General features: G+C 42.0%; 13 protein-coding genes and 3 long non-coding RNA genes across 33 annotated transcripts; 6 read left to right on the forward strand and 10 right to left on the reverse strand.

The window, feature by feature from the left end:
- Positions 1 to 923: 923 nt before the first annotated feature.
- Positions 924 to 18765, forward strand: LOC106097643 (dynein heavy chain 5, axonemal). Its single transcript, XM_025910537.1, has 34 exons — positions 924 to 932; positions 1013 to 1219; positions 1412 to 1504; positions 1794 to 2030; positions 3527 to 3592; positions 3740 to 3880; positions 4562 to 4693; positions 4865 to 4975; positions 5068 to 5222; positions 6219 to 6340; positions 6611 to 6887; positions 6989 to 7127; positions 7208 to 7364; positions 7470 to 7615; positions 7973 to 8107; positions 8993 to 9094; positions 9169 to 9282; positions 9849 to 10016; positions 10110 to 10208; positions 11345 to 11539; positions 11615 to 11770; positions 11846 to 12028; positions 12328 to 12498; positions 13071 to 13171; positions 14407 to 14625; positions 14765 to 14820; positions 14910 to 15031; positions 15149 to 15299; positions 15429 to 15628; positions 15721 to 15909; positions 16515 to 16647; positions 16724 to 16932; positions 17008 to 17229; positions 17520 to 18765. The coding sequence occupies exons 1-34, from the start codon at positions 924 to 926 to the stop codon at positions 17664 to 17666; spliced, it is 5064 nt and encodes a 1687-aa protein (XP_025766322.1). The 3' UTR covers positions 17667 to 18765.
- A 1085-nt stretch (positions 18766 to 19850) lies between these two features.
- cavin4b (caveolae associated protein 4b) lies at positions 19851 to 25723 on the reverse strand. The gene is made up of 2 exons (XM_003457166.5): positions 25038 to 25723; positions 19851 to 21496 (listed from the first exon to the last, which is right to left on the reverse strand). Exons 1-2 carry the CDS (start codon positions 25398 to 25400, stop codon positions 20921 to 20923), a joined length of 939 nt encoding a protein of 312 aa, XP_003457214.1. The 5' UTR covers positions 25401 to 25723; the 3' UTR covers positions 19851 to 20920.
- A 3750-nt stretch (positions 25724 to 29473) lies between these two features.
- LOC100711883 (tomoregulin-1) lies at positions 29474 to 47307 on the reverse strand. The gene is made up of 10 exons (XM_005461859.4): positions 46645 to 47307; positions 41281 to 41390; positions 40488 to 40617; positions 37818 to 37844; positions 37641 to 37731; positions 37396 to 37544; positions 35125 to 35172; positions 34903 to 35023; positions 34280 to 34441; positions 29474 to 32117 (listed from the first exon to the last, which is right to left on the reverse strand). The coding sequence occupies exons 1-10, from the start codon at positions 46769 to 46771 to the stop codon at positions 32033 to 32035; spliced, it is 1050 nt and encodes a 349-aa protein (XP_005461916.1). The 5' UTR covers positions 46772 to 47307; the 3' UTR covers positions 29474 to 32032.
- Positions 47308 to 55766: 8459 nt separating this feature from the next.
- On the forward strand, positions 55767 to 57304 carry LOC109197567 (putative nuclease HARBI1). The gene is made up of 4 exons (XM_019352781.2): positions 55767 to 56425; positions 56502 to 56605; positions 56691 to 56802; positions 56883 to 57304. The coding sequence occupies exons 1-4, from the start codon at positions 55993 to 55995 to the stop codon at positions 57077 to 57079; spliced, it is 846 nt and encodes a 281-aa protein (XP_019208326.1). The 5' UTR covers positions 55767 to 55992; the 3' UTR covers positions 57080 to 57304.
- On the reverse strand, positions 57252 to 63825 carry LOC106097249 (uncharacterized). Of its 4 annotated transcripts, XM_019352788.2 has the most exons (7): positions 58581 to 61258; positions 58232 to 58408; positions 57905 to 57966; positions 57767 to 57829; positions 57623 to 57682; positions 57409 to 57540; positions 57252 to 57326 (listed from the first exon to the last, which is right to left on the reverse strand). In XM_019352788.2, the coding sequence occupies exons 1-7, from the start codon at positions 58606 to 58608 to the stop codon at positions 57297 to 57299; spliced, it is 552 nt and encodes a 183-aa protein (XP_019208333.1). In that variant the 5' UTR covers positions 58609 to 61258; the 3' UTR covers positions 57252 to 57296. The 4 variants fall into 4 exon arrangements, 2 of the variants coding, with proteins under 2 accessions (XP_019208333.1, XP_025766187.1); XM_025910402.1 differs by having other exon boundaries at positions 57289 to 57540; XR_003221682.1 differs by lacking the exon at positions 58581 to 61258 and adding an exon at positions 63573 to 63825 and having other exon boundaries at positions 57289 to 57540; positions 57767 to 57966.
- A 78-nt stretch (positions 63826 to 63903) lies between these two features.
- Positions 63904 to 103376, forward strand: LOC100711613 (melanoma receptor tyrosine-protein kinase). Its single transcript, XM_013265282.3, has 27 exons — positions 63904 to 64123; positions 85602 to 85753; positions 86512 to 86719; positions 88448 to 88582; positions 88686 to 88754; positions 88869 to 88987; positions 90248 to 90389; positions 90556 to 90669; positions 90741 to 90867; positions 91110 to 91183; positions 91314 to 91404; positions 91849 to 92048; positions 92134 to 92266; positions 93072 to 93162; positions 93623 to 93780; positions 93888 to 93920; positions 95069 to 95213; positions 95372 to 95494; positions 95671 to 95769; positions 96022 to 96207; positions 96905 to 97060; positions 97209 to 97284; positions 98238 to 98384; positions 98684 to 98781; positions 100147 to 100281; positions 100585 to 100675; positions 100814 to 103376. The coding sequence occupies exons 1-27, from the start codon at positions 64042 to 64044 to the stop codon at positions 101161 to 101163; spliced, it is 3534 nt and encodes a 1177-aa protein (XP_013120736.2). The 5' UTR covers positions 63904 to 64041; the 3' UTR covers positions 101164 to 103376.
- A 1249-nt stretch (positions 103377 to 104625) lies between these two features.
- On the reverse strand, positions 104626 to 128073 carry LOC100711341 (NACHT, LRR and PYD domains-containing protein 12). 2 transcript variants are annotated; one of them, XM_019352779.2, is made up of 10 exons: positions 127578 to 128051; positions 119852 to 120096; positions 114557 to 116539; positions 112282 to 112455; positions 111447 to 111623; positions 110110 to 110286; positions 108991 to 109164; positions 108733 to 108909; positions 108109 to 108276; positions 104626 to 105487 (listed from the first exon to the last, which is right to left on the reverse strand). In XM_019352779.2, the coding sequence occupies exons 2-10, from the start codon at positions 119965 to 119967 to the stop codon at positions 105478 to 105480; spliced, it is 3156 nt and encodes a 1051-aa protein (XP_019208324.1). In that variant the 5' UTR covers positions 119968 to 120096; positions 127578 to 128051; the 3' UTR covers positions 104626 to 105477. The 2 variants fall into 2 exon arrangements, with proteins under 2 accessions (XP_019208324.1, XP_019208325.1); XM_019352780.2 differs by lacking the exons at positions 108991 to 109164; positions 110110 to 110286; positions 111447 to 111623 and having other exon boundaries at positions 127578 to 128073.
- A 5635-nt stretch (positions 128074 to 133708) lies between these two features.
- On the reverse strand, positions 133709 to 186075 carry LOC102078419 (NACHT, LRR and PYD domains-containing protein 12). Of its 6 annotated transcripts, XM_025910398.1 has the most exons (23): positions 185619 to 186075; positions 184892 to 185024; positions 169629 to 169772; positions 168917 to 169024; positions 162411 to 162542; positions 160538 to 160773; positions 158642 to 160433; positions 156602 to 156775; positions 153685 to 153858; positions 151505 to 151681; positions 151135 to 151311; positions 150336 to 150515; positions 141057 to 141233; positions 140224 to 140400; positions 139559 to 139732; positions 139020 to 139057; positions 137463 to 137533; positions 137016 to 137098; positions 136014 to 136228; positions 135516 to 135775; positions 135015 to 135134; positions 134776 to 134905; positions 133709 to 134670 (listed from the first exon to the last, which is right to left on the reverse strand). In XM_025910398.1, the coding sequence occupies exons 3-23, from the start codon at positions 169751 to 169753 to the stop codon at positions 134321 to 134323; spliced, it is 5070 nt and encodes a 1689-aa protein (XP_025766183.1). In that variant the 5' UTR covers positions 169754 to 169772; positions 184892 to 185024; positions 185619 to 186075; the 3' UTR covers positions 133709 to 134320. The 6 variants fall into 6 exon arrangements, with proteins under 6 accessions (XP_025766183.1, XP_019208321.1, XP_019208322.1 ...); XM_019352776.2 differs by lacking the exons at positions 184892 to 185024; positions 185619 to 186075 and adding an exon at positions 184006 to 184860 and having other exon boundaries at positions 158642 to 160430; XM_019352777.2 differs by lacking the exons at positions 184892 to 185024; positions 185619 to 186075 and adding an exon at positions 184006 to 184854 and having other exon boundaries at positions 162441 to 162542.
- Positions 176762 to 179024, forward strand: LOC112847853 (uncharacterized). The gene is made up of 2 exons (XM_025910400.1): positions 176762 to 177592; positions 177845 to 179024. Exons 1-2 carry the CDS (start codon positions 176779 to 176781, stop codon positions 178435 to 178437), a joined length of 1407 nt encoding a protein of 468 aa, XP_025766185.1. The 5' UTR covers positions 176762 to 176778; the 3' UTR covers positions 178438 to 179024.
- Positions 186076 to 186212: 137 nt separating the features above from the next.
- On the reverse strand, positions 186213 to 197719 carry LOC106096736 (NACHT, LRR and PYD domains-containing protein 12). 7 transcript variants are annotated; one of them, XM_019352782.2, is made up of 7 exons: positions 197631 to 197719; positions 195146 to 195326; positions 193487 to 193660; positions 192631 to 192801; positions 191713 to 191880; positions 187635 to 187808; positions 186213 to 186897 (listed from the first exon to the last, which is right to left on the reverse strand). In XM_019352782.2, the coding sequence occupies exons 2-7, from the start codon at positions 195265 to 195267 to the stop codon at positions 186891 to 186893; spliced, it is 816 nt and encodes a 271-aa protein (XP_019208327.1). In that variant the 5' UTR covers positions 195268 to 195326; positions 197631 to 197719; the 3' UTR covers positions 186213 to 186890. The 7 variants fall into 7 exon arrangements, with proteins under 7 accessions (XP_019208327.1, XP_019208328.1, XP_019208331.1 ...); XM_019352783.2 differs by having other exon boundaries at positions 195146 to 195329; positions 197631 to 197688; XM_019352786.2 differs by lacking the exon at positions 197631 to 197719 and adding an exon at positions 197537 to 197560.
- LOC112847855 (zinc finger BED domain-containing protein 1-like) lies at positions 188018 to 191170 on the forward strand. Its single transcript, XM_025910403.1, has 2 exons — positions 188018 to 188950; positions 189413 to 191170. The coding sequence occupies exons 1-2, from the start codon at positions 188491 to 188493 to the stop codon at positions 189532 to 189534; spliced, it is 582 nt and encodes a 193-aa protein (XP_025766188.1). The 5' UTR covers positions 188018 to 188490; the 3' UTR covers positions 189535 to 191170.
- A 234-nt stretch (positions 197720 to 197953) lies between the features above and the next one.
- On the forward strand, positions 197954 to 225139 carry LOC102076715 (uncharacterized). 3 transcript variants are annotated; one of them, XR_003221684.1, is made up of 7 exons: positions 197954 to 198039; positions 202466 to 203390; positions 203889 to 204016; positions 204920 to 205027; positions 216284 to 216289; positions 220006 to 220008; positions 225129 to 225139. It is a non-coding gene; the product is annotated as an uncharacterized LOC102076715 (long non-coding RNA). The 3 variants fall into 3 exon arrangements; XR_003221683.1 differs by lacking the exon at positions 197954 to 198039 and adding an exon at positions 202357 to 202465 and having other exon boundaries at positions 203229 to 203390; XR_002058619.2 differs by lacking the exons at positions 197954 to 198039; positions 216284 to 216289; positions 220006 to 220008; positions 225129 to 225139 and adding an exon at positions 202357 to 202465 and having other exon boundaries at positions 203229 to 203390; positions 204920 to 205088.
- On the reverse strand, positions 204013 to 211236 carry LOC106096734 (ZP domain-containing protein). Its single transcript, XM_019352789.2, has 16 exons — positions 211065 to 211236; positions 210311 to 210516; positions 210009 to 210152; positions 209487 to 209625; positions 209210 to 209406; positions 208951 to 208993; positions 208525 to 208872; positions 207898 to 208039; positions 207630 to 207773; positions 207485 to 207547; positions 207186 to 207244; positions 206671 to 206861; positions 206184 to 206584; positions 205769 to 205868; positions 205080 to 205281; positions 204013 to 205002 (listed from the first exon to the last, which is right to left on the reverse strand). The coding sequence occupies exons 5-16, from the start codon at positions 209249 to 209251 to the stop codon at positions 204860 to 204862; spliced, it is 1878 nt and encodes a 625-aa protein (XP_019208334.1). The 5' UTR covers positions 209252 to 209406; positions 209487 to 209625; positions 210009 to 210152; positions 210311 to 210516; positions 211065 to 211236; the 3' UTR covers positions 204013 to 204859.
- Positions 225140 to 259753: 34614 nt separating the features above from the next.
- On the reverse strand, positions 259754 to 260501 carry LOC109197533 (uncharacterized). The gene is made up of 3 exons (XR_002058589.2): positions 260425 to 260501; positions 260120 to 260338; positions 259754 to 260001 (listed from the first exon to the last, which is right to left on the reverse strand). It is a non-coding gene; the product is annotated as an uncharacterized LOC109197533 (long non-coding RNA).
- Positions 260502 to 262842: 2341 nt separating this feature from the next.
- LOC109197389 (uncharacterized) lies at positions 262843 to 269820 on the reverse strand. The gene is made up of 2 exons (XM_019352375.1): positions 269073 to 269820; positions 262843 to 262864 (listed from the first exon to the last, which is right to left on the reverse strand). Exons 1-2 carry the CDS (start codon positions 269806 to 269808, stop codon positions 262854 to 262856), a joined length of 747 nt encoding a protein of 248 aa, XP_019207920.1. The 5' UTR covers positions 269809 to 269820; the 3' UTR covers positions 262843 to 262853.
- A 1243-nt stretch (positions 269821 to 271063) lies between these two features.
- LOC109197503 (uncharacterized) lies at positions 271064 to 273634 on the reverse strand. The gene is made up of 3 exons (XR_002058557.2): positions 273453 to 273634; positions 272797 to 272823; positions 271064 to 271248 (listed from the first exon to the last, which is right to left on the reverse strand). It is a non-coding gene; the product is annotated as an uncharacterized LOC109197503 (long non-coding RNA).
- Between the last annotated feature and the right edge of the window lie 14724 nt (positions 273635 to 288358).

Genomic DNA, 288358 nt, shown 5'->3' on the forward strand with positions numbered 1-288358 from the left:
AAACGGGACCTGTGTATCTGTTGCAATGGAGGAGGAGAAGAGAACGGCATGGAGAGATACAAGGGTTAGCTGAACCAAAGTGAGAGACTCGGCTAGTTTTACTGAGGTTAACTAGCACAAAAGAGTGTGTGACTAGAAAGCTAACCGTGTGGGAGCTTCGCAACAGAGTGTGGGTGAAGTGACTTTTTGTTTCAACGGTCGCACCACCGTGGAAAACTGTGTTTCCAGCTACGATCGCCGAGGCTAAAGGCTAGCCCGGACTGCTTGGCTGCACCACGGAGGCAGCCGTTATGGACTGTCGGAGAGCTGGACAGTGACTGGCTAACGCGCTGTAGCTGAGACAGCATCGGGTCCGCAGGGAGTGGATTTAGTGTGGGACTGGTACACGGCGACCTACCGAGCAACGGAACTGTAAGTCAGACTTTTGTGCTCTTACTGGGGAGAAGAGGATTTTTCTCCATCGTCCTGCGTGAGCAGCAAACAGGCCTGCAACAAGTGTGAATGTGAGTGTGTGTGGAGCCGATGTGTGAATATTGTATGTTTAGTGGAGTTATATAACGTGTTTTGGAGTGTATATTAGTGAGTCACTTACCAAAAGGTGATAACATAAGTTGGGTTGTTTAATATAATTTGAAAGGGAATTATTTCATTTATACAGTGTATTTCATTTGGTTAAGGAATTGGAATATCATTTGAGTTTAAAAAAGGGATGTGTTGTACAGTATTTGTCTCTGCCCTTACGTTCAGTAAACGTTTCGTTTGTGTTAAAGAGTTGTGTGGGGTCGTTTCTTTACTGCTGGTTAAGTTTAACTTGTGTGTGGTAGAAGTATCGGATTTTGTACTCGGTATCGGCAAGTACTCAGATCCAAGTATCGGTATCGGATCGGTTTGAAAAAATTGGTATCGTTGCATCCCTAACCGTCATGATTAAAGTAAGAGTGCGCTCAACCGTTCACCAGCACAGGCTAGCACAGCCTACAGCATGCAGCTTGCTCTCTGGCTCCCCCTGTAGGGCTACACTGGAAAGCTCGACCCAGAGCTCCACCTCAGTAAGACGGTGAACTTCTCTTCGGCCACGCTGCCCGGCATGTTCCAGAGGACGCTCGAGAGCTACATCGACAAACGCATGGGCACCACCTACGGGCCGCCGGCCGGACGCAGGATGACCGTCTTCATAGATGACATCAACATGCCCGTAATCAACGAATGGGGCGACCAGGTGGGCTTCAGGCTCTCTGTGATTGGTCAAACTTTTGCTAGCTTACCTCTTTGTTTCTCACAGAATAACCTCCACCTCACATCACAAACAACCAATCAGCTCAGTTTTCCCCCACCGTGCTCTCTTTAATATGCATGTAACCAATCAGATTATTATATCTCTGACACGCCCCCACCCCCACATCTCACTCAGATAACCAATGAGATTGTGCGTCAGCTGATGGAGCAGGGAGGTTTCTACAGCCTGGATCGTCCAGGAGAGTTCATCACTGTGGTGGATGTTCAGGTGAAGTTTGGCTGTGGTTGGAGCGCTGTGGCACATTCTGGATGTTTCCATGATGACAGACTGATGAAGATTACTGTGAGCAAAGGCAGGAGGAGCTACAGATATACTGGAGTATCACAGGTGTACCTAATAAAGTGGAGGGAAATATATGAAGTGAACACAAACCTGTTGGTTTGAGGGATTCCTTGAAAAGTTTTAAATCATAAACCATCAGAGAGATGATGATGATGATGATGATGTTAGATCACCTGCTCTGTGACTGACTGATGTGTGTAATGATCTTTACCAGCTGGTGGCAGCCATGATTCACCCCGGCGGCGGTCGGAACGACATCCCTCAGCGTCTGAAGCGTCAGTTCTCCATCTTTAACTGCACGCTGCCCTCCAACTCCTCCATCGATAAGATCTTTGGCACTGTGGCTCAGGGCTACTTCTGCCCAGACAGAGGCTTCCCCGGCCCGGTGTGCCAGCTCGCCGCCGCCCTCGTCCCCTCCACCAGGCGGGTGTGGCAGGCCGTGAAGGCGAAGGTTTGTTTTTTTTTAAATAAGATCAAATCGGACCTTCAGAATAAAAGAAGGCTAAAATGTATTTAATTCTTTATAAACAGTCATTAAAAAATAATATTTAAAGCAGCTGATAATCACTAAAAGATCCCCTCTGAGCTTTTTTCAGGTTAATTCTCATATATTTATGTGAGGATGGAGGACATGAGGAGGCACTTTGTTCTAATCAGGATAATCAATACTTGATAATCAAAGTATTATCATCAAACTTCATTCCATCCTGTGTCAGATCTATGCTCGTGATTGGTTCACCCCTTCATTTAATGATTATGGAGATTAAATGTCTCTTTTCATTTGAAGGTCACATTTACTGCACAGATTCAGATTTTCAAACACCTGATCCCAAGATAGGACCCAAACTGCAGACTCAGAGGTGAAATAGTGCAGTGAAACAGCTTTATTGCTCATACATAAAATAAACTGAAAATAAACTAAACAGGCAGGCTGGCAAACAGAACACAGTGTGAGATGAGGGAGATCACGACACAGAGCCAAGAAAACACAGGACTTAAATACACAGAGCGAGCAATCAGGGAGACAGGAGGGAAACACAGCTGGGACAAATCAGGGCTGACGACACAAGGAAGCAAAAGCAGACATATTGAAAGTCCGAGTCTCATGTTAAAGTAAAAGAGGAAATGTTCCGGTCACTGGGGTGGGGGGACTCAAACGCAGGACTCCTTGCTCAAAGGAAGAACAGAAGGTTTTTCTTCACAAACACCAGGTGAAATGTGTGACAGTGACTCAGTGCTATACACAAGCGTGCGGGGATCAGGGCTCCAGGGAATCCACGGGGAAAAGCAGGGGAACACTCTCACTCCTCTTCAGCCTCTCTTGGCGTCATTCACTCCTCTCTCGCACCAGAAACTCCGTAGGGAACCAGGGCAGGTCCAGGGGGTCTGTACACAGGAAACAAAAGCGTTAACACAAGAAGCTGAAACGCAGGAACTAGACTGTAGCGTCCAAGCCGGGATTTCACTGACACAGGTCAAGCAACGATCCAGCGAAGAGCAGTCTGGCTTCTTCCCTTCAGTAGAGGCCAGTTAATGAGGCGCAGGTGTTGATCATCTCCCAGGTATGTAGGCCAAAGGCGGAGCCCACAATGAACTCCGCCCAGGCGACAGAGAGAGAGAAAAAGAAGACAAAGCAGAACTTCTCAGGCAGATCTGCCGTGACAGGAAACAACACAGACGCAGCCGTGACGAGGCGAGACAGAGCAGCTATGGACACAGAAACCACAGACAGAGAACTCGAACAAAGAAACCAAAAGACCAGAAATGATAAATATTATCAAAGTTCAATAATAATGTCAAACTGAAAACTCTGGCTCGACGACCCAGGCACCCCAACAAATTTGACATGTTGATGAGTTTTGCTGTAATTGTAACTTTATTTTGCTTGACTTGATTTTGTTTGCATTCAGTCTGTGGATGTTTCTCAGATCTTCTCTCTCTCCTCAGATGTTACCGTCTCCTGCAAAGTTTCACTACATCTTCAACCTGCGTGACCTCAGCAGAATCTGGCAGGTAGAAAAAATCACACGTAGTTTGATTTCTTCTTCTTTTAATCCTGAATAAACGTTTTGTTCTTTTTTTCTGAGATTTTTCTTATTGACACATTTATACTGAAGCAACTCTGACCCGGCGATGTGAACGAGTCCCTGTGTGTTTCAGGGGATCCTCACGGTGAAGTCAGAGGTGTGTCAGAGCTCTGAGCTCCTCTCGGCTCTCTTCCATCACGAGTGCTGCAGAGCGATCGCCGATCGATTCGTCGACGGCGGCGACAGACGAGCGTTCGGCAGCATCGTGGAGGCGGTGTGTGCGCTCTGACATCATCACTGTGACCCTCAGTCACAGCTTACAGAACATAAAGAACATCATCTGCTGCTTGTTTTGGCAAAGACTGAGTTTCATTTTTACAGTAAAATAAATGATCAAAATGTCAAATATTTCGTTCTTTTACAGATGATTTGCTACCAGAGGAGCTTTGCATGAGTCACAGTTCAGAATAATCTTTATTTATCTGATATCAGACTTTTGTTGAGGAATAAAATCAGCAGCTGTATGAACGTCATCGTTACATCTTTGGTCCGCTTCTGTCGGCTCTCGTGTTGCGTCTGTGTTTCCTGTCTGTGCGTCTTTGTCACTCTTTGTGTTTTGTTTTTGTCGTCTTTTTGTGTGTCTGCTTTTACTTCCTGTCATTGTGTTTTTCCCGCCCTGATTGTTTCCACCTGACTCTGTGTTCAGTTATGTGTTTTACTTCCTGCTTCTGTTTCTTGGTTTGATTCACGTCTAAAAGTCTTTCTGTGTAAAACTGAATTTTCAGTGCAAAATAAAAACCTTGTTGTCCAATAAACGTCTCTGGAATCAGAGCCGACAGATTAAAGATGATACAGGAACTTATCTCATGACACAACAACAACTGTTTATTTAAAGTGCGGCGTAAACAGCAGTGAGTAAATCTTCTTTACTGTATCTAACGCTCCTCTCCCTCAGGTCACAGTGGAGGATCATGGGAGAGCTCTGACTGAGCATGCTCAGTGGAACAGCTGCTTTGTGGACTTCCTGCGTGAAGCCCCGGAGGCGACGGGAGATGAACCTGAAGACGCTGAGCTGGAGGCTCCGAAGGTCTCAGAATCTGATTTATTTTAATATTTTTATTAAAGTGAATTTTTTATTTAGTCTGTTTTTAAGTGAAATAAAGTCCAGCAAAGATGAGAAGAGCCAAAGTCTTCAGGTTCCTCAGTGTTGGATCGTTTTCTGATGGTTTCTAAGTGTGGACACCGATATGATTGACAGGTGTACGAGCCAATCCCATCGCTGGACCTTCTGGCAGAGCGGCTGTCGGTTTTTCAGCAGCAGTACAACGAGGCGGTGAGAGGCGGAGCCATGGACCTGGTCTTCTTCAAGGTGATGATGACTCCTGTCACACTCTTCACCTTCACACATGATCTTTGTTCATATCAGCTGATGGTGACCCTCTGTGTGTGGTCCAACGACAGGACGCGATGATCCACCCTATGAGGATCTCACGCATCCTGAGGACGCCACAAGGAAACGCCCTGCTGGTCGGGGTGGGAGGGTCGGGGAAGCAGAGCCTGGCGAGGCTCGCGTCGTTCATCGCAGGATACCAAACCTTCCAGATCACACTGAGCAGGTGTGTGCTTCCTGCGATTCATCGTGACCAACGGAAAATAAACACAAATAAGTCAGGTGTGAAAAACAAACTCCGCCTACTGTTTATGCGGGTCATTGGGCAGAAGTCTAAACAAGCGGTGGGACACAGTCTCAGTGTCCACTCATCCAGTCATCATCCAGTGTCCCTCATCCAATCATCATCCAGTGTCCACTCATCCAATCATCATCCAGTGTCCCTCATCAAGTCATCATCCAGTGTCCCTCATCCAATCATCATCCAGTGTCCCTCATCCAGTCATCATCCAGTGTCCACTCATCCAATCATCATCCAGTGTCCACTCATCCAATCATCATCCAGTGTCCCTCATCCAGTCATCATCCAGTGTCCCTCATCCAGTGTCCCCTCATCCAGTCATCATCCAGTGTCCCCTCATCCAGTCATCATCCAGTGTCCCCTCATCCAGTCATCATCCAGTGTCCCCTCATCCAATCATCATCCAGTGTCCCCTCATCCAATCATCATCCAGTGTCCACTCATCCACAATATATTCACACTCCTCCCTTTCAGGTAGAACTCCTCACAAACCCGCAGAAGAAAGTCTGTAAATGAAATTCTGTGATAAACTATTTTATTTATATAGCAGCAAATTAAACAACAGCCGCCTCACTGTGTTTATACTGTAAGATAAAGACCCTACAATAACACCACCAATCAGACGACCCCCTGTGAACAAGCACTTGGTGACAGTGGGAAGGAAAAACTCCCTTTGAACAGGAAGAAAAGAAGCAGAACCAGGCTCAGGGAGGGGCGGGGCCATCTGCCACCACCTGTTGGGGGTGACGGAGGAAGACATTCATTTACTTTTCAAACATTTGGCCCCCAACAAATATTTAACACAATAAAAATGAATTTTCTTCCTGCTGAAAGGGAGTTTTTCCTTCATAGGGGATCGTCTGATTGTTGGGGTTTCTCTGTATTACTTACAGTATAAGTGTGTGTGTGTGTGTGCCGCAGGTCGTACAGCAGCAGTAACCTGCTGGAGGATCTGAAGTCTCTGTATCGGATCGCCGGTCAGCGCGGGAAAGGCGTCACCTTCCTGTTCAGCGACAGTGACATCAAAGAAGAAGCCTTCCTGGGTGCCAACGATCAGCTGACAGCTTTGATGAGTCACAGCAGAAACTCGCTCACGTCTTTAATTTGCACCACAGCAGAACAAACATCAGCTGAAACTTTATCTGTTCATGTGAATCATCATGTGAAATATCAGGAAGTCTGAATGTAAAAGGAGGAAAACAGATTTTTTTACACTGTTTGTTTGTCCTGCTGATGGAAGCAAAGGTCAGAGGTCAGGAGGTCATGGGGTCAGGGCCCGTCTTGTTTTCTGACTCCTGTCTCCTCTCCTGCAGAATACATGAACAACGTCCTGGCGAGCGCTGAAGTTTCCAACCTGTTTGCTCGAGACGAGCTGGATGACATCACTCAGGACCTGATTCCCGTGATGAAGCGCCAGCATCCTCGCCGCCCGCCGACACCCGAGAACCTCTACGACTTTTTCCTGTCCCGCGTGCGGAGCAACCTCCACGTGGTCCTCTGTTTCTCGCCTGTCGGGGAGAAGTTTCGCTCTCGTGCCTTAAAGGTGCGGCGAGGACTCAGGTTCTCAGGTCACATGACCCTGATGATGATGTAAGCTGGTGGAGCCAAAGGCTCTGTCCTCCTAAGAATTACTGTTTCTCATCAGTGACCTTTGACCTCTGCCCTGAACAGTTCCCGGGTCTGATTTCCAGCTGCACAGTGGACTGGTTCCAGCGTTGGCCTCAGGACGCCCTCATCGCTGTATCGCATCACTTCCTGTCTCAGTACCAGGACCTCCGCTGCTCAGAGGACGTCAAGCAAAGCGTTGTGGTTACCATGGGAACCTTCCAGGTAGCGCTCCCACAGTGATCAGGTACCTTATTATTGCCAGCGTGTTGAGCGGACTGATCACATGACCGAGGTGTTCACAGGACCTGGTGGCAGAGAAGTGTGGCGAGTACTTTGAGCGTTTCCGCCGCCAGACGTTTGTGACGCCAAAGTCCTACCTGTCCTTCATCGACAGCTACAAGCTGGTCTACACGGAGAAGATCGCTCACGTCGGCACGCTGGCCGAGCGCATGCAGACAGGTGAGGATGGTTTGATGGGAGGGGCTAAACCGTCCTGTACTTCCTGTCTCAGGTGGAGGTGGAGAGGCGAGCTGATGCTGCGCGTGCTTGTGATGCTTCCTGCAGGGCTGTGTAAACTGATGGAGGCGGAGCAGTCGGTGTCTCAGCTCTCTGAGGAGCTGCTGGTGAAGGAGAAGGAGCTCGCCGTCGCCTCCCAGAGGGCAGACCAGGTCCTGCAGGAGGTCACGGCCAAAGCTCAGGCTGCCGAAAAGGTGAAAAAACATGTTTCCTGTTAGCGAGCGAGACCGCAGGTCAACAGCGACGTGTCTGAAATCTTTATTAGTCTGTTATGAAACATAAAGCTAACGTGAAGGAGCCTCAGACGCTGTTTGTCATCATGTAACTGAACAGAACTGCAGAGGAAACAACATGAAACACTGAAACGTTGAGTGATGTCACAGATGTGTCTGACTCTGGGCTAAACCTCTGACATCCTCCGTTTGTGCTACACAGTCTTTATTGGGATTTTTCTTTTAACTAAATGTAAACCGGGAGCTTTACAAGTGGGCGGAGTCAGCCAGCTGTGGATCACACAAACGCACGCTTAATGCCCCGCTCTGTGGTTACAGGTGAAGCAGCAGGTGCAGAAGGTGAAGGATAAAGCTCAGCTCATCGTGGACGAGATCGAAGCCGATAAAATGGCAGCAGAGTCCAAACTGGAGGCTGCGAAACCGGCTCTGCAGGCTGCTGAGGCTGCGCTACAGGTTACACTCAGTCCTCCATTGTATTTACATGTCCTCCACAGACCGCTCAGGTCAGAGCGGCGTAAGCTTCATCATCAGATGGTGAGCGGCCGTGTGTCCGTCTGTTTGTTGTGACCACGTGGACTCGTCCACTGAGTCTTTACATGACTTTACAGGTGCTTCAGGTGGGGGACAACAGAAGAGTCAAAGCTTCACTGGCTTCAATTTGACTCAAACTGAACTAAAAACTGAAATAAAATAAGATCACAGAGAAACAATCTTAGCTGAAACGTCCGTGTGTGCTCACAGGTTTGAGGCCGTGTTCACTCACGTACACACTCAGTGTCTGCATGACAGTAAATAGAGCTGGTCCTGTCACACCTGCTCACAGTTACATCTGTGTTACAATAATAATACAAACTGAAACTGTCCATGTTCTGCTGCTTCTCAGCAGCCACCTCCAAACCAGAGCAGCACCTGCATCCCTCAGGTGATGGAGCAGGCCGCCTCCGCTCCACATGTTGAACGATGCTTAATGATAGAAAATGAGTGATTGTGTCAGTGAGACTGGTCACCAGTGTCAGCTTCAATGGTGCAGTGTGTACTGGGTGGTAGTCCCATGGTGGAGGGCCCAGTGGACCGATCTGAAACTAAGCTGATAAAATCTGAACTGTAAGTAAAACCATATGAACCTCGGCTCTGAGCAGCGTTCATGAGAGAACCTCAGAGATCATCAAAGCTTCTGCAGACAAACAACAAGCGTTAAACGACCTGCCTGCATGTTTCCACGACACGCTGTCCTCCTGTGATCTGACTCAGACTCACATGTTGTCACCGTGTGCTGTTTGCTCGTCATCTACGTTGATGTGTCACATGTTCAGCCTCAGAGTTTGTCTCTGTGTGCAGACCATCAAACCAGCAGACATCTCCACGGTGAGGAAGCTGCAGAAGCCTCCTCATCTCATCATGAGGATCATGGACGCCGTGCTGCTGCTGTTCCAGAGAAAGGTCACGGTCGGAGCCTGAAACGTTCCCTCTGAGTGTTCACGACATGCTTTCTAAATCTCTGTCCTCTTTCTCAGGTCGACGCCGTGACCTCTGACCCCGAACGACCTTGTCCCAGACCGTCGTGGGCCGAGGCGATGAAGCTGATGCAGAACTCGGCCTTCCTCAGCAGCCTGCTCAACTTCAGCAAGGTCACACACACACACACACACGCTGGTATTATTATACTTGTTCCAGCTGCAGCATAAACCTGAGTTTGAGTCCTCATGTTCATGAAGCTTCACACACTCTATTGAAGAAGTGACAGATGGACACACGCTGACCTCACACACACACACACACACCTGAGTGTGTGTGTGTGTGTGTGTGTGTGTGTGTGTGTGTGTGTGTGTGTTAGGGGGAAACTCCCCTCTCATGGTCTCATCACCTGCTGTCTCTCCGTGTGTCACATACCTGCTAAGCTGTGGATCTCTGAGGCCGGCGCTCCGCCTGGAGAACCTCGGAGCGTCAGCTGATCCATCCGTCTGCTCTCTGTCATCATAAAGTCCAGCTTTATGTTTATGTTTATATTATTATATTGTCATAAGATTCTGTTTACTTTGACATGATCATGATAAAAAATAAAGACAGGAAATGCAGCAATAAGCCAAACAGACATCACGTTGCAGTAAAATGATTCTAAGTTCGTGGATCTGCACTGAGAGCAGATTTCATGAATGCATGAACTGAGGTGATGTTTGACGTCTCGGTGCTGCAGGACTCCATCACAGAGGAGGTGGTGGAGCTGCTCGCTCCTTACCTCCACATGGACGACTACAACATGGAGACGGCCAAGAGGATCTGTGGGAACGTGGCGGGGCTCTGCTCCTGGACTCAGGCCATGGTCGACTTCTTCAGCATCAACAAGGAGGTTCTTCCTCTGAAGGTGAACGCAGAGCTGTCAGTATCCATGAGACCAGGAGCCAGCCTGACACAGGCGCTCATTATAGTGTGTGTGTGTGTGTGTGTGTGTGTGCAGGCTAACCTGGCCATGCAGGAGGCCCGTCTGCTGGTGGCTCAGGCTGAACTCACTAAGGCTCAGGAACAGCTGGATGCTAAACAGCTGGACGCGGTGCAGGTAAAGTGTGTTTGTGTTCCCGCTCTCAGACTGTCGTCTTTAATAAAGACTGAACTGAAATCAGTCAAATCTCTAATCATGAGGCAGTTTCCTGTTTCACTGTCACTGCAGGTTTTCTCTTCAGTTTTATTTGGGTTCTTGTAGAGTTTTTGTGCACAGCAGCATTGCAGCCTTCCTCTGTTTTGGTGCTTAAACAGCAGCCGTAACAAGAAATGAGGGAAAATACAAACTTCATGGTCACTGGTTTGTTGTTTTTATGGTTTATTGAGTATTGAACCTTCTGAGAATCGTGACCATCTGTAGTTCAGCAGTTTGCTATCAGTTAAATCTGTCTTTGTGAAACTCACTCAGTCGTTTGGACACTTTAGTTTTTCGTCTCCACTCATTTGGTACGCTCTCTTCTTTTTGCACTGATAACATTTTAATCGATTATTATGTTTGAACTTAAAGTTTGGTAAATGTGTCTGATCTGGACCTTCGGGCGCTTTACGACGCTGCCATGAAGGAGAAGCAGGACCTGGAGGATGACGCCCAGGCCTGCCGCCGGAAGATGGCCAACGCTCGCGCTCTGATCGACGGCCTGGGAGGAGAAAAGGTCAGCTTCTACCTTCCATCCATCTAACGGTTCATTGGTCCATCGTTCCTTCATCTCACACCTCGTCTTCAGGAGGCAGATACCTGCACGGTGGTGTGGAGGAAGGCCACACCTGCCTCAGGTCCGTTGGACCGACAGCAGCGCGGGGTTTCAGACTCAGATCAAACACCTGGTGGGGGACGTCCTTCTGGCCACAGGCTTCCTGTCCTACGCTGGCCCCTTTAACCAGGAGTACCGCAGCCTGCTGCTGACGCTGTGGAGGAAAGAGATGGAGGAGAAGCTCCTCCCCTTCAGTCCCGTAAGATGTCACGGCTGAATGTTTATACAGAGAATCCACAGACAGTAGGGGTGTGTCCCAGAGACACAGATACCTGCAGCTCAGACGTCTTGGACAGTGAAGTCAAAGCAGCCATGTTATTGGTCAGATGATGAAACACATCACAGCCGCCTTGTTTCTGTTGGTTCTTAAACACGAGGAACCAAACCCTGCTGAACGAGCTCGTTCTGACCTGCTGATGATGTAACTCCATTTCTCCTGCAGGAGCTGAACGTGATTGGTCTGCTGGTGGACAACACCACAGTGAGCGAGTGGAACCTGCAGGGTTTACCCAGCGACGACCTGTCCATCCAGAACGGCATCGTGGTGACGAAGGCGTCCCGCTACCCACTGCTGATAGACCCCCAGGGCCAGGGCAAGACCTGGATCCAGAACAGAGAGCGAGACCAGCAGCTGCAGGTGAGAGCGTCAGCACGTGACTCAAAGTTCGAGCGCTTCGCTGACTGTTCGTGATTTTCTTCTTCTGTGGCTCAGGTGACGTCTTTGAACCACAAATACTTCCGTTCCCACCTGGAGGACAGCCTGTCTCTTGGGCGCCCCCTGCTGCTGGAGGACGTTGGTGAGGAACTGGACCCCGTCCTGGACAACATACTGGACAAAAACTACATCAAGTCTGGCTCCACTTACAAGGTAAAACAGCTGATCTGGACCGGAGGCTAAACGAGGAAGAAGACACAGTAACGGATGTTTCTCCTCCTCCTGCAGGTGAAGGTTGGAGACAAGGAGGTGGATGTAATGAAGGGCTTCAGGCTCTACATCACCACCAAGATGGCCAACCCAGCATACAGCCCTGAGGTCAGCGCCAGGACGGCCGTGGTGGACTTCGCCGTCACTCAGAGAGGCCTGGAGGACCAGCTGCTGGGACGGGTCATCCTGCTGGAGAAGCAGGTCACTCCACCCGCCAGTTATCCAATCAGTGACGTAGTTAATGAGTTAGCTAGTTACATTTCCTACGGTATGTTTGAAGGCCATTGTAGCGCTCGGCACGTCCACATTAAGATGTTTTACACCACACACTCATGCTGTCTGCTTTATGTTGGTGGGAACGTCTGAACCCACGTGTCCGCCCAACATCTCAGCGGAGGCCAAACAGGCCACGAACAAAGATAAAGTTTCTGTGCACTGAACTGAAGGAGGATTAAATATGTCTGCCCTCATTTTGAAATGATTCCCGTGTTCTGATGAAGGAGATGGAGGCAGAGCGAGTGAAGCTCCTGGAGGAGGTGACGTCCAACAAGAGGAAGATGCAGGAGCTGGAGGACAGCCTGCTGTTCAGGCTCACCAGCACACAGGGCTCGCTGGTGGAGGACCAGTCTCTGATCGAGGTGCTGAGCGTCACCAAGATCACCGCTCAGGAGGTACCACCTGCTCCTTCACCGCGTCTCCTTATTCTGTGATACATGTTTGTAATGTTCATCGAGGAAAACATTTAAAAATCATCAGCTGCACTCTATTAACGTCCAAGAATAAAAGTCTGCAGCTGGAAATGTGAAGAATAAATCCGCTGTAAGAGTTTCTCCAGTTAAAATAAAAAATAAAATAATAATAAAATTTAAATACAATAATAAAATAATTATAATAAATGATAATAAATGATGAAATAAAAATAATAAAAATAAAAATTCTCCGTTTTCGGTGATTTGAAACGTCGTTTACGTGCAGACGAAAGCCCCAAACGCATAGAAACAGCTGCGTTTTCAAAATTACCCGTGTAAGTGTGGCGTAAAAGAGTTAGTACTTTATATTATTGTTACCTGTAATTTATTGCAGTTTACTTTTATTTGTTTAATTATTTAGTAAATGTTTGTGGTGAGAAATAAACTGCATGGAGTTTGAAAACCAAATATGTGTGTGTGGTTGGAGGATGTGTTTGGGGTCCGCTGAGCTAAAGGAACCTGTATGAAAGTCAGCGAGTCCTTTTATCTTCCAGGTAAGTGAGAAGCTGACGGTTGCCGCGGAGACAGAGGTGAAGATTAACCAGGCCAGGGAGGAGTACCGACCAGTGGCCACCAGGGGGAGCATCCTCTACTTCCTGATTGTGGAGATGTCGCTGGTGAACGTCATGTACCAGACGTCGCTGCGGCAGTTCCTCGGGCTTTTTGATTCGTCCATGCAGAACTCGGCCAGGTCGCAGGTCACCTCCAAACGCATCAGCAACATCATCAGCTTCCTCACCTACCAGGTGCTCCTCATCAGCGCACACCTCAGGGCTGTCCTTTCTTTCCTGTAACGTGCTCTCGAGTGGAGGTTCAGGATGTTTGTCTGTCCCTCAGGTGTACCGTTACACAGCCAGAGGTCTGTACGAGGAACACAAGCTGCTCTTCACTCTGCTGTTGGCTCTAAAGATCGACCTGCAGGCCCGAATCATCTCGCACGTGGAGGTGCTCACCTTCATCAAAGGTTACCTCCTCCTCCTCCTTTCTTCTCCTGCATCCTGCAGAGTCCTTTGAGAGTGAAAGTTGTTTCTCTCTCGGTGTAGGCGGAGCCTCTCTGGACCTGAACTCTGTAGAATCAAAACCACGGCGCTGGATCCTGGACCAGACCTGGCTGAACCTGGTGCAGCTGTCCAGCCTGCCTGCGTTCTTCCAGATTGTGAACCAGGTGAACCAGAACGAGCGCGCCTGGAAAGTGTGGTTCGACCATCCAGCGCCAGAAGACGCCCCGCTGCCCGATGGCTACGAGGAGAAGCTCGACACCTTCCGGAAGCTTCTGCTCATCCGGAGCTGGTGCCCCGACCGGACCATCGCTCAGGTCTGACTGCTGATTTGATCTGACAGAGCAGACTGTGGTTAATGTGGAGGCTAACAGCTGACGGTTGCAGGCGCCAACAGTACGCCGAAGGCTCGGTCCTGGACTTGGACGCCATGTTGGCAGAGAGCAACAACCGAACACCAATGGTGTGTCTGCTGTCGATGGGCTCCGACCCGCCTGAGAACATCGAGAGATTAGCCAAGAATAAGGTGAGGGCGAGTAGTGAAAGGGCGGAGGTGAACGATGATGTAATAAAAAGGAAAAACATCAGAAACTACCTAAATAATTAATACATAAGTACGAATAAAATAGTCATAAATCCTATTTAAGCAAATGATGGGATATTTAATTTCAATCTAAAGAGTGCAGATGACCGGGGTACACAAGGAAATACAGAAATCATTTTTGTGTATTTATAGAAAAATAACTGAAAGTACAGGAGCAAAAGCAAATTAAGGAAAAATACTGATTTATTTTGTTAAAGCCCAGATTTGGTTTTTTTTTTTTTTGCTGCAGGGGGCGCCGTGCCGTCCCATCTCCATGGGTCAGGGCCAAGAGGTTCACGCTCGCAGGCTATTGGCCAACAGCATGTTGGATGGCGGCTGGCTCCTCCTCCAGAACTGCCACCTGGGACTGGACTTCCTGGATGAGCTGCTGGAGACGGTCTCAACAGCGGTGCCGGAGAGCGTACACAAAGATTTCCGAGTGTGGCTGACGACCGACGTGCACCCCAGGTAACAATGACGAGGTCTGACGTCCTGCTGTAAGTCCTGGCGGCCCCTCTGCAGGTTTACTTTACGGCACATTTAGTCTCAGCTTAAACCAGCAGCTGTGTCTGCAGAGCTGCTTGACTGTGTTTGTGTTTGTGAGCAGGTTCCCCATCACCTTCCTTCAGTCCTCCATCAAGTTCACCAATGAACCTCCTCTCGGTAGGAGACATGATCCTGATGAACTCGTGAATTTTTATTGATCCTTCGCTGTCTTTCACTTTCCCACTTATTTTATCTGTCGGCATCAGGCATGAAAGCCAGTCTGAAGAGGACTTTTAATGGTGTCACTCAGGACCAGCTGGAGATCAGCAACCTGCCTCAGTGGAAGCCTCTGCTGTACGCTGTGGCCTTCCTCCACACCACCGTGCAGGTATCTGCCAACAGCCACACGATCAGATTCATAAATCCACCGTTTCTTTGTGGAAAACAGCTCCTGTAAGATCATTCTGATGTTATCATTTCTCCTTCTTCTTCTTTATCCCATCAGGAGCGTCGTAAGTTCGGTCCGCTCGGCTGGAACATCCCCTACGAGTTCAACCAGGCAGATTTTACCTCCAGCATCCAGTTTGTGCAGAACCACCTGGACAACCTGGACGTGAAGCGAGGCGTGAACTGGAGCTGTCTGCGCTACATGCTCGGTCAGCCCTCTTTAAACCTGCTCTGTTCTTTCTACCGCTAACGTTTCATCCATCAGATTATGAGAGAAACCTCAAACCCTCCAGTTCTCCAGAAATCTTCCTGACTCTCTCTTCACGTCTGCTCTCCAGGTGAAGTCCAGTATGGCGGTCGGGTGACGGATGACTTGGACAAACGGCTCCTCAACACGTTCACGAGTGTCTGGTTCAGTGAGAGCACCTTCAGTGAAGCATTCTGCTTCTTTAAGGGCTACAGCATCCCTGCCAAGGCCAAGAGCATCCAGGAGGTCCTGCAGCACATCGAGGGGCTGCCGCTGGTCGACTCACCGGAGGTCTGAGCACGCTCAGAGACGGGACGCGTCCACACTGAGGCAGTACTAGCCCAGTCACATGTCACAAAAAGCCTCTGTCCTCCTGTTTACAGGTGTTTGGACTCCACCCCAACGCTGACATCACCTACCAGACCAACCTGGCGAATGACACGCTCAGCACCATAATCAACATCCAACCGAAGGACACCGGAGGCGGGGCCGGGGAGACCAGGGAGGACACTGTGCAGAGACTAGCCAATGAGATGCTGGAGAAGCTGCCACCTGACTACATCCCACATGAGGTGTTTGTTTAGCACCGAACGGCCGACCCAAAACTCGAGGAAGAACACAATCCCACCAATCAGCCGCCAGCTAGCTCAGCTTCGCTTAGCATGAATACTGGAAACAGCTGATCTGCTGTGTAAGCAACAAGCTGCAAAGTCAAAAACAAAAATGTGCTCATGTTCAAAGCAGCTTTGTTGGGCTCAAGAAACACATGCAGCTCTGTGCAGCTCAAACAAACAGTGTGCTAATACACGAGTGTCAGAGATGCAGGTGAGCAGATTTGGGTACGTTTGGACCGAGCCAGGGTAACTGTTTCCTGTTTCTAATGTTTATGCTAAGCTAATGTTATTGAACTTTGACAGGAAGTGATAAAGAATGCAGAGATCAAAATATGACAATAAAGCACAGTGTGGTTGTACTCTAGAGCCCGGCTGCTGACCCCGACCGTCGCCCAGTGAATGATGGAAACGAGTGAACAGATTTCAGACAGCAGATTTGTCAGCGTCTGATTCTTTTAGATGAATTCAGACTTTAAATCATCAGCAGAATCTGAGCATCTCTGAACCATCAAACACGTTCATGAGTCCTCTGGAGAAACATGACGTCTCTGTGTGTTTTATAGGTCAAAGGTCAACTCCAGAAGATGGGTCCTCTTCAGCCAATGAACATCTTCCTCCGACAGGAGTTGGACCGAATGCAGCGTGTCATCAGCAGCGTACGGAGCATGCTCACTGACCTCAGACTGGCCATCGATGGTCAGTGTCACACACACACACACACACACACACACACGTTCACTGACGCTCGATCTGACTCGTGTTTCCGTTGCAGGGACCATCATCATGTCTGAAGACCTGCGCGACGCCCTCGACAGCATGTTCGATGCTCGGATCCCGCGCCTGTGGCTGAGGCTCAGCTGGCCGTCGGCCACGCTCGGCTTCTGGTTCAGCGAGCTGCTGGAGAGGAACCAGCAGCTCAGCGCGTGGATCAGCGCCGGCCGGCCCAACCAGTTCTGGCTCACCAGCTTCTTCAACCCGCAGGTTGGTTCATTGTTCCGGAAATCTGGAGTTTTGGAATTCTTCAGTTTTCTTTCCGAATGTTTTTTGTTTCTTCAGGGTTTCCTGACCGCCATGCGCCAGGAGACGACACGCTCCAACCTGTCCAGGGGCTGGGCCTTGGACACGGTCACCCTTAGCAACGATGTCACCAAGATGATGAGGGAGGATGTCTCAGCTCCGCCCCCTGAAGATGTGGGTGGAGTCTATATCTATGGCCTCTTTCTGGGTGGAGCGGGATGGGACAGACGTGGCGCCAAACTCGCTGAGGCTCCGCCCAAAGTTAGTCTTTTTAAAATCAGTGGGTTTTTTTTTACTTAGATTAAAATAATAAACTGAAGCTTTAAAAAAAACTTCAATGTTCAAACAAAAGTCCAACGTTTTACTGTTTCTGTATTTTTTTGTAAATTAACATAAAAACATTTTAAGATTTTTTAAAAGATTAATCTAATGAAAAATTATGAATTAATAATTGATTTACAAACTAAATCTAAACTAAAATTTAGGAACTAAATGAAATCAAAGTATTTTTGTTTTTGCTCAGTAATAATAAGTTTGTCTCCGCCCCTCAGGTCCTCTTCACCCCCCTCCCTGTGGTCCACGTCTTCGCCGTCAGCTCAGCCAACATGGCCGACAGTAAGCGTCCCCCTGGCGGCGGGGGGGGGCGGTCAGCCTGTACTCATGTCCCGTCTACAAGAAGCCTCGACGCACCGACCTGAACTTCATCTTCTCCCTGCAGCTGAGGAGCGTGCAGCCGCCCGAGCGCTGGACGCTGCGAGGCGCCGCGCTGCGAGGCGCCGCGCTGCTCTGCGACTGCAAGTGATCCAAACGCTGTTGTTCCACAGACACGGACAGACACTCACCGTGGGGCTCTGCTGTGTCTCACTCAGACCTCCCCACAGGTTTCAGTTTGAGCTTTTTTATTCTGATTTTCTGATAGTTTCCATTTTTCTTCAGCACCAAACATGTTTGTAGGTTTTTAGTCTGTTAAATTTATGAAAATCAAAATGTTTCCACATCTCTGCAAGTCTCTAATAATAATAATCATAATAATAATCATTATTATTCAGTAATAATAGTAACATTAATGATTTTGTATGTGACCTCACACAGTAAAGCTGATGTGAGGATCATCACAGTTTCGGTGCTTGTATGAACTTAGAATGCATAAAATAATTTGTTTTAATTAAAAAACTTTCCCTCTGTCATTTCCTGAGTGTTTCAAAATAAAAGTCCCCTGATTCATGTTTTGAATGTGAGGCTGTTCCTGTGATGCCTTCAAATCTGTTTCACTCTGCAGTTTTTTACAGTTCAGACCCAAAGTGACTCAAACATTTACTTAAAAGAGGTTTTTGTTCGTCTGGGTTTTCCTGCTCAGCAGCGCTAAACAGGCAAAACACACAAACAGAAAGAAACAGGAAAATATGTGTTTCTGTGAACAATGCAGCACCAAAATGAAAGACCAGGATTTATTTTTTAATGATTGACAAAAACATTAAATGATCATGTTTATTTGCACATAAATGTTCCATCGTCCTTCTTTTAGAAGAAGTTTAGAAATTAAAAATACTAATAACACAGCAGGAAAAAGCCGACAGCACGAGTCCTGAAAGGCTTAAAGAGACAATAAACACACAAAGAATGAAACAAAAAGGCACAAAACCTCAAAACAAGAGAGAATTAAATCTGACCGACACACAAAGATGCTAAAAACCCCAAACATGAACCTGTCAGGTCATTAATACCTGTGTGTGTGTGTGTGTGTGGTGGGAGGGGGCAAAGTGTTTCTGCGCAGTGTACCAGGGGCATGTGGAAACGTTGTCGTACCATATGCACGAGGAGTGTGTGTGTTTGTGTGTGTGTGTTTGTGTGTGTGTGTGTGTGTGTGTGTGTGTGTGTACATGTTTACATGTCTTTGTGGGGACCAAAATGCCCGTCCCCACAAGTTTGAAGACATTTTTGAGACTCAGGATGTGGTTTTAGTGTCGGGGACTGTCAGGTCAGGGTTAGGCATTCAGTCTTAATGGTTAGAGTGAAAGGCTGATGTCAAATAGATGTCCCCACAAGGATATGAAAACACAACCATGTGTGTGTTACTGTGAATTTGTGAGACAAGTGAAGATTTCAGAATTAGTGAGAAATGTTTCACTTCCTGTTGGTGAAGAAGAGCAGACTCCTCTTCAGCCACAGAAATGAAGAAGCTTTTATTTTGACGAGCTCAGCCACGAGCAGAGGCGACCCCGCAGAGGTGAAGGTCACAGTCAGAATCAGTGCTGGTGTCAGAGAACCGCACAAGGACGGCCTCATTGGTCACGGCTGAGTTCATTATGTGATGGTAACAAGCTGATTATTACAGGACAGGAAACACACGTCTGCCTCATCAAACACCAGCTGCTGCTGCTTTTATCAGTCTGCCAACAAAACCTCACAAGAAAGAAGTTTTTGTTTGCAGCGTTCCTCTAAACTGAAAACTAAAACAGACTGAAAATGGGAGCATGCAGCCACACTCGAGAGTCAGGCAGTTTAAATGTGTTTGTCTTCATCTGTAGTTACATTTCATTGGCTGGAAATGTGCTAACTGGAATCATTCATGAGTCCAGATGAACAAAAACAAGTGTTTACTGCTCCACGCTGCACGAATCTGAATCAAAATCACTCAGACGAGCCCACGTAGGCATTCCACTAAAACCATGTGACCACCTTCACCTTTAAACCTGTCGTGAATATAATTTTAGACTCTTCACTTTATTTTGAAAGAACAGATTTGCAGGAAGTGCGGCTGCTGCAGAAACTCTTCACCTTTCACTGGCTTTAATCTTGGAGGTTTCTCCAGATGTGGAACATTCACGCTAAACATTCAACATCTGACGAGCGTCTGCGTGTAAAACACTGACAAACTCAAACTTTATACGTAACTGACAGATTTATTCCTCCATTTTCAGACATTTCATAATGAACTTGGATTAGTTTGATGATTTTATTCACGTTGGTGAATAAAACCAGCCAAGAGGCTGATTCCTGCAGAGGAGGAGGCAGAGCGGAGGAATCTGCAGGTTCTGTCTCTAACACACAACCAGAGCTTCAATCATAACGAGTACATAATAAAACCATGATCCCCCCGATCGACTCTTTCAGCCTGTTTCCTCTGGATCGAACAGGATCTAACAAACCCCAGCTGCTGCTGGGACACTGGTCATCATGGGAGGAAAAAGATGGCTGCCGTGTTGCTGTTTCCTGTCTTACACCAGCGTGTAAGTATCTGTGGGTCTGAGTTTTTAATCAGAGGATGAACTTAAAGCTTTCAGTCTGCTCTACAACCCACCACCTATCCACACGTCTGCTAAGTGACTGGAAATCAGTAAAACTTCTACCAGACTTTAGTAAATGTTGCATTAAGATGAGCAGACAGATTTTAATCTCAGCATCGCAGAGTTTTCAGGACACTGGAAGAGTTCCTGCCGTGGATTTAGATGTTAGTGTTGTGTGGATGATCCCATTCTGTGATCTTTGTGTTACTAACACTGATGCTGCTCAGCCGTCCTGATCTCTGCCTCCACTTTAACCAGAGGCTGTAACCTCTGATCATTTCACCTGCACCGACAGTAAAACTCTTCTCCAGAACCAAACGTGCCATAAACCCATCACAGCTTCATCATCAGCTCAGTCTCAGCAACATGCAGCAGAAACTCTGCAGGGAACGTCTGAAGTCTGTTCTTCGGTTTTCCAGCTCACTGTTTATTGAACATGAGACAGAAAAATAACTTCACTCAGGATTTGATGGTAAATGTCCGAAAGAACACTTGGGTTTGATGTTCAGTCTGACTGGATCTGTTCTCTGCTCGCTTCCTTCAAGTGTTCAACACAAAATAATCTTTATTTTATTTTTTAATGAATCATTTATTCTTGTACAGCTACCCAAAAACCTTCCTCTCAGTGTGTCTCAGAAGTCCAAAGAAAGGGCCCAGATCTGGTTTTAGGATAGCTGCTTCATGTCGTACATCGGCACCTCAGATCCCTCCGCTCTGCCCTCGTCTTCGGCCGGCCTGGCGGCGTGAGGGCTGGTCTTGCGGCCCTTGGGAGGAGGGACGGGCAGAGCTCCTTCCGTGACGCCCTCGGCTCCCTCCTGGCCCTCTGCCACAGTCCTCTCCTTCTTCAGGTTGAGCTTGGCTGGGACACTCTTGGTGATGGTGTCCTTCAGCTTCTCTCCCGACTGCTTCAGCCTTTCGCCGGACTGGCGGATCTTCTCGCGCCTCTCGGCCGTCACGATGCGCTCGCCGAGTTTGTTCACCTTGGTGCCCAGGTTCTCGCGGGTCTTGCTCATGTTCTCCTTGGAGAAGGTGGCTTTGAAGCTCTCGATGCGCGTCAGCCCCGTCTTCTTTATGCGGCTGGCTGCCGAGGAGTCAGCCTCCTCCACCACCATGTACTCCTCGTCCGACTCTGGAGGGAGCTCGAACTTGTCGGGCTCCACCTCGGCTCTGGCCCGGGCCCCGCTGCTGCTGGGCTCCTCTGGCTCGTTTCCCGGGGCGACGGATTTCACCTCCTGGTCACCCTGAGAAACAGAGAGAGAGAGTGAGGGAGAGAGCAAAGAACAAGCTTGAAAACAAACCGATTCAATGGTCCATGTTTTTTGGTGGACAAAGTTTAGCAGTGATGTCAGATGTAATTGTGTCTTTGTCTGAAGTGTGTCATGCAGACTTGTGCTGGGCCGTGATCCTGCATCCAGAAATAACCTGCAGCACCTGTTTCTGCAGCTCAGCGCGCGCCTGCAGGAAGCTAAACATATCAGCAACACGGGATCGCTTTCAGCTCCAGGCTGCGTCACGCCGTGCATCTGTCTGTAACTCTGAGATCAGATTACGCAGAAAAGCAGAGAGTGAAGCTACAGCTCCACAGTCCCACTCATTCATACTGGGAGCTGCCCAGTAAACCTGCAGTCTGACCCCACAGGCTAGTAGCAGGTGTGCTGCTTAAACCAGCCTCCAGTTCAATCAACTCAATGAAAACAGTCCAGATGAGACTGTTTATAATGTTGATCTGCCGTGAATTAGATGTAGATGTGCTGTGAGCATCACGTGCAGCAGTTTGGACACCAGAGCGGAAAAGAGCCGATCAGGAAATCCGAGTCGCCATCCTGTCGTCTCAGGAAGCTGAAGTTCATACTTTGACGATGGGATCCATAAACGCTGGGCTCAAGTTACTTTGAAATGTCGGCGTTTACTGAATGCAGATCACATGGAAATGAATCTAATCAGCAACATGATCCATGAAACATGGAATCCAATCTGATTACTTATGGATGGTTTGAAAACAAACATCAAAGCTGAACTGATTCTGAAAACTATTTTCATATTCAGCTTTTACATTTGGTCGACTTTAATCAGCTACATGAACACTGTTATTGCCGTCACACTGTTCATTCCTCATCAGTCTGTTTGATGTTGTAAAAAATGTTTTTCACGTCATTTTTTAAAGTTTCAGGTGAATTCTGTTCCCAATCTGCTCATCTTTGACTTATTTGTCTGAATAATCCTGCAGTTAAACCCAAATGAACCTGTTCCTTAACTTGTAGTTAGCATGCTAACAGAAGCATCACAGGTATGATGTGACACCTGATATGTTTGAGCTGATATTTCCACAGCTCTGATGAACACAGCACACTCAGCAGGAAGCAGCTAACGAGCTAAAAGAAAGCAACGGTAAAAAATCAGCCTCTAAATCGCTCTGATCATCCTGCTGTCATCAGGTTCATCTGTGCACAAACCGACTGTGAGGCTGTTTGATGCTGAACACACAGCAGTGACTGTGTGCAGCTTTCTGAGGTCATCTTTCCTGAACCGAGACCAGGACTGAAACCTGAGCTGGATGGACTCGTCCAACAGCAAACAGTTTAACCATTTGACTCATTCTTTATGGTTAAAAAAGGAAACTCGGGGACCTCTCTGCTCTGCCAGACTGCAGGAGGCCAAGTATGGAGGGTCGAAGGCTATGAGCCCATCTGACCTCCTGACATGGGTTGTGTGCTGACCCCCCACAGCTTTTGCTTCCACTGGGAGGATTTCCTCCATCAGTCTAACTGGGAGCAGGCAGCAGCTAATGAAATGATTCACTGCCAGAGAGAGAGTGAGGGAGGGCAGACAACTATATTAGGAGATGGAGGAGCTGCAGACTCAGAATAACCTGGTTTGTCAGCAGTCAGCTGGCTCAGTCACTTACAGTACAGCAGCTCTGTGAGCTCAACACGCTTTCATTTTGGAAAAGAAGAGCTGGGAGGTGTTTCCTAAAGAGGCCTTGGTGGATGTGACTGCCTGCTGTGTAAAAGTCACAGCTCTACATGAGAGGAAACTCCACAGTCACAGTGTCGTTTATTTAGTCAGAGTGTGATCGTCACTCATGAAGTCTCTGAGAGCTTCGGGATGAGCACACGTACCAAACATCAGCGTTCGTCTAAGAATCGAGAACGTAGCGTCACAGGATCTAAAAACATCTTGAGTTGATGTGAACATTCACAAAACGTAAACATGGAGGTCTTTCCTATTTCTGCTTCCATCCCACACGGCGTGATGTTTGCATTTCTGTGTGACCTCACTGACGGGACTGCAACCTGACGCAGTAACAGAACCACGCCCTGCAGTCCCCGCACTAGCTTACATGCTAACTTGAATGCTAAATTCACTGCGTCACTTAAAGTGAACGTTTTAATGTTTAACAAGTGCTTAAATCAGCTGATTCTTCACACAGTGAACTAAAAGCAGCGCTCTTTGATGAAATTAGGTTTCATTGTGTTACGAAGCATCAGTGTCTCTTTATTGCATAAAATTTACAGATGTGTGTTTGCATCTTTGAGCGTTGCTGGTTTAACAGCTCGTCTTTGTGTAAAATTTTTGCCCAACTCAGTTATAAAAACATAAATAATAATCTTTTTATAACTGTTAATAATAATAATGATAATCTGAAATCAATAATACGTGAGCTGCACACAAGTCTGAAATCAGTCCTCTTCTACTTTAGTTTTCTACAGTACATGACTCGCTGTGAGCTTCAGGTCTGTGCGTAACCTTTCAGCACACTGAAAGCTTATCCAGGGCTAAAATAACCGCGTCACTGTCATGCTGGCAGCTGCTAACTGTGAAGGCCAAAGAAGTAAAATGAATCCCGGTGTGCTTGTTGCTATTTCAAACCTCAGAGGTTGAGACTGAGACTTTCATCGGCTGGTGCGAATCTTAAAAGAACTCAGATGTGAATCAACAGTGACATAAAAATAAAACGAGATGGTCACAAACATGTTCTCAAAGAACACAACAGTCATGTTAAACTCCAGTAAAGATCACAACTACACTGCAGCTCACTTTGAGTTTAACATCAGTGACCACCGCCCATCAACAGTTGGTGTATTTCATAAAAACATCCTCTGACTTTTCTTGGAATTAAAGTTCGCCTTCCAGACCTGCAGGTGAGCGAATGCCTATTTTAGACATAAACCAGCTGGATCCACCTTTACAGTCATCATTCGTCAAACACCAGCTGGCCTTTTTAACTTCTACAGTCCAAAAGTTCAGTTTGTGGCCTGATGAAACCGGCTGCCAGGATTACTGTGGACTAAATAAATAATGATGCAGAGGTTCAAACCCCAAAGTGAGCCAATCCATTACTCTGGCTGCTTAATACAGAAATAAAAGAAAGTCCTCTTTCTAAGATTTAGGATTTTTTGTGGTGATAAAACAATGCTAACTGCACTGGTGCTGTATGGTAGGAGCATTTCACCAGGCCACCTTTAGACACAGACCAGTAACAGAGGCTAAACCAGTTCCCCGGGCTGGTAGCTCCAAATGATATCTTTATTATTGGAACTGGTTTTGCTGGTGTTGACTGTTGACAACTGCTGATATGCCCGCTTGGATCCAGTTTAGTTTTCAGGGTTCATTTGTTTAGTTTGCGTTTGTCATTTCAGATCTACTGAATCAACCATCCACTGATCTTCAAACAAGAAGAACTACGTCAGTAATCCTTTGGTTGGATGTCCAGAAGTTTCCAACATTCCTTGATCCATGAAGCATCACATATTAAGAACACAGAACGCATGAGAGTCTTACCTGATAAATGACCACCCTGAACTTGTTCTTGGCGAGGAGGTCACCCTGAGTGGCCTCCACCTTCTTGACCCTGATGTTCTGGTTCTCCACACGCACCCTGACGTCCTTGATGTGCCGGCTGACCTTCCGTGTTTTCTCCAGCAGCCGGTCGACGGTAGAGCTGGTGTTGGCGTGCTCATTGGTCAGTTTGACAACATCGGCCTGGATGGTTTTGACCGTGCTCTCCAGCTCAAGCTGACGCTCCTCCATGCGCTGCTGTGTGACCTGGACGCTGTCCATGAGGCCCGCCACGCGTTCCAGCAACGCCATGATGCTACCCGCATCATCTCCGCCACCAGTCGTCATCCCCGGTTTATCGGTCATTCTTGCTGCTTGGTTTGCTGGTAATATTCTCGTTGCTTGGTCGATCAGCTGTTTGTGTCCAGTGATCCAGAGAAGGAACAAAGTAATGAGGAAGAGGAGGATGAATTGGACGGGCAAACTCCAGTAAAATGTACTCCAGTTAAGAGTGAAATTTGAAAGAAGATGTGAAGAACAAAGATATGAATTCGAGGATGACTGTCGAAACACGGAATATCCAAAGGAAGACCTCAGAAAGGAAAATTAAAGAAAGCAGGAGGACCAGATCACCCCTCTACGACTGGAGGTTGACCCTGAAACTGTTCAGATCAACTCATAGACTCCACCCTACTGGGAGAGAAAGGGAGGGGGGTGGGGGTGATCGGAGTCAAGAGGAGGGACGGAGGGAGGCTAAAAAGAGATGAGCCAAAATGCAGTGGGAGCGTTAAGGGGAAGGTGGATCGAAGCTAAAATCATCTTTAATCAGTATCATAGCTGCTGTTTAAATACACCCAGACTGTGAGGAGTTACAGAGCACTGAGGATCACGTCGATCTGACTTGGTAAGTCATGTTGAGGCCCTGAGGAACACCGAACTAGCCAAAACGTTCCATCAATCAGAGGATTTTTAGGTGGATATTACGGGAATGCATGTGTTAATGAGCGAGAGAGATAAAGAGTGACATGGATCCCAGCTTCTCTCTGTGTTCTTGGCTGCTAAAAATACAGCGAGGGTAAAGTGACTCCCTGTGCTTCTTTGGGACATGAGCATATTAAAAGGAATGGAAACCCCCCTCCCATCTATTTCTCCACATCCATCTATCCCCCATCACCTTTTCACTTGTTCTGTCTTAATCCCTCCCTCCAGGTTTAGACGTTTTTGGCACCCCAGGCCTCCAAATGAGCATTCATGATGCTAACACTCGCCCTCACTGCCATCTTTGTTCTTGACTTGAGCCGGGGAGTCCAAGTTTGGATAAGGAAGTGGAGCAAGAGATGGGAGGAGCAACAGTCAACATCATGTTGTGATAGGCTGAGTTAACTTTCAGTCAAAGTGAACACATTTTAAAATCATGTCAAGCTCTGCTATCTCACATGCTAATTTTCCAAACAGCAGATTTTAGTAGGAGCATAAAGAAGTGTTCAGTGGGAACGCAGAGGCACAATCGAGCTGTGACAGGAGGCAGAAACACTTAGTATTGTTGTTTTATAACACTTAATGCTTCTTGATAGGTTCAGTTATACTCGTCTGGGTGCCGGAGTTTCTGCTTTTACTGTATTAAACTCTTACAAAGCTAAAGTTTGAACCGGCCCAACAGAACCACAGATATATTCTTTTTTATTCATATTATAAACTGATGTCACCCACTGAGTTGTAGCTGGCACCTACAGTTAGCGCATAGCATGTAGCCTTTGCCAGTTAGCTAATTTATCACAATGTTTGCAAAACCACCACCTGTGGTTAATGGTCCAGCTTGCCCATTAAACCCATAAGTTAGCAGTAACATACTGGTCTTCCTAGAAGTTCAGCTTGAGTCTTCCAGGTACAGACATATAGTTGGTTGACAGTCTGACAACTGCAGCTAATTACTGCAATGATAGTGAATAAAAACAGGATCCTAGAGAGGTCGAGCGGGGAATTCTTTATAAAACGACAAAGGGAAGAAGGAAGAGGAAACACTTATGGAAATGTTTGGACATTTACTTTAGGAAAAATGGGAAATAAATGCAGGGATTTATTGCAAACATGCAAACATACATGGAAAAATAGTATCTAAGGCAAAAACAGAGTTTGTAGTAATTCTACCTTCATACTTAAAAGTCAGTATTCTTTATGAACACCTTTATTCTTCAGCTCAGTCTGAACTCATCTCTGTAAGTTACCACTTCAGTCATGCTGGCGTCCGGCTCTGGGGAGGCCGATCCATGACTGACAGAGTTCCTGTTTCTATCCAGATGTGCTTTCACTGCACTGGCAGTGTGTTTGGATCATTATCATGCTGAAACATGAAGCTGCTGATAACCAGATGTCTCCAGATGTTCCTGAATGGTGGCTCAGATTCTGATGTAACTTTTCTGAGTTCATAATTCATCAGTTTATCAAAGATCTCCAACACCACTGACTGACCTGCAGCTGAAGGCCTCACACTTCGTCTTCTGTTTTTTAAGGATACACTGCACGCCATATGCCAAGTTTCCAGCCAACAGCTCTTTGGGAGTCACCTTGTTGGTGCAAAAATACAATTTTATGTCCATTTGAAAATGAAAAACTAAACAAATGTTTGGTTTGTGACCTGCTTTTGAGCTTAAAGATACAAAACTCGGCTCTTTGCTTAGTCATCTGTTATGTTTGGACACAACTGGACACACTGGTTCATTTCTTGAATTAGGAGTCTTCTTCTGCCTGAAAGATTCATAGGTCAGATGTAGTGGTTCAACAAACCCAAAAGCCCTTCCTCTGAAAATGGTGAACTGAAAATTCATGAAAAACCAGCCAATGTCCTTCAGAAAGCTGAAGATCAGTTTAAAGAAATTAGGCGTGGTTCACGACTTCTGCACAGAAGCACACATGGTGGTAGTAACTTGTAAAGCTGTAAAGGCTAATGCAGGTTTAACAGAAACATGCTGCCATCAAGACGACGTCTGTTTCATGGCATTTTGTTCTGTAAGGTTCAGCAGGATAAAACCACTCACAGTCATTGGTGGTCTGAGCTTTCTGATTTTCTGTTAACATCTGTGAACATACAAAGATCAGAAACATAATCCAGCTCCTGCTTTTGAACCCTTTTCAATCGTAGCCCGACCTCACCAAGAAAGAAAGAAGAGCGTTCAAAGCTCTGACATGCTACCCATCATTACTCTAACCTTCCAGAAGAAAACAGAGAATGAGGGGAGGTGGGCCAGAATCAGGTGAAGACAGAAGGGGACTCCCCGCTGTCTGAAAGCCCTCCACCAGCTGCTGCCTATAATTATCCTGCCATCACTGCTATATTTAACCCCACCTCCCTGCAGAAGACACGAAGGCTTCATCAGCCACCGGGCGCGCTTGGTTTTCACCTCTCAAAGGTGTCAAAATTTAATGTGAAGTAAAAACACTTGAAATGAGATAGGAAGGAGTTTGAAACCTGCCACCGGCCCAGCTCGAGGTTCAGGCTGGAGCACATGTGCAGCTTGGAACCTCTGAAATGGTCAGGTACAAGGACCGGAAAAATTGTGAAAAACTGGCCAATGGACCCTGGAAGGCCTTCGGAAACCTGAGGAACTGTTGTTCTGTCCGGCTCCTTCTTAGCACGGGTCATAAATAAGCTGAAGCCCTGACGAGAGGCTGGGAAACTGTTTATACAGCAGGAAGCGCTGTGTTCTGGAGCCTCGCTGGTCAGGCTACACAATAATCACCCGACAGGTCCAACATGGCGGACGGTCAGCTCACTGAGGTGCTCCACCTGAAGCGTCACTGACTGTTACAGCTGAGGATGAAGCGGACTCATCGGGGTCTCTGCTGCATTCATGCGGCCGGGCTGAGATCCAGGATGTGGAATCACCCGAGAGCCCACTTCAGTTTTATATTCCAGATTCAGAGCATCCTCCCTGTGCTGTCCACGTGTTCGGCTTCTTCACTCCGCAGCACGTCTTCAGACGCTCATTTACACTTTATTCATGCTCACGCGCTGTCATACCCATATTTATATGTAATCTTTAAATAGTTCAAAGCGGCCTTGTCACGGACTGGAATCTGCTGAAGCACAGTTTGAATGCACTTTTACTTAATACTGTTATAATCAAATAATAACATCATGCATATGATTGTGTTTAATGAGCACTGTGTTTGAGGCCTTTGACCATCAGAAACTATTTTCAGGATTTATTTCCATCAAATATTCAGATTCTTGTGATGATGAGCGAGTGAGAAACTGAGGGACAGATTATTGACCCGTCACCACTGCCCCCTGCTGGACATTATGAAAGAATGCAGGCTCTACATTCATACCTCCAGGTGTTTATACATGGATCAGTAACAGCTTTAAAACAGGTCCAGATGTTTGTGTGAAGCTTTATTAAGAGGCCGGCTCAGAAAACAGACACATGAAGACGCAGAGGTTCAAACATCATAATTTAATGCTAATTCAGCTACAGCACAGTCTAAACAACAACTTCACGGTTCATGCAGGATCAACATCTACAGCAACATCTGGCCTGTTCCCTGCGACAAGCGCCACCAAGACCGTGGCGGTTCACCTCAGGGCAGCGGCGTGTGAGGCGAACCCGAGCCCAGCTTATCGGCCTACTCCTTCTAATACAACAAAACAACCAACACGGACACGTGGTACCATCGTTACGAATCAGAATGAAGATAAAAAGCTTGACGAGGTCCTTTAAATTATCGCCAGCTTGTCCAAACACACAAACATTGGAATCCATTTCCGGAATGGCGTCATCTGAAAATTAGGCAATAAAATAATTAGCATAGCAACCTGTACATGTCGGCTCGTACCTCATTATTATTTTTAAGCAGTAGAAAAAACAGCATTTTGGTTTTCAGGTGGATCTCATTGTAACAAATACAAAAAGTGTTTAAAGAAAGTTTCTTTAGGGAGACGTGACGTTTGACCCTGTGAGACACTGCACAAAGTTAAAAACAAAAAACACGCCTGAGATACGAGTCGGCTCATATCTGAGGGGCACGGGGCTCCGGTGGTCCCTGATAATCCTGTAGTCCCGCTGCACAGCGCCCCCTGGACAGTTAAGGCGGTACAACACATGCGTGACAAAGTAAACAAAGAAAAACAAGAGAAGTTGGCCAAACGTGAGCAGCAATGCATCGTGGGAATTCTCAACATGGCAACGCCCACAACACGTGTTTGGTGCTCATTAAACCTTCAAAGTGGGTTTCTTCTGCTCATTTCCAGCTCCACCTGTTTGTCATTACACCGCCAGCGTAGCTTTGCATGATTCACAGTTCAAAATCATCCTCATTTATCTGATTCTGCCCTTCATGCAGAGCCTTGCTGCCTCCAGCTGAAATCAGCTGCCTTTTGTTTCTTTTTCCAATTGGCCAAAGTCAGGAAGCCTGCTGAGGGGCAGTATGCACTGATAAGTAAAAAAGGAACCCTGGCTAATGTGAGCAGAACAGCTCTTCTTCATCACATCTGTCGCTTTCACAGAGAAGATTTAAAAGGATAGAAATGTGGCGCACACAGAATCTGACTGAGAACCATATTTCCAGATAAACGCTGATATGAAGCTGATAAGAAAATAACATTTTTAGGGAAGATTCACAGTTTTGACTGAATTTTAAAAGCTGCTTTGGTCTAACTAACCGAGCAGTCTGAGTGAAAACCTCCACACCCGAGTCCTGTTAGTTAGCATGTTAGCTCTGTCTCCCAGTTTTCCCCATTTCAGTCCAACATGTTGTCATGACGATATGATGCCAAATGTCTTCACAGACAGCAGAAGACATGGACGCAGCTTCCTGCTCAGAAAAATGAATAAACCTGGATTCTATCTAAAGGCCACCAGATGGCGACAGCTGCTGCTGCAAAGGCCTTGTCTGACCTTTGACCTCTGTAAGCACTCTCCTGCTCGGTCACTGATTTCGGCCACACTGAATAAAAATGAACTGACTGTTTTGTAAATCTTATTTACGCCACATTTCTAAAAGGAGGATTATATGTGGAAGGAAACTGCATGCTCATTGGCTGGCATCAATCACAAGTCGTTAGCCAATGAGCATGCAGTTCATAGTAGCTACGTCCATTTTTTACAGCTTTGATGAACAAATTCAGCCAATCACAGAACAAAGATTTAACAAAAACTTAATTCGCAGTGAAGTGGTCATGTGACAGCTTCAGTCACATGACCACTTCACTTCAGAACAGTTCTTCCAGCCATGGCTTTAGCTGCTCCAGGCCACACCTCATTACTTCAGGACATTTCGAGTGTGTAGTTTCAGTCCGAGTGTTCACAGCAGCTGAAAATCACGTGACCAGAAGCTCTTCTTCCATTGGTACCGACTTCCATCGGCTCGCCTCGTTTTCTGGGTTCCACCTAATGTGCGTTGGGTTGCATCTCCCGTTACGTCATTAATATGCGGCACGAACGCCACAAAGGTGGACATGTTTCAGCAGAGATGAATCCACAGATCAGCACGTGCGTGTACACCAGAGCCAATCAGGATGAGGGTCGCTGCCCTTGTGTGGGCGGGGGGAAGACGGATGAGAACTGCAGCTGTAGCAGGAATGAGCTCTAACGTGGCCGAAAAACTAAAAAGGAGGCGCTCCTGCTGTGCGTCTCACCGGGCGAAAACTGAGACAATCGTCACTGTTTGCGGTGTGGACGTCCGGAGCGACGATACAATCAGAGAAATAAAGTTTGCACAGTGTTTCAGAGTCTGAGAGGGCGGCAGCAGCACGACCGTGTCTCCGCTCCGGAAACTGAAAATCACCAGCAGACGGGAAGCCAAAGGAATGAAAGGTGGAAAATAAGGCCCCTCAGTAACGTCGGGTTGTTCCAAAAAACGAGGGAAAATAAGAAGAGGCACCAAAAAGTCGAGATATCAAAAATGCAGTCTGTGGTACGAAAGGTCGGACTTCTCGAATTTTATAAAAAACAAGATGGAAAATTAAAAAAATCATTAAAAAAAGAAAAAAGAAAGAGCAGCTACATCATCCGGGACGACGTTCCTGACGGGAAGTGACCGAGATGCTGCTTCTGCCTCCGACCACGCTTCGTCTTGTTGCACCTCCTGTAGGACACAACAGGAAGTGCACGTCAACAACAACATCAACATTAAACGAGGCGCAGCGCTCGACAAGAACTCAGCTTTTATCAGTAGATGTAACAATGATCTGCTTCACGTCCTCTCTGTAACTCTGAGGGGTCGGACGGTGACGTGGAGAAGAAAAAACTAATCAAGCTGATCGGGAATATTTTCATTTTCCAGCTTCCCGGCAAAATGTAAAGTTAGATCATGTGATCATCTTTAACAGCCAATAGGAGTGTTTCTCTTACAGCAGTGACCCTGCAGATTCCTGGTGTGTGCAAAACTACAAAAACTTCTGTCACCTTTTCTCTGTTTGTGTACAATGACAATAAAGCGCTGTTCTATTCTATTCTATTCTATTCTACTCTACTCTATTCTATTCTACTCTATTCTGTTCTACTCTATTCTACTCTATTCGATTCTGTTCTATTCTACTCTATTCTATTCTGTTCTATTCTATTCTACTCTATTCTATTCTGTTCTATTCTATTCTATTCTACTCTACTCTACTCTATTCTATTCTACTCTATTCTGTTCTATTCTACTCTACTCTATTCTATTCTGTTCTATTCTACTCTGTTCTATTCTATTCTACTCTACTCTATTCTATTCTACTCTACTCTATTCTACTCTATTCTATTCTGTTCTATTCTACTCTATTCTATTCTGTTCTATTCTACTCTATTCTACTCTATTCTATTCTGTTCTATTCTACTCTGTTCTATTCTATTCTATTCTACTCTACTCTACTCTATTCTATTCTACTCTACTCTATTCTACTCTATTCTATTCTGTTCTATTCTACTCTATTCTATTCTGTTCTATTCTACTCTACTCTATTCTACTCTATTCTATTCTGTTCTATTCTATTCTACTCTATTCTATTCTACTCTATTCTATTCTGTTCTGTTCTATTCTACTCTATTCTATTCTATTCTATTCTATTCTACTCTACTCTACTCTACTCTGTTCTATTCGATGTGGGATGGGGATAAACTCCAGGCTTTCAGAGGTCCAGTTATTGAATGTTAGAAGTTTTTTATTGGCAGTCTGACTCACTTTAAGTGAAATCACGTCAGCACTGGTGTTCTGTGTTGATAAAGTTTTTTACAGCGTGAGATAAAGCGATGAAGCGGCTGAGGACGTGGAGGCATCCATTGTCACAGGCAGCCTGCCGATGCTCCGCCATCACTCACCACCAAAGGTTTACAGAGAAAAAGCAGGGCCTGGTGTTGGTTTCAGCATGAGCGTATCAGGACTGCATGTGGAGACGTGGTCTGCACGTCTGTGCTGCACTTGTAACCTGACAGACTTGAACCACGTCTGCTGGAGGAGCCAATTTTTATAAAATAATACCGCTTCTGTTTCTCAGACGTGCCAGTTTGTTTTTTCTTCACAGCTCTGGACGGCTGGTGCTGAAACTCTGCTCATTAATGGTTTTATGGTGCTTTGCTTCATGACTGAGTGCTGCTGGGGTCTGAGCGCCCCCTGCTGGAGGCTGGAGGGCTGAAAGCCACGATTCACAGCCTGACACACACACACACACCTCCAAACTTTCCTCTGCGGTGAAAGGATTTCACACATTCAGGAAGCATTCGTGTTTCATAAACCACAAAAATCATGGTTTACTGATTTAAGATAAGAGATAGATAAGATAACCTTTATTAGTCCCACACGTGGGAAATTTGTTTTGTCACAGCAGGAAGTGGACAGTGCAAAAGTTAATAATAAAATAAGAATAAATACAGTACACAACTGTACAGAATAGAATAAAATAAAATACTATATACAGTAGAATAAAATAGAATAAAATATACAATAAGATAAAAATAGAATACAACTGAGTAAAAATACAACGATGCCAGAAAAGATTATTGCACATGTGTGGGTCTGTGTGTTTGATCAGTTGAAGTCTTTGTTGTGGAGTCTGACAGCAGTGGGGAGGAACGACCTGCGAAATCTCTCCGTCCCACACCGTGGGTGCCGCAGCCTGAAGGAGCTGCTCAGTGCTGTCACAGTCTCATTACTCACTCAGTGTGCAGCGAGGACCCTGATGTGATCCGTTCTTTAGGACTGTTACTGAGCCTGAAAAGGGTGTGTGTGTGTGTGTGTGTGTGTGTGTGTGTGTGTGTGTGTGTGTGTACCTGGTGAAACACATGACCACGGCCACGATGACGGCGATCTGAACAGCTCCGATGATTGCAGCGATGAGGACGTAGTGCAGCTTCTGCCCGCTGGGCACCACGTACAGGATGTTAAAGTCCAGCAGCTGCTCACACTGCTGCCCCCCGTACGCATCCTCACACCTGACACACACACACACACACACACACACACACACACACACATGAAGTTGTCTTTGTTCTGACAGCAAACACAGATCACTGCGTTTAGTTGGTGAATCTTTTCGTGTTGACAGAAAAACTTTAAATCTTTAAAAACACAAAAATCAGCCAGTCTGAGTTTCAGCTGTCAGACTTTTATTTTTGAAAGCTGTTGAAGCTCGACGATCTCAGATCAGCTCTGAGGATCAATCCAACATTTAAACCTTGAGCTCACTTTCTTGTTCCTCAAACTTTATGAGAGAATTTTTTGTTTCTTTTTTCAGAGAACTGAAGATTTTTGTTAGTTGTTCATTTGTCCACTTTTAACATCGCAGGTCTTCTTTCAGCTGCTGAGTCAAAGTTTAAACATGAATGAATGCGCTCGGTGTGAATAACACACGCACACACCTGGGCAGGTGCACGAGGACAGAGGCGGGGCTTACCTGCAGGTGGGCAAGTTCTGTCTCATCTCACAGATACCGTGTTCGCAGAACTGGGAGTAGTCCTCGGGACAGGGGGCGGGGCTGTCCTCGAACCCCTCCCCCTCACCAGGCTTGGGGACAGCTGGAAGGAGAGAAGAAGAAATCTGTGCTTTAATATTGGTGTTGCTGTGAGACAGGAGCGGGCACAGTTGGGGGTGGGGCTTGGCTGGGGGTGGGGCTTACCGTAGATTTCTGGCTTGGTTTTGATGCCGTCGTCTTTCCTGTTTTTATCTGAAACCACAGAAGAAGAAAAAGATGATGAGACCAGAGAAAGCATCTAAAGCACCATCATCAGGACCACAGGACAGGAGGTCAAATGAAGTGAGGCCTAGCACGAGATAAAGAAGGATTATTTTAAGCTATGAATCATGCAAAGCTGCCCTAGCAGAGCCGCAGCTCTCCATCTATAACATCACATATGTGAGGAGAGATCTGCTCGTCTCCGTGACTTTGAGCCTCAGACAGTAAAATGTTTTTCATTCAGCTATAATTTGATCATCTGTGCAGGCTGCCAGGGTGTGTGTTCATGCTCATGTGCTGATTTTATGGGATTAGAATCAGATTACAGCTCGTTTCTGTTCAGACGGTCCATTCCTGTCTGAACGATGGTGAAATATTTATAAAAAGTGAGTTTCAGCACACGAATGAGATGAAGAGTTAACGTCCTCGATCACATTTAGTCCCCGAGTGAAACCCGACAGCGTCAGATTACAGAGAGCATCACTGATCTCAGACCAGTTTCAGCGTCCAATCAATCAGGCGTCACAGCGAGTGTGCGCACGCGTCCGACTCACAGTGGCTGATGAGAGCGAGCAGCGAGAAGAGAGGCTTAAACACAGGTCAGTGACTCACACACACACACACACACACACTGGTTTCCATATCTTAGTGAGGGGCTCTTATTAACATAATGCTTACCCTCAGCCTGACCCTAACCCATCTGTAACCCTGACACTAAAACCACATTATGAGTCTCAAAAACAAACTCATCGGGCATTTTGTCCCCATAAGGACTGTTGGTCCCCACAGGCATAGTAGCATTCTAATTTCTGGTCCCCACAAAGATATATAAACGTGTACACATTCACTCACACACTTTCCTGGCCTCAGGGTGAAGCTCCGTCAGCGCTGCAGAGACGCTGGCTCGTCTCATTTGTTCTGAACCGTTCACAGCTTTAATGTTCCGGTAAAAATGCGTTCATATTTAAAAAGCTTTAAAAAGCTAAACAAAGATGACGCTCATGGTTAAATGTGTATCGGATGTGTTTTTAAGCTGCGCCATGCAGTTTCTTTACTGAACAGCATCGATGACACGGGAGCTTTTATTCTTCAGCACTCGTGTTTCAGTTTTAATCAAACACGTTTTTTTCCGATCGTAACATCTGAAACTGTGACGCTGGGTTTTTGGATGATTCTGAGATGTGCTGGTGAAACTCATAAAACCACACCTGTTAATCACTACGCTTTTATTAAAATGAACATCTGAATTATTGACTTAAAATCCAAAAATTCATTAAGAGTCATAATAACTGGAACGCAGGCTTCTAGAGTCGGCGTGTCAGATGTTTTTAACCTGGAACAACTCAGCTTATTTCAAACTCGAGCCGAGAAAACAGAAGGAAGACCAAGCCAAAGAAGGAGAAGAAGAAGAATCAGTGAAGAAAGAAGAAGACAAAGAAAACAAGGAAGATGAAGCAAGTGAACGTTTAACAGGAGGGAAAGAAGAGAAACAAGGAAAAAAAACAAGGAAGACAACAACAAACACAAGGAAGATGAAAAAAAATAATAAGAAAAAATAGAAAAGAGGAGGAAGAAAATTAGAAGTAAAGAAGAAATAATCTGTAAAGGAGAAGAAGAAAGTAAAAAAACAGAAGAAAGAAGGGGAGGAAAGGAGGAGAGAGAATAAAAGGCAAAAGGGAAGAAAATGAAGAAGATGATAAAGGATGAAGAAGAAACAAAGTTAAAATAACAAATAAAGATGTACATGAATAGAATAGAACTGTACATATACAAAGAAAAAGAAGGACAGATGGAAATGAGAGAAGAGGAGAAGAAGAAGAGGAGAAGGAGGAGCAGGAGGAGGAGGAGCAGGAGGAGGAGGACAGAACAACGAAGAGAAAATGTGGAGCAGGAGGTCGTGGCGTTAAAATGAGACCAGCTGTTTGTTCAGCCAGCCGCGATAATCAGTGTGTGTGTGTGTGTGTGTGTGTGTGTGTGTGTGTGTGTGTGTGTGTGTGTGTGTTGAGATCATCATTCAAAATAAATGAACTGAGACGTTTTCCCTCCTGACTCTCATCTTCCTCCTCCTCTTCCTCCCTTAGCTCCACCCCCCTCCTCCATATTTCCTTTTCCCATTTTCCTCCTCTCTCTCCCTCTCCTGCTGTGAGTAGATGATGATGATGATGATGATGATGAAGGTGATGGATGAAGGAGTGTTTGCTGTGTTGCTGTTACCATGGCAGCGTCCGACGTGCTTGATGTCGATCTTGAGTTGTTTGAGGCAGGACGCCTCCCGGACGTGGCAGGGCGTGTCGTAGGTGACGCCGTCGCTGCCGCACACCGGGTTGTCGTTGTGGCCGTTGCACACGATGTTACACATGCAGCTGGATACACACACACACACACACATGCTCGTTCAGGCTCACGGTTAGACTCCTAACACTGAGTGTGTGTGTGTGTTTGTGTGTGTGCGTGCTCACATCATATCCTCAGAGTCTTCATCACACTCGGCTCCAAACTTGCAGTTCCCACATTTGGAGGTCTTTTTCCCGCGGCCGGAGCCTTCGTCATCTGCAGACACACAAACGCCGCTCAGCTCGTCTGCTTCAACTCAAAAGTACTCAGAAACAAACCAGAGCAAACATGAAGCTGTTTACCTCCATCTCCAGATCCTGATCCAGCATCTGAGACACACACACACACACACACACACACGTTCTGACGTTAGTGTCACTGGCTGCAGGAAGTTAACTTTAACCTCCTGCTGCAGAGGTGGATGTTCATGTAAACGTGTCATAACAGGCTCTGTGTGTGTGAGGAGCACGCCCGTACTTCTGGACTCATTGAGTAGCTCTGCATGATTAACAGTTCAAAATAATCCTTCTTTATGAAGACGAGCATCACACAGTTAGCTGCTAATCAGTGCTCAGTAACATCCAATTAAAATTCTTGAATTTCACCAAACCTGGAGCTCCGCCTTCCTGGATGCTCTGTTACTACGGTAACTTCACAGCAGCCATATTATTGGTCACATGATGTTATTAAAAGTGCTCTAAAGGGCTCCAACAGCACAAACACGGTCAAGGTGTGTCACCATGCATCTGTCAGTCAAAGAGGCCACGCCCCTAAGAAAGCTAACATTAAGCCTTTAAACATTTTAACATGGAAGTCTATGGGGGCTGACTCACTGCTGCCTCTGCTGGACGTTAGAGGAACTGCAGCTTTTGCTCGTGGCTGTTTTCATTCTCTAGCTGTGTCCCAGTTCAGCAACCGCACACTTCGCATTTGTAGACCGATTACATCATAGCGACGCGACAAAGGGTGTCCCAATTCGAAGTGTACTCCAAATGCGGTCGACAAATGCGCAGTTCATTTCCCCAAATTTTAAGTCTGGATCCGGTGTAGACTTCATGGCCCCACATATCCCACAATTTATAGCGCGAATATTCAGTACTTACTTTTCAGTAAACTCTCAAAAGTAAGTACTGAATATTATGTCACTTATTTATGTGCGAATGTTTAAGAACATTAAAACATGACTGTTGGCCACATGTCGGCAAAGTTATGCGACATTAGTGATGTTTGTACTTTCAGCGGTAACTTGGTTTTAAAGCCTCTACTTCTAAATATATATATAGTCGACCTTAATCTTACAGAGAATGTGATGATTTTATGGATAACTAAAGTCAGTCATATATCCACAAACACAACAAGCTGAAAGTCAGTGATGCTGCTCGGTTTGCAGTCCTGAATATGACGGCACAAGCAGGATTCACTGCACTGTTAATGTTAGCTATGTTATATTGCTGCCTCTGTTCGGTGGTGTCGAGCCAAACGGACTTTAACGTGTGTTTGAACGAGCTGACGGTTCACTCGTTAAGCTGAAAGAAAGATGCTTTAATCACAGGAGTCACACATGTGTCCACTGGACCATCTGGGAACTCTTCTTGTTTAGCACTCGTAATAACACAAACACTAAATCCTCCTTCTCTTGTGCTGTTTTGTAGCAGTGTGTACACCTGAGACTGTCACCTGTCTGCCTGTCCTGCACTCTCTCTCTGTTTCTTTCTCTCTGATTGTGGAATAAAAGGATGAACATGTATTTATAAGTTACACTTGTGTTTGAATCCTGCAGCTTATCACACATTTGATTTCCATGTGTGACGACTGCAAGTGTCCAGAGTGAGGACAGACTGAGGGACCCACTGCTGCACATCATCTGTGAGGCTTTGCACCCCTGATGATCCACCAGGACAAACTCAGCAGTGTGTGAGGAAGAGGAGGAGGAAGAGCCAGCAGCAGCTGACAGATGGAGAGAATAGACAGACTGTTCCCTGTTTGTGAAGGACTGCTAGGAAAGTTTAACATAACTAATTGTCTGTCCTGAATCAGTCTTATTAGGTAATGTTCAAATAATGTTATCATCCCAGTGTTTTCAGTGTGGGAGAAAGTACTCAGGGCCTTCAAGTTACACACTATGAAAGGCAGCAACAAGTTTAATATTCAGAAACCTAAAGTATGTATCAGCAGCAGAATGGAGCTAAAAATAAATGTTTGTTTCAGTTCTATGAAGCTTTGAGTATTTTGGATTAGTAGCACTGCTGTGAGCCCTGTGACAGACTGGCGACCTGTCCAGGGTGTACCTTGCCTCTCGCCCTATGACAGCTGGGACAGGCTCCAGCGCCCCCCACGACCCTGAAAAGGATAAGCGGAAGCGAATGGATGGATGGATAGCACTGCTGTGTTTGTTGCATCATATTGCTGTAATTGTTTATGTGTTTTATCTCATAACAAAAATGAACAAATAAAAAAAAAAATTTTCTCCTTCGTGTCTGTCAAACAATGCTGTATAAAACATTTCTCGCGGTTAGTATCATGGTTGCTAGGCAACCTGAGCAGTGCGACGGAAGCCTAGACCGTCCCATTTTACAACTCACTTCTGCCCTTCTCGCACAACGTAGTACGTGCACTTCACGGAGGTGTGCGGTCGCTGGGTTGGGACACAGCTTTTGCTTGTTTGAAACAAGCTGATGTAGCTCCTCCCCCTTTCAGTCCAACTTTGACTGGCTGCCCTCAAAACAGCAGGTGGGTGGAGCTTCCATATTTAGCACAGGTACTACTGTGATTACCTCTTCATACTGCTGTTATGGACACACCCACACCTGTTTTGACCCCTTATCAGATTACAGAATTTTGATTTAGACTCTGGGGTTACCTGTGACTGTGTCATCTGTCCACCTGTTCACACATTAATCACAGCGAGCGTCTGAAACCTGAAGTGTGCTTATTATAAGAAGCAGTGAAAGGTAAAGACGAGGGTGAGTTACCATGGTAACAGGGTCCCTCTGACACGATGTTGATGGCTCTTTGTTTTTTGCACGCCGCTCTCCTCAGGAAACACTCGTTCTGGTACGTGTCTCCGTTGGAGCCGCACACGGGTACGTACTTCTTATTGCACTGAAACACAAAGTAACTTTATTTAAATGCAGCCGATCACAGCACGCAGACACACACAGGACTCTGAGGGAACCTGAAGGTAACACCTCATTCATGATGCAGGCAGGCTCGCTGCTGATTGGTCAGTGCGCTCCGGTCTAACCAAATTCAAAAATCTGTGCACAATGCCAAAGATAGCACAGTTAGCATTTTAAAGAGCTGTCAGCTGAAATGTGTCTGAGGACGGTGTGCAGCGTGTGCTGATAAAAGAAGAAGTGTGAGGTACAGAAACTACAGCAGATGAGCATGACATGCTTTTAAGAAAGAGGGGACGCCGACACAGGACCAGCAGCGGCCATGTTGGCTCCATTTTCAGCCCAACTTATTCACGTTTACTCAGAATCTCCTCCAGGCCAGCTGAGACCATCTCACTGAGCTCATTCTGTAAAACAATGTGTAGACTCTGCTGTGTGACCAGCTCACAATGATCACGTTTCAGAAGCTTTAATAACATCTGTCACAGCAGCTGTAACACACACACACATAAAAAAAGCTGTGATTGGTTTCATTCAGCAAACATTTAATAACACTGCAGTGAGCACTGTGGAGACTACACCTGAGCACTGCAGCCTGTAGGGGGCGCCAAGGTGTAGAAGTGTTTGTGTGTGTGTGTGTGTAACTCACGTGGAACTGACAGACACACTTGATGTCGGCGCCGTTCTCACGGCAGGTTCCTCCAAAGCGACATGTCCCGGTGTCACACACGCGCAGGTCGCTTTTCTTCTCTGACAAATCTGGAAAAAAACAAACCGGATCATTCTTACATCACAGTTATCGTCCTGAGAGCAGCGATTTCAACTACAAAAAACTTTGCATGAAATAAAAGTGGTCAGTCTGTGGGGATAAACTGAGTCCTGATTCAGCAGCATTCGTTCATGCACAGCTCTCTGAGCTCTGCAGCAGCTGCCGATCTCTGACCTGCTGACCGGTCTGAGCTTCAGCTGTGAGATGCATGGCTGGTACAGAGGAGCTCATGGTCCACTCAGATCATCAATGATGATGATCACTTAATCAATACATCTGATTAGCAGCTCCTTGCTGGTACCGACCCTCTGATTTCCTGTGGATGCAGTGAGGATGAACTAAACTGTGGAGTCACCACGTCAAAGTTTCCTCCTCAGAGTGAAACATAACGTCCCAGTGCAGCAGCTTTCACATCCATCATCCACCACAGAAGCTGCACAGATGCCTCACAGTGATCCTGCTTTTAATGCATGTGAAACCGCACGCACGCACACACACACACACACACACAGCATCACTGAACAGCTGAAAACCACAGGAACATCACACACTTCTCTGAGAATCACCAGCGTTCAAAGTTTAATTATGAAAGTAATCCAGTGATAATCTTCTGTTTCCATGGTGACAGGACTAACAGCGACTGCTTATACTTAATGAGTTACTGTTCATGACCTATAGTGAACAGGTGCTGCTATAGCTGATTGAACAGGTGAGTCCACTCCCTCACTCTGTGTGTCTCTCCTGTACTCACATGAAGGCTGACGATGCCAAAAATAAAAGGACGAGTGAGTCTGTCTGTGATGGGGGCGTGTTTGTGAGCGCACACTTTAAACTCCGCCCACAGCTGGATGTAAAGTTTTAAACATGTTAGATTAAAGGTATCAGACTGAGCAACACAGAAAAACACAAAGTCAGCAGGATTCCTCCTCTGAGGAGCACCACCCCCCGCCCCCAACCACCACCAGCTGTGGAGATATTTCAGTTTGTGGCTAAAACACACACACACACACACAACAAAGTGGGAAACTCTGACAAAACAATACAGCTCCACTGACTAACACACACACACTATTATCCAGGGTAGTAATTTCCTGATGGCAGCTGATTGGTCGGCAGCCCGCAGGCTGGCCAATTAGAGCTTGTAATTACAGAGGCCGTGACCTCAGCTCCCCTGTAATTAGTAAATACCACAGTGTGCTGAGCCAGCCACATCAACCTGCTGACACACACACACAATAACAGAAACAGTGTGTTCTCCTAGGATGCGCTGTGTGTGTGTGTGTGTGTGTGTGTATGTGTGTGTGTGTGTGTGTGTGTGTTGTTAAAATGACTGTCTGAGAGCCAGAGTTACGTTGTAGTAAACTCTGCAGTCTCTCTGAGTTCAGCAGCAGCTCCATCATAGTTTACTGGTTTTTCTTCCTTTACTGGTCTCACGCTGAGTGGAGCCACACCATTGGTCCACTCTTTAAGACGTGAACTCAGAACGAGTGTGCGCTAACAGGAACGAGCAGTCAGATCTGGGTCCTGCCCCGAAGCCTCGGTCTCAGCATCTTCAGCGCCGCCATCTTGGTGATTTTCAAACTGGACTTGAAGAGCGTGGGGCGGAGCTGACCGTGGAAACAACGATCTCATTGGCTAACAACATGCCAATGAGTGCAGCATCTATAATCTGTCGTTCTAACACTAAGAAGGACCAAACGGCCATCCATGGAGCTGCCACACAGGCACAGACGGGTACACGGGGCCTGTGTTAATGAACGGGCGTGACATCATTTTATCTTCTGGCAGCAGATTGGTCCCTCAGACTGAAGCCAGGGTCCTTCATCAGGTGATCAAACAGTCAAACACACACGCACACATACACGTGCATCAGTTGCATCATCAAGTGTCTGCAGCTTGTTTACAGAGTCGGTGTCTGCAGGGACCAGTCGGGAGGCTCTGTGGGAGTCACAGCGGGTAACCCCGCCCCCACGGACGACACCTGCACACAGGTGTTAGTGGAAGGAGAGTGTGAGGAGAAGGACAGCAGCAGGAGCAGAGAGGGCCGTCTGCAAGTTTCTGCTGGTCCTCAGCAGATCTGGAACCAAAGCTCTCTCAGTCTGCAGACGCCTGCAGACAGCAAACATCTGCTCAATGCAATTTTGCCTCTTTCTTGTCAGATTCTATAATAGAACGAAACAATAATGCCAGTTATAAATAAAGACAATAAATTGAATGAATTACGAAACACTTGGATGTGAAAATGTTGTGTAACACTACAACCTGAAACGACAAATAGACGCGTTGTCCTGTACAGGAGAGAAAGACAGAAATGTAAGAACAGCTGTGAAATGGAATAGTCCGAATCACCACAGTAAACTGGACCTGGGCTTGTAGCAGGGGTGCAAGCAGGGATTCAAACCGCAGAATGAATGGTTACCGGTGCTGGAAATGCAAGCGCTTGATGCGGTGTTTTGATTTTGCTGCCACTCGTACCCACAATGCAATGCGCGTAAGTCACGTGGTCTGTCGATCTCTATTAACACTAACTTCAATCAAAATCGGCTGTTAGTTTAAAGTCACCACATGCAGCTGCGGGCATGATGGTGTTTGGTTGTGTGTGTTTGTATGCTGTGTTGTGTTTGCTGCATTTTAACGTGCTGTTGTGCAGCTGCTAACTCGGTCAGGTCCCTGTTGTACAAGCTTTGATCTCAGTGGGACTAAAATGAGCATCAATCATTCATAAAGTCACATGTTTGTAAGGAAAGACCTCTGTGAGGAACAGCTGAGGGCGGCAGGTGGGGGGAAGGACTCGAGCCTCCAGGTGAGCTTCAGTTTGTGCTTCAGCTCGTAAACAGGAACCATGAAAGAGTCGTGCTGACTTCCACAGAGGTGCAGGTTGGTTTGAGGAACGCGTCCAGCAGTCAGTTTGATGTTCCTCATCACAGAGTTTGTCCTGACGGAGAGAGACGCAGCGCTGCGGGAGCTGAAGACAGACTAACCGTCAGCCTGTCGCTGGCGTCATCGTCTCCACACCAACAGCAGTAAAACACACCTCACTTACTTCAAAGGAAACACTCTTCTTTAACTCTGAGGTGCAGCCGGCGTCTTCGGGTCAGCTCTGTGTTACGTCTCCAGGACAACCGCTAAAGGTCGACCTGTGGCCTGATCACGGGTTAAACCGCCCTCCACCCTCCGTCCCCACCTCACTGCTCTCATTAACTTCCTGCTGTCGGAGCGAGTCAGGAGCTCATAAAAGACGAGCTGAGGCGGGGTGGTGCGACGTCCCGGGAGAGCATCAGTGACGGAGCTCAGGTTTAAAAAAACCTTCAGAGCTTCTAAAAGTAGAACTCAAAGATTTTTGATTCTTTAGATCCTAAAAAAGTTCAAAGACTTATTTCAGCTCCAGGTTTCTACTTTTAGAGGAGAAAAGTTCAAAATGAGTTCATGTCTGCACACAAACACCAGCTCACTGATTTGATCAAACATGTTTTAGATGGGAGGAACACATAGGGACTATTTTCAGTGGCGGATTAATCCACTATATGTGCTCTAACGAGTATTTGGAGCAGCAGGAGTGGAAGAGACGGAGAATGAAGTCTACTCATGTCTGAGATGCACACTCATCACACACCACCCATCCATCATCATCCACCCTCTGCTTATCTGAAGTCACGGTGGCACAGCGGGAGAGCAGAGCCTCAAAGTCTCAGCAGGTTCTGGATCAATCCCGGGGTCTCCTCCTAGTTTGGGGTGCCCAGAACACCTCCAAAAGGAGGCACTCAGGAGGCGTCGTATTTAGATCAACATAAACTAGAAGTTCCCTCCACATGTGCGAGCTCCTCCTCCTCCAGGTGAGGGCTGGGATGAAGATTGACTGGGAAATCAAAAGTCTGGCCTTCTTGCTCAGCTCGCTCGTCTCAGTATATCACCTGCTGCCGCTGCACCAAACCACCGCTCCACCTGCTGCTGCACCATTTTCCAGCTGTTACATTGCTGCTGTAGCCAGGTGTTACAGCAACACTTCCTCTGTCCTCTGCATCTCGTGAGTGAACTGATGAATCGTTTACTCTGTGATGATCTTTCAAAACTGCTGCTGATGCCCTCAAATGTAGGGCATATAAAACCAGCGATGTTTTCCCACTGAGTGAAAGATCTGCACTGTAACACACACAGAACTGAAATGTGTGTGAAACTTCCACAGCACTCCACTCCATCCTCACTTCTTCTGAAGCGTTTTACGAGCCACAGCTCGTTATCGTTCATCAGGAGATGAATCAGCTGCTCGTTTCTCCAGGCTGTTCTTACACAGCCCCTCACTTTAGTTTTATTTGAGCCAGAAAAAAAACAGCCAATCCCAAACTGACTTACTGTTACGGCCAATCAACACGCCCAATAAAGATTTCAGCTCTGATTTTTCAGCACTGTGAGGAGGCGGCAGCAGGACGGGCTGTGTGAGGCTGGGAATCTCTGGCTCCTCATCACGTTGACATGAACCTCCTACACCTCCTGACAGCACCAGCCTCTATCAGCACAGCAAACAACAAGGAGGTCAAGGTGTTCAGCAGGTCTGACCGCGGTCCATCCACCTCACGACTCCAGGACTGGACCTGCCTCAGTCTCGCCTTCACTGAGCTGTGGAGTCCACCACAGGAAAGGTGTTGGTCTCTTCAGCTAAATTATCCAATCATAACACCTATGGGAGGGGTTAATGTTTACATTTGTATTATTAGGGGCGTGGCCACACTGACAGGTGTGAGCACAACACCCTCTGTCAGCATCAGCTGCTGATGGCTGATAAGTTACACCAGAGTTCACAAACCAACCACGGTGGCTCTGTCCATCTTCTATTTACAGTCTGTGGCCTACCCGGTGTCTGGAGGCCAGATTTGACGATCTGCTGAGAAACGCAGCGCAGCCGCAGTTTGATGCTCGCACAGTAAAGACGGAGCAGCTACACAACGCAGCTCCATCACTGAGCCTCGCCCTGCTCCACCCTGTAATTAACCCTGAAATAGAACCTGGTTAAAGTGAGGAGTGGTCACACACACACACACACACACACACACAGGAGAGCAGCATGGCTGCAGCTTCAGCAGGTGAAACATCTGTTCAGCATCCTCCGGCCCATTACATCACAGCTCAGGTGTACTACAGGTACTGACACACCGACGGAAACACAATTATGACAAAGGCTGGGTCACACTGCTCCCTCTGACCTCTGACCCTCCACAGAGCCCCTCAAGTGTAAGCAGGCGTGCTCACCTGGGCAGTCTTCGGCCCTCCCGGGTCCGCAGTCCACACCGCTGCGGTGGAACGAGCTCCGGACGGCGGGGAGAACCAGCAGCACCAGCAGGCAGCAGAAGCAGGAGACCCGGAGCTCTGGAGCCATGATGGAGGACGGAGGGGGGATAAAGGGGGAGGTGGAGGCTGGTGTGCGCGCAGGGAGGTGGATGAACACAAAGAGAGACAAACTGGAGTAAAAGAATCTGTCGTGTTTTTCTGGGTCCTCCTTCACTAAGTCCTCACATCACAAATCCACGCAGCGGGTTCTGATCCACGCACAGCTCACAGATTCCGTCCATGTGCTTCTCACCTCGGCTCTCAGAAACACGGAGCAGGGCTGCAGCTCGATCCCGGGGTAACAAAGCCGAGCAGGGCCTGGGGCTTCACAGCCGACCCCCACACCTCCTCCACCCCTACAGATCGGACTCTGCCTCCATCCCCCAGCCCGCTGCCTCGCACTCAAACCGGCGGGGAGAGCCGCGGACCGCCGCGGACACGAATCCAGGTAGAGGTGCCAGCGGCCTCTGAGCAGCATCCAGGCCGGGGCGCAGTGAGGGTGAAGCGTGGACGGATGAGGGTGGTTCGGCGGCTCGATCGGTCGCGACTTTTTTTGTCCTCCTGGTCTTTCTCCACGGAATCACACATTAACAAAGGCCTGCGTCACGTGACCTGCAGGAGACCACTCCCACTCACTCCCTCACACACACACACACACACACACACACACACACAGAAACACATTGAGGTATCCCTGCATGCTTTGCAGTTGACCTAATCTCACCGATAATAATAATAATAATAATAATAATAATAATAATAATAACTGCGTCACAGCCGCTTTATGACTTAGTGGAAGTGTCTTCATGTCCGCAGATACCCCCCTCCCCCTCCCACCCCCACCATAAACCACAGCATTGAGCGCGTTTACATGCTGACCTGATGGTGGCGCTGCACATTATAGGGGAGATCACGCCACAGCAGCAGCTTCCTCGGGTGTGTGAGGGCAGAGATTGCTCGGTAGGTGGAGTATTTTCCCCATGATCGGAAGGTCGGGGGTTCAGATCCACCGAACGGCTCCTCTGAGGTACCCTTGAGCAAGGTACTGTCTGTATACACTGTTCCCCGGGCCCTGGATTGGTGGCCGCCCACTGCTTCACTGAGCTAAGGACTAAGAACTTTCCCACTGGATTAATAAAATCTGCATTATTATTATTAACCTGCGGACAGTTAGAAGTGATAAAGGCGGGGCCACAAATAACCTGCCGGGAGGGCTAACGTCACTCAGAGCACTGCCAGCAGGTCCTCGGTTTAAAACCCTGGTGACCCCTCAGAATCAGGTGAGCACAGGGGTGTCCAACATATGGCCCAGGGGCCAGAATCGGCCCAGCAGACGCACTTTTACCTGTATTTTTATCAACGTTACAGCTCGTCCTACTGATGAAGACCCCCACAGGCTTTCATGCTAAAAGTAACAGAACTTTCTTCTTTTTAACGTGTCCACAGTGAAATAAATAAATAAATAAACAAATGTTTTTTTGTGATTTACCAAAACATTCTCTTTAAAGTGACAACAAAGTGTTTCTGTAATTTTATTTATTTATTTATTTTTTAGAGCAGTGCTGACGCAGTAACTCTGACACATACAGCTGAGCTGCCCTCCTTTGTCTTCCACTGGGATATCGCAGGGACTGAACCAAAGTTCAGGGTCCAGATGAAAGTTACAGGGCTAAAAAACACATTTAAGCTTTGATCACAACTACAAAAATATCTGTTTTACGCCTCGTCTAAGAGTCCCAGCCTAAGGACCGAGTCTCTGCCCGAGCAGCAGGTTCGTGAGGCAGAGGAGCAGAAACAGCATCAGCACTCTGCATGTTTGATCTGTTTCTGATAAATCACTGCAGGAAACTCCAAAAAGTGCATTCTGGGTAAACATTCAAGGCTCATGCCAGCAGGTGGGATACATGATGACCACCTTTGACTCACCTTCCAGCTGAGTGTCCTTCTTCCAAAATCATTTTGTGGCTGTTAGCTTTGAAATGTGGAAGAACAGTGTGTGTTCTTTGCTACAGACTGGGAGCTTTGATGAAAAACTTCTGGTTCTGAAGGAGTTCATGTAAATGTTTGAAGGATCAGAGGGTCTGAGGATCAGAGCTTCAGCCTGTGGCTGAAGTTTAGAGAGAAACTTCCAGCAGCCGGATGATTCACACGGATCTTCTTCAGAGATTACGATGCTGGATAAATGAATGAAGAGAACCACCTCTGTGTCCTCTCAGGTTCCCTAACTCTGAATATCAGCAGAGTTTGCGTGCAGGGCTCATGATCATGGTGTAACCTTCACAACAGCAGGGGGCGCTGCCGCCTGCAGGAACGAGACAGACCTGCTCCTGCAGACAGAAATAATGATCCTGTTTAAAACTACAGAGGGTCAAACTGAAGGCTTTACTTTGACTGAAGGAGGCTGTAAGTAGCACATTTAAGAGACTAGTGTAGATCAAAGTGCTTCACAATAAAACCGCAGTGCAGGCAGAACAAAGAACAAATAGTATAATTATACTTAGAATTGTATTTACATGGTGCAGTGCAGGCTGAATGAAAGTGCAGTGAGCATCGTTTTAAAGAGGAAACAACGTCTGCGAGAACAAAGTCGGATTTTCACTCTTTTGTTTATTTAACATGTGACTTAAAATCTTATTATTATTTATTATGAACATTTTTGGCTAAGACTGCTGTAAAAACTCTAAAAATAGTAATAGGTAAGTAATAATAACTCCTATTATTATTATCAGCAGTAGTAGGGTGACAGATCCACTGGTGTACACGGCTTCAGTGTGTCATTGTGGATGGTTTCAGCCTTGGTGAAGGACTGTGGGCTCAGCCTGCTCCTGTTAGACTGAATGAAGTGTTTCTACTGTTTCTATAATCTGGCTCCTCCTCTCACAGCTCGGTGGCTGCACATCTGCAGATGTTCTGCTGTCGTCGGGCTCTTGGGCAGAGCGCGTGCCAGCAGCCCTGCACGGCCTCGCTTTGTGGGCAGTTTGTCTTATTGTGCGTGATGAGGAACACGCAGGTCTTTAGAAATGATTCGTGCAGCACCACAAATCTTCTTCTGAGCTGTGAAAGTTGTGATCAGTGCAGCTTCACAGCAGCCGAACCTTCCTGACTAGAGCAGGCTGGAGCCAACCCACGGGCCCCTCCTCACACGGGACTCTGCTGGGCTCTAAAACGGGACGTCATCTCCAGAGGCACCTTGTGTTCAGTGGTGAGATGATGTGAGGCCCTGTGCTGAGAACACGCTGGAACATGCAGCACTGACCTGAGATGCTCCTCAGTCAGCAGGCTGGGAGTGTGAATGTTAGACGGAGGCTCACAGACACACACGGACTGATCTTCAGCTCATTAACATGACAAAGTGCAGCTTTTCTCTGAGTGTGAGCTCGATGTTTAGCCCGAGGACACATGCTTTCACACGCTGTACAGAGTACATTTAATCCTCCTCCTCAGGTCGGCGTGTTTTCTCTAAGCCATCTGGGCTCATTAGTTTACCCTCCTCCTCCATTCCCAGCCTCCTCTCCGCTTCCTGTGTTTCCCTCCCTCCTCCTGTTCCTCCTTCCCTTCCTCCCTCAGTGATTTGAAGTTAAACTCTCTTTGAAGAGAAACTAACAGAGTGATGCTGTGCCCTTTGACCCTGCGTAAACATTCATTCATCATATAATTATTTCATCCTTCATACATGAACATGTACCGAAACAAGCAAAGGTAAAGCTGGGGTGAGGAGAACGATCCAAAAAGACCACAGAGTGCCACCCCTGAAACTGAGGCTACACAGACTCACAAAACTGGACAAGAGAAGATGGAAAAAGCTCTCAGTTTAGTGTGGATCCATCCTGCCAGTATCAGTGTCCACGCTGCTGCTGCTGGTGTGATGCTGTGGGGAGATTTTCTCAGCACACTTTGGGCTTCATCATCATTGAACTCCACAGCTTACCTCAGTGTTACTGCTGCAGGATAACACTGAGGGAGTTCACTCCACAGTCACAGGTCTCAGTCCAACAGCAGCTTTGGGACTGAACGGGAGATTCTCATCATGGATGCTGAGTGATGATGTCATCCTGTCAACATGGAGCAAAAGCGCTGAGAAATGTTTCCAGCACCAGTACCAGCAAAGTGTACCTAATAAAGTGGCTGTGAGTGTATACAGATATTCATCTGGTGGCCAGAAGTGAAAACACAAACCCTGAATGACTGAAGGAGTCACGGGAGGCGCACTTTGATTACATCACTGATGTTGACGGGTCACACCTGTAGATAAAAGATGGAGTCTGCATTTTACAGCCGCCACACAGATACACAGAATATAATCAGTGCTCAGGAACGTCCAATCAGAATCCTCAGATGTACTCTAGGATTTTCTGTTATTAACCACTGACAAGGACATTGGACACGCCCCTAATCATGAATTGAAACAGGTGAGCTCCTGTACAGTTTATGGATCAGGCTGTGAGCATCTGTGAGAGCTGACTGACCTCACAGCCTGTGATTCTGTGTTATTCTGATACTCAGTTACAGATGTGCAGCAGGACGGTTCAGTTGGCTGCAGATGTTTTAATTATGTGATCAAACTGGGTTTAACTTTGGTTCCCAGTAACCTGCTGATGGTTCAGCTGCAGTCAGATCAGTCAAAGCTTGTCTGGTAAACAGTTCTTATAAAATGAATGCTTGAATGCTTAATGTGACAGCCCCGTGCTTTTACCTCGCCCCCCTCCCTCATCCATTATTTTCCGCTGAAAGCTCTCAGTCGATTAACCTGATTGCACCTGCAAACAGAGGCCACGGCAAAAAGGAAAAAACTCGTCATCTTTAATCATGTTTGAACCGCCCGAGAGCAGCGAGCAGCAAAACAAGCGAGACAGCCAGGATTCAAGGAAAAAGGGGGAGGAGCCTTCGTTACAGCACATATGTGTATATATACAATCAGCTGTGAGGGGACCAGGACACACCTGTGCAGGTGGTGTATATACATGTATGTATAAATTTCATAGCTGTGGAGGCGTCTGCAGTCAGTGAGGGCGTAGATGGATGTTCCAGGAGTTCTGGTGTAGCAGTAACATGTTTAGTAGTTTCCCTGCAGATCCACACACCCTAGTGTTGTTTTTGTGTTTTGTGTGATTTCTTTTGTGAGTTTATTCCTCACCCTCTATTTAATCCACCCTGAGAGTGAGCCAGTACAGGCCCATGGGTGGGTGTTGCCCCGGGCTGGACTCTGTTGTTGTTTGGGTCCCTGGGCCTGTGCATGGACCTGTTGCTGTGACCCGATGTTGTATTGCCCATCAATACCTGATGAATCCATATGAAATAAAGATCTGTTTCTTCACCTTCACTGAACATGGACTCTGTTATTTCCAAGCACCCCGTCGTGGGTCTTATTATGTCCACATACAGACTCAGTTTCTTTACAGCGGGAAGCTGTCGAACTCATATTTGAGAAACTTTCCTCCACAATGTTTTCTTACAGGCTAACATATCACAGATTTCACCAACAGGTCAAATATTATTGGAAGAAGCTCTTTAGTTACATACCATCATATGCATCATAAAAGGTTATCGTGGCAGCTCCAATCCTCTCTCTGCTGTTTGCAGGATGTGTTAGTGTCACTGTCTTTGAATGATGAACTGAGCACCGCTGTAAGCTAATGTAATAGCTTACAATAGAAGGCTGCACACAATCAGAAACCCCACCAAAAGAAATTATCACAATACTTGACTCACTACAGGATATTACTGTGTTTTGCCAGTGCAGAAGTATTGCATGTGTTGCAGTTTATTACATTTTGTCAGCATGTCCAGCGCTGGGCTTGGCTAACGCCGTCTCAGGATGGCGCTGTATGAGATGAGCCTTCTTGCTTTTTATTTGTTTAAAAATAAAATATGGATATTTGGTATCACCGTGTCAGTGTCTCCATCCCAACACAAATAGAGCTGGTTCAGTAAAGGACTAGATGTTACAGTCCCTGATAATGCATTGCTTTAAATGTGGAGACTCTTGAGGGATGGCTGTTATGAGGAAAGGCAGCCCAGAAACTTTGCCAGCAGCTCAGGTCCTCTCAGCAGTGTTAGCTAATTCTCTTGTAGCCTGCCGTTGTGCCTGTGCTCTGATCCCGATCTCTCTGAGCAGTTTTGCTGTTGTACTGGCAACAAAGCCCCTGCACCCCACTTCCACCACCTTGATCTTCCAGCCTCTGTCCTCTGCCTCAGCTGCCAAGTTGGCGTACTGCAGTTTCTTACGCTCAAATGCTTCCTCAATGGCTTCCTCCCATTTTTCGGGAGTTAGACCAGAGGACGAGGTCTGGTCGCAGAGTTGTTGTTACGATCTCTGTGGGAAAAATTAGCCTCTGATCCAAGTTCGCTTGCACCTTTGTTTTGCACTCAACTTTCTCAGCTAGACACCTGAGGACCTGGTTGTGTCTCCATGTGTATCTGCCCTGAGTAAGGCTAGTCCTACAACCAACCAAGATGTGCTTGAGTGTTGCTGGGACTGTACACAGGGGGCAGGCTGGGTCCTTTCCAAACCACAGCTGCAGATTTATTGGGGAAGGTAGCACATCGTATGTCACTCGGATGATGAAACTTAGTCTATTAGACTCCATGCCCCAGATTTCACTCCATGAGAGTTTCCTTTTTTCAGCACTCTCCCAATTCACCCAGCGATCCTGCTTGGCCAGCGCCACGGCTCTGGCATGTCTGTCTGTTTCCTCCTGTCATCACACCTCCTCCACCACCATTTTTCAACATTTGGTTACAGATGCCTGTTGCCACTGAGGTGTTACTGCGCCAAGACCAAATCCTCCTCTGCCCTGTTGGACGTGACCACGTCACGATGCTGAAGAGCAGATTTGGCCTGTGTCACAGATGTGGCCGGGGTCCACTTCCTCCCCGTTGCTAGGGTGGGAGCAGTGCCTCTCACTATGGGGTCCTGGGAGTCCATGAGTGACATCTCAAAACTCACTTTTGCACATTTAAACTCCTCAACCAGGCTAGGGATAGGCAATGACAGTATCCCGTCGCTATAGAGGCAGCAGAACAAAGGCTGGAAGTCCACCCACTAACTCATCCTTCATCTGCAGCTCTGTCAGTCCTGCAGGTTTATCTCATCTGAATCCTGACTGCTCGTAGCAGCCGAGGATGAGCTCAGTGCTGACAGAGCGTGGCAGAGCCGACAGCCGTTTGGACAAAGCACCCAGGTTTCATGTGTCTGTGTGTAAGTGTTGTGACCTGTTTGAGAAGGCATGTTGAGACGCTAACGGTCACCCCAACAGATAAGGACGAGATCTGGAAATACAAGCTGCCTCTTTGTGTGTATAGCTGTTGAGTGTGTGTCTGTCTTTGTGTCCTTATATGGACTTTAACTGCTTTAAATGCCAGTGTCGTCCGGACCGTCAGACCTTGTGAGGACTCAGCTCGATCTTAATGAGCAACAGTGTTGTTTTTGGTCGGATTATTAGGGCTGGCTTGTGTGTGTGTGTGTGTGTGTGTGTGTGTGTGTGTGTGTATGTATGAGCTAACAGCTATTCTGAAGATTTTTATGCTGTGTGTTTGAATTTAAAGATATTTGCTTTCAAACTAAGACTTCATTCTTTTGACTGCTGCTCATGTGTGTCTGCAAAGAGAGCCAGAGATAACTCTTTATTGTCATTGCACAGTCATACATAGCACAATAGTAAATTGGAAAACTGTCCTACGTCGGCACTACATGTAACACAACACGACACGATACGACACATTACAACGCAACACAAACAACACAGTATATTAACTTAGTAATAAAAAAGAAGAATAAGTGTATGTGTATTGCTCACTGTTATTATTGCACATTAATTGTTATTGCACCTTGTTATAAATATAAATATTATTATTGTTACTGTTTTTACCGTTGTTACCTCCCCCCCAAAAAAGTCCAGGTAGGTAGCCAGTCAGGTCAGCTGTTTGCAGTGATCAGGGCTGTTGCCCTGTTGTAAAAGCTGTCCTTGAGTCTATTTGTTCGGGACATCAGCAGCCTGAACCTCCTGCCAGACGGCAGCAGCTTAAACACCCGGTGTCCTGGGTGTGTGCAGTCCCGTAGGATGCTGCGTGCCCTCAGGAGACAGCGAGTGCTGTACAGGTCCTTCAGGGAGGGAAGAGGATGTCCAGTGATTTTTTGGGCCATATTGATGACCCTCTGGAGTGCTTTTCTGTGTGCTGTGGTGCAGCTGGAGAACCACACACTGATGCAATATGTCAGCACACTTTCAATGGAGCAGCGGTAGAAGACGGTCAGCAGCTCCTTCTTCAGGTCCATTTTTCTGAGGATTCTCAGAAAGTGGAGACGCTGTTGGGTTTCTTTAAAACCGCAGAGGTGTTAGAGCTCCATTGGAGGTCTGTGTCTATGTGCACACCCAGAAACCTGAAACTGGAGACCCTTTCCACACACTCCCCGTTGATGCTGACAGGCTGCAGCTCAGACTTCCTCCTTCTGAAATCAACTACCAGTTCTTTTGTCTTGGTGGTATTGAGGTGCAGGTTGTTATCTACACACCAATCTGACAGCCTCTGAACTTCAGCTCTGTACGCCCTCTCATCTCCCCCAGAGATGAGCCCCAAAACTGAACACACAAGTAATAATGAGATTTAACATCTATTTACCGTTTCACAGAGGTACAGAGGTTAAAAATACCACCAAATTTATTTACATTTTTTTTAAGATTTTGAAGTAGTTAGATTGATTTTTTTAATTTGTCCGCAGATGAAAACACCTCGCAGGAGAAGGAAACCTGCCACTAGTGAAACCCCAGCAAATTCCAGCTGTGACCCACATGTCATGATCCTGGGTCTCTGTTTAGTCTAGTTATGTTTCTTTTCTTCTTTTTCATGTTGTCAAGTTTGTGTTATCATGTCTACATCATTCCATGCTGTTTCCTGTTTTATTTTGAAACTCTCTGTCCTATTTCAGTGTACTTCCTTTGTCTCATTATGTCAGATTAGCCTCAGCTGTTTCCCCATGTGTTTCTACTTCCCAGATCAGCTCCCGTGTGTATTTAGTCTGTGTGTTTTCTTTCATTTGTCATCAGGGCCCTGTTTCAGAAAGCCGGTTTAGTGCAAACTCTGAGTAAGTATACCCTGAGTTAACGAAAACTCTGGGTTTTCGGTTTCACAAAGCGAGTTTAGATTAATTCTGAGTGAGTTACTATGACGACACACTCCGTGAAGCTAACCTGCCCCCTAGCAGGTTTACTTCAACTAACCCTGACTTTCTCCGCCTCTTTGTCGGAAACCTGACTGTAGGAAGTGTCAGACATGGCATGCCCCTTCCTTGAAGAGCCAGTAGATGTTGAAGGCCAAATTCTCCGCAGAGCTCTCCGCCGGGAGAGAGTGATTAGAGCGCGTTTGGACATTTTATCATTTCCTGATGATTTTCTGTGTGAACGTTACCGTTTTTCAGCACAATCTATAATTTATTTGAATAACATCCTCGGGCCTTATATTGCTCATGTGACACATCGCGGACATTCTCTCCGTTCTGTACATATTATTTGTATTGCACTTCGTTTTTTTGCAAACAGGAGCTTTCTGTATAATATTGGTGACGCTGAGCACGTTTCCAAGGCTACCGTCTGTCGGGCAGTCAGGAATGTTACAGTTGCACTGAAACGTCTCCTGTACTCGTTTGTGGTGTTCCCCGGTCATAGACCCACAAGATTTATCAAAGAGGGATTCCACAAAATTGCAGGTATCAGGATGAACAAAACCTAATTCATGATGTGGTGATACTTGAACTACTACTTAGATTCTACATTTATTTTCAGGGTTCCCAGGCGTGATTGATGGCACTCACATTCCAATCATTGCCCCTTCAGTAAATGAAGGAGACTATGTGAACAGGAAGTCTTTCCACAGCATTAATGTACAGGTACATAGTTCCCTGTAGTATTTCAAACTAACACATTATTTCATTATAGTAATGGATGCTAATTTGTGTTCTCTGCACTGTGAAGATCATATGTGATGCTGCCAACATTATCACAAATGTGGAAGCCAAGTGGCCAGGCTCTGTTCATGACTCACAAATTTTTCGTGAATGTACACTGAGCACAAAATTTGGACATGGTGAGTTGAAAATACTTTAAAATATATAAAGACCAATTGCTACAGGGACATTTGAACTGATGTGTATCCTTCTGTCTTAGGAGAGTTCACTGGCTACTTGCTTGGTGATAGGGGGTATCCATGTTTACCCTATTTGCTTACCCCTTACCCTGACCCTGACCCGGGCCCACAGCAGCGATATAATCTGGCTCATTGCAGGACAAGAGCCAGAGTTGAAATGACTATCGGAATGCTTAAGGCCCGGTTCCAGTGCCTTCACCCCAGAAAGGGCATGTGACATTATTGTGGCATGTGTGATTCTTCACAACATTGCCACAATTAGAGGAGAACACTGTCCTTCTGAACCAAACATCAGCAGTGATCCAAACCATGAACATCCTGACCCTCCCACGGACAGACAAGATGGAAGAGCAGTCAGAGACACCATATGTCACAATCATTTCCTTTGACCCATCACCTCAACATGTTGAAAGAAGAATAAACAGATTTTTTGTTCAACTGGCTTTATTGGTCGCCTGTATTTCCTGTACACAAAGTATTAATAAGTATATTATTATGTTGTTCAAACACTGAAATAATTCGTCCATCTCTGACCACTTCACCCACCCTTAACTGATGTTCCAGCAGTAAAATCTCAATCTTGGTCTTTTGGATCTGCTGCTTGAAGTGTTCCATTTCCAAGTCGCATTTTTCTATTTTCTTGATCAAATATTTCTTATACAGCTGCTTTACAGGGAGCTATGGAAACACAGGAAATAGCATTGACATGCATAGTACATGCCTACTTAGGTTGGTTGTAAATCAGTGCTGAACATCTTACTGAGGAAAGGTTTGTTGGAGAAGTGGCTGGACCCTCTTCCTCTGCATTTCCATCATCACTCTGTTAGAGACATAGAAAGTCCATGGTTTTATTATAGTACCACATTTTATTCAGTTGTTATATTTTCCATTGTAAGATGTAAACCTCATGAAGTGTCTCTGTTGCTTCCTCCTCTGTAACAGCTGTCAATGTTTCTTCATTATTTTCCTGTAGTAAAGAAATTAACAACATTGCTGTTCTACTGTAAACTCATATGATCTGTGGAGTATTAAGAGTACTCACAACTGCATGTTGGTCTGGCTCAACAGGAGGCTGCACCAGATGCAGTACACCATCACCATCAACTGATAGAATATGAGGTTTATACAGGTCACTTATAACTTACAAGGGACCAAATGGCAATTAACAAACATATACCAATCACCTTACACTTCATTGTCATTATGCTCTCAAAGACAACCAAGACTGAGGGAAGGCAAAATCAGTAGGAAAATAACTTCACTACAAAATAATTCATTATGGTAAAGAGTTTATCAAATGAATGAGTAGCACTGCAAAGGTGACTGTGAAGAAAGGATGTATGCACATCATGTATTATTTTGAACTTACCTCTTATGTAGGCACTTGTGTCTTGCGGGGTTATTGACTCAGAGGATGTCCCCGCAGAGATGCCTTCAGCCACAGGGCGCCCACTGTTTTGGCTGAGGGCCAACTGCTCAGCCTCTGTGAGTGGTGGTGGTGGAGGACCCCCACCTGTTTTTCGGGCCTCCGCTTTTTTTCTGTTGGCTATAACGGGTCACATTTGAGCATACAGAGTAAGCAAATATGTACTTGTAATGTGCTCAGATAATTTCAATAAGTGCTTACAGAAAGAAAATTAATGTAGCCTCTAACTGCAATTGATTTACACAGGACAAACAGACCAAGCACTATGGCTCATAATACAATTACACCTTACCTGTTTGGACTATATTTTTATATTTCATTTTTACTTGCTGCTAGGAACGTTTGGGGCCTGTTGGGTTGCACCTGCGCTCACATCACATCACAAAATAAAATGTATAAAATAAACACTAAAATTAAATATAATATAATAACGTGTTAAATGGGTGGAAATCCCTAGATCAATGTTTAAATTAACACTCACGCATTGACTCTGTCGGCTATGTTTTGCCATGCATGCTCGCTTTCTTTTGCAGCTGAGGCTGTGTTACTTTTTTCCGCAAAATTTGCATGTTATCGGCATATGCTGCCATCAGAATTTCGGCCTCAAGCGCTGTAAAATACATTGACCGCGCCTTCTTTCCCTCCGTCTCCATGGTGACTCGCTTAATCTGTGCTCCACTAATCAGGGCTTTATGTATCCTCGTGCACGCGCTTAACTTGGGGTTAAAGCAACTCCGCGTTGATTGAACTAATTGTTATCAGCCTTTCTGAAACCGAATATTCCGAGTTGGACAGTTCGGGGTTACTCAACCCTGAGTATCATTTTTAACTCTGAGTTTTCTAAACTGGCTTTCTGAAACAGGGCCCTGGTTGTCTGTTGTTTCTTGCCATGTCTGCATGTCCAGGTTTGTTCAGGTTCATGTCTGGGTTCTTCATCTTGGTTTTAGTTCTCCCAGTTTGGGTTAATGTTTTGTTTTGCATCAGTTGTCTTGCCTTTTGTTTGCACCTTGTTTATCATCCTTATCAAATGGATCACTTTTTGTTATCTCAAGTTACGTTCCATGTTCCATTTTGTCTGCACTTGGGTCTACTGTTCATACGTCACACAGTCGGCTACTCAGCCACACTGTGACACCACATCTGGGTAGTTTCTGCCTGGCAGCTTGCCGTCAGCTTTTATTAGACGCAAAAGAGCATGAAAATCCATTAAAGTGTTGATTTTTCTGCAGATGCTTTGTTGGCAAAAAGTGAGTGACCGAACACGTTTTAGGCAAACAGAAAAATCCACACGAAGCAGAGACGAGTTATTAATTATGAATCCAGCAAATGTTGCACTGTGAGCGAAGTCACTGACCCCGTTAGCATGAACGCACATGTTAAACAGCACTGGTCTTAAATCAGGTCACAGAGTGACACGACTTCACAGCCTGCTTTCATTTCATGAAGTGATTAAAAAGAAAAACAACTGTGCAGAAAATATGACAAAGTTTTTAATGTAGAAATCTGTCATGTCAGTAATCCTCCAGAGGAGACAGTCTACAGAAATGACTTTTCATGTCTCAGTAGGTGAATCTGGCACATGTCTGAAAATGAACTTACAATCACTTGTGCTAGTTTCAGGTGATCTGTGTTATGAAAAGCACTCTAGCTATCAAACTGTCCTACTAGTTGTTACTGCACATGCAAAACGCCCATGTTTTCAGTGTTAATAGTATACGTCTATTATTGGATCCTACCTTGATCTCGTGCGTGCGAAAAAGGGTTAGTATTACATGTTTTACTTCTTATTACAGTTGATACTTGTTTTAAGCTGTTGTCAATTTGTTAACTTTTCAAGCTAACATGCGTTTATTTTTTTGTGCAAAAATACTCCAATTTGGAGTCTCAATTGAAGTCGTATTTCAAGTCTCGATTTAGTACTTCTAAACTTCTGTAAACTGGCATACAGCGTAAACCTTGTCCTACCTAAATAAATACAAGCAGGGAGCATGTTTTGATAGGTGATTTGGCCATCAGAACGTCCTACCGTCCTGTGTACGATGGAGGCATAAACCATGTAAGGCAGTATATTCTGATAAGGTAGCACGGATTGATAGACATGACTATAAATTTACGCTACAGTAGGATGTTTTGACAAAGTAGGACGTTTTGTCAGAACACCGGCCCGATGACTAAATATGGTGCCACCATCTTTACACCACAAAGCCCAATAATTTCTAGAAATCCAACTCAAACGACACCGAGCTCAACATTTAGAACAACTTATGAACTATGTAATGAACGGGTTTCATCAACCTCGACAAACTTAACTTCCCAACTTCTACAAGAAGAAGGCCGAAGTTTGAAGTGCCTCTACAGTGTTTAACTCCTTCATCTATCAGTAAACAGCATTTTCATAAAACTGCAGAGTCCAGAATTTTGTTGTTCAGGTCTAAAAGTGTGAAAAGCAGCAGTAAAATAATGTAAATGCACATGAGTGTTGTAAAGTGTGAGTCCACAGAGCTGCTCACTGTAAGGACAAGTTGTGTTTGCTGACCAAACCCAACAATACATTTCTCATTATTAAACTTAACTTAAGATGAAAACACTCAGAATCTCCTCTGTGTCACATGTTTATCCTTTAAGCCTCTAGGATGGAAACAGTGGAGACAAGCAGAGAATGGAGAGAACAGGAGAAACATGCAGTGAAATATCCGTCTATGAACCCAAATGGGAACTGCTGCTCAGAGCACGTATACCTGTGTGATTCAGCTATTGGCTTTGTTTAAGTTTTTCTCGTGTATTTCAGCTCTGATGATGGGTTGGTGACAGTTACACCCCAAAATTTTGTAGAAGTTCTTTGTGCTGAATAGGAATCATATTTCATGTGACTGTGAATTAGTGAAGAGGAAGTGAATGGATGGATGGATGGATGGATGGATGGATGATGGATGGATGGATGGATGGATGGATGGATGGATGGATGGATGATGGTTGATGGATGGATGATGGATGGATGGATGGATGACGGATGGATGGATGGATGGATGGATGGATGGATGATGGATGGATGGATGGTTGATGGATGGATGATGGATGGATGGATGGATGGATGACGGATGGATGGATGGATGGATGGATGGATGGATGGATGGATGGATGGATGATGGATGGATGGATGGTTGATGGATGGATGATGGATGGATGGATGGATGGATGACGGATGGATGGATGGATGGATGGATGGATGGATGGATGGATGGATGGATGGAGGGATGATGGTTGATGGATGGATGATGGATGGATGGATGGATGACGGATGGATGGATGGATGGATGGATGGATGGATGGATGGATGGATGATGGATGGATGGATGGTTGATGGATGGATGATGGATGGATGGATGGATGGATGGATGACGGATGGATGGATGGATGGATGGATGGATGGATGGTTGATGGATGGATGATGGATGGATGGATGGATGGATGACGGATGGATGGATGGATGGATGGATGGATGGATGGATGGATGGATGGATGGATGGTTGATGGATGGATGGATGGATGGATGGATGGATGGAGGGATGATGGATGATGGATGGATGGATGATGGATGGATGGATGGATGGATGGATGACGGATGGATGGATGGATGGATGGATGGATGGATGGATGGTTGATGGATGGATGGATGGATGGATGATGGATGGATGGATGGATGGATGATGGATGGATGGATGGGAGTGCTAGTTAATAAGCACTTAAATGCATAGAAGACAGTGAATGAGGCGTGTTGTATGGAGCGCTTTGAGTACTCCCGGAGTAGAAAAGCACTATATAAGAATCAGTCCATTTGCAATGGATGGATGGTACTCTGTGCTTTTTTCTTAGTGTCTGATTAAAAACTGTGTGTGCTGCGCACTCGGTGCAGGTGTTTGTTGTTTCTTCATCATTTCAGGCTGATCATGTGATGTTATCTGAATCTGTTTCATCGCTGTTGTTTCTGTGGTTGTGTAAGACATCAGCTGTATTAATCCAGCAGCACGCATGAGCGCTCTTTTGTTTTCACTTTGTTTGTGTCTACATGTCATGTTTTTTTCCTCTGCAAAGGGAGCAGCAGGTCTGACGGGTCTGATTTCAACAATCATTGTGTTTAAATCCCTGCGCTGGAATCAATGGAAAATTCAATGTAAAGGTTAAAAAAACATCACGTGTTGATGGACCACATCCCTGGTGGTGCAAACCCCACAAAAACAATTAAAGAAGTCAGAAATAATTATCAATGCATCCATTTTTCCTGTTTATCCAGTTCATGGTCACAGGAACTGGAGCCTGTCCCAGCTGGGTAAGGGCCCACTGTGAGCAGGTCAGCAGTCAATCGCAGTGTTAACCAGTGAGAGTGACAGACATTTGCACTCAAGTCCACACCGACAGCCAGCTGAGAAGGCTGGAGAGAGCCACATGGGCACAGGACAACACGGAAATTCAGCCAGGGTTCGAACCACGAACCTGCAGCCTGTGAGGCCACAGTGCTGAGCGACCCACCTGACTCAAACTGCATTTATTCCATGTTCTCTAAAGAAAACAAAGAAACGCTACATAATTCAACATGAGTCTAAAGTTACCAGATTTTAGTTTTACCTAAACTGTCAGAGATGACAGGGAGGATCATGAAACCAGCTCAGCTCATCTGTGGCTCACTTTCATTCACCTGCTCGTCTCAAACATCCACACGCCACGCTGCTCGTGGCCACCAGGGGGACCCAAAGAGGGAAAAAAATACACTTTCTTTATTGTGAGTCTAAATCAGACTCTCCCATAATGAGAACTGTTTGAGTTTCAGGTCCCTCCTGTTTGTGTGTTTGCAAAGTAAAGATGCAAAATACTGTGAAGATGTTTGGAGTGATGTTCGTACACCTGCGGGATAAAACAGGCAAAACACAGAAGCAGAAAAACTAAAGGAGCGTTTGCTGTCACGTTTTCCATTCAGTACGGTTAGAAATAAGAAGTCAGAGCTCAGCAGATTTACCGGAGCACCTGCCACAAAACAAGGAAACACGAGTATTTTAGACATTTAGAAAGAGAATTCATTACAGCTAAAAGTTGTATTTTTGTGTAAGACACAAATAACAAACTGAAAAGATGTTTTTACTAATCTGAGAAACAAGAAATGAACCAGGAACAAAATTCAACAGTAAAACTGATTTTCTGTTCAGGATTAAAGTAAATCAGTGAGATTCGGAGTCTTAATAAACAAGAATAATGAAATGTTTGAATAAAGAACACGATGTGAGTCACGGACCTGCTGGATTGTTTCAGTGTCAGAGTCACGGACGACACCCTCTGTCACCCTTTTTTTCTTCACCGTGTTCAGTCGTTAGTGGATAAAGCCCACAGTGCGTGTTGTTCCACATTTCCACAGTTTCCCGTTCATAAAGTGAGAAGTTGGTGTCTTATTATCTTCGCATTTCCGCTGATCTTACTTCAATTTTACAGCTTAATGAAAGTCGATCCTTTGTGTTCCTGTGCGCACGGACACGCGGGTTTGGGTGTCATGTCAATAAAGCTAAATGGATTTGAAGTACAGAGGAGGTGTGGGAGGTGTGGGGGAGGTGGAGGAGGTGTGGACTTCCCCGCTCGGAGCTCGGAGCCGTCATTCAGCTGCAGGACGCTCTGGAGATCAGTCTCTGCTGTACCTGCTGCTCATGGAGGAGCCCGTCCACGCACTTCACGCACACTCCGAGTACCCGAGTTAGGATCGAATCGCGGACATGAAGCTTCTCTGCGGAGGAGGAGCGGCGCTGCTGCTGCTGCTGCTCGGCCGCTGCTGCTGCACCACTCCCGACAGGAGAGGTAGGAACCGGGGACGGAGCTCCGGGGGAGGGTTAGAAAGTTGGTGTGTCCCCGCTGAGGGCACCCGCTGCGGCTCAGCTGCTCCTCTGGCGTCGGGATCACACATGTGATCTGGGGTCTCAGAGCTCGTGTAAAAGTACAGAAACTGGAGCAAAGTGGTTTCAGAGTCAAACAGCCTGCAGAAACGATCATTACAGCAGATTCAGGATCAGAAAGTCAGGGGCAGTATTCCACAGAGGAAAACACGCGTGTCCGAACATCAGAGTCACGACACAGATCTATACACGGTCTTAAAGGTTAAACCTTTAAAGTTACTGTACATGCTGAGGAAGTGACTTTTTCCTTCGTGATATCAATTGAATGTAACATCAGAGTGATTCCGCCGATCGGATCACTCACAGGAGGAAGTACGAGTCTCTAAATTGGAGTTAACTGGAATTAACAGGTCAGACTGCTCTGCGGGTTCAGACACAGCCGAGGAGGCTCAGCTTCTCCCCAGGAGGTGCTTCAGCCACTCACAGGAGGCCCGCGGGCAGATTACATCTCACAGAGGGGTCGGGTGGATGTGACCGGGGAGAGGGAGAGGATGGATACAGAAATGAAAGAAGTGTGAGAGGAATGTTTGGACCGAAACCGGAATCAATAAAGGAGAAATTCAAAATAAAACGCAAAGCGAATAAACACAGTTAAAAACAGATGAATAAAGACGCGTGAACAGACACAAATCATGTGTGCCTTTAAAGGTGACTGTGCGGGCAGCAGGTCAGTCTGCTGTCTGCTGCAGCTCCTCAGGTGAGCGTCGGGACTGATCGCAGGTTTAACACACCTGTAATAAACAGTAAAAAGTCAATGTCGGAGGCGGTGTGTCTGAGCCAGAGATGGAGCCATGTGTGGAGAAAGTTTGTGGAAGCTCGCGGTTCCGTTTGAAGACAAGAAGGTTTAAACTCACAGACACTGACGCTTATCGCCAATTAAACCTTCATTTCCGCTCGTGTTTGCTTTGCATCTGAGCCAAAGCTCGCGTCTCCCCCACAGAGAACATGTGTCTCCCAAACATCACAGGAACATCAGAGTTAGTTCATCTGTAATACTTCTAATAATGATGAGACACGTGACATGTGAGAGGCTGACGTGTTTTAAATAGTCTGATAATCAGGCTTTAAGTGAAAGGTGGAAAATGTTGCAGCTACAGCTGGAGCCGTGAAAGCTGCATTTATGTAATACCTGCGTTTATGTTTGGATTTGGAGCTGTGATCAGTGCGATTAGTCTGTCTGCATGACTCACAATGCATACAAGCATCAGGCTGAATGAAAGTTTGCAGAAAGGTGGAGCAAAGAAGAAGCCCATGTGAGTTTCATTAAAACTGTCAGACAAAGCATTGACTCTGGTGGAGGCGCCCACTCTGCTCTCTGCTGTGGGTCTAACAGGCTCCTCTGGTCATATTTGGGACTTTGTTATTCACTTATAGCTAATGTTTACTGCTCATCTGCAAGCTGCTTTGCAGCCCACCTCCAGCCCAGCTCCTCCTTTTGTTACTGACACTGATGCTGCTTTGCTCTGTGATGGTGTTCTCCTCGCCTCCACCTTTCCATAAAAAGAGCCGCAACTGTCGGTGGTCTTTACTGAAATCCGTGATTGTGTCACACGCTCGGCCACAACAATAGGGGCGGAGCTTTAATCAAACATTGTGTGATTATTGTTATTGTAATTTGAGTGAAACACCCGAGGTTTACAGCATGGTAAATGGTAAATGGCCTGCATTTATATAGCGCTTTCTAGTCCCTAAGGGCCCCAAAGCGCTTTACACAACCAGTCATTCACCCATTCACACACACATTCACACACTGGTGATGGCAGCTACATTGTAGCCGCAGCCACCCTGGGGCGCACTGACAGAGGCGATGATGCCGGACACTGGCGCCACCGGGCCCTCTGACCACCACCAGTAGGGAACGGGTGAAGTGTCTTGCCCAAGGACACAACGACCAAGACTGTCCGAGCCAGGGCTCGAACCGGCAACCTTCCGATTACAAGGCGAACTCCCAACTCTTGAGCCACGATCGCCCACACATTATTCTGCACAGACACAAACGTACACAACAGCAGATCATAAAGACAACATTACAGTCCAAAATCAGAGAGGAGGTGGAGAATGAGTTCACACCCTGGGTGGAGTGGGTCAGTGTGGGGTCTGATTAGATGAGTGTGGATGCTCAGAGCAGAGAGCTCCAGGCTCATGGTGTTTTAGTTCTTATTACTGACCCATAAACACACAAGTCTGTATATCTTGGTTGTGAGAAGTTGTGACGTGACATGTGCAGGACGAGTCCACAGTGTCTCAGTGAGCAGACAAGCTGCTGTGAGGTGGGACGTACGGCAGCAGGTAGTTAGAGAACAGGTGAACAGGATGTGACTGAGGTCCTTCAGCATCCTTTGGGCTCTGTGCAGACCTCACATGTAGCACTGAGTGTGTGAAATAGTGAATGCAGGTTGTACAGCCTGGAAAAGCACTGTGGGTTTACCACATCCCACACCACATCTGCTGTGGGAACTACCGAGGCGATAATGTAACTTAATCGAAGCGAAGAACTCCCCACTCACAGCTCAGAGTGGAAAGAGCACACGAGGCTCAGCATCATAAATAACATGCAAGTTAGATTTTAGAGAAGACACAGCAGATCTTCTTCCTCTTCTTTCTGCTCCTTTCAGAAGTCATCCGCCTCCATCTCCTCCTGTCCCAGCCCTGCTCTGCCACACCAGCCTCTGCATGTCCTCCTGCACTGCATCCATGAACGTGCTGGAAAAACATGTCGAGAGGTCTTGGGTACAGATCCCAGAGATAAGGCAGGATGTGATGTCAGTTATTAGTTTATTAACAAGAGGAGGAAACCCTGAGCAGGAAGGGGAGGGGCTTCACATTAGAAGTAAATAAATTTTAAAAATATGACATTTCTTTGAACGCATCATAAACTACAGCAGCAGGCAGGATGTAAACAGGAAGGGACGTTAGCAAAAACTTTATCCAGGATTAAATCCAGCCTGTCAAACCTATCGATCATTGTCATTGATCTCATGTTTGTCAGAAGGTGAGTCCTTCTTACCTGTGTGCCACAGTTCCCATCAGCCCCGGTGTTTCCTCAGGAAGTTTAACCTGCTCCTCAGAAAGAACAGGAAATGACACAGCTGATAAATGAATGTTGTATTTTTGAGAATTTCTCAGGTTAACCTTTTATTTTGACAGTTTCTGGTTGGATTGCAGGGCATTATGGGAGATTTCTGTGTATGTCAGACCAATCAGGCTGCTCTGCTGAGATTAGAGTTTTATCTGTGTTATCTGTGATTGTGTGTGTGTGTGTGTGTGTGTGTGTGTGTGTGTGTGTGTGTGTGTGTAATAACTGAAAACAGCTGACTGTGTTCCATCTTTGTTTCAACCACAATTTGATTAGCAGGAGGATTTGAGTGAGTCTGAGTGTATTTGTGTGACTGTCATTGTTGAGAATGGGCTGTTGTTTCACTGCTCAGGCAGACAGAGTGCCTGCAGGCCAAGACTGAGGGTTAAATTCCCTCTCATGTCATTAAACCAAAGATGGCGACCAAACAAGTCAACCCAGTCTCATGGCAGTTGGTGAGATAATCACAACCTTGTCTTGCTTTGCCAGACAACAATTTGTATTTTGATTCACGTTCCGCAACATTATTTGGTGTCTCTGAACACAACAGTTCATCAGTCCGGCCTCACATGTGCTCGTTAAACAGCAAGAAGCTGTGTGTGTGTTTCAGACACACACAGTGTGTTTCAGAGTTGGTATTCACTTTAAGCAGGTACAAATGTGTCGCTTTGTCATGACGATGTGCTGGTTGGGTTGAGAAAAATGGCTGCCATGTTTTTTTTCCTGGTTGCCATGGTGACACTCTCTTTACCAGAAACACACCTCAGGAAATATGTCCTGTGAAATGCAGCGCTTACATATTCATGACCTCAAGCACGAAAAGAAAAGAAAGATTGTATGTGATTATTTCATGGACTGTATCGGCACGAACCAGCAAAGAAGTAATGTGTTACATATTACAAGTTACTTTCCTTAAAAGTAATGGAGTAGATGACTTAATTACTTGCCAGAGAAAGTAACTTTCATGTTACTGTGTAAATGAGCTGATTGCACTGTCACATAATTACCAGTTAGCAAACTAAAGTCTCACACTGACCCAGTCTCTGTCACACACACACACACACACACACACACCAACGTGCTCTCAGGCTACGTCCACACGTACACGGGTATTTTTGAAAACGCAGATTTTTCTGTGCGTTTGCACCTTTCGTCCACACGTAAACGGCGTTTTCAGTCACTGAAAACGGAGATTTCTAAAAACGCCTGCCAGGGTGGATATTTTCGAAAACTCCGTTTTTGCATTTACGTGTGGACGAGAAAAACGGAGAAAACGCAGCGTCAAAGGTGTGCGCCTTTTTTGACGTCACACTGTGCGCCACGTTATTGTTTCGGTGAAATGAATTTCTACAATACTGTTACTGTTAATTGTCCTCTCTGCAGTGTTTAAATGCTTACATATACACACACAGTTACTGTCCCTCCACACATACGACTCGGTTCTCCTTCTATGCCCCAGCTTTGTTTACTATTTCCCACCGAGGCTTCTAGACTTCTGATTGGCCAACATTTCTACACGGTTAGGAATATAGCGCCACCTGCTGCTTTGGCATGTTCCTAGCAGCGTTTTCCTTCATGTCTGCGTTTACGTGTGGACGGGATTATTTTTTAAAACGAAAACGGAAAAATCTCCGTTTTCAAAAGTACCCGTGTGCGTGTGGACATAGCCTCAGTTTTTACGTTTGAACACACAAACGATCAGATTTTTTAGACTGAGCTGTTCGGAGACTTTAAGTGTGTCTCTCTGATGACACCAGCTCCTCCTCTGATTGGCTGCACTCTCTGCTGATTGTGTGTGCTGGGAGAGAGCAGCTGCTCGCTCTCTGTGTTTCTGATCCAGCTTCAGCTGCAGTAAATCATCAAACACTGATTGTTGTGGCTGCACAGAGCATCTGTGTGTGTGTGTGTGTGTGTGTGTGAGAGAGAGAGAGAGTTCCCATTGAGTTTGACTTTTTGGAAAGACCTTGGCTGTGTGTGTGTATGTGTGTGTATCTGCCTTTGTGTGTGTATGTAAGTGAAACTCGACTCCAATAATAAAGAAGACGTTGGAGCCTGGCGGTAACCATGGTAATGCTGTTAACATACCCAGCCGAGCTGCACTGACTAAAAAAAATACGACAACAATCGGCCCGACTGAAAAACACCCCAAAAACTGAGCCGAGGTCAGCGGTGTAACTCTCAAAGCTCTCCGAGTCCGGCCTCGATTCAAGAGTTTTGATTGGCTGCTGGTTTAGGAGGGGCCGGACACGCTGAGCTTTTCCTCATGAATCAAAGCGAACCACACACTCGTGTTCAAGGTTTTGTGTGTGTGTGTGAGGACGTCTGATGTGATGGTACCTGAACGTGTCAGCATCGTGTCAGAGCGGCGGTGCTCTCCACCTGCACATCCTTCTTCTTCTCCTCCAGTTCATGGTCACTGGTGTCTATCCCAGCTGGCGTAGGGTAAGAGGCGGGGTACACGTTGGACAGGCTTCCAGCCTATCACAGGGCCACACACACAGACACACAACCGTCCACACTCACATCACGTGTTTGGACTGTATAGAGAGGCCAGATGGTGGATTCAAACCTGCGTACTGTGAGGCGATGGTGCTAACCACCACACCACCACCCTAATGCTATGTAGTCAGTTAAATTATTTGAAGTTACTGTAACGACTCCACACTGTCATCACTGAACCCCAACAGTCACTGACTCCCTGTGAGCAGCGCCTGGCGACAGCAGGAAGAAGCCAGCAGAACGAGGTGAAGGTGAACATATGTCACACTGATGCAGGTGTGTGTGTGTGTTTGTGTGTGTAGATGAACGTGATGATACTTTGTTTTGGGTTTGTGCGTCTTTGTGGTCGTTTTCACCACATGTAAACACTCAGGTGTTTCCACAGGTGTGTAAACCTGTGTTTAGGTGGTTGAGTGAGTCGCAGCTATTTTTGGCTTCTGTCAGTTTCACTGAGGTATTCACACAGATATCAGCTGTCACGCTGAAATGTCATTTCCACCAGCGCTGAGTCGCTGACGGGACTCGCTCCAGACTGCTGGGAGCTGCAGGTGGGAACGAGAACTTGAATCTAACCGCGTTGGCGAGTTAAGTCCTTGTTGTTGTTGTAATGAATGAGAGACGCTGTGTGTGGTAGGTTTCCCAGCGGCGGCGGCTAACGCTCAAGAGCAGCCTGTGGGATTTTCAGAGCAGGAATGTGAAAAATGTCAATAATGGAGCTGAGAAAGTGCTCGCCGGATTATACAGGCCGCTCGTGTACCTGCGTGCCCGCACGCCTTCACACGAACCCCACTCGGTGCTTTAGGCTACGTTCACACTGCAGGCGAAAGCGCATCAAATCCGATTTTTTCGCCCCTATGCGACCCGTATCCGATCATGGTATGACAGTGTGAACGGCACAAATCCGATATTTTCAAATCCGATCTGGGTCACTTTCGTATGTGGTACTGAATCCGATACATATCTGATGTTTTAGAAAGCGACTGCTGTTTGAACGGTCATGTCGCATTAAATCCGTCTTTTACGTCACTGACACAAGACAGACGCCAATTATCAGCGCCGGAGAAGACATCGCGAACGCTTCCTGGCCATCCCGTGTAGATGTCAGTGAAACTGTTGGGAAGACAACGTGAACATTTTATTTGTACTGTATAATCTGCAGATTATCCTTTGAAGCACCGCTCCTCTAAAACAGCAATAAGGATCATTATTAGGTTATTTACATTATTATGTAAATAACAAAATAACTTAAAGCAAAAATTGGGAAACGTAAAGTCCGAAGTCTTTATATTAAGGGCCATCAGTCAAACAATACTGTTTGCTCTGGGTCTAAACAGAGCGAGTTGTGTGTGACGTCTTCTTCTGCGCATGCGGGCCGCTTTGAGCGTTCACACTAGAGCGCGTTTGCTGTCGCATTTTATTTGTAGTGTGAACAAGCAGACAAAAAAATCGGATTTGATCAAAAAATCGGAATTGAGCATTAAGACCTGCAGTGTGAACGTAGCCTTAGAGGCTTTTCTTATGACCTGCTGTCTCTGTTGGTCGGGCTCTGAAGGTTGGAGGTTGGAGCTCACATGCAGCCCTCATCAGGTTTCACACCTGCAGCCTGCAGGTATCTGCATGGAAGACAAACAGTTGATGGTTGTCACAAACTGCATGTAAGACACGGCAGCAGGAACGAGCCTCCCCTCAAAGGTCTCTGGACTCCACCTTAGAGAAGAGCCGCTGCTCTTCTGCACTGAGACAGGTACCTGACTCACCTGGAGGCTCATAGTTGAGATGTATGTCCTCCTGGAAGGAGCTGCAGGGCAGACTCAGGATATCGGGAGAGTTTCAGTGTCTCAGCTGGCTTAGAAATGCGTCTTTGTCCCCGTGGCTGGAGGAGGACTGAGACTTTGCTTACACTGCTGTCTGATTTTGTGGTTGAGGGTGAGGTGAGCACATGGATGCTCACTGGTCTGAAGCATCACTCAGTGAAATCATTTAGAACGGTTTCCTGACATACAGTCAGGTCCATGAGGCTTTGTACAGTGACACAGTTTAGGACGTCCTTCAGCATCCGAGTCTGTTTGGAGCCTGTATTGACACTTTTAGGAAAGTTGGATGGGATCAAAACCAGATCCTTCATGTGGCTCAGGGAACAACGAGGGAACAGGCCTCACCTGTCCAGCTGACTCTGAGCCTGTGAAAGTGTGAGACTGTGAGACTGTGCACGGCTGTGATTTCTAAGCAGCTAATGCAGTGTTTTTATTAAACCCCTTGAATTAAAGCTGACACTCAGCACTTCGGTCACATTCTGATTGACTGATTTAAAATCCACTGTGGTGCATGCACTCAAAAACTCTGTTGTTGGATGAACACAGTTTAATCATGGCACCTTTTTCCACAAGATTTAACCAAGTACAATGACCCATTTTTGACCACGTCAAACCAACACATTTGGCATTTAGTGGTTAAATGTAATCAGATTACGTTGGATCAACGTAGTATACTGGCATTGACTTGAAGTGATTTATTAAAGTATGTAGAGTGAAATTTGTTTCAATTCATTCTACACAAGTTAAAAACTTTAGGAAAACACAATAAAATCTTGTTGTTTGGACAACTTTGTTAATTAAGGCAATTACTGCTCGTCCTGCTTAATGAACCGATACGGGGGGCTGATGATTTCATAGAGACAAACAACCATTTGCACTTACATTCATGGGTAATTTAGAATCACCAACTAACCTAACTCTAATTACACACTGCAAACTGGCCAGATTGTGGATTTGAACATGGGCCCTTCTTACTGTGAGGCAACAGCACTAACCATCACGCCACCAAGCTGTCAATCCAAGTTTATAGGAAAGCTATGATTACAAGGCTTGATGCAGACTTCTCTGTACGTTTTTGTCCTTGACAGGTTAAACCACAATAAATAGCAATAGCATACACGTGGTGTGGGTGTAGTTGTCTGCCTCTTAAAACTCCAGTGATTTTCCTGCAGTTTGACATCTAATGTGATCTTGTGAATTCCGTGAGTCCAGCAAATAACCACTCTTACTAGACTGTATCAGGTCATCTCAACAAGAACAACTTAAGTTGCTGAATTTCATGCAGATGCTACATGATTCAATTACGTTCACCATAGAAATTATTTAGTTCAAATTACAAGTTTGAATCTTGTACATGTCACAACCACCCAATTCACCTTTATTTATACAGCATAACAACAACAGTCGCCTCAAGGTGCTTTATGTTGTAAGGTGGACCCTACAATAATACAACAGAGGAAACCCCAGCACTCTGTATGAGCAAGCACTTTGGCGACAGTGGGAAGGAAAAACTCCCTTTTAACAGGAAGAAACCTCCAGCAGAACCAGGCTCAGGGAGGGGCGGGGCCATCTGCTGTGACCGGGAAGGAAGACAGGACAAAGACATGGAGCTGATGATTGTTGATGGAGCTGACTGAAAGTAAATGTTTTTCATTTACTTTCAGTCAAATATCGTCAGATGTAACTGATTAATTCTTTGAAACAACTGATGGTCTTTGCAGAGTTCGCTCGCTCAGAGCTTCCTGTCAGGCTGCAGGGCCGCACAGCCTGGGCCTATCAGATGCTTTTTAGGTGAAACTCTCAGGTTACTCTGTGCCAACCCAAAAGAGAGGTTATCTGTGTGGTTGGGAGCAGCGTACCAAAGGTCGGAGCACATGCTGGCTGTCAGAGAGGGAAAACTCGTTGGGCCCTTCTGGAATTTTCCTGAAACAGTGACAGAGTCAGAGTGAAGCAGCTTCCATCTCACAGACAAGCACAGTCTCGCTCTGACCTGCGAACACTGCTGCAGGCAGGACACACACCCTCACAGACACACACATCCTCACACACACACACACACACACACACACACACCCTGCAGATCTAACGATTAGTTTCTGATGTTGGTGTGCTCACGAGGTTCCACTGGCGGACAGGATTGTGTGTCTGTGCATGCAGTTGGTGCGCACACACACGTGAACAGAGGAAGAAAAGATTTGGGGGCAGCAAATGAAGCAAGTTGTGCAGAAAGCCCTGCAGCCCCGCGGTTCCCCGGTCTGCCCTCAAAGCTGCACGCAACAGAATTGCAACACTTACTTAATCCAGTTTGCACAAACTGCAGTTACACACATTCTATATGTGCTTTTGTCATGACATCATGCGCACTGAGAGAGCGATGAACCGGTTTGACGGATCACACTTAATGTTTCTGAAGTCACAAGTTCAGAGCCTGGAAATTATTTTATGAGGAAACAGAAAGATGATTTTCTCAGCTGAGCTCAGACCTGCTGAGGCTGCGTTTAGCAGGACGGCCCCTCTCAGCTGGCTGAGACATTCCTGAAGACAGTGTGTGTGTGTGTGTGTGTGTGTGTGTGTGTGTGTGTGTGTGTGTGTGTGTTCCTGTTGTGGCATTTTGCAGGACAACATTGTGTTTGTCTCTCTTCTCTGAGTTTCAGTCTTGTTTCCCGTAAACATGACAGGATGAAGTCTGATATGAACTAACATCTGTACCACACACACACACACACACACACACACACACACACACTGATTGCAGGTGGTGATTGGGTAAATCGGGCGTCTCCACCCTGCAGTTGAGGTGTGAAGTTTGGATCTCGGTGCTGATATGAACACTTTTGCACCCTCCAGCAGACAGACTGGTAACGCCTCACCGCGCAGCTTTAAACATCACGCCGTCTTTACTTCCACTTCGACCGTTTTAAAAGGACGAGGCCAGGTCACAGTTTGGATGCAAACATAAGAGTCATAAAAACAAGCGAAGGCATCACAGTGACGGCCCTCGGTGCTCGGCGGGCTGGACCCGTGCAGCTCTCGATCGGTGCTCATGTGTTTCTGTGTTGGGTTTTTAAAAAGATCGATGAAAGCACTTAACAGCAGTTTAAGCTCAGACGAGGCCCGGCAGAGCGATGGGAAGCTGCCATTGATCGAGTTTCTGCTGCAGGGAAGGTGACCATTGATTTCCATCTCATTCTCTTTGTTTCACTGTGAGCTTTTATTGGTTTGAGCTCTTTATTGTTGGGAGTGAATAACGATTTCCATCCTGGCAGCACAGCCTGCTTCTGCTTAAATAAACTGTCAGATAAAGACAGAAACGTCTGTGTCAATCCAAAACAATCAGAACTGATGAAACAGGACGGCCTCGGATGTCATCGTTCACTCTGAGCTTTAGGAACAGACGCTGCTGTTCAGATATCCACGTGGAGCCCGTGCGCTCGTCGCTGGCTGAGGCTGGATCACTGTGAGGTGGATGATTGGTGTTAACCAGAGATGGGCAGTAACGCGTTACTGTAATCTGATTACTTTTTTCAAGTAACGAGCAATGTAAGGGATTACTGTTGCAAAAACGGTAATTAGATTACCGTTACTTTCCCGTAGGAACGCTGCGTTACTGCGTTACTAAAACCGTGATTTTTTGCGAGAATGTCTCATGACAGTGACGTAAGCGAGTGCGACATTCGTGACAACAGCTGTGTGCAGATCAACAATGGATAATATATCGAGTGCGGGAGAGAGTATGAGCGTGCAGCGTTTAAAGCGTGGAAGTACTGACCTTACTTTGAGTTTGATTCCATAAAAAGTGACAAAATCATTAGCGTCCACTGTTCACTGCGTGGGAAGAAAACTTCTTTTTAAACCCCTAAACTTCCAGGCAAGCAGCGAGTGCGCTATGACTGTAATGTGAAATTCACAGAGAAACTCGCGGATTCTTCCACTGACCGCTGCAGCACACCTGCACCAGGGTAAACCTCCGCCTACCCCAGTCCTGCTTTACAGGTGAAAATAGAGCAACAGGACCGCTAGTCTTTGATTTTATTTATTTTCTGCTGTGTTTTACTTTCATCTATTTGAAAGACTGAGTGTAAACACAAAAACATATTTTATTTTATGTGCTGGAATGTGCAGAAAATAGGTTTAAATGTTAAACAAATTTCTTCCAGTCAGAGAATGTTGCATATAATTTAATTTTTGCTTGATGCATAAAGTTAAAAGATTAAAACTAATAAAACAAGTTTTAAAAAGAGACGTTTCCATTTGATTACATTTTGTATGATGGATTATGCAGAAAAAGTAGAATTGGACTGAAAGATCTATCGCTTTATCACCTATTCAGGTTGTAAATCGTGTTTTTAAAAAGTAACTAAGTAACTAAGTAACTAATTACTTTTGAAAATAAGTAATTAGTAAAGTAACGGGATTACTTTTGAGGGGAAGTAATCAGTAATTAGTAACTGATTACTTTTTTCAAGTAACTTGACCAACACTGGTGTTAACTGCATGTGAAACGGCTGTTTGTGTGCTGCAGGCTGCTTTCTGTGCTCAGCTTTACTGCAGAGGCTCCACTCTGTAGCATCACTGAAGCAGGTCAGTGTGATCAGGAGAGCGACAGTCAAACGACTTATTGTAACCAAATATGAAAAAACAGTGATGTGAAGCAGCTGTGACGCATGTTTCTAATATTTCTCCATCACAGAAACATGAACATGCTTCAAACCAGTGACACCACTGTGAGTAACACAGCAAAGACTTTTAAAAACATGCGACGAGTTTGTGAGTTTGAAGACATGAAGGAACAATTTAATAAAAACAACAATGGCAGGATCGCATCCACAAACATCTATCTGACATATTTGTAGAATTCTACATCTGTTTATTTATCTGTGTGTGTGTGTGTGTGTGTGTGTGTGTTCATCCTGATCCCAAACCCAGCTCGTCTCTCGGGTGTTTTGTGAATTCGGCTGAACTCTGTTTTCGTCTCTTTGTCTGTGTTTGTGTCTGAGAGGGAAACTGAAGGTCACAGCGAGGATGGCGCTCCATCTTCGGCTCCTCTCTTTTCCTCTCTGCTCGTCTTTGATCTTTTATGAAGATAGATTTCTGTCCTCAGTGAAGAAGCTGCCGCCTCACAGCGAGGAGCGTTGTCTTTCCTGCCGGAGGGCTCAGCTGCTTCAATGAGCTGCATAAATAAAGATGACAAGAAAAGAAAGCAGGAGAAGAGAATGGCGGGGTTCCTAAAATCAGCAGAAAACACTCACAGTTCATTAGAGGAGCGATGGACGTGAGAACAACATGAGACACAGCGCTGATCCTCCCGCTGAAGCTCCACATTAACTTCATCACCGTGTTTGGATTCATTTCACCTGAAACACGGTGGAGGAGCTCGGCTGAACAAAGCTCTGGCACCGAGCTCCGTGAACGGGATCGCCTTCAACGGTTCAGCTTTGTCAGATTTATAGCAACGGCTGTGCCACCGTGTTTGTGTAGCTGAAAGTACGACACACAGCTTTGCGTCAGGCTGTGAGCAGCTCTGCAGGCCGATGCTGCTCAGACTGCAGGAGAACGCTGGCAGGCGGAGGTGGACCGACAGGTCTTTTCACTCTTCATTGTCTGCTGTTAATTATGACCGCTGATAACCTTCAGCAGGAAGCTTCTTATTCAGTTTAAGCCAAACCCTCAGTTGTTTGTGTTCCTTAAACCATAAGCTATCAGATTATCAGATTATGTGTATGCTCCTCGCAGACTTGTTGACTTAGTTTGGGTTCAGATTTGTAACGAGTGTTCTGGCAGCTGATTGGTCGATTCAGAGCATCAACAAGAGGACAAACGGTCTCAGTGCTGAGTGACTGACCCTGATTGTGCTGAATGCTGAAGGTGGTTAGAGACGAGTCAGCAGCACTTCACTCATTACAGCTAATTCAATACTGACACACACACAGGCGCTCGTTTTTATATCTTAATGAGGACATCTCATTGACATAATGCTTTCCCTAACCTCCTACACTAACCCTGAGCCCTAACCTAACCCAGCGGTGACCCTGACACTAAAACCACATCATGAGCCTCAAACATGCTTCAAACTCGTGTGGACGACATTTTGTCCCCATAAGTATAGTAACATTGCACTCTTCTGTCCTCACAAAGGTGTCTAAACATGTACACACACACACACACACACACACACACTGATACGTCTCAGTGACCTCATTTCATTCCTCTGACAGAAAGTCCTGAAAAACCTTGAATGTTGCAATGAGACAGGAAAAAGCACTGCTGTGTGTGTGTGTGTGTGTGTGTGTGTGTGTGTGTGTGTGTGCGTTATCTGACTCTCCATCTCTTGTGAAACAGATAAATTCTTTGCTCGTCTCTGAGCTGTGATTGGCTGCTGCTGTGATTGTGATCTGAATGCACAGTGGCGGCTGACGGGCAGGTAACCCACCTGTGTGCAGGTACACGGTGCTGATGAGGGCTGTGCAGATTCTCGCTGCGCAGTTATTGTCAGCAAATTCTTCCAATTTCTATAGAAATATGAATAAAACAATAATATCAGTGAAATTCATCTGTAATCCGGTTTGTTGTCTGGTGTCTCAGAGTACGGAGTAAACAGTCACGACTGGTTAAACAACACGAACCTGCCCGAGGTCTGAACTACGAAGCCTGATTTTATCCGGCTAACTTCAGGCTTAATCCTGAGTTTTCCGTTTTGTAAAGGTTGTAACTTCTGACTGGGATAAATCACCATGGTAACCTGTTCCAGGTTAGAGATCAGCAGCTATGACATCTCGCCTACATACCAATCAATTCTTCAGCAATAGCGTCACCATTCCTGGAACCTCAGAGCTCAGTGACAGACGGCAGTAAGAAATGCAGCAATTCTCTGACGGACTTTATTCCTGTTTGTGTTTTTCCTGCTGGCTGACAGCAGTTTTACAACAATCCTGTTGTTCTACAAGCACAAGTATCTTAAACCACAGCAGCTAATTTATTCCAACCTGCTGAACTCGTGTTAAATTTGAATGTGGCCTAAACCTGTGTTTGGATTCAGCTTTCATTCTTTCTGTCTTACACATATTTAAACATTCATCTAATAAAATGCTCCATCAGAGTCTGTCCTGTTGTAATGACAGAGCTGTGATATGAGACTCACACGGTCACAGCTTCAAATACGATCAGTTTATTAAAGCGTCAACTTTTTTCCAGTTTTATTGACCTCGTCACTTAAAACATTACCGTCTTCATATTTCTGTAATATTATGGTTTAATCTTGCTTTGTAACATCAGTCGCGCCGCTGAGTGTTCAGATGCCGTGAGCGTGAAGATTAAAGCCTGGATGGACGTCATGTGATCGCCTATCCTGCTCACGTGTGTGAATCCAGATCACGGCGAGCTGGGTTTGTAGTAAAGACACGGACATCTGGCTGCAGATGCGTGTAGGAAAACTGAGTAACAATGTCAGTAACTGCCCACCGAGCAGTTACTGACACTGCCCCCTGGTGACCATAAACAGCTACAGCGCACAGACAAAGCAGCCAGCTGTAATCTGATAGGACGCCCTGAGACATGTGACCTGCCCGACAGAACCTAAAATCTCAGCTGAAAGTGGTCGGTGTCACGACGGTGGTTATTAACTTCCTCGTTAACCTGGGCTCTCTGCTTCTGGCTCTGAGCGTGCTCACATAAGAGGGTATTTCCAGTGTTGGCTGACTCTTCTGCACAAAATGAGTCAGAGATGTTATCAGGTGAAGATGATAAAATGGTGATTCAAATCTATAAAGAGCTTAAAAAGCAGTAACATTTAGAAAAGAAGCAGTAACGCTGCTGCACAGTCTTTAATCTGGTGACCAATCACAGAGCGGAGGAAACGTTTTTATTGTGCTCTGTGTTTCCAGCAGCAGATCACAGTCGACTATCAAATCGTTTTGTGTTTCAAATCATCAAATGAACGTTCAGGCAGCTTCAGTAAAGCGGCAGTCATAACATCATCACTACTCCGAACACGTGCTGAAGTAAAACATGACCTGCTCCGGACCAGGTGAGGTGTTCAGCATCTGTTACCATGGTGATTTAGCAGGTAAAGGGAGAAAACTGGCTTGTAGCTCGACACGGCTCGTGGAGACATTCACGTCGCCGCTGACTCTGATGATGAGAGCAGGCTGATAAACTCGCCTTATCTAAAGTGACTCGCTCTAGCAAACCCAACCTTTACGAACACAACCAGGTTTTTAACCACTTCCTGTCCGCTCAAACACTCTGGGAACGTCTGACAGCGGGCGGCACTGAGCAGGCCTCGCTGCCTTTCTTTATGTCCGCCTGTTGGAATCGATCAGTGTTTGTTTCTGTTCGATGAAGAAAAGGAAAACGTGAAAGCAGGATTCTGCGATTTGCTGGCTGACGTGCGACTGAGCGTACGTCCTGTCCCTGCACACATCTGTGTTTGCCAACCTTGAAGTAAAGGTCAAACTCCCACTGATCACAAACCTGCAGCAGAAAAGCAACAACATATTTTTTTCTGCGGTGTTTTCATCTGACTGTCAAAACACTTGTGCACTATTATATTCCCCACATGCTTCAGTGAGATGAAATCGGTCGTTTAACCGACTACACAATCATTTTTAATACGTTTCCTTTAACAGACGAGAAACTTCTGCTCAGCTTTATTGATGAGAATCACAGGTATGCAGTATGTGTGCAGGAATGTAGAAATAGAGCTCCACTGAAAATGTCTCCTTTCATTATCTTCCTCATTTCATATTATAATCATTAGCCTTGTAAACCGTTAGCCTGCCACATATTGTGCTGTATTGTACATTTATTTGTAAAGATTTTTTTCAGTATATTTAATAGTACAGGTAAGCCTGCTGTACCTGAAAAATCTGCATATTGTTCGTATCACATCAGTGGATTACTGATGATGAAGCTGAGTTATTGTGTTTTTAAAAAAAGGCTTCATATTTAAGTCAACACCTTTGTTTCTATTGTGCAGCTATTTAAAAGCTTCAGTTTTTGGAAAAAACTATAAAAATGTTTCATAAAATAATGTCTGAATTACTTAAAATCCCCAAAATATGATATATAAATCATGTTTTAAGGCTTTTTATCTCTAAAGCATCTGTGAGGCAGTCACAGTACGAGCTGTTACACCGTGAATCAAATAAAAATGGAACCGTTGTGATTTTCTGGTCACATAGAAGTTTCATATCTGTGGTGCTAGGCTAACAGTTCCCTGCTATTCCCAGTCTTTGCGCTAAGCTAGCATGAAGCCGAGACAGAAGAAGACAGGCTGAACCTTTAAACATGAAGCCAGCAGGCAGGCAGAGGTAGACGACCTGCTGACAGAGATAAATGTGGCGCCCTGACCCTGACAGTTAGAACAGTTTGTCTAATCACAGCACACACACACACACACACACACACAGAGCTGCTGCTTTACAGGATCAGGGGATTTAGAAACTTTCCCTTTCAGAGTAACGCTCCGTCTTTCCTTCTGTCGGCGCTGTGCTGAGTCAGCACGGAGGCAGAGGAGGAAGACGAGAGGATAAAGAGGATTTAACTGATCCAGTTTCTTCATGTCTGACTCTGATTCACGTGTGATTTATCTGAGTTGCGAGAAGGCGGCGGGACGATCGCTGACGTGCACGAACCACGGGGCGATGTGCAGGTCTGCTTCAGCACGCACACATCGATCAATCCGCCGCTGAAAATAACGCACTATTTGCTCCTGTGTGTCATGGCCGCAGAGATTTACCTCCTCACCTCAACGGGAAAACGCTCAAGCTCAGCTAGCGAGATTTTTGACGTTTTCACTTCCTGTGTGAAAAAAATTGAGGAAAAATATGATCTGGAAAAATCTGCTTAACCGACACAGTTGGCTCCACACATTCAGTTCAATATTATTTACCATTTATTTATTGTGAGCTAAGGACCCAACATCAGCCTGCTGCAGGCTGTGGAGCCTCCGGCCTGCAGCCTGAGGCAGGAGCATCCCCCTCCACAGCTCCGGTCCACCTCTCTGACTCATGGGCTGCTGCCTGGGAAAGATGTGGGCTGGAAAAAAACAAGTTCCCGCCAAACTTAGGCAGCTGTTAGCTCACCTGAGCAGCCTGCCCAGGTAACATGTGTGAGTGGGAGCCGTGTACAGTCGGACAGTTTAATCCACCTAAATCTAAATCTTCATATTTGAGCTCTGACCTGTGATGAACTGTGGATGTCCCCATAGTGGACTCTGAGGGTCCTGAGGCCTGTGGGCGGAGCTTTAGAGGACCAGGCGTGTTTCAGCGTGTCCAGCTCATTATTCAGGAATCTGTGGAGTTTGGAGGCTGGGCAAACGCTTTGGGCTCGTGGCTGAGTTTGTTCACAGGAACTAACTCCTGAGTGGAGAACCCGGAGCGACTGAGACTTAGATTAGCTGTTGAGGTGGATTCAATTCAATTTCCATCCATCATGAAGTCAGCTGATCTTCAGAAACATGAAGATGCCTGCAGAGTTTTGGTGTTAAACACACTGACAGGAGCTGAGTGCACAGCTGCTGCTGGGAAACTGTGTGTGTCATGAAACACTGCTAAGGCAGTTTGTTCTGAGTGCTCTGTGGCCTTCCAAGAAAAATGCACACACACACACACACACACACACACAGACACACACACACACACACACACACACACACACAGACACACACACACATACAGACACACACACACACACACATACAGACACACACAGACACACACAGACACACACAGACACACACACACATACACACACACACACAGACACACACACACAGACACAGACACACACAGACACACACACACACACACACACACACACATACACACACACACACAGACACACACACACACACACAGACACACACATACACACACACAGACACAGACACACACACACACAGACACAGACACACACAGACACACACACACACACATACACACACACACAGACACACACACACAGACACACACACACACATATGTATACAAAGGAGGGACTCTAACATGCAGCGTACCGTGCAGCAGTCGAGGATGACGTCCAAAAATCTGACAGATCAGACCAGTTTCTGTACAAACAGTTCTGTGGGTGTGTGTGTGTAAGTGTGTGTGTGTGTACAGATGCATGTCATCACTATGAGCTGTCATATTTTAATACCTTAACGTTCTTTATTACTTATCACGAGCTCCATAACCTGGGCGCTGCAGCAGCGACCGCGACACGCCGCTCTCCTGGATGTTACGTTTTCCCACACATTCACTTTATTTACACTTTTAGAAGAAATCTTTGGCTTTTGCTTCTGACAGCTGTCCTTAAACCTGCGTGCACGTCAAAGACTTCATGCTCCATACGTCAGCGCTCCGGTGACAGCTGCATGTCTGCACATGCATGGGAGCCCTGCAAACAGTCAGTTTGGCTGCGTTTGTCATTTTGCCAAAATATGAGCAGTTAAATTTCCAACAAATACGCCTGCAGCTCAGATAACTTCCCAACTCTATGACTGTATTACACTTCCTGTTTACATCCTCTAAAGGTGCCAAATTATCAGAAGGTTTGTTTGAAGATGGACTCACAGAGACACAGGAGATGACGTCAGTGTCGGTTTCCTCCATCATGATGAGACTCGTGCTTCCTCTAAAGTTAACAAAAATGTGTTTGAATCCAAAGAAATCCAAACGTTCATGTTGTCTCGTTGTCGTGAATGTCATCGCGCTTTAACTGGAATGAAAACATGAAAGGAAGGAAGGGAGGAGCGAGAAAGGATGAGTTTAGTGATAAAACTGTGAAAACAGAAAAGAAATTGAGGAAAGGAGGGAAAAAAGGGAATGTTGGGAACATAGAAAAGGATGGAGTGCTGGAGGAGAGATGGGGATTAATGAGTGGGAGAGGACAGATGAGGATGAGGACCTTGGGGGAGTGAGTGGGAGGAGACAACACAAGGAAAGATAGGAAGAAAGAAAAGTGGGAAAAATTAAAATAAAAAAGGAAGAATAACTCACATAGCAGACAGGTCTGGGCCGGGTCTGGTGTCAAGCTGGCACTGCTGGCTGACCGGTGTCATGGCAGAGTGTATGTCAACCAGATGTGGGCCAGGTCTGGCAATGAGGCACTATTTATGTTCCTATTTTCCTATCTTAGTTAGAAGAGCCAAATGCCATGTTGCAATACTATACTGCTATGGTAGCCAACGTTTCAAATGCAGGTTTGACAGGTTTGTGAGTGTACACTTTATCCAAAAACTAGTGAGGGTTTACTCATGTTTACCACTCAGTGGCTGTAGCTCAGGAGGTAGAGCAGGTCACCTACTGAGTGGTTTGTGGTTTGATCCCTGGCTCCTCCAGTCTGCATGTCAGGAATATGAATGCAGTTAGGAAACACTCAGTTTAGAGAAAGTGTGTGATTGGATGAATGTGGCATGTTGTATAGAGCACTTTGAGTAATCTGGGAGAGTAGAGAAGCGCTATATGAGAATCAGTCCATTCACTGTCTGAACAGAGTTTTATCATGTTACTTTTGCACTATTATGTTCAACACATGTTGTTATTACATGGCTTGATTAAGGTACACATTAGGCTGACATCTGGGCCAGCACAGGACCACCAGTGTGTCTGCAGCTGGCCTTGTGCTGACCCATGTGTGGGCCACCTCTGGCAAACCAGATCTGGGCCACCAAAGGGCCGTCATTTTTGGCGGTATGTGGGCCATGTGTTAGCACATACCAATTTTGCTATGTAGGGAAGAGCATAAATAGAAATAGAAGGAAAGGACTGAGGAAATGGTTGAGGAAGGAAGGAAGGATGAAAGAAAAAGTGGAAAAGAAGGATACAAAGAAAGAAAGAAGGATGGAAGAAAGGAAGGAGAGATGGGTAAATTGATAAATGAAGGAAAGAAGAGAGGATAGAAGGAAACAGGCGTTAGCTGACTTTATGGCATCACATGTACAGTAACAGCACATGTCTGAACTTTTCTGCGTGGCCCTGACCAATGGGTCGCTTCCCTTCAGATGAAGAGCAGCTGTGTTATCTTTGTGATGTCACAGTGGGCGAACAGCCAATCGGTGTGCAGCCAGACACGTTCAGAGGTCCTCAGTTCGCTGTTTGCTTAAAGTCTGAGGAGAGTGGAGGCAACAGGTGGAGGTGAGATAGGTGACAGCTGCTCTGCACGGTGTTCCTGTACCTGTTACTGGAGTGAAAGACCATCAGGAGCTTAGTGCTCTGAACTGCAGTGTTTAGATCAGGTGTGAGGAAAACCTGCAGGACAGGTGAGAAAGGCCCGAGGCCGTCACCATACTAGATGTTTGAACTCACTCTGTGATGTGAAGTTCAAAATCTGTCGGTACAGTCTGAGCCTCTCGTGTGATCGGGTTGCTTTTGCACTCAGATCTCCTCCACTGACTTTCAGGTGAAGTTGTGAGTGCAACCTGAGCTCTGATGTGTTCGTTTCAGCAGGAAGTGGCTGATCTTTAACCTGCTGGGCTTCATTCCTCACACCGTCACAGGCTCCACAGCTGCCGCCCAACTCGTCCGATTCTTGTTTTTACAGTTTAAAGCTGCGTTACACCTTCCTGCTCTGGCCCGGGGCTTTCCTGAACACATCACACAATGACCTGATGACTGGGTTTCATTACCTGTGAACTCTGAAACATCCCCTCCTGTTTGAGACACCAAAGGAGTGTCTGTGGTGAAGAAACTCTAAATTTGGGCGTCTAAAATAATATTTAGGACTTTTGGTTAAATATTTAACCCCCAAAAAATCTAAATGACAGATTATTTTAGAAATTTTTTATTAGAAATCTCTAATGAGCTGATGAGCAGGTGGGTGGGGCTTCTGCACATGAGGCATCCATGAGATCCAAGAGTCAAAAAACAGAAAAAGCCAAAACAGGTGCACTTCAGAGTGATGACTGTTCCCTTCAGGGCACAAGATCAGGAAACTGCATCATCCAGTGGCCTTTAGAGGAACTGCAGCTGATGTTGTGCACTCTCTTTCTCTCTCAGTGTGTCAGGGAATGAGCAACCACCTGTCGCTGTTGGGGACGTACGAGCAGCACTACGACAGCATGGTGAGGATGTACTCCAACTGCTCCGTGGTGCTGGAGAACCTGGAGATCACCTACACGCAGGAGCACCACGACCTGTCCTTCCTGCAGGTGAGCCACCGTCCCTCAGCCTCAACAAATCAGTGTACAAATAAAATGAATGATTATAAATCAGTAATTAGAGGTTAGGGTTATAAATGAACCAAAGCAAATAATAAAGTGAAAGAAAAGTCCAAGAAATAAAATCAATAAAACCAGCAACAGACAAACTAACAGAGAAACTACAGAAAACCTAAAATACGATGTTAAAATCACTCATTTTTGCGAAGGTTTCTCAGAACGTTTATCAGGTGAACGTCTTTACACTGAAGAGACTTCCTGTTGCTCTGGTTGGGCCCACCTGAGGTTATACTGGTCCGTGAACGCCTCGCTGCCTGAGGAAATGTTTGGTGGCTGCCGAGCACCTCGGTGGACTCATCTGTGTTTTTAGTGTTTTTTCTTCCCTCACACAAACACAACTGTGTCTGTGCTGCATTCAAGGAGCCTCTGTTATCAGGTTGCCTTGAGGAGCTCTGCTTTTGGGAAATCAAACCCAGATGTTAGAAAATAAGAGAAGGGGAACACCGTGTGGGAGTCATGTGACCGTGCCTGCACATAAAAGTGACTGAACACTGAAAGAAAGCCTCAGATGAAGGGCAGGTTTCAGCAACACATTCATACATAAACACAGAAACAGGGCAGCGAGCAAAGCGTTTCAAAATGATGTTAATCAAACCAATCAATAAGCGATTATCAGAGTGTTGTTAAAGGCTACTTTGACAATAATGACTGACTTTATTTGGACTCATTTATCCTCCTCTTTGCTTTAGTCCATCCAGGAAGTAAGCGGTTATGTTCTGATCGCTATGAACGACGTGGCGACCATCCCATTGGTCAACCTGAGACTGATCCGGGGACAGAACCTGTACGAAGGCCGGTTCGCTTTGCTGGTGATGTCCAACTATCACAAGAACGCCTCATCTGCAACGCTCAACTACACCAGCGGCCTGAAACAGCTGCAGCTCAGCAGCCTGACCGGTACACACACACACACACACACACACACACACACACACACACACACACAGACGAGATGAGAGAGTGCAAAGTTTCCCAGATGATTCAGAGCTGGTGAGTAGTTCAAGGACACTCAGATTTTGGAACAGCCAACAAAATGCAGAGAACATTAGCATTGTGTACTTCAGGAAGCCTGGGAAAGGAGAGATTTCCAGATGGATCCACACATTTAGTTCGCGCTTCTGGGAACCTTGAAGTATTTCTGTAACAGCTTCAAAGACGGACGACTTCATGCCCACGGTCCAGAGTCCAGCTTGAGGTCATACAGAGGTGCTCAGAGGTGTAAGCAGAGATGGTCAGACCTCGCTCTCCTGAAACACAGAGGCATTCCCTGCTCGTTTCCACTGCTTCTGTCCGTAAGCTTACCTTGAATTCCTCCCTGAGGACAGAGTGGCCAGTCCACTTCACTCCACAGCCTCTGGTTTGAAGGAGCTGAGTTGAATGTCTGTTACAAAACACCGCAGTGCAAGCCAGAGGTCATCGCTCCAAGAAGCCAACAAAATCACAAGATCTGCAGAAAGCGAGGGTGTGACAGCCTCCACCCTTGGCTGCGCCTACAGATGGAGTGTGTTAAAGTTATGAACACTGTGTTTTTACACTTCAACAACAAAAACTGTGCGTTATGAAACGCTAATAGTGTGATTTGAGTGGAGGAACGTTGCAGCCGGCGGCTGCAGGACCCTGAGACACTGCTACACCCAGAGTGGGCGCTCCACCCTGTTCTTGCTGAGAACAACAGCTCCTGACTTGGAGATCCTGATTCTCAACAAGAACTGCAGCTAAAAGTATTCAGACACGAGCTAAAAGAAGAAGACTTGACACTGTTTTCAAACTGAGCCTGAGTGTAACCCACACTTTACATGCTGATGTCCTGCCTGTCACAAGTGCAGCTGTGTGCCAGCAGGAGGAGTTCCTGTGCACCTTCACTTTTTATTTTTGGTCAGCTCTTTGTTTTCTGCTTCATTCTGCTGAGAAGAGGTGATGACACCCACGCTGAGCTGGGTGCCCGGGTGGACACACCATTTAAAACTCTTCCGTCAACGCCTGATTGTGCTCCAGCAGCAGGAAATAGACCACACCCAGGCCGTCACTCGCTGCTTCGGCTGAACTGTGGACTCAGCATGAAGCGAAATTTAAAGTCTGTGCTGTGGAGAGAGCTCTCACAGAGATGCTTCGTTGGATTTCGGTGGACTATATTAAAAAAAATAAATCTCTTTAATGGTTTCAATACTTTGCGTCTTCCTGCAAAAATTCCTCAAATCAAAAACTATGTTGAAGATTTTAGTGCTGCAACATCACAATTTCAGATGTTAGATAATCAAGATGAAGATGTCCCTTAAACCTCTAGAGCTGGCATGTCAAACATAAGGCCCAGGGACCAGAATCGGTCCAATAAAGATTTCAGTTTGGGTCACAGGATGGAAAGTGTGAAGAAGGGCATCAATTTCCTGCTGACAAAGACCTTCATATCTGTTCATACAACATAAGTCGTATGAATGTTATTATCGCTGTCAGTGTGTGTCCCACGATGTAAAACGACGTCCGTGCTGTAGAGTTTGATCCTTTCTGTTTATAAAAACAGAATAAAAGTTTCTGTGGTCACAGATAGTTGTTAGAGACGACCTGTCGGAGGATGTTGGAAAACGTGTTGACGTGCTGGCTTATGTCTGCTTCATTATCTCCTCACAGAGATCCTGAAAGGAGGTGTAAAGGTGACCCACAATCCTTTGCTGTGCAACATAGAGACCATCGACTGGTGGGACATCGTGGACAAGGCCGGCAATTACAGCGTGGTGTTCACGAAGGACGACTTTCCAAAGAAATGTGCGCAGAGCAGAGATTCAGATTTTCAGCCTTTGCTCGCTGAGCTGTGATCTGCAGGGTCTCATGATTCTGTGTGTGTGTGTGTGTGTGTGTGTGTGTCCAGGTCAGACGTGTGACCCCAGCTGTCGTAACAGCTCGTGCTGGGCAGCAGGACAGGATCACTGTCAGAGATGTAAGCACACACTCCTTCCTGCTCTCACACAGTCGTTCTCTGTACGTTCAAAGTCATGATGATGGTACGTGTCGATTGTCTCTCTCTCTCTCTCTCTCTGTCTGTTTCTGTTAGTCACCAAGCTGCTGTGTGCAGAGCAGTGCAGCTGGAGGTGTCGGGGGCCCAAACCCGTCGACTGCTGTAACGAGCACTGTGCTGCGGGCTGCACTGGACCTCGGGCCACCGACTGCCTGGTCAGTGTTAATCCTCACACAGCACTGCTGCAGTTACAGTTTGCATGTCTGGGACAAAGATTTTTACAGGACAAGACGGTGGCACACACACACACACACACACACACACACACGCACACACACTAACCTGACTGTACAACCCTTGTCTGGTGAGCACAGCTGTGCTCTGTGATTTCAGGTTCACAGAACATGGATTGAAATGAAGTGTTCAGTTTAAAGTCAACAGAAAAAACAAAACTTTTATTTATTTTTAATAAACTACACGGGGTCATTTTAAATTTGATGGCAGCAACACGTCTCTTTGTGTGATGGGGCAGCAAAAGTGATACTACAAAGAAACAGCTGTGGGAGCAAAGATGGGCAGGTGTTCACCAATCAGCAAAGACACATTTACAAGCCTCTGAATATTTCATTATCTACAGTACATAATATCATTAAAAGATTCAGAGAATCTGGAGCAATCAGTAAAAATCAGTACTGCATAGACGTGAACTTCGGGGACTCAGACAGCACTGCATTAATACCAGGTGTGATTGTGTGATGGAGATCAGTGCACAGGTTTCACAGCTCAGCTCCACACCTGCAGGTCAGAGCGCCATCATGTAGAGAAGAAGCTCCAGATGTGAACATGACATAAAACAGCTGATTTTTTAATTCTGCATATTTTTCACACTTTCATGTTTCAGATCATCACACAGACTTTAATGTTAAAAGAAAAAAAGGTATCCAAACCTACCTGGGACTTTGTGAAAAAAGTAGTTTCTTCCGCCTCGTTAATTCATAAACTGTAATTAACCACATTTTTAGAAAGCTGAGTTCAGCTGGACTAGCTGCACCTGGGCCCAGCCCGCTGTGTGGCTGCTGAACCGGCCTGCCTGCAGTCTAGACCTTTGGCCAGCTGAGAACATCTGGAACATCACAGAACCAGAAACAGGATGAACAAAGCCAGGACTGCTGAGCAGCTGGAATCCTCCATCAGAGCAGGACAGCTGCTGGCCTCAGCTCACAGACCATCACACACCTTTACATAGACCTGTTCTACTTTACAGATGTGTTCCTGCCATCAAATTTAAAATGAGCTCATATTTTTCTTGTTTTCTCAGTTTAAAGATTTGATATGCCTTCTATGTTACAACATGGAACATCTGTGTCACAACTTTTTCAGAATTGATGTTTTAAAAAACTCGGGCTAAAAAACATCTTATTAAAAGATCAGACTAAATACGGGCTGTTTTCTCTGTCTGTCCTCGTGCTCTCCAGGCCTGCAGGGCTTTCAATGATGATGGAATCTGTAAGGACGCGTGTCCACCTTTGAAACGCTATGACTCCAAACTTCATCAGGTGGTCGAAAACCCCAACGCCAAATTCACTTTCGGAGCGACCTGCGTCAAGGCCTGCCCACGTACGGACTTACACATACATCACATCGTTCACCTGTGGTGGTGTCCCTGGAAGTTTTATCACAGCCTCAGGGTGACAGGGATGAAAACAATGTAGCTTCCAGCTAGAGACCTAAACATGGTCTTTGTCCTTAATGACGCGCTCTGTTTGCTTCTGTTTGTGCGTAGATAACTACGTGGTGACTGAAGGCTCGTGTGTTCGTTCCTGTAGCAACAGGATGTACGAGGTGAAGGAGAATGGAATCCAACGCTGCAAAGACTGTGACGGACCCTGTCCTAAAGGTAGAGAGCGAGCGAGTGAGAGACACCTGAGAATCAATCAAATCACCTGACCAGCTCTTTCTCTCCTCCAGCCTGTGACGGGGTCGGGGTTGGCGCTCTGATCAACACCATCGCTATCAACGCCACCAACATTGACTTGTTTAAGGACTGCACCAAAATCAACGGCGACGTCGTCATTGTTGAATCCTCCTTCACTGGGTGAGGAGCTCCTCCCACTAAACATTACAGTGTTACACTGCGACTTCACGGTAGCTGGATGCTAACAGCATCATACCCACAGCCACACCTCAGCACATCGCCAAGTCCTAAAGCTCACCTGTCATGAAACACAGGTTTCATTAAGTTAGCCTGACACAAATAAATGACTTATTCATGTTCGGTGCAGTCAGCTGAGTAGGCCGTCCTCTGTGTCAATGACTTGTGCTGATTTGCCATTCCAGGGATCCGCATTACAACATCCCACCCATGGAGCCCGAGAAGCTGGAGAACTTCAAGACAGTGAAGGAAATCACTGGTAGGTCTACAGCCTGAGAGCAACGGGAGTCACACTAACTGAATCTGCAGTTTGTTGCCTTCTGATTCATGGAGTTGTTAAAATTTTGAAGATTTGAAGTGCAGCAACAGTCAGTGTTTGTGTCGTCCAGGTTACCTGATGATCCAGTTCTGGCCCAAGAATCTGACATCTCTGTCTGTGTTTGAGAACCTGGAGATCATCAGAGGAAGAACGACATTCTCGTGAGTCTCACTGTCCAGAAATACCAGAAATATGTGAAATATGTGGGTTTTCTTTCCAAACTGATAACAGTTTACACCGAGGTTATAAAGGAACTAAACCTCTGAGCTATTCTGGGCCCATAAATCTGCTTCCATATTGGGTGGTTTCTTTTACACTCTGATAAATGGAAGTGTAGCTCAACACTGGTTTTATATGTAGATATTTGGTCTGTGTTTTGGTTCATGAATCCCGTCCTGTGGGTGCTCTCATTTCGTTTGGCTTCAGACTTTACTGAGTATCAGTGTCAGCATGACATGATTTGGTAAGCGGAAGAAGATGGATGGTTGGTTGGATGGATGGATGGTTGTTGAATGGACCAGCAAGAGTGCTGATGGTGGCACTGATGGTGGCTCTGTATTGTTTCTGTACCTGTTTCCCCCCTCTTATGGACTCTTGCTCTTCAGTAAACACAGTTTGGCCGTGGTGAAGTTGAAGCACCTGCGCTGGCTGGGTTTGCGCTCTCTGAAGGAGGTCAGTGCCGGCGTAGTGGCAGTGAGGAATAACCCCGAGTTATGTTATGTTTGGAAAGACCAGTGGTCCCACCTATTCAGATCAACCGACCAGACCATTAACTTGTTGGACAACAGTCCCCCTGATGTGTGTGGTGAGTCAAGAGTTCACGTTCAGCACAGCTTTTGAATGAACGAATGTCTGAGAAGTAAGACAATATTCTTGTCTCTGCGACACAGAGAGGAACAATCAAACCTGTGACACGGAGTGTACAGATTTGGGCTGCTGGGGCCCAGGGCCCACCATGTGTTTGTCCTGCCGGCAATTCAACCGCAAGGGCTGCTGTGTGGTGTCGTGCAACCTGCTGCAAGGGTGAGTTATAGACTTTAAAACATTAGTGAAGCAGTTGCTGTGTCTCTGTGAAGCCTTTTGTCAGGCTTCAAAACAGGCTTTCTGCTGTCTGTTTATATTCAGCCAGAAGCTGAATAAAGTAATCAGCTAAGATTAGCTAGCTTGATTAGCTAGCTCAACCATAAACTTTGTAGATACACAGACATGAATACGTGCTAAAAATATTTTAGGTTCTACATATATTTTTATTTAATACTAAATTTACAGAATCACTACACCCAACACTCAGAGAACGGAGGTTACAGGCATAACCTCAAGCTAACCTGGTGCTGCTGCTACCTTAGCTGCTACCTAGTCTCTCAATATTCACACTCTACACAATTAATGTCACAAACACAGATGATACACAAACATCTAAAATCAAATAAACTTGTTCTACAGCACACACACATCCAGGTAAAGGTTGTCATTGTCCGTGCAGTCACTGCACTCCCCAACATAAATACCAGTAATTCAGATGAATGCAGGTTTCTCAGTAACAAATAAAAAAAGTAGAATTTCACTCATCAAAACTGGAGGAAATACTTCTTCTAATGAAAATAGCTGCACAACAAGTCACCCCTGAACAGTTGTTTAGAAGGTTAGTTAATTATGAATTAATTCATTGTAACATGTGAGTTTGTGGGGCTGGACGCCCTGCTGGATACAGCCTTAAGTGGCTATTGGAGGAAATCCATCATTTCCATCAGTGCAGAAAACCGAGCTCTTGTTCCTCCGGTGAGCTTCTGCGAGCTGACTCTGGATGTTTCTCTGTGTCCTCCTGCAGTGAACCCAGAGAGGTGGAGGTAAATGGCAGCTGTATCCAGTGTCACCCAGAGTGTCTGCTGCAAACCGGGTCGCTGACCTGCTCCGGACCGGTCAGTGCAGCTTTGTTGCCATTGTTGCTAGGAGGAGTGTACAGTATGAAATAGCATCGGACAGTCAAAGCATACAAGCAACTGTAACAGCTGCTGATTTTTTTAATTAATACTCCGTGCTCTTCTTCAAGTCATGTCTGAAACTGAAAGTTCAAACTTTTTAAGGTTTTTCAAAGCAGATCTTTAAGATTTTGTGTATTAAAGACATATTTTTAGTTCTTTTTTAGATTTATATCAAAAATTAAGGTAAAAAGGGCACGATCAGTAGATGTTAAATTAATCCTGCAGAGAAATACACAAGCAAGGGTGTTAACAACGGGACAGGAAACATGAGGAATCTGTAGATTTTGCTTTGAGAATGAACATTTTGTTTTTCTGTAAATATTTTGGTCCTTGTACAAAGACAAAAATCATAAATCGTGGTTTAGAAAATGAACATCCCCATCATCCCCACCTGCAGGGCCCTGACAAGTGTTCCCAGTGTGCCCATGTTAAAGATGGCCCCCACTGCGTGCCACACTGCCCTCATGGTGTGCAGGGAGAGGGAGGCAAGCTGGTCTGGAAATATGCCGACAGAATGGGCCAGTGCCAGTCCTGCCACCAGAACTGCACCGAGGGGTGAGCGCATGCTGCTGAATCCCCGCTGAGGGTGTCGGCAGAGCAGGTGATATTAAACAGAGCGTCTAACACTGGATTTAAGATGTTTTGTGTCTGTGTGTCTGCAGGTGTTCTGGTCCTGGATGGTCTGGATGCAATGGGTAAAAATATATCTTTGGTTGTATCTTAACTGAAATCAACACAGGAAAGATGATGCCAAATAAACTTTTGCATTTCAACAATATATATATGGAGTGACTGCCTCTCTCTCTCTCCCTCCCTCACCTGCTGCTACTTCAATCATGAAACTGATCAATGATCAGCTGATCGGCTTTTCTGTCGCGAGTCCGTCTCTCTTCTTTGTTTTTGGCCCACTTTGCACCAGAAAGAGGAAACCAGCGGCTGAACAACAGCAGCACGTTTAAGCTTGATAAGCTGTTGTTAGAATGTATTTAATATTACTTTCTACACCAGGATCCTTTTCTACGTAGCTGACGGCTGGTAACTGTGCAGGGGCGGATCTAGCAAAGTGTAGCCAGGGGGGCCGATAGGGCATGAACAGGGAAAAGGGGGCACAAAGACATACTTTTCTTTCTTATTCTCATTTAAAATGTCGAGCTTTTAATAAATAATTATCTGAATCTTACACCCAAAGTTTTAATCTGATGTAAAATGTATAGAAGTCCATTACTGTATATAGTAACTGTTAAGTCTAATATACCCTAGTAAGCTATAGTACTTTTTCCTTTGGGAAGGTACCATCTGTGCAGTCTGCAATTCTGTAGAAGAAAGATGTTGAATCTATTTAATTATTCTTGAAAAATAATTTATTTCTGTGCATTTTTTTTTTTTTACACGTGCATTAAATTAAAGTTGATTACATCGATTAATTATGATGAGGAGTTTGCAACGCTGTTAGTTAGGTTATTTAATATTTCTGCTAAGTACTCTTTAAAATACCAGAATAGGGAGGATGGAGCAGGTTTAAGTTTATTAGATTGATCAGTGTTGCTGAACTATGAAATATTTTGGCTGTAGTGTATTTTTTACATACAGGTATAACAGAATAGCTTTAGTGTTGTTGTTTATTTAAACTTGAGTATGAACTTATACAAAATGCAGCAAGATATTAAAAAAACAGTTTTATTGATTAAAAAATGCACTATATCGGATTCATATCGGTATCGGCAGATATCCAAATTTATGATATCGGTATCGGGAATAAAAAAGTGGTATCGTGCCATCTCCAGTTTAAACAGGACTCTATGACTCTGCATGCTGTCAGCATCATTTAACACTCTCTTCACAGCTCTGTTGCACACTCTACACTGGCAGCCAGCGTGATTGGAGGGCTCCTGCTTCTCGTCATTGTGTCACTGATCATCTTTGTGTTGCTACGACGAATGCAAATTAAGAGGAAGCGAACTGTACGCCGCCTGCTGCAGGAGAGAGAGGTGAAGACTCTGCTTTTCATTCTGCATTTAAAACGTGATGGATAATAAAATGAATACATTAATGATGAAACTGGGTTTTATTTAGTTGGTAGCTCTAAAATATGAACTGAAGTCTCTCTACATGCTATTGGATGACTTTTATCATTTAAATGTTGTAGCTGGTGGAGCCGCTGACCCCCAGTGGTCAGGCACCTAACCAGGCACTGCTGAGGATCCTGAAGGAGACCGAGTTTAAGAAGGTCAGGGTGCTCGGCTCCGGCGCCTTTGGGACGGTGTACAAGGTAAATACGTTTGATACAAGAGAATGAGCCCCTCATGGTGGTACTTTAAACGTTTAGTCATGTGAGTGCAGCAGAGGAAACGCTGCTGTCATCCAACACTTTAGTCCAGACTTGAACGCACCACAGCCCAGTAGCACTCCTGCTGGTTGGACAGAATAAAGTGTTTGTTTGTTTAGGGTTTGTGGATCCCTGAAGGCGAGAACGTGAAGATCCCAGTAGCCATCAAAGTTCTCAGAGAGGCCACGTCACCGAAAGCCAACCAAGAAGTCCTGGATGTAAGACTCCTCTGTGTGTTTCTTCTTTTTCCTGCTCCACAAACACGTTGTTACTGACTGTTAAGTATTTTGTGTCTTGAATTTTAAGTCGCTCCACCAAAATCTTCTTACATTTAAGTGGTTTAAAAAAGTTGGCTCTTGACTAAAGGGCGCACTGAAGTTAAAAATGCTCCACAGCTGCATCTGTAGCTCATATTTTCCCGTGGAGGCAGCGACTGTGGATGTTTCTCAGTAACCCTGCTGTCTGTGTAGGAAGCGTATGTGATGGCGAGTGTGGATCACCCTCATGTGTGCCGCCTGCTGGGAATCTGCCTGACATCATCGGTCCAGCTGGTTACTCAGCTGATGCCGTACGGCTGCTTGCTGGACTATGTCCGGCACCACAGGGATAGCATTGGGGCGCAGTGGCTGCTCAACTGGTGTGTCCAGATCGCTAAGGTGAGTAAATGAGGTCAGCAAGACCTCCTCTAAGGAGAAACCCTCCTGCCTGAGGCACCAGCTCAGTGTGCAGCTCTCTTTAAGCCTGCTGTAATCTGCTTAGTCTGTTTTAAGTCTGATTTGGATTTTTAAGTGCTGGGAAAATCACAAGGTACAAGGTCAGAGGCTCGCAGTAAAACCTGATATCCCAAAGTTCAGGCTTCAAGCTTGGAGAGCAGTCTCCATTCATAAAGTGTACTGATGTGATCGTGGGTGCTGAATATGGAGCTGATGGCAGGAGAAAAATGGGAAAACCTCAGAGATAGTTCATGGATGCAGTGAAGGAGGACGTGCAGAAAGCTGGTGTGACAGATGAGGATGCTGGGAGATGGGGGCAGATGAGCTGCTCTGGCGCCCCCTAAAGGCAGCAGCCTAAAGAAGTTAAACAAAAACAAACAATTTACGCAGTTGAGTTACAGTCATTTACACATTTTTGTATGAGGCTGTAAACACGTTTATTTCTGCTGTAACTTTTGACATTTTTACACGTGGGTCTGTGGAGACGGAACGATTGTTGGAGCCAGCATCACCTGCAGTTTCTGGACTTCATTTCTTTCGCAGAGATACTGGTGCTGCAGCCCAGCCAGTTATCACACAGCTGGTTTTACTCATACTGAAAGCTTTAATGAGTGTGTGCGTGCATGATGTTTGTGTGCAGGGGATGAACTACCTGGAGGAGCGTCACCTGGTGCATCGTGACCTGGCTGCAAGGAACGTCCTTTTGAAGAGTCCTAACCACGTCAAGATCACCGACTTCGGCCTCGCCAAGCTTCTGACGGCAGATGAGAAGGAATATCACGCTGATGGAGGAAAGGTGTGTTTTCATGTGACTGGCACTCAGAGACGAGCTGATTTCTATCAGGACAAAACCACAAAAGACTAAATCAGACAGGATGGTGGGCTACTCTGTTAAAATGTTCCTCACCTGTCTGTGTGTGGTTGTCTTCCTCTGTTGAACGCAGGTTCCCATTAAGTGGATGGCATTAGAGTCGATCCTCCAGTGGACTTACACCCATCAGAGTGATGTCTGGAGTTACGGTAAGTCAATCTGTGGCTCTCTCGCCTGCACAAGGCCCGCTGGTTACTTGTTTCACTACACCTGAAAAAGTTATTTTCTTACTGTGACATGAAAAGACAGCTGTTCTATCACAGCTGGGATAGGCTCCACCCACGACACTGAATTTGATAAGTTGGATGGCTGCATGTGTGGATGGACATTAATAATTGCATGTACAGATTTCATTTTGAATTGGGTCTCAGCCAAAGCTCATGTGTCCCATCACAAGCCACTTCCTCCATCTCAGAAGACACAGTTATGAACTTGGGTTTTGTGTTTATTTTATTATGTTAGATATTAACCGTGACATGCCTCCACAGACCAGTACGAGCACTGATGGTGGCTCTGTATTGTTTCTTTATCCCCCCTTTATGGACTCTTGCTCTTTACTAAAAATGATGGATTAATGGATGTTTGTTGAATGGATGGATGGTTGGATATAAAAAAGGTTTTTGATTGTGATGATTAACAGCTGCTAGTTAATCATGAGGTAGCCCTCCATAAAGAATCATCTGCTTTATTCTCTATTTTACTTCAAATGGAAATATTAAAATTGAAACAATTAACATGCTGTTGTCTTGTGTATGACCTGACACGAGAGGTCGACTACAAACTCCTAAAATGCTCTCTGATGTCATAGATCCGGTGAGCATTAGCGTGATCTTCTCATAGGTTCAGTCCCACAGGACTGCCCCCTCCTGGGCATTTGAAAGAAAAACGGTTCAGGTTCAAGATGCTTACTGAGTTCACCGTTCGGGACCCAGAAGAGATTTCTGTCTTTTCTATACATGCAAATAAAAATGATCATTATCATTAAAATTCTCATCAGGAACAAACCTCCTTGAACTCATGTTGTTTAATTGATCGTGTCTGTTGTTGTGTGACGGAGGTTTTACCGAGCGCTGAGTCTGCTCTAACAGTCGGTGGTCTGCAGGTGTGACGGTGTGGGAGATCATGACGTTCGGCTCCAAGCCATACGACGGCATCCCGGCCAGCGAGATCGCCACGGTGCTGGGGAGAGGCGAGCGGCTGCCTCAGCCCCCCATCTGCACCATCGATGTCTACATGATCATGGTGAAATGTAAGACGAGACGCAGGTGGTGCTGGTAGAAAAATTGTGCCTTGATGGAAACATGAAGGTGTCAAACTTTTAAATAGTTATGGAACTATTTCACAAAAAACTCATCATGTCTCCAAATCTGACGTCTGTTTGTCTTACAATGGCTCCAGGCTATGGTCTAAATTTCATGAAGTCAGACAAAAACAATTCTACATGAAGTACTAAAAGTTCTTTGGTATGACGAACACGAATATCTGAGATAAAGTCTGGAGCCGCTCTGCTGTACAGAAGACTGAAAATCCTCCACTTTGCTTCTGCAGGCTGGATGATCGACCCGTCGAGTCGGCCCAGGTTCAAAGAGCTGATGGTGGAGTTCTCCAAGATGGCCAGCGACCCGTCCAGATACCTGGTCATACAGGTAAACCACTGATTTCACATAAGTTATTTGTATAATAACACTTACAACACTTATAAAAAGATTTTCTTTACTGAATGGTAAAATGGTGAATGGCCTGCATTTGTATAGCACTTTACTCTGATCACCACCAGTGGTCAGAGGGCCCGGTGGCGAAGGTTGGTAATATGGAGACCCTTTACCGTCTGACTGTCCAGATATTTTCTACATGTAATAATATTAATATTATATTATTATATTATATTAATATTGTCTTATTTCTCAGACATTTGTTCATTCAAAAGCTGTGCTGAACGTGAACTCTTGACTCACCACACACATCAGGGGGACTGTTGTTAAACAAGCTAATGGTCTGGTTGGTCGAATATTTGTGACGTTTGTGAGAAATCATTTACACTCATAGGACTCAGTGTTTCTGTGTGAAGGTAAATCACTTGGTCAGCAATCAATTCTATTATTAACAACCCATAAATATTTACATTTTAACCTTTAATTTTTATATTGTATTAGAGACAATAATCTACTTTTATAGTAATTAAAAAACTACAGGAATAAACCAAAACCTCACTGAAAAGGAAAGAAGGAAGCTGAACCTAATTAACCTAATTAATAAGTTAAGTGATTAGAAAAAAGATAAAGCATTTCTACTTCTAATGATCACATTTAACTCAGTTTTCCTGTTTTGAAAATGAAGATGTTAGAAAAATAAAACGAAACCGTCCGTCGTCTTTTCTTTTTGTTTCCTCTTGATTGCGCTGGCCTATGATTAATTAAAGTATGATACAATTAATTTTTTAAATGTAAAGAACCAAACTAGTATTGTGATCACAGTCCAGTACGGGGTGCACGTGGAGAATATGTCACCATCTGGATCATTCAGACACAAAACAGGAATACATTTAATCCAGGAGAAAAAGTATTTTAGAAATATCTACAGCTGAGATTTTGTTTTATTAAACCACATGAACATAGTTGAATTATTAGACCCGACAAACATCATATCATCAGTTCATCTCTTTACTTCCTGTTTGTTAGAGAATTAAGCAGTTTGGGATCAACGTGTGTTCTAACTCATACTCACAGGGTGAATATAGATGAGTGCACTGTTATAATGAAATAATATTAGTATTTGTTAACTGCACAGAACTAACAGGGAATGTAAAGTTTCAGTGTGCATTAAGAAGCGGTTCCAAACAAACATGACAAAATGATTTCAAACAAAATTCCAATAAATGCAAAGCTGTTTCTCTTTGGTTTCAATCCAGAAGATGATAATTATAATAAAAATGAACAAGCAATAACGATCGTCTTTAAAGAAAAAAAACAGTTACATAGCATAAACTCGACTACATTAATTATTTTTGTTAGGGGGACCTGCCGAGTCCGTCAGACAGCAGGTTTTACTCTCGTCTGCTGAGCACCGACGACACCGAGGACGTCATTGACCCGGACGAATACCTGCTGCCCTACAGAGGCATGGGCAACCATAAGGACCGGCCCATGGTATGAACACACACACACACACACACACACACACACACCTATTGTAGTCTAATCTAGTCTAAAGACACATTGTTACATGTCTATATGTTTTATCAAACATTTTAGTAAATGTTACATGAAAAAACGTCGAAAGTGTTCGGCGCCCCCTGGTGACCCAAGTAAATGTAAACAGTCTACTTCCACTCGCCACAAGTGGCCAGAAGTACAGCTATTTATATACTTTAAATATTTCCTCTGTGTTTTATTCTAATGAATGTGCTTTGATGAAAGACGTGTTTTATTGATTCTCTTCGTTCGTGTCAGAATGGTCATCCAGCCGGAGAGAACAGCCTCGCCCTGCGGTACATCACCGATCCCACTGACAGCGCGCTGGAAAAGGACTTCATCGACCACGGTACTCATCATCAAACATAACTCAGACCAGTGACAAATAATTAGGAGATATAAATCAATTAATCGTCAGACAGCACACTGTCTTCATGACAGAAAATTAATTAATACCTAAACAGCATTTTCCTGCTCTGTCTTCCAGAGTACATGAACCAGAGTGTGAGTGAAACCAGCCAGAGCAGCCGGCTCTCCAAGGTTTTAAACCCTAATTATGAGGACCTGAGCCTGGGCTGGGGTGCTGCCCCACTTCCCCACCCGCTGGAGGATCTGAACACCTCCCAAGTACCCTATGGACCCGAATACCTGAACGCCTCCTGCAAACTGCGCCCTCTGGTGACCAGTCACAGCCTTGATAATCCAGACTACCAGGCTGACTTCCTGCCTCAGACCATTACAGATGCAACTTTAGCCGAGAACCATCTGTTCCTCCCAGCAGCGGAGAACCTCGAGTATCTGGGTGTGGGCGGCGCTCTACATGCTCCTGTCCGCTAGGGGGCAGCAGCACTTGGGCTGTCAGGCTGAAGCTGTGCTCTACTTTCATTCAAGCTGCCCACAGGATTTAATTGTTTTACAGTCAGTTCTTCAGGAAACACTGACTCACATTCACTCCCAGAGCTCGGAGGCTTCATCCAGACTGACAGCCTCAGACTCACAATTGATCTTTGCAAGTTTGTTTGACTGGTAGGACCAAAAGACTTGGTGTAAGCTCTGCAGCTCCTGAACGAGTTTCTTTAACAGGCTCAGTCTGACTAAACCTTCTGTTTGACTTGAAATACTCTGAATGAACTTTTATTGTATAAAGTGTATAAAGTTATGAATCCTTTGCTTTACTTGCCAAGAATAAGCCAAATCATGATTTCCTGTTAACCACTACTGCTTGTGTCTGTTTATCACTGTTGATAGTGTAAATTTATGGAAGTTGAGAGGCTGTCTGCAGGTACTGAACCTTTGTCAGCTTCTCCTTTTCAAGAGAATAAATAGTTTTCATATTTATGGAAACGATGATGATCAGGACTTTAATGTGTTAGAGGAAGATGGATGATGAAGATGTGCCCAACAAAGAACAATAAAGAGCATCTGATCAGAGTGGGAGCAGTTTGGAGTGAGTCTCGAGAGTCCAGACAGAAACTTTACAATCTATCAAATTTAGATCCAACTTTTGCAGCTCACAGTGCTGAACTGCTTTTGTTTAGTTTGAATATTCCAAAAAATCAACCCAAGTTTTATCGACAATGCTGAGTTATTGTCATTGTTGTGGTGCATCGGTTACTGAGCGCCCCTCATAGAAGATGGCTTGACGTTCAATTCCCTGTTTGGCTGGAGCCTCTCTGTGACATAGATGTAAACTGGCTGTAGTGGTGGAAAGCATAAAGTACTACATGAATGTGGCTTGTAGCGTAGAAGGCTTCGAGTTAAAAAACAACAACTGTTTTTTAAGGCGGTAGTGTTAAGAATCAATCAGCTAATTTCTCTGTGCTTCAACTCATTTGGAGACAAATCATGTAAATTATGACCTTTGACAGCCTTCAGCTTCCATAGAGAATCCACTGAATGTCTGTATATGTGATGTGACTGTGGTCAGATGTGAACTCAGGTGTGAATCCAGTTTTCTTTAGCTGACCTGCTAACAGGTTACATTCGCTGTTTTCTTGTTTGACACTGAATGAAGTTAAATATCTGCAGGATGTTTATCTGTTTATAAAATTCCACGAATGTCGGCACCAATCTTTTAGAGTTCGTAGGTGGAAAATGTGGGAATGCTCAGTGTGGTCTCAGAATAAGGTGTTGCCTCAGGTGGAAGGTGTTTTATAGTGTAAGGTTAAGACCCTAATACAAAGAGATGATATAAATATATTCCTGCCCTCACCTATGGCCACAAACTTTGGGTACCACAGTAATAAGGGAGTCGAGGCTCAGCCTAATGTGGGTGTTAGTTTCCCCAACATCTGCCAGAGTCTCCTGAAGTCCAAGTGACTTATGGATCCGAGCGGATATCCTCATGCCTGCCAGCTCTGTGACTGTGTGACCGTGCACACACGTTGTGTTGTCTCCGTCTGTAAGTGTCAGAGTATGTTCACCACTTAAGAGATAAAATAACAACCTGAGCAGCTACTACTCCACATTAGAAGGATCCAGACGTGCTTGTGTCATCTGACTGTTTCTACCCAGGATGCAGTGGGAGTCTCTTGTCTGGATTAGGAATACATCATTATTCCTGTGGAAGAGCTGGCAGTGGTGGAAATGGAGAGGGAGGTCTGGGCACGCCTGCTGAGACTGCTGCCCCAACATCTGGATGCTGACGAGCAGTGGAAAGTGGATGGATGGAGGAATGTAAGCACGATGAATATGATGGATGGACAGGAAAGACTCGGAGAAAACTTCAAACTAAAAGATTCATAAGAAGAAAACAGAAACCAAAACATTCCAGTACATGTTGCTTCTATGTCATTATTAACCTCACTGCTATTTCAGCCAATATTTAGTGAATGGTGTTCTTTGCCTCTTGCAGATCAGGTTAAATGAGTAAACATTGCTGGGTTTTCATAAAAAATGTATAATAAAACTTTATTTAATACATCAGAAAGACCTACATGTAAAATATGAGCTTTTCATGACATTGATTTTTCAAAGTTTAATTTCAGTTTTTGATCATTTCTGCAGTGTGATGACAGCTGCCATGTTGTGTCTCTCCACTCTAACAGTCACTCGATGATCAGTTAAATTATTTTCACTTCAGAGACACTGGCACAGCATGTGTCCCTGCATGAACATCCATGTAAATGATCCGGCTGATGAATGGGGACGTTGTCTCTGTCGTGTTCTGTGCTGGTTTGTTGTGGATTCTGTGACCCCCTCTGAGTCCAGAGCAGGCTTTTCCTCCTCCATCCAGGGGTGGAGTCATGATTCCCGCCCTTCATCATCCTCATTAAACACAGGTAGTTAAGGACCAGCTCGAGCATCCAGTCTAAACCTGATAGTCTGCTCCTGCTAATGCTTTTGTCTCCCTGTTCCCAGCATCACCTCCCCTACCTGAGGTGGGAGTTACTCACCTTTGCAGCTTACCTGCTTCCTCAGAGCTGGTCCTCTTCCTTCTGGAACACACACTTCCTTTGCATCCTGGTCTTCAGGGAACCTCTGCCTGCGAGTAAAAAAACCAGTGGCAGAAGGATTCTCTCCTGCAATGATCAAACCTTATTTGAGTAGCTTTGTTGTGAGAAATAAAAGCCTTGTGACTGTGAACGCTGTGTCCTTTGAGTCTGTCATTTTGCCTTGTCCTGAGTGGCCCGCACCACTTCAATGGCTTCCTGAGTGAAGACATCCCAGCTTCCACAGGGTGAGAGGCGGGTACGTCCTGGACAGGTCGTCACTCTGATGCAGGGCTAACCATTCACAGCTATGGGCAAGATCCACCAGTTAACCTAACCCCAGTAACTGCATGTGTTTGGAAAATAATTATTTTTTGTTATCACTCATCCTGAAAGAAAGTTTAAAGTCAAATCAATAACCATCCCCTGAATCCATCCTGGCAGCTCGTTCCACATGAGCGGCGTCTGAAAGCTCTAAAACATCTAATAACTACAAGTAAGTTGGCAGTGTGAGAAAGAAGAGCTCTAATGGGTGATATGGTACTATAATGAGACACTGAAGTAGGCCCATGATAATGATCAGCATAATTAAATTAGCTAATACTAAAATATTACCATTCAACACTGCTACAATCTAACTGTAAAAACAATGGATATTTACAATAAAAGATGTTTGAGCAAAAAAAAACTTGAGTGAAACTGGATCTGTGCGGTCATACGTATTCATCAAAGAATCTGAAGTGCCGTTATTAGTGTGTGGGGTCACTGTTCTCTCTGAAGTCGTTCCATCTCGCATTAAACTTCACTGAAGTCCAGCTTTAATATCCTCCGAGGAACTTTTGATGGGAGTCAAAGAAAGAGACTGTAACCTGCTCAAAGTTCAGTCTTTTTTCTTTAAAGAGCAAAACTCAAGTAAAAAGAACATAAAGTGTTAGACTTTGTTCAGTGCTCACACACATATACACACATATACACACATATACACACACACGTTTGTATAAAATGTTTGTATACTAAATATAGATGTTTGCAGGCACGGAGCCCTAGGCAAAGTTTGATCCACTCGTCTGTGGAAGAGAGGGAACATACAAACTATGATCATTACAGTGTGATGATGATGACTGATGAAATATTCTGTTCAAAGTCACATTTGTTTCATAGGGATTAAAAAGCACAGCAAAAAACCTGCTAAATGGAGATCCAACCTAACAGCTTGGACACTACACAGAATACAAGCAGCAACATCAGAGAGGGAGTAATAATAAAACACAACACATGAATCAAAACACTAGATTACAGAACTGGACAATCATTAGAATACCCATAAAATAAAATTATCACATTATCATTATTATAGACCCCAAATCACATTAACTACTTCTCACAATATATGAAAATAATACAAGAAATAATAACAGGAAACCAAAGGTTCACAAACAAAACCTGAAAAACTCTAGAACAGTAAGACAGAAATGAACCAAGACCTCAGTGAGACCACGAAAGTGCAGCAATAATAGTCACCTCCCCCCAACAGTACAGTGAGATTGGAGGGTTTGTGAATTTAACAGCTGACTCTTTATCTCTGTTAGCGTCATTAAATACAGACTTAGACACCTGGCCCAGTCCAGAGTGTTTCTACACACATGCTGCAGCTGATTCAGCCTCTCTGCACCATCAGGACACTGCCCATCCTCACTCTGCACATGCACCACCTTATTTATCATTTCCACCTGCAGAGCGTAGAGAAAGAGCAGAGGAGATAACAAGTGGCAGTTATGCAGTTTAAATTAATTTCATTGTCAAATGAAATGATTGTGAATGTTTTGTGCTGGTGAATAATATGCTTTACAGGGAGTGCAGAATTATTAGGCAAGTTGTATTTCTGAGGAATAATTTCATTATTGAACAACAACCATGTTCTCAATGAACCCAAAAAACTCATTAATATCAAAGCTGAATGTTTTTGGAAGTAGTTTTTAGTTTGTTTTTAGTTTTAGCTATTTTAGGGGGATATCTGTGTGTGCAGGTGACTATTACTGTGCATAATTATTAGGCAACTTAACAAAAAACAAATATATAACAATAATAATAATAATAATAATAATAATAATAATGGATTGGATTTATATAGCGCTTTTCAAGGCACTTCTGTCAGTGTTTTGATCTGTTCACCATCAACATTGCGTGCAGCAGCAACCACAGCCTCCCAGACACTGTTCAGAGAGGTGTACTGTTTTCCCTCCTTGTAAATCTCACATTTGATGATGGACCACAGGTTCTCAATGGGGTTCAGATCAGGTGAACAAGGAGGCCATGTCATTAGTTTTTCTTCTTTTATACCCTTTCTTGCCAGCCACGCTGTGGAGTACTTGGACGCGTGTGATGGAGCATTGTCCTGCATGAAAATCATGTTTTTCTTGAAGGATGCAGACTTCTTCCTGTACCACTGCTTGAAGAAGGTGTCTTCCAGAAACTGGCAGTAGGACTGGGAGTTGAGCTTGACTCCATCCTCAACCCGAAAAGGCCCCACAAGCTCATCTTTGATGATACCAGCCCAAACCAGTACTCCACCTCCACCTTGCTGGCGTCTGAGTGGGACTGGAGCTCTCTGCCCTTTACCAATCCAGCCACGGGCCCATCCATCTGGCCCATCAAGACTCACTCTCATTTCATCAGTCCATAAAACCTTAGAAAAATCAGTCTTGAGATATTTCTTGGCCCAGTCTTGACGTTTCAGCTTGTGTGTCTTGTTCAGTGGTGGTCGTCTTTCAGCCTTTCTTACCTTGGCCATGTCTCTGAGTATTGCACACCTTGTGCTTTTGGGCACTCCAGTGATGTTGCAGCTCTGAAATATGGCCAAACTGGTGGCAAGTGGCATCTTGGCAGCTGCACGCTTGACTTTTCTCAGTTCATGGGCAGTTATTTTGCGCCTTGGTTTTTCCACACGCTTCTTGCGACCCTGTTGACTATTTTGAATGAAACGCTTGATTGTTCGATGATCACGCTTCAGAAGCTTTGCAATTTTAAGACTGCTGCATCCCTCTGCAAGATATCTCACTATTTTTGACTTTTCTGAGCCTGTCAAGTCCTTCTTTTGACCCATTTTGCCAAAGGAAAGGAAGTTGCCTAATAATTATGCACACCTGATATAGGGTGTTGATGTCATTAGACCACACCCCTTCTCATTACAGAGATGCACATCACCCAATATGCTTAATTGGTAGTGGGCTTTCGAGCCTATACAGCTTGGAGTAAGACAACATGCATGAAGAGGATGATGTGGACAAAATACTCATTTGCCTAATAATTCTGCACTCCCTGTAATGTTTACTCGCTATGACAACGCCTTAATATGAAAATTGATTATTTTATGTTGTTTTGTACAGTTCTCATGGCATCTAATAAATGTCAGTATGAATCAAGAACACCTTGTGTCTGTTATTCTACTTGGAGGGAGTTACATCCAGTACAAAGAGCAGCAGGGACTTTAGTCCCATTCAGGTCAACAAGGTGGCTCAGCTTTGCACTATGAATTAAGTTCAACATACCCAGGATATTTTTCCATTATCTGTCTTTACTTAACCTGACTTCTTTTGGAGTATTAGCTTAAAAATCTACCCAGATTCCAGCCTTCATCATTCAAGTCCAGCCTATTTGAAGCTGGAAAAATTGTGGCTGAAATGTTAACTATGTAAATAAACATTTAACTCAGTATCATGTCTTCATCATTAAGTCATGGCAGTGTAATTGTTATTCTATTAGATTAATACCACAGTTTTCAGTCGCAGCCTCTGTGATACGTAATAGGACATAAGACTATGATTTTTACTAATGCTCATCAGATAAAGACAAAGACTTAAGATGGTCATCTGTTTCTGAAATATCATTGGACTACTAAACATGACTGAATGTACTAAAAGAAAGACACATGTACAACTGTGATTCGTGGATGTCGGCGCTTCTGGTCTGTAAATATCACATGGATAATAAATTTAATGACAGTTCTCTGATTTTAGGGCTGTGACAAAAATGAAACTGACCAGGTGTTTAGTTTTGAAATGAGAAAACAAAGTGTGAGATCAGATTTAATGCTCCCACGGTTTGATGAGTGAGGGCCAACGTCTCTATAAATCTGTAATGTAAGTTGGATTTCAAATGTATTTCGTGTAGACATGAACACAATAACAGTCATTGTTCTCTTTGTGTTCCTGTCTCATAGGCTTCACTGAGAAAAGAGGTACTGAGAAAGCTGTAAATTTACAGGAAACACTGGAGTTTTGCTTTAATTCTTCACTGTGTTAATTATAGTACTGCTGAAAGTACCATGGACTCACTCCAGCAATTTATTTACCTCAGAGTCTCCAGTCTACAGTGTGGACTCTCCACCAGATCAGACAGCTGCTTCACATCTGAATCCTGCAGGTTGTTTCTTCTCATGTCCAGCTGTCTCAGATAGGAGGACTTCAAAGCTGATACCAGATAATCACAGGCAATCTTTGACAAACCACAGTTTTCCAATCTGAAGAAGAAAAAAAAAAAAGTTCATTAGTAAGTTTCAGCTTGAAGTCATTCAGTGTTTCATCATCTGTTGAAAGCTGAAGAAGGTTAAAAATCTAGAACTATATAATCTTCACATGATGCCAAACTACTGAACTTTTATTTGTTTCAGTCAGATTTTGTACAAAAGATTTAGCTTTTTATTTAAATGTCAGCTAGATTTTAAGGTAGAATGGAGTATTTTAGCGTTTCAGAGTGAATTGTGCAGTGGATGATTTTTCTTCTTCTTCTTTGAAGGTTTGAAATGTGAACATTGTTCTGCTGCAGTCAATGGACTAAACCAGAGAAGAAGAAAACAGACTTTACCATGAAGATCCTCAGTGTGGATCAGTATAATATCAGCCTGATGTCTGCAGTTTAGTGTCAGCACAACTTTTACATCATATTCATCTCAGCACAACTAAAACATGTGACTGACCTCAGAGTTTCAAGTTTACATCCTGGACTCTCCAGGAAACCACACAGATGCTTCACTCCTGGATCCTGCACATCAGTGTTGTTACTCAGCTCCAGATGTTTCAGATGGGATAGGCTGGACTTTAAGGCTGAGACTAGAGAAGCACAGCTGACCTCTGACAACCAGCAGTACTCCAATCTAATTTAAGAATAAAACATGTAAAAAAAAGTTTAAAACATAAAGATTTGAAAGATAGTGAAAACCAGTCAGTGAACTGACCTCAGAGTCTCCAGTCGACAGTTTGGACTCTCTAGTCCAGCAGACAAACACTTTACTCCTGAATCCTGCAGCTTATTGTAGCTCATGTCCAGCTCTGTTAGATGGGAGGATTTGGACTTCAGAGCTGAGGCCACATTGTCACAGTGAGCTTCTGAGAGTCCACAACCAGCCAGTCTGTGGTTAGAGAAAATATAAAATGTGTTTTTATAACAGCAGAAAATCTGCATTATAAAGACAGACTGAATGTATATGAAGATAAAACAGAGTGACATCATAATCTGATGAACATCTGCTCTTCACATCTGTGTTTCAGCTCCTCTTACTGTGTTTGACATGTGAAGCTTTAGGGGCAAAGGTGAGCTTAACGTCAGGTTTGCATCCTGGTAAATAAATTGTTGGAGTGAGTCCTGGCCAAACCAGTAGGTAGAAACAGTCTTACGATGTGAAGTATCTTCAAACTCAGTCCCATCTAACTTGGATTGAGTATGCACACAACACCCTCAGCTCTCCTGCTAACAGTTTCTTTACATTTGAAGTTTCTTTAAATTACCATCTTGACTGTAATTTTCAATCAAGATGGTGAAGTGGTCCCATCTGCTGCAACACCATCTGCGACACTGGCATTGCGCCTGGAAATCGATAAAGGCTGTGTTTCTCAGATTGGTAGATAAGAATTGGCGCATGGAGAACAAGCAGAGGACTGTCTACCTGTTCAAGAAACCTGTTAAACCTGTCAACGGCTGTCAGTGTCTGATCCTTGGCTCTGATTGGCGGTCAAACATGACACAGTACCACTGTATTAAACTAAATGACGCACAACTGTACTGTGTATAGTGTCAGGTGAAAGTGAGATAATGAAGATTTGAATTAATGCTAGAAATAAGATGCAGAAAGAAACCTGCAGTTTCTGGCCATTCTTAGATTGCTGTAATTCTTTGCAAGAATTATCTGAATTACAAATACTAAATTTATGAGAATCCATTAAATTATTTTGAAGACCCATAAACACACACTGAAATTCAAACCCCATTGAAGCTCAGATATTCAGCTTTGAAACAAACTTAATTTGGACTTCTTCTTCTCATGTTTATCTCAGCACAACTAAAACATGGTGCTGACCTTAAAGTCTCCAGTATACAGTGTGGACTCTCCAAAAACACACACAACTGCTTCAGTCCTGAATCCTGCAGGTCGTAGTTGCTGCTCAGGTCCAGTTCTCTCAGATGGGAGGGGTTGGACTTCAGAGCTGAGTTCAGGTAATCACAGCTGACCTCTGACAATCTGCAATTTGTCATTCTGAATAAAGAAAAAAAGATGTAGATATTTAAGTTTCACTTTTTGATGTCCTCATCAGTGAGGTTATTTTTTTAAATCAACAGACTTATTATCATGAATCATCATCATGCCTTCTGTTAACATTAAGATTGAATCAAACTTTAGACACAAACAGGAAGAAGGTCAGACTCCAAACAAACCTGACCACATGACCTCATCTCTCTGAGGTGACCAATAATTGGAGTATAAACTTTACAGAGGTATTCGAATGAGTTCGTTTTTATCTTAAATTTAAGGAACACAGGATTTTTGACAGTTTGGGATTAATAAATTAATAAAGTTTAACCTGAATCAGTATTAATGAAAGGTTAAACAGATAGAGGTTCAACCAGTAATCAAAACAGTACAGAGTTTTTGGAAGTTTTTGGAAGCCATCACTTGTACCAGGTACTGTACATAGCATAAATTTTCACTGCTATGCAGATGACACGCAGCTCTATCTATCCATGAAGCCAGGTAACACACACCAATTAGTTAAACTGCAAGAATGTCTTAAAGACATAAAGACCTGGATGGCCGCTAACTTTCTGCTTCTTAATTCAGATCAAACTGAGGTTATTGTACTCGGCCCTGAAAATCTTAGAAATATGGTATCTAAGCAGATTCTTACTCTGGATGGCATTACCTTGGCCTCCAGTAACACTGTGAGGAACCTTGGAGTCATTTTGACCAGGACATGTCCTTCAACGCACATATTAAACAAATATGTAAGACTGCTTTCTTCCATTTGCGCAACATCTCTAAAATTAGAAATATCCTGTCTCAGAGTGACGCTGAAAAACTAGTTCATGCATTTATTACTTCCAGGCTGGACTACTGTAATTCTTTATTATCAGGATGTCCTAAAAACTCCCTGAAAAGCCTTCAGCTGATCCAAAATGCTGCAGCAAGAGTCCTGACAGGGACTAGAAAGAGAGAGCAGATTTCTCCTGTTTTGGCTTCCCTTCATTGGCTCTCTGTTAAATCCAGAACTGAATTGACAATGATGCTTGTCTTTTTGAAAACACGCATGAGACATACTTTCATTGTATACCGATCATTGTTTTATACCTGCAGTTTAGTGTCACTACAACTTCCAAATCATATGCCTCTTAGCACCCAACTAAAATTTGGTGTCTGACCTCAGAGTTTCCAGTCGACAGTGTGGACTCTCCAGAAAACCACAAAGCAGCTTCACTCCTGAATCCTGCAGGCTGATATTGTCACTCAGGTCCAGATGCTTCAGATGGGAGGGGTTGGACATCAGAGCTGACAGCAGAGAAGCACAGCTGATCTCTGACAACCAGCAGTCCTTCAGTCTGAGTGAAGAGAAAACACACACACACACACACACACACACTAGTAAATCATTGATTAGCTATTAACATATGTTCTCATCAATGTGATTTTCTCAAACACCATGCAGGTCAGACACTAACCACACCTCAAGCAACTGCAATATATGACTTCATCTTTGTCAGTGCAGAGCACTAAAATCATAAATATTACAGTTATCTGCATGTGTTTCACTTTGTCTCAAATGTAACAACCAAAGCAGTTTGAGTAAATTTGAAAGAATAAATCATGTAAATTAAAATCGATGCTATTCTTTCAAGTATCTGTAACATTATCATCACATATTTTTCCACACAATAGCATTTACTAAAGCTATCTATACTACAGGCTTAATCCTAATCCGTACCTTAGTCTGAGGTTCAAACTGTGTGTGAGGATGATTTAGAAACCTGATTTTAAAGACTCTCAGTAATTAAATGAATCCTGCTACAGTCTGACAATGAGCCAAAAGAAAAAAACAGTTGTTTGGTCTTTTGGATTCTTCAGGTCATAGTTACTTTTGGTAAGGAAAAATTTCCAAAGCAGACACATCCTGAACATATGAACAGAAATAAGTTTCAAACTTTCCACCAAATATCTGAACTATAGAAAAATAACAACAGCTGCAGTCAGTGAACTCACCTCAGAGTCTCCAGTCGACAGTTTGGACTCTCCAGACCAGCACACAGAAGCTTCACTCCTGGACACGGCAGGTCATTGTAACTCATGTCAAGCTCTATCAGATGGAAGGGGTTTGACTTGAGAGCTGAGGCCACAACTTCACAGTGAGTCTCTGAGAGACCACAAGAATTCAGTCTCAATTAGAGAAAATATAAAATGTGTTAGTATAAAAGCAGAAACTCTCCATTATAAACACAGACTGAATGTATATGAAGGTAAAAATTTGATTTGATATACCTTTATTAGTCCCACAAGGGGAAATTTCATAAGGCCGCCGACCTATTGCACGCAATGGCGGCGCCATCTTAACATCATAATATGCAAACATCTCACCTGTGATTGTGTGTGAACAGTTTGACAACTGAGCTCTAAAATTCTGATAAAATACAAAATAGCACTTTATTACAAACGTCGGACTAAAGAAAAAGTAACATATTGGATATAAACTTAGCACAAAAGTAAGAAAATTTGGGTTGGTAGAATATTCCATTGCTATAACAATGCTTCTTGGCAATAGATCTTATACCATGAAAATCCTGATTATCTTCCCCTAAATGTGGCCCATTTCTAAGGAAATGAAGGAAAATCCATTTGTGGGTTGAGCAGCAGATTTGAGTATGTCAGTTGCAACCATGAAAAAATCTTGCCAAATCTTCTATGCCAGTGCCAAACAGCTTATTCTGTTATTGACTCTTCTTTTGAGCTTCTACTACCCCAGATGCTGCTAATCAGGTGCTTGATTGGTGCCTGTGAGCATGAACCCTGCTACGGTGGTCAGTTGATGTCTGCTCCAAGTATACCATATTTAAATGATTTGGTTAAGGAGAAACTATGCTGCCTGCTGCACCAATCGGGTAACAGCTTTCGGTGGAAGCAGTGTGATGGTGTGGGGCAGAATCTTACTCACTGGAAAAATAAGGCTTTGCATTATTGGAGGAAATCTCAATGCAGAGAGATACTGAGATACTGTAACCAGTGGCAATCCCATATCTCCACAGTCTGGGCTGGACTCTATCCTCCAGATGACAACACTTGCACGCACAGAGTGGGGTTTATCAGCGACTACGTTTGGGAGTGGAGAGGAAGACCTGTCCACAGTCCTAACCTTAACCTCACTGAACACATGGCTGACTTGTAACAAATGCTATACCACAGTAGTGTGTGACCAAGTTGGTGACCAGGATAAAGTGGTGCCAGGCTGTTGTGGCTGTGTTTGGTTCTTCTGCATGCTAATGAGCTTTAAATTTCCCAGAAATGGGCCATTTGTTTCTTCAATCATTCAATCCAGGAAATGACAGTGGAAAAAGTAAATACCACAGTAAGCTGTTTGGCATTGGCAGAGAAAATCTAACAAGTGTTTCATGGATGCAAACCACATAGTCAGCTGTGCTGCTGCGACACCAAAAGTGTTCATTTAATGGAAACGAGTAGTGAGTGCATAATTGGAACAGGTGGATGGATCAGGAGATTTATACCTTTTAAATTTAGCTTTATCATCTATGCCTCAAAAATGAGCCACCTGGAAACAATGGGTTATAGCTGATTTACTATTTCAAATGATTGGCCTGCCAATGATAACAGTCATAACCTGGCACTGGTGAAATTTTGTGGACTTGGAGCTGATCAGCCTACAAATAGAGTACTGAGGGAATTTACTGGGACCTGTAGCTGCTGGAAGATCAAGACTGAATCCAGTCAGACCTGGCCATGGGCTACAGGCCAACAATGGACAGGTGTTATTGTTCTAACTTTTTTTAAATCAACTTTTAGCCTATGGATCATTATGGCCCTCAATTGTTCTCTTTGTGGATGATGATCAAAGATTCTAAAGGAGAGGGCGTGTAAAAGATCCACATCTCGGGCTTGGAATATGTTTGTTTTCAGCACTGCAACTCTAGCAGCAATTATTATTATAATTTTTTTGGTTTGGTAGAGGCTGGAGATGCAAACTTCTAATTATTTTTCTGAGTAGAATTGAGTACTAAAACCTGGTACTAAAGAGGCCCTGAAATTAAATTATTAAAGACTAAAGTATCAATAAGTTTTGACTTTGCAGAAAATTAATGGAGAAATGCAGTTTTCAATGCTCACTTCATAGTTCATCTGTAGTTGTCTAAGGAGCTTGGATAGAAAAGCATCTGGACTTCCCCTCTGAGAGGTGAAACATGAAACCTGAGACTAACTAAACTACTAATTAGCACTGATCAATAATGCTAATGATCAGATCTGGACTCACCGAGCTTTTCTGCAGTTCCTCACAACTGGAATAAGTCTGCATCGTCCCTCCAATGATGTGTTGTATTTCTTTAGGTCCAACTCATCCAGAACCTCCTCTGACATCTGCAATATGTGGGCCAGAGCTGAGCAGTGGATCTCAGAGAGTCTCTCTGATCTGTTCTCTGACTTTAGGAACTTTTGGATCTCCTGATGTACTGAGAGGTCGTTCATCTCCATCAGACAGTGGAAGATGTTGATGCTTCTGTCAGGAGAGATTTTATCACTGTTTATCTTCTTCAGGTTGTTGATGACTCTCTGGATGGTTCCTGGACTGTTCTCTGTCTGACCCAGCAGACCTCCTAAGAGTCTCTGGTTGGACTCCAGACAGAGGCCATGAAGGAAGCGGACAAACAGGTCCAGGTGGCCATTTTTACTCTGGAGGGACTTTTCCATGGCTTGTTTAAGGAAATCATACAGAGATGACCCACTGTACTTTTGTCCAAGGAAGTCCTCCAACACCTCTGTCTTCCTGTTGGTGAAACAGTGGAACATGTAGACTGCAGCCAGAAACTCCTGAATGCTCAGATGAACAAAGCAGTAGACTGGTTTCTGGAAGATCACAAACTCTCTTTTGAAGATCTCTGTACAAACTCCTGAGTACACCAAGGCCTCTGTGATATCCAGACCACACTGCTCCAGGTCTTCTTGGTAGAACATGATGTTTCCTTTCTCCAGATGTTCAAACGCCAGCCTCCCCAGCTTCAGAAGAACTTCCCTGTCAGCCTCCGTCAGCTCCTGTGGACTCGTCTCATGTCCCTCGTGGTACTTGTTCTTCTTCCTCTTTGTCTGAACCAGCAGGAAGTGTGAGTACATGTCAGTCAGGGTCTTGGGCAGCTCTCCTCTCTGCTCTGCAGTCAACATGTGCTCCAGAACTGTAGCAGTGATCCAGCAGAAGACTGGGATTCTACACATGATGTGGAGGCTCCTGGATGTCTTCATGTGGGAGATGATTCTGCTGGACAGCTCTTCATCACTGAATCTCCTCCTGAAGTACTCCTCCTTCTGGGCGTCAGTGAAGCCTCGTACTTCTGTTAGCCTGTCGACACATGTAGGAGGGATCTGATTGGCTGCTGCAGGTCGGGAAGTTATCCAGACGAGAGCCGAGGGAAGCAGATTCCCCTGGATGAGGTTTGTCAGCAGCTGGCTGACTGATGACTTCTGTGTGACATCAGACAGCAGCTTCCTGTTGGTGAAATCCAATGAAAGTCTGCTTTCATCCAGGCCGTCAAAGATGAACAAAAGCTGAGAGACAGCCAGCTTCTCTGCTGTGACCTTCTGTAATGTTGGATGGAAAACATGGAGCAGCTCCAGAAGACTGTACTGCTCATCTCTGATCAGGTTCAGCTCCCTGAATGAAAGCAGAACCACCACACTGACATGTTGGTTCTCCAAGCCCTCTGCCCAGTCCAGAGTGAACTTCTGCACTGAGAAGGTTTTTCCAACACCAGCCACGCCGTTGGTCAGAACCACTCTGATGGGTCTCTGTTGGTCAGGTAAGGCTTTAAAGATGTCCTGGCACCTGATTGGAGCGTCATGGAGGGCGTCCATCTTGGAAGCTGTCTCCAGCTGCCTCACCTCATGTTGGGTATGAACCTCTTCACTCTGTCCCTCTGTGATGTAGAGCTCAGTGTAGATCCTGTTGAGGAGGGTTCTACTTCCTGTTTCATCACTTCCTTCAGTCACACGTTCACATCTCCTCCTCAGACTGATCTTATGTTCATCTAAAACCTCCTGCAGTCCAAGTTTGGTTCTGGATCTTTTACCACACTGGGGACAGGACGAGTCTCCTGATGAAGCAGACTGGTCCCAGTATGAGGAGATGCACTGTCTGCAGAACCAGTGTCCACAGCTGGTAGAGACTGGATCCTTCAGGATGTCCTGACACAAAGCACAGCAGGACAGCTGCTCCTCCTCACAAACACCACTCCTATTACTTCTCTCTCTGTGAACAAATGTTTTCATCATTTGGTGTAAGTGAAAAAGATCTAGATCTGACAAAACATGTAAAATCCTGGATAGTCACTGTGAAGGGTTAGTGTGCAGCTACTTTCCTGTTTTAACTCAAGACTTGAATTAAATTTATGCTTCCTTTAGACCTTTTAAAGACATGCTCTACTTTCAGCTACTGGCACCCAAAAGTATCAAATTCATATTTTAATGATCCCCCTTGTCTCTTTTTTTAACATGAAGGATTAAAACAACAGATTTAGTTCAGAATTCATAACATTTCGATATGACTCGAAACACATCTCTCCCTCACAAACTAAATCACCTTGAAACCCATCCATCCATCCATCCATCCATCCATCCATCCATCCATCCATCCATCCAGTTTCTTCTTCTTCCACTTACCTTGGGCTGGGTTGCAGGGGCAGCAGCCTAAGCCGAGAAGCCTCTCATCCCCTTCCCACATAGCAAAATTGATATGGCCCAGATCTGGCTCACACAATGTGCTTACATATGGCCCACATATGTAAGAATGACGGCCCTTTGGTGGCCCTGATCTGGGCCACCAAAGGGCCGTCATTCTTTGCAGTATGTGGGCCATGTCTAAGTTGTGTGCAGCCACAGGCCAGTTGCAGACACACTGCTGGCCCTGTGCTGGCCCAGAACAGTTTCAGCTCTGGCCCCAGATGTCAGCCTAATGTGTACCTTAATCAAGCCATGTAATAACAACATGTGCCGGAACATAATAGTGCAAAAGTAACATGATGAAACACTGTTCAGACAGTGAATGGACTGATTCTTATATAGCGCTTCTGTACTCTCCTGGATTACTCAAAGTGCTCTATACAACACGCCCCAATCAGACACTTTTTCTAAATTGAGTGCTTTCTAACTACATTCATACACATTCACACTCTTGACATGCAGACTGGAGGAGCCAGGGATGGAAACGCTAACCTTCCGATCAGTAGGTGACCTGCTCTACCTCCTGAGCTACAGCCACTGAGTGGTAAACATGAGTAAACCCTCACTAGGTTTAGGATAAAGTGTACACTCACAAACCTGTCAAAGCTGCATTTGAAACGTTGGCTACCATAGCAGTATAGTATTGCAACATGGCATTTGGGTCTTCTAGCTAAAAGAGGAGAATAGGAACATAAATAGTGCCATCATTGTCAGACCTGGCCCACATCTGGTAGACATACACCCTACCATGATATCAGTCAGTCAGAAGTGCCAGCTTGATGACGAATCGGGGCCAGACCTGTTTTCTATGAGCCTGGGCCACATAACCCAAACCGCAATCGGGCCAGATGTGGAATGCCATCACATAAACAGTGCCATCTTGCCAGGCCTGGCCCATATCTGGATGACATACCACTTATCATGCCAGAAGTCAGCCAGCAGTGCCGGCTTGACACCAGATCCGGGCCAGACCTGTCTGCTATGTGGGTTTGATAGATGAGTCTATCAAATCTGATCCATAATCCTCTTTTCCCCAGACCCTGCTTCCTCCACTGAAATATTCCTTCTACTGCCCGACAATTTTCTCAGTCGAAACTAGCAGTTCTCCACCCGCACTATACACAGTGCGAGTAGAGCACTGCTTTTCCCTCCTGAGTCACCCTAGAGTTTGTCAGAATCTCTTCGAGACAGTCCAAAGGTTATTTCCATGACCTCTTCAAACTTCTCCTACACCCAACTTTTTGCTTCAGCCACTGCCCGAGCTGCATTCTGCTTGGCCTGTCAGTACCTTTCAGCTGCTTCTGATATCCCATAGGCTAACCAAGCCCGATAGGACTCCTTCTGGTGGCTCTCTTCACCTCTGGTGTCCACCATTTGGTTCGGGGGTTTCTACCATGACAGGTACCAACCACCCTGGTGCCATGTGCACTTATGGACATCCTTATGTTCGAACATGGTGTCTATTATGGACAAACTGTGGTTTGCACCGAAGTCCAATAACAAAACTCTGCTCAGGTTCAGATCTGGCAGGCCATTCCTCCTAATCACGCCCCTCCAGGCCTCACTATCATTGCCCAGATGAGCGTTGAAGTCTCCCCGTATGAGTCCCCAGATTGAGCACCCTCAAGCACCCTGCCTAGGTACTCCAAGAAGGCTGGGTACTCTGAACTGTCATTTAGCGCATAAGCACAGGTAACAGTCAGCACCCATTCCCTAACCCAAAGTTGCAGAGAACAAACCCTCTCGTCCACCGGGAGAAACCGCAACATGCAGGCAGCAAGCCAAGGGGATACTAGGACACGCATCCCAGCCCGCTGCCTCTCACCAAGGGCACAACTTCAGACTGAGACAGACTCCAGCCCCTCACCAGGAGTTTGGCTCCAGAGCCCAAGCCATGCATTGAGGTGAGCCCCACTATATCTAGCCAATATATCTCAACCTCATGCACTAACTCATGCTCCTTCCCCATCAGAGAGGTGACATTCCATGACCCAAGTCACTAGTTTTGGTAGCCAGGGATTGACACATTGCACTAGATCCCAGTGTACTTCCGACCCAGCCATTCCCTCAGAGAAAACCTGGTTCATCCCAAAGGCAAAACTCCCAAACACAAACTTAAGGATGTAGTATATGCTGTCCAGTGCAGCGAGGAATGCTTAGATCTTTATAAATGCATGGCACAATGCAGAAGAGCAGGACAGGACAAGACTCAGCTGTACATCTGCACCTAAAGGTCAAAGGTCACTCTTTTAAGGGACACCATTGTTCACATTTTCGACAGCGGAGAAAGATGGTTTGAAAGAAAGGTGAAAGAAGCCATCTATGTTCACTTTGAACGACCATCTTTGAACAGGGGGCGGGGTTATGACACCAACTGCCTGCCACCAAAAACACAGTCTGAGATCCTTCCCAGGCGCCTCGAGTCGCTCTAACATCTTTCATCAGGTGACCTAAGTAAGTAACATGATAGGGTGAGGCACAGTCTCACAGTGAGACACACTATTGATCATGTGGGTCTTTAATATGATGTTCATGATAATAACATTAATTTTCTTCTTTTCTTTTTTTTTTTCAAAAACAACCACAAATTAAGAATCAGGCAGGATAATCTCCCATGTTAATTCTTCTCTCTCTCAACTAGAAATCATTTGCAGCAAATATCTGAAACACAGAAATACACTCAATATTTCCAGCTTATCATACTCTCTCCAGAATCCACCTTAAGAAAGTTACACTACAGTTTAAAGCAGAAATAGGATCTACTTAATTTACACTGTCGCATATATAATATGGCATCTCTGGGATAAAGAGATTAAAAATAAGTCAGTGGCAGTTCTCTTACTTTGTGTCCAAGGCTCTGGGTTCATTACTGAAGGCCAGTGGATCTGCTTTGGACTGGTTACAGTTACATTGTGAAGAGTCGGCGCCGTCCTTCTCGTTTTCCACACAATTATTCATCTTCTACACTTTAGTATGAGAGGTAAACAACAAACAGTGACTGTGAGCCCAGGGCCTTTGTTTGACCCCAAACACTGAGCTAAGGGGAAACATCGAGTTGATCAGAGGTAGTTCAGTCCAGTGGTCACCCTGAAATAATGAAAAAAGCAGTGATCAATGGGGCTACAATACCATGAAAAAAAGCATCTGTCACTTTAACTTTTGTGTGTGTGACCACTACATAAATGAAACAAATGAATGGGCGGGGTCTCAGGAGGAATGCCGAGTTGAGCCATGTTGTTTTTCTTAAATCACAGGAAGAGAGAAAAGAACCATTTAGATGTTACAGAGACAGATTTTTTTTTAACACGAGACACATTCAAACACTAAATTCTGAGACATTTGTCCTACATTTCAAAATGTTGCTCCAAATAATTGAATGACTATATTTCAATATGTGAACATATTTCATTAAAAATAATGACAGAACACAGTGTCATTATTTACAGTGTCATTAAAAAAACTCTACATTCAAAGCTATTGCACTCATCTTCATTCAAATATTCACGACATCTCCAGCGTAAGAACACCTATGGTCAATGGTAACTTTATTGTCCCCAGTGGGAAATTGATTTGCAGTCGTGTAATGCTCAGAGGACAGTCTGAACATAATACAACAGAGGTTGTCTTCCACAGCACGTGCCTGTTATAAAAGTCCACAAGCTGGACCTTAGACCTCCCTGAAATCTGAACAGCCACTTTACCCAGGTTACTAAGTCTAGTCTTATTGGTCAAAGACAAATTACCATACCAGTAGTAGAGGGAGACAACAACCCTGTGGTGAACCAGTAGAGAAATTTAAAGATCTGAGATCTGTCAGTTAAAAAGTCTAAAATCAAACTAACACGATTAAAATCAAGTTTAAATTGATTAAGAAGTTTATCAGCTAAGAGATGTGGCTGGATAGTATTAAAGGCTGAAGAACAATCAATAAATAAGAGCCGAGCATGAGCTTTGGCCCCATCCAGATGGTGATATAAGAAATTTAATAAAGTAGTCACTGCATCACCAACACCTCTACGAGGCCTGTGTGCAAATTGTAGTTGATTGATAAGCTTTTCTACCTGCTGCAGAATCTTCTTCCTGATAAGTCTTTCAAAGGACTTCATCACTAAAGATGTTGAAGCGACAGGCCTAAAATAATTTAATGATGTAGGTTTTGTGTTTTTGCAGCTGGAGAAATAATTGAGTTTTCCCATACCTCTGCACCCTCCTGTTGCTGAAGTGATAAAAGAAAGATGTAAGAAAAGATGCCGCATAATTGCTCAGCACACATTTTGTAGCACCTGGCTACATATTATCAGGTGCTGGACTTTTATTAGTCATAGTTGTTTCAAAAAGATTTTCCACCCTTCTTTCATCAAAGGACAAAGCTTTACTAAAAGCTTGTTTTCTTTCATGAATCAGCCTTATAAGAGCTCTCGAAGACCATGGTTTGTTATTAGGGTTAGATCTCTTTTCACACCATTTCTGATTAATATATAAACACACTCCTCCATGAGATTTCTGGGTAACTCTGGGATCCCGATCCAAACGTATGGGAAACCCGAATCCATTTAATTCCAGAGAATTAGGGTCAGAATCCCTGAGCCAAGTCTCTGTGAATACCATTAGATATGTATCCCTGTGGACACGTAAATGCATGACATTCAAATGCAGTTCATCCAGTTTACTCCTCAGAGACTGCACATTAGCCGGGATTAGTGACGGCAAAAGGAAAACGATTGTATTGTATTTGGTTTCTCAGTTGCTGTGTAGACCTCCCTTCTTACACCACTTCCTTATTTTGACTTTATTAAAATCTAAAGTGCTCCTGTGATTACTGGATAATCCAGGGCTGGAAAACACTGAAGGGTGAAAAGAATCCAGAGACGGGCAATTCCACTGAAGATCCAGAAGAAACTTCAGTCAGTATGTAATTGTTTGTGAGTGACAAAGACTTGAAACAACTGTCAGGATTGCCAATAAAACCATGTGAAATAAAAACCCCATCCTCGGTAAAAAAAAAAAATTCCACAGAACACAAGCCGATGCTTAAGGATTTCCTCAGGCTCAAAATAAGATAACAATGCAACTAAAAAAAAAACAATAAAGTTAAAAACCTGAAAACTGACAGACACAGACAACCTGCTGGAGCAGCGCCCCCTTTCAATCTATGACCAATCATAAAATGACAAATAATTCAAAGCTTCATAAAGATTAGTTTGATTATTTTTTATTTATCAAATAACAGTGATTTCTATAATAACGTATGGCAAACTCCATCCATCCATCCATCCATTCACTTCCGCTTATCCTTTTCAGGGTCGCGGGGGGCGCTGGAGCCTATCCCCAGCTGTCATAGGGCGAGAGGCGGGGTACACCCTGGACAGGTCGCCAGTCTGTCGCAGGGCTAACACACAGGGACAGACAACCATTCACACTCAGATTCACTCGCACATTTACACCTAGTGGTAATTTGGATTATCCAATTAATCTATCCCCACATGCTGCATGTCTTTGGACGGTGGGAGGAAGCCGGAGTACCCGGAGGGAACCCACGCAAACACGGGGAGAACATGCAAACTCCACACAGAAAGACCCCGGCCTGATGGTGGAATTGAACTCAGGACCTTCTTGCTGTGCGGCAACAGTGCTAACCACCGTGCTGCCCATGGCAAACTCTTCTAAACAAAATGGATCAACTGAGCTCCGACTACTCCACAGACATTGTCTGAGGAACAGGTCATGAAGAGCATTTACAATATAAAACTATAACACCGGTGCTGCAAATAAGCTGAGAGCAACGAGACAGGAAGTAAAAGTAATGCTGTCAAAGATCATTAATCTTGTGAATTCACGATCATCACAGCAGTAAAACAAACACTTTGCACAGTGGGGGAAAAATGATTTGATGCTCTGCTGAATTTGTACGTTTGCTCACTAAGAAACGAACAGGTCAGACGTTTTATGGAAGTTTTATTTTAATGGGCGAGAGACAAAAATACACAAAAGATATAAACTGATTTGCATTTCTCTGATTGAAATAAATATTTGGTCCACCAACAAAACATGACCTACTACTTCCCAGAATTCTGGCTTCTGCAGATTGACAGATTACAATTGGCCAATCAATCAATTACAGATACTCCTGACCTCCACTCTCACTGTACATAAAGCACACCTGTCCACAGATTCAGTTTCTTCCATTCCACCCTCTCCACCACCAAGGACACGACCAAAGAGCCATCAAAGGAGGTCAGGGACAAGACTGTAGACCTGCACGAGGCTGGGCTACAAAACCATCAGTAAGACACTCAGTGAGAAGGTGACAACTGTTGGTGCCATTATTCTGAAATGGAAAAAATATAGTGACCATCAATGGACCTCGATCTGGAGCTCCATGCAAGTCATTGTGTCGTGGAGGAACCACACTACGTTGGAACAGATGGGAGGGAGTTTTTCTGGATTTTGGTCCATTTCCTGTCTCTCTCCATTGAAATGAAACTTCCACACAAATTAGAAACTGTTCATTTCTTTGTAAGTACAAAATCAGCTGGAGCTCTAATAATTATTTCTCCCACTATACTGTACTGCTTGTGCTGCTGTTAAACTAACAGCTGAACATTACAAATAAGTGAAACTTGAAACACATGTTGGTGTGTAACATCCAGCACGTCAGTGGCAGAAAAAGGTAACAGACAACAACAAAGAAAAACAGATCAACCAAATATAAATTTCCTTACTTTTCTGTGCCAAGTTTAGATACCTGGAGCTGTCACCATGCCACGTTCATGCAGGGTGACTTCTACTCAGGGGCAGATCTAGAGAAATTTTCTTAGGGTAGCATGAGGGTGGCAAAGAAATCAAATGGGGTGGCAAAATCAAAGCCTTTTTTTTTTCAAACACATATGCAGGTGGTTACATATGGTTAAAATAATTCAAATGCAGTAAGTATACGCGTTATAGTCTATAACTTAATTATTGTCTGTAGCCCACATAATTACACACTTTAGTTACATAAAACATGTGAGTTTTGATGTTATGTACTGTATAGCCTGTATGATAAATAAATATGTAGCCAAATAAATATAAAATCCAGAAAGCTACACAACATGGAGCAGTTCATTTATAAACACAAGTCTAACTTAAGTTTCACTGTTTTTTCTTAGAAAGCAATCACATAGTTACAGCTTAAATTACAGAAAACGTCAGAAACCTGCGCTGTCATGAACAAAAATTTAAACCTAATATTTTATGATTTGTTGAATTAACCCACTGAGGTCTGAAATACAACCAGCCATTTTTGACTCCTTTTGAGTTTATGTTTGTATTTCACCCTCAAATTGTTTCATTTTATTTTTTCCTCCTTGCCTTGTTTGGTTTCATTCTTTTCAGCTCAACTGAATGTAGTTGTTTTTTACTGACATACAGCATTAGTATTACTGATCTGAAATCACACAAAGAACTTAAAATCCTAGTAGTTTTTTTTTTTTACTGTAAAAAAAATTAGGTGTGCCAGTAAAAACATTGTTGGTCCACCAAAACACAGAGGAGAACAGCACAGGGACAAACCTGCAGGCCTGACAACAGCAGGTGTATCACTCCGCTGGTTTTCTACTTCGTGACAGTGTTTACAAATGTGCCTTAGTGACATTCATTAGTGCCCTCACTGACACACAAAACAAAACGACTACACAACAGAACAACTACACAAGACAACACAACACACTAAGTATAAACTCCACACTAAACGTCACAAATCTCCCACATCTAAAAACTCGTGCTCTCTCTCTCTCTCTCTCACTCGCTCTGTCTCGCTGCCGTCACTCCCAAAACTTTTCCTAAACAACCAAATCCCACGTGTCAACTTTTTTTTTTAAGTGGTCGACATGCTACATTTTTTCACCAATAGGAAAGAGGTGGCTTTTTCTTTCTTTACTGTTTTCACGCTGTCCTTAGAAAACGCTTAAAACACACACACAAAACAAAAAACAAAAACGTGACGACAGTATTTAGAAAAAAGCGTGGCTTATATATATTATCATAACTCTGGATTTACTGGCCTGTAATTAAAATTTAAAAACTTTGAAGTCCGAACTTTCAATAATGGCTGAAATAGAGACTCAGCGTGGCTGCAGCTTGTTGCTATGTCAGCTTAAACCAGTCATGTGATTTGGAGGTGCAGCGTGTCTGTGGACCACAGAGGGTTAATAACACTCACCTTCCTTCCATTTCCAGAGTGTAACATCCACCCACCTGTGTAAAATCCGAAATTCCCATGGCGTTGTTCAAAATGTGCTCTGGCACAATCATAAGCATCGCTTGCTACTGAAAACAAGAAAAAAGCCGGTCCTGCTATGGGCTGAACCATTTGTTAATGGTGGAGGGGGGGACACTATGCAATATATTCAGTTTGAGCATTTATATTCACTGTTGACTGTAACTACGCTCAAACTGTTAATGCTATCTTATTTTAATAAACAACACTGTCATATGCAAAACTGGGGTGGCACTTGGGGTGGCAAGGGATCATTTTAGGGTGGCAGTTGCCACCCCATGCCACCCTTCTAGATCCGCCCCTGCTTCTACTTTGCTTCAGGTGCCGTACTGTCCCGAGCATTATTCAGATCTTTTTAGCTGCATTCACTTACATCTTTCACTCACTAAATCATCTTCTAATGCATGACATCAGAATCAGAATACCTTATTAATCCCTGAATTCATGTGTCAGTCATCCATAATAAACACACTGCATGTCTGTGCACGTTTCTCTATTTAAAGTCGGGTTTGACCGGTTTGCTCGGACACATATTAGCTGCCTCACACAGACATGTAGAGAATCACCTTATTCCTGTCATGCTTCACTAACAGGTGAATGTCTGTTTATTTTCAGAGTTAATAAAGAAATGTGCGTCTTGTTCCTCTCTGTCGGGATTATGGAAAGGCTTTAAGACTAATTTGAATAGTTTACATGTCTGTAAAATGCAGTTATTGGTCTTGACTGCAGTGTGGGTGAGGATCACTTTAGCTGTTTGAAATCACAGTCTTTGGTTTCTTTCTGTATGATGATGATGTGGCAAATGTATTTATTTTTTCTTCCCCTTATCATGTGGATTAAAATAGATAAAAAAAATACACAACAGTTTTCCTAAAATGATATAAAGTATATGCAAAATTCTTTTTATGGCAAATGTTTTTCAATGTTTCGAACAGATCGAGACACACGCTGATGTCTGCAGACTGATCCTGGAGGACATCCGTCAAAGACACAGACTTCTGGATACTCCCCTGGGCTGAAGGGTGCTTTGAGGGACTGTAGCTGGTGATGGAGCTGGTGATGGAGGTGGTGATGGAGCCAGAAGGCAGATTTTTCCTCGGCCGAGTCCCATTTTAATACTTTGCTATGGAGCATTTTAGTAATTTGCACCTCATCTTGTTGTAGTGTTGCATTAGAGATCCAGTAACATAGTTTTTATCGCTGTGTTATATTAAAGTTCAAAGAAGTGTGCGTCACATGCTTTCTGTGTTGAGTCCAAATTCATGTTTGTAACTGTCCAACAATAAGAAAATGACTTGGTTAGAGATGTCAAAAGTGCCTCGAACCAAAGACCTCTTTTCCTTCCATCTCCAGCTACAGTCGAAAGTAATTTGTGCGCCTGTGTGGCTGTTAAAAAGGCTTGTTTTCTACAAGCACCGCCACACTCTTATTAAATGACCTCAACTACATCTGTGATCGTTTTCACGTGATGTGGAGCGCTCACAGAGAATGGAACAAAAGGCACCAACATCCAAAGAGGAGCAGAAGCAATGACAGGATCTGCTGTTTGTGAAGCCTGTTTAAACCTACATCAGTTTATCCCACCATGGAAAATGACCCCTAAAGGCCTTTTAAACAACCCTGTGTTTTTGGAGTTTGCTGAAATCACGAGGTGCACCTAAAAGCACCGTGAATCGCGACACACCTTGAACCGTAAATAACCATATAGGTGCGCAAAAATATTTCCAGGGTAACCGGCGTGACCTTGGTGATTCGAAAGCGGTAACTGGGGCTAACCGGAGGCGCTTTCACCATGCCACAAACGAAACAGGTCAGATTATCAAACCGGAAATAGCTGGCGTGTTTATGGTTTATGCTTTTAATAAGAGTCCGTGTACGTGGAGAAGACACGGCCGCGGGCTAAGCGGTCCTTACGTGGAAATAAGGTGAACATCCTTCTGTCTGCGTGTAGCGCGACCAGTTTACACCTGAGAGGCGAGCCTGCTGGGTGGTTGCTATGGTGATGGAGTCAGATAAACAGACTCCAGCTGTAAACCAGTGTCACCGACCAGTTTATATATCGATACTGGAGCTCGTCATACAGGAGCTGTCTGTCCCACAAATCCCGCTCATAACCCCCTCCCCCCCTCCCCCCCAGGAAGTGATTAAAACACGCAGTGTTTAAAAAACAGAAACTTTTCAACAAGTCAAACACAGTTTCAGGCTCACTCTGATCTGTTTCACCCACCCTTCACTGAGTCACGCAGGTTATTACAGACGGAATAAAACAACACTGATAAGAAGCGCAGGAGAAAGCTGAAGTAACACTCACCCTGCTCCAGGCTCGACGTTTCTGCGCTGCTTCCTGCACCCTCACACCGCCCCATCAGCTGCTGCTTTCTCCTCCCCCCTCCCTTTACAGGAAATCAGCTGAATTTCGGCAGGCGTGTGAGAGACAGAGAGATACGGGACTAGGTGGAGAAAAGTGGCTTTAACTTTGAATACTTGTGCACAAGAAACCTTTCCCTCCCAAGACTGAAGATATTTTTTAAAGAAATTTAAATCCTGCAAACAAACTTCAACACGGGATTCAAAGCTCCTGTCACGCAGGTTTTTCCTGGTTTTACTTCAACCTAAAGCATCAGTGGTTAACCAGCATCACAAACACAGTCATGATGATAATGATAGTACAGACGAACTTCAGCAGGCTGTATGTTTAAAGAGTTACTTTAAAGGTGTGTATTATTATTAAATGCGTGGAAAGGATCCACACAGTGTTTTATCTCACCCATCCTTTGTGTCCAAACCTGACAGGTACATTTCCCCATCTTTACTTTAAGTTTCTATTTCAAGTCATGTCCTGTCTTATTTTGTAATCCTCTGTACTTTCCACATTTTCACTTCCTCTTACTATTGGTTTCCCTCATCTGTAACTTTGTCGCATTTTCATCACCGTCATGTCGTTCTCGCGTGTCGTGTCTCGCTTTTAATCTCTTGGCAGTGGTCAGATCATCTGTGAAGGTAAATATGTTTAAAATGTGAGAGAGCTTTTATTACAGTCGAACCTTTCTTAGTATATAGTCCTCTTCACTTCCTGAGTGACCTGACCCACAGAAACAGGTCAGCTTCATACTCTGTCACTTCACCCACAGCACACACAGCATGAGCTGTAGTGTGCGCCAGGGGCGATTTTAGCCCATTTTAAGCACACCCAAAGATTTCTTACACAGGGAACAGTGACAGGCACAACAGAAACTGTTAAACTGAGAGACTTGACCACCAAATGTGATAGACAGATTTGCCAACCTCAAGGTGAGGCCACATAGGTTAAAGTAAAATAAAAAATCTGCAGAGCCGTAGTATCTGCAGTAAAGATCTTTTCATACATTGTATACATTGTACCACAGGCCAAGTTGCCTCCATTTTTATTATTTTTTTTATTAATATCTTGAACATTTGTACATTTTAAGGATTCTTGTTTTTGGGAGTATTTTTATGTATCTGTATTATATTATACACACACATTAAAAGTGAATCTCTGTCCAAATAATGCTCTCAGTTTACTTCTTACTCACTATGAGCATCATTCATTATTCTCCCCCAGTAATTAAGGTTAGGATATGTATTTTTTTAATTCCAATCCATTCTTCTTTGGCAGCTTTTAAATAAACTTTATCAGATTTGATGGTTTTGTTACAAACTTTTCAAAAAAGTGTTTTGCTTTTCTTTCACAAATGTGGGGATTAAATTGTGTTAAAATGTACAAAACGGTGATGTCATGTTTTGTGACGAGGACCCAGGCACAGAGAGACTTGATGAATTTAAGAATCTTATGATTTAATAAAGAAATTTGCAGATTTGCACAGAGATGGTAAAATTATGATGACTGATAGCGGAGATGAAGACAACAGAGGATGAGGACAGGGAGGAACAGGGGTTTAAATGCACCAAGGAGACAGTCAGAGGGAACTCGGGACAACTGGAGACATTTAAGGATGCAGGGACCGACAGAGACGGGGAAGAAGTCTCATCGTGATGAGTAAAGTTTATCTGGCCTGGCTGGGCAGCTCTCTGGGTGCTCAGCACCCCCAAAGCTCTGATCCTAGAAGCGCCCCTGGTGTGCACCTGGATAGATGTTTAGGCTGATTTCTGGGGCTTTTCCTCACCAGGGTTGTTTGCCACACAGACGGTCTGTCAAAGTCTGCACTGGCAGCCTTACATAAACCCTCTGAATGTTATCCTGGTCTCTTGTGTCCGGCATTTATTCCTGTTTCCTGTAATTTGCATTGCCACAGTTGGGTGGCAGGCCGAGGTATGTTGTGTTAGCAGAGGCTAATGAAGCTGCAGCAGTACTCTGGATATTGAAAGCTGACAATCAGCACCTTCAGTGCCCCCCTCCCACATTTACATTGCTATACATAGTTTATTGTTCTAAATGTCTCACATGTTCTGTCATATTTCCAACTCTTCTCTTTGTATTTAACAACTTCTGTCTGAAATCCTCACACAGCCTGACTCCTGGTTTGTTTTCACACCTCCTAACTTCACCTTTATTAGCTTTTACATCATGTCTTTCTTTTCTTTACATGACACAGAGAGATGAAAGAGTCGTCTCTCACTGCAGCTTATTTTTATCTGCCATCATCAACCTCATTCACATCTCTCACACACTCAACAACAATTATTTACAATATTAGCAGATATTAACAGAAATGCCACCCACCCATCTGCCCTGAAGCTACTGGGATAAAACAAAAGCCATCTTCATGCTACAGACCTCTGGTCTTTGGTGTCACACATGCTGTCCTCTTCCCTGTCAACTTTTGTATGTGTGACATAGGAAGTCAGAGGAAACTGACTGAAGACTTTTAGAGGAAATTTAATGGCTTAATTTAAAAGCAGAGAGGAAGGAAACAGGAATCTTTGTGATTACCAAACTGTGGTGATTTTAATCACATAAGGAACAGTTAAGACAGATGACTGTATGAATATTAATGCAATGTAAACACATAAAAAACAAACTTCATACAAAATAATTAGAATAATTTCAGTTCAGTTCAGTTCAGTTCAGTTCATTTTTATTTCAAACATATACATTCACCAACATTTCATAAAATCATTCCATACAGTTGTTTGAAAAGGAGTAGGCTGAAGTATATACTTATTTAGCCCTACCCCTTAGGTTTACATCCTCATCATCTAAATTTGAACAACAAAACGTTTACAATGCCTTCAACTTAGAACATAATAATCATCACAAAAAAATAAAAAAAATTGTCATGTTCAACAAGAAAATCAAGAAAATAAACATCAGTTTGACTGCTGTCTTGGGTTAATTGCATTTTCTTCATTCTTATACTTATTTAAAATTTCTTTTTTGAGTTTTATTTTAAACTGGTTTATATCACTACTGACCTTTATTTCTTCTTTTAACTCATTCCAAAATTTAACTCCCGCTATTGAAATAGACATCCTTTTCAATGTTGTTCTTACTTTTTGTAATTTTAAATTCCACTTCCCTCTAAAATTATACCTCCCTTCTCTTTCTAAGAACCATTTACTTATTTCGATTGGGAGCATCCCTTTCCTTGCCTTATATATTATTTGCACTGTTTTAAACTTCACCAGATCCTGGAATTTTATAGCTTGCGTCTTAATAAAGAGCGGGTTTGTGTGAGCCCTATACCCCTCCTGATTTATTAGTCTAATAGCCCTTTTCTGCATTATAATTATAGTCTGAATATTACTTTTATATGTATTTCCCCAAACCTCTACACAATAACTCATGTATGGTAATAGTAAAGCACAATATAACATATACAATGTTTTCCTATCCAAAAATTGTTTTACTTTCCCCAAGACAGCAATGCCCCGTGCTAACTTTCCCCTCACATAAGTGATGTGTGATTTCCAACAGGCCTTATGATCAATGATCACACCAAGAAATTTTATGGTATTAACCCTTTCTAGATATACATTATCAACACAAATTTCAATGTTAATGTTTTTCTTATAGTTTCCGAATAACATAAATTTTGTTTTATTTAAATTTAAGGACAATTTGTTTCTATCAAACCACTTCTTTAATATCTAACTCCTGTGTGATCACCTCCAAAACCTGTTGAAATTCCACACCTGAACAAAGTATATTGGTATCATCTGCAAAAATTACAAACTTTAGTATCTTCGATACTTTACAAATATCATTTATATACATAATAAACATTTTTGGTCCCAATACTGATCCTTGAGGTACTCCACATTCAATATCCATCAGTTTAGATTTAAAGTCATTTATTTGTACATATTGCTGTCGATTCATCACATAGCTTTTTATCCAATCTAATACCACACCCCTAAACCCATATTTTTCCAGTTTGATTATTAGAATTTTGTGGTCAACAGTATCAAATGCTTTTTTTAGATCTAGAAAGACTCCAAGTGCATACTTCTTCTTATCCATACATTCAGTTATTTCTTCCATTAAATCCATCAATGCCAAAACTGTTGATCTGTTATTTCTAAACCCATACTGGCAATTTGCCAACAATTCATGTTTATCCACAAAGTTATCAAATCTCTTTAGAAATAGTTTTTCCAGTATCTTAGAAAACTGAGAGAGTACCGACACTGGTCTATAATTTGTAAAACAATGCTTTTCACCTGATTTATAAATGGGAATAATTTTTGCAACTTTCATTTTTTGTGGAAAAACCCCTTCCTGGAAAGACAAATTAAAAATATATTGTAGCGGTTTTACAATACCATCAATTACTCTCTTTACTGTTACCATATCAATATCATGACAGTCAGTACTTGTTTTGTTCTTAAGTCCACTGACAATATCATATATCTCCTTCTCTTCCACTGCTCTTAAAAACATTGAACTTGCATTCCTTTCAATGTTTCCTCCAGTGTCCCTTTCTATCATATCAACCTTTATTTCCGCAGCCAATTTTGGCCCTATATTTACAAAAAAATCATTGAATCCATCTACTACTTCGTTCATTTTAGTAATAGTATTTGTCCCTTCCATAAAATACCCAGGGTAGTCATTAGTCCTTGGTCCATTTTTTATTATACTATTTAATACCTTCCATATCCCTTTCATGCTATCTTTATTATCTTCTAACTTTTTGATGAAGTATTCTTTTTTACAAGTTCTCATTATGTTAGTTAATTTATTTTTATACTTTTTATATTTCTTTTCAGATTCTGTAGTTCTCTTTTTAATGAAATCTCTATATAAGGTGTTCTTTTTTTTACAGGCATTTTGCAGTCCCTTCGTCATCCATGGTCTTCCTGTATACTTATCTTTCCTGTTGACTTCAATGAGTAGGCTGTTTTTCTCTAATAAGGCCATGAATATGCTTAAGAATGCCTCATAGGCTTTATTGACATCCTTGTGTTTATATACAATAGTCCAATCTTGTTTTATTAACTCATTTTTAAGACACTGCATTGTCTTTTCTGTTCTAATTGTTTTATATATCGTCTTACATTCATTTCTGTGAACTTTATAGCAACAGTCATAAGTTACAAAAACTGGTAAGTGGTCACTTATATCATTTATCAATATCCCGCCTTTTATATTTTCTTCCATTACATTTGTAAAAATATTATCTAATAGAGTTGCACCATGAGTGGTTATTCTCGTCGGTCTTGTTATCAGGGGAAATAATCCCATACAATACATTGAATCAATAAATTCTTCAATACTCTTGTTATGATTTGGGTTCAATAAATCAATATTAAAGTCTCCACAAATAAACATTCTTTTCTGATTCAGATTTGTATACAAGTCCTCCATAATGTCCTTAAAAGTCTCAATCTTTGACCCTGGTGTTCTATATATGCAACTGACAATTATATTTTTCTGTTTTTTCATATTTATTTCCACTGTTATACATTCCATCACTCCATCTACCACCCTCGTCATTCTACTCATTTTTTCAAACCTTAAATTTTTATCAACATAAAGTGCCACCCCACCTCCTTTTTTATTAGTCCTATCTAAATGGAGGAATTCATATCCCTCTATCTCAAAATCCTCTTCTTTTCCAGTGTTTATCCAAGTCTCTGATATTGCTATCACATCAAATGGTTGATTAAACTGTGCTATATATTCTTTAATAAATTGAAAGTTTGCATATAGACTTCTACTATTGAAATGAACCATGGCTATATTCTTACCCCGCTCTATGTTCCTATTAAATTGTTCCATTGTATAATAGTTACAGTCCTTTAACATTTTGGTAAAAAAATTACAGTCAGGATCTATATTGCTATCATACCCCAGTGTCCCAGTTTCAACATCCATTTGATTTGTTACTTGAAATCTGTCAGACATCTGACTTTATTATATATCTTATCCACACACCATCACCTTTAACAATACTTTGCCTAAGCAAGTACCAACCAATTTGACAATTCATTGAAAGTACCCTCGACCATCCCAATTTCACAGTAACATTAATTTGATTGATTCAGATGATCAAGACTGAAAAAAATAAACTTGCAGAGTTGATCCAGAATCCTTCAAACCACGAAAGTTTGAAGACCACAAGCCTTTCCCTTCCAAAATAAAGCACCTTCAAATTGTTATTGTTAATCTGAGTACTTGACTATATAAGAATCAGTCCATTTACCATTTAATCTGGGATTATTTAAAATAGTTTGAGTAAAAATGAAAACTTAATAATAGCATTTCTATCAGTTTAAAACTGATCAACATGTAAACGTGCACATTTCCTGTCTATATGTGTGAGGTATTTTTTTAATCTTTCATGTGACTTTCAGTTCTGCCTCCATCACTGATCTTCTATCGCCATCTAGTGAGAGAAAACTAGAATGACTAAACTTTACAGAAACACCTTTAACATTATGAAGCAGTGAGTTTCATCCGAGACTGAAACTGTTAACAACTCCATCTGATTTTCTGCTCAGCATCCATTCAAACAAGTCCAAGTTTGTTCAAGAGAATCACTTTCAGAGTGATTACAAAAACTCGTCATTTCAAGATTTCACTAAGTAACGTGAGACTTTAGCATCAGAGCCCACAGCTCATGAGCTTCTTTAGAGGTTGTTTTGGCTTCGCTTTGGCACGAGCACTCTGAAAAGGCTTGGGTCCACCTCTTTGAGAACATCGAGCAGATGTCTGCAGGCGTCATTTCCTTTTCGTCGCACGGTGTCGATTATGCATCGCACTTTATTTGCTCTGCTTTTTGTCTCAGATGTCCCAGACTCCATCTCTGCATCAATAATAACTTGACGCTCGAGGAGTTTATCTACAATTTTGTTTAAACCCTCTGCAGACACTCTTTCAATAAACTCTGAGCGGATTGGCAGCAGCTTATCCTCCTCTTTTTTTGTTTTTTGGTGTGCGCCGTCCTCTGGTGAGACTTGGTCCTCTTCTGGGACAAACACTAAAAAGAGACTTAAATATGATTTCAGTTGAACTTTTATAAAATGTCCTTGTAGCAGAAATTTATACAGTCATTTCTGCTGCTGCAGACGAGTGGAACTTTTACCATCACGACGCCAGACTTCATTTCCATCTTGGTCTTTGACTATCAGAGTCACAACTTCCAGCTTTGCAGTCAGGAAAACCTCAAATGTTGGATAGTAATTCGGTCCAAGCTTGTTCCAAAACTCTGCGTGCTGAAAACCAACAAGAATATGTGTTTTTAATAGGGACTAACTGAAAAGTGTGCTTATTTTAGATTTGACTTTATTTTCAGGGGCATTTTATTCACAACTGTTGGCTCACGTTCGGCTGTATCTTCAGGCCCTCGGGTTCACAGTGGACACTGTAACGCTGACCGATGTGAAGCACGCAGTCTGAAGACGTCTCAATGTATTTAGCATCACTGCCTTGTTGCTTTTTAACCTCAGTGGTAGGACATAAAATTATGTTAATGTTCATATGTTGATCTGTTTATCTATAGAAATCACTTATAATTATCAAGTGTTGACTAAAGTGTGGAACAAACGATCCAGTGCAGTCAGTAAACCCAGGTTTACTTTGTCAGTAGGGGGGAGAGAGAACTAATCAACTCTGGATCTTTACTGAAGTCAAGAATAAAGCGCTGTGATTGGTCAGTGAGAGGGAGGTTCTGCAGTCTGAGAAGCTTGACTCTGTGCTTCTACTAACCAATGAATAAAGCCCAGGGTGTCTGCCCCCTACTGGAAGCATCAGAAATCTGCAGGTAAACCATTTGGTTTCTGATGGTGACTACAGAGCGAGACCGCCTGAGTGCTCTATGCTTACCTCTGACAGATGGATTCTTTCATGCAGGAGAAACACGTTGATTTTTGGAGGCACTGTGTCTTTAAATCGGAGGAACAGCAGAACCTGGCCTGGTTCTGGGATTTTAAAGGACTTTTTAACAAAATTCCAGATAAGGCCAAAGGCAGAGAGGTGGGAGACGTTCACAATCACATGCGTGTCGTTGATCCTCATCGGTTTCAAGATGCTCATCCCATCATCAAAGATGTGGGCGACAGACAGCAGGCCATCAACACACAACGCTGTGAAAGCAAAGAGCTGCTGCACTATTTCCTGCTCAGGGATTCATCCTGCACCATTTACTTCTCAACACTTCAGGTAGTTCAAACTAATCACTGTTATCTACAAGTTAGATGCTACCCTTTATTAATGTGTGCAACAAAAATCATAATAAAGTGTTTGTTTTGATACTGAAAACAATTCATCTCAACTGAGCACCACACAGATGTTTTCAGAGCATCATCACAGCACGGTGCTCACCCTCCTTTGTTTCACAGTGTGGCAGGTGGAGCTGACGGACTGCATCCTCAGAGCATGTGATGTTGAACAGCGGCCCTGCAGCTGTTTTTCCAGCTTGTTGAAGGAGGCTCTCATCCCATTGGACATTCCGGTACAGCAGCTCCGCCTCCTGAGCCATGACAAACACCAGTCTGGTCAGAGTACACTGGAACACACCTGGACCAGGACACCTGAACCTGTAGAAGAGGAAAAGATTAAACTAGAATCTAAAAGAAAGAAACCAACGAGAACATCTGAAGCTTCTGTTTGAGTCCAAACTGTCACATCCACCAAAGTGAAGAGATGCTACATCTGTAACTCTGCTGTTATTAATTCTACTCGTGGTTTGGGACGTCTCAGGGTTTGACTCACATGTCATATCATTAGAATACGGTCATGGTTAGTCACTCCGGAGGCTTCGGCCTCTTTGGGGGCTCATAGTAACTTGCCATCGCTGTATTTGAGTTTTATATTATCAGAACACCTCAAATCACACAGAACCCAGATGAACCCCGTCATCTCTAACAGAGCCAGGCATTTATGGAGGATAGGCAGCTGTTACTGGACCTGCACAGCCAAGTGAAGGTCTTGCCTGAAGTCTGACATTATCTCTGTCTGTCACTGAGACGAGGGACGTCAACTGTCTGATCAGTTCCTTCATCACTGATAGTGCAAACTAAAGCTGAATAACTGAGATCTAACTGTGCTGCTGCATCAGAAACTGAAGCTCCAGATGATGTTTCAGTGGAAATGATGTCTGAGTGAGATGGACAAAGGAAAACACAGAGGGAGATGGCTTTGAAAAGCCAAGTACACAAATACACACAACGTCTCATATATTAGACATCGATGGAGAGGAGGAGGTAATTTACTATGTCACACCTCCAGGTGTGCAATACAAATCAGGTCACATCAGAGCATGTGTGACATCATTCTAATGTGGAAGAAGAAGAGAAAGCAGTGACAGCTGTGGTTTATTATCACCTGTAGGACATTTGGGTGGATTCAGTTTGCTCTTCAGGTGTGAAGCTTGATGGTGGCTGGGATTCAGACAGGAACAACATCAGCTGTTTAAAGCACCAACAAACAAGTAAGCAGTGAAGAAACTACAAACCACACAGCGTACACATCAGCAGTTATATGTACATACTTTCAAAACTGGCAGTAAAAGATTGTGATTAATAATACTGAAAAAATGGAGCCATGCAGGATGAAGCTTAAAGCATCCTGATAACGTACATTTAATCAGTGTTGCAGTGCAAGTAAATTCAACACGTGGAGTTAGTTTTGAACTGAAGCCTCCTTTGTTCCATCAGACAAAGTTTAGACTACTACTATGAAAAAGTCTACTGAAGAAAGTCTTTAGTGACCTGCTGAGATTAACAGTCATTACATGTGTAAATGATAAGGATCCGCCTGCTTTTGTCTCACCTTAACTGGCTCTATGTCATCCTCAGATAAATCAGCTAAAGGGTTCATATCCAATGTTTCCTCAGAGTCACCTGATGAGAGACAAACAGCAGAATAATTCAGGATTCCCTGGAACACTTTTCATCAGAGCCGACTGCAGAAGCCCAAAGTGTACTCAGAAATATTTTGCTAGAAGTCCAAACTGATTTTTGTCTGAATAATTAAACAAGATCTGAAAACATGCCATCGTTTTCAGCTGCACCAAAAATAAACTTTTATAGAGCAATGTTTCCCAACCTTTTGGAGCCACGGCACATATTTCAGATTCGAAAACAAACAGATAAAAATGTCACAAAAAGCATATTGATAGTTTTCCCCCACGCACCAGGTACAGTGGAATCCGCTTGGTTTGTCCAGTACACCTTTTTTTTTTTCCTTCTGACCACTACTCATGCAAGGGCCTTCATGTGGTCAGACTGCCTACTTTTTCTTTTAAAATACTTATCTATTGCTATTACACGCTGCATCGTCTCACGGCACTGATTATTATGTAATTTCTTCTTCATCTTCTTTTGTTTTACTGGGAGTTGGCAACCCATTTAATTAGAGCAGGTAGTTGTACTGCCCTCTAGTGGAAGAGAATGTAATTATTCTGCCCGTTACTCACACCAGTTGCTTAGAGTACCCATCAGGTGGAACCAGATAATCTTCCACGGCACACCTGATCATTTGGGAAACACTTTTATAGAGTATATGAATATGTTGACCAAAACTTCAAGCTTTGTTGACAAACAGTTCTTACATCTGTAGGTGAACGTTCATATCACTCATCCATTTTAAAAAGATAACTGTATAAGGAGAGCACTCTTCGAAGCGCACAGTCACAAAGGGGCTTCACAGGTTGGTTGAAAACACATTAAAGAGGTGTGCATATCCCAACATGCAAAGATGCAAGCGTGCATTCTCAATAAATATTTGCATGGAAACATTTGACGTGATCCAATGATGGGGTGTGCAAAATGAAGGAGAAGCTCATCTATGAAACTAACATTTCAACATTCATTTAAAACAACCTGCACACTCAGCCGACCTAACGGGATGATGAAGGAAGGCTGTTTCAAAGTTTAGGCGCTGAACTCCCAATATGAGTGTGGAAGTGTCAAAAGCTTCTGATGCAGTGAAGCTGCTGGGTTAGCGTCTCACATCAGCTATAAGCTTCTCCACGTCCAGGGTTTGAGTGCAGCGGGCTAAGAAAAGATATCTACGAGGAGTTCTGGAGTCCCACATAGTAACCTTCTAATTGTTATGATTTCTGAAACGTGAAATAAACCTGTTCATCATCAAATTACAATTTTGAGCTCCAAACAAGACATTTTAAGGTGTTTAAGGTGTTTTATGGCCTTACAGACCTTGTAGCATTTTAGCACCTATAAAATACTGACATTTTTCAAATATTTCCCACACATCCATAAAACATAATTTATGCAATTTCTATGTTAAAATAAGCACACAGTCATTTACATATTTGATGCTGTTGATTAAATATTGGTGAATATGAGACATCATCTCAGTACTCACAGGCTTTTTCATTGGAAGGTTCAATCGTCCTGTCAACCCTGTAGATACAGACAGAAGAGTTTGAGTACAGAATAATCCATGTTTGCTTGAAGCTTCAGCTTAACTTTATTAATTAAAAAAAAAAGATTTAAAAATGTATTTTTTTTTCTCTCCAGTCAGAAAGTTCTGCACAAAGGTGATGTTTGGTTTGTTGGGTTGCTCTACAATTTTATAGTATCTTTATCTAAAAACAACAACAACAACAAAAATACAGAATATTTATTAAATCACATTTTTTAAAATTTGGTTCAGCTGCACTTAAAAATATGGACTTGAAGCTTGATTTGCCAGATCTGACCAAACTGATAAAAGACTAAAACTAAAGACATTTTCTGTGCTTGTTTTTCATAATTTCAAGTAATGTATTAAACAATATCATTTCAATTAATTTTTTCTGAAGTCAACTTTTTATTTTTATTTTAGTCAAATATTTTTCACATCTACTTTCAGCTTTTAGCTTAGTGTTATTTAACTATAAATAACTGCGACCCTCTACTGACCCCAGAGTCTCCAGTCTCCACTGTGGATTCTCCACAAGCTCAGACAGCTGCCTCAGATCTGATTCCTGCAGGTTGTTTCCTCTCAGGCGCAGCTCGCTCAGATAGGAGGGGCTGGACTTTAGAGCTGAAGCCAGATGCTCACAGCTGATCTCTGACAGATCACAGTACTCCAGTCTGAGTAAAAGTAAAAGATTTAAGATTATTGTACAAACTTTATGCTTGAAATCATATAGTTATCGTTTATGTTATTGTGTACTTTTATTAAACATGCCCGTGACCACAGTTTGACATATTTTTATCCTTTTAGAGCCAACCTTTTTATCTCTAACTTTAACAATTAAGACTCCATTATGAAGAACCACAGTGTGGGTCAGTATATATATTATGTCTGCAGGTCAGTGGAAAAACAACTTGAAAACATGGTGCCTGACCTCAGGAAGAAACCTGCAGTTTCTGGCCATTCTTAGATTGCAGTCATTCTTTGCAAGAATTATCTGAATTACAAATACTAAATTTATGAGAATCCATTAAATTATGTTGAAGACCCATAAACACACACTGAAATTCAAACCCCCTTGAAGCTCTCATGTTCAGCTTTGAAACAAACTTAATTTGGACTTTTTCTTCTCATGTTTATCTCAGCACAACTAAAACATGGTGCTGACCTCAAAGTCTCCAGTCTGCAGTGTGGATTCTCCAGAAAACCACACAGATGCTCCACTCCTGAATCCTGCAGTTTGTAGTTGGAGCTCAGGTCCATCTCTCTAAGAAAGGATGGGTTGGACTTCAGAGCTGACACCAGAAATCTGCAGCTGTGTTCTGACAAGCTGCAGTCCTCCAGTCTGAATAAAACAAAAGACATTTGTAAGCTCAAAAGTTTCTGCTTAAAATTGTTCCGTTTTTCATTGTTCAGAGCCGAAGGGAGAACAGAAAAATGGTTATTAAATGAAAACAATTGCAAATGAAGATTTGTCAGATAAAACTAATAAGTCATTCATTTCAAATCCTTAACCATTGTTTTTTGATTTACTTTAGATGAAGTCAGTGTTTTTTCCATTGATATTTCCTTTTTATAAATTGTATTAACTTGATGTTATTACTATTGTTGTTGTTGTTTTTATTGTGGCTGTTGCACAAATGTGCCATTTCATAGCTTTATTGTAGCTTATACACATTTCAGGAGTCTAGAAACAATAGCCATCTCTTGAACAAAAACCTTTTTTTGGTTCACTTCTGGTATCTTTTGTTCATCCCACATCTCAGTTTATTGTTCTTTATTGTTTGCATTAATAGACCACTGTAGACCATTATTCTGGCCTAGAGTAACTAAACAACAGCTGTTGTATAAAACTGTAGTTAGAAAAGTACCGAAAGTACATAAATGTCAACAGCATCGTCTGAATCTGATTTAAAGCATCAACATGCTACAATGACTGAAATTCCTCGGTTTTAACCGTTATATGATTGGATATTATGTTTCATCACAACTGTGTCTGACCTCAAAGTCTCCAGTCGACAGTGTGGACTCTCCAGAAAACCACACAGCTGCTGCATTCCAGAATCCTGCAGCTTCTTATTGCCACTTAGGTCAAGTTCTCTTAGATGAGAGGGTCTGGACTTTAGAGTTGAGGCCAGATAATCACAGCTAATTTCTGACAAACTGCAGTTCCCCAGTCTGGATAAAGAATAAAATAGGTAAGTTTATCAGACAAAGTTCTGGGATCCGTTCAGGGCTGAAGACGATACAAATTGTAAAAATTTAGGAAACAGAAACTCCAAACAATTAAAACCAAAAGGATGCAGGTTGAAACAGTCAAACCAAAAAAGTCTGCAGCTCCACCACTGGTTACATCTTTAGAAACTGGTTGTTTATAAATCTCCAGGTTTCCAACCTAAAGGTTGAATTTAGCAACTGTTACATAGTGTTAGCCGCTGTTAGCTTGTGTTAGCCACTGTTAGCTTGTGTTACTGAAGCTTGCTTTGAAGTGGAACTAACATTTTGGACTAGGGAATTAGCAAATAGACTCTCATATGATGTGAGAATGCAATCAAACTGTTTATTGGTGGGAAAGTGTGGTTTTTTTAGAACACTGAGGTCAAACATTGTCTGGCACAACAAGTGATGGGAATAACGGCGTTACTTTTTTCAGTAACGGGTAATCTAACTAATTACTATTCCTATCGTTACAATGCCGTTACCGTTACTAACAAGAAAATGCAGCGCGGTCGCGTTACTATTTTTCAACAAACAGACGGTTGAAGCTGTGTTCAGCTCACAGCATCTTATATCAGTTGCACGGAAGTAGCTGTAAGTAATCTGGACGCTACAGCTTTAAGCAGCTGCGCGCGCTCCTGCTGACGGCAATCACTTTCTGGCATACGATCACTTTTTGGCACAACACCTGGAGCTCAGGGGGCAAAACAATCGCATGAGTGCTGCTGTTTGACTGAGGAAGAATAAAGTAGTCGTGGTAAGCTAATCACATGACCACTTCAAGACTACAAAGCAACAAGGTGATATATACCAGTTTTTAGATTGTGCTGATGGGCCACGCAAAACCAGAGTCATGATAAACAATATATACACGTGTTTTTTCCTCAATAGTTTCGTCACATTTACTGTCTAAGGACAGCGCTAGCAAGCACTCTCTGCTTATGAGCAACCCCCCCCCCCAAAAACAGCTCTTTCCTGTTGGTGGAAAAATGCACCATGTCAACCAATCAAAAAATATGGCAAAATATGGCAACATGACATTTGGATGTTTAGGAAGAGGGGGAAGTTTTAGGAGTGACGGCGAGAGAGAAAGAAAGAAAGACAGCAGAAAAAGAGAGAGACCGAGTTTTGAGATGTGAGACATTTGTGACGTTTAGCGTGTTTGGAGTGTGTAGTTAATGTGTTGTCTTGTGTAGTTAGTGTGTAGTGTCGTGCATAGTTTTGTGTTGTGTGTCAGAACAATGAGGCGACTGCTGAATGAAAACAGGAGTGATACACCTGCTGCTGTCAGACCTGCAGGTATCAGGCTGTGCTGTTCTCCTTTATAGTGGACAGAAATGATTTTTTTGGAGTGGCACAAATAATTTGTGGCATCTTATTGAAGAACAGCTGATTGTTCTGTAAATAGTTTGAAATGGTTATAAAAAGGGGGTAAAAGGTAAATGGCTGCAAATAACATTGTTGTTTGTAAAACTTGTGCATATGATTTTAAAATTGACAATTAATATTTGCATTTAAAGTTATGAAATATGATTCAATAAACATGTTTGTGGTTGTTACAGTAAAAAATATAACTTTTTCTACTCGGATTTTTTTTTAAAAATTTTAGATCAATTGTGTTAATACAGTATGTCAAAATGAAAACATAACTGTAAATTCAGACACGCGAGGTTGTGCTGAAAAGGATGATACCAAACAAGGCAAAGTAAATAATTTTTCAAGCTGAAATGTAGAGGTCAAATCAAAAGTAGTTAAAAATGGCCAATTATAACCTGGACCCTGTAACATGTTGACCTATGTTTGCATCAGCCACTAGATGGCACTGTGTTGCTGCAATGTGTGTAATTTACTGGCGAGTAAGAAGCTCAAAAAAAATGGAAAAAGAAAATAAAGTGGAATCGGAGCAGAGATCGGTGTGTGTGTGCGTTTAATAAGAAGCTCGGTATACAGACAAAGATAATACATGGTGTCAGAGTAGCGGTTTTCTACGCAATCCCTCGCCGTCGGACAGCGCAGACATGGAGGCTTACGGCGTTCCCACACCGCACATGGATTGGGACTCTAGCAACCTGCCCAAGGCATGGCGGCGTTTCAAGCAGCACGCCGAGCTAATGTTCGCTGGTCCTCTTCGGGGGAAGGAGGAGGCAGACAAATGCAGCTACCTTCTTCTATGGGTCGGTGAGAAAGGACGGGACGTCTACAACACGTGGACGCTCACCGCAGACAACTCCCGAAAGCTTCAGACGTACTACGATAAGTACACTGATTACATCACACCGAAAGCTAACCCAATCTACGCCAGATATAAGTTCCAAAAGATGCAAGGTGAAAATGAGGCGTTTGAACAGTTTATTACAGAACTGAAACTGCTTGCTAAAGACTGTGGGTATCCAAATACAGATGAAATGGTCAGGGATCGCATCGTATTTGCCACTAACTCGCCACACGTCTGAGAAAAGCTACTCAGCCAAGGCGCAGAGCTCACGCTAGAGAAAGCTATAGATATAGCACGATCACACGAGCTAGCAAAGCAACAGCTAAAATCTATGGGCCACTCCAGGGGCCAAGAAACTGTGCACGCCATCGGCAGGAAACCGCACAGACAAGAAAATCAAACAAGAAGCGTGAAACCAAAAGAACACGCTAATGTAACACTAAAAACATGCAGCTATTGTGCCGGACAACACAGTAATAAAGACACCTGCCCAGCAAAAGGGAAGCAATGTGCAAAATGCAAGAAAATGAACCATTTTGCAAGAGCATGCAGGTCAAAACTCCCTTCGCAGACAAAAGCCCACCTCAAATCAGTACACACTGTGAGAGAGAACATAGAAATGACAACCAAGGACACAGATGAGGAGCAAGACTGTTTCTACATTGATAGCATCACCATAGAAAATGAAGGAAGAAATGATGAGCAAGCATATGCAGACATGCAACTTGGTTTCCCCCCACAGGCAGTGAAAAGTTGACACTGGGGGACAAGCGAACACAATTCCAGCCAACATGTTCCAGACACTCTTCCCACATGTGACACTGAAGCCTGTCACACACAAGCTCACGGATTACGGGGGACACTCACTCAGCGTGGAAGGGAAATGCCAGCTAAAATGCAAACACAAAGACAAAACCCGCACGTTGGAATTCCACGTTGTTAACACAAGCGCCCCACCTGTATTAGCAATGAAAGCTTGCCGTGACCTTAACCTGGTCAGGATCGTGATGGCAGTGATGGAGGAAAGAGACAAGACAACCAACAGTTTGCAGGCAATACTAAACGAGTATGCTGATGTATTTAAAGGGATAGGAGAATTTCCTGGTGAATGCAGTTTCCATGTAAACCCCGCCGTCACACCCACAGTCAGCCCACCTCGTCGGATTCCCATCGCTCTGCGAGCCCGACTCAAAGACGAGCTCGACAACATGGAAAGGAACCAAATCATATGCAAAGTCACAGATCCTACGGATTGGGTGAATGCACTTGTTGTCATGGAAAAACCCAAGACAGGCAGACTCAGAGTATGTCTGGACCCCAGACCCCTCAACAAGGCTATACAAAGACCCCATTACCCTCTACCCACCTTGGAGGATGTCACCACAAAACTTGCTGGGGCCAAGTATTTCAGTGTTTTGGACGCCAGATCAGGCTACTGGGCCATTAAGCTAAGCCACGAATCATCTCTGTTAACCACATTTAATACGGTGTTTGGCAGGTACTGCTTCCTCAGGCTGCCATTCGGCATAATCTCAGCCCAGGATGAGTTCCAGCGACGCATGGATGAGACCTACGAGGGCTTGAGGGGCGTGGCAGCCATTGTGGACGACGTGTTGGTCTTCGGAGGAACCAAACAGGAGCATGACGACAACCTGAGGGCCATGCTGCAGCGCAGCAGGGAGAGAGGTGTAAAACTGAACCCTGACAAGTGCACCATCTGCGTCAAAGAGGTCAGTTACTTCGGTCACACATTGTCACATGAAGGACTAAAACCAGATCCACAAAAAGTAAAAGCAGTCCAAGACATGGCGCCCCCACAGAACAGGGCAGAACTGGAAACAGTGCTGGGGATGGTTAATTATTTAGCAAGATTTGCCCCACACCTGTCAGAGATAAACGCACCGCTCCGCCAGCTGTTGAAGCAGGACAGTGAGTTTGTATGGGACAAGAACCATGACAGTTCCTTTCAACAAATGAAGGAGCTGATCACTAGAGAACCAGGCCCAGTTCTCTCCTTCTTCAACCCCAAGAAAGCGCTACGACTCCAGGTCAATGCATCCAAAAGTGGCCTCGGTGCTGTGATGCTGCAGGACGGCAGGCCAGTTGCCTACGCATCCAAGTCACTTAACAGCACCGAGCAGAACTATGCCCAAATAGAAAAGGAGCTGTATGCTGTTCTCTTTGGCTGCAAGTGGTTCCACGAGTACATGTACGGTCGACATGTGACCATTGAATCGGACCACAAGCCACTAGAGTCCATACTCAAAAAACCACTAGCATCAGCGCCACCACGGCTACAGAGGATGATACTACAGCTGCAAAAGTACAACATCAGCATCATCCACAAGCCAGGGAAAGACATCCCAGTAGCCGACACGCTCTCCCGGAAATCCATAGAGTTCCACGATAAATCACTATGTGATGGGATGGATGCACAGATCCACTCAGTCCTCAGCAACATGCCTGTCAGTGATCAGAGACTCTCAGAGATAAGAAACGAAACAGCCCAGGATCCTCAGCTCAACACTCTGAGAAGGACCACATTGAGTGGATGGCCGGATAAAAGGTCTCAATGTCCGCCTGACATCCAGGAGTTTTGAGTCCGCCTGCACAACTACTCATGAGCCGGAGACTCCGCTCCATCCTCCCTGCAATCAGGGGCGGATCTAGAAGGGTGGCATGGGGTGGCAACTGCCACCCTAAAATGATCCCTTGCCACCCCAAGTGCCACCCCAGTTTTGCATATGATAGCGTTGTTTATTAAAATAAGATAGCATTAACAGTGTGAGCGTAGTTACAGTCAACAGTGAATATAAATGCTAAAACTGAATATATTGCATAGTGTCCCCCCCCCTCCACCGTTAACAAATGGTTCAGCCCATAGCAGGACCGGCTTTTTTCTTGTTTTCAGTAGCAAGCGATGCTTATGATTGTGCCAGAGCACATTTTGAACAACACCATGGGAATTTCGGATTTTACACATTTGGTTGGATGTTACACTCTGGAAATGGAAGGAAGGTGAGTGTTATTAACCCTCTGTGGTCCACGGACACGCTGCACCTCCAAATCACATGACTGATTTAAGCTGACGCAGCAACAAGCTGCAGCCACGCTGAGTCTCTATTTGAGCCCATATTGAAAGTTCGGACTTCAAAGTTTTTAAATTTTAATTACAGGCCAGTAAATCCAGAGTTATGATAATATTTATAAGCCACGCTTTTTTCTAAATACTGTCGTCACGTTTTTGTGTGTGTGTTTTAAGCGTTTTCTAAGGTCAGCGCGAAAACAGTAAAGAAAGAAAAAGAAGCCACCTCTTTCCTATCGGTGGAAAAATGCACCATGTCGACCAATTAAAAAAAAAAGTCAACACGTGAGATTTGGTTGTTTAGGAAGAGGGGAGAGTTTTGGGAGTGACGGTAACGGCAGCGAGACAGAGCGAGCGAGTGAGAGAGAGAGGGAGAGAGAGAGAGAGTTTTTAGATGTGGGAGATTTGTGACGTTTAGTGTGGAGTGTATAGTTAGTGTGTTGTGTTGTCTTGTGTAGCTGTTCTGTTGTGTAGTCGTTTTGTGTGTCAGGGCACTAATGAATGTCACTGAGGCACATTTGTAATGTAAACACTGTCACTAAGTAGAAAACCAGCGGAGTGATACACCTGCTGTTGTCAGGCCTGCAGGTTTATCCCTGTGCTGTTCTGTCTTTTGGTGGACAAACTTTTTTTTACTGGCACACATCATTTGTGGGGCATCTTATTGCAACACCTGATTGTTCTCTCATTTTAGTTTTAGTTATATTTTTAAATGGTTGTACAAAATGAAAAAAACGGCATTTTTAGATAAATAGTTGTATATGTTTACAAAATGTACAATTTATATTTGCATTTCAAGTTATAAACATTTACTCAACATGTCTGTGGGTTTTTTTTACAGTAAAAAATACTACTAGGATTTTAAGTTCTTTGTGTGATTTCAGATCAGTAATACTAATGCAGTATGTCAGTGAAAAAACAACTAAATTCAGTTGAGCTGAAAAGAATGATACCAAACAAGGCAAGGTGAAAAAAAATAAAATGAAACAATCTGAGGGTGAAATACAAACGTAAACTCAAAAGGAGTCAAAAATGTCCGGTTGTATTTCAGACCTCAGTGGGTTAATCCAGTGGTTCCCAAACTTTTTTTGCCAGGCCCCCCTTTTTTACAAGAAAAATGTTCGCCCCCCCCCCCAAACACATCCTCCAAACACACACACCCATATTTTGCTCCATTGCGGTTTATTTCACACCTCAAACATTTAGTAAACAATTAAGCAAATACAAGTGAACGGCAACAAATTACAGGCAGTAATAAAATATACTACTAACTCTTTTACGCTGCGTCCACACCTACACGGGTATTTTTGAAAACTCAGCTGTTTCTATGCGTTTGGGCCTTTCGTCAACACGTAAACGGCGTTGCGATTCCCCGAAAACGGAGATTATTTAAAACTCCTTTTTTAAGTTTATGTGTGGACGAGGATTACAGAGTTCGTCACGCAACGACAAAGGTATGTGCCTCTTTTCACGTCACGCTGTGCGCCACATTATTGTTTACATGAGATGAATTGCAGAATGGCAGATTAACAGTAACAGTATTTTGTCTCTATCTTCAGGTTTTACACGCTTACATATACACATGCAGTTACTGTCCCTCCATTTAGAAAGGCAGAGGCGTCACGGTGTGATTATTTTACCTGTAGTTGTTTTTTTCCCTGTGTGATAATATTCAACATTGCTATCAATACATTTTTCAAAAAATGTCTCTCTGTGCAAAATGGGTTCAAAAACAAAAACATGAACAGGGGGAACAAATTACGGCAGGATCAGCCTGATATTATTTGTATCCCACTGTAACTTTACTGCATAAAGAGCTAACATGTCCAAAATGTCAGGAGTAGTTAGTTATTACAAGAAGTGTTTGTGAACTAAAAATCAAGAATGTGGGATCCTGTTTGTCCGTGATTTGGAGAGCCCAGCGCTGCTCCCGACGCAGGGAAACTAATTTTGCAGGGGAGACCTACCTTGGCACTTGTGCAGGTGAAGCCAAAGGGAAGATATGCTTCACCATATTTTCCTGTCTTTGGCTTGGAAGGAAGTTGGTTTGGAAACATATTTGGCGATGCTTCATCTCCTGCTTTGCGTTTGTGTGGGAGCCCCGTCAAAAACCTGTCCACAGTGTCCAAGCGCTCTTTTTTTTTTTTCTTTTCATACCGCGCCCCCCCTGCAATGGCTCTGCGCCCCCCCTAGGGGGCAGGCCCCACACTTTGGGAACCTCTGGGTTAATCCAACAAATCATGAAAAATTAGGTTTAAATTTTTGTTCATGACAGTGCAGATTTCTGACATTTTGTGTAATTTAAGCTGTAACAATGTGACTGTTTTCTAACAAAAAACAGTGAAACTTAAGTTAGACTTGTGTTTGTAAATGAACCGCCCCATGTTGGGTAGCTTTCTGGATTTTATACTTATTGGGCTACATATTTATTTATTATACAGGCTATACAGTACATAACATCAAAACTCACATGTTTTATGTAACTAAAGTGTTTAATTATGTGGGCTACAGACAATAATTAAGTTATAGACTATATTTATATGAAAAACGTGTATACTTACTGCATTTGAATTATTTTAACCATATGTAACCACCTGCATATGTGTTTGGGGAAAAAAAAAGGCTTTGATTTTGCCACCCCATTTGATTTCTTTGCCACCCTCATGCCACCCTAAGAAAATTTCTCTAGATCCGCCCCTGCCTGCAACACCAAAACAGCTGGAACCACAAGTAGTTTGCCAGCAAACAGTGCGTGAGAGGAGAGAAGTCTGCCAGTAGCGCCAGCAGACTTATTTCAACAGAGCAGCCTGACCTCTGCCTCAACTATATCCTGGCGCACTGGTCCGGTTCCGGCAACAAGATGTAACATGTTGACCTATGTTTGCATCAGCCACTAGATGGCACTGTGTTGCTGCAATGTGTGTAATTTACTGGCGAGCAAGAAGCTCAAAAAAAAATGGAAAAAGGAAATAAAGTGGAATCGGAGCAGAGATCGGTGTGTGCGTGCGTTTAATAAGAAGCTCGGTATACAGACAAAGATAATACAGACCCCAGAAGGTTAAACATTTTTTTTTAGTAACGCAATAGTTACTTTTCAAGTAATTAATTACTTTTAGAATCTTGTAACTCAGTTACTAACTCAGTTAGTTTTTTGAAGAAGTAACTAGTAACTATAATTAATTACTTTTTCAAAGTAACTTGCCCAACACTGGGCACAACATTAGCTTATAGCCAGCTGTTGTTATAGCTGGCTCGTTGTCAGATAGGAGGGTATGGGAGCGTTGCATTTATTATCTAGTAAAATAAATAACTATCAGTAATAAATAAGTAAATCTTTTGTTAGAGCCCTGACGTCAGTTCAGGAACTTTTAGAAGTTTAGAATTTTGTACCAGACTTTCAGTTTCTTTTGTAATTCTCAAGAATATTCCAGTATAATCCTATCTGGGAATATGAGGTTTAAGAACAAAAAGTGTTCAGAGGACAGTTCCTCTGTTGCAGTTGAGCTTAGCTCTGGCTTCTTTTCTTGACCTCCTTTCCACTTTTCCTTTTCTTGAGAGTTCTGTGGCAATTGAGCCTCTCACAGCTGTAGCTATTATTACCCAGCATGCCTTTTAGAAGTGTAATGGTAATGAAAATGTGCAATTATTACACATGCTGTGATTCTTACTGCGATTCAGTATAATGTCAGTCACATGTCTGCAGTTTAGTGTCAGCATGGCTTTCACATATTTGTCTCAGCACAGCTAAAACATGGTGACTGACCTCAGAGTTTCAAGTCTACAGTGTGGAGTCCCTAGAAGACCACACAGCTGCTTCACTCCTGAATCTAATAGTGTGTTGTTGTGGCTCACATCAAGCTCTCTCAGATGGGAGGAGTTGGACTTAGCAAGAGCTGAGACCAGATGAGAACAGCTGATCTCTGACAACCTGCAGTACTTTAATCTGAAAAAAGAATAAAATATATATTATTAGTTAAAGTTCTTCTTGAAATCATTCAGTCTTTGATAACCTTGATAATGCAGAAGATTAGAGAGCAGAAACCCCAAACAGCTGTTTTAATACAGAATGTTTACCTGTTAAAGATGATTTTTGGTTTTATTTAAATGTCAGATAGATTTAAATGTTAAGTGAAGTTTTCTTGATTTTTACCAAGTATTATACATGGAAGATAGAAGACTTTTATGGAAGGTTACCATACTACTTCCTGAAGTTTGGCTTTGTCATAAAGTACATTTTATGAAGAGTTATGCTGTAATGTCTTATGTTACTGTGAGTAAAAACAATGCACACCAATCAATGTCAACTCTCTCTGAGATGTCAAAGGTCAGCAGGTAAGTTAGAACCCTTTGGCAGGTTGGATACACGCTATGAGCTATAAGTTATCAAGAGTATCATTGTTTTAAGTTCTCAAATCTCAACATTGTTCTGCTACAATAGACTATACACCATATAGATCCTCAGTATGGATCAGTATAATATCAGCCCTATGTTTTTAGTTTAGTATTAGCACAATTTTCACATCATATTCATCTTGGCGCAAAACTTAAATACGGTGTCTGACCTCAGAGTCTCCAGTCTACAGTGTGGACTCTCCAAAAAACCACACAGCTGCTCCACACCCGAATCCTGCAGGTTCCTGTTATCACTCAGGTCCAGAAGTTTCAGGTGGGAGGGTCTGGATTTAAGAGTTGAGACGAGAGCAGCACAGCTGATCTCTGACAAACTGCAGCGTTCCAATCTGAATACAATTGGAAACAAAAAACAATGTAACCAAAACTGTTGTTTGAACTTGTTTAGTGTTTCGTAATATGTTCAGAGATAATGATTGAATCATTCTCCTTCATGAATTGATCATTCTAAATTGCATCTCCAATTTAGTGCCAATTTTCACATCATATTCATCTCAGCACAACTAAAACATGATGTCCGACCTCAGAGTCTCCAGTCGACAGTGTGGATTCTCCAGAAAACCACACAGCTGCTTCACTCCTGAATCCTGCATGTTGTCATTAGAGCTCAGGTCTAGTTCTATTAGATGGGAGGGGTTGGATTTCAGCGCTGACACTAGAGAAGTACAGTTGCTCTCTGACAAACAGCAGCCTTCCAGTCTGAATAAAAACAAACAATTTATTATGCAAAATTTTTTTCTGTGTAAGAAGAGGTTTAGTAAAATAAATAAATAAATAAATAAATGAAGCCAAGAAGATTCTGTCTGAAGCACTCAAACTCTCAGACAACGTTTTTAATTTTAGTAACATTATACAGAAACCCCCCCCCCAGATTTTTCTGCATTTCTGCCTTTACTGATAGGGAGGTGTGAAAAGCAGACAGGAAAGTGGGAGGAGCATGAATAAATAAATAAAATTTTATTTATATACCACCTTTCTGGCAGAGTCACAAAGTGCTGCACATAAGATAACAAATAATAAAAAGGTAAAGAGCATGGGGGAATGACACTTAGTGCTGCATAGTCCAGCTGTTATACATTTAACAGTTATTAAGAAATGGGCAGACAGAGGAGGGTTTTTTAAATGAAATAATGTTAATTCTTCAGTTTCTGTTATATGTTACATCTTGAGAGAAGACAACTGGGTCTAATAATAAATTAAAAGTTCGTTAGCTTTCATCATCTGTAGGAATAGACAAAAAGGCCCGTATAATAACATTTACTATTAATATGTATTCAGTATTATAATTCCAGCTACTTGATTCTATCTTTATTAATATTTGATTCCATGTTTGCCTTGCTCCTGCTAAACTGCTGTAATCAAATATCCTGAAATTAAAGTCTAAATTGTGGACATTCCCTTTTTAACCCTTTGTGAAACAGTCAACGTAAAAATCTCAGTATGAATTCAGACTCCTGGGGCATCATTTTTTAAGCCACTAAACTTAATTCAGTTACCAAGTGCACCGATCTTAGAGGGGAACCGCTCTTAACACATGGCCCTTGCCAGGCCTGCAAGGTTACTCAGGGCCCTGGCTTTTATCAGACGAGGCAGGGGAAACATTTGAAGGGTTTTTGTGGGAGTTAGGATTGGACTAATCCCCTCAGCCATCAGCTCCATCTAAGCTCTGCATTGCCTACTAGGTAAGTCTCAGAGATTAGGGTTAGGTAGAGAGAAAGCAGATCCAGACTTCCTGTATTGGGATGCTAGTTCTGCAGATCGACACATAAAATATATTTACTATTTCATTTCAGAACAGCTATGTATTGTAGATGATAAAGCAGATTCTCTTTAGTTGTTTTTCATATCTCATAATGCTAACTAAATCCAAACCCAATGAAAAAAATTATGTCAGTGTCTTATGCTATGTTCAAGTAAGCTAGCACAGATCATTTTAAAGAGCCAGTGGGATATGCTACAAAATAAGCAGGCCACAGCAACCGAGAGCTGCCTTTGTCAGCAAAGCTGGATGTTGTTCCTCATTTAGTAGCTTTTTCATGTGAAAACCATGCCTGCTTGTGCCAGCTCCCACCTCTCTGTTTAAAGCATGTTGCAGTGCTCAGACTGATAGCTTCCTCAGTGGAAGAAAAATGCTAGGAGAAACACTCTGTGACTTAACCTTGATAGCTGAATTCACAGAACAGGTGTTTTCTGTGTGTCCTCTGGCCTTAAATGCGCTGTTTTGCATGGCCAACTCTCCAAAGCCAAAGACATGGAGTTTACTGTTCAATTAAGATACCAACATAACATATTTTCACACTGAAACTGAAGCCAATGGCATTGTTTGTATTTTCTTCATTGTATTTTCTTCACTGAATGAACATGATCAAAATCTTTAAATATTCAAAATAGTTTTCTGTCAGTCATAATTGTATCAACTATACAATTAATAATTCAATGGTTAATTTCAAACCTGTTATGAACTTAGAACTGAAAGAACAATATACAGTTAATCAGGGAGCCCTCTCTGAATTAATAAAGTTCAGGAGCCATAGCAGACTAATTTGGGCCATAAGTTGAGCACAATTATTCTAGGTTTTTGCTTCAGTGAATGGACTAAACAACTAAAGAAGAAAATGGACTTGGGTGGATTTCAAATTTAATGTGACCACAGCTTTCACATTATATTCATCTTAGCACAAAAATAAAACATGGTGATTAACCTCAGAGTCTCCAGTCTACAGTGTGGACTCTCCAGAAAACCACACAGTTGTTTCACATGTAAATCGTGCAGATTGTTTTTACTCAGGTCAAGTTCTCTCAGATGGGAGGGATTGGAATCCAGAGCAGACAGCAGAGACTCACAGCTGCTAACTGACAACCAGCAGTCCTTCAATCTGAATAGAGAACAAAACATATAGACAAAATAATTTGTGATTCATTCTTATATGTTCTTATCAACAAGATTATTTCCAGCAAACAAGGCAGGCATACTGTATATATATATATATCTATATATATCATTCTGCTATCACCATTCCACTTGTCTCCTTCTTAGACACAAACAGCAGGTAGGTCAGACTGCCAGAACTCACTAGTTATATATACGTTTGACAATACATTTGAACATCTCATTGAGTACTTTCAGTCATATTTCATTTAATACTTGACTTTCTCAAATTTGTGTAGTCAGAGCCTGCTGGCTTTGTAAATGAGCTGTACATTTTGTCAATTTTAAATGAGCAGCAGTAACACAATATATGTATGTTTGCAGTGCCGTTTAAACTTTCACATTTCTTACTCATCAAACATTTCTTCATGCGCTATATACCCAAAATCATCACTCAAACACAGTCATCTGAGAAAGAGCTCCTAACTGTACCTTTATTAGCTTTTACATTCATCTTTTTATATTCTATTTGAGCCATGTCTCTTTCTATATATATTTAAACAGATGCTTAGTTTAAAGCAGCCTGCTTTTATCTGCTATCATTAGATTTTCAAAAGCCTCATTCACATCCTGACTTCATCTTTGCTGAGCACAACATGATACTGTACAGACTGAAAAACTGTCCCGTCAAACATCTCAACTTGTGTCAGCGGTTAGTTAATCTCTTTTCATATCTCTAGACCCAGCTGTCTTAGCTAATTATAGGCCAATCTCCAACCTTCCTTTCATATCAAAAATCCTTGAAAGAGTAGTTGTCAAACAGCTAACTGATCATCTGCAGAGGAATGGCTTATTTGAAGCGTTTCAGTCAGGTTTCAGAGCTCATCACAGCACAGAAACAGCTTTAGTGAAGGTTACAAATGATCTTCTTATGGCCTCTGACAGTGGACTCATCTCTGTGCTTGTCCTGCTAGACCTCAGTGCTGCATTCGATACTGTTGACCATAATATCCTATTAGAGCGATTAGAACATGCTGTAGGTATTACAGGTACTGCACTGCAGTGGTTTGTATCATATCTATCTAATAGACTCCAATTTGTACATGTAAATGGAGAGTCCTCTTCAGACACTAAGGTCAATTATGGTGTTCCACAGGGTTCAGTGCTAGGACCAATTCTATTTACATTATACATGCTTCCCTTAGGCAGCATCATTAGAAGACATAGCATAAATTTTCACTGCTATGCAGATGACATGCAGCTCTATCTATCCATGAAGCCAGGTAACACAGACCAATTAGTTAAACTGCAGGAATGTCTTAAAGACATAAAGACCTGGATGGCCGCTAACTTTCTGCTTCTTAATTCAGATAAAACTGAGGTTATTGTACTCGGCCCTGAAAATCTTAGAAATATGGTATCTAAGCAGATTCTTACTCTGGATGGCATTACCTTGGCCTCCAGTAATGCTGTGAGAAACCTTGGAGTCATTTTTGACCAGGACATGTCCTTCAACGCACATATTAAACAAATATGTAAGACTGCTTTCTTCCATTTGCGCAACATCTCTAAAATTAGAAATATCCTGTCTCAGAGTGATGCTGAAAAACTAGTTCATGCATTTATTACTTCCAGGCTGGACTACTGTAATTCTTTATTATCAGGATGTCCTAAAAACTCGCTGAAAAGCCTTCAGCTAATCCAAAATGCTGCAGCAAGAGTACTGACAGGGACTAGAAAGAGAGAGCATATTTCTCCTGTTTTGGCTTCCCTTCATTGGCTTCCTGTTAAATCCAGAATTGAATTCAAAATCCTGCTCCTCACATACAAGGTCTTAAATAATCAGGCCCCATCTTATCTTAATGACCTTGTAGTACCATATCACCCTATTAGAGCACTTCGCTCTTGCACTGCAGGCCTACTTGTTGTTCCTAGAGTATTTAAAAGTAGAATGGGAGGCAGAGCCTTCAGTTTTCAGGCCCCTCTTCTGTGGAACCAACTTCCAGTTTGGATTCGGGAGACAGACACTATCTCTACTTTCAAGATTAGGCTTAAAACTTTCCTTTTTGCTAAAGCATATAGTTAGGGCTGGACCAGGTGACCCTGAATCCTCCCTTAGTTATGCTGCAATAGACGTAGGCTGCCGGGGATTCCCATGATGCATTGAGTTTTTCCCTTCCAGTCACCTTTCTCACTCACTATGTGCTAATAGACCTCTCTGCATCGAATCATATCTGTTATTAATCTCTGTCTCTCTTCCACAGCATGTCTTTCATCCTGTTTTCCTTCTTTCACCCCAACCGGTCGCAGCAGATGGCCGCCCCTCCCTGAGCCTGGTTCTGCCGGAGGTTTCTTCCTGTTAAAAGGGAGTTTTTCCTTCCCACTGTCGCCAAAGTGCTTGCTCATAGGGGGTCATATGATTGTTGGGTTTTTCTCTGTATTTATTATTGTGCTATCTACTGTACAATATAAAGCGCCTTGAGGCGACTTTTGTTGTGATTTGGCGCTATATAAATAAAATTGAATTGAATTGAATTGAATCTTTAAGATCTACTTAGAGCCAAAAGGAAAAACATTTGTTTGGTCATTTAGACAGACATAAAATTCTAAGAAGCACTGAAATGTCTTCAGATTTGTGTTACAGAAAATCATAAACATTTTTAAAATAAATATTGTTTAATGCTATCTGAAATATACAAAAAAACAAAAAAACAAACAAAAAAAGCAACAGCTGAAGTCAGTGAACTGACCTCAGAGTCTTCAGCTGACAGTTTGGACTCTCCAGTCCAGCTGAGAGCATTTTCACTCCTGAATCCTTCAGGTTGTTTTTACTCATGTCCAGCTCTATTAGATGAGAGGGGTTAGACTTCAGAGCTGAGGCAACAACCTCACAGTGAGCGTCTGAGAGTACACAATGAGTCAGTCTGTGATTAGAGAATATATGAATTAGTCATTGTAAATGCACAAAAATATGACGACAAAACTTTTTGCTACCATAATCTAATGAACATCTGCTCTTCACATCTATGGTTCAACTCTGATCATGTTCAGGTGTTTGACAATACACACGAGAATGATTCTGTTATTTTCTAATGATGTTTATACAAAGCAAGAGTCTCAATATTGTCTCATCTTTTCAGAGTTTGCTCACTGTCAGTTAGTTCAGGAATAAAGAAGGGTACATTGAATTCAACTGCCTTTCTTCTTCAGCAGATTGGTATATCATGACCACTAGGTGGGTATTAGGTTGTAGTGCTATTTATGCTTAGCTGTCCTGGTTAAATGCATAAGCACTACTATCTCTCCGTGGATAAAGTGCATTTTTTCACAAAAAGCTGTTAAAAAAACAAATTTCAAAGCTCAAACCAGGAGATAATTTAACATACACCATATTGCTAAAAGTATTCACTCATCCATCCAAATCATTGACCTCAAGTATTCCAATTACTTCCATGGCCACAGATGTATATAATCCAGCACCTAGGCATGTGTACTACTTCTACAAATATTTGCGAAAGAATAGGTTGCTCTTTAGGAGCTCTGTGAATTTCAGGTATTGTGATTATAATTCCAATATATGGTGAATGGATGCCACCTGATCAGCAAATGCAATTGTGAAAATTTCTCGCTAAGTGAAAGCATTTGGGAATGTAGTCAAATCAGCCACAGAGTATAGACCACATAAAATCACAGAGCAGGGTTAACGAATGCTGAAGTTCATAGTGCAGTTTGCCAACTTTCTGGTCTGAAGTCAATCACTTCAGACCTCCAAACTTCAAGTGGCAAGGTCCATAAAGACATGAACGACCAAGTTTGGTATGGAAGACGTTGACTGGCCTGCACAAATTCCTGACCTTAACCTTAAAGAACACATTTGGGATGAATTAGAATGCAGACTGGGAGTCATGGCCTCCTTGTCCAACATCAGTGTCTGACCTCACAAATGTGCTTTGGAAGAATGGGCAAAATTTCCCATAAACACACTGCTAAGCCTTGAGGAAAGCTAGCTCAAGTAAGTTTCAAGCTAGTGCATGTTACTGGCTTGTTCATGTACATCACTAAAATGAAAAAGTCATCTTTATTTTGATGCTGAACTTTCCAGCTCTCCTGGGATAATTTATGGTACAACATCATTCGATTGGCTAGCACATGAAAAGTTGCACTTCAAGAGCACTAAAGTATTAAACACATACATGTCAGTCATCCCTTAGTATATGTCTGCAACTAGTCTTTGAGATGGTAAAAGTATAACATGTCCTGTGTCAGTAAAGATGTTTCATTCATTTGTTGATTTAATAAATGAAAGAAATGAATGTCTCTGTGAAGATAAAAGAAGGCTTTTTTTTTTTTTTTAATTATGGGCATATTTTTATGAACCAGCAAATGGTGATAGAATGTACACACCGAGCAAATGGCAATTGGTGGATCAAAATAACCTAGCAGAAATTAATCATCAGACATTTAGTCTGCAGGCAGAGCTTATGGAAACTTCTGCATTTATGTTAAAATTATCTCCTGCAAACTGAGCAGCACAGCCATCATTATTTTCCATTACCTAGGTACAGGGAGTAGTAGGTTTAGGTGTATTGTTCCATAACTCTAACCCCTTTCTTTTTTAAATGGTGTAATATAACTTGTTCAGTGTCCAAATACAAAAGTTTATGAAATAAATAATGACCAATATCTACAACACAAAGCTAAAAAATAATAATAATAATTTTGCATTATATGAAAAACTAAAACCACAAATCAACAATGAAGAATAATTCTGAATAATGACTTGGTCTCACCGAGCCTTTCTGCAATTCCTCACAACTGGAAACAGTCTCAGTCGCCCATCCAATGATGATTTGTACTTGTTTAGGTCTAACTCATCCAGAACCTCCTCTGACATCTGCAGCATGTAGGCCAGAGCTGAGCAGTGGATCTCAGAGAGTTTCTTTTCTGATCTGTTAGCTGACTTCAAGAATACTTGGATCTCCTGATGTACTGAGAGGTCGTTCATCTCCATCAGACAGTGGAAGATGTTGATGCTTCTGTCAGGAGAGATTTCATCACTGTTCATCTCCTTAAGGTTGTTAATGACTGTCTGGATGGTTCCTGGACTGTTCTCTGTCTGACCCAACAGACCTCCTAAGAGTCTCTGGTTGGACTCAAGAGAGAGGCCATGAAGGAAGCGGACAAACAGGTCCAGGCGGCCATTTTTACTCCTAAAGGATTTTATTAGTGTTTCCATCAAAAATTCATCCAGAGATGACTCTTTGTATTTTTTTCCCAGGAAGTCCTTCAGCACCTTTGTCTTCCTGTTGGTGAAACAGTGGAACATGTAGACTGCAGCCAGAAACTCCTGGATGCTCAGATGAACAAAGCAGTAGACTGGTTTCTGGAAGATCACACACTCTCTTTTGAAGATCTCTGTACAAACTCCTGAGTACACCGAGGCCTCTGTCACATCCAGACCACACTGCTCCAGGTCTTCTTGGTAGAACATGATGTTTCCTTTCTCCAGATGTTCAAACGCCAGCCTCCCCAGCTTCAGAAGAACTTCCCTGTCAGCCTCCGTCAGCTCCTGTGGACTCGTCTCATGTCCCTCGTGGTACTTGTTCTTCTTCCTCTTTGTCTGAACCAGCAGGAAGTGTGAGTACATGTCAGTCAGGGTCTTGGGCAGCTCTCCTCTCTGCTCTGTAGTCAACATGTGCTCCAGAACTGTAGCAGTGATCCAGCAGAAGACTGGGATTCTACACATGATGTGGAGGCTCCTGGATGTCTTCATGTGGGAGATGATTCTGCTGGACAGCTCTTCATCACTGAATCTCCTCCTGAAGTACTCCTCCTTCTGGGCGTCAGTGAAGCCTCGTACTTCTGTTAGCCTGTCGACACATGTAGGAGGGATCTGATTGGCCGCTGCAGGTCGGGAAGTTATCCAGACGAGAGCCGAGGGAAGCAGATTCCCCTGGATGAGGTTTGTCAGCAGCTGGCTGACTGATGACTTCTGTGTGACATCAGACAGCAGCTTCCTGTTGGTGAAATCCAATGAAAGTCTGCTTTCATCCAGGCCGTCAAAGATGAACAAAAGCTGAGAGACAGCCAGCTTCTCTGCTGTGACCTTCTGTAATGTTGGATGGAAAACATGGAGCAGCTCCAGAAGACTGTACTGCTCATCTCTGATCAGGTTCAGCTCCCTGAATGAAAGCAGAACCACCACACTGACATGTTGGTTCTCCAAGCCCTCTGCCCAGTCCAGAGTGAACTTCTGCACTGAGAAGGTTTTTCCAACACCAGCCACGCCGTTGGTCAGAACCACTCTGATGGGTCTCTGTTGGTCAGGTAAGGCTTTAAAGATGTCCTGGCACCTGATTGGAGCGTCATGGAGGGCGTCCATCTTGGAAGCTGTCTCCAGCTGCCTCACCTCATGTTGGGTATGAACCTCTTCACTCTGTCCCTCTGTGATGTAGAGCTCAGTGTAGATCCTGTTGAGGAGGGTTCTACTTCCTGTTTCATCACTTCCTTCAGTCACACGTTCACATCTCCTCCTCAGACTGATCTTATGTTCATCTAAAACCTCCTGCAGACCAACATCTGCTGAAAGAAAGAAAAACAGAAAGAAAACTCTTCAATGTCTGAACAACAACAAGAAGTCCAGTTTTCAGAAACGAGTCCATCAGCAGACAGATGTTCAGTCTTACTTTGTACACAGCTGCTCTGACTGGCTGTCTGCAGTCCAGCTCTGCTTCTGGATCTTTCTCCACACTGGGGACAGGACGAGTCTCCTGATGAAGCAGACTGGTCCCAGTATGAGGAGATGCACTGTCTGCAGAACCAGTGTCCACAGCTGGTAGAGACTGGATCCTTCAGGACGTCCTGACACAAAGCACAGCAGGACAGCTGCTCCTCCTCACAAACACCACTCCTCTTCCTCCCTCTGTGAACACATTTGTTTATCAGTAAAATCATTGACTGTCAGTGACAAACATCCAGATTTGATGACACTGTGCAGAAGCTCTGATGGTCACAGAGAAAAGTCAAAGTGGAGAAACTTGTGTTTGAGTTCAGAATCCAAGTTTCCTTTGCTGTTCCTGTCTTATTAAACACAGAGTGATCAGCCTACAAACTCCACAGTAAAAGCCTTCATCACACAGCTGATTATGTCCTTCACTGGATGTACTGGAAGTTTGGGATCCATCACTTTGAACTGACCTTTGACCTCCTCTAAAAACTGTGGTGGAGCAGCGGTGTCACATTCAGAGCTTTCAGCTTTATTTTGAAAGAGTTCAGTCAGCAGGAAGTGAACTTCTGGGTTCTGATTTTCTTTCTCTTATTTTACAGAAGTGAAGAAGAAGAACTAAAAGCTTTGAAATGATCTGAGTGATATTTTTGAACATTACAAACTGAGTTCAGCCTCCAGCAGTAACTTTGTTTCATGATGCCTCCTGATGATGTTTGATTACAAACCTGTTTATGTGTCAGACATTCATCACATGAACACAGGCAGAAAAAAGCAGCCAATGAAACAAATGACAGAAACGTCTTCATTCACTGCCATCATCCATGTTTTCTATGTACAGATGTTTGTAAAGAACACGTGTGCAGCGCTTTGTTCTGAGTATCTGCTGTCAGCACACAGAGCAGCAATAACTACAACCACACGTTTCTGTAGATGCTGAACATCAGCCTGGAGGAATCTGACCTCAGGTCTGCACACAGAGCAGCTTCACCTCTGGGATGATGCTGCTTCAGCTCCTTCTACAATCAGGCAGAAGCTTCTGCACATCAGGACACAAACAGAGAGGAGCTTCTATCCTCAGACCGTCCAAGTCCTAAATCAGAACGTGCTCCCCTCATAGCAGCACCATCAGGGTTTAAACAGGACCTCACATCATGTTCTTGTCTCACTGTCATATTTCAGATCATATCTGATTCATGATGACGTCACAGCTGCTGCACTGATCCTGCTGCTTCATTACTGCTGATATTACTCTGCTCACTTACTCTGTTTACATCACTTTGCTCATCTGCTCTGCTCTGTCAGTACATGCTGTGCTAATGTGGCACAAAGCAGGTTAACATCTGCACAATGTTTCATTATTTCATTTAATGATTGTTTCTAATGTTTTGTCCAGTCACAGGAGCAGCTCAGCACATTTCACTGTGTTGGACGTGTTTGACGATGCCTGTGACAAACAAACAGCCTCGGACTCTTCAATCTTCTTCTTTCTTTGGAGATCAGCTCAGTGGCCTGTTGAGACCATCTTTCTGTTTCTGATGACTCAGTTCAGATTATTATCCTGATACTTTCTTTTAAAATGTGATGAAATCCTTTATCTGACGTTCTGTCTATGAAGTCTGTAGATTTTGGTTTCTTTATCATCTTCTTGACTTTTAAACTCTAGATTGTGAAACAGGCCTAAATAAAGATTTGCTTTGTGCCTGCGAGTCTGTGTTTGAGTCTTCACCGAGTGTTTGACAAATGTCACCTGTTCAAACACACAATTTATTAAAAACTAGCAAGATAAGATAAGATGATGTCAGTGGTAGAATTACAGTTAGCAGCTCTCTTACATGGTCAGCTGAGCTCCATGATTGAAGAACTTTGTTGGTGCAGGTTCATCACTGAAGTTTAGAGGTCTTTCTTTGGACCAGTCACTCCTCACAGACACACAGCTGGATACTGGAGACTGTGACCTCTGACCCCTGCAAACACAAACACATCAATTACTGATAAATTCTCTGGTTAAAATCTTTGAAGTAACTCTAAACACACAAACTAGATAATGCAGAGACGTTCACAGGAAAACAAGGAGGATATGATTTTGTGTCATTCTGTCTGCACGTTAGTACAGAAAGCACTGTGTACACGTTTAAAATGTCATGTCACATTTGACCTCTGACCTCTGACCTCTCCTTCAATTTCAATTCAATTCAGTTTTATTTATACAGCATTAAACCACAACAACAGTCGCTTCAAGGCGCTTTATAGGGAGACGCTACAATAATACATACAGAGAAAAACCAACAATCATATGACCCCCTATGAGCAAGCACTTTGGCAACAGTGGGAAGGAAAAACTCCCTTTTAACAGGAAGAAACCTCCAGCAGAACCAGGCTCTGAGCTGCTGTGTGGGTGACAGGAAGTGTGTGTGTGACAGGAACTACATGCCCATAAAAGGAGCTGACTGTGTGAAGGGAGAACCCAGAGAGAGAGAGGAGTAAACTCTTGGTAGATGAAGCGAAGAAAAGAAAAGAAATGAAAAGAATATTAATTGTATGCTTTAGTGTGTTAATACAGGTGGACTTCTCTCAACCTGGAACTTTGAGTACAGCGGAAAAAGGGATAGATTGACACAATTGGGAAAACAAGCCAGTTTTTGGCTAAAGTTTTATTGCTTGACCTCTCACTTTGTCCCGACCCCGAGAAGAAGCTCAAAGGACAGTTAATCTCTTGATGAAGACCGACAGAACATCGTGGACTTGAAGAATTAACAGCAGGCAAAAGCCAGTGGAACCGAATCATTAACACTGACGAAGACTGACGACACCAGCAGCAGCATGTAAGAAAACCACGTGATGACAACGTGTGCTGTGAAATACAGGCTGGGCAGTTGAACAGTGGGATAAAGAACTGTGGAAAAGCACTGGGCATTGAGTTTCATATTTGCCATGTTTGAAGTAATCTTGAAAGAGAAGACTGAAAAGATGAATGGAGAAGAAAACAGAGCAAATGAAAATAAGACTGACTGACGACTCCAGAAGCAGAATGAAGGAAACCCCGTGATAAAACATGCACGGGGAACAGATGTGACATGACTGTTTGAAGGCACTGAATGTGATATGTTGCCAGGCTGGAACCCAACTTAAAAGAAGAATACTGAAAGATCAAAACAGAGAAGAAACAGACTGTGTTTGCTGGAGCTTTGAAGGCCACACAAGGACACTGTGAAGAGAGGGACCGGTGAGAGGTGGAGCCAGGACAAGTTCGAGTGCGAGAATACAGGATATGATTGGATTGAAATTGAAGCCTGGACTCATGATGGTTTAGGGATGTCCACCACATCATAACAAAGAGGTAAACAATAGAAAAGGTAAAAATAATGAAAGAAAATAACTGACAACTATATTAATGAATAGAAAACACACATGCACAAATTGTTACATGTGAAAGTATTTTTGGAGAGAAGCAGAAGTGAGATAGTTTGAATCCAGAACTCAGAGAAAAGATGCATGAATTAAACCTGATTATAACATAAGATGCAATGAAGAAACAGCTTACACTCACTGAACATTAACATGAATACATAAAAATGCCACGAAGAACACAATGAATGACATGCAACGAAGAAAACAGCTTACACTGGATTTACATGACCCCATAACGCAAGGAAGAACACGCTGACATACATGACATAAGTAGGTATTTCTGACCAGAGAGAGAGAAATGGGTCGTTTAAGCACTGACGATAATAATGAAAATGTCTCAGTTTGTTATTTTCAGGGGCAAAGCAGACCTGGATCAATTCTCCACATGCAGCGGTCGGAAGAAAGTTATAGGTTAACGTTACTGGAAATGTTCAGCAAGTTTCTGGTTGAATTGTTTACAGCCGTGTGTTCCTGAACGTCACAAGCAAGCTCTGACTCATGGCTGAAGACAAGGAATGCTGTTATTTAAGGTGGGAAATGAAAATTTGGGGTAGCAAATTTGGGAAAGAGTAAACTGACTGTTTAAGTGGAAAATTGTGAAGTTGAGGAATAACTCAAAAGAAGCTGTATGACAAGGGAGTGAGTTATGGAAAAGAAAAGTGATTAAAGTAGTTTTAAAAGAGTGACTTAGGAGTGCTCTCGAACTGAGTGATCAAAACCAGTGATTATTATAGAAAGAAATGAAGTAAAATGCTATACCAAAACAGGTTATAACACAGGAAATGTGAGTTTTAAAATGAAGTTAGTGTTAACACACAGGCTATGATGGAATTTATTCAGGAATAATTGATTATATGCTTACACTTAGTAGAATAAGTGTTTATGATGATTTTTCTTGTGAAAGGTGATTGTAGGTCAGAGCTACGTGCAGCTGCGACAGTGCAGGATGTTGATGATCAGATAAGGAAGAATAGAGTGAGCAACAGGAAACATTTTAACATAAGACTGTTAAAATGCTGTGGATTGAGATGAGTGAAGTTTAAGACTATATATGAACAAAAGTCAGAAAGTCAAAACATAATTAGGTTCATGCTTTTGAATAAAGGGAAAATTGATGAACGTAAGTCAGGGGAAGCGTAGTAGGGAGAAAGTGTTTTTATCCCTTACAGGAGAAGATTTTCACGAGAGAGGGACCCAGAAAAGGACAGACCACTGGGGATTCACAAGGGTAAGGGGTCGCTCACCGGGTGTGAGTGAGTTCAGGGGTGAGGGAGGAGTGCTGATTGAGCTCTGCTCGCACTCTAATTCTCTCCGGCCTCTGACCAACTTTAGGCTCACTGATACTTCGGTGTGATTAACCTCAAGCATGAGTCTTGATGCATTCTCAATCATCCAGGAAAGTAAATCTCCAAAAGTTGAATCTGTTCATCTGGACGTAGCATTTTGTGGGAGAAACGTGAGACTGAAGAAGTCACTTGGATGAGTGACGAAACGTTTCTCCCACAAAACGCTACGTCCAGATGAACAGATTCAACTTTTGGAGACTCAAGCATGAGTGTTCTCAAGTGGGAGCTGGCGTTTTATTTACTGGACCAACTAGATGACATGAGGTTGTTGTCTGAGTTGCTGAGCCAGAGGACGGCTAGAGAGGGTCAGAGAAATGACACAAGTGAAGTGTGGTGACCCTCTAAAGAGAGTCACCAAGAGAGGGAATGTAGAGTATAGGGATATTTTGCTGCTATTATTTGCTGCTATTTTTATAATCATCATCACAATTCCATTAATAACACTATTGATATTGCATTCAGATGTTCAAACATACTGGTATCATATCAGCCTTTATTACAGGTCCAGTAAGAACCACGTTAAACTGTTGAGTTGAATCTATAATCCTAAAGGCTTTTGAATGTTTTTATACTGTTGTGAAAGACTGAGTTGCAGGCTGACAGGAAACGTCATGCTTTGCAAAAGTGAAACTGAAAGCAGAGTCTGAGTGCAAGTATTTTGAGCAGGTTATGAACAATCAGGTTATTCTTTAGTATCTTTTATGTATCTATATCTTTTGATTAAGCTTTTAGTAGAGGTTCTTGATTAAAACATTTATTCAGTAGATTACATATACATAGTTTCAGTTCGGTTATTACATATATGAGAGCGGCTTCTGTCTCTCTGTCTGGTGAGAGGTCAGGAGCTAGTCGGCGAGGTGAAATAGGGTGCAACTGTGGTTAGCACCCTATTTGGTTAGCACATACACACATACAGTTAGAGAGAATCATTTATAGGTGAAAGTTTAATCATGTTTTGCTTGCAACTGCAAAATTGTGCCTGCATGAGTGACTGTCTGATGCAGAACTGAGCTTGATGTTCCAGACAGATAAGCGCGGGCAGGATGGTGACAGGATGAACCTGCCGACAATGTTCTTTTTAAACTGTGTTAAAAGTCATTGTGGTTTTGATTTGACGTATGCAAGTATTGTATCTGCTTAGTGCATGAAGGGGCGTTGTATTACCCCGACCCTATAAAACCTTTGTTTTGTTCATTGTTTGAGAGATCCACCTCTGATGTTCTGCAGGGTGCATCTCCCACGCGTGTGTTCATTAAAATCATCGTTTGACTCCACCTGACAGGGTCAGTGTGTTATTCCAATCTCCACCATCTCTCTCTCCTTAAAATGAACCTTAACATTATTTAAGACCTTGTATGTGAGGAGCAGGATTTTGAATTCAGTATATATCCTTTACTGTTTTACATGTACATTTTAGTTTGCCTGATAGTACCTGATAGTAGCAGTACTCTTACTTTCTGTCAATAGGTGACCAAAACTGGTGGGGATCATCAGTAGAAGACCATTAATTAAAGAGATTTGGCACAGATAGAGTGACACGGTCATGCTTAAACAGAGCATTTTATAATCTGCTACTCCTGCACCCTCCTAACAAAATCTTCACATTATTGCAGGTACAAAATTCCATTTTGTTAAGAAATCTCTTCCATAAAAAGCAGACTTCTCTAACTCAATGCTAGAATTGCCCCAATGGAAGTGTCACATGAAGAATTTAGTCACATCATGACTACTCAGCTTAAACTACCTACAAAAACTGTAAACTTCACATTCTACTGCACAGACTGTTTAGCATTAAAGTGTAATAATAACCAACCACAGACAACCATTGCAAAATAAAAATATCTTAAACTACAAGAACTAGTTCAAAAAAGCTTTAGGGAAAAAATAATGGACTGAAGAAGCAGTACATGAACACAGCTGTTATTATTCTAGAAAATAATGGTGCAGGAGGGGGAAGCGTCTCAGCATACAGCATGGTGGGCAGTTGGGACAAAGACATAACTGTAGGATTTTCTCAATGGAAAAAATTTGATAAATACATAATCACTACAGCCCCCACCCCCCAACCCACTTATCCATACAAATCTAGACTGGACCGATCTCTTTTTCTTAGTAACATACATGATTTTCTTGTCTAAATGCCTGATTGTCCACTATAGCAACACATGTTGCACTACGAAACACACACTGCTGCAAGACATTAAATCATATCTAATATTTCAGAGTCTAGAGACTAAGGCTACGTTCACACTGCAGGTCTTAATGCTCAATTCCGATTTTTTGATCAAATCCGATTTTTTTGTCTGCTTGTTCACACTACAAATAAAATGCGACAGCAAACGCGCTCTAGTGTGAACGCTGAAAGCGGCCCGCATGCGCAAAAGAAGACGTCACACACAACGCGCTCTGTTTAGACCCAGACCAACAGTATTGTTTGACTGATGGCCTTAATATAAAGACTTCGGACTTTACGTTTCCCAATTTTTGCTTTAAGTTATTTTGTTATTTACATAATAATGTAAATAACCTAATAATGATCCTTATTGCTGTTTTAGAGGAGCGGTGCTTCAAAGGATAATCTGCAGATTATACAGTACAAATAAAATGTTCACGTTGTCTTCCCAACAGTTTCACTGACATCTACACGGGATGGCCAGGAAGCGTTCGCGATGTCTTCTCCGGCGCTGATAACTGGCGTCTGTCTTGTGTCAGTGACGTAAAAGACGGATTTAATGCGACCTGACCGTTCAAACAGCAGTCGCTTTCTAAAACATCGGATATGTATCGGATTCAGGACCACATACGAAAGTGACCCAGATCGGATTTGTGCCGTTCACACTGTCACACCATGATCGGATATGGGCCGCATAGGGTCAAAAAAAATCAGATTTGCGCTTTCGCCTGCAGTGTGAACGTAGCCTATGTCCCCATTGCATTCAAATGGAATAGAATCAGACTCCTGTAACAGACCAGCAGATGGCATTTTAATACTTCTCATAGATACAGAATTTGACAATTGCATGAAATTATGAATAAATCAATAAATTTAATATCGAGCTGGTTTGTTATTTTGCTGAAACAATGTCAGATTCAATACGTTTCTCTGCTCCCCTCCCTAACTGGACCAGGAGTGATATGTTTAACTGCATGTTCTCCTACGACTATCAAGAGTTGGGAGGTTCCAGTCTTAAATCCTCTCTGAGGTTTCTCTCCTTTTGTTTCAGCAGGATTTGTGTGCTTCTGATAAAGCAAATCAAGGTTACACTATGAAGTAAATGGTTAACTTGCAGAAAAACACCACTGTGTGTAGCAACAGGAACAGGAAGTAATACTATAACGCACAAGCCTCCACCATACAAAATCTAGAATACTCCGGACCCGTCATATTATAAAGACATAGTACCTTATTATCCTAACAAAGTACTTCACTCTCAGACTGTAGCATTACTTGTGGTTCTATAGTTTTCTAAAGTAGAAAGTATTTATTCATGAGTAATTATTAAACTCTGACCCTTTCTCCCATGTTGTGTCTTTTGTCATGTCTCTCCCTGCTCTTTGATTAAATGTTCAGGTCAGGTTCTTACTTTGTGTGTGGTGGTCCAGGTTCTTCTCTGAAGTCTGGGGGTTTACCGATGGACCGGTCACTCTTCTGAGACAGAAAGCTGATCTCTGAAGTCTGTGACTTCCGACTTCTGCAAACAAAGATATGTTTATTCATATATCATCAGACATTAATAAATTCTCAGTTGAAAGTCATTTAAATGGGTCTAAATTACAGTTCTCACCATGCTAGAATTTTTAACTTAATACCGATACCTAGTAAAATACTTTAGATACCACTGGGACAACATGTGCAGCTCATGGCAAAGAAGTCATTTCTTGAAAAGGTGAAGTTTTTAATTTTCAATTCTTTTTACAACGTCAACATCAGATATAAAAATATAAGCATTAAGGATTACATTGTATTTATTTTATGAACTATTTCAATCATTACATTACATACTGTAAAGGTATAATATAGTGTCAAAAAGGCAACAAGAAACAACACAATACCTAACACATCTCAGTAATTCAAATACTGTAGAAGTTAAAATGATAACTTGGATAAAACGCAGTATTAGTTATGCTAAAATAAAGCAGAAGAATGAGCTGCTCTGTGAAACACACTGAATAGCTCATTTTTTAAATCCAAGTCAGCTGATAGAGGCTCAGCCAATCTGTGACTAAACTTGATAAGCAGTTAAGAATTGGATGGATTGGAGATTCCTGGAGATGAGTTAGTAGCAGTGATCTTACTCTGTGTCTGAGGGTCCAGGTTCATCGCTGAAGTCTGTAGGTTGTTCTTTGGACCGGTTACTCTTCACAGGCAGACGGCTGGATCCTGCAGACTTCGCTTTGTCCTCCTCTTCCTCCATCATCATCTTATGGACTTCAGTCAGTCTGAGAGGCAAAGCACAGACACTCAGTGAGTTCACAGTAATTGACTTTTGTATTTTCTTTGTATTGTAGCTCTGACACGTCTACATTAAACTGATATTTTACAACACGTGCTCATACTGTCTGCTTTATGATGGTGGGACTATTTGAACCCACCCATATTTACTTATAATACAGATTTCTAATAATTCATGCGAAATCTAAATACTGTATGCCAACATGATTTATTATATACAGTAGATATGATCAAATCTGTGGATAAGCCTTTATATCCTGTGTGTGGTGGAAAGCGCAAACCCAAAATGCAGACTCACATAACAGAGAAAAAAATCATCCACCAAGTGGCATCAAATGGGGAAAAGCTCACAGGCATGCAGGAAACAAGCAGTGCAACACAACAGTGAACACAAGCAAATGGAGGCTTTAAATAGACTGCAGGCTAATGAGGGGGAAAAGAACACAGCTGGAGTACAATAAGGAACAAGTGAAACTAACTGAATGATAAAAGGTAAAGGGAAGTAAAAGTGATGAAACTAGAACTAAGAAAACCTGAAAACATAAACATAAAATACATAAAATTACAAATCAAGACTCAAAACCCCCAAAACAACCAAACAACCCAAAAATTAAGCAGAAAATATTAGACAGAAATTAAAAGTCTGTAACTCAGAGCGTGGGGTCCAAAACCCAGGACCACAACAACACATTAATATCATTTTTTCCCTCCATGTGTCTCCAAAATTACATTTTAATATAGAAAAAAGAGAGTTACCTGAAGTGCAGACAGCTTTAATTTAAGTATTGCATCAAGTATTCAGGGATTACAGTTTCTTTTTTTTTCTACTAACATGACAAGGAGGCCCTGCCTCCTTGGATGAGGGTGGATGAGCCCATGTTTCTGGGCTGCCTTTCCTCATAACAGCCATCCCTCAAGATTCTCGCCATTTAAAGCAATGCATTATCAGGGACTACAACATCTAGTCTTTTTACTGAATCACTCTTGTACAGGTTTTGTTTGGGGGCCTTTTTATTTGTGCTCTATTCTTTCTAATCTATTTATTTTTCAGGTTTTTTCAAATATATCTCTGATTCACTTTCTCTTGCTGACCCTCGTGCTACTGTAGTGTGTGAATTTCCTGAGTGTGGGATCAATAAAGTCTGTGTCTAGGCTAAAACTCAAGTTTAAACTCTTTTAATAATGACCTTTCACCTTTCAGTGTTTCTAATTTGTAGTAGGACTGTGATATGAGTATCTGACAAATTTTCACCATTTTCAAGCTGGAAGAGTGACGGCTCTTTAGTGGCCCAGATCTGGTTTGCCAGAGGTGGCCCACACATGGGCCAGCACAAGGCCAGTTGCAGACACACTGCTGGCCCTGTGCTGGTCCAGAACAGTTTCAGCTCTGGCCCCAGATGTCAGCCTAATGTGCACCTTAATCAAGCCATGTAACAACAACATGTGCTGGAACATAATAGTGCAAAAGTAACATGAGGAAAGTCTGTTCAGACAGTGAATGGACTGATACTTATATAGCAATTTTCAACTCTCCCAGATTACTCAAAGTGCTTTATACAACACGCCACATTCACCTAATCACACACTTTCTCTAAACTGAGTGCTTCCTAACTACATTCATACACATTCACACTCTTGACATGCAGACTGGAGGAGACAGGAATCGAACCACTAACCTTTCAGTAGGTGACCTGCTCTACCTCCTGAGCTACAGCCACCCATTGGCAAATATAAGTGAACCCTCACTAGGTTTTGGATACAGTGTACACTCACAAACCTGTCAAACCTGCATTTGAAACGTTGGCTACCATAGCAGTATAGTATTGCAACATGGCATTTGGGTCTTCTAACTAAAATAGGAGGATAGGGACATAAATAGTGCCTCATTGTCAGACCTGGCCCACATCTGGTTGACATACACCCTGCCATGACACCTGTGGGAGCCAAGTTAAGATAGTTCATATGTTGTAGTAGTTATATTTCGCTGTTGTTAAGCTTGCTTGTGTAATTAATAATTCAGGAAGTAAATGCATGTTTATGGTGGAACTAAAATTATTTTATTGCTGTGTTGGTTTGGTTACGTAGTATCATGAATACATGTGCCTTAAAGACTCGTGTTTACAGTAAAATTTGGGCATCACCGATGTATGCAAATTAGCGCATGCGGTGCGGGAGGGGGAAGAGAGAAAAAGAGTTAATACGGTATAAGCTATACGCGGCAGCACGGCAGAACAGAGCCACATGGTTTTCCTACCGTAGTAGGTTATTTTGTTGAGGAAGTTTTGAAGTTAAACCTGACCACTCCTGTAAGATGCAAACTGTGGAATAAATTTTTGTTACATCTTTTTACAACGGAGTCCCGTGGAGTTCTTTTCTTCTTCAAACTGACCTACGCGAGTGAAGCACGGGAAAACTGGTCTCACGGCTTGTACATTTTGTAGGAAAACCCGCTCGTTGTGGATTAATTCAAGCGACTAAGAAGGAAAAAACCCAAGCTGCTGCAGCGACGAGAAACGTGAGGAAGTGGAGCTAATTCACGAGGAAAAAAGTGCTGAGTCATTGTGGAAGCTAGAGCGGTGAGCTGTGTGGTAGCTAACCTGCATGATTTTTGGATGATAAAATAAGGATTTTGTCGTTGCTATTCGGGAAACTAATACCATGAACGAAGAAGAAGAAGACACTGTAGCAGAAATGGAAGCTAGAGTGGTGAAAATCACACCTAAAGCTATGGAGGAAAAGCTGCAACGTGTTGTTAATTTACGGAAGGCCAAGTTAGCCAAATTAACAGGCACAGTGAAACAAGTGCGCCAGCTGATGGAAAATGAATGTGATGCCAGCCTAGCAGAAGCAACACAGTTAATGAAGGATTTTAATGAGCGTTTTGGAGAGTTTTGTGATTTGAACACAAATGTTAAAGAGGTACTCCAGCAAATGCCAGAGGAGGATTTAACTAAAGACCAGGAAAAATGGTTTGAACCTAAGGCTGATTCCTTCAAGGCTTTTGCTGAGACAGCTTCGGCTTGGATTGACAAAATGGCCATGCGCGCTGTGGAGGCTGAAAAATGTAATGAAGATGTGAATCCATCTGACAGCATATCTAATGCATCTGTCTCAAAACGTAGTGATAAGGCATTTTCAGAACGTGGCTCCTGCGCTTCGTCATTGGTGTCGTCCACACGCATGAAGGCAGAGGTGGAGCGAGCTACCTTATTGATTAAGGCATCATCTTTAAGACAGAAACGCTTGTTGGAGGAAAGGGAGGCTAAGCTCCAAGCTGAAAAGGAGGAGTTAGAAATACAAACAGCTCTTGCAGCAAATGAGGCAAAGATCAAGATCTTATCGGAATATGAAAGTCGTGCATCCAAGGCATCCAGTCGTGTATCCACTCGGGATGGAATGAACTCCTACGTGGCATCGCATAGAGTTGGAAATTTATTTACTTCACAGCAGTCAAATAGTCCTTCCCCCACGCGAGAAAGACAAGCACAGAAGAAGAACATTCTCCAAAATGCACAGCAAGCACACACTGTTACCTCCCAGCTACCACAGACACCAAGTGCTTTACAGGATGTGGTCGAAGTGCTAACTAAGCAGCAGAAGTTAGCTACGTTGCCCCCGCAGAACATTTCTGTGTTTAAAGGGGACCCATTGGAGTATCGGCTGTTCATGCGAGCATTTGAACATGGTGTGGAGGATAGAACAGAGAGCGACAAGGATCGATTGTACTACATGGAACAGTACACAAGTGGGCAACCACGAGAATTGATACGGAGTTGTCTTCATATGGAACCTACACAAGGATATCAAACGGCTAAGAGACTGTTGGAAGAGCACTTTGGTAATGCCTACAAGATATCAGTGGCATGCATTCACAAGGCTCTTAACTGGCCAACCATCAAGTCAGACGATGGAGAGGCTCTTCACGCTTTCGGCCTCTACCTTACTGGATGTCATAATGCAATGATGGATGTGGAGTACATGGAGGAGTTGGATAACACGGCCAACATGCGTGCTATCGTTTCCAAGCTTCCGTACAAGCTGAGAGAAAGGTGGAGAACATTTGCTTGTGGGGTCCTAGACAAGGAAAAACGCAGAGTCAAGTTTGCAGACCTGGCGGAGTTTGTCAATAAGCAGGCCAAAGAAGTTTTGCATCCATTGTTCGGCGATATAAAGGACAGCACCTTAAAGGTCCAAGTTAGAGGGCAAGTGGATGAGAGGTTGCAAAGGAGAAGTGGAATCAGGAAAGGATTCACCACAGCTGCAACTATCACCGCTACACAGGACGTACCCTCTAAAGAAAGGAACAAGGTCAGCGGAAATCGGGTGTGTGCATTTTCCAAACCCTGTCTCTTCTGTCGTGGTGAAGAGCACACCATGGAGCAGTGCAAGAGGATGAGGAAGTCACTTCATAAGGAAAAGATTGATTTCATGCGAACTAAAGGACTATGCTTCAGCTGTCTTAAGCAGGGACACATGAGTAGTTCGTGCAAAGAAAAGGCAAGTTGTCAGGTTTGTGCGCAACTGCACCCCACAGTGTTGCACATGAAGACTAAGCCCAATGCTACAAGCAAAAGGGCAGCTCCTGAAGCGGAATCATCAGAAAGAGAAGACCAAACAGAGTCAATCGTGAATGGATTTGTTGAAATGGAAGCACCTGCTCACGATGCAGAGAAAACAGAGCACATCTTGGCAATAGTTCCAGTCCAAGTGAAACCTAAAAGAGGACAAAAGGTGACACACACTTATGCTTTTCTGGACCCTGGCAGTACTGCCTGCTTTTGTACTGAAGAGTTAATGCATGAGCTTAACTTGACTGGCAGGAAGACAAACATTTTGCTGAAAACGATGGGAGAAGAAAAGGTCGTCAGTAGCCACATTGTGTCTGGGTTGGAAATAAGCAGCTTAGACAGTGACGACTTCTTTGAGTTGCCAGAAATGTACAGTCACAGTGACATTCCTGCTTCTGCCGACAATGCTCCTTCTCAAGACTACGTGAACAGGTGGACCTACCTTCAGCAGGTGTCTATACCTAGGATTGAAGCAAAGATTGGACTGCTAATCGGGGCTAATGCGCCTAAAGCTGTCGAACCGTGGCAAGTTATAGCCAGCGAGAATGGCGGTCCATATGCCGTGAAGACAAGGCTCGGTTGGACCATCAGCGAACCCCTCCAAGGAAGCAGTTCTCAAAGGGCAGCATGCGGACTGATTCAGGTTGCAGCAAACCGTATATCAGTTAGCAAGTTGGACGAACTCTGGACCAGCAGTTTAAAAGTGACTTCCCTGAGTGTGAAAGAAACGAGAAGCAAGAAATGTCAAGAGAGGATTTGCAGTTTCTGGAGATAGCGACAGAGTCAGCTACTATTGTGGACGGACATTACAGCATCGCTCTGCCATTGCGGAACAAGCGCATTAAGATGCCCAACAACCGCAAAGTGGCTGAGCAACGTGCCTTACACCTAAAGCGGAAGTTGGAGAGGAATACTCCATTCCACACAGAATACTCGGCTTTCATGAGTAACATCATAACCAAAGGTTACGCAGTGAAAGTGCCGGAAAAGGACCTTGGTCGTGACGATGGAAAGGTTTGGTACCTACCGCACCACGGAGTTTACCATCCCAAGAAACACAAGCTTCGAGTGGTCTTTGACTGTGGAGCATCGTACATAGGCACCACCTTAAATGATCAGCTGTTACAAGGACCAAATCTGACCAGTACCCTTCTTGGGTAATTATCCGATTCAGACAAGAAGAAGTGGCCATCATGGCAGATGTGGAAGCAATGTTCCACCAAGTAAAGGTGCCTGATGAAGATTCTGACCTTCTTCGGTTCCTGTGGTGGACATCTGGTGACATTACTCAGAAAATGGTGGAGTACAAGATGGTGGTTCACATTTTCGGTGCAACTTCGTCACCAAGCTGCGCCAGCTTTGCTCTGCGCAAATGTGCTGAAGACAACCGAGATCCAGCCAACAGCCAAGCGGTCGACACAGTGCTGCACAACTTCTATGTGGACGACTGTTTGAAGGCTGTGAGCTCAGAAGAGGAAGCCATACAGTTATACCACACTCTTAGAGCTGTATGTCAGAGGGGTGGATTCAGGCTCACAAAATGGATAAGCAATAGCAGAGCAGTTCTGTCTGCTATTCCAGAAGAAGAAAGGGCATCAGAGGTTAAAGATTTCGATCTGGATCAGGACACACTTCCCATTGAGAGAGCGCTGGGAGTCCAGTGGTGTATTCAATCTGACAGCTTCAGGTTCAAGATTGTAATGCCGGACAGGGCACCCACTCGGAGGAACCTCTTGTCCATTGTGAGTTCTGTCTACGACCCACTGGGTATCTTGTCACCGGTCACGCTTCAAGCGAAGAAGATTCTGCAAGAGCTTTGCAGGAGAAAGGTTGGCTGGGATGTCATCATACCTGCGGACCTAGCTCACAGGTGGCTCAAGTGGAAGACCCAGCTCCACCAGCTAGAGAACATAAGCGTTCCAAGATGCTTTAAACCTGTGGGCTTTGGAGAGTCAGTATACAATCAGCTGCAACACTTTGCTGATGCCAGTGAAGAGGGCTACGGTACAGTAAGCTACTTGCTACAGAGGAACAGCCGTAACGAAGTCTACTGCGCATTCATGTTGGGAAAGGCAAGAGTGGCCCCACTTAAGCCCATTACAGTTCCCCGCATGGAACTTACTGCAGCAACAATGGCAGCACGCATGGACAGGGTTCTGGCATCTGAATTGCAGCTTCCACTCCAACCATCTGTATTTTGGTCAGACAGTACCACGGTACTCAAGTATATCAGCAATCAAACAAGTAGATTCCGTACCTTTGTTGCTAACCGTGTGGATGCAATCTTGAAATGCTCCAGTCCAGAGCAATGGAGGTATATAAGCACCTCACTGAATCCTGCCGACTTTGCGTCTAGGGGGCTCCAAGCAGAGAGCTTCATGCAGTCCCACACATGGTTACAGGGCCGGACTTTCTCACCAAACCCATGGAAGAGTGGCCAGAAGAGGTGCACCCAGCTGAAGGCCTGACTATAGATGACCCAGAGGTAAAGGGTAACCTGGTGTGTGCTAGTACAATCAAGGAATGTGAAGATGTAGTGCTGGAGTTCCTGCAGTACTTCTCATCCTGGTTTAAGCTTAAAAGAGCAGTGGCATGGATGCTTAAAGTCAAGAGCATTCTGCTGCAACTGTGTCGCAAAAGGAAGGAGTTGAGTGCTGTTAAAGCTCAACCTGAAGTCGAGAGGGATATGAAAGGTTTCAAGGATAGCCTGTTTCAAGGGGACACCAATAAGCTAACTGTAGAGAACCTTGCCAAGGCTGAAGAAGCAATCATTCGCTACTGTCAAAGGAAGACATTTCCCAAAGAGATCACCGCGCTTTCTAAAGGTCAAGGGGTAAAGAGGACTAGTAGTCTTTTCAAACTGAGTCCAGTGCTTGAACAAGGCATCCTCAGGGTCGGAGGGCGACTCAGCAGAGCGGCTCTACCCGAGGAGTCTAAGCGGCCAGCAATCCTGAACAAGGATCTTCACATCACAAAGCTTATCCTTAGAGAAATACATGAGAACTTGGCTCATTGTGGTCGCAATCATGTTATCTCCAAGTTGAGAACAAAATTTTGGGTACCCGGTGCCAACTCTGCAGTAAGAAAATTACTCGCTAGGTGTATTGCCTGCCGGCGTGCGCATGGAGTTGCAGGACAGCAGCAGATGGCCGACCTACCCCGTGACAGAGTTCTGCCAGATGACCCTCCATTTACTAACTGCGGAGTGGACTACTTTGGTCCGTACGAGATCAAACGTGGTCGAAGTACGGTGAAGAGGTATGGAGTCATCTTCACCTGCCTAACTACTCGTGCAATACACTTGGAGATGGCACCCTCGATGGACACAGATTCCTTCATCCATGCTCTCCGTCGCTTCATAGCCAGACGAGGCCAGATAAAGATCCTTCGTTCCGACAATGGAACTAACTTCATTGGTGCAGAGCGTGAACTTAAAAGAGCCATTGCTGAATGGAATGTGTCCAAAATTGAAGACCACCTAAAACAACAAGGCATTCAGTGGACATTCAACCCTCCCTCAGGACCCCATCATGGAGGGGTCTGGGAGAGATTAATCAAGTCAGTGAAGAAAATCCTTAACGTTACCTTGAGGCTGCAGACACTGGATGAAGAGAGCCTGCATACACTTCTGTGTGAGGCAGAAGCCATTATTAATAGTCGGCCAATAACCAAAGCGTCCAGCGATCCAAACGATCTGGAAGTACTCACTCCCAATCACCTGTTGCTGCTCAGGAATAAACCATCTCTTCCTCCCGGACTGTTCGACAGGCAAGATCTCTACGCAAGAAGAAGATGGAAGCAAGTGCAATACATGTCGGAAATATTCTGGAAACGATGGGCAAGGGAATATTTGCCGCAGCTTCAAGAGAGGCAAAGGTGGACCCGTCCATCTCGCAACTTTTTGGTTGGAGACATTGTGCTTATTGTTGACGATACAGCCCCACGCAACTCTTGGATTACAGGGAAAGTAATCCATACCATCTCGGACAAGGCAGGAATGGTGCGGCAGGTTAGGATCAAAACCAAAACGAGTGTACTGGACAGGCCCATTACGAAGATTTGCCTTCTGCAGGAATCGGACTGACGTAATCAACTGCAGAGACTGAAGTTTGTGTACCTTGGCTCCACAAGTTTAATTTGGTAATTGTGTAATAGAGTCACAATTAGGGGCCGGTATGTGGGAGCCAAGTTAAGATAGTTCATATGTTGTAGTAGTTATATTTCGCTGTTGTTAAGCTTGCTTGTGTAATTAATAATTCAGGAAGTAAATGCATGTTTATGGTGGAACTAAAATTATTTTATTGCTGTGTTGGTTTGGTTACGTAGTATCATGAATACATGTGCCTTAAAGACTCGTGTTTACAGTAAAATTTGGGCATCACCGATGTATGCAAATTAGCGCATGCGGTGCGGGAGGGGGAAGAGAGAAAAAGAGTTAATACGGTATAAGCTATACGCGGCAGCACGGCAGAACAGAGCCACACGGTTTTCCTACCGTAGTAGGTTATTTTGTTGAGGAAGTTTTGAAGTTAAACCTGACCACTCCTGTAAGATGCAAACTGTGGAATAAATTTTTGTTACATCTTTTTACAACGGAGTCCCGTGGAGTTCTTTTCTTCTTCAAACTGACCTACGCGAGTGAAGCACGGGAAAACTGGTCTCACGGCTTGTACAACACCAGTCAGTCAGAAGTGCCAGCTTGATGCCGGATCCCGGCCAGACCTGTTTTCTATGAGCCTGGACTACAATCGGGCCAGATGTGGCATGCCATCACATAGACAGTGCCATCATTGCACACCTGGCCCATATCTGGATGACATACCACTTATCATGCCAGAAGTCAGCCAGCAGTGCCGGCTTGACACCAGATCCGTGCCAGACCTGTCTGCTATCTGAGACTAGGCCCTCAGAGGGACACATCGCAGCAAGGGTTAAAGGTCAGACACCTGGGGCCTGCAGGTTGGGGCTTGGGGCAAACATCCAAGTGCTACAGGGTCTTGCAGCTGATACAGAGTGAACTACCCCCATGCTTTAGAGGTGATTGCCAGTTTGCTGGGTTTTCTTTAGAGAGTGAGAGAGATCATGTTCTACATCATGGTTTAAAAAAAACTGGATTTGTTAACATAACAGACATGAGAATGAATGTGTCTGTAATTCTGACGCTCACCTGTGAGAACTATAAGAGTGTTCGTGTTGTTCATCCTGAATGATTCTTGGCCACAACATGTACAGAAAAGGGTCATGCCACTCCACACACATTTGGAAAATCTCACAGTTTGGTCATAAAATCACAGAATAATTACAACTTGGGGTCAATGCAGCAACATGATTAAAGAAAAACATCTTCTATGTGGCTGTGTTTTCATTTGCAAATATAAGATGTTGAAAGAACTTGTGGTGTTAAAGCTGGTCTGATGAAATGTGTGAATCTTTCCATCTGAGAGTCTACAGGTCACACACTGAAGTTGTGTTTTAGAAACACAACATGCTAACATGAGACATGTTAATGTTGAATTCTTGTGAATCATAATTTGTATCTATTATTGTTTTTTTCTTTAAAACAGTAAGAATAGTTTGCTATTTAAATCTATAATTAATGTTTTACTTTTGGAAAAGTTGTGATTAGTTTGGTAACTTTTGGACCCTCCCATTAATTCAGAGATAAGAACAGGCTGGGAGGGTGAGGGGAGTGTTTTGTTGTTTGTCAGTGAACCTTTGTCTAAGTTGCAAGAAAATATTTGGTTGACTTTTGTTTTATATTTTTACAAGAAATAAACAGCGTGTATTTGTCAGAGTACTGAGTGGGAAGTGCGCTCTAAAACAAACCACAGGTTGCCTCCCACAGTGTTCTCTTGGAGTATTTTTTGTTTTGGAGCTTGAAAGGCTGTGACAGTTAACTGTGACAACACTAACATCTAGTTTAACGTGAGCAAAGTAAAGGCATCACAGAAACTACAAAGGAGCTGCTTCTCCCTACATTTATTCAAATTACAACTGGTTGATGCATAATACAAAAAACACGGTCCATGAGATGCTTCACATCATCTGAGCAAGACTCGAGCGGTTAAAGTGAAGCGTTAAAGTTCACTTCCTGTCTGGGTGGTGACTGTATTTTTTCACCTGAGCTGCTGCAAGTGTTGCAAAAGCACCGTGACTGATAATGCAAGTCTCAGTGTTCAGAAGCCTTTTTCTCCGTGCTCACTGATTTCAGTCAGCAGAGTTATTTCTCATATTGAAAGGACAATGATTTTAATTCGGCCACCTCTCCTTTATCTGGAGAGCTCTCTGTTTTCAAAGAGAAACACATGCAGGACACCCGAGCTCACACATGCTCTTACTGAACTGCATCTTTGTGTATAAATGAAAGTAGATCACGTGTGATTGCAGCATTGCAGTGATTTTCCTCATTTAGTAAAAAATCTAGTCTCTTATTTTCTTATGTTTTCCTGTTGTGATCCAGTGTGACTTATTTCCTTCTTCCTGTTTAGGATTTCTATGACTGCAGTAAAATTCATCAATTATCCCAGCGGACCTGAAGTAAACATCCATTTATACCTAAAGACTGCAGTAGAGCGAAGGACCATTGAACAGTGATGAGCTTGAGCTTACTTTCATCAGCCAGTGTAGTTGTGTGTTCTTCACACAGCAGCAACAGGACACTCACAGTTCAGCTGTAATTTTAACAAACTGCTGTGAAAAACTATAAACACATCAGCAGCTCATGGATGAAATGAAGTTATACATAACATTATAATATTAACATCTATCTATGTATATATATATAGAAAGATATATAGATATGAATACATTCTAAATAAAATTATACATAACATTTATATCACCCGCTCCACTTTCTTTGATTTTTGTGTTTAATAGTTTTCATGAATAATCGATTGATCCGTCAGAATGAATTATGAGATGATGTTTTCTCCTCTCCTGGATGGTCCAGGACCTTTCCTTGGTTTTTGGAACAGCTGCCACATGGACACCTCCGGGTCATGTGTCCTTTATCTGTGTTGCACTTTACAGACGTCTCTGAGCTCTAGTCTCACTGCATTTCTAATCATGTTCAGCATGTTTTTTCATGAATTATTAATGAACAGCATTATGTAAACAGAGTGCTGCTGGCAAGTGAAAACAATAAAAAAAACCACATCCTTCAGTGGCAGAGAAGAGGAAGAGGAGCATGAAGGCCAGGACAAAGGTAAGTTTCCTCATGTTAGAAAAGTCTCTGTGTGAAAAAGTCTCTGGTTCAGTGATTGTTCGTTTTTCACTCTGGTGAGTCAGATGGATTACTACTCAAGCTAAGGTTTTGCTGTTGGAGTAAGACAGAGCTTTCACTTTGATCGAGGTGACTGTCAATAAAGTGTTTTGCATCAAAAACATCTGACAAATGTGCATTTGGATTCATGATTTAGTTACTGAGGACTGAGATTTGCTGTTTTCTACAGAGTGTAGTAAAACATGTCAGTAAAATAAACACAGTATTTTTACATTAACGTGCTCAGACGTCCTGTGAAACCTCCCCAGGAGCACTGCTGAGGTATTCTGGGCCGGGGGCCAGGGCACCTCCTCGGGCTCGGCAGAGGTCTCGTCAAGTGATCTCATTAATATTTAATATAACACAATAAATTCATATGACAAACAGTTTTCACTTAACAGTTAAACTAAATGATTGCTGTTCCAACTGATTTAAAAACAAGAATAATAAAAATGTCTTTACAGTAAATACATTTTATGTTGGTTTGTTTTGTTACTTTTAGTCAGCATATGACACATTCATTATCCCAGTTAGCACAATGTCACTTTGAATGTTAGGTGTAAATTAACCACAGGTCACACTTGTCATGTACTGTTGGATGGAGGCAGTGAGCAGCACACAGGAGCTCCTGATCTCTGAATGTCTGACTTATAAAATCTATGATTTAATAAAAAACTATTGAGTAAACTGTAATCGACAGAGCTTTAAAGAGAAAAACAAAGTACTTGTATATAACTGGATTAAAGGGAAACTGTGCTGATGAAATCTAAATGAAGCAGAGTTACATAAACTAAATGAAACATGAAGTATAATCATAAGTGACTGAATGTGATGGTTTTCACTTTAACAGAAAAGAAGAAAATGTGATTTTAAAGTTTAAACCCTGTATTAAATCATGAATGTGGAAGAGGTTAGCTAGGTAGAGATGATCAGATCGAGTGATTAGATGTTAATAATGTGACTGGATGTCCCCATTAGGTCGGATGTTGTCTGAGAAGATGTGACGTCCAGTAGGAAAGGAGGGAGGAAGGGTGAGCAGGTATGAAAGTGAGGTGTAGAGGAGATTCTGGGTTTTTGTTCTCTGTGAGGTAAGTGGTTCAGATGAACCATGTGAAGCCTGGTTTACCTGCTGGGTAAGACTCACAGGAGCAGAGAGGAGCGCTTTTTCAAACAGAGAGCTGAACCAGGCTTCCTGTGTGGGGGTCGTGGGGGTCGTGGGCTGCAGATCGAAACTACTGAGGTGTCAAAATACACCAGGCGGCAAGTGTGCGGCTCTTTGAGGTCTTATGCATCACTTCTCTTTGTGGCCTTGAGGGAGACGCTGACTGCCTTCATTTTTTAAAATATTAATTATAGATTTTGTTTTGCAGGTCTATAAATCCGTCGCCTGTATCATTGTGGATCACGATCTAACAACAGCGTCAGAAAGTGAATGTTGACTATGGATGAAGTTTAGAGTAGGTTTGTGAATGATCATGGTCAAAAAACTCATTGGTCTTGGACTCAACACACACACACACACACACACACACACACCACATAGTGTAATATAATACGAACTCTGACTCGTGCGGGAGCAGAGAGGAGCAGCCGCCTCTGAGAGTGTCTGAGAGCTGCTGAGCGCGCAGGTGTTTCGCTGCTGCTGCATCTGATAAACGCCAGAGAACAACCGGAGCTCGGCTCAGACGACCTGTTTTTCATGAAACGGCAGCTCCCGAGCAAGAAAGCGGAAACAGCGTCGACTGATGGGCTGAGAGAGGAGCGCGAGCAGCCGGGTTCAGATGAACGGGACTCAGAGTCATCCAGAAAACGAGCCCTGTGCACCTGAAGCGCACCTGAAGCTCACCTGCTGATGTGTTCAAGGACGTACAGCATGTTTGACTCGCAAATTTACGAGCTCACCGCAGCGCGAACAAACTGGACACGCGCGATGTCTGTGGGGGACATCCAATGAGAGACGTCACTGTCACACGTGACAAACTTATCACCTCAGATCAACGTGATGTTCCAGAGAAAATAAGTGAGAGGAGCAGAGGAAACGAAGGCCATGAAAGTCTCTGAGTTTGGAGAGCTTTGCGCGCGCACTGCTGAGTAAGCAGCGCAAACAGCTCTGACGCGCTCTGCGCGTTTTCTTCATCAAGGCCATTGTTCAAGAAAAAGCGCCTTTTTTTTTTTTTTTTTTTTTTTCAAAAAATGCGATAAAAACCTGAAACACGGGAAACCTTCGTGTAAAATCTGTGCTGGCAGGGATGACTCCACAGCCCGCGGGGGTCTGTGAGAGGATGTTCTCGCCACAGAGCACGTGCACAGAGTCAGCGGCTGTTCGTGTCTCCGCAGTCAAACACAGAGACAAACACAGAAAAACAAGCAGCACGTTGTGTGAACACTCACCAGCCTCAGCTTCAGCTTCTTCCCTCTGTTCTCTCCAAACTAACAGTCTCGAACGTTTGAGTCTTATTGCCTTCCTCTCTGCAGGAAATCGATGCTGCTGTGTAACCCCGGGGTGAACCCTCGCGGGCAGAAACCGCACACCATGAAAAAGCAGGGTTCACATGACAGCTTAACTTCACCGCTTTGCCTTAAAAGGTTTGGAGAAAACTTAACAGAGAGGTTCTCTGTAACAGCGCGCACTAAACTAACAGAGTTTTTTGTTTTGTTTTGTTTTGGGGTTTTTGTCAGCACAGAGAGACTTCATGTTTCTGATGTTGCTGAATGGGTGAGAGAGCGAGGGAGAGAGGGAGAGGACTCGTTTCTGTTTTTCTGTCTCTTCGTGCAGCTGTGAGTGACAGCACAGCGCCTTATTATCGCAGGCCTCAGTAGTTTAATGGTGTTTAGTATTAGTTTTCAGTTGTGGTTGGTGGATGCAGTTCTATCTTCTAGTCTGTCGGATGTTTTATGACACGTCATAAGCAGTGCCTGAAATTTAACAGGATGCTATTAGAATGACATGAATTACAGTGTTTGTTGGTTTCAAGGATGTTTTATTTACTCTTGTTCTGTTTTACCTCAATTGATCAATATGGAGGAAATAAATATTACAATTACACAGTTTGGTCTGATGAATAGATTCTGTTGATGGCTCTGCAGTCTTCATAAACCGCTGTGGATCAGACCTGCGGGCTTTAAAGAATTATCGCCCCCTGCTGGTACTGCAACTTAAGCACGTGTGTCCATTTCAGGAGAGGCAAAACATGACCAGATATTCTCTAGTGTCCCAGCTTTGTTGGATACTAACGTTGGAGTTGGCAGTAATGATATCAGTCAAAAACATGTATACCTGAGAAACAACACTAGCAGCTGTGGCAGGTGTGGAGCATCAGTGGGATCCTGGTGGAGTCCACGGCTGCTGTGGGGCCAGAGTTTCTTAGAGGCTGACGATCCAATCCCACCATGAAGACTTCAAGCTCCCTCTGCAGACGTGGAAGAAACAGACGTGTAAAATGTTGTGAGAAGAGTCACGAACGGACAAAACAGCTCAATAAACACAACTTTATCACTGCTGTTAGCTTCTCACTGACAGTTCTTCTAATGTGGCGAGTAAAAATCACAAAGTAAAAGATTAGTGGTATTTCTTTTATATTATTTCTTCGACACCCACCAAGTGAAAGCAAGGCCCCAAAATTTAAACTGAAAAAGTAAAATTTAAAAGGGTAAATATAAGAACCTAATTTAAATTAAAAGATAAAATCTGAAAACAAAAAAACACAACATACAATAGATTATTGCATTTTCAGAAGTTCATATTAAAACTTGATATTTCACTGTTGATTGGTACTTTTTCAATGGCTGAAATTTAGCTTCTTTGAATTTGTATAAACTGCTCAGAATTATTCCTGCATCATATACGTGTCTTTGAACGTGCACTGCCTCGATACAGCAGGTGTTACTCACGTGACTCGAGTGCTTCAGAAATCCAGAGACATGAAAAGCAGGCTCTGTCCTCAGAAAATACTTACCTCACTAATTACATATATCAATAACACACATGACAAAGTTGCACCAACCCAACTCCAAACGGCATCGTCAGCTTTAGTCTGCAGGACATGGCTGTACTGTTTCAATATGAAACATCTGCAGTTTAGTTTCCATGGTGACGCCTTCAGCTGTTTCACAGACTGTGTGCTGATGTTCGCTCACATTCTAACATTTAAAGCTTCTAATTGTAAAAGTCTGCAGAGTTGGTGGAAGCCCCTTCTTCTTTGTCCCAACTGCAACGTCAATCTTTGACTGAAGCTGAATGTTTTTCAGTCCTCGATAGCATCCCAGTGTCAAACAGCTCAAAAAAGAGTTGAGTTACTTGAGGTAGGTTCCTGAGAGCATCTGTTAACACTGGTAGACCCCGAGGTAGAGAGGATTTGGAGTGATGGGCACAGGTTCATCCGTGACACTCAGCAGACCGCAGGCTCGTCACTCTCAGAAGGTTATTTAAAAATAAACAGCTTGAAACAAACTAGAAAAAAATGTAGAAACAATTCAGAGATTACCAAACTTAATATTCTTGCACCTGTTCAGTTATCATGGACTTGAATGCTGTTTTCCAAGGCTGAATGATCGGACACGATACATCTTTAATGACTGTAAAATTAATAACCGGGTCGGCACAGCACAGGTTGGAATTTATTTAGATGTTGTGTAATCCACACAGGGCCAAAAGTATAGAAATAGAAAATACAAACAAATGTCTCTTAGCACCTTGCATCTCGACCACTCTTTTTATATCCGCTAACAGGCTTCAACACGACTCTGAGGGGATGTGTGAGGACTGGTACAGTTCATTCCACCTGTGTTTTAACTCTACTGGACAGAAACTGGACAGCCGGGAGTGCAGAACCATCTCTCTGAAGCCACCAGGTGGCAGAAATGTGTTGAACACATTTATATTTATGTTTAACCATGAAACAATCACTGAACATTTCCACATGAAACATTTTTGACATCACAAAATATTTTTTTCCAACAATCCGGTGCAACGTGTGTCAGTCCAGATCCACTGATGATCCTCTGTCAGATCCAGAGGGACACACAGGGATGATGCTGGACTCTACATTGTGTCTGACAGTGGAGCTGTTCTCAGAGCAGTTCACTCTGCAGCACTGACAGTCATCTGCACTTCATTCCTCTGTCAGTCACTGCTGGATGAAGCTCTCCTCTCCACCTCCCAGTAACATGGCCCAGTCAGAGCGTCTCTACACACAAGCTGCTGCTGCTTCAACCTCTCTGGATCATCAGGACACAGCTGCTCCTCTCTCAGCACACACACCGTCCTGTTACCATCATCACCACCTGCAGATGAAAAGGAAGAGATGAGCGAGTGTTTCCAGAGACTGTAGTCATTGATGTCCTCTCAGCTCTCATGAAGCTCACACACCGTCTGTCTTATCATTAATTCTGTGCTTCATTTCAATCCAGTTCACAGTAGAAATAAACAGCTGAGAGTCCTGAACCTCCAGCGAAGGATTTCATGCTGTTCCACTAAACCACAGAGTTGTTGAAGAACATCTGTTTTCGACTAATAAAAATGGAGGAGGACGCCGAACATGTCTGGATGCAACAGCTTAACAGTACACATGCGTACAAATGAGATTCCTGGACTTCAGGAGAGCCTTTATGCCTGTATGAAACCACATGGTTCATCACAATAAGAGCCAGTAATTTGCAGACTGATCTCAGAGCTGTGACAAAGTTAAATCTGATCAGCTGTTCAGAGTGGAAATGAGAAACAGTGAGAGATCAGGTTTGATGAATCAGGACCACCTGCCAGCTGGAATCCAGCTTTATTTCCTGTAGACATGAACACAAAAGCAGCAGTCCTCTTCACATCAAACACATGATCACAACAACCTTTTGATTGGCTGTTATCGATTTCTCTGTCCAATCCTGAAGCCTGTCACCATCATCCTCTCACAGCTTCACTGAGAAGCTGCAGCTTTACAGGAAACACTGGATCTTTGTTTCATCCTGACTGTGTTTAGTACAATACTGCTGACAGCACCACCCACTCACTCCATCACCCTACGGACCTCAGAGTCTCCAGTCTGTAGTCTGGACTCTCCACCAGCTCAAACAGCCGCTTCATGTCTGATTCCTGCAGATCGTTTCCGCGTAAGATCAGCTCTCTCATAGCAGAAGAGTTGGACTTCAGAGCTGAGGCCAGATAATCACAGCTGATCTCTGACAAACCACAGCCCATCAATCTGTATAAAGAATGAAAGATGTGAGTTTATTAGACAAAGTGCTTGAAATCATTCAGTGTTTCATCATCTGTTCAGAGCTGAAGAAGGTTCAGAATGTAGAAGTTTAGAAAATGGAAACTCCAAACAGCTGAAGCCAACAGGAAGCAGCTTCAAACAGGAAACTGTGCAGAGTTTCAGACTATATGTCCTGATGCAGCCAGTTGGATTTTGGAGATTTGAATCTCTGTTCTGTGACTAAGTCCTTGAATCATTTCTTCCAGTTGGTCCAACAAGACAGACTAAGTGTTGGACATGTGTTGTGGCTCCATTAGGGGAGCATGTGATGGCCTGCAGTTGGTGACACGGCAGCTAGCGAAGAGGAGCTCGTCGGCAAAAAGAAAACCAACGGCTCAATTATTTGGAGATGGTTCGGGTTCAAAGTGTCAGATGAGCAGCAGAATAATGTATTCTGTAGAAAGGTTCGAGCACTAATCTTTTCCACCATTTACAACAGCGCCATAAAGTGCAGTATGAAGAGTGTGTGAAACTGCGTGCTGTAGCCCAGACCGCAAAGTCTTCCCAGGTTCCTGCAGCGAAACAGACCATCTTACAACACTCAAATACTCGTGCTGTGCCACATGATAGAAAAAGTGAGAAGTGGGGGGAAATTACTAAAGCAGTGGCCTATCATATCGCTAAAGACATGGTCCCCATCTCAACTGTGGAACAAGAGGGCTTTATACAGCTGCTAAAAACTCTTGACCGAAGATACCAGTTACCTAGCCGGAAATACTTCACCAGAGAAGCACTGCCAAAAATGTATACTGAAGTTAGACAGAGTCTCGCTGCCCAGCTCACCAAAGTGTCTCACTCTGCACTGACCACCGACATGTGGTCCAGGAGGCCATACATGAGTGTAACTATCCATTTCATGGAAGACTGGGAACTGAAGACTGCCCGTCTCCAGACCAGCTACTTTCCTCAAGACCACACCGGAGAGCATACAGCTGAAGCCCTGCAGGATGTCCTCAAAACCTGGACGCTCAACCCGACGGGACTGGTTGCTATAACAACTGACAACGGGGCTAATATTGTCAAGGCGGTTCAACTGAACCAGCGGCTGAGGATCCAGTGTTTTGGTCACAGGCTTCATCCGGCCATCGGTGAGTGCAACACTGAATCTGCTGATTTGAGAAAAAAAAATGCTAATAAATGAAAAGTGTATAGAGTCACTTGCAGAGCTAAACATGCCTATGCCTAAGTCATAGCCAGCATATACATCTATCACCTAGAAATTGAAAGTTAGTTGAATAAATAAATAAACTATCCCTATTAAATCCAATAAACTTACTGGAGTGTATTTGTGCTTGTATTTGAGGATTGTGACACTAAATGAGGACCCCAGCTGAGACAAGACAGGGATAATTTTTAAATACATAGTGAGATTGAAAAGATGGAAAAATCATCACCAGTCATTCGCTGGTGATTTTATCAAGATAGTTTAACATCAACATGTAGCATCACATCTTATACAACTGAGATGGATGTTAATTTGCCTTTGAGCGATCTGCCTCTTAACATAACAATTAAAGTAATTTTAAAAGTTTGTATTTTGTGTGTCACAGGACATGCTATGGATGATGGCCGCATTACCCGGGCTATTTCTCTGTGTAAGAAAGTCGTGAGCAGCTTCTCCTACAGCTGGAGGAAGTGCAAATACAGCTGGGTCTTTAAAGTCACCAGCTAATCACAGAGGCAGCAGCTGGCTGGGGATCAAGGCTGGTCATGATAGAGGGTTCTGGAGCAGGAAAGAGCACTTTCTAAAGTCCTCTCTGTCAACATGAAAACCAGACCTCTAGTCCCTACTTGGCAGGACATGGAGGTCCTGGAGGCAGTTCAGAAAGCTCTCAAACCCCTTCAGGACTTCACTGATGCACTTTCAGGAGAAATGTGACCCTGTCGTATGTCAGACCTGTGCTACACCTGTTTAACACTAGTCTCCTGGCACCTGGAGAGGATAGTGAGCTGTGCAAATCCATCAAGACCCGCATTGTGGATTACCTCAACAATAAATATGCTGATCCATCCACCAGTGACCTGTTGGACATGGCTTCTTTTGTGGATCCACGGTTCAGGGCGAATTACATCCCAAGTGAGAAAATCAATGCACTAAAACATAAACTCATGTTGGAGGCAGAGTCTCTGCTCAGCTATCAGGGCACGTGTTTGAGCTGCCTGATCCAGCCGTGCCTGAGTCTGCAGACCGAGAAGCAGCAGCAGTAGGACACACAGCTAAGAAAAAGAGATCTCTGGCAAGCTTCTTCCAGCACAGCACAGCCGCCAACACTGGTTTCACACAGAGGGAGGCAATCGAAAATGAATTTTCTAGCTACCTGTTGTCAGTTTGTGTGGAGAGTGATGCTGACCCTCTCAAATGGTGGAAGGAACATGAAGTTGCCTATCCAGCACTGAGCCGCCTGGCCAAGAAATACCTTTGTGTGCCAGCTACCAGCTCCCCTTCTGAAAGGACTTTTAGTTGCAGTGGAAACGTTGTAACCTGCCACAGGACATCCCTGAATCCTGATACTGTTGACAGATTAGTTTTCCTGGCACAAAATCTGTAAGCTGTACAGTTGTTGGCCTTGACAATTGTTTGTGTTCTTTCTATATTGGGGTGGCTGTAGGTCAGGAGGTAGAGCAGGTCAGCTGCTAATCGGAAGGTTGGTGGTTCGATCCCAGGCTCTCCCAGTTTGCATGGGCAAGGTGCTTCACCTTATATTTTTATTGTCATTGGAGATTTGCACAGAGAGCCACTGACTAAAGAACGGAATTTTGTTAATTGCGTTCAATCTGTTTACATGTTTTGTTTTTGCACAAAGTACCAGATGATTGTTCAGGAATACACACAAAGAAGCATTTACTTTACTTCAGTGTAAGCACTTTTTAAAGAGCAGGTTGCCCTCGTTATTTTTGCTCTGCACCTGTTTGGTTTACATTTTACATTTGGTTTACAATTGTGAGCTTTTTGTTATACATGAAAAGAAAATTATTTTTATTTTACTTATGGAGGATTATTTATGATTAATTTTTCATGTACATCTACAGTTGTATGTTAATAAAAGAAGCTTTGACCAAGAACTCTCTTTTTGTTCTTACTTTATGGGATTAAACAAATATCGAGATATATATCGTATATCGCCATCCAGCTAAAAATATCGAGATATGAATTTTGGTCCATATCACCCAGTCCTAACTGGAACTGAGGGACTGCTTTGACTGCACCCACTGGGACTTTTTAAAGGCTCATATTCTCACTTGGATCATCCACACTTCAGTCAAAGGTTTGGACACACCTTCTCATTTAATGGTACATTTGTGGAATTTCTTGCCTTCTTAATGGGGTTGGGACCATCAATTGTGTTGTGCAGAAGTCAGGTTGGTACATAATTGTCAAATAGGGCTGTCAGCTATTAGAATTCATATTAGAACCAATCAGCTAAGTAAAGAGAAACAACAATCCATCATTACTTTAAGGAAAATTGCTAAAAATTTGAATGTGTCCCCAAGTGCAGTCGCAAAAACCATCAAGCGTTAAATCAGAAGGTGTGTCGTGTATTTCTACTTCTTTCTGGGAAAAATGGGAATTACTTTAAAAACAGGAACTATTTTCCAGAATAACCAGTCTTGGATTAGTAAATCACTGAAACATGAGGGAGAGAACACAAACACGTTTCCCAAGAAAACAAACGTATCAGGATGGAAGATGTACATTCACAGCGAATTATCCAGAAATGAGAACGTTGCTCTGCTACAGTCATTGGCCTACTCCTCAGTGCACAGCATTACAGTATCAACTTGCTGTTTAGTGTCAGCACAACTTTCAACATCATATTCATATCAGTACAAGTACAACATGGTGACTGACCTCAAAGACTCCAGCTTACAGTCTGGCCTCTCTAGGAAACCACACAGCTGTCTCACTCCTGAATCCTGTAGACTGTTCCAGCTCAGACCCAGATCTTTAACATGGGAGGGGTTGGACTTCAGAGCGATGGCGAGAGAACTGATATCTGACAAACTGCAGTCATCCAATCTGAATGAAGAATAAAAGATGCAGGTTTATTACACAGTGTTTTTGCCTGAAATCATTCAGTGTTTCATAATCTGTTCAGAGCTGAAGACAGTCGCTACGATGTCGATTCAATATGAGCCCAGAATAAAACTGATAAATATAAGGTCTCCATCTTTTTACGTCATGATCCTGGGTCTTTGACCCAGTGTTTTGTTCTGGACTCATTCTGTGTCTCATGTGGATTTTTATGTTCAAGCTCTGTATTATTTAATCTTGAGTTCAGCATGGTTCTGGTTCTCATCCCCAGAGTCTCATGTGGAAGTCAGTCATGACCCCGTCTCTCCGTGTTCCCTGTTTAGTTCTGTACAGTTTATACGTCTTGGTCCTGGTCTCAGTGTTTGTTGTGTCCTCTTTTACTTTGATCGTCCCCCGTCTCATGTTCAGTTTTGTTTCCCTGTCTCATTAGTTAGATTCTGTTCAGCTGTGTTTCCATGTATCTTGTCAGTAAATGTATGAAAATACATTTAAAAGTCCAACATTTATGCTTAACACAGTCCAAAGATGACCAGTGAGTGGGACTGGAGTCTTTGCCAGGCTGATTCTGGGCCCTGGGCCTTATGTTTAACACCCCTGGTTTAAACCACAGAAGAAAACAGACTTTACCATGAAGATCCTCAGTGTGGATCAGTATAATATCAGCCTGATGTCTGCAGCGTCAGGACAACTTTCACATCATATTCATGTCAGCACAACTCAAACACGATGACTCACATCAGAGTCTCCAGTGTACACTGTGAACACTGCAGAAAACCACACAGCTGCTTCAATCCTGAATCCTGCAGGTTGATGTTGTGACTCAGGTCCAGATGTTTAAGGTGGGATGGGTTGGACTTCAGAGCTGAACCCATAGAGCTGATATCTGACAACCAGCAGCGCTCCAATCTGAATAAAAAATAAAAATGGAGATAAAGTTATAATTGTGAACACATCAGTTCTTCTCTGTCTGTGCTGAGCTGTCAGACTTCGTGGAGTGGATTCAGGACACAGACACCCTCTGTGCTTTTACTTTTTTTTTTACTCTCTTTGTGTTTATACACCACTCTACATTTAATCAAGTTATTATTGATTGCTGTGTGTCTCTGTCGTTTCTTCCTCCCCAGGTGTTGATAGCCCAGATCTTGTTCTTCCCATTCAGCCGACTCCTCGGGACTTGCCTGGCCCTTTGCAGATATTTGGTGGTCAAATTCTCTGGATTATTTGGAAAGATCATTTTATTCATGTGGTCATTTTTTAATAATTTAAATGTTGTTTGACAAACTCAGGACAAGCATTTATTACTGCTTTATACAGACTTTACAGAGTACAGTGGCGCTGTCTTTCCTCGTCATCAATAATCATCACAAGTGTATGTAATACCAGTGAGGCTTCACCTGACTCCTCTGTTTTAGAAAGTATTTGAACATTTCAATAATTCCTTTCAGTTACATCTGATGATGCGCTTGATGTTGCTCTATGTGTACCTCTAACATGTTAACACTTTACCAGAGGAGGTCATACCAGAGATACACATATCATACACAGATATGAAATATAGAAAAACAACAGCAGCTGCTGTCAGTGAACCCACCTCAGAGTCTCCAGTTGACAGTTTGGACTCTCCAGTCCAGCACACAGAAGCTTCACTGCTGACTCCTGCAGTTTGTTCAGACTCATGTCCAGCTCTGTCAGATGGGAGGGGTTGGACTTCAGAGCTGAGGCCACGACTTCACAGTCAGTCTCTGAGAGTCCACAACCGATCAGTCTGACCACAGAAAATATGAAAGATTTCAAGAAAGTTACATGAAAATAGCATTTTCTTAATTTTTCTTTACAAGAGAGATTTAATTTTTTTTTTTACATTTTATTGACCCAATATGCAGACATTTTTGATCTATCAGCCCCAAAATCATAGATCTGGGTTTATTTTGATTGTTAAAAAAAAGGAAAGAAAAAGAACTTTTTTTGTTTATGTTTCATAATTTCTGAGATAATCAACCATTGCCACACATTTTACATAAAAATGCCTTTATTTAAAGGACAAAAACACATATTTAATTAAGGTATTTGACATATGAAGCTAAATTAACAGCAATCATTATATACTGTACATTCAAACTTTGGACCATAACATTTTTTGATGATGATGATGGTGGAGCAGACATTCTAAAAATGTAATAATTTGGGAGCCACCCAGGTCTTCAAAATGAAAAACAGTGTTACACACTACAGCATCAGATTTTACTGGACATGGGTTTGAGGAATTGTTCAGTGAGCACAAATCCAGAAGCTTTTGATGAAGTTACAGTGTGAGGCTGACGCACAGCTACATTAATGTGACATCACTTACCGTTTCAGGGAGGACTCACAGTGACGAGTTAGTTCATGCTTTAAAGTCAGTGATGTCCCGGAATTCAAAGAAAAAAGCAGTTTATGAAAGATCGACAAACTCTAACATAACGTGATCCAAATCATCCATGAAGTGAATTTAATCAGCTACAGTCTGTAGTACCAGTCTGTACCACAAGGTGGAGGAGAGAGTAGAGTTTTTTAGCTGGGGCAGTTCATTGAGCTCTCTAAACTCTCTATGACACCACCTGTGAGACTCAAACAAAGTAAGCTGACAGGTGAAGGCAGCTGCTCTCCACCTCTGTACAAACGCAGTAGCTGTGTTACATTCATGTATGATTAAACCAATCAACTGATTTTCCTTTTTTCTTTGAATCATTAAAATCTTCAAACAACCAGAGCAATAAAATCTGGTGATAACCAGAGGAGCTCTGTGCAGTCCTGGTCACAATGACTTATATTGTGTGACTCAAACCTGCCCGACTGCTGAGCCCAGTGCTTTTTCTGAACTTCTGGATGATGAGTGTGGATTTATTAATATTAAGGGGCGATCGTGGTTCAGGGGGCTGGGAAGCTCATCTTGTAACCAGAAGGTTGCTGGTTCGATCCCCAGCTCTGTCTGTCCCAGTCCTTGGGCAAGACACTTCACCCTACCGCCTACTGGTGTTGGCCAGAGGGGCAGATGGCAGCCTCGCTTCTGTCAGTCTGCCCCAGGGCAGCTGTGGCCTGCCTCCACCAGTGTGTGAATGTGAGGCGGTTTGAGTGTCTAGAAAAGCGCTCTATAAATGCAATCCATTAATTATTATTATACAAACCTATTTTGCTTAGCTTTAGCCAATTAGCATCATAGTAAGAAACTGAAACTACTAAGTTGAGTACTATATGTCACATCTGGACCCACCGAGCCTTTTTGCAGCTCTTCACAAGTGCAATCACTCTGTGTCGTCCCTGCTCTGCTATGTTGTAGTCCTCTATGTCAAACTCATCCATGATCTCCTCCGCCTCGTCCATCATGTAGTCCATAGTTCTGCTGTGCAGAAGCACTGATGACTTCAGCCTCAGGGATGATGTTCAGTTTCAATCTGCTGAACAGGAACAGCAAAAGGTCAAAGGGAAGCACTTTCACCAGATGAACACACGAGACTCACAATTCATTTAAAGGATTTTCTGTGTGACGTCTTCATCTTCACAGAGTTGTCTTCAGAGTTATGGAGGACCAGAATGTTCAACACAGCCGAGCTCTTTTTGTGTTAGCTGGCTAAACAAAACCTGAAACCCAAGTGCGCTCACATGAGCGTCATGTCACAGGTCATGTGACTCTTCTTCTGTGACCCCTGTGAGATCTGCTTGCTCCAGTCAGAGAGATTATCAGACGGTAATAAAATGGTGATAAAAATCTATTAAAAACTATAAAATATAACAGCAAAATCCAACAATGCACATACTACGAGATTAATGCTGCAAATTGCCGGTTGTTTCTAAGGAGATGGCTGCACAACTTTAAAGTGGCTCCATTTAAGCATTACAGCTTCCTGCCCCACGGCACACTGACGTTGTGTCCATGTAGGACACAGGTGACTTCTACAGGGACAAATACACAGCTCCATCCAAGAGTGGAACACAGACAAGTCTGAGACGAAAACAGCAGCTTCAGCTTTGACCTGACACATTTTACATCCCAGTTTGATTTGCTTTAGAAACTTCTCGAGATTATTCACCAAATGGTTTGTTAGAGCACAGAGAAAGTCCTGAATTTAAACAGTAACAAAATCCGTGGGAAACATTTTGATTTTCAGTCCACAGACGTCTTCTAGTCAGTATCCTTTCATATCAATGAACGCTTCACATGCTCAGTCCCGTGTAACGTGTTCAAAGATGCTTTGTTAAGCTTGTTATTATGTGTTCAAGATTAAAAGTCGTTCCCTCAGGAATATATTACAGACAGCTGCCATAAAACAGCAGAGCTCCCAACAGTATCACACCCTTCTGCTATGAGCTCCTTAATTTATCAAGAATGTTCACATGACAAACAACAGACTTATTAAACTGGGGAGAAATCACGCCTGTAAGCTAATAAGCTGCTGTCAGTTTAAATTTATGAAGACAAAGTCACAACTACATCTGAACATTTTTTAAAATACTCTAATTATTGCATAATAAATGAATTATTAAGAGAGTTAAAGCCTTAATAATGAATTTATTAATAACCTCAGACCATTTTAAAAAAGCACTTCTTAATTTAAAAACTTTGATTTGCTCCTCCAAATAAAGTCTGAAACACGTCTGTTTGTGCAGGGTGGAAGGAGGATACTGGTGATGTGGGTGTGCTGTAGCCAAACTACACAAACCTGCAGATGGACTACAAACAGGTCATTCAGCATAGTTCATCACTGAGACTGTACTGAAGCAAAACGTCTGTCGCACTGAGATCAGGTCCTCATATTTCCTCAGAGACAGACAGAACGAACGCAAAGTGAACTGTGTGAGCTGATCAACATAATTTAGAGTTTTTATATTCAAATCAGCAAACTTCACACAAAGAAACAAGCTGATTAGAAACAGTTTTTGTGACGTTCAGCTGCAGCTTTAACAGCCTGTGTAACATATCAGCAGGCTTTGGCATGACATTTGACTCGCTGTTAACGTGCTCTGTGTCAGTTATCATTAATGTTGACTGTTCATCAGTCAACCAATCTGGATCCTTCAGACCAAAGAAACAATGAAATGTGGGAAAGAAAAACAGGAAGAAACATCCACCAGGACCAGGCTCAGGGAGGCAGTTGGGGGTGAGGGGATAATTGGCTGGTTCTGAGGGAAACGCGCAAATCAGTCGTGCATGATTGCATCGCCCCGCTAATCAAAAAGTCACCTGCGCGAATATATCACCTGTCGTCGGTTACTGGACTGAGTAATGTCGCCCAACCGTAGGCTGTATACTACTTTTCTAAAAGTCTAGTGTTGGGGTTGCTGTCGTTCTGCTCCTGTCACGGACAGATCGCTCTTAAAGACGCCATGTTTCATGCCAAAGAGACTTTTAAACTGCAGAAAAGGATTTATCGAAGTCACTGACCAAAACCTGCCTGCAGCTTCCAGCCTGTGACCGGAACACTGTTAGTGGTTCAGGATGAACTGGCGTCACTCATGAGGGACACACCTGACACGTTTCACATGTTACAGCCAACATGTTAAACGCAGAACTAACAGCAGCGACTACGGCGTCACATGGATGACGAACCCGGAAGTGAAAGAGCGCAGACAGTTTTCTTTGAGCTGGCTTTGAGTCACTGATCACCGAGTTCACCGCGACTGTCCTTCTCCCCTCTGCAGTCCACAGACACGCACACACTCTGACAGCAAAGCTACAACCACGCTGTGCCAACACTCACCCGCCTCCACCTCTCAGCGCACCACCAACTCTGCTGCTTCCGCCTTCCTGTGTTTGTCTAATCACGTGATCAGAATCGCCCTTCCCTTCTCCAAACTCAGTAAATCAGGAGTGTGTGTGTCACTGTGATCCACACAGATATGTGGTCACAATTGTGAGTTAAGTGTCGTGATATGTGGAGATTATTATGCATGTTTTATTTTGCTGGTTTATTGGTGTAATTTAAATCCACAATGTCATGTAAGTTCCCTGTTGCCAGGAGAGTGTATAACACTTTGGACAGTAGGGGGCAGCAGCGTGCTTTGGGAACTGAGTCGGGTGCATAGCTGCCGTAAGTTTTCCATTCTGGCAAGACTGACCAGGCGAACGGCAGCGTGTCTCCTGGGTTCACTTTCTCTCCTGTTTTACAGGTCAGCCGTGATGGGTAGATGAGGCCTCGTGACACTAAGTGAAAATTAAAATGAAAGTATTGTGAATGTAATATTACCCATTTGACTCAGAGTTTATTATAAAATTCTATTCAGAAAAATAAGTTTATCCAATGTTTTTGCATTCAGTCTATTGCGTTTTTTTGACACCATTTCCCCAGCTTTGGAAAACTCACAGGCACAGATGAAGCTGGGGCACACAAAAACTGTAAAGCCAGGTGGGAAAAGTTCTGATAAGAATAGAATAGAATTCAGAATAGAATTCAACTTTATTGTCATTGCACATGTCACAGGTACAGGGCAACGAAATGCAGTTTGCATCCATCCAGAAGTGCTTTAGCCATGATATAGATATATTACAATATATATTAGCAATAATATAGATATGTAAGTATATTACAGAAATGGATATGTTATAATGTACACGGTGTGAAGTATGTTATGAATATGCTATAACTATAAGTATGTACAGGCTGTAGTGAGTACAAGCTATGTACAGGCTATGAACAGGATATAAATATGAAAAAACTATACAGAAATATGAGATATACAGTTATACAGAAATGTGAACTATGCAAGTTATAAACAGTTGTAGGATTAAAAATTATCGTATGTACAGAATGATTATTTACACAGAACTATACAGTAGTGCAGTTAAGATAAGTGAGATATGTGGATAATTTCTACAGAGGCTATATAAAGTGCTAGTGGTTGTGAGTGGTGGTTCAGTCCATGTTATTATTGTGTGTTTGAGGGTACAGTTGTCCATTGTGTGTGTGTGTGTGTGTAGGTGGTTGTGGGTGTGTGTATGTTCAGTCCATGAGTTTAACGTGGGTCAGATGTCAGGAGGCAGAGTTCAGGAGTCTGACAGCTGTGGGGAAGAAGCTGTTCCGGTACCTGGTGGTCTTAGTCCGGAGGCTCCTGTAGCGCCTCCCAGAGGGCAGGAGGGTGAAGAGTCCATGTGATGGGTGACTGGGGTCTTTGATGATTTTCCCAGCCCTTTTCAGACACCGCGTCCGGTAGATGTCCTTTATGGCAGGAAGTGGTGCTCCGGCGATGCGCTGGGCAGTTTTCACGACCCTCTACAACGCCTTCCGGTCCGAGGCAGAGCAGTTCCCGTACCAGACTGTTATACAGTTGGTCAGGATGCTCTCGATGGTGCAGCGATAGAAGTTCACCAGGATGTCTGAGGACAGGTGGTTCTTCCTCAGAGTCCTCAAGAAGAAGAGGTGCTGGTGAGCCTTCTAGACCAGCTTGGAGCAGTTGGTCGTCCAGATGAGATCCTCGGAGATGTGGACTCCCAGGAACTTGAAGCTGCTCACACGCTCCACAGCCATCCCCTTAATGTGGATGGGTGGATGTGGGTCAGCATTCCTCCTGTAGTCCACGATGAGCTCCTTAGTCTTCTCGGTGTTAAGCAGCAGGTTGTTTGTGTCGCACCACTCAGCCAGACGATCCACCTCCTCCCTGTAGGCGGTCTCATCATTGTCACTGATGAGGCCAATCACCGTGGTGTCATCTGCAAACTTAATGATGGTGTTGGAACCATCAGCAGGTCTGCAGTCGTGGGTGAAGAGGGAGTAGAGGAAAGGGCTCATCACACAGCCTTGTGGTACACCGGTGTTCATTGTGATGGTAGATGAGCAGTGGTTATCCAGCCGGACATGTTGGGGGCGGTTGGTCAGGAAGTCCAGTAACCATTTGCAGATGAGGGAACTGATGCCCAGGTCTGTCAGTTTCCTGATGAGTTGTGAGGGGCGGATTGTATTGAATGCTGAACTGAAGTCTATAAACAGCATTCTGGCGTAGGTGTTGTTGTTGTCCAGGTGTGAGAGGACAGAGTGCAGTGCGATGGAGACTGCATCCTCTGTGCTCCTGTTCTGGCGGTATGCGAATTAGTGGGGGTCCAGGGTGGGGGGGAGACAGGATTTGAAGTGTGCTAAGACCAGCTGCTCTAAGCACTTAGTGATGATGGGGGTGAGTGCTACTGGGCGGTAGTCATTGACGCTAGATGAGTTGGAGTTTTTGGGTATCGGGACGATGGAGGTGGATTTGAAGCAGGCCGGTACCACAGCGTGGGCCAAGGACAGATTGAATATGTCTGTCAGCACTCCTGCAAGCTCCCCCAGAACACGCTCTGAGAACACGCCCGGGGATGCCATCAGGACCTGCAGCCTTGTGGACATTGATCCTGCTCAGCACCGCTCCTACATCGGTGGGGGAGAGAGTCAGAGGTTGGTGGTCTGGCGTCATGTCTGTTATGGTTGTGGTTGTGGGGTTCCCTCGCTCAAAACGAGCATAAAAGTTGTTGAGCTCGTTGAGGAAGGAGACATCAGAGGATGTGGGGGAGGGTTTGGTGGTCCTGTAGACTGTAATGGTCTGGAGTCCTTGCCACATGCGTCGGGGGTTGGAGTTGGAGAAGTGTTCTTCTACCTTCTTTTTGTAATGGTGTTTGGCTTTTTTGATGCCCTTCTTTAGATTAGCCCTGGCTGTACTGTAGGCGTGTGCATCTCCTGGCCTAAAGGCGGTGTTGCGGGCCTTCAGGAGGAGACGAACATCCCGGTTCATCCAAGGCTTCTGGTTGGGGTACATGGTGATCTGTTTCTGGGTGGTGACACTGTCTGTGGTTTTGGAGATGTAATCCAGTACAGATGAGGCATACTGGTCCAGGTCTGTGTGGGTGAACATATTCCAGTCTGTGTTTTTAAATCTGTCCTGGAGCACTGCGTCTGTCCCCTCTGGCCACACTTTAGTTGTCCTCACAGCAGGTTTCACACGTTGGATGAGTGGTGAATACCTAGGTGTGAGGAACAGGGAGAGATGGTCCGATTGTCCAATGTGGGGGAGGGGTGTTGCTTTGTAGGCTCCAGCCAAGTTGGAATAAACATGGTCTAAAGCAGGGGTCCCCAATCTCAGTCCACGAGGGCCGGTGTCCCTGCAGGTTTTAGATGTGTCCTTGATCCATCACAGCTGATTTCAATGGATAAATTACCTCCTCAACATGTCTTGAAGTTCTCCAGAGGCCTGATAATGAGCTAATCATGTGATTCAGGTGTGTTGACCCAGGGTGAGATCTAAAACCTGCAGGGACACCGGCCCTCGTGGACTGAGATTGGGGACCCCTGGTCTAAAGTCTTGTCTCCTCTGGTGTGGCAGGAGACATGTTGGTGGAATCTGGGGAGGACTGTCTTTAAGTTGGTGTGGTTGAAGTCGCCAGCAACAATAAAAGCAGCCTCGGGGTGTTTATCCTGGTGTTTGTTAATGGCTGCAGAAAGTTCTTTCATGGCCAACCTAGCATTAGCGTCGGGGGGGGATATACACTGCAGTGAGTATGATCGAAGTGAGTTCTCTGGGGAGATAATAAGGTCTGCATTTGACCATTAAAAACTCCACATTAGGTGAGCAGTGACTCTCAGTAGTAGTGGAGTTCATGCACCAAGCATTGTTAATATAAATGCACAAACCTCCACCTCTGGTCTTGCCGGAGTCATCTGCTAGCCTGTCGGCTCGGTGTGTGTGGCGTCCTGCTAACTCGATAGCATTGTCCGGGCAGCTGTTGTTCAACCATGTTTCAGTGAAAAACATGACATTTGAGTCCATAATCCGTCTGTTGTTAGTGATGGAGAGCCGTATCTCATCCATAAGATGTCTTCCTATTCCCCCAGTACCTTAAAGGATCCTCTGATCTTGGAATGTTTCTCTCCAACACTCTCCACAATACTAAGGGTTGGCAGTCCCTTATAATAAAATTCAGGACTGCCTGGTCCAGAACAGTCTTCCTAGATGCTTGATTTCAAAATAATAAAACACATATTAATAAAAAAAAAATGATGATAAAGCTGTTCAGTGTCAATATAGGCCGACCTGTGTTCATTCTCGGTGAGTTTGTCTCCTCATTTTCATGTTTGGGTTCTCTGTAATGCCTAAACATTGAGGAGGTGCTTTTGTTTGTGTAAGAAAGCAGAACAGATGCGACATTTAACCTGCATAAAATGAAATAAATAATTTACACTGCAGGTCATATTGCTGTTTTTCCTATTCTGATAGATTACACTGAAACAAAGACAGACAAACAGTTACCTTATTTGCAGTTAAAAGATCAAAATGATCCCACACAGCAGAAACATTTCTTTTTCTTTCGGGCTCCATTTTGTTATGGAGAGATGTGTTTTGTTTTGTTTTTATTTTTGCGAGAGTAATTTCGTGTTTTTTTGTGGCGACTCATTCCGTTGACAGATGCGGATGCGGTACTTTTTAAACACAGTTTGGCGCGTTTGTAATGAGCGATACAGCAGCTGTATCGATCACGTGACTTTTTCTTAAAGCGACGTACACACCGACACAGGCTTCGCTCTGTGAGCTTGATACATGCGTCGGTGCGTCAGTGTTGCTGGACCCATCACTACAGGTCAGTAATGTGGTCAAAAACATAAAGAAATACACAGCTGGACACTGTGATACTTAGACTTTCATGACATAAGACGGGTCTGTGATATGTGATGTATTACACTGTCGCTATGTGAGCTACTTTAGCTCTGTAGGATGTTATAGCTAGGCTGTATGCCTGGGTAACGCTAGCAAGCTGTTGCAACTGCGTATAATACTCCATATAATAATAGGAAGCACCAACCCGGTTGGGTTTACAGTTCCTGATAAACTTGTAGCTTTGTGTTCATGGCAAATGTTTTGTATAATGTGTCTGTAAAGTGTTCTGAGCCCGCCTGAAGTCATGTGTAAACTTGCTGTTTCAGTGTTAGAATCTAACTGGTCTGAAAAAGACATGAAGCGAGAGAGAGCTAATAAGAGTACGGCCAACAAAAATGCTGGCAAGGACAGTAGTGCAGTAATGTTGAAAGTAGAGTTTCCTTTCTATGATAAGACACTACCATGATGATGTGAATTATTTTGTTTATCTGTTTTATGGGAAAAGAGGTGTAGTTTTCATTTGTTTCATTCATTTCAACCCTTTGTTGTTTTATGCCAGTGGTGTGGATTAATATTGAAATGTACTGGTGGAAAACAAGCCATGTGAGGGAATGAGCAGTTATAGTGCAATTGAGTTACCAAAAGAGTGGAGCAGATATGCTCGTGTTGTATGAATAAATTCTGGCAAGACTGACCAGGCGAACGTCAGCGTGTCTCCTGTGTTCACTTTCTCTCCTGTTTTACAGGATCGTAATCTGGCTACGCGCCCATCATAGTGGGGCCTGTAACATCACTGATATTCAGCGTGTACAGTTGATGAAAACACTCGCTTGAATTATTGAACAATCTGCACGGACAGCAGCTGTTCAGGAGTCACGCAGGGCGGGAGACACTGTGACGTTTCACAGGTGAGCTCTTCACCTGCAGCTTCAGGCCTGCAGGTCTTTCTCTGTTGGAAGCTTTCTAGGAAAATGTGATCAGAGCCGCGTGGCTCCTTCTTCCCGCTGCTCCCTGAGACTAACGACTGTTTCAATTTATTTTCATCTCAGGTCTTCAGTTTTTAAAAAAAAATCTCATTCTAAATTTGAAGAGTAGGATTAGGATTTGTGAGCTTTTCCTCGGTCGAACAAGGACAAATCCAAGAAATAAAAAATGTTCCTGAAGAAAACTGAACGTTTGATGCCAAATATGAGGAGAGAAACTCTCAAAACACAAAAAGTTAAAGCTTGAAATCGATTTCCAGAATCAACACAATAAAGATGAAGGTGATGTCTGACAGCCCTGATGTGCGCTGAGGTTCAGGAACAACGCTGACGTTAACCAGGCACAATAAATGTTTTAGTTGGTTATCATTCAGCACATTTATGTTTTACATCGTTCAGTGAAATAGTCTCTTTTTTATTCAGGCTGACTGCACGCCTGCGACAGCATGATGAGGGCACACTGAAACACACCGCAGTTTTGGTTTGCTGCAGGCGGATGACTTAAGTTTGGCTGTTTCCTTCATAAATACCAGCAGGACTCAAATAGACATGTGAATGTTTTATTTGAACGCAACCTTCAACTTTTTGATTTTATTGCACACAGAAAATTGTAGTTTTCTCTGCAACAGCTCATTAATTTCATAAACGCAACACACTATACTTTTTAACATACATGCAGTGTTTTCCTCATTTTACATGTCAGGGCGGGAGCCACAAAAAACGGCTTCTTGAGCATTTCAGGTTGCCTGGTAACCAGCTGATGAAGAGCACTGATTAGAATTTAACTTTATTGTCATTACACATGTATAAATACAGGGTAATGAAATACAGTGGCTGATGCAACACTTTAACTGAGGACAGGAGCCTCTCAGGCATTTGAAGGCACAGCAGAGAATGAAAGAAGAGCACTAACACATGAGAGTGCCTTTATTGATTTTTATTGAAGGAAAGTGTATAATAACCGCCTTAATGTTGGTCTCAAATTTATTCACATGTGCACACAAATGATTATAGAGGAGCACACATTAACTTTCACACTTTCTGTAAATCACACTCTAACATATAAAAAGAAAAGCTGCTGTAAAGCTACATGACTGAACAACAATCAAAAGATTCATCATTCAAAGTCTTGTTTTTCATCTGCAGTGATGGAATTTCTGTTCGCTCTTAAAGCTCGCAAACACAAATACAGCTGTAACAGCTGGGACTGTGCCCTACATTATAAAGCTAACTGAGGTAACTGTTGTTGTGAATTTACACTACACAAAGCTGAATTAGAAAGAATTAAATTCATCAGTCATTTAAACATTATACACAACCCCCGAAACCCTGACAGCAAAATTTGGTTCGTTCAAAAGTAATGCAGGAACTGGTATTCTGATTACACTGCTGTCTTAACTGTCACTCAAGGCCAAACGCTGGTATTTGACCTTTGACATTTTGGCCCTGTACAGGAGCACTCCACAGATCATGGCAACAGCAGCAAGAAGACATCCAGCGATGAAGACCAGGTTCAGGTTCAGGTTCAGGTTGTTCCCTGAAGACCACAAAAGAACCTTTTAGTGCAACTCAAACAAAGCAGCTAATGTTAAGAAGCACTTTGTGTTTCCATACCTGCACTCATGCTGATGTCTGCTGACCTCTTCAAGCGCAGAGGACCCTGGGAAACGAAGTGCGTTGCAGTCTGGATGGCAGAGTCCCTCTTTCGGCGGTGGGAGTGGTGGTGATCGTTTGATGTGGAGTTGATGCATCCCTGTGAGCACCTGCTGTCGGGATTCCCTGCTTCACACATCATTACTGAACAGCTGATGTATACCTGAGGGAAACAGGACACACTGTCAGTATATCAGCAGACCTACAGTTGCCCCTCTAGTGGAACAAGAGCAGAGCTGCAGTCAAACCTTTGCTTTTACATCCCAGGCTACGATTAGTCACTGCCTAATTAAGTTCATGTGTTTCTGCACAATTTTTTATTGTAATTTTGCCTCTGTGGACTAATACAATGGATTTAAAATCAAAACAATGAAGATAAATGAAGCAGTTTAGCAGCAGTATTGCATTATTTGCTCAGGAATTTGAGCCATTCTTATACATTTATCCCATATTTAGAGTCTCAAAAGTAATATGACATTGACTGAGGAATAGTGGAAATAGTTTTCCACCACAAGCACATAAAAGAACTCTAAGCAAAGTTTAAAAAAGCAACTAAAAACTAAATAAATACCTTTAAAATGAGACTAAAATTGGGCATATTTATTAGTGTTTTTAGAAATTGGAGCTTTTAGATATCTACAGTTCTTTACCTGATCGTGCAAACCGATGAACTTGAAGGCCTCGATGCAGAATCTAAACTGTCTCTTGTTGTCGGTCTCATGGATCATCACAGTTGGGTCCACGGGGCACCTAATCAGAGCAGAGCACAAAGGAACACAGCTGCTGTGACTCCATGTCTTACAGTCAAAGCTGCTGCAGATGCAGAGACGTCACAGGGTTTCTACAGCATTTCATAATCAAAGAAAAGAGAAAACTTTGGTAAAACTCTGGTTTTCCTTCTTTTCTTTTATATATTGATCCAATGGTGGGTTTTTGTATCAAACTTGGCCAAATTATCAAATGTTGAGGTAACTGATGTGCCTTAAATAATATACACTTCACTTCCATCAGCACATCCATCATGGATGGATAAACAGTGCAGACAGAACGTGTTCTCATGCGTACCCGTCTTCAATGATGGAGTAGGTTGGTTGGTAATTGGGGTTGTCGTACGGTGAGGCTCTGCAGGACTCCACAAACATCTCGGTGCCATTGACTATGGAGGAAGCGTCTATCTCCATGTAAATCTTCTGCCCTACGTCATACTCCAGAGGGTACGAACTCGGATCAATGATGGTTCTGAACTGGTTGTCGGGGTAAAACTCAAACTGGTAGGTGAACGTGCCGAAGCCTTTATCAAACACTTCCACATTCTTCCTGTGTGCTGTGAAGCCCAGTGACACGTTCCCCTTTTTGGGATACTGACAGTAGAACTCTACTTCCAGGTTATGTTTCCTGGTGATCAGAGCACTGCTGTCATCCACTGTGGTGATTTCATTCTTGAAAATGAGATGTTCCTCGTCTTCCTGCAGAGTCAAACATCACTCTGTCAGTCCTCGTTCTCATATCTAAAACAACAACAACAGAATAGACACAAATGAGCTGTGGTTACCTCGATCTGAGTGCCACAGGCGTTGAGAGGGATGATGCCGATGATGTGAGTGCTGTTGGAGTATCTCTCCAGGCTGCAGAGGGTGTTGCTGGGCTCACTGAGACGCAGCTGATCCTCACGGAGTCCACGGAGGGACGATTTCTCCACCTCTACTCTCATTTCAGACTCAGAGCAGGTCACCTTGGTTTTAACTGAAACAAGTTAAAAACATACCAAATATGTTATGATGTAAAAAGAACACACAGACTCATAATTTACCTGATGATACCCATTCAAGGGGCTGTTCATTAAGACGAGCCTAATGCAGTCCAACACAATAGATTTAAAGATTTTCAGTTTATTTAAAAGTTGCCAGAAATTTGTAAAAATTTTCCAAATCCCAATTTCAAAAAGTTGGGATGCAGTGAAGTCTAAAAAACCCATTATTGAGAATAGAAAATAGAAAATATGTCAAAAAACTGTTTTTATTTTTATTTTATTTTTTTAATTTTGATATCAGAGAACTTTAGACTCACTTTCCTCCGTTCCAACTTTCAAAATAACACACCTCATCTCGGACTGATAGGCGCCGGACCTGAAGAGACATTAGTGAACAATGATAGGCTGACTTAATGTGTGAATTAAATAATTCCCTTTCTATTTTTTCTTCAAACACTCTTGAGACTGTAAGGCTTAAATCAAATGAGGAGAGCTTCATTATCTAATTTGTTCATAGTGGCATTATTTATTCCAAAGGCACATTTATTTAAACTTCTGAGGCCTAGACACAAAATAAATTTTTTTAAAGCACTAAAAACATTAAAAAGTCACTTACTGTGAAGTCGGGGTGCCGTGGTTATGAGAGTGGGTATTGCCTGGAAAACTGGTCACTGCTGACCTGAAAAACCCACAAAGAGTTAAATCATGACTTTCCTCTCCCAAACTAATTCTGTCTTTAAACGAATAAAACTGAGGCTAACCCTGTCGCCGATTCAACAGCAAAGCACACTGGGAAATAATCCCCCAGATCGCTGGAGAACGGCGTCCACCGAAGCACAAACTCATTATGTGCAGTTCTGTGCTTGGTCATATTCATTGGCCCACTCATGATGATATCTTGTATTCTGTAAGAAAACAGCAGAAGGAAACAAGGATTTGCTCTTTCATGCTGATCTGAGCTTTCCTGCTGAAGTGATAATAATGTTTCGCTGCCATCAGGCCTCCTCAATCAAGCTTTGTCTCACTCACGCTGCATATGAAGCCTGTGCTTTGATTCTGATCTCCACCTCTTTGTTGACCTCTGCGTGAATGCGCTGTCCGTGTGCAGGTGTTGGGTGCACAAACTGGGGCAAGTATAGTCCCTCCTGGCATGAAGGAGCAGGTGGATCCACTGGAGTACAGTTAGAATAGTAACAAATAAGCATCCATTAACAAAAAAGGAAGAAGCAGCCGTCTGCACGGCAAACGTTTAAGGCTTTAAACAAACGTGAAGTGTGGTTTGATTCTTGGGCTGCTGAAGAATTCAGTGCAAACAGGTAAAACTAATATTAAGTTTTTAAGATAAACTGTGGGTCACGTAAGTAAATGAGTACATTTTACAACTTATTTGGGAAAAAATAATAAATGTAACAAATAAACACAATAAGAAGAATACACACTTAAAATGATTTAAAAAAATATAAATGTAGGTAACTGAATATATAAAAAGTCTTAAAGGTCTGTTGTGATCAGCTGTTTCTACCACAAACTCAAGTCTTAAATCAGTGGCTGTCTTCATGCGCAGAGTCATGAAAGCAGCAACATGCTGAGAACAGTGCAGGCTGGAGTGTGCAGCATCATCACATCATGAAACACTGAGACAAAACTGGGCCTTACCAAGGAAAGAGAACTGCAACGGTAGTTTACTGAGGGGAGGAGAGGTCGCCTGCAGCGGTCTCCCCGTAGTCCACCACCATGGTGCAGCTGTAGATGTAGTGGGAGCAGCTGTAGTTGTAGTGGGAGCGGCTGTAGTTGACCCCCACCACCACCACCATGGTGCAGCTGTAGTAGGAGCAGCTGTAGTTGTCCACCACCACCATGATGTGGTAGTGGGGGCAGTTGTAGTTGTAGTGGGTGCAGTTGTAGTTGTAGTGGGTGCGGCTGTAGTTGTAGTGGGAGCGGCTGTAGTTGTAGTGGGAGCGGCTGTAGTTGACCCCACCACCACCACCATGGTGCAGCTGTAGTAGGAGCTGCTGTAGTTGTCCACCACCACCATGATGTGGTAGTGGGGGCAGTTGTAGTTGTAGTGGGTGCAGTTGTAGTTGTAGTGGGTGCGGCTGTTGTAGTTGTCCACCACCACCATGATGTGGTAGTGGGTGCAGCTGTAGTTGTAGTTTGTGCAGTTGTAGTTGTAGTGGGTGCAGTTGTAGTTGTAGTGGGTGCAGTTGTAGTTGTCCACCACCACCATGATGTGGTAGTGGGGGCAGCTGTAGTTGTAGTTGTCCACCACCACCATGATGTGGTAGTGGGTGCAGTTGTAGTTATAGTGGGTGCAGTTGTAGTTGTCCACCACCACCATGATGTGGTAGTGGGGGGGTATGTAGTTGTTGGATATGCGACCCATCGTTTCCGTCTTGCAGACAGAGGAGACCTGGAGGACTGGGATCCATCAGAGTAGCTCAGACTGATGTGTCCTTGTGGGAAATCCTCCACCACCAACTCAAATGAATTCACCCTGGGGTCAGCATTAGTGTATTGGTAGTGTAACGTGCAGGAGTCCTAACAGTGGGAACATTTTATAGTTAAAAAAGGAAAAAGTCCAGTGAGTCATTGTACAGTGGATTGGAACATCAGCTAACCTGGTCTAAGTGGAAGCCTGAATGTTGCGTGCAGCCGTAGCACTCCGCACTTCCTGGATTTCCATATCTGCATCTGACTTTGTCTCCATCAGGATCAAATGACAGCAGCTTGTAAGTCCGTGGGCAGTTTTCAGGAACTCTTTAATAAACACATTAACAAAGTCTCTCTCAGTGTCTCACACAGTAACATGAATCATTCACTAGCATGATTATCTTGAAGAAAATGTTCAATGAGAGAGCTGAAGGGAAAATAGACTTAAAAAAATAGTTATACAGCAACTGGTAGAGTTCTCATTAATAAACATTTACAGTGCAAATTAAATTAATAATCAAATGAAAAATACAGTTATTTTATTTGATAAAAAGTTGATAGAAACAAATGAGCGTATTGTTTCCCTTTCTGAGAGTAGCAGGTTTTGCCACAGGATGATGACATTTTGAAATTCTGCAGATTTCAATTCAGAGGCTAATAGTTAAAATCAGTTTCAGGAAGCTTCAATTAATCAATTAATCAAAGCTTACCTGAGGAAAGGTAGGATGGCAATTTCTGGTGATCTGTTTGGTTCTCCAGTGTCAGATCTTTCTCCCAAATCCACAAGAGTGTTCAAGTACCATGAATGGCCCCAGTAATAGCTACGTGTGGGGATCCAGCAGCAGCTCGCTGCCCTGGTATGTTTGGAAATAACAAAGTCATTCACCCACCAACCTCTTGTTTTATGATGATATTAGACAGATTAAATGGATGTGGTGACTTTAGATCAGTAACTAGCATCAATAGTCACACATAATGAAGTATCTTCATACTTCAGTTCAAAAATGCTCACCGCATTTCAAAAGGTCTGTTGGTCGGGACAACCCGCGTGGTGACAGTTTCAGCTTCACACCATTGTCCATTGTACTGTGGAGCATTGGTGCTCCTGTCCAGTATGCCTCTCTGACTTGTGGAGGTGTAGCCACAGTATCCACTGGAACAATACCAGTAGAGGGAGTAGTAACATCCATCATAGGTGTCCCTGTCCCGAATTTCCACCTATAGAAAATAGCATATAAGCAACTCAGTCAGATTCTCACCAGTTGGTTTAGTTTATCACTCCATGTTACCTGTGTGAAGAAGGTTCTGTATCTGTTTTTGATCATGCGATCACAATTTTAAATCAGTAGCAAATGGAAGCAATATCTGCTGCCATTGATTAGTCAAGGCACTGTGGATTTAGAGGTGAAGAAAGTGAAACACGATAATAATCAACTTCATCATCATCATAATTATTATTATTGTGTTTTTCATAATGTTTTCATTGATGAACATTTATTAGTTGTTCTCAATAGTTTTTTTTTTTTTTAAACACAAGGTTTAGTATTTGTTTAAACTTTAATAAAAGACAAAGTGTTTAAAAATGCGTGGATAAGTTAAGAAGCAAAAATTAAGGAATTCAAGGAAAAGGCTGAAAAGCGAAGGCACTGAATGCTGATTTTCTGTTTATTCTATCAGAATAATCAGACCTGCCACATAGTCGGGAAAACAGGTTCACTTATAATCTGTCTTTAATATTAAGCACAGTTAAAAGTTGTGTACCACACCTTAAATGAGCCATCAGGGTTTCTTCCTTTGTAGGTGTAGGTCGTGGTTCCCCCAAAATAATGAGAAGCTGACACCAGTGAGACCAGGAGCAGCTGAAGCAGGAGCATCAGTGTGGAAGCCATGATCCTCCAAACCCAACTCTGTCTCCAGAGATGCTGCTCACATCCACCTGCAGCATCTTTATATACGAAGCAGGGCACAGTCCTGCCAAGTCTAGTGGCATGCACGCTATGTGAGAGAACAATAAGAGCTGCAAAACTGGTCTGAACAGGAAAACACGCCCGTTTAAAAATATATATACTGTAAATGAGGTGAGCTCATCTGCAGAGGAATGGCTTATTTGAAGAGTTTCAGTCAGGTTTCAGAGCTCATCACAGCACAGAAACAGCTTTAGTGAAGGTTACAAATGATCTTCTTATGGCCTCTGACAGTGGACTCATCTCTGTGCTTGTCCTGCTAGACCTCAGTGCTGCGTTTGATACGGTTGATCATAATATCCTATTAGAGCGATTAGAACATGCTGTAGGTATTATAGGTACTGCACTGCAGTGGTTTGTATCATATCTATCTAATAGACTCCAATTTGTACATGAAAATGGAGAGTCCTCTTCACACACTAAGGTCAATTATGGTGTTCCACAGGGTTCAGTGCTAGGACCAATTCTGTTTACATTATACATGCTTCCCTTAGGCAGCATCATTAGAAGACATAGCATAAATTTTCACTGCTATGCAGATGACACGCAGCTCTATCTATCCATGAAGCCAGGTAACACACACCAATTAGTTAAACTGCAGGAATGTCTTAAAGACATAAAGACCTGGATGGCCGCTAACTTTCTGCTTCTTAATTCAGATCAAACTGAGGTTATTGTACTCGGCCCTGAAAATCTTAGAAATATGGTATCTAAGCAGATTCTTACTCTGGATGGCATTACCTTGGCCTCCAGTAATGCTGTGAGGAACCTTGGAGTCATTTTTGACCAGGACATGTCCTTCAACGCACATATTAAACAAATATGTAAGACTGCTTTCTTCCATTTGTGCAACATCTCTAAAATTAGAAATATCCTGTCTCAGAGTGACGCTGAAAAACTAGTTCATGCATTTATTACTTCCAGGCTGGACTACTGTAATTCATTATTATCAGGATGTCCTAAAAACTCGCTGAAAAGCCTTCAGCTGATCCAAAATGCTGCAGCAAGAGTCCTGACAGGGACTAGAAAGAGAGAGCAGATTTCTCCTGTTTTGGCTTCCCTTCATTGGCTTCCTGTTAAATCCAGAATTCAAAATCCTGCTCCTCACATACAAGGTCTTAAATAATCAGGCCCCATCTTATCTTAATGACCTTGTAGTACCATATCACCCTATCAGAGCACTTCGCTCTTGCACTGCAGGCCTACTTGTTGTTCCTAGAGTATTTAAAAGTAGAATGGGAGGCAGAGCCTTCAGTTTTCAGGCCCCTCTTCTGTAGAACCAGCTTCCAGTTTGGATTCAGGAGACAGACACTATCTCTACTTTCAAGATTAGGCTTCAAACTTTCCTTTTTGCTAAAGCATATAGTTAGGGCTGGACCAGGTGACCCTGAATCCTCCCTTAGTTATGCTGCAATAGACGTAGGCTGCCGGGGATTCCCATGATGCATTGAGTTTTTCCCTTCCAGTCACCTTTCTCACTCACTATGTGTTAATAGACCTCTCTGCATCGAATCATATCTGTTATTAATCTCTGTCTCTCTTCCACAGCATGTCTTTATCCTGTTTTCCTTCTCTCACCCCAACCAATCACAGCAGATGGCCCCGCCCCTCCCTGAGCCTGGTTCTGCCGGAGGTTTCTTCCTGTTAAAAGGGAGTTTTTCCTTCCCACTGTCGCCAAAGTGCTTGCTCATAGGGGGTCATATGATTGTTGGGTTTTTCTCTGTATCTATTATTGTGCTATCTACTGTACAATATAAAGCGCTTTGAGGCAACTGTGGTTGTGATTTGCCGCTATATAAATAAAATTGAATTGAATTGGAATATTATTATTATTATTTAAATGTAAGGTTACACTTGAAAAAGCAGTTTGATGCACATGATAGTTTCTACTTTTCTTCTTTTAAAGACAGTTTTAAAGTCTCACAGTACTTACATTCACATAAACAGTACATGTTTACAACAAAGAATCGTATTAAGATTCATTCAGTATATTCAGATGCAAACATATTCTGACAGAATCTTAATAGAAGAGAACTGTTAGGTTTATCACTACAATCACTTAAAGCTTGTATGAATGCCATATGATGTCCTAAATCTTCCTGTACTTTACAATGCTTTTACAAAACTTTACATTTTTACAATTTATATTTAAAAATGTTTTCTATTCAGACAGAATTTATGACCCAGGTCTTCAAATGATGTGATATCAAAGACTGGAGGTTACAGATCTTGAACTGTGTCCAGTTGGACGGTGAATGAGGACCTCAAATGCAGACTCATGTACAGACAGATGTCCAATGAAGCGATCTTGTTTTTAAGGGAAAATAGAATCCATAAAACAGAAGCTCGTGGGGGAAACACAGGGAGCTAGGAACTACAGAAAAATGGAAAACATGTGAAGGGAAAAGACATGACAAAAGACTATGGGGAGACAAAGAGCGTGCTCCTATAGTCCATCTTGCTGACAGACATGACGTGGAAGTGTCTGCATGGCTGCCATAAGAAATTCTAAATCCTAAAGAAAGGAGAATCAGTGTTGTCACTGCATGAAGAGCCCAGATTTATATAAAGATTATGATCTTCATCTATTATTGAAAGTTTGCTTTTGTTTGTATAATTAAATCTATAAGGTTCACTGTTGTATTGCAGTCTTCAGGATTATCATAAACTAATGCTGACAGCTGGAAAAGGTAATGGATGGAGGAAATTTTACCTAAGTAAAAGGCTATGATATCAATTTATTAAGCAGGGAAATTATCATGATGTTGCAATGAGAGGGTGACCTACTAAGAGGGTGCTTTAATTTATTTACAAAGACACAGTTCAATTTAGTAAAAATCAGCATTCTGCTCAGAGCAGCTCAAATTATCATGTCTCTGTTACTACAAACTGCTCTGCTGTATAAAGCTGAACTCTGTGTGGAACGGCTGACCTGCACAATGTGCACAAAACATTATTTACCATCAGATCACCAGATGTCCCGGTTACTATTGGACCATGCGGGTAAATGTGTGCATCGCGTTTCATTTTGTACATTACTGATCTAATTCTGTTAATAGCTGGATTTTAACAGTTAACAGCCAAAGTTTTGGGACTGTGCTCACAGCTTCAGCCTTCCACACAAAGTGCCGGTTACACATTAATTCAGGTAACATCTGCTCCTCCTAAAAACAAACTCTCTTAGTAGCAGCTGTCACAGCCACAACAGACATAAAACTGGATTTTTTTTGGCATTAAATTTCATGCAATTTGCAGTAGATTGTGGTAACTCACATTTGTGTTACTCATTTATATATCCTCCTCCTGAAAGAGAAACTCTTACACAACATACAGTATAAGGCTGTAAGGCCAGCTGCAAACGACTCCATCCAGCATCACATCATTAAGGAGAGTCTAACGTGAGGTTGTTCAAATTCTCAGCACATGGCTCTTCCCTTTTCATAAGTCCTATCAGTTCTCTGGCTGATAGGTTTGGTGAATAAAACTAACGCCACACTAAGGTTGCTAACTTAAACTGATGGAGACATTCCAATCTCAATAATAATAATAATAATAATAATAATAATAATAATAATAATAATGATAATAATAATAATGATAATAATAATAATAATAATGATAATAATAATAATAATAATAAAGCTCTCAATGTGCGTGACAATGAACAATTAAAGATATCAGACATTCAATACTTTGGTTTCTTCAGCTAAATGCAGTTGAGAAATACAATGCAGCTGTTTTTGTGCTCCTCTTTTCAAACAGCACAATGGTGCTGTGCAAACAAAGCTGAGGTATTTTACTTTTCATTTCTCTCTTACTGGAATACAGTTTGTTTTTCTAAACCATTGCTATAGTTCTTCAACTTGTTCAGCTGGTCAGTGGCACTACATAGTTTCAGATAAAAGCTGTGACAGAGCAATAGGCTGGGTGGACCCTGGACATGTGACCAGTCAACCACAGGCTAACACAACAGCACTCCTCTCATTCACATCTCTGTCCAATTTAGAATCACCAGTTAACGTGACATGAATGGCTTTAGATTGCAGGAGAAAGCTAGAGCTATCCGCACGTAGCAAGCGTGGATTTCCTTCAGATATTCAGGCTTCATCCCACAGACCAAAAGCATGCATGTATGGCGCATGCTATAGGGAGTGGAGAGCACAGTTGAAGTCGTAGTGGGTAGTGGGTGTGGCTGGAGAGATGCGGCCATCTCTCCAGAGGAAAGATACAGATACAGATGAACATGCAAAGAGCAGAGTTACTGAAGGTGAATGAGTTTAAGTGCCTGGAGTCAACCACCCAAAGCAAAGGACGTAGAGAGGGTCAGTGTGTCAGAGGAGGATAGGCTGAGATGGAGGCAGATGATCCTCTGTGGAGCCCCATGAAGGGAACAGCTGAAAGAAAAAGACTTGAAAATTGTGTGTTGTGTATGACGTCTTTGAATCACTTCATTATAAAAATAAGGTTTACACGTGATAGCTTTCATTGTTTAGATTTCATGCAGAGCAAGCTTTGAACACAGGACAGTCTTTGACGCTCTACATGATTTCTGAAGTGAAAAGTTGTTATTTTGAAGCAGAACTGTCATCAAATTAAAAACTTCAGATTAAAGTACTACAAAACTGTACATGCTGTACTGTAAAGGTGTCTTATTTGCACGATACAGGAAATATTGCTAAGGATTATGCATGAACGTTGCTATTGGTTAAATCTGTGCATATGGCATACCTCTCTGGAAAGTAGTGAAGACTATGGAAACAAATTTCCTTTAGCTTTTTTACAATTCTAACATATATTTTATCTATGAAATACAGTCACATTTTCTCTTTGTTCACTTCTTGAGTCTGGGTCAGAGTTTAAAGGCAAATTCAAGACAAAACTAGATGCTCGATTGAACCTGTGAGAAAATGAAGAAATAGCTTTACAAGTCTTTACGTTGACAAAAGATCTTTGTTTCTTTTCAGTGCTTTCATCACAGAGATGTGAAGTCTGCTGAGCTCTTTCAGTCTTTAAATACAAAGCCTCAGGTAACACTGTTGTTCTAAGTGTTCACTTCATCACTGTCAGATGTATCAACAAGGAAGTATCTGCTTACATACCGCTGATGCTTTAACAAGGATTTAGTGTTCTTTAGTGTGTGTTCTGAAAGCCACAAGAAATCTCAACATCTGTGAGGCCGAGTAATGCTTCTGCTTAGATACCAGAGAGGGAAAGTGAAAGAGTCTATTGTTCATCTAATAATACATGTTTTCTTATGTTTAGAAATATAATTTAAAACGTAGATAGATGAAAAGATAAAAAGAAAGAGTCATTTTAAAAAAGGAAGCAGGAACCACAGAATAAGATGATCAGTCTGTAAGAAAAAAAATTACAATAACGAGTTATATTCCTCTTTATAAAGATCTGAACTGGTTTCATATCACGCTGAAGGCAATTTTATGTAAAGTGATGCCTGTAACCCCAGTTTTTATGCAAACTCAGTAGGACATAACTGAGCAGTGTGTTATTCTGTGCGAGGAGGATGGAGAGAGGGCAGAGAGAGGTACCAGAGCAGGAAGAACCAGGTGAGCAAAAGTGGAAATAATGAAGTTAAAATAATGGTGGTTTAAAACATGTCAGTGGACGTTCTAAAGACCACATTCATTTATATGAATAATAGAGTTTGACAGGACTCATATTCCTGTAAATATGCTTGAACAGGCTGACTTTCACTTTGATGTGATGGACTATAAATCTGGTTTCCACTCTTTGAATCAGGGGAGATTTTCACTGAATTTAAAACCTTTAATGTAAAAGCAACTCTGTTACCAGTTGTCTTCAGGTCCAGGTTAACTGAGTGGCAGTGTGATTTTCCACTTTCTTTATTAAATAATGGTACTTTAATTAGTTGACGATATGTTGAGTGCCTCTCATTCTAAGAGACTGAAACAATGCTGTGCATGTTTCTTTCATCTGCTTTGTTCTGTAACTTACTTCAGGAGGTTCAGGTCAACGTGATAAAGCCTTTGCCTCTGGCTGGATAATTAGAGAGCACATAATTTATTTTAAGTTAAGGACTGTTCAGTGTTACATTTTGTAAACTGGACATTTAAATGTTTCTGGTGGAATTCAATTTAGACTTTTTACATCATATATTAAATGTATTTTTAAATCTCTGTGATGTTTTCTGAATGACATGTTTGTGAAACACTTAATAAACTCAAGTATAATAATACTGTGTTGTTCAAAGGTTAGTGGGAAATATGAGGTTAGTGCGGGCTGGACTGGTTAGTTGGCAGTACACAGTGAAGTTTACAGTAATTAGTTATACTGAACTTGTGACTCAATGCTAAGAAAATCTCTGGGTGTTTTTTTATCACATGCATAAAGACTTATGTCATGATGTGTCCGCGTGTATTCAGTAGTACTTAAAGTTAAGCTGAGGGTGTGTTTCTTTGTGTCAGCAGGTCTATGGAAAAACACCCACTGACACAAAGAGACACCATTGTCTTAACTTTGAGTAGAACAGCATGAAACAGAAATGAGAAATACATTTTACCAGCAGCACGCTCACATGAGGAAATTGTTACTTTAATCAGCAGTCAACTATGTGACAAACATGAACGCTTTTTGAATGAATATTTCTGTAAGTAAACAAAAAGCTGGATATAGTCCATGCAATGACAGCAAAAACCAGCCAAGTGTCTTAGTTAGGTGATGGGCCTGAACAGTTTCAGTGGCAATGATTCTGCAAGTCTCTGGAAATCTGAGCTTCTTTCAGAAGATCTTCCCTCAAACTCACCCACAGAGGTTTAACTGTGATCTGTTTACCATTAAAGCCATGAGCCATTTATCTATATCTGTATCTCTGTGTTGTTTAATTATCTTCTTAAGACTATAAAATAGAACCGTGCATAAACAATGGTATTTTCTTATTTGCTGTCTCAGCATTTTTTATATTAATTAACATATAAACATAAACAAGTCAGCAATACTGAGGAAGTGCTGCATTGGGTTACTAGAACATCATAAAACAAGATCCCCTACTGAGATATATTTAAATTACTACGTGTCTCCACATTTTCTGTAAACCCTAAGAGAGAGGAGGACCAATAAAACAACTTCAAGTAGAAAATCCTGAAACACATACAAAAGAAAGGGGAAGCTGAATTAAACACAACTGAACTAAGTTTGGGGAGATAATGACATGATGTAAGAACTGTGGTGACAGAAAGCAAAAGAGGTGAAGGACTGCAGTGAAAAGACAAAGTTAATGTGTCTTATCACATGATTCATATAGTACTGCAGATATATGTTTGCTATTAGTTGTTTACTGCAGCTGTTTCATCATGTTATTTTCTACCATAAATCACTTCTCTTGTGTTTTCTGAGCTTATTTAATTTATTTATGTATTTTTGTTTTATGAGCTTTTACAGCATTTTTTTAATTTGCTGTTTTTTTTCTTAAGTTGCAGTTTGTTTTAGCTCTTGGGACACCGTAGAAACACATTTAGTTAATGGTTAATTCAAATTGATACCCATTTAAATAAAAGATAATGTCTATAATTTAATGTATTATCTGCTGCAGCCTGATGTCACAGAGGCAGTTAAGTCAGCACCTGGTCCTGCCTGCATGCATCCTTTTTTCCTTCTCATCCTTGGTTCCACTGAATAGGAATGAGAACTAGAAAAATTTGCATTTCCTGCGAAAATGCAGTGTGGATGCTTTAAAGCTGAAGCTTTCTGCTGAAACTAGCTGAAAAAGCTGAAAAGTTGCAGAAATTGTAAAAACTTTGCAGAAGCAAAGGAACTTTGCTAAAATGTAGTAACTTAGCAGAACTGCAATATCTTAGAGGAAACATAATACTTGGCAGAAATAAAATAGCATAGCAGAACTTAGCAGAAATATTGTAACTTACCAGAAACACGATAACTTCTCAAAAATACAAGAATTTAGGAGAAATAGTATAAGATAACAGAAAGAATATATTTAGCCAAACATTCTTAAACATTACAGAAATACTATGATTTAGAAAAACAGTACAACATAGCAGAAATGCTGTGATTTACCAGAGACACTGTAATATACTATGAATATTGTAATTTTATATAAATACTATGTTTTAGCAAAAATACTCCAGTTTAGCACAAATATTATAATATAGCAGAAACACTATTCTATAGCAGAAATGCTATATTTAGAAAGAAAAATATAATATAGTAGAAATACTATGATTTAGCTGAAATCCTACAATATAGCTTAATAACAATGATTTAGAACAGATAATATGATTGAGCAGAATAGTAATAACTTAAGTGAAAATATTGGAAAGGTAAAATGATAAGCTGAATAAAAAGGAACATGGTTAAGTTCGCTCAAAACTAATTTTTGTTCACCTGTGAAAAAATAAAATAAAAATTCAATTAGAAAAAAAAAAATAAGAAAAGCCAACAGATACACAAAATCAAATATGGATACACAAATCACCAAATACACAAAATCAAATATGGATACACAAATGTACAGTGAGAGACACACACAAACAGGGTCTATGCCAGTCAACCAGTCTGAATATATTATATTTTTATCCACCAATGAGATGCTGCCCTAAAAAAGGTCTTTGTGTGTGTCTTTCTTTCTCTCTCTCTGTCTCTCTCTCTCTCTCTCTCTCACACACACACACACACACACACACACACACACACACACACACACACACACACACAGCAGCAGCAGCAGCAAGTGAACAGGGGCTGTTAACAGCATGTTTCTAGGTCAGTCAAACAGCTGTGAGCTTCTCAATTTGAATCCACCAATCAGAGAGGTTGTGTGCTTTTTCCCGCCAAAACTGGTGCACCAAGTGCAGGCTTTTACACATGCACCACAGAGAGAGACAGGATTTTTGCAGTCTATTTCTCATAGTGAGGACTCCCCTCAAACAAACAGCCATAAATTCCTAACCGTAGGGGCTAAAACAGTCATTCTGAGACCGTTTTGTTCAGAAGACATGGGGGAATCTTGAAATGTTGACCATTTAAAATACAAATATGAAATATTAGAGATATATGACATAGATGATTGGTGAGCTTAGAAGCCACGAAGGTCCCAATATGCAAATTTAAATGTGCCAGGACTCAGATATGATTGGCTGGCTGGGAAGCCATGAAGGCAACAATATGCAAATTTAAATGTGCCAGGACCCAGATATGATTGGCTGGCTGGGAAGCCATGAAGGTCCCAATATGCAAATTTGAATGTGCCAGGACTCAGATATGATTGGCTGGCTGGGAAGCCATGAATGCCCCAATATGCAAATTTGAATGTGCCAGGCCTCAGATATGATTGGCTGGCTGGGAAGCCGTCCAGGTCCTGATAGGTAAATTTGAATATTACAGTCCTTACAGAGGACTGACTCCCTGGGGACCTGGCAGAAATATATAGAAATACAATGATTACCCAGAAATACTGCATTTAGTAGAAATACTATGTTTTAGCACAAATACTATAATTAAGCAGAAATATTATATTAAGTACAAATCCTATAAAATACCAGAAATAGTATGATTTAGCAGAAATGCTGTATTTAGCACAAATACTGAAAAGCAGCACAAATGCTATGACTTAGCACAATAGTAATAACTTAAATAGAAAAATTGGAAAAGCAGAATGGACAGCTGAAAAAAGTCCCACAAGCACAGAGAGACACACACAGGATCAAATTCAGTCAACCAGTCTAAATATATTGAATTTAAATCATACAATAAGATGCTCCCATAAAAACTCTCTCTCGCCCTCTCTCTCTCCCTCTCTCTGTCTCACGCACACACACACACACACACACACACACAGGGAGAGAAAATCAAGTTTCTAGGTCAGTCAAGCAGCCTGGGAGCTGCTAAATTTGAATCCACCAATCAGAGAGGCTGTGTACTTTTTCCCGCCAAAACTGGTGCACTAAGTGCAGGCCTTTACACATGCAGCACAGAGAGAGACAGGATTTTTGCAGTCTATTTCTCATAGTGAGAATTCCCCTCAAACAAACAGCCATAAATTTCTAACCGTAGGGGCTAAAACAGTCATTCTTAGACCATTTTATTCAGAAGACATAGGGGAATCTTGAAATGCTGACCATTTAAAATAAAAATATGAAATATTAGAGATATATGACATAGATGATTGGTGGGCTTAGAAGCCATGAAGGTCCCAATATGCAAATTTAAATGTGCCAGGACTCAGATATGATTGGCTGGCTGGGAAGCCATGAAGGCAACAATATGCAAATTTGAATGTGCCAGGACTCAGATATGATTGGCTGGCTGGGAAGCCGTGCATGACTTGATATGTCAATTTGAAAATTACAGTCCTCACAGAGGATTGGCTTCCTGAGGAGCTGGCAGGAATACATAGAAATACTATGATTACCCAGAAATACTGCGTTTAGTAGAAATACTATGTTTTAGCACAAATACTATAATTAAGCAGAAATATTATATTAAGTACAAATCCTATGAAATAGCAGAAATAGTATGATTTAGCACAAATGCTGTATTTAGCACAAATCTTATAAAATAGCAGAAATAGTATGATTTAGCAGAAATGCTGTATTTAGCACAAATACTGAAAAGCAGCACAAATGCTATGACTTAGCACAATAGTAATAACTTAAATAGAAAAATTGGAAAAGCAAAATGGACAGCTGCAAAAAGTCCCACAAGCACAGAGAGACACACACAGGATCAAATTCAGTCAACCAGTCTAAATATATTGAATTTAAATCATACAATAAGATGCTCCCATAAAAACTCTCTCTTGCCCTCTCTCTCTCTCTCTCTCTGTCTCACACACACACACACACACACACACACACACACACACACACACACACACAGGGAGAGAAAATCAAGTTTCTAGGTCAGTCAAGCAGCCTGGGAGCTGCTAAATTTGAATCCACCAATCAGAGAGGCTGTGTACTTTTTCCCGCCAAAACAGGTGCAGCCGTTTTTACACACACAGAGCACAGAGACAGGATTTCTGCAGTGAATTTCTCATAGTGAGGATTCCCCTCAAACAAATGGCCATAATTTCCTAACCGTAGGGGCTAGAACAGTCATTCTTACACCGTTTGTTCAGAAGAGATGGGGGAATCTTAAAGTGTTGACAATTTATCATTAAAATATGAATTATTGAAGATATTTGACTTCTAATGCACCATAACTGAGTAGAGGCAAGCGAAATCTGCCTTGACTTGCCCTCAAACAACGCTTTCTAACTCTAAATCTATTTGGAGTATCGATATCATTCTTTCACCGTAAGAGACAGCAGGCTTTGGTGAACAGTCATGGAAATTTTCAGGTCTCTGTGGAAATCTATCAAAAAGATATGACGAGAGAAAGAAGTGGTTCATTTCCAGAGTTTGAAATCTGAAGAAATCTGAGCGAAGGACGAATTTCCTACCCTCAAACAAGTCTAACTCATTTCAGAACGGTAATAGGTGAGAAAGAAATTCTTGAATTGTGAGCGTCAGGAGTGTCTGAAGATATACTGGGACAAGCCTTATGTCTTAACTTTGCTTCGTTAAGGAGATATGACGATTCGAATATGCCTCTCATTACAGAAATCAAGCTGTGATTTTGAACAAGCTCTCCATTGACTTTCTATGGAGAGTTTTGAGACTTTGTGTTGGTCTGAGGAGATTTGCCAAAATTCTATAAATCTCACAACCATGATAGTGACATTTTCAGAAAGCCAGCAAAATACCTACGTTTTGATGTATAATTTGTGGAGTTGAGTGAAATTGAGCAAGTAGCAAGAAGTTGTTCGGACATGAAGAGAAGACTGCAAACCTTCAGTGGCACACTGGAAGCCAAGTGCATAGCAACCATAACAACGCATGTATTTTCTGAAAAATCACAATTTTGCAACTCAAAACTTTAAGAGGCATAAAAGCAAAACGGTAAAAGATTTGAAAAAGCTGATTTATTCCTGAATAGCCCAATAATTGAGAACATTTTAAAGTTTGAATGGTTGTTCTACGTGAAAGTAGGAAAAAGTAGTTAAGTTTCAAAAACAAGCAAGTTTTAGCAGAATTGCGGAAGTTTCCCATTTATTTCAATGGGACAAATTAAAGGAAAAAAGCTTAATATTTTAAAAAGTATAATAGCAAAAAATACCAAAAGTCATTGCCGGAATTAGCAGAAATAGCAGAATAGTTTAAAATTTGAATGGTGAAAATCGGCTGAAAATTGTGGAAGTAGATCCACGGCGAAAAACGTACGGAAGCAACTTGAAGAATAACTAGAAAAATTTGCATTTCCCGCGAAAATGCTGTGTGGATGCCTTAACGCCGAAGTTGCCTGCTGAAAAAGCTGAAAAAGTTGAAAACTTGCAAAAAGTTATATGGCGGTGAAGAAAGTGAAAATTCTGCTGAAAACAGGTGAAGAAGCAGAAAATTTTTGCTGAAAAGTGGTGAAAACCCAAAAATTCTACTGAAAGGGGTAAAGACGCAGAAATTTTTGCTGAAAAGTGGTGAAAAAAACATCACCCTGAGCAGGATTGGAACCTGGCCCTTCTGGTCTCAAGGCAGCCACTCATCTCACTGAGCCAAACTCATTCTGACAAAGAATAGGTGGAGAGACTGACAACTTTGCTGAAATGAGCAGAAGCTGCTGAGAATTGTGCTGATAAGAGGTGAAAAGTATGAAAATTTTGCAAAAAAGAGGTGAATGAGCAGAATTTCTGCTGAAAAGAGGTAAAGAAGCAAAAAGTTGCGCTGAAAAGAGATGAATCAGGAGAATTTCTGCTGAAAAGAGGTTTTTGCTGAAAACACCTGAGATTTGTGCTGATAAGAGGTGAAAAGGCTGAAAATTTTGCAGAAGAGGTTAATAAGCAGAATTTGGGCTGAAAAGAGGTGAAAATTGTGCTGAAAAGAGGTCAATCAGCAGAGTTTCTGCTGAAAAGATGGAAAGAAGCAGAACGTTGCGCTGAAAAGAGGTGAATGAGCAGAATTTCTGCTGAAAAGAGTTTTTTTTCTGAAAACAGCAGAAAAAACTGAAAATTTTGCTGAAAGGGGGTAAAGATGCTGAAATTTGTGTTGAAAAGAGTTAAAAAAGTTTAACCTTGCACTGAAAAAAATTGTTGTCATGAGCGGGATTTGAACCCCGGCCTCCCAGTCTGAAAACGGCTGTTCATCTCATACAATTTGTGCTGAAACATTATGTATGATTTATGATTTAGCAGAAACACTGGGACTTGGTAGAAATACTATGATTTACATGAAATACTTTGACTTAGCAGAAATACTATAATCTAGCAAAAAGTAATACAGCATAGCAGAAATTCTATCATTGAGCAAAATTACTAGGATTTAGCAGAAATACTATGATTTGGCACAAAAAATATGTTTTGGCTCAAAAACTTATTTTGCAGTTATACTATGATTTGGAAGAAATACTATGCTTTGGAAGAAATACTATGCTTTGGAACAAATACCATGATTTGGCAGAAATACTATGAGCAGTAACAATATAACATAGCAGAAATACTATTATTTGGGTGAATGCAATTGTTTGGCACAAACACTATGATTTAGCACTGTACAGAATGGTGTACGTCAGTTTAATGCTGGGTGGTGCTGCAACAGTAGCTATCCTCGGTCAGAAGGAGAGGCTGACATCCAGGAATTAGATTACCACAGGTGGAGTTTATTGGCAGTCAGATGGATGTTACAGGGAGATATGGCATACAGTAGGAGGATGTGGAGGGGTGATATGGTGTGGTTTCTATGATTAAGAACAGGGTATACATTACAACAAGAATACGGATTAAAGATTTAAGAAACTGGCAACAAATTCCTCCACTACAAACCAGTCTGATACCACTTCTTGCAGTGTTCACATTTACTAAGGCACTACCCAAAAGGCGCCACAAGAGGGCACTCCAACACAAGAGATGACCTATGTACACTGATGCACTTAGTAACAGTCAACCTCCTACTTAGCCACTACGTAATACAGCGATATTACAGTGTACAAATTCACATAAATTTGCAGGGGGAACAAACAAAGCAGGAACAAGCCCAAAACAATCAAATAACTGTGCTGCCATAGCTATCGCTAACTAGCACATACACTAAAGGTAACTCAAACCAATACACACAAGTAGCAGGGTAAACATCTTAAGCATGGAACATGAACTCACGTTTATGTGACACACACCATCCCCAACAAATACAGGATGGGCTATTTGCTCCCCTTCCCAGCAGCTCTCTCCTCAATCGTTAGCACAGGAACAAAGGAAGACCATCTAGCTCAGAAGTCCCATGAATCCCCTCACTGCTCAGAGGCTGCTGGGTAATGTAGCTCACACGAACACAGGCTTTTCTACAAGCACAAATACTATAACATAGCAGAAATACTGTGATTTTGTTGAAATACTATGATTTGGGACAAATACTATGATTTGGCAGAAATACTATGTTTTAGGACATATACTATGATTTGGCTCAAATACTATTATATAGCAGCAATACTATGTTTTGGTACAAATGCTGCGCTTAGGCACAAAAATTATCATTTGGCAGACACTATGATTTAGCAGAGATAATATGATTTGGCAGAAATACTAAACTTTGGCACAAATACTATAATTGAGTACAAGTACTTTAAGATAACAGAAATACTATGATTTAGCAGAAATACAATGTTTTTGCAGAAACACTGTAATTTCACTCAAATACTATGAAATAGCAGTAATACTATGATTTGGCAGAAATACTGCGTTTTAGTACAAATACTATGACAAAGCAGAAATACTATGACTTAGAAGTAATACTATCACAAAAGGGATTCCTCAAAATACTATGAAAATGCAGTAATTCTATGATTTGGCAGAAATACGGTACTTCATACAAATACAATGCTTTGGTACAAATACTATGTTTTGGTTTGAATACTATGATTCGCAACAAATACTATGATTTGGCACGAGTAGTATGATTTAGTACAAATACTACGAATTGGCAGAAATACTGTGACTTAGTAGTAATACTATAACATAACAGATATACTGTGATGTTGCAGACAGTCTGTTTTTGCACAAATACCACAATATGGCAGAAATACTATGTTTTAGCACAAATACTATGATTTGGTATAAATACTATGTTTTGGCACATATACCTTAGTCAGCAGATATCCTATAACATAACAGAAATTCTACGACTTAGTAGTAATACTATAACATAACAGAAATATTAATTGGGCACAAATACTATAATTTGGCACAAGTACCATGTTTTGGCAAAATCCCATAATTTGGCACAAATACTATGATATGGCAGAAATACTATGATTGGGTACAAATACTATGATTGGGCAGAAATACTATGTTTCAGTACAAATACTATGATTTAGCAGAAATACTATGTTTTAACATAAATATTATTTTTTGGCAGAAATTTCTGCTAAAAGGTACTATTTCTGCCTTTTGGCAGAAATACTGTAATTTGGCATAAATACTATGATTTGGGATAAATACTATGATTTGGCAGATATACTATATTTAGCATATATACTATAACATAACAGAAATACTTCCACCTAGTAGTAATACTATAACATATCAGAAATATTCTGATTTGGCCCCAAAACCATGATTTGGCACAAATACCATGATTTTTCAAAAATACTATGATTTACCAGAAATACTATGGTTGAGCAGAAGTACTAAGATGTAGTAGAAGTACTTTGATTTAGCAGAAATACTATTATGGAGGAGTAATACTTCAACATGGGAGAAATATTGATACACACACACATACACAGAGCGCAAAGTGAACAGGAGCTGTTAAGAGTCTGGGCTTGGTATATCTAGGTCAGTTAAATTAGCTGCACCTGCTGTAATCAGCTCTCACACACACAGACACAGAGAGAGGTATAAGTTTTCTGCAGTGTATTTCTCACATTCAGGATTCCCCTCGAACAAATGGCCATAATTTCCTAACCGTAGGGGCTAGAATGCTCGTTCTGACACCGTTTTGTTCAGAAGAGATGGGGGAATCTGCAGGTCTTCTTAATTCAGAGATAAAATATAAATTATTGAAGATATATGACTTGTAATACACTGTAACTGAGTAGAGGCGAAGCAAAACTGCCTTGACTTGCCCTCAAACAACGTTTTGTAACTCTAAATCTATATGGAGCATCAAAATCATTCTTTCACCGTAAGAAACAGCAGGCTTTGGTGAACAGTCATGGAAATTTTCAGGTCTCTGTGGAAATCCATCAAAAAGATATGACGAGAGAAAAAAGTGCCTCATTTCCAGAGTTTGAAATCTGAAGAGATCTGAGCAAGGCACGAATTTCCTACTCTCAAACAAGTGTAATTCATGGCCAAACGGTAATAGGTGATAAAAAACTTTTTCAATTGTGAGCATCAGGAGTGTCTCAAGATATATTTGCACAAGCCTCATGTCTCAACTTTGTTTCATTAAGGAGATATGACGATTTGAAAATGCCTCTCATTAGAGAAATACAGCGGTGATTTTGAACAAACTCTCCATTGACTTTCTATGGAGAATTTTCAGACTTTGTGTTACTCTGAGGAGATTTGCATAAAATCTATAACTCCCACAACAATGATAGTGACATTTTCTGAAAGCCAGCAAAAATACCTACGTTTTGATTTATAATTTGTGGAGCTTGAGTGGAAATTGGGCGAGTAGCAAGAAGTTGTTTAGACATGAAGAGAAAATTCAGAACGGACCAGCACTCACTCTGACTTAATTGCATAGCAACCATAGCAACGCATGTATTTTCTGAAAAATCACAATTTTGCAACTGAAAACTTAAAGAGGTATAAAATTAAAACGGTAGAAGATCTGAAAAAGCTGAATCAGACAGGAATAGCCCAATAATTTGAGAACATTTTAAAGTTTGAATGGAGTTTCTAGGTGAAAGTATGACAAGGTAGTTAAGTTTCAAAAACAAGCAAGTTTTAGCAGAATTGTGGAAGTTTCCCATTCATTTCAATGGGACAAATTAAAGGAAAAAAGTGTAATATTTTAAAAAGTATAATAGTAATAAACACCAAAAGTCATTGCCGGCATTAGCAGAAAGAGCAGAACAGTTTAGAGTTTGAACGGAGAAAATCGGCTTAAAACTGAGGGAGTAGATAAGTGCCAAAAAGTGTACGGAAGCAACTAGAATAATATAGTGGAATAAAGAATAAAGAGAAACAGGAACTCAATAGTGTGGAAGCCCTTTAGGGCATCCACACAATAAAGAATAAAGAGAAACAGGAACTCAATAGTGTGGATGCCTAAAGCATCCACACAACTAGAAAAATTTGCATTTCCTGCGAAAATGCAGTGTGGATGCTGTAATGCTGAAGCTGTCTGCTGAAACTAGCAGAAAAAGCTGAAAAGTTGCAGAATTTGTAAAATCTTTGCAAAAGCAAAGGAACTTTGCTGAAACGTAGTAACTTAGCAGAACTGCAATATCTTAGAGGAAACATAATACTTGGCAGAAATACAATAGCATAGCAGAACTTAGCAGAAATATTGTAACTTAGCAGAAACACGATAACTTCTCAAAAATAAAAGAATTTAGGAGAAATAGTATAAGATAACAGAAAGAATATATTTAGCCAAACATTCTTAACATTACAGAAATACTATGATTTAGAAAAACAGTACAACATAGCAGAAATGCTGCGATTTACCAGAGACACTGTAATTTACTATTAATATTGAATTTTTTTTTTAAAAATACTATGTTTTAGCACAAATACTGTAATTTGACAGAAATACTATCATTTGGCAGAAATACTATGTTTCAGCAGAAATACTCTGGTTTAGCACAAATATTATAACATAGCAGTAATACAATTATATAGCAGAAATGCTATATTTAGAAAGAAAAATATAATATAGTAGAAATACTATGATTTATTAGAAATACTATGATTGAGCAGAAGTACTAAGATGTAGTAAAAGTACTTTGATTTAACAGAAATACAATTATGGAGGAGTAATACTTTAAAATGGGAGAAATATTGATACACACACACATACACAGAGCCTAAAGGGAACAGTATTTTTGCCATGGAGTGTTAACAAGAATCTGAGGTCCATATTAGAAAAGCTGCTAAAATCATAAAAGTTTGCAGAATTGTAATAAATGATGAATATGAATTAGTGGTCTGTGATAGTGTATTAATTTGTAGGGAAAAAAAACATGTTGACCAAGGTGTAATTGAACCCACGACCTTTGGGTTGCAGACCTGTGTCATTACCAACTGCGCCACTGGGAAAGAGAGCGAGCGCCTGGAAAACAGGGTGATGAGCAGTCAGAATTAGATTGCGGTGAGAGGCGAAAAACGCTGCTTTTTGGAGTTACAAACCGTCGTGTAACTCAAAAACTAGGTGGACTAGAAGCATAATTCTTGTACTGGGTGAATCAGCGGACTTTCGTGTACTTTGACTGTGATTTGCATTGCTCTTTGTACATCTGTCGCTGAGATATGACGAGAGAAGAAAGGGCAGACCTCAGATATGATTGGCTGGCTGGGAAGCCGTGCAGGCCCTGATATGTAAATTTTATATGTATCAGTCCTCACAGAGGATTAGCTGCCTGGGGACCTGGCAGAAATATATACAAATAATGTGATTAAGCATAAATACTACATTTAGTAGAAATACTGTGTTTTAGCACAAATACTATGAAATGGCAGAAATACTATAATTAAGCAGAAATACTATATTTGGCAGAAACACTATATTTAGTACAAATCTTATGAAATAGCACAAATAATATGATTTAGCAGAAATGCTGTATTTGGCACAAATCTCATAAAATAGCAGAAATAGTATGATTTTGCAGAAATCCTGTATTTAGCACAAATACTGAAAAGCAGCAGAAATGCTATGACTTAGCACAACAGTAATAACTTATAGAAAAATTGGAAAAGCAAAATGGACAGCTGGAAAAATCCTGAACATGCTAAGGGTCCCTCAAATCTAATTGTTAATTGAAAAAAGAAAAAAATCAGCAAAAAAAGTATAACAGTCACACAATCACAAATATGGGCACATATGGAAACACACATGCACAGAGAGACACACACAGGACCAAATTCAGTCAACCAGTCTAAATATATTGAATTTAAGTGATATAATAAGATGCTCCCATCAAAAGGCTCTCTCTCGCTCTCTCTCTCTCTCTCTCTCTCTCTCTCATACACACACACACACACACACACACACACACACACACATACAGAGCCTAAAGGGAACAGTATTTGTGCCATGGAGTGTTAACAAGAATCTGAGGTCCATATTACAAAAGCTGCTAAAATCATAAAAGGTTGCAGAATTGTAATAAATGATGAATATGAATTAGTGGTCTGTGATAGTGTATTAATTTGTAGGGAAAAAACACATGTTCCCCAAGGTGTAATTGAACCCACGACCTTTGGGTTGCAGACCTGTGTCATTACCAACTGCGCCACTGGGAAAGAGAGTGAGCGCCTGGAAAACAGGGTGATGAGCAGTCAGAATCAGATTGCGGTGAGAGGCGAAAAACGCCGTTTTTTGCAGTTACAAAACGTCGTGTAACTCAAAAACTCGGTGGACTAGAAGCATAATTCCTTTACTGGGTGAATCAGCGTACTTTCGTGTACTTTGACTGTGATTTGCATTGCTCTTTGTACATCTGTCGCTGAGATATGACGAGAGAAGAAAGGGCAGACCCCAGATATGATTGGCTGGCTGGGAAGCCGTGCAGGCCCTGATATGTATTTGTATGTATCAGTCCTCACAGAGGATTAGCTGCCTGGGGACCTGGCAGAAATATATAGAAATAGTAAGATTAAGCATAAATACTACGTTTTTTAGAAAAACTATATTAAGCACAAATCCTATAAAAAGCAGAAATACTATATTAAGCAATATAAATATCCTCTAAAAATCCTATAAAAAGCAGTAAAACTGTACTATGATTTGGTAGAAAAACCCTAATTAATCAAAAATACTAAATTTGGCAGAAATAGCAGAAACACTATATTTAGCACAAATCTTATGAAATAGCAGAAAGAGTATGATTTAGCAGAAATGCTGTATTTAGCACAAATCTCATAAAATAGCAGACATAGTATGATTTTGCAGAAATGCTGTATTTAGCACAAATACTGAAAAGCAGCAGAAATGCTATGACTTAACACAATAGTAATAACTTAAAAAAGAAAAGCAAAATGGACAGCTGAAAGAATCCTGAACATGCTAAGGGTCCCTCAAATGTAATTGTTAAATGAAAAAAATCAGCAAAAAAAAGTATAACAGTGACACAATCACAAATATGGACACATATGGAAACACACATGCACAGAGAGACACACACAGGATCAAATTCAGTCAACCAGTCTAAATATATTGAATTTAAATCATACAATAAGATGCTCCCATGAAAACTCTCTCTCGCCCTCTCTTTCTCTCTCTCTCTGTCACACACACACACACACACACACACACACACACACACAAACAGGGAGAGAAAATCAAGTTTCTAGGTCAGTCAAGCAGCCTGGGAGCTGCTAAATTTGAATCCACCAATCAGAGAGGCTGTGTACTTTTTCCCGCCAAAACAGGTGTACCTGTTTTTACACACACGCAGCACAGAGAAAGGATTTGTGCTGTCTATTTTTCATAGTCAGGATTCCCCTCAAACAAATGGCTATAATTTCCTAACCGTAGGGGCTAGAACAGTCATTCTTACACCGTTTTGTTCAGAAGAGATGGGGGAATCTTACAGTGTGGACAATTTATCATTAAAATATGAATTATTGAAGATATTTGACTTCTAATGCACCATAACTGAGTAGAGGCAAAGCGAAAACTGCCTTGACTTGCCCTCAAACAACGCTTTCTAACTCTAAATCTATTTGGAGTATAGATATCATTCTTTCACCGTAAGTGACAGCAGGCTTTGGTGAACAGTCATGGAAATTTTCAGGTCTCTGTTGATATCCATTAAAAAGATATGACGAGAGAAAAAAGTGGATCATTTCCAGAGTTTGAAATCTGAAGAAATCTGAGCGAGGGACAAATTTCCTACCCTCAAACAAGTCTAACTCATTTCAGAATGGTAATAGGTGAGAAAGAAATTCTTGAATTGTGAGTGTCAGGAGTGTCTGAAGATATACTGGGACAAGCCTCATGTTTTAACTTCGCTTCGTTAAGGAGATATGACGATTCGAATATGCCTCTCATTACAGAAATCAAGCTGTGATTTTGAACAAGCTCTCCATTGACTTTCTATGGGGATTTTTGAGACTTTGTGTTGGTCTGAGGAGATTTGCCAAAATTCTATAAATCTCACAACAATGATGGTGACATTTTCTGAAAGCCAGCAAAAATACCTACGTTTTGATGTATAATTTGTGGAAGTTGAGTGAAAATTGAGCAAGTAGCAAGAAGTTGTTCGGACATGAAGAGAAGACTGCAAAACCTTCAGTGGCACACTGGAAGCCAAGTGCATAGCAACCATAACAACGCATGTATTTTGTGAAAAATCACAATTTTGCAACTCAAAACTTTAAGAGGCATAAAAGTAAAACGGTAAAAGATTTGAAAAAGCTGATTTATTCCTGAATAGCCCAATAATTTGAGAACATTTTAAAGTTTGAATGGTTGTTCTACGTGAAAGTAGGAAAAAGTAGTTAAGTTTCAAAAACAAGCAAGTTTTAGCAGAATTGCGGAAGTTTCCCATTCATTTCAATGGGACAAAAATAAGCACAAAAAGCTTAATATTTTAAAAAGTATAACAGTATAAAATACCAAAAGATATAGCGCACATTAGCAGAAATAGCAGAATAGTTTAAAATTTGAACGGTGAAAATCGGCTGAAAATTGTGGCACTAGTTAAGTGCCAAAAAGTGTACGGAACGCAACTAGAATAATAAAGAATAAAGAGAAACAGGAACTCAATAGTGTGGATGCTTAAAGCATCCACACAACTAGAAAAATTTGCATTTCCTGCGAAAATGCAGTGTGGATGCTTTAAAGCTGAAGCTTTCTGCTGAAACTAGCTGAAAAAGCTGAAAAGTTGCAGAAATTGTAAAAACTTTGCAGAAGCAAAGGAACTTTGCTAAAATGTAGTAACTTAGCAGAACTGCAATATCTTAGAGGAAACATAATACTTGGCAGAAATACAATAGCATAGCAGAACTTAGCAGAAACATTGTAACTTACCAGAAACACGATAACTTCTCAAAAATACAAGAATTCAGGAGAAATAGTATAAGATAACAGAAAGAATATATTTAGCGAAACATTCTTAAATATTACAGAAATACTATGATTTAGAGAAACAGTACAACATAGCAAAAATGCTGTAATTTGACAGAAATACTACATTTGGCAGAAATACTATGTTTCAGCACAAATACACTGGTTTAACACAAATATTTAACATAGCAGAAATACAATTATATAGCAGAAATGCTATATTTAGAAAGAAAAAAATAATATAGTAGAAATACTATGATTTAGCATAAATACTGTAATCAGCACATATACTGTAACATGACATAAATTCCTCCACTTAGTAGTAATACTATAACATAACACAAATGTTATGATTTGGCACAAAAACCATAATTTGGCAAAATACTATGATTTAGCAGAAATACTATGATTGAGCAGAAGTACTAAGATGTAGTAAAAGTACTTTGATTTAAGAGAAATACAATTATGGAGGAGTAATACTTTAAAATGTGAGAAATATTGATACACACACACATACACAGAGCCTAAAGGGAACAGTATTTGTGCCATGGAGTGTTAAGAAGAAACTGAGGTCCATATTAGAAAAGCTGGTAAAAAGTTTTCAGAATTGTAATAAATGATGAATATGAATTAGTGGTCTGTGATAGTGTATTAATTTGTAGGGCAAAAAAGATGTTGACCAAGGTGGACTTGAACCCACAACCTTTGGGTTGCAGACCCGTGTCATTACCAGCTGCGCCACTGGGAAAGACAGTGAGCTCTTTGGAAACAGGGTGATGAGCAGTCAGAATTAGATCGCGGTGAGAGGCGAAGAATGCCATTTTTTAGAGTTACAAAACATTGTGTAACTCAAAAGCTAGGTGGAGTAGAAGCATAATTCTTGTACTGAGTGAATCAGCGGACTTTGGTGTACTTTGACTGCGATTTTCATTGCTCTGTACATCCGACGCAGAGATATGACGAGAGAAGAAAGGGCAGACCTCAGATATGATTGGCTGGCTGGGAAGCCGTGCAGGCCCTGATATGTAAATTTGAATGTCTCAGTCCTCAGAGGATTGGCTGCCTGGGGACCTGGCAGAAATATATAGTAATAGTATGATTAAGCATAAATACTACATTTAGCAGAAATACTGTATTAAGCACAAATCCTATAAAAAGCAAAAATACTATATTAAGCACAAATCCTATAAAAAGCAGAAATACTATACTATGATTTGGTAGAAAAACTATAATTAATCAGAAATACTATATTTGGCAGAAATACTATATTTAGCACAAATCTTGTAAAATAGCAGAAATAGTATGATTCAGCACAATAGTAATAACTTAAACAGAAAAATTGGAAAAGCAAAATGGACAGCTGAAAAAATGCTGATCATGCTAAGGATCCTTCAAATGTACTTGTTAAATGAAAAAAAAAAACTCAGCAAAAAAAAGTATAACAGTCACACAATCACAAATATGGACACCTATGGAAACACATATGTACAGAGAGATACACAGGATCAAATTCAGTCAACCAGTCTAAATATATTGAATTTGAATCTTACAATGAGAACATCCCATAAAAAGGCTTTCTCTCTCTCTCTCTCTCTCTCTGTCACACACACACACACACACACACACACACACACACACACACAGAGGGAGAGAGAAGAAACTTTCTAGGTCAGTCAAGCAGCCTGGGAGCTGCTGAATTTGAATCCACCAATCAGAGAGGCTGTGTACTTTTCCCGCCAAAACAGGTGCAGCCGTTTTTACGTATTTGTGCCAAAACATAGTGTTTCTGCCATATTGTGGTACTACTACATTACAACATGAATACGGATTAAAGACGAAAGAAACTGGCACCAAATTCCTCCACTACAAACCAGTCTGATACCACTTCTTTGCAGTGTTCACGTTTACTAAGGCACTACCCAAAAGGCGCCACAAGAGGGCACTCCAACACAAGAGATGACCTATGTACACTGATGCACTTAGTAACAGTCAGCCTCCTTGAATTGGCAGAAATACTGTGATTTAGTAGTAATACTATGATGTTGCAGACATAGTATGTTTTTGCACTACTCATTTGTAGTGAAAAAAATTAGCAATATAAATTACAGGTCTGTGAAAGTGTATAAATTTGTAGTGAAAAAAAAATGTTGACCAAGGTGGGATTGAACCCACGACCTTTGAGCTGCAGAGCCGTGTCATTACTGATTGCGCCACCTGGAAAGAGGGCGGGCAGCTGAAAAACAAAGACATCAGCAATCAGAAATAAAAGAGATTTCTGTTGAAAACACCTGAAAAAGCTGGGATTTGTGCTGAAAAGGGGTGAAAAAACTCAATTCTGCTGAAACGGGGTGAAGAAGAGGTGTTGGACTGTTGAGAAGAGTTAAATAAGTTGAACAGATATGTTTGGGTACAGATACTATGATTTGGTAATAATACTGTGTTTTAGCACAACTCCTGAGATTTGATTGAAATAATATGATTTAGAAGAAATATTATGACTTTGTACAAATACAATGTTTTGGCACAAATACCATGATATGGCAAAAATACTATGATTTAGCAGAAATACTATGATTGAGCAGAAGTACTAAGATGTAGTAAAAGTACTTTGATTTAACAGAAATGCAATTATGGAGGAGTAATACTTTAAAATGGGAAAAATATTGATACACACACAGATACACAGAGCCTAAAGGGAACAGTATTTGTGCCATGGAGTGTTAAGAAGAATCTGAGGTCCATATTAGAAAAGCTGCTAAAAATCATAAAACTTTGCAGAATTGTAATAAATGATGAATATGAATTACTTGTCTGTGATAGTGTATTAATTTCTAGGGGAAAAAAAAATGTTGACCAAGGTGGAATTGAACCCGTGATCTTCAGGCTGCCGACCGGCGTCATTACCAACTGTGCCACTGGGAAACAGTGCAGCCGTTTGGAAAACGGGGAGATGAACTGTCAGATTTAGATCGCGGTGAGAGGCGTAAAACGCCGATTTTTGGAGTTACAAAACGTCATGTAACTCCAAAACTAGGTGGGATAGAAGCACAATTCTTGTACTGGGTGAATCAGCAGACTTTGCTGAACTTTCACTGCGATTTTCATTGCTCCTTTTACCTCCGTCACGGAGATATGATGAGAGAAGAAACGGCTTCATTTTCAGAGTTTGAAAAGTGAGAGGAGGACAGATTTCCACCCCTCAAACAAACGTAATTTATGGCTTAACAGTAAGATGACTGTAAAAACTGCTCTATGATTTACATGAAATACTTTGATTTAGAAGAAATTATATAATCTAGCAAAAAGCACTACAGCATAGCAGAAGTTATATCACTGAGCAGATTTACTAGGATTTAGCATAAACACTATGATTTGGCTCAAAAATCTTTATTTTGCAGTTATAATATGATTTGGCAGAAATACTATGAGCAGTAATAATATAACAGTACATAATACTGTTATTTTGTGGAAATACAATGCTTTATCACAAATACCATGATATGGCAAAAATACTATGATTCAGCAGAAATACTATGATTGAGCAGAAGTACTAAGATGTAGTAGAAGTACTTTGATTTAGCACAAATACTATAATGGAGGAGTAAGACTTTAACATGGGAGAAATATTGATACACACACACATACACAGAGAGCAAAGTGTGCAGAGGCTGTTGAGAGTCTGGGCTTGGCATATCTAGGTCAGCTAAATTGGCTGCACCTGCTGTAATCAGCACTTACACAGACAGACACAGAGAGAGCTATGGGTTTTCTTCAGTGTATTTCTCACATTCAGGACTCCCTCGAACAAATGGCCATAATTTCCTAACCGTAGGGGCTAGAATGCTCATTCTAACACCGTTTTGTTCAGAAGAGATGGGGGAATCTGCAGGTCTTCATAATTCAGCGATAAAATATAAATTATTGAAGATATATGACTTGTAATACACTGTAACTGAGTAGAGGCAAAGCAAAACTGCCTTGACTTGCCCTCAAACAATGCTTTCTAACTCTAAATCTATTTGGAGTATCGATATCATTCTTTCACTGTAAGAGACAGCAGGCTTTGGCGAACAGTCATGGAAATTTTCAGGTCTGTGTGGAAATCCATCAAAAAGATATGACGAGAGAAAAAAGTGCCTCATTTCCAGAGTTTGAAATCTGAAGACATCTGAGCGAGGGACGAATTTCCTACCCTCAAACAAACCCAATTCATGGCCAAATGGTAATAGGTGAGAAAGAAATTCTTGAATTGTGAGCGTCAGGAGTGTCTGAAGATATACCGGGACAAGCCTCATGTCTTAACTTCGCTTCGTTAAGGAGATATGACGATTCGAATATGCCTCTCATTACAGAAATCAAGCGGTGATTTTGAACAAACTCTCTATTGACTTTCTATGGAGAGTTTTCAGACTTTGTGTTGGTCTGAGGAGATTTGCCAAAATTCTATAAATCTCACAACCATGATAGTGACATTTTCTGAAAGCCAGCAAAAATACCTACGTTTTGATGTATAATTTGTGGAAGTTGAGTGAAAATTGAGCAAGTAGCAAGAAGTTGTTCGGACATGAAGAGAAGACTGCGAAACCTACAGTGGCACACTGGAAGCCAAGTGCATAGCAACCATAACAACGCATGTATTTTGTGAAAAATCACAATTTTGCAACTCAAAACTTTAAGAGGGATAAAATAAAACGGTAAAGATTTGAAAAAGCTGATTTATTCCTGAATAGCCCAATAATTTGTGAACATTTTAAAGTTTGAATGGTTGTTCTACGTGAAAGTAGGAAAAAGTAGTTAAGTTTCAAAAACAAGCAAGTTTTAGCAGAATTGCGGAAGTTTCCCATTCATTTCAATGGGACAAATTAAAGGAAAAAAGTGTAATATTTTAAAAAGTATAACAGTTAAAAATATCAAAAGATATAGCGTACATTAGCAGAAATAGCAGAATAGTTTAAAATTTGAACGGTGAAAATCGGCTGAAAATTGTGGAAGTAGTTAAGTGCCAAAAAGTGTACGGAACGCAACTAGAATAATAATAATAACTAGAAAAATTTGCATTTCCTGCGAAAATGCAGTGTGGATGCTGTAAAGCTGAAGCTGTCAGCTGAAACTAGCTGAAAAAGCTGAAAAGTTGCAGAAATTGTAAAACCTTTGCAAAAAATTGTAATAACTTTGCAGAAACATAAGAACTTAGCAAAAATGTAATTACATAGCAGAACTGCAATAACGTAAAGAAAACATAATACTTGGCAGAAATACAATAACATAGCAGAACTTAGCAGCAGAAATTAGAATAAATATTGTAACTTAGCAGAAACAAGATAACTTTTCAGAAATACAGGATTTTAGCAACCATGGTACAAGATTACATAGATGCTTTATTTAAACAAAAATACCTAAACATTGCACAAATACTGTGATTTAGGACAAATACTACAACAAAGCAGAAATGCTGTAATTCAGCAAATATACTATGCTATGACACAAATAGAAAGAATATGCTCAAATACTATGATTTTGCTCAAATAATATGATTAAGCAATAATACTAAGATTTAGCAGAAATACTGTATTTAGCACAAATACCAAAAAGTAGCAGAAATACTATAATTTAGCATAATAGTAATAACTTGCACAATTACAAATATGGACATGGTAAATGGCCTGTATTTATATAGCGCTTTTATGGTCCCTAAGGACCCCAAAGCGCTTTACATATCCAGTCATTCACCCATTCACACACTGGTGATGGCAAGCTACGTTGTAGCCACAGCCACCCTGGGGCGCACTGACAGAGGCGAGGCTGCTGGACACTGGCGCCACCGGGCCCTCTGACCACCACCAGTAGGCACACAATAAGATACACCCATAAAAAGGCTCTCTCTCTCTCTCTCTCTCTCTCTCTCTCTCTCTGTCATACACACACACACACAGCAGAAATGCTATGACTTAGCACAATAGTAATAACTGAAATAGAAAAATTGGAAAAGCAAAATGAACAGCTGAAAAAATGCTGAACATTCTAAGGCTCCCTCAAATGTAATTGTTGAATGAAAAAAAAATCAGCAAAAAAAAGTATAACAGTCACACAATCAAAAATATGGACACATATGGAAACACACAAGCACAGAGAGACACAGCATCAAATTCAGTCAACTAGTCTAAATATATTGAATTTAAATCATACAATAAGATGCTCCCATAAAAACGCTCTCTCGCCCTCTCTTTCTCTCTCTCTCTGTCACACACACACACACACACACACACACACACAACACACACACTAGCAGCAGCAGCAGCCAAATAGCCTGGGAGCTGCTGAATTTGAATCCACCAATCAGAGAGGCTGTATACTTTTTCCCGCCAAAACAGGTGCACCTGTTTTTACACACACGCAGCACAGAGACAGGATTTGTGCTGTCTATTTTTCATAGTGAGGATTCCCCTCAAACAAATGGCTATAATTTCCTAACCGTAGGGGCTAGAACAGTCATTCTTACACCGTTTTGTTCAGAAGAGATGGGGGGATCTTAAAGTGTTGACAATTTATCATTAAAATCTGAATTATTGAAGATATTTGACTTCTAATGCACCATAACTGAGTAGAGGCAAAGCGAAAACTGCCTTGACTTGCCCTCAAACAATGCTTTCTAACTCTAAATCTATTTGGAGTATCGATATCATTCTTTCACCGTAAGAGACAGCAGGATTTGGTGAACAGTCATGGAAATTTTCAGGTCTCTGTGGAAATCCATCAAAAAGATATGACGAGAGAAAAAGTGGTTCATTTCCAGAGTTTGAAATCTGAAGAAATCTGAGCGAGAGATGAATTTCCTACCCTCAAACAAACCCAATTCATGGCCAAATGGTAATAGGTGAGAAAGAAATTCTTGAATTGTGAGCATCAGGAGTGTCTGAAGATATATTGGCACAAGCCTCATGTCTTAAATTTGCTGCGTTGAGATATGACGATTTGAAAATGCCTCTCATTAGAGAAATCCAGTGGAGATTTTGAACAAGCTCTCCATTGACTTTCTATGCAGTTTTCAGACTTTGTGTTGGTGTGAGGAGATTTGCCAAAATTCTATATACAGAAAACTGTAATCAGCACATATACTGTAACATTTTAGAAATTCTCCACTTAGTAGTAATACTATAACATAACACAAATGTTATGATGAGTTGAGCGGCTGGTACTCTGGTGCAGTCAGCACAATCTGGAGCTGAACACTCTTAAAACTGTAGAGATGACAGTGGACTTCAGGAGACATCCCTCAACTCTGCCCCCCTCATCATATCAGACAGCCCTGTGTCGACTGTGGAGATCTTGAAGTTGCTGGGTACCACCATCTCCCAGGACCTGAAGTGGGAGACCAACATCAACTCCATCCTCAAAAAGACCCAGCAGAGGATGTACTTCCTGAGACAACTGGGGAAGTACAGTCTTCCACAGGAGCTGCTGATCCAGCTCTACACTGCAGTCATTGAGTCTGTCCTGTGCTCCTCCATCACAGTCTGGTATGGTGCAGCCACTAAACAGGACAGGTGCAGACTGCAGCGGACTGTACGGGCAGCAGAAAGGATCATCGGCGCCCCCCTGCCCTCCATCCAGGATCTGTACCTCTCAGGAAACGGGCAGGGAAAATCATCACAGACCCCTCACACCCTGGACACAGACTTTTTGATCTGCTGCCCTCTGGCAGACGGTACAGAAGCCTGCAGACCAGGACCACCCGACACAGGAACAGTTTCTTTCCCCTCCCATCTCCCTTCTAAACAGTTGAACTGTCACACTGCTCCCACTGCCAGACTGCAACTGCACCTTATGTACATTCTGTAGTATTCATTCCACCTCATTTCATTTCTGTATTTTATGTATATACGTTTAGATTAGTTATTTATAGTTGGTTTACACAGCTTTGTGTATGTATGTGTATGCATGTGTAATGTATATATAGATACGTGTGTGTGTGTGTGTGTGTGTGTGTGTGTGTGTGTGTGTGTGTGAGATTTACATTGCTGTGCTCGAGAGCCACCATCTACCGGAACCAAATTCCTTGTATTTGTCTGCACATATACTTGGCCAATAAACACGATTCTGATGATTTGGCACAAAAACCATGATTTGGCAAAAATACTATGATTTAGCAGAAATACTATGATTGAGCAGAAGTACTAAGATGTAGTAAAAGTACTTTGATTTAAGAGAAATCCAATTATGGAGGAGTAATACTTTAAAATGGGAGAAATATTGATACACACACACATTCACAGAGCCTAAAGGGAAGAGTATTTGTGCCATGGAGTGTTAAGAAGAATGTGAGGTCCATATTAGAAAAGCTGGTAAAAAGTTTTCAGAATTGTAATAAATGATGAATATGAATTAGTGGTCTGTGATAGTGTATTAATTTGTAGGGCAAAAAACATGTTGTCCAAGGTGGAGTTGAACCCACGACTTTTGGGTTGCAGACCTGTGTCATTACCAGCTGCGCCACTGGGAAAGACAGTGAGCACTTGGGAAACAGGGTGATGAGCAGTCAGAATTAGATCGCGGTGTGAGGCAAAGAGCGCCGTTTTTTGGAGTTACAAAACGTCGTGTAACTCCAAAACTAGGTGGACTAGGAGCATAATTCTTGTACTGGGTGAATCAGCGGACTTTGGTGTACTTTGACTGCGATTTTCATTACTCTTTGTACATCCGTCGCTGAGATATGACGAGAGAAGAAACTGCAGACCTCAGATATGATTGGCTGGCTGGGAAGCTGGCAGAAATATATAGTAATAGTGTGATTAAGCATAAATACTACATTTAGCAGAAATACTGTATTAAGCACAAATCCTATAAAAAGCAGAAATACTATATTAAGCACAAATCCTATAAAAAGCAGAAATACTATATTAAGCAATATAAAAATCCTATAAAATGGTATAAAAAGCAAAAATACTGTAATATGATTTGGTAGAAAAACTATAATTAATCAGAAATACTATACTGGGTAGAAATACTATATTTAGCACAAATCTTATAAAATAGCAGAAATAGTATGATTCAGCACAATAGTAATAACTTAAACAGAAAAATTGGAAAAGCAAAATGGACAGCTGAAAAAATGCTGAACATGCTAAGGGTCCTTCAAATGTACTTGTTAAATGAAAAAAAACTGAGCAAAAAAAGTGTAACAGTCACACAATCAGAAATATGGAAACATATGGAAACACACATGCACAGAGAGACACACACAGGATCAAATTCAGTCAACCAGTCTAAATATATTGAATTTAAATCATACAATAAGATGCTCCCATAAAAACTCTGTCTCGCCCTCTCTTTCTCTCTCTCTGTCACACACACACACACACACACACACACACACACACACACACACACAGGGAGAGAGAAGTAAGTTTCTAGCTCAGTCAAGCAGCCTGGGAGCTGCTGAATTTAAATCCACCAATCAGAGAGGCTGTGCACTTTTTCCCGCCAAAACAGGTGCATGCAGCACAGAGAGACACAGGATTTTGCAGTCTATTTCTCATAATGACGACTCCCCTCAAACAAATGACCATAATTTCCTAACTATAGGGGCTAGAACGGTCATTCTTACACCGTTTTGTTCAGAAGAGATGGGGGAATCTTAAAGTGTTGACAATGTATCATTAAAATATGAATTATTAAAGATATTTGACTTCTAATGCACCATAACTGAGTAGAGCAAAGCAAAAACTGCCTTGACTTGCCCTCAAACAACGCTTTCTAACTCTAAATCTATTTGGAGTATGATATCATTTTTCACCGTAAGAGACAGCAGGCTTTGGTGAACAATCATGGAAATTTTCAGGTCTCTGTGGAAATCCATCAAAAAGATATGACGAGAGAAAAAGTGGTTCATTTCCAGAGTTTGAAATCTGAAGAAATCTGAGCGAAGGACGAATTTCCTACGCTCAAACAAGTGTAACTCATCTCAGAACGGTAATAGGTGAGAAAAAAATTCTTGAATTGTGAGCGTCAGGAGTGTCTGAAGATATACTGGGACAAGCCTCATGTTTTAACTTCGCTTCGTTAAGGAGATATGACGATTCGAATATGCCTCTCATTACAGAAATCAAGCGGTGATTTTGAACAAACTCTCCATTGACTTTCTATGGAGAGTTTTCAGACTTTGTGTTGCTCTGAGGAGATTTGCCAAAATTCTATAAGTCTCACAACAATGATGGTGACATTTTCGGAAAGCCAGCAAAAATACCTACGTTTTGATGTATAATTTGTGGAAGTTGAGTGAAAATTGAGCAAGTAGCAAGAAGTTGTTCGGACATGAAGAGAAGACTGCGAAACCTACAGTGGCACACTGGAAGCCAAGTGCATAGCAACCATAACAACGCATGTATTTTGTGAAAAATCACAATTTTCCAACTCAAAACTTTAAGAGGCATAAAAATTAAACGGTAAAAGATTTGAAAAATCTGATTTATTCCTGAATAGCCCAATAATTTGAGAACATTTTAAAGTTTGAATGGTTGTTCTACGTGAAAGTAGGAAAAAGTAGTTAAGTTTCAAAAACAAGCAAAATTTAGCAGAATTGCAGAAGTTTCCCATTCATTTCAATGGGACAAATTAAAGGAAAAAAGTGAATATTTTAAAAAGTATAACAGTAATAAACACCAAAAGATATAGCGATCATTAGCAGAAATAGCAGAATAGTTTAAAATTTGAACGGTGAAAATCGGCTGAAAATTGTGGAAGTAGTTAAGTGCCAAAAAAGTGAAAAGTGGCAACTAGAATAATAATAACTAGAAAAATTTGCATTTCCTGCGAAAATGCAGTGTGGATGCTGTAATGCTGAAGCTGTCTGCTGAAACTAGCAGAAAAAGCTGAAAAGTTGCAGAATTTGTAAAAGCTTTGCAGAAGCAAAGGAACTTTGCTAAAATGTAGTAACTTAGCAGAACTGTAATATCTTAGAGGAAACATAATACTTGGCAGAAATACAATAGCATAGCAGAACTTAGCAGAAATAATGTAACTTACCAGAAACACGATAACTTGTCAAAAATACAAGAATTTAGGAGAAATAGTATAAGATAACAGAAAGAATATATTTAGCCAAACATTCTTAAACTTAACAAAAATACTATGATTTAGCAGAAATACTATGATTGAGCAGAAGTACTAAGATGTAGTAAAAGTACTTTGATTTAACAGAAATACAATTATGGAGGAGTAATACTTTAAAATGGGAGAAATATTGATACACACACATACACAGAGCCTAAAGGGAACAGTATTTGTGCCATGGAGTGTTAACAAGAATTTGAGGTCCATATTAGAAAAGCTGCTAAAATCATAAATGTTTGCAGAATTGGGAAAGAGAGCGAGCGCCTGGAAAACAGGGTGATGAGCAGTCAGAATTAGATTGCGGTGAGAGGCGAAAAACGCCGTTTTTTGGAGTTATAAAACGTCGTGTAACTCAAAAACTAGTTGGACTAGAAGCATAATTCTTGTACTGGGTGAATCAGCGGACTTTGGTGTACTTTGACTGTGATTTGCATTGCTCTTTGTACATCTGTCGCTGAGATATGACGAGAGAAGAAAGGGCAGACCTCAGATATGATTGGCTGGCTGGGAAGCCGTGCAGGCCCTGATTTGTAAATTTGAATGTTGCATCCCTAAGATAAGATTGGCTGGGTGAGAAGCCGTGCAGGCCCTGATATGTAAATTTGAATGCCTCAGTCCTCACAGAGGATTGGCTGCCTGGGGACCTGGCAGAAATATATAGAAATACTATGATTAAGCATAAATACTACATTTAGCAGAAATACTATATTAAGCACAAATCCTATAATAAGCAGAAATACTATATCAAGCAATATAAATATCCTATAAAATCCTATAAAAAGCAAAAATACTGTACTATGATTTGGTAGAAAAACTATAATTAATCAGAAATACTAAATTTAGCAAAAATCTTATAAAACAGCAGAAATGCTATGATTTAGCACAATAGTAATAACTTAAACAGAAAAATTGGAAAAGCAAAATGGACAGCTGAAAAAATGCTGAACATGCTAAGGGTCCTTCAAATATACTTGTTAAATGAAAAAAAATCGATAAAAAAATATATAACAGCCACACAATCACAAATATGGACACATATGGAAACACACATGCACAGAGACACACACACACACACTCACACACACACACACAGGATCCAATTCAGTCAACCAGTCTAAATATATTGAATTTGAATCTTACAATGAGATCATCCCATAAAAAGGCATTCTCTCTCTCTCTCTCTCTCTCTCTCCTCTCTCTCTCTGTCACACACACACACACACACGCACACACAAGATCCAATTCAGTCAACCAGTCTAAATATATTGAATTTGAATCTTACAATGAGATCATCCCATAAAGAGGCTTTCTCTCTCTCAATCTCTCTCTCTCTCTCCCTCTCTCTCTCTGTCACACACACACACACACACACACACACACACACACACAAGATCCAATTCAGTCAACCAGTCTAAATATATTGAATTTAAATCTTACAATGAGATCATCCCATAAAAAGGCTTTCTCTCTCTCTCTCTCTCTCTGTCACACACACACACACACACACACACACACACACACACACACACAAGATCCAATTCAGTCAACCAGTCTAAATATATTGAATTTGAATCTTACAATGAGATCATCCCATAAAAGGCTTTCTCTCTCTCTCTCTCTCTCTCTCTCTCTCTCTGTCACACACACACACACACACACACACACACACAACACACACACACACACACACACACAGGGAGAGAGAAGTAAGTTTCTAGCTCAGTCAAGCAGCCTGGGAGCTGCTGAATTTGAATCCACCAATCAGAGAGCCTGTGCACTTTTTCCCGCCAAAACAGGTGCACACAGCACAGAGAGACACAGGACTTTTGTAGTCTATTTCTCATAATGACGACTCCCCTCAAACAAATGACCATAATTTCCTAACCGTAGGGGCTAAAACAGTCATTCTTAGACCATTTTATTCAGAAGACATTTAAAATAAAAATATGAAATATTAGAGATATATGACATAGATGATTGGTGGGCTTAGAAGCCATGAAGGTCCCAATATGCAAATTTAAATGTGCCACGACTCAGATATGATTGGCTGGCTGGGGAGCCATGAAGGGAACAATATGAAATTTAAATGTGCCAGGACTCAGATATGATTGGCTGGCTGGGAAGCCATGAAGGTCCCAATATGCAAATTTGAATGTGCCAGGACTCAGATATGATTGGCTGGCTGGGAAGCCGTGCATGACTTGATATGTCAATTTGAAAATTACAGTCCTCACAGAGGATTGGCTTCCTGAGGAGCTGGCAGGAATACATAGAAATACTATGATTACCCAGAAATACTGCGTTTAGTAGAAATACTATGTTTTAGCACAAATACTATAATTAAGCAGAAATATTATATTAAGTACAAATCCTATAAAATAGCAGAAATAGTATGATTTAGCACAAATGCTGTATTTAGCACAAATCTTATAAAATAGCAGAAATAGTATGATTTAGCAGAAATGCTGTATTTAGCACAAATACTGAAAAGCAGCACAAATGCTGACTTAGCACAATAGTAATAACTTAAATAGAAAAATTGGAAAAGCAAAATGAACAGCTGCAAAAAGTCCCACAAGCACAGAGAGACACACACAGGATCAAATTCAGTCAACCAGTCTAAATATATTGAATTTAAATCATACAATAAGATGCTCCAATAAAAACTCTCTCTCGCCCTCTCTCTCTCTCTCTCTCTGTCTCACACACACACACACACACACACACACACACACACACACACACAGGGAGAGAAATCAAGTTTCTAGCTCAGTCAAGCAGCCTGGGAGCTGCTAAATTTGAATCCACCAATCAGAGAGGCTGTGTACTTTTTCCCGCCAAAACAGGTGCAGCCGTTTTTACACACACAGAGCACAGAGACAGGATTTCTGCAGTGAATTTCTCATAGTGAGGATTCCTCTCAAACAAATGGCCATAATTTCCTAACCGTAGGGGCTAGAACAGTCATTCTTACACCGTTTTGTTCAGAAGAGATGGGGGAATCTTAAAGTGTTGACACTTTATCATTAAAATATGAATTATTAAAGATATTTGACTTCTAATGCACCATAACTGAGTAGAGCAAGCAAAAACTGCCTTGACTTGCCCTCAAACAACGCTTTCTAACTCTAAATCTATTTGGAGTATCAATATCATTCTTTCACCGTAAGAGACAGCAGGCTTTGGTGAACAATCATGGAAATTTTCAGGTCTCTGTGGAAATCCATTAAAAAGATATGACGAGAGAAAAAAGTGGTTCATTTCCAGAGTTTGAAATCTGAAGAAATCTGAGCGAGGGACGAATTTCCTACCCTCAAACAAGTCTAACTCATTTCAGAACGGTAATAGGTGAGAAAGAAATTCTTGAATTGTGAGCGTCAGGAGTGCCTGAAGATATACTGGGACAAGCCTCATGTTTTAACTTCGCTTCGTTAAGGAGATATGACGATTCGAATATGCCTCTCATTACAGAAATCAAGCGGTGATTTTGAACAAACTCTCCATTGACTTTCTATGGAGAGTTTTCAGACTTTGTGTTGCTCTGAGGAGATTTGCCAAAATTCTATAAATCTCACAACAATGATGGTGACATTTTCGGAAAGCCAGCAAAAATACCTACGTTTTGATGTATAATTTGTGGAAGTTGAGTGAAAATTGAGCAAGTAGCAAGAAGTTGTTCGGACATGAAGAGAAGACTGCGAAACCTACAGTGGCACACTGGAAGCCAAGTGCATAGCAACCATAACAACGCATGTATTTTGTGAAAAATCACAATTTTCCAACTCAAAACTTTAAGAGGCATAAAAATAAAACGGTAAAAGATTTGAAAAATCTGATTTATTCCTGAATAGCCCAATAATTTGAGAACATTTTAAAGTTTGAATGGTTGTTCTACGTGAAAGTAGGAAAAAGTAGTTAAGTTTCAAAAACAAGCAAAATTTAGCAGAATTGCAGAAGTTTCCCATTCATTTCAATGGGACAAATTAAAGGAAAAAAGTGGAATATTTTAAAAAGTATAACAGTAATAAACACCAAAAGATATAGCGATCATTAGCAGAAATAGCAGAATAGTTTAAAATTTGAACGGTGAAAATCGGCTGAAAATTGTGGAAGTAGTTAAGTGCCAAAAAAAGTGAAAAAGTGGCAACTAGAATAATAATAAAGTATAAAGAATAAAGAGAAACAGGAACTCAATAGTGTGGATGCTTAAAGCATCCACACAACTAGAAAAATTTGCATTTCCTGCGAAAATGCAGTGTGGATGCTGTAAAGCTGAAGCTGTCAGCTGAAACTAGCTGAAAAAGCTGAAAAGTTGCAGAAATTGTAAAACCTTTGCAAAAAATTGTAATAACTTTGCAGAAGCATAAGAACTTAGCAAAAATGTAATTACATAGCAGAACTGCAATAACGTAAAGAAAACATAATACTTGGCAGAAATACAATAACATAGCAGAACTTAGCAGCAGAAATTAGAATAAATATTGTAACTTAGCAGAAACAAGATAACTTTCAGAAATACAGGATTTTAGCAACCATGGTACAAGATTACATAGATGCTTTATTTAAACAAAAATACCTAAACATTGCACAAATACTGTGATTTAGGACAAATACTACAACATAGCAGAAATGCTGTAATTCAGCAAATATACTATGCTATGACACAAATAGAAAGAATATGCTCAAATACTATGATTTTGCTCAAATAATATGATTAAGCAATAATACTAAGATTTAGCAGAAATACTGTATTTAGCACAAATACCAAAAAGTAGCAGAAATACTATAATTTAGCATAATAGTAATAACTTGCACAATTACAAATATGGACATGGTAAATGGCCTGTATTTATATAGCGCTTTTATGGTCCCTAAGGACCCCAAAGCGCTTTACATATCCAGTCATTCACCCATTCACACACTGGTGATGGCAAGCTACGTTGTAGCCACAGCCACCCTGGGGCGCACTGACAGAGGCGAGGCTGCTGGACACTGGCGCCACCGGGCCCTCTGACCACCACCAGTAGGCACACAATAAGATACACCCATAAAAAGGCTCTCTCTCTCTCTCTCTCTCTGTCATACACACACACACACAGCAGAAATGCTATGACTTAGCACAATAGTAATAACTGAAATAGAAAAATTGGAAAAGCAAAATGAACAGCTGAAAAAATGCTGAACATTCTAAGGCTCCCTCAAATGTAATTGTTGAATGAAAAAAAAATCAGCAAAAAAAAGTATAACAGTCACACAATCAAAAATATGGACACATATGGAAACACACAAGCACAGAGAGACACAGCATCAAATTCAGTCAACCAGTCTAAATATATTGAATTTAAATCATACAATAAGATGCTCCCATAAAAACGCTCTCTCGCCCTCTCTTTCTCTCTCTCTCTGTCACACACACACACACACACACACACACACACACACAAACACACACACTAGCAGCAGCAGCAGCCAAATAGCCTGGGAGCTGCTGAATTTGAATCCACCAATCAGAGAGGCTGTATACTTTTTCCCGCCAAAACAGGTGCACCTGTTTTTACACACACGCAGCACAGAGACAGGATTTGTGCTGTCTATTTTTCATAGTGAGGATTCCCCTCAAACAAATGGCTATAATTTCCTAACCGTAGGGGCTAGAACAGTCATTCTTACACCGTTTTGTTCAGAAGAGATGGGGGGATCTTAAAGTGTTGACAATTTATCATTAAAATCTGAATTATTGAAGATATTTGACTTCTAATGCACCATAACTGAGTAGAGGCAAAGCGAAAACTGCCTTGACTTGCCCTCAAACAATGCTTTCTAACTCTAAATCTATTTGGAGTATCGATATCATTCTTTCACCGTACGAGACAGCAGGATTTGGTGAACAGTCATGGAAATTTTCAGGTCTCTGTGGAAATCCATCAAAAAGATATGACGAGAGAAAAAGTGGTTCATTTCCAGAGTTTGAAATCTGAAGAAATCTGAGCGAGAGATGAATTTCCTACCCTCAAACAAACCCAATTCATGGCCAAATGGTAATAGGTGAGAAAGAAATTCTTGAATTGTTAGCGTCAGGAGTGTCTGAAGATATATTGGCACAAGCCTCATGTCTTAAATTTGCTGCGTTGAGATATGACGATTTGAAAATGCCTCTCATTAGAGAAATCCAGTGGAGATTTTGAACAAGCTCTCCATTGACTTTCTATGCAGTTTTCAGACTTTGTGTTGGTGTGAGGAGATTTGCCAAAATTCTATCATACAGAAATACTGTAATCAGCATATATACTGTAACATTTTAGAAATTCCTCCACTTAGTAGTAATACTATAACATAACACAAATGTTATGATAAGTTGAGCGGCTGGTACTCTGGTGCAGTCAGCACAATCTGGAGCTGAACACTCTTAAAACTGTAGAGATGACAGTGGACTTCAGGAGACATCCCTCAACTCTGCCCCCCCTCATCATATCAGACAGCCCTGTGTCGACTGTGGAGATCTTGAAGTTGCTGGGTACCACCATCTCCCAGGACCTGAAGTGGGAGACCAACATCAACTCCATCCTCAAAAAGACCCAGCAGAGGATGTACTTCCTGAGACAACTGGGGAAGTACAGTCTTCCACAGGAGCTGCTGATCCAGCTCTACACTGCAGTCATTGAGTCTGTCCTGTGCTCCTCCATCACAGTCTGGTATGGTGCAGCCACTAAACAGGACAGGTGCAGACTGCAGCGGACTGTACGGGCAGCAGAAAGGATCATCGGCGCCCCCCTGCCCTCCATCCAGGATCTGTACCTCTCAGGAAACGGGCAGGGAAAATCATCACAGACCCCTCACACCCTGGACACAGACTTTTTGATCTGCTGCCCTCTGGCAGACGGTACAGAAGCCTGCAGACCAGGACCACCTGACACAGGAACAGTTTCTTTCCCCTCGCCATCTCCCTTCTAAACAGTTGAACTGTCACACTGCTCCCACTGCCAGACTGCAACTGCACCTTATGTACATTCTGTAGTATTCATTCCACCTCATTTCATTTCTGTATTTTATGTATATACGTTTAGATTAGTTATTTATAGTTGGTTTACACAGCTTTGTGTATGTATGTGTATGCATGTGTAATGTATATATAGATACGTGTGTGTGTGGGTGCGTGTGTGTGTGGGTGCGTGTGTGTGTGTGAGATTTACATTGCTGTGCTCGAGAGCCACCATCTACCGGAACCAAATTCCTTGTATTTGTCTGCACATATACTTGGCCAATAAACACGATTCTGATGATTTGGCACAAAAACCATGATTTGGCAAAAATACTATGATTTAGCAGAAATACTATGATTGAGCAGAAGTACTAAGATGTAGTAAAAGTACTTTGATTTAAGAGAAATCCAATTATGGAGGAGTAATACTTTAAAATGGGAGAAATATTGATACACACACACATTCACAGAGCCTAAAGGGAAGAGTATTTGTGCCATGGAGTGTTAAGAAGAATGTGAGGTCCATATTAGAAAAGCTGGTAAAAAGTTTTCAGAATTGTAATAAATGATGAATATGAATTAGTGGTCTGTGATAGTGTATTAATTTGTAGGGCAAAAAACGTGTTGTCCGAGGTGGAGTTGAATCTGCGACCTTTGTGTTGTAGAGCTGTGTCATTACCAGCTGCGCCACTGGGAAAGACAGTGAGCTCTTGGGAAACAGGGTGATGAGCAGTCAGAATTAGATCGCGGTGAGAGGCAAAGAGCGCCGTTTTTTGGAGTTATAAAACGTCATGTAACTCAAAAACTAGGTGGACTAGAAGCATAATTCTTGTACTGGGTGAATCAGCGGACTTTGGTGTACTTTGAATGCGATTTTCATTGCTCTTTGTACATCCGTCGCTGAGATATGACGAGAGAAGAAACGGCAGACTTCAGATATGATTGGCTGGCTGGGAAGCCGTGCAGGCCCTGATATGTACATTTGAATGTCTCAGTCCTCACAGAGGACCTGGCAAAAATATATAGAAATAGTATGATTAAGCATAAATACTACATTTAGCAGAAATACTGTATTAAGCACAAATCGTATAAAAAGCAAAAATACTGTAATATGATTTGGTAGAAAAACTATAATTAATCAGAAATACTATATTTGGCAGAAATACTGTAATCAGCACATATACTGTAACATTTTAGAAATTCCTCCACTTAGTAGTAATACTATAACATAACACAAATGTTATGATGAGTTGAGCGGCTGGTACTCTGGTGCAGTCAGCACAATCTGGAGCTGAACACTCTTAAAACTGTAGAGATGACAGTGGACTTCAGGAGACATCCCTCAACTCTGCCCCCCCTCATCATATCAGACAGCCCTGTGTCGACTGTGGAGATCTTCAAGTTGCTGGGTACCACCATCTCCCAGGACCTGAAGTGGGAGACCAACATCAACTCCATCCTCAAAAAGACCCAGCAGAGGATGTACTTCCTGAGACAACTGGGGAAGTACAGTCTTCCACAGGAGCTGCTGATCCAGTTCTACACTGCAGTCATTGAGTCTGTCCTGTGCTCCTCCATCACAGTCTGGTATGGTGCAGCCACTAAACAGGACAGGTGCAGACTGCAGCGGACTGTACGGGCAGCAGAAAGGATCATCGGCGCCCCCCTGCCCTCTATCCAGGATCTGTACCTCTCAAGAACCAGGAAACGGGCAGGGAAAATCATCACAGACCCCTCACACCCTGGACACAGACTTTTTGATCTGCTGCCCTCTGGCAGACGGTACAGAAGCCTGCAGACCAGGACCACCCGACACAGGAACAGTTTCTTTCCCCCTGGCCATCTCCCTTCTAAACAGTTGAACTGTCACACTCCTCCCACTGCCAGACTGCAACTGCACCTTATGTACATTCTGTAGTATTCATTCCACCTCATTTCATTTCTGTATTTTATGTATATACGTTTAGATTAGTTATTTATAGTTGGTTTACACAGCTTTGTGTATGTATGTGTATGCATGTGCAATGTATATATAGATACGTGTGTGTGTGTGTGTGTGTGTGTGTGTGTGTGTGTGTGTGTGTGTGTGATTTACATTGCTGTGCTCGAGAGCCACCATCTACCGGAACCAAATTCCTTGTATTTGTATGCACATATACTTGGCCAATAAACATAATTCTGATGACTTGGCACAAAAACCATGATTTAGCAGAAATACTATGATTGAGCAGAAGTACTAAGATGTAGTAAAAGTACTTTGATTTAAGAGAAATCCAATTATGGAGGAGTAATACTTTAAAATGGGAGAAATATTGAAACACACACACATTCACAGAGCCTAAAGGGAAGAGTATTTGTGCCATGGAGTGTTAAGAAGAATGTGAGGTCCATATTAGAAAAGCTGGTAAAAAGTTTTCAGAATTGTAATAAATGATGAATATGAATTAGTGGTCTGTGATAGTGTATTAATTTGTAGGGCAAAAAACATGTTGTCCAAGGTGGAGTTGAACCCACGACTTTTGGGTTGTAGACCTGTGTCATTACCAGCTGCGCCACTGGGAAAGACAGTGAGCACTTGGGAAACAGGGTGATGAGCAGTCAGAATTAGATCGCGGTGTGAGGCAAAGAGCGCCGTTTTTTGGAGTTACAAAACGTCGTGTAACTCCAAAACTAGGTGGACTAGGAGCATAATTCTTGTACTGGGTGAATCAGCGGACTTTGGTGTACTTTGACTGCGATTTTCATTACTCTTTGTACATCCGTCGCTGAGATATGACGAGAGAAGAAACTGCAGACCTCAGATATGATTGGCTGGCTGGGAAGCTGGCAGAAATATATAGTAATAGTGTGATTAAGCATAAATACTACATTTAGCAGAAATACTGTATTAAGCACAAATCCTATAAAAAGCAGAAATACTATATTAAGCACAAATCCTATAAAAAGCAGAAATACTATATTAAGCAATATAAAAATCCTATAAAAATGGTATAAAAAGCAAAAATACTGTAATATGATTTGGTAGAAAAACTATAATTAATCAGAAATACTATACTGGGTAGAAATACTATATTTAGCACAAATCTTATAAAATAGCAGAAATAGTATGATTCAGCACAATAGTAATAACTTAAACAGAAAAATTGGAAAAGCAAAATGGACAGCTGAAAAAATGCTGAACATGCTAAGGGTCCTTCAAATCTACTTGTTAAATGAAAAAAAAACTCAGCAAAAAAAGTGTAACAGTCACACAATCACAAATATGGAAACATATGGAAACACACATGCACAGAGAGACACACAGGATCAAATTCAGTCAACCAGTCTAAATATATTGAATTTAAATCATACAATAAGATGCTCCCATAAAAACTCTGTCTCGCCCTCTCTTTCTCTCTCTCTGTCACACACACACACACACACACACACACACACACACACACACACACACATACATAGGGAGAGACAAGCAAGTTTCTAGGTCAGTCAAGCAGCCTGGGAGCTGCTAAATTTGAATCCACCAATCAGAGAGGCTGTGTACTTTTTCCCGCCAAAACAGGTGCAGCCGTTTTTACACACTCAGCACAGAGAGAGACAGGATTTCTGCAGTGTATTTCTCATAGTGAGGATTCCTCTCAAACAAATGGCCATAATTTCCTAACCGTAGGGGCTAGAACGGTCATTCTTACACCGTTTTGTTCAGAAGAGATGGGGGAATCTTAAAGTGTTTACAATTTATCATTAAAATATGAATTATTAAAGATATTTGACTTCTAATGCACCATAACTGAGTAGAGGCAAGCGAAAACTGCCTTGACTTGCCCCCAAACAACGCTTTCTAACTCTAAATCTATTTGGAGTATTGATATCATTCTTTCACCGTAAGAGACAGCAGGCTTTGGTGAACAGTCATGGAAATTTTCAGGTCTCTGTGGAAATCCATCAAAAAGATATGACGAGAGAAAAAAGTGGTTCATTTCCAGAGTTTGAAAGCTGAAGAAATCTGAGCGAAGGACGAATTTCCTACCCTCAAACAAGTCTAACTCATTTCAGAACGGTAATAGGTGAGAAAAAAATTCTTGAATTGTGATCGTCAGGAGTGTCTGAAGATATACGGGGACAAGCCTGATGTTTTAACTTCGCTTCGTTAAGGAGATATGACGATTCGAATATGCCTCTCATTACAGAAATCAAGCGGTGATTTTGAACAAACTCTCCATTGACTTTCTATGGAGAGTTTTCAGACTTTGTGTTGCTCTGAGGAGATTTGCCAAAATTCTATAAGTCTCACAACAATGATGGTGACATTTTCGGAAAGCCAGCAAAAATACCTACGTTTTGATGTATAATTTGTGGAAGTTGAGTGAAAATTGAGCAAGTAGCAAGAAGTTGTTCGGACATGAAGAGAAGACAGCAAAACCTTCAGTGGCACACTGGAAGCCAAGTGCATAGCAACCATAACAACGCATGTATTTTGTGAAAAATCACAATTTTGCAACTCAAAACTTTAAGAGGCATAAAAATAAAACGGTAAAAGATTTGAAAAAGCTGATTTATTCCTGAATAGCCCAATAATTTGAGAACATTTTAAAGTTTGAATGGTTGTTCTACGTGAAAGTAGGAAAAAGTAGTTAAGTTTCAAAAACAAGCAAAATTTAGTAGGATTGCAGAAGTTTCCCATTCATTTCAATGGGACAAATTAAAGGAAAAAAGTGGAATATTTTAAAAAGTATAACAGTAATAAACACCAAAAGATATAGCGATCATTAGCAGAAATAGCAGAATAGTTTAAAATTTGAACGGTGAAAATCGGCTGAAAATTGTGGAAGTAGTTAAGTGCCAAAAAAAAGTGAAAAAGTGGCAACTAGAATAATAATAAAGTATAAAGAATAAAGAGAAACAGGAACTCAATAGTGTGGATGCTTAAAGCATCCACACAATAATAAAGTAGAATAAAGAATAAAGAGAAACAGGAACTCAATAGTGTGGATGCCTCCAGCATCCACACAATAAAGAGAAACAGGAACTCAATAGTGTGGATGCATAAAGCATCCACACAATAAAGAGAAACAGGAACTCAATAGTGTGGATGCCTAAAGCATCCACACAATTACAAAGAGAAAGGAGTGAAACACGCCTCCTACTGTCTGCCTGTGAACTGAGCCCACACAGTGGACTCTGTGTCACTGATGCAGCTACTGACTGTGATCTCATACCACGTTCATGTTTCTAACATCTAATCATTTCACCTTAAATACATACAACACAAAAATGTAGACTGAAGTACAGTGGTCCCTCGCTATAACGTAGTTCACCTTTCGCGGCCTCGCTGTATCGCGGGATTTTTTGTGGCAATTTTACTGTTTTTTTTTTTTTTTTACAGTTGTGAGTAGAATAAAAGAATAACTAGAAAAATTTGCATTTCCTGCGAAAATGCAGTGTGGATGCTGTAAAGCTGAAGCTGTCTGCTGAAAATAGCTGAAAATAGCTGAAGAAGCTGAAGAAATCAAAGTCAGTGTTTAAAAAGTTGTTGAAATTTTAATAACTTTGCAGAACAACATCAAGTTAACAAAAATGTAATAACTTAGCAGAAATGCAATAACTTAGAAGAAACATAACAATGTAATAATTTAGAATAACATGACTTAGCAGAAATGATACAATTTAGTAGAAAATTAATAACTTGGCAGAAATATTTCAACTTACCAGAACTGCTATAATTTTGCAGAAATGTAATTATTAGGAAAAAACTGTAAACAGATAACAGCTGAAAACGATGAAGTAACCTCAAAGTTACTTGTTTAACTGTGAAAAATGACCAGAAAGATTAGAAAAGGAAAAAAACCAATTCAATTCAATTTATATAGCGCCAAATCACAACAAAAGTCGCCTTAAGGCGCTTCATAGATACAGAGAAAAACCCAACAATCATATGACCCCCTATGAGCAAGCACTTTGGCGACATTGGGAAGGAAAAACTCCCTTTTAACAGGAAGAAACCTCCAGCAGAACCAGGCTCAGGGAGGGGCGGCCATCTGCTGCGACCGGTTGGGGTGAGAGAAGGAAGACAGGAATACCAGCCAGCAGATAAACTGATGTGAAACAAAACCAAGGTAAAATTGCAGAATTTACACAGTTGGTGAAATGTAAAAATGGCAACAAAAAAATCCCAAACAAACAAACAAAAAAAACCCACAAACAACATTTAGGTAATAAATGCACAAGATGATTTGATGATAAATATGGTACCAATCTACAAAATACTGTCGAAATGAAGTCCACATTGTAATATATTTGAGGTGTGGAGAGTCACACAGCTGAACAATCGATGTGCATATTCAAAGAAACAAGGATCAAATAAAGAACATTGTTGTGGAATAAATTACAGTGAAAAATAATCACTGCTTTGCGTTAGAGAGTGACTTATGATGAGGTATTAATTGGGTTAATTTTACCTCTAACAGCTTTTCACATAGTGCTGTGACCAGGGTGACCCATTATCTATATATATTAGAGCAGATGTGGAAAACCACTGTTAGACCTACTCTATACTAACACAAACACAGTCAAAAATTCATTGCTAGTGTGACATGTGGTCCTTTTTGCCTTTGACCAATGATATGCTGGTTACTTGGACCAGTTTAGTATTTGCTGTCACAGAGGAATGTTAACCATAAATCCAAAAGACAAAACTGAAAAAATATGTTAATTGCAAACATGTTTTTGCTTAGTAAAAGGATTGAAATAACATGGAAACTGTCACCTTAAAGCCTCATTGTAAATATCATCACAAACAGATGTTTTCCACATAAACAACAAAGCTCCACCACATCCAATCACTACATATAAATATAAAAGAAAACAACAACAAATAAAATGTAATTAACACATGGGAAGTCTAATGAGCTTGGAAAGAAAAGCTTCTGGACTTCTTTGAGTTGCTTGAAGACGTTTCACCTCTCATCCGAGAAGCTTCTTCTTCTAAGGGTCAGTGGTGGAGAGTCCCAGATTTAAACCCAGTGGGAGTTTCCCCCCAAAGAGGGACAAAGGACCCCCTGATGATCCTCTACCTAATCACATGAGCCAAGGTGTGAAAGTGGGTGTGGGTCCCAACCAGGCAGGGTTTCGGGTGAGCTTATTGTGAAACCTGGCCCCACCCTATCATGTGATTTCCCTTAGGTCAGATGGCCCAGGATGTGAGTGGGCATTAAGGTGTCTGGGAAGGGATCTCAAAACTGGATTATAGATGGCAGACAGTTGGTGTCATAAACCACCGCCTCTGTTCAAAGATGGTCGCTCACAGTGGACGTAAATGTCTTCTTTCACTCCTCTTTCAAACCATCTGTCCTCTCTGTCCAAAATGTGAACATTGGCATCCTCGAAAGACTGACCTTTGTCCTTTAGATGCAGATGAACTGCTGAGTCTTGTCCCGTGGAGGTGGCTCTTCTATGTTGTGCCGTGCGCTTGTGAAGTGGCTGTTTGGTCTCTCCGATGTAGAGGTCTGGGCATTCCTCGCTGCACTGTACAGCGTACACCACATTGTTAAGTTTGTGTTTAGGAGTTTTGTCTTTCGGGTGAACCAGTTTCTGTCTGAGTGTGTTGCTGGGTCTGAAGTACACTGGGATGTCGTGCTTGGAGAAAACTCTCCTGAGTTTCTCTGATACACCGGCTACATAGGGGATAACAATGTTGTTGCATCTCTCTTTCTTATCCTCCCTCGCTGGTGTCTGATGTTCTTTTCTGTGCATATTTGCTGACTTTATAAACGCCCAATAAGGATAGCCACATGTTTTAAGTGCTTCCTTTACATGTGTGTGTTCCTTCTTTTTCCCTTCAGGCTTAAAGGGAACATGCTCTGCCCGGGGGTCCTGATTACTCCAAGTTTGTGATCCAGAGGGTGATGGGAGTCAAAGAGGAGGTACTGGTCCGTGTGTGTGCGCTTCCGATAAACTTCAATGTTGAGGTTGCCATTCTCTTCCATGTGCACAGCGCAGTCCAGGAAAGGCAAACAGTCGTCCTTTGTGTCTTCCCTGGTGAACTTGATGTTTTTATCCACGGCGTTAATGTGCGCAGTGAAGGATTCCACTTCTTGTGTTTTGATTTTGACCCAGGTGTCGTCTACATATCTGTACCAGTGGCTGGGTACTCTCCCTTTAAAAGAGCCAAGAGCCTTCATTTCCACTTCCTCCATGCAAAGGTTGGCTACAATAGGTGACACGGGGGAGCCCATGGCGCAGCAATGTTTTTGTCTGTAGAAACCCTCGTTGTATTTCAAATATGTAGTGGTAAGGCAGAGGTCTAACAGTGTGCAAATCTGATCGGGTGTGAAGTTGGTCCTGTCTTCCAAGGAGCTGTCTTCTTGTAGTCGTTTTCTGACAGTCTCCACTGCCTCTGTAGTGGGTATGCAAGTGAAGAGAGAGACTACATCAAAGGACACCATGAGAACCTTCACAGACATAACACAAGGGAAGACTTTTGATTTAATAACTAAGCTTAAAACAAGTGTTACCTTTTAATATTTGTGGGAAAAATCTGATGCTACCCCAAGAATAGCCACACAGGAAATGATGACAGGCTTGCAGCCCTCTGTCTTCCTGGAGTGAGGTGCCTGATCAGTAGAAGTGAGTTGACAGAAGTCGGTGTCTGTAAGAGTGGTCAAACACTTATACTCTGTCCACTTGCGTAGAGTATAAGAAGCTGGAATGCAGGCACACTGGACGAGCTTGTTCTAAAAAATACAGAAAAAGGAACATTTCATTTGTGTTAAGGCCTAAAAACTACAAATGAGTTATACAATGAACAATATTGAAATACCTTATAGGTGCTGCAAGACACATAACCAGAATCCAGAGCAATCTCACACTCACATGATGGTGAGGAAAGACATGAGCTCTGCAATGAGGTTTGAATGTCTCAGTTGGGACACTGAAGAACTCAGAAGACAGCAGTACCTGCACAGAGAGACAGAGTAGAAAAAGCATAGATTTGTAATCCATAATGTGAATTAAAACTCAAAAAGTGTCAACAAGTATAATCATTTGAGTGTGGAATTATTTATGCAATAAACAGGATTTAAATTAATTAAATGAATTAAAAGCACTGACATTTTTTATCAAAGATAAAGAATCATACCTCTCTCTGCTCTGAGGATCACTGAGCATCTCTGACAGGAAATACAGTATCAGTCATAATTGATGGTCTCAGAGGTGTGTAGTGTGGCAGCATGATGATGGTCTCCAGATCAGGCAGGAGGTCAGGTGATGGGTGTGTCATCTTCTCCATTGAAGACACACTGGTATGGCAGTTCATAACACAGCAGTCTCTTTGTGGCATGTAGTTATCTGTGCAGTCCAGCACTGATGGATCAGGTTTGGCTCAGCAGTTTATGAAGATGGGGTTAAGATGTTGTTGTTTCAGCTGAGGATGGTGAAGTTGAAGGTTTTGCCACAAAGGAGACTGTGCCCTGTCTGAAAAAATACATCTAACAAAACAAGTGCTTATAACACCACCCACCCAGCTCAGCCCCCAAGTGTCTATGTGATGCTGGTATGGGGTGTCGGTTACTAAGTCTAATTAGTGCATCAGAAAGCGTGGGCTACACCTAAAGCCCACACTTTCTGATGTCTTTGTTTATTAGCAGCTTTTTCCAGCTGCTCAGAGAATTCTGACTTGGCCTTTATCCACCCAAACCCAAACCCACCCGGATAAAGGCCAAGTCAAACTCACACACCATACAAGCATTACATAGACACTTGGGGGCTCAGCTGGGTGGGTGGTGTTAAACTGTAGTCGGGAACTTTCAGAAAACTATCCATTTACTTCTAAATCAGTTTTTATACATATTCTGTAAGCTGTACTAATGTTTTTCTCTACATAATGTATCATTATAGACATCTCTGGTAGCCTAAAGATAGTTTAAAACTTTTGACATTTTTTACCTGTAAAACATGATCAGCAAAAACTCATTCATCACAAAAACTTTTGATTCTACAAAATCTACTATAATCAAGAAAATATAATTGTCTGTATTTATTCATGTGACCCATAATAAATACCTGCATTTATCTGGGATTTATTTACTATTTCATATTTTAAAGCTCTTGGAGGGGAAGATCTCGTTTGTTGAGCTACATACGTCACAGTAAAAAGATTTAGTCATTTAAAACATGAGAATAAAAAAAATGATGTTGGTTTATCAAATGTTGCAGCACATTTCAGATCAGAGGTGCATGATAGCAGAAAGCAGATCTCCCTGCTCTGGATGAAGTTCAGCACTGATTTGGTGAAATGATTAATAACATTGCAATAAGAAAGGGTCTTCTGACAGACAGAGTAGGGAAGACCCTTTTTTCAATGAAAAATCTTTTTCATGCTCTACAATCAGTAAACTCTGTAACAAACATGATCTGTAATTGTTTCAAAACTCACCAGACGACTTCATGATTGGCTCAAGGACAGGACACAAAACACAGGGTTGTGGTAACTGTAATATGTTCTCAGGACACCTGAATGAAGACTTTGCTGTGGCTGAGAAATAAAAATGAGGTCAAGCAGGGTGTTCTTGTCTGTAGTGGCAGAAGTGATCAGCTGTGAATACCCTCTCGACTGAAACTGCTCCAGAATCTGTTTTCTTCCACTCTGTAACTGGTTCTCATTAAAATCTCCACACACAATTATTGGGTGACAGTCCATTATTTCAAGTGAATCTAAAAGACTTACCAGGTTTTGCATGAATGGTGTCAAACTGTAATACAGTGTGCAAATCTGGGGGTCTGTACACAACAGCAATGAGCGCAGGGAATGGAGCCTGAACCTTCAACACTAAAAACTCAAGATCAGTGACATTATGCATATACTGTTTTACCTGAACCTGAAAATGATTCCTCAAATACACAACAACTCCCCCACCACTTCTGCTGGCCATGTGAGGAAAGTTTGTGTAGGACACATGTCTGTTGCGTTTGAACATTGTGTAGCCGTCCAAATGAAGACTGTCTGCAACAAAGGAGCCTTGGAGGTGAGACTCAGTAAGACACAAAACATCTGCTAAACACATTTCATGATGACTCTTGATGTCACTGATGTGAGATGGCAAACCTTCTGTATTGTGATGGATCAGTGTAAAAGTGTCAGGTCTGCTGGCTGTTTCTCTGACCTGAAGAAGAGGCATCATTTCCTCAACACTGGCTTGTCTCATGGTTTGGAGCGCTGCAGTTACCTCGGGATTGGCATAAATCTTTTTCTCATCCAAGTCCTGCAAATAGAGTCCACTGAGAGACGTCACCCTGCTGAGAGCAACATAAGCCATACCTGGTTCAAAAATGTTCTTCATTGAAACTACAGCTGTCTGTGTTGTAAGACCCTGGGTTTTGTGAATTGTGCAGGCGAATGCTAGCTTTACAGGAAACTGTCTGCGTACTGCTCCTTTAAACTTCAGACTCTCCTCTGCTCTCTCAATGTAAACCAGATCATCAGATGCTGCATTAGCATTGCGGTTGTGTCTCATAGGCTGCCTGTTGTCAATTCTGAGCCCCAGTTTAATTATTTGTCCATCATTTTCAGATCTCACCACCTTTACCAGTATACCAAAAGCACCATTGACTAAACCGTTTAGTGTGTCCAAGTTTCTGGTAAGCATGACTCGAGCTCCTTCTGCAACGTTCAGAGTGTCGGGTAAATCATTTCGCCCACCTGTAAATGGTTTGTCTCTTCGTGCCATTCTGCCTGTACATTTATCCTTCTGGAAATCGTCTGCATTGATGATTATAATGTTTGAATGAAGCTTCTTCAGGGTATCTGTGTTGTGGGATTCCACATTCTTGTTGGTGGCATAAATGTGTAAGACCTCGATTGGACATTCTTCTGGTGCAGTCACGGCCTGTGACAACAAATCTCTGTCGCACTGAGAAAGCTCATCTGTCTTTTCTTTGACTCTAATCCTGTTCAGCATCTCTGCAAAGGCCACATCATCTTTCTGACGCATGATCTCGGTTAGAGTGATCATCTGAAAATGTTCCTGCCATAGGTCAATCTGTTCTGGATCGTAAACACAGAGAGGTTTAGACTGTCGCACTGGTGGCAGCTGGTAAAAATCTCCAACAGCTAAAACTGACATTCCACCAAAAGGTCTCTGAGTGCCTTTGATTTGTTTCAGTCTTGCATCCACATAGGCAAAAAGGGGTTTTGAAACCATTGAAATCTCATCAATAACAATAATTTCAGCATTTATAAGCTCAGATCTGACTTCATCCAGTTGATTACCAAGTCCTTGAATGGGTGGTTTCAGACTCCTGGGTAGTTTCAGTAGGGAATGTAATGTAGAGCCACTGATAGAAAAAGCTGCTGTACCGGTAAATGAAGTCAGTAAAACAGTTGGATTTGATATGTCAGCTTCTTCTGCATTAGCAGGCAGTCTGCTCAGGATCTTTGATGCTTCAGAGTGAATACACTTAATCAGATGTGACTTACCAGTTCCTGCACCACCGTTGATATAGAAGAGAAATGGATCTGGGTTCAAACCACAAACGCGCTGAATACACCAGTCTCTAATGGCATAGAACACGCAGGCCTGCTTCTGGTTCAGATTCTGATACATTACACTTACCACGGCTGGATCTACTGCAGGTTGTTCTCTGATGGCTCTGATCTCTGTTACAGCATCAGACTGACGACTGTAGTCGGGAACATTCTCCTGTTCGTTCTCATCATCAGAATGTCTCTCAGGAAGATTCTCATCACATTGTAGCCTCACAACTTCAGATTCAGGAGCAAGATTACACCATTCATCAATCACAACATCCCTATTTTGTTCAAATTCTTCCAGTGCACTCTCAATATCCTCAGAGTTCTTCTCATACTTGTCTTTATTTCTTTTCACAATCCTTTTCACAGACTCACTGTGGTCTGAACATGGAAGTTGCACAAAACCTGAGTTGTAGAAGGACTGATAGGTTTGAAACCCTTGTGGTTTCAGTTCCTGCTCTGATCTGTGTGGAAGGTAAAGTCTCAACAGTCGACCATAATATTGCTCAGGATCTTTTTCTTGTGAGCTGTGGTAATACCTGATTATAGCTGGTTTATCATTCTTTCGCCTTTGTACAAATCCAAGCTGGTTTAGAAGAGGAAGCACATCTTTTCCTTCATTTGGACCACTCACCAACCGGCACAAGGCAGCAAAATCAGCCAGGACATTTCCTCATATTCTGGTGTCTCAGGTCTGCATTTGTATTTATCACTCAAACTTGTCATCCAAATATTACAGCTGTCGTGTGTTGTGCTTTCCAGGTAGCTCATCGGGCGACTCATTTTTACTGGGTTATCATCTGTTGGTACAAATACAACACTGCGGGAACACTTTTTCATTTTTAGGCCACAGACTCGAGTCACACACTCCTGTGCACTGATTTCTCTCTTTTTTGAGTAAGCCTGCATCACAGCTCTCATTTCATCACATTCATTGACGGTGTTCTTATCAGAGTTATCAATAACTGTCTTCAGGTATTCAGAGAGGCCAGATTCTTTCTTCGTTATATATTTACAGAGGTATTCTATACATGAATAGGCATTCAAAATTAATGAGACATCTAAATTAGAGTTCCAGGCTTCAAGCAGGTCTGGGTTGTAATTGTTGATCCAACACTCATTTGGGTCACGTTTCAGAATCAGAGCTGTTTTCTTGTTTATGTCTTGGAGGCATTGTTCATACTCATTCATTGTCAAGTTGCATCGTGACAGAATCTGCTCTATGGTGAGGGAAGCAGCTTCAGGTTCTTTCAGCAGGTTCAACAAAGGTCTGAGTTTGGCTTTTGCAGCTTCAGTGTCTGAATCCTCATCCTGTCTCACAATCATTGTTCTTATGGCTGGTGGTTTTGGAAACCCAAATCTACAACCAGAGTTCACACTCTTAAACATGTTTTGTGTGGTTTTTGCTGTGCTTTTGTAGTTCAGTGACTTTTTTGTGCAGTTCAGGTTGTTTTTCTGGATCAGGGAGCTGAGCTGAGATGTATCTGTCCACAAAATCACAGACAGTTTGGTCGTCATCCACATCTACTTCTACCTTTTCTCGAATCCACAGCAACATGTGTATATGCGGACTACCTCTGTGCTGGAACTCAACTCTGTAAAAGTAATCAATGATTTCACCAAGGGGCTGTGCAGGAGAAAAAAGCAAATCTCTGAACAAAGCCTCAACACGTTTATCAAACATTCGCATGGTGGTTACTGGATTTGATCTTAGAATTTCACACTTTTCTGACCAGTCCAGGGCTTCAAAATCAACCTCTTCACCTTGCTGTCTCTTTATTGCTTGAATCACTTCAGGCCATCTCATCTCAGCAGCAGAGAAAGTGACAAAGAACTGAGGTGTTCCTATTTGGCGGACCATACTGAATAAATCTCTGGTAGTTTTCTGCCAGTAAGCTGGAGTTCCTCTGAGTGGCTGCATAAATCTGATTGCATCTTTATTTCTTACCAGCTTTTCTACTTCTGTCTTACTTTGTAACATTCCTGATGTGATTTTGCGTCCATCTTTGGTCATAGTTTTACCTTTCCTTAACTGTATTGTCATGCTGGAATTAGCCAAGTGTATTTCAGTGACAAACTGTGAGAAAAACAGGTAATTTGTATCTTTAGCAAATCTTGCATCAATGTTGAAAAGCCTTGACTTGAAGTAAGCACTCGGTGTGAGCTTGAGACGTCTCTTTTCATCCAGTGTATTCTGACCAGTAGGAAACTGCACAGGAAATGCCATGGCTTCCAAATGAGGAGTTCTGAAGAAGCTAACAGGATTGTTTCTTTCTGCAGGAGCCACACAATATGTGTTATCAGTGAAACAGAGAATCTCTTCTGAAATGTCTACAGGCTGCAGACAACTTTCTAGAGCAAAACCTCCATTGTTCAAATCACTTTCTGGTTCCTCTGGATTTTGTTCCTCTGGTTGTTCATCACAGGATTGCATATTAATAGCTTGTTCACTTTCAGACTCACTTTCGCACAAAAGGGCATCTTTTTCATAGTTGTCAATTTCCATTAAATCTGCTTCATCATAATCATCACTTCCCATGCTGGCTTCATCACTGCTGTCATCATCAGGCAACGTAGGATCACAAAGCAATGCATCATCTCTGATAACAATATCTGTGTACTGTGGATGAATCTGTTTGAGTTTACGCAGGGCTTGGATCAGTTTAGACCAGGTGACAGTCTGGAACAGCTGATGGCCTTTGTAGCACAGTCGTCTTTTTAGCTTGATCCTCATTATCTGTGATGGTTTCTGAGCCGAGGTAAAGAATCAACTGTTTGTTGGACCTCAGATGGTACACACACCACATTACCACGTATGAGTCTTTGTCTGCCCTTTGGAAGAGGAATAATCTTAGCAAATGGTATGCATTTGCAATCAGATGTCTCTCCAGAATGTTGAGATCACACAGTTCAGCTGGAATATCCTGCAGTTCTAAACCATTGACAGCAGCAAGCCTTGGCATGCGTCCACTTTTGAGGGAACTGTGACACGTGTGACAGATATACTCCTTTTTTCTCTCAACGGGAAAGCTGCAGTGATCATTACATGCTTCATCACACATATGAACAAATTTACCAGTTAGACACTGCTGAGCTACAGTTTGGTGTTTTGAGTAATTGTTTCTTTTGCAGATTTTCACCTGATTAGGAAAAGAAGCTTTTAGACAAACAGTACAAACATAAGACGGTGCTGATTTAATGTTTGATCTGAAACAAGATATGGCCTCATTCATTAAAGTGTTATCTGACTGACACTGTAAACTTTCAACTGGTCGATGCATCTGGCGATATTTTCTTTTTATTTTCATTGCACATCTGAAATTATGCATCTGTCTAAAAGAAAAACCGTTCCAATATTTTACTCTCATTCGTTCTCTCATATTGTCCTTGTGTTGCTGCTGAAATTGTGTCTCTTCTCCATAACGTTTAGTGATGTAAGATCGTTTTTTCTGTTTAAATTCTTCACTTTCTTTATATAGGTTAGAAACATATGACCTCATGTAAGCTTTATGTTTCTCTCTGAACTCAGCACAAGTTCTGTATGTTCTTCTAATACGTTCCTTCTGCTTTTCTCGGAACATGGGAGATTCTCTGTATGTTCTTCTTATTCGTTCCTTCTGCTTTTCTTTGAATATAGGACATTGTCTATAAGATTCTTTATATGTTTTTCTCATACGTTCCTTCTGCTTTTCTCGGAAAATGGGAGATTCTCTATATGTTCTTGTTATACGTTCCTTCTGCTTTTCTCGGAAAATGGGAGATTCTCTATATGTTCTTGTTATACGTTCCTTCTGCTTTTCTTGGAAAATGGGAGATTCTCTGTATGTTCTTGTTATTCGTTCCTTCTGCTTTTCTTTGAATATAGGACATTGTCTATAAGATTCTTTATATGTTTTTCTCATACGTTCCTTCTGCTTTTCTCGGAAAATAGGAGATTCTCTATATGTTCTTGTTATACGTTCTTCTGCTTTTCTTTTTTATTTTTGTTATACGTTCCTTCTGCTTTTCTCGGAAAATGGTAGATTCTCTATATGTTCTTGTTATACGTTCCTTCTGCTTTTCTCGGAATAAAGAATCTTCTTTATACATCCTTATGACACGTTCTCTTTTTCTCTCTCTAATTTTAGCACTATCTCTATAGATTTTTCTCAAATATTCTCTCTGTTTCTCTCTATATGTAGCATTGAGTTTATACAGATTATTTTTGTACACACTCTTTTTCTTACTGTGATCAGAATCATGAGACTTTCTACTAGAATCTTTTTTCTTTGCCTTAAAGCTTTCATCAAAAGTGTACGTCTGTCTTTCTTTCTTTTTCTCATTTTCCTTTCTCTGTGGTAGTTTTTCTTGGACCAATAATCGTCTCCTAATCTTTCTCCTTTGCTGTTTATTACGCTTCAACAGTTTATGTGAGAGTTCCTCTGTTGTCTTAGTTAAACAGGAGGCAGTGTTTAAATCATTCTGAGGAACAGATTCTTTTGTTACCTGAGTGTCTCTTACAGAAGATGCAGAGGTTTCTATTTCTAAATAATCAGAAGGACAATTGTTCAGCTCAGCGGCTGGCTCATTTGAATAATCCACTCTGGATGACATCACTTCAGTGGCTAAAGTGTGGGTCACAGTTTTCTGTGTTTGCTCAGTGGATTTTGGGGTTTCAAATTCAGGTTCATTTAAAGCTGGTGCTGGAACAGTTGTAGCTGTTTGTCTGTTTTCATCAGCATCTGTTTGGTCAGCTGCGTTTTCACTGTGAAACTCGACAGGCTGTAGCTCATAAGTGCAGGTTGGTGCGATGCTAAACATTCGGTACAAGCGTTTGATCCTGTCAATCATGTCGTTAAGACGTGTGAATTTTAACATAACTGCAGTTCCACCACTTACAGCTAGCGACAATGGCATTCCTGTAGACTTACGTGGGTGAGGGTCAAAGTATGCATATTCACCTGAAGTCAGCCTGCAAACTGCGATGACTGTTCCTCCCATGACTAGCAAAGCATAGCAAACCGCTGAAGCCAAACACTGTAGTCCCTGTTCAAGGCTCGGAAGGTGAGCTGTACCATCAAATGTGCCGTAATGAGCAAACTGAGACATATCCACTTGATACTGGTGTCTGCGGCTGGTGACCACTGTGGGAAGCTCATCACAGGCGAGGAACACGCTGTTCACAAACCTCTTTCTGGCATCTGAATACACAGCATGGCCTTTATCCAACACACGGTTTAGATCTGCTCTGGTAATGAATTCATCCTCGTGTAAGAATGACAGGAAAACCAAACTGTTCGCCATGCATTGCTGATTCCTGTACTTTCCATACTTAGCAGAGGCCTGGCTTCGGGATGCACAGATGCTACTCACTCGTGGATGACTTTCACTGTTTGTAACCTGTACATGAGATGGTCCTGGAGCTTCTCCATCATGCTGCATTTGCAGAGTTACCTGGGGTTCAGTCTGGATTACCTGCTGTACTTTAGCATCTGACACACATGCTGAGCGAACACCTCTCTTTACCACATCTGCATAGGACACTGCAGCTGTCTGAGCACTGTTCTGCACTTCTGGACTGGGAATAGTTGTAACAGACACCTTTACCTGCTCACTGCTCTGAGAAACATTTACCTGTTCTTTCTGCTTTTGCCATCTAAGCTTCTGGGACTGCGACCTTTGACCTTTTCTTGGCATTTTGAAGTACAAACTGGACCTTATATGTATTTATACACAAATGTAAACAAAAGTCAACCTGTAAACACTGAAAAACTAATGACTTTAATAACTATTAAATCAGAGATTTATCAGAATTGATGTAAAAGGCTGACTTAAATACAAACTAAATATAAAAGTTATTTAAAGTTCTTTGAAAACACTTTGGTCTGTTTTATTGTAACTTTTTCAAAAACTGTATATTATTACTTCTTATATTTTTTTTTAACCAGACTGGATAACAAATAGGTCTATACTTCTGTAAAGTAATATGCAGAATAAATCTCAACAATCAATCAACAGGCTATGATAAGAATCTTAGCTTTTAAGTAGACTTTGTGTAAATCTTTAAGATATTTAAAATTTAAAGCAAATATAAGGAGCTGTGATGGTGTGGTGATCAGATGACAGGCGATGGGGAGTCTTCAGCTGGATGTTCTGCAGCAGTCAGGAAACAGGAAGTCTGGGTTCTCAGGGCCGCCTCTAGATGACAATTCTAACTGAACACTTACACTGAGTGACAAAAAAGGGTTTGTCCTTAAATAATAATAGTATAAACTTGTAGTCAAATATTATAGCCAATGAAACAGACTTGAAAAATGTATTTGAATCAAATTTAATATTTATGTGAATATAGCACTCTGAATATATTACAGAATAGTCAGATTATCTTATTACAAATAAACCTTTCAAAAGGTGTATATTTTATATAATGTATCAAAGTAATTGCACCAGTAAGCCAAACTATCAGTGTTTATTCCAAAGAGTAATGCCAAGTTAAAACTACAAATGTAGGGCTGTATAAGTAGTTTCTACTATAAGTTCTACTGTACTGATATTCTACTACTGTATATTCAACTTTCTAATTGTAATTTTCAGCAAAATGACTGAATGTGAGAGAGTTTAATGACAGGAAAGAAGGAGCAGTGAGAGCAGAGATCTCTCAGAATTCTGTAACAGATAGATCAAGTACTGGTACTTGGATTTCTGAAAACTTGGAATCTGAAAACTTGGATTTCTGAAAACTTGGATTCTGAAATTAGATAGAGCGCTTGGGATAGAGGGATACAAGATAGAATGGCTGTCAAATTAGATAGAGCAGTAGGGATAGAGGGATACAAGATAGAATGGCTGTCAAATTAGATAGAGCAGTAGAGGATAGAGGGATACAAGATAGAATGGCTGTCAAATTAGATAGAGCAGTAGAGGATAGAGGGATACAAGATAGAATGGCTGTCAAATTAGATAGAGCAGTAGAGATAGAGGGATACAAGATAGAATGGCTGTCAAATTAGATAGAGCAGTAGAGGATAGAGGGATACAAGATAGAATGGCTGTCAAATTAGATAGAGTCGGGAGAGTGATAGGATAGACAGAATTGCTTATAATGATAGAGAGAGAGGATCTTCTGCAGCAGGTCACCTGTAAGACACAAAAGGCCTGGAATTAGTCGTATTTCCAATATGCTTGGATTTACCATATTCTTCAGACTACATGGCACACCTAAAATCCTGTCATTTTCTCAAAAATATACAATGTGCCTAGTGTATCGATTCTGGTTATGCTTACTGACCTCAAATGGGATTTCTGTGGTACACAGAAATCAAAATTCTGTCAAATATTTTAGTAAGACTTCAGTAAACTACAAAGCTGCGCTGCTTGATGTATTGTCAGAGCATTATGGCTACCATAGTCAGGACCCTCGCAGAGTAATTCGTACGGTGCTTCAACATAACATTATGGTGTGTGTACAAGGACCTGGCACGTGCTAAGAGACATGCTTATGAAGCAGATTTCAAACTGATCAACCCATGAAGAGTTTGATGGATTTGTGGATGAGGAATGAACTGAAAAAGTGAGTGTATTGTTCTGTATTTTATGTATTACAACTGAACAGTGTTGAGAGTTGTTTGTGAATGACGAATAAAGTTTGACTTATCTGACTGTTTTGTTTGGCTTAATCTGCCTTAAAAACAGACTTGTTTATTGACATTATGCCTTATAATCTCAAAAATACAGTAAATGTAGGGCTTTAAATATTAAAGAGTTCTACAGTAAATTATTGGACTGAACAGAATGACAATGTTTAACAAATGGTGGTGGAACCTGTTATAAGGACATTTTTGCGTTCTATTAAAACACTAAACTAAGTCTATAAAGTCAAACCAAGACGTGCTGCTACAGTAACTTACTGTAAATATTATATGGTCCTAATAAACCCGCACACTGAGGTTACAGCAGACAGTTTCAGGCCTCCTGCTTTAAACACTTTATATCCATTAAACTCAAAATTATCTATTGACTGGCCAAAAAGAACAAAAAACCTTTCTCACATTTGCCTAAAAACATCTTGATGATCAGCAAGAGCTGTGCGGACTCACTGTACTAAACTAAATCTTCTAAAGTGAGAGAATATTTCAGAAAAACACCAGCATTAAAGTCAAACATGGTGCCATTACTGTGATGGTCCAGAGTTCCTTTACTACTTCAGGACCTACATCAACTCATCAGGTCCTGAGTTTAATCACACTTGGGATTTGCAACAGGAAATTGATCTGAAGCACACAAGCAAGTCCAACTGACTAATCAGAATCTCGACTTTAATGAAACTGAGATCCTTCAAATGATTTCAAAACACTATTTTTGACCTTAATTAAGGCAACTCTGAAATTAAAGTGGACCAAAATCCCCCAGTGATGTAAATCAGTCATTACTAGTTACTATAAATGCTTGATGGTAGTTGTTGCTATCAGGGCTTTCACAGCTGGGTATTAGAGAACAGATAGATCTGGTTTGGTTTTCTCTGCTTCATACATGAAATCATCACTTTAAAACTGCTTGTATTTGTACTTATCCAGGTCGTCCTTGTTAGAAGATTTGAAACATGTGACAAAAAACCATAAACAAAATAAATCTGCAAGGAAGAAAGACTTTTCCCAGCACTGCACCTCAGACAAAACCTTTACTTACCAGACTTGAGACGATCAGATCAGCAGTCTAGACAAAGGAACCAAAACATCAGATCACTGTTTAATGATTCAGACTGTTGAGCCTCTTCGCACACAATCCAATTTACTGTGACATTAAATAACTAGTCAAATCCTCCATTTCTTCATGCCTTTATGAACTCACTGTAGTCTAAAGAGGGCACAATTTAATTGCAGAGTCTCAGAATAGGCACCAATATTTGTTGGCACAAATGCAGGATATACCAAATATTTCGTACACAGAAGCTTTGTGGCTCCAACATTTTCTATCACAAGTCAGTTCTAATAACATGTGAAGAACGACAACTTTTAATTTTTTTGTCTGCTACTTAAATCCACAAACATAAGGAGAAAATGAACAACTGTATAAAGACATCTGACATTTAACTATGTTTGGATTTAATAAGCCATAAGAAATTTAAATCATACATAAATGGGCTACTAAACTTCAGGGACATTTTCAGGGACAGTCAGAGGCCCTGTGTGGGGGCTTTGCTGCTACAGGTCACAAATCTTGTGTTTTTGCCAATCAGTAAATGGAAACGTATCACAAAAAGTCAAACTACTGTATGTAACTCGTCAAATGTGCTACGCAATGCCAGGTTCATACTGCTTCAATTACAATCACTGTTTACTTACCAGCAAAGGCAAAACCAAAGATCTCTTTCACTCTGTGTAACAAAAGACAAAGCACAAAAATACAGAATGAGAAAACTCAAATCAGCATCACAGTCAATACTACATCAATCTGTGTAGTCCAAAAGATTCAGTACACTTCTTTGTTTACCACAGCAACAAACAACTCACCTCTTTTTTCTACACCTTATTAAAGATTACTGTCTTCATTATGGTAAAATGTGGTTTCATCCATTTGTAATAAGCCACACAAGTTTCTCAGCTATGTGATAGCTCTAATTTCATAAGCAATGATTTGCTACACCTAGCACTGCACACTTTATCAAATTCTGACATCACAATTTCAAAGCATGAACAATCATAAATGAAAGATTGGGTGATATATTTGTAGGCTTTAACATTTGAGTTGGTCTGCATTCAAATTCTGCGCCCTAAAAATATTATCACCTGCACACAGTATCATTTAATATGCTGTTGTTTTAAATATCTACATATCATATTAATAATATTAATGGCGCACTGCTGCATTTTATTTATTTGAAGGTGGCCTTTTTTTATATTTCATTAATTTTTCACAAAGTGAGAAGTTAAACAGAGCTGCAGGTGTAGGTTTTATTTAAAAAACAACCTGCACAAACAAGTGTTAAACAGTTCTTAAAAATTTACTAAAAAACTAAAATTAATTAATTTAAAAAAAAACTTCTTGTTAAGAGATGTTATTATTCTTATATTATGTGTTTTATCCTCACTCTCTCTCTCCCTTCTGTTAATTAACCCACAACACATACACATCTGCACAGGCACGTGACTCTTTTTCTCCCGTTGTTCTGGGAATCCATCCTACCGTTGTTTCTGCGCATGCGCACAACACGAAATTCAGTGGCAAACCGTCCTACCTTTGTGAATATTAGCTAAAAAAAAATACTGGCCGATAGCATTCACTGCCAAACCATCCTACCTTTGTGAATGTCACCTACAAGCATACTTAAACAGCTAAAATTTAGTGGCAAATCGTCCTACTTTTGTTAATCTGAGCTAGAAGCATACTTTCATAGCGCCATTTAAGTGGCTTTCAGTCAGAGGCGGTAAAATGTCTCCTTTGAAGTTGCCGACCCTGCTGCTTCAACAGCTAATCAGTGGCTCTAAAATGGTGGCTCATTACCTTACAACCTAAAGAATGAGGCCGTTTTAACTGACTGATTTGTGAAGAGGAGAAAGACAGCTTCCCCAAGAGACTCAGAAACACTAACACACCGAATGAACCAAATAAAACCACACAATAACTGTATTATACAATCAAATGAACCATATTAATTTCACACTGGGCCTTTAGGACCGCTAGGCGTTAGCGCTTAGGTTGTTAGGGCTAGCTTACCAATACTTGTTTAAATACTAAAATTACAACATTTCACTAAAAAAAAGCAGCCTTTGTGTTACTTTAATATGACTTATATTTTCACTGGCTTTACAAGTCACAGACAACAACTCGGTAAATCACTCAAACAGCTTATAGACATTTAATTTCAGAGAAGAGAAGCAGAGCAGCTTACCAGCCGGCAGGGATCAGCAGAGTGGGCGGAGATGCAGGAGTGAGCCGGCGACGTAAAAAAAGAGGCATTCACGGGTAGTGGGAAACTCCGTTATTACACAAAATTGGCATTGAAAACGTGAAAGATATATATGTAAATTTAAATATTATTATACTAGATTTCTTTGCAACAGAAAACAACTAGCAGAAATTTAATTCTATAAGTTGAATCAATATTTCAAACAGGATTATTTGAATTTGAAGTAATGGTTAAAAGTCATAAATAAATATAAGGTCATTATGTTAAAATGTAGTGTATTATGATAAATTTATTTAACTGGCTGGAGTAATAAGAACCGTCTTCTCCTGAACAACAACACCAAGGGGCTGGTGTTGGTGTTCACCTGAGCATCCTCACAGGACAGTAGGAGCTTCAGAGGCTCACCTCACTGCACTGCAGGAATCAGAGGTTCAAGAGGTCCTTTAACCCCACTGCCATGAGACTTTTTAACAGCACTCCTGACATGTTCATTGCACATTTATTTATTTTATTCTAATATGTATTGGTTGTAATCATATGAATTCTGACCTAAATGGACTTGCACCCACTTCTTCACCCCTGCTGCAGTGAGGTAAATGTGTGGCTGTTTCCAGCAAGACTCTTCAGTGAGGGTTTTAAAAACAATCATCTAAACCAGGGGTCAGCAACATTTAAGACCCAAAAAGCCATTTGGACCCGGTTTGCACGGAAAAGAAAACACTGGGAGCCACAAATACTTTTTGACATCTAAAATGAAGATAACACTGCACACATTGTTTTTTACCTTTATGCTTTGTATAAACAACTATAGTGTGTTGCGTATGAAATCCATGAAATGCTATAAAGTAAATTAAATTTTATTCATGTAATGGACATTTTGAACTCTTAAAAAATAACAAAAAATAAAAGCATCCAGTCGAAGGTCTCTCTTAAAAGAATTAAAAAGCTGAACTTGAATTGTCCATGTATCAAACAAAAACTGATCCTTATATCACCTTTGGGCTTTCGGGGCATATAGAACCTTGACCTGAATTTAAAGAAATAATTGGAAAATAGCACTATGCTCTTAAAAAATGAATAACAAATATTCGCAAAATATCTACATAAATAATTTATGTGGCCTGCAGTGCCGCTGCAAGAGAGGTGATTGCACCTGACGTCATCTGCAATCACGCCTCGGCACCTTAAAGTCTGTGCTCTCTCTGCTGTTGTGTTATGTGTCGAACTGTGTGCTGTGTGTACATTTCCTAACCGTAGGGGCTAGGATGGTCATTCTTACACCGTTTTGTTCAGAAGAGATGGGGGAATCTTCAAGTGTTGTCTATTAAATTAATTTAAAATAAAAATATGATTTTTTAGAGATATATGACATAGATGATTGGTCTGCTTAGAAGCCATGAAGACCCCAATATGCAAATTTGAATGCCTCAGCCCTCAGACATGATTGGCTGGCTGGGAGGCCATACAGGCCCTGATTTGTAAATTTGAATGTCTCAGACCTCAGATATGATTGGCTGGCTTAGAAGCCATGAAGGCCTCAATATGCAAATTTGGATGTCTCAGCCCTCAGACATGATTGGCTGGTTGTGAAGTCGTGCAGGTCCTGATATGTAAATTTGAATATTACAGTCCTTACAGAGGATTGACTCCCTGGGGAGCTGGCAGAAATATATAGAAATACTATGATTACCCAGAAATATTGCATTTAGTAGAAATACTATATTTAGCACACATCTTGTAAAATAGCAGAAATAGTATGATTTAGCAGAAATTCTGTATTTAGCACAAATCTCATAAAATAGCAGAAATAGTATGATTTAGCAGAAATTCTGTATTTAGCACAAATACTGAAAAGCAGCAGAAATAGTATGATTCAGCACAATAGTAATAACCTAAATAGAAAAATTGGAAAAGCAAAATGGACAGCTGAAAAAATCCTGAACATGCTAAGGGTCCCTCAAATGTAATTGTTAAATGAAAAAAAATCAGCAAAAAAAAGTATAACAGTCACACAATCACAAATATGTACACATATGGTAACACACATGCACAGACAGACACACACAGGATCAAATTCAGTCAACCACTCTAAATATATTGAATTTAAATCATACAATAAGATGCTCCCATAAAAAGGCTCTCTCTCCTTCTCTCTCTCTCTCTGTCACACACACACACACACACACACACACACACACACACACACACAGGGAGAGAGGAGCAAGTTTCTAGGTCAGTCAAGCAGCCTGGGAGCTGCTAAATTTGAATCCACCAATCAGAAAGGCTATGTACTTTTTCCCGCCAAAACAGGTGCACCTGTTTTTACACACGCAGCACAGAGACAGGATTTGTGCAGTCTATTTTTCATAGTGAGGACTCCTCTCAAACAAATGGCTATAATTTCCTTACCAGCTGCGCCACTGGGAAAGACAGTGAGCTCTTGGGAAACAGGGTGATGAGCAGTCAGAATTAGATCGCGGTGAGAGGCAAAGAGCGCCGTTTTTTGGAGTTACAAAACGTCGTGTAACTCAAAAACTAGGTGGACTAGAAGCATAATTCTTGTACTGGGTGAATCAGCGGACTTTGGTGTACTTTGACTGCGATTTTCATTGCTCTTTGTACATCCGTCGCTGAGATATGACGAGAGAAGAAACGGCAGACCTCAGATATGATTGGCTGGCTGGGAAGCCGTGCAGGCCCTGATATGTAAATTTGAATGTCTCAGTCCTCACAGAGGACCTGGCAAAAATACATAGAAATAGTATGATTAAGCATAAATACTACATTTAGCAGAAATACTGTATTAAGCGGCACGGTGGTTAGCACTGTTGCCGCACAGCAAGAAGGTCCTGAGTTCAATTCCACCATCAGGCCGGGGTCTTTCTGTGTGGAGTTTGCATGTTCTCCCCGTGTTTGCGTGGGTTCCCTCCGGGTACTCCGGCTTCCTCCCACCGTCCAAAGACATGCAGCTTGTGGGGATAGGTTAATTGGATAATCCAAATTGTCACTAGGTGTGAATGTGAGTGTGAATGGTTGTCTGTCCTTGTGTGTTGGCCCTGCGACAGACTGGCGACCTGTACCCCGCCTTTCGCCCTATGATAGCTGGGATAGGCTCCAGCGCCCCCCGCGACCCTGAAAAGGATAAGCAGAAGCGAATGGATGGATGGACTGTATTAAGCACAAATCCTATAAAAAGCAAAAATACTGTACTATGATTTGGTAGAAAAACTATAATTAATCAGAAATACTATATTTGGCAGAAATACTGTAATCAGCACATATACTGTAACATGACAGAAATTCCTCCACTTAGTAGTAATACTATAACATAACACAAATGTTATGATGAGTTGAGCGGCTGGTACTCTGGTGCAGTCAGCACAATCTGGAGCTGAACACTCTTAAAACTGTAGAGATGACAGTGGACTTCAGGAGACATCCCTCAACTCTGCCCCCCCTCATCATATCAGACAGCCCTGTGTCGACTGTGGAGATCTTCAAGTTGCTGGGTACCACCATCTCCCAGGACCTGAAGTGGGAGACCAACATCAACTCCATCCTCAAAAAGACCCAGCAGAGGATGTACTTCCTGAGACAACTGGGGAAGTACAGTCTTCCACAGGAGCTGCTGATCCAGTTCTACACTGCAGTCATTGAGTCTGTCCTGTGCTCCTCCATCACAGTCTGGTATGGTGCAGCCACTAAACAGGACAGGTGCAGACTGCAGCGGACTGTACGGGCAGCAGAAAGGATCATCGGCGCCCCCCTGCCCTCCATCCAGGATCTGTACCTCTCAAGAACCAGGAAACGGGCAGGGAAAATCATCACAGACCCCTCACACCCTGGACACAGACTTTTTGATCTGCTGCCCTCTGGCAGACGGTACAGAAGCCTGCAGACCAGGACCACCCGACACAGGAACAGTTTCTTTCCCCTCGCCATCTCCCTTCTAAACAGTTGAACTGTCACACTCCTCCCACTGCCAGACTGCAACTGCACTTTATGTACATTCTGTAGTATTCATTCCACCTCATTTCATTTCTGTATTTTATGTATATACGTTTAGATTAGTTATTTATAGTTGGTTTACACAGCTTTGTGTATGCATGTGTAATGTATATATAGATACGTGTGTGTGTGTGTGTGTGTGTGTGTGTGTGTGAGATTTACATTGCTGTGCTCGAGAGCCACCATCTACCGGAACCAAATTCCTTGTATTTGTATGCACATATACTTGGCCAATAAACATGATTCTGATGACTTGGCACAAAAACCATGATTTAGCAGAAATACTATGATTGAGCAGAAGTACTAAGATGTAGTAAAAGTACTTTGATTTAAGAGAAATCCAATTATGGAGGAGTAATACTTTAAAATGGGAGAAATATTGATACACACACACATTCACAGAGCCTAAAGGGAAGAGTATTTGTGCCATGGAGTGTTAAGAAGAATCTGAGGTCCATATTAGAAAAGCTGGTAAAAAGTTTTCAGAATTGTAATAAATGATGAATATGAATTAGTGGTCTGTGATAGTGTATTAATTTGTAGGGCAAAAAACAGGTTGTTCAAGGTGGAGTTGAACCCACGACCTTCGGGTTGCAAACCTGTGTCATTACCAGCTGCGCCACTGGGAAAGACAGCGTGCTCTTGGGAAACAGGGTGATGAGCAGTCAGAATTAGATCGCGGTGAAAGGCAAAGAGCGCCGTTTTTTGGAGTTACAAAACGTCATGTAACTCCAAAACTAGGTGGACTAGAAGCATAATTCTTGTACTGGGTGAATCAGCGGACTTTGGTGTACTTTGACTGCGATTTTCATTACTCTTTGTACATCCGTCGCTGAGATATGACGAGAGAAGAAACTGCAGACCTCAGATATGATTGGCTGGCTGGGAAGCTGGCAGAAATATATAGTAATAGTGTGATTAAGCATAAATACTACATTTAGCAGAAATACTGTATTAAGCACAAATCCTATAAAAAGCAGAAATACTATATTAAGCAATATAAATATCCTATAAAAATGGTATAAAAAGCAAAAATACTGTAATATGATTTGGTAGAAAAACTATAATTAATCAGAAATACTATACTGGGCAGAAATACTATATTTAGCACAAATCTTATAAAATAGCAGAAATAGTATGATTCAGCACAATAGTAATAACTTAAACAGAAAAATTGGAAAAGCAAAATGGACAGCTGAAAAAATGCTGAACATGCTAAGGGTCCTTCAAATGTACTTGTTAAATGAAAAAAAAACTCAGCAAAAAAAGTGTAACAGTCACACAATCACAAATATGGACACATATGGAAACACACATGCACAGAGAGACACACAGGATCAAATTCAGTCAACCAGCCTAAATATATTGAATTTAAATCATACAATAAGATGCTCCCATAAAAACTCTGTCTCGCCCTCTCTTTCTCTCTCTCTGTCACACACACACACACACACACACACACACACACACATACATAGGGAGAGACAAGCAAGTTTCTAGGTCAGTCAAGCAGCCTGGGAGCTGCTAAATTTGAATCCACCAATCAGAGAGGCTGTGTACTTTTTCCCGCCAAAACAGGTGCAGCCGTTTTTACACACTCAGCACAGAGAGAGACAGGATTTCTGCAGTGTATTTCTCATAGTGAGGATTCCTCTCAAACAAATGGCCATAATTTCCTAACCGTAGGGGCTAGAACGGTCATTCTCACACCGTTTTGTTCAGAAGAGATGGGGGAATCTTAAAGTGTTGACAATTTATCATTAAAATATGAATTATTAAAGATATTTGACTTCTAATGCACCATAACTGAGTAGAGCAAAGCAAAAACTGCCTTGACTTGCCCTCAAACAACGCTTTCTAACTCTAAATCTATTTGGAGTATCAATATCATTCTTTCACCGTAAGAGACAGCAGGCTTTGGTGAACAATCATGGAAATTTTCAGGTCTCTGTGGAAATCCATTAAAAAGATATGACGAGAGAAAAAAGTGGTTCATTTCCAGAGTTTGAAATCTGAAGAAATCTGAGCGAAGGACGAATTTCCTACCCTCAAACAAGTCTAACTCATTTCAGAACGGTAATAGGTGAGAAAATAATTCTTGAATTGTGAGCATCAGGAGTGTCTGAAGATATACTGGGACAAGCCTTATGTCTTAACTTTGCTTCGTTAAGGAGATATGACGATTCGAATATGCCTCTCATTACAGAAATCAAGCGGTGATTTTGAACAAGCTCTCCATTGACTTTCTATGGAGAGTTTTGCGACTTTGTGTTGGTCTGAGGAGATTTGCCAAAATTCTATAAATCTCACAACAATGATGGTGACATTTTCTGAAAGCCAGCAAAAATGCCTACGTTTTGATGTATAATTTGTGTGGGTTGAGTGAAAATTGAGTGAGTAGCAAGAAGTTGTTCGGACATGAAGAGAAAATTGCCAAAGGTACAGTGGCTCACTTAGAACCAACTGCATAGCAACCATAACAACGCATGTATTTTGTGAAAAATCACAAAGATGAAACTCAAAACTTAAAGAGGGATAAGATGAAAACGGTAACAGATATGAAAAAGCTGAATCATTCATGAATAGCCCAATAATTTGTGAACATTTTAAAGTTTGAATGGTTGTTCTACGTGAAAGTAGGAAAAAGTAGTTAAGTTTCAAAAACAAGCAAGTTTTAGCAGAATTGTGGAAGTTTCCCATTCATTTCAATGGGACAAATTAAAGGAAAAAAGCTTAATATTTTAAAAAGTATAATAGTTAAAAATACCAAAAGTCATTGCCATCATTAGCAGAAATAGCAGAATAGTTTAAAATTTGAACGGTGAAAATCGGCTGAAAATTGTAGAAGTAGTTAAGTGCCAAAAAAAGTGCAAAAGTGGCAACTAGAATAATAATAATAAAGTATAACTAGAAAAATTTGCATTTCCTGCGAAAATGCAGTGTGGATGCTGTAATGCTGAAGCTGTCTGCTGAAACAAGCAGAAAAAGCTGAAAAGTTGCAGAATTTGTAAAAACTTTGCAGAAGAAAAGGAACTTTGCTAAAATGTAGTAACTTAGCAGAACTGCAATATCTTAGAGGAAACATAATACTTGGCAGAAATACAATAGCATAGCAGAACTTAGCAGAAATATTGTAACTTACCAGAAACACGATAACTTCTCAAAAATACAAGAATTTAGGAGAAATAGTATAAGATAACAGAAAGAATATATTTAGGCAAACATTCTTAAACATTACAGAAATACTATGATTTAGAAAAACAGTACAACATAGCAGAAATGCTGCGATTTACCAGAGACACTGTAATTTACTATTAATATTGAAATTTTTTTTAAAAATACTATGTTTTAGCAAAAATACTGTAATTTGACAGAAATACTATCATTCGGCAGAAATACTATGTTTCAGCAGAAATACTCTGGTTTAGCACAAATATTATAACATAGCAGTAATACAATTATATAGCAGAAATGCTATATTTAGAAAGAAAAATATAATATAGTAGAAATCCTATGATTTAGCAGAAATACTGTAATCAGCACATATACTGTAACATGACAGAAATTCCTCCACTTAGTAGTAATACTGTAACATAAAACAAATGTTATGATTTGGCACAAAAACCATAATTTGGCAAAATACTATGATTTAGCAGAAATACTATGATTGAGCAGAAGTACTAAGATGTAGTAAAAGTACTTTGATTTAACAGAAATACAATTATGGAGGAGTAATACTTTAAATTGGGAGAAATATTGATACACACACACATACACAGAGCCTAAAGGGAAGAGTATTTGTGCCATGGAGTGTTAACAAGAATCTGAGGTCCATATTAGAAAAGCTGCTAAAATCATAAAAGTTTGCAGAATTGTAATAAATGATGAATATCAATTACTGGTCTGTGATAGTGTATTAATTTGTAGGGAAAAAAAACATGTTGCCCAAGGTGTAATTGAACCCACGACCTTTTGGTTGCAGACCTGTGTCATTACCAACTGCGCCACTGGGAAAGAGAGCGAGCGCCTGGAAAACAGGGTGATGAGCAGTCAGAATTAGATTGCGGTGAGAGGCGAAAAAGACAGTTTTTTGGAGTTACAAAACGTCGTGTAACTCAAAAACTAGGTGCACTAGAAGCATAATTCTTGTACTGGGTGAATCAGCGTACTTTCGTGTACTTTGACTGTGATTTGCATTGCTCTTTGTACATCTGTCGCTGAGATATGACGAGAGAAGAAAGGGCAGACCTCAGATATGATTGGCTGGCTGGGAAGCCGTGCAGGTCCTGATATGTAAATTTTATATGTATCAGTCCTCACAGAGGATTAGCTGCCTGGGGTCCTGGCAGAAATATATACAAATAGTATGATTAAGCATAAATACTACATTTAGTAGAAATACTATGTTTTAGCACAAATACTATAAAATGGCAGAAATACTATAATTAAGCAGAAATACTATATTTGGCAGAAACACTATATTTAGTACAAATCTTATGAAATAGCAGAAATAGTATGATTTAGCAGAAATGCTGTATTTAGCACAAATCTCATAAAATAGCAGACATAGTATGATTTTGCAGAAATGCTGTATTTAGCACAAATACTGAAAAGCAGCAGAAATGATATGACTCAACACAATAGTAATAACTTAAATAGAAAAATTGGAAAAGCAAAATGGACAGCTGAAAGAATCCTGAACATGCTAAGGGTCCCTCAAATGTAATTGTTAAATGAAAAAAATCAGCAAAAAAAAGTATAACAGTGACACAATCACAAATATGGACACATATGGAAACACACATGCACAGAGAGACACACAGAGGATCAAATTCAGTCAACCAGTCTAAATATATTGAATTTAAATCATACAATAAGATGCTCCCATAAAAACTCTCTCTCGCCCTCTCTATCTCTCTCTCTCTGTCTCTCACACACACACACACACACACACACACACACACACACGGAGAGAAAATCAAGTTTCTAGGTCAGTCAAGCAGCCTGGGAGCTGCTAAATTTGAATCCACCAATCAGAGAGGCTGTGTACTTTTTCCCGCCAAAACAGGTGCAGCCGTTTTTACACACACAGAGCACAGAGACAGGATTTCTGCAGTGAATTTCTCATAGTGAGGATTCCTCTCAAACAAATGGCCATAATTTCCTAACCGTAGGGGCTAGAACAGTCATTCTTACACCGTTTTGTTCAGAAGAGATGGGGGAATCTTAAAGTGTTGACACTTTATCATTAAAATATGAATTATTGAAGATATTTGACTTCTAATGCACCATAACTGAGTAGAGGCAAGCAAAATCTGCCTTGACTTGCCCTCAAACAACGCTTTCTAACTCTAAATCTATTTGGAGTATCGATATCATTCTTTCACCGTAAGAGACAGCAGGCTTTGGTGAACAATCATGGAAATTTTCAGGTCTCTGTGGAAATCCATTAAAAAGATATGACAAGAGAAAAAAGTGGTTCATTTCCAGAGTTTGAAATCTGAAGAAATCTGAGCAAAGGACGAATTTCCTACCCTCAAACAAGTCTAACTCATTTCAGAACGGTAATAGGTGAGAAAGAAATTCTTGAATTGTGAGCATCAGGAGTGTCTGAAGATATACGGGGACAAGCCTCATGTTTTAACTTCGCTTCGTTAAGGAGATATGACGATTCGAATATGCCTCTCATTAGAGAAATCAAGCGATGATTTTGAACAAGCTCTCCATTGACTTTCTATGGAGAGTTTTCTGACTTTGTGTTGGTCTGAGGTGATTTGCCAAAATTCTATAAATCTCACAACAATGATAGTAACATTTTCTGAAAGCCAGCAAAAATACCTACGTTTTGATGTATAATTTGTGTGGGTTAAGTGAAAATTGAGCGAGTAGCAAGAAGTTGTTCGGACATGAAGAGAAAATTGCCAAAGGTACAGTGGCTCACTTAGAACCAACTGCATAGCAACCATAACAACGCATGTATTTTGTGAAAAATCACAAAGATGAAACTCAAAACTTAGAGAGGGATACGATGAAAACGGTAACAGATATGAAAAAGCTGAATCATTCATGAATAGCCCAATAATTTGTGAACATTTTAAAATTTGAATGGTTGTTCTAGGCGAAAGTATGAGAACGTAGTTAAGTTTCAAAAAAGAGTAAGTTTTAGCAGAATTGCGGAAGTTTCCCATTCATTTCAATGGGACAAATTAAAGGAAAAAAACGTAATATTTTAAAAAGTATAAGAGTTAAAAATACCAAAAGTCATAGCAATCATTAGCAGAAATAGCAGAATAGTTTAAAATTTGAACGGTGAAAATCGGCTGAAAATTGTGGAAGTAGAAAAGTGCCAAAAACGTACGGAAGCAACTGGAATAATAATAATAATAATAATAATAAAGTATAAAGAATAAAGAGAAACAGGAACTCAATAGTGTGGATGCCTCCAGCATCCACACAATAATAAAGTAGAATAAAGAATAAAGAGAAACAGGAACACTATAGTGTGGATGCCTTAAAGCATCCACACAATAATAATAATAACTAGAAAAATTTGCATTTCCTGCGAAAATGCAGTGTGGATGCTGTAATGCTGAAGCTGTCTGCTGAAACAAGCAGAAAAAGCTGAAAAGTTGCAGAATTTGTAAAAACTTTGCAGAAGCAAAGGAACTTTGCTAAAATGTAGTAACTTAGCAGAACTGCAATATCTTAGAGGAAACATAATACTTGGCAGAAATACAATAGCATAGCAGAACTTAGCAGAAATATTGTAACTTACCAGAAACACGATAACTTCTCAAAAATACAAGAATTTAGGAGAAATAGTATAAGATAACAGAAAGAATATATTTAGGCAAACATTCTTAAACATTACAGAAATACTATGATTTAGAAAAACAGTACAACATAGCAGAAATGCTGCGATTTACCAGAGACACTGTAATTTACTATTAATATTGAAATTTTTTTTAAAAAATACTATGTTTTAGCAAAAATACTGTAATTTGACAGAAATACTATCATTCGGCAGAAATACTATGTTTCAGCAGAAATACTCTGGTTTAGCACAAATATTATAACATAGCAGTAATACAATTATATAGCAGAAATGCTATATTTAGAAAGAAAAATATAATATAGTAGAAATCCTATGATTTAGCAGAAATACTGTAATCAGCACATATACTGTAACATGACAGAAATTCCTCCACTTAGTAGTAATACTGTAACATAAAACAAATGTTATGATTTGGCACAAAAACCATAATTTGGCAAAATACTATGATTTAGCAGAAATACTATGATTGAGCAGAAGTACTAAGATGTAGTAAAAGTACTTTGATTTAACAGAAATACAATTATGGAGGAGTAATACTTTAAAATGGGAGAAATATTGATACACACACACATACACAGAGCCTAAAGGGAAGAGTATTTGTGCCATGGAGTGTTAACAAGAATCTGAGGTCCATATTAGAAAAGCTGCTAAAATCATAAAAGTTTGCAGAATTGTAATAAATGATGAATATCAATTACTGGTCTGTGATAGTGTATTAATTTGTAGGGAAAAAAAACATGTTGCCCAAGGTGTAATTGAACCCACGACCTTTTGGTTGCAGACCTGTGTCATTACCAACTGCGCCACTGGGAAAGAGAGCGAGCGCCTGGAAAACAGGGTGATGAGCAGTCAGAATTAGATTGCGGTGAGAGGCGAAAAAGACAGTTTTTTGGAGTTACAAAACGTCGTGTAACTCAAAAACTAGGTGCACTAGAAGCATAATTCTTGTACTGGGTGAATCAGCGTACTTTCGTGTACTTTGACTGTGATTTGCATTGCTCTTTGTACATCTGTCGCTGAGATATGACGAGAGAAGAAAGGGCAGACCTCAGATATGATTGGCTGGCTGGGAAGCCGTGCAGGCCCTGATATGTAAATTTTATATGTATCAGTCCTCACAGAGGATTAGCTGCCTGGGGTCCTGGCAAAAATATATACAAATAGTATGATTAAGCATAAATACTACATTTAGTAGAAATACTATGTTTTAGCACAAATACTATAAAATGGCAGAAATACTATAATTAAGCAGAAATACTATATTTGGCAGAAACACTATATTTAGTACAAATCTTATGAAATAGCAGAAATAGTATGATTTAGCAGAAATGCTGTATTTAGCACAAATCTCATAAAATAGCAGACATAGTATGATTTTGCAGAAATGCTGTATTTAGCACAAATACTGAAAAGCAGCAGAAATGATATGACTCAACACAATAGTAATAACTTAAATAGAAAAATTGGAAAAGCAAAATGGACAGCTGAAAGAATCCTGAACATGCTAAGGGTCCCTCAAATGTAATTGTTAAATGAAAAAAATCAGCAAAAAAAAGTATAACAGTGACACAATCACAAATATGGACACATATGGAAACACACATGCACAGAGAGACACACAGAGGATCAAATTCAGTCAACCAGTCTAAATATATTGAATTTAAATCATACAATAAGATGCTCCCATAAAAACTCTCTCTCGCCCTCTCTATCTCTCTCTCTCTGTCTCTCACACACACACACACACACACACACACACACACTCACACACACACACACACAGGGAGAGAAAATCAAGTTTCTAGGTCAGTCAAGCAGCCTGGGAGCTGCTAAATTTGAATCCACCAATCAGAGAGGCTGTGTACTTTTTCCCGCCAAAACAGGTGCAGCCGTTTTTACACACACAGAGCACAGAGACAGGATTTCTGCAGTGAATTTCTCATAGTGAGGATTCCTCTCAAACAAATGGCCATAATTTCCTAACCGTAGGGGCTAGAACAGTCATTCTTACACCGTTTTGTTCAGAAGAGATGGGGGAATCTTAAAGTGTTGACACTTTATCATTAAAATATGAATTATTGAAGATATTTGACTTCTAATGCACCATAACTGAGTAGAGGCAAGCAAAATCTGCCTTGACTTGCCCTCAAACAACGCTTTCTAACTCTAAATCTATTTGGAGTATCGATATCATTCTTTCACCGTAAGAGACAGCAGGCTTTGGTGAACAATCATGGAAATTTTCAGGTCTCTGTGGAAATCCATTAAAAAGATATGACAAGAGAAAAAAGTGGTTCATTTCCAGAGTTTGAAATCTGAAGAAATCTGAGCAAAGGACGAATTTCCTACCCTCAAACAAGTCTAACTCATTTCAGAACGGTAATAGGTGAGAAAGAAATTCTTGAATTGTGAGCATCAGGAGTGTCTGAAGATATACGGGGACAAGCCTCATGTTTTAACTTCGCTTCGTTAAGGAGATATGACGATTCGAATATGCC

This window comes from Oreochromis niloticus, linkage group LG9 (genome assembly GCF_001858045.2).
Source record: "Oreochromis niloticus isolate F11D_XX linkage group LG9, O_niloticus_UMD_NMBU, whole genome shotgun sequence".
NCBI classification, from domain to species: domain Eukaryota; kingdom Metazoa; phylum Chordata; class Actinopteri; order Cichliformes; family Cichlidae; genus Oreochromis; species Oreochromis niloticus.

Excerpts from the sequence above, each read along its gene's own strand:
- LOC102078419 (XM_025910398.1), bottom strand. The coding sequence starts at position 169,753 with ATGATGATGGAGGAAGAGGAGGACAAAGCGAAGTCTGCAGGATCCAGC. Across the intron at positions 160,434-160,537 it reads TCAGAGCAGCTGTGTACAAA|CAGATGTTGGTCTGCAGGAG; the intron begins GTAAGACTGAAC and ends TCTTTCTTTCAG. Across the intron at positions 139,733-140,223 it reads TGCAGACTGGAGACTTTGAG|ACTGGAGTACTGTGATCTGT; the intron begins GTCAGCACCATG and ends ACTTTTACTCAG.
- LOC106096734 (XM_019352789.2), bottom strand. The coding sequence starts at position 209,251 with ATGGGTCGCATATCCAACAACTACATACCCCCCCACTACCAC. Across the intron at positions 208,994-209,209 it reads ACATACCCCCCCACTACCAC|ATCATGGTGGTGGTGGACAA; the intron begins ATCATGGTGGTG and ends ACCCACTACCAC. Across the intron at positions 206,585-206,670 it reads CCTGTGGCACTCAGATCGAG|GAAGACGAGGAACATCTCAT; the intron begins GTAACCACAGCT and ends TTGACTCTGCAG.
- LOC112847853 (XM_025910400.1), top strand. The coding sequence starts at position 176,779 with ATGGAAGAGTGGCCAGAAGAGGTGCACCCAGCTGAAGGCCTGACTATA. Across the intron at positions 177,593-177,844 it reads TCCGTACGAGATCAAACGTG|GCATTCAGTGGACATTCAAC; the intron begins GTCGAAGTACGG and ends TAAAACAACAAG.
- cavin4b (XM_003457166.5), bottom strand. The coding sequence starts at position 25,400 with ATGACCGATAAACCGGGGATGACGACTGGTGGCGGAGATGATGCGGGT. Across the intron at positions 21,497-25,037 it reads TCAGGGTGGTCATTTATCAG|GGTGACCAGGAGGTGAAATC; the intron begins GTAAGACTCTCA and ends TCTGTTTCTCAG.
- LOC109197389 (XM_019352375.1), bottom strand. The coding sequence starts at position 269,808 with ATGCCAAGAAAAGGTCAAAGGTCGCAGTCCCAGAAGCTTAGATGGCAA.
- LOC106097643 (XM_025910537.1), top strand. Across the intron at positions 10,017-10,109 it reads AGGAGGTTCTTCCTCTGAAG|GCTAACCTGGCCATGCAGGA; the intron begins GTGAACGCAGAG and ends GTGTGTGTGCAG. Across the intron at positions 12,499-13,070 it reads CCAAGATCACCGCTCAGGAG|GTAAGTGAGAAGCTGACGGT; the intron begins GTACCACCTGCT and ends TTTATCTTCCAG.
- LOC112847855 (XM_025910403.1), top strand. The coding sequence starts at position 188,491 with ATGGTCCCCATCTCAACTGTGGAACAAGAGGGCTTTATACAGCTGCTA. Across the intron at positions 188,951-189,412 it reads CAGGCTTCATCCGGCCATCG|GACATGCTATGGATGATGGC; the intron begins GTGAGTGCAACA and ends TGTGTGTCACAG.
- LOC106097249 (XM_025910402.1), bottom strand. The coding sequence starts at position 58,608 with ATGAAATATAAAAATATAGTCCAAACAG. Across the intron at positions 57,967-58,231 it reads CACAAGTGCCTACATAAGAG|TTGATGGTGATGGTGTACTG; the intron begins GTAAGTTCAAAA and ends ATATTCTATCAG. Across the intron at positions 57,541-57,622 it reads CTCCAACAAACCTTTCCTCA|CTCCCTGTAAAGCAGCTGTA; the intron begins GTAAGATGTTCA and ends GTGTTTCCATAG.
- LOC106096736 (XM_019352782.2), bottom strand. The coding sequence starts at position 195,267 with ATGGACTACATGATGGACGAGGCGGAGGAGATCATGGATGAGTTTGAC. Across the intron at positions 193,661-195,145 it reads AAGAGCTGCAAAAAGGCTCG|ACTGATCGGTTGTGGACTCT; the intron begins GTGGGTCCAGAT and ends TTCTGTGGTCAG. Across the intron at positions 187,809-191,712 it reads TGTAAGCTGGAGTCTTTGAG|ATTGATGGGCTGTGGTTTGT; the intron begins GTCAGTCACCAT and ends TTCTTTATACAG.
- LOC100711613 (XM_013265282.3), top strand. The coding sequence starts at position 64,042 with ATGAAGCTTCTCTGCGGAGGAGGAGCGGCGCTGCTGCTGCTGCTGCTC. Across the intron at positions 64,124-85,601 it reads CACCACTCCCGACAGGAGAG|TGTGTCAGGGAATGAGCAAC; the intron begins GTAGGAACCGGG and ends TTTCTCTCTCAG. Across the intron at positions 88,583-88,685 it reads GGACGACTTTCCAAAGAAAT|GTCAGACGTGTGACCCCAGC; the intron begins GTGCGCAGAGCA and ends GTGTGTGTCCAG.
- LOC100711883 (XM_005461859.4), bottom strand. The coding sequence starts at position 46,771 with ATGGCTCCAGAGCTCCGGGTCTCCTGCTTCTGCTGCCTGCTGGTGCTG. Across the intron at positions 37,732-37,817 it reads ATCAGGATCTGGAGATGGAG|ATGACGAAGGCTCCGGCCGC; the intron begins GTAAACAGCTTC and ends GTGTGTCTGCAG. Across the intron at positions 35,173-37,395 it reads GCACGTCGGACGCTGCCATG|ATAAAAACAGGAAAGACGAC; the intron begins GTAACAGCAACA and ends CTGTGGTTTCAG.
- LOC100711341 (XM_019352779.2), bottom strand. The coding sequence starts at position 119,967 with ATGAATAATTGTGTGGAAAACGAGAAGGACGGCGCCGACTCTTCACAA. Across the intron at positions 111,624-112,281 it reads TGTCGACTGGAGACTCTGAG|ACTGAAGGACTGCTGGTTGT; the intron begins GTGAGTTCACTG and ends CTCTTCACTCAG. Across the intron at positions 109,165-110,109 it reads TGTATACTGGAGACTTTAAG|ACTGGCTGGTTGTGGACTCT; the intron begins GTCAGCACCATG and ends CTCTAACCACAG.
- LOC109197567 (XM_019352781.2), top strand. The coding sequence starts at position 55,993 with ATGGCATGCCCCTTCCTTGAAGAGCCAGTAGATGTTGAAGGCCAAATT. Across the intron at positions 56,426-56,501 it reads GGGATTCCACAAAATTGCAG|GGTTCCCAGGCGTGATTGAT; the intron begins GTATCAGGATGA and ends ATTTATTTTCAG. Across the intron at positions 56,803-56,882 it reads GAGCACAAAATTTGGACATG|GAGAGTTCACTGGCTACTTG; the intron begins GTGAGTTGAAAA and ends CTTCTGTCTTAG.